Genomic DNA, 247,920 nt, shown 5'->3' with positions numbered 1-247,920 from the left:
AAAGCACGAAGAAAAAATCCTTTTTTATGATTTCACCAGTCTTTATCCATTCATCAATAAGTTCGGCAAATATCCTGTCAGCCATCCCAGAATTATCCATTCTAACTTTCCTTCACTGTCACAAATTTTTGGACTCGTCAAATGTAAAATATTACCTCTTAGACGTCTGTTCCACCTCTTGCTCCCCATCACTCAGGGGGTAAACTTACTTTCCCTCTAGATGCAAGACCTGTGCCGATACCTTGAATCAGGGGCCCTGCAAGCATGAAGATAAGGGGCACAAGTTCTTAAATCGATGAATCATAATGTTCATCAGTTGCTTTAACTTTTGCTTTTAATGTTAAACTTGTATAGGAATTATTGGTATTTCTCAGATGGCAAGACCCAGATGTTTCCAGATTGTAGAATGTCTTGAGGAGTGGACGAAGAGGGACAGAAGTTCCTTTTATCGTGGCAGTGTCATTGAGAATGAGGGGAAAGAAGTAATTGATATCTACTGTAAAGCGGAGCACCATTTATACTTGCGTGATGGCGCTAAAGGTGTTTAAAGTTGGAGACCAGTTTGCTTGTGGTCCATTGAGTGGTTCAAATGTACCAAATGCAATAAGGTCTTTGACACGGAGCTTGTTGATGTCAATTCGAAGAAACACAATTGCAATGAAACGAAATGTAATGTTTGTAAGCTTGTGGTCGACGGCAGGTACCATGATTGCTACATGACAAAAGAGAGTCCCTTCAGTCCCAAAAATGTCAAGAAAAGTGATTCAAGCGCTCCTCAACAAGATGAAAATTGTGAAAGCTCTGAAAGTAAGTCACAGTCCAAAGATAGAAAAGCTAAAAAAAATCCCCTACCAAATATATATTTAATTTCGAACGTACATCTGTACCCAAGAGACAGGCTTACACATTCCAAATTACATGCATGCAACATGGGAATGCACAGATTGCATGGATAGGGATATGTCGGCAGACACCAGCTGCAAGCGATGCAGTCCTCCCGAAGATCATGCCTTAACATTCCGGGAGTGAATACCCAAGATCTTTTCACAGACTGGCTGGTTTTTTTTCCTGGAAAACCATATTACTTGGTAGCAATCGCGCCTAACTCAAAGGCGTACGATTCGTATTTCCTACAAAACAAACTGATAGAGAAAGGGATCGAACCACACGTAGTGATGAGGGGCGGTCAGATCATAAGTCTCGAAATAAGGAAGCCAAAAATCAAAGTTAAAGACTCTTTGAATTTCTTTCAAATGCGGTTGGCAAAACTGCCCTAAACATTGGCTTATTTTCCCATTTTTCAGTACTCCCGATAATGCCACTCATGGACTATTGCCAGATAAATGCTTCTATGGCGTGGATTCCATGATGATAGCCCACCGAGGAAAGGTATGAGCTCCCGCTAGGCAATTATGCCTATAACTTTCAGGAGGAAATAAAAGCCTACTGCAAGACTGATGTCAATATTTTGCACCAAAGCTGTAAGATATTTAAAAAACACTTCAAAAGTGTAAGCGCTACAGAGGCTAATCCTGAAGGCACTGATCCATTCATGCGCTGTCTGACACTTCCCAGCATGTGCAATCTTTTGTTTAGAATGAACGACATAAAGTCGAAGACAATCGCGCTCATTCCCCAGGAAGGGTGTGGAAAGGGGGGAAAAACAGTCCTCCTTAGCTGGAGAGTGGCTTCATTTTGAAGCCCAGCTTTCGGGATTTGACGTTCGACATAGTTTTAACGGTGGAGAAAGGAATTGCACACGGTCGTTATGTATATAGCTAAGCAGAAAAAGATGTTAAAAAACATGTGTGGGAGTTTATTAATTTCCGCGTGACTCATTCTATGGCAGGAGAACCAGAGGGTGTTCACTATTCTACGAGGCAAAGCACGAAGGAAAACTCCTTTTTTATGATTTCACCAGTCTTTATCCATTCATCAATAAGTTCGGCATATATCCTGTCAGCCATCCCAGAATATTATCCATTCTAACTTCCCTTCACTGTCACAAATTTCTGGACTCGTCAAATGTAAAATACTACCTCTTAGACGTCTGTTCCACTTCTTGTTCCCCATCACTCTGGGGGTTAACTTACTTTCCCTCTATGCAAGACCTGAGCCGATACCTTGAATCAGGGGCCCTGCAAGCATGAAGATAGGGGGCACAAGTTTTTTTAATGGATGAATCATAATGTTCATCAGTTGCTTTAACTTTTGCTTTTAATATTAAACTTGTATAGGACTTATTTGTATTTCACAGATGGCAAGACCCAGATGTTTCCAGATTGTAGAATGTCTTGAGGAGCGGACGAAGAGGGATGGAAGTTCCTTTTATCGTGGCAGTGTCATTGAGAGCGAGGGGAAAGAAGTAATAGATATCTACGGTAAACTGGAGCACCATACTTGCGTGATGGCGCTAAAGGTGTTCAAAGCTGGAGACCAGTTTGCTTGTGGTCATTGAGTGGTTCAAGTACATCTAGTGCAGAATTTCAAATGTACCAAATGCAATAAGGTCTTTGACACAGATATTCTTGATGAAGATTCCAAGCAACACAATTGCAATGAAATGAACAGTAATGTTTGTAAGCTTGTGGTCGACACGAGGTATCATGATTGCTACATGATAAAAGAGAGTCACTTCCATCCCAAAAATGTCAAGAAAAGTGATTCAAGCGCTTCTCAACAAGATGAAAATTGTGAAAGCTCTGAAAGTGAGTCACAGTCCCGAGATAGAAAAGCTAAAAAAATCCCCTACCAAGTATATTCGATTTCGAACGTACATCTGTACCCAAGAGACAGGCTTACACATTCCAAATTACATGCATGCAACATGGGAATGCAGATTGCGTGGATAGGGATATGTCGGCAGACATCTGCTGCAAGCGATGCAGTCCTCCGGAAGATCATGCCTTAACATTCCAGGAGCGAATACCCAAGATCTTTTCACAGACTGGCTGGTTTTTTTTTTCTTCTGGAAAACCCTAACTCGGTAGCAATCGCGCCTAACTCAAAGGCGTACGATTTGTATTTCCTACAAAACAAACTGATAGAGAAAGGGATTGAACCACACGTAGTGATGAATGGTGCTCAGATCATAAGTCTAGAAACAAGGAAGCCAAAAATCTATTTAAAGACTCTTTGAATTTCTTTCAAATGCGGTTGGCAAAACTGCCCAAAACATTTGGCTTATTTTCCCATTTTTTCAATACTCCTGATAATGCCACTCATGGACTATTGCCAGATAAATGCTTCTATGGCGTGGATTCCATGATGAAAGCCAACCGAGGACAGTTAAATGCTTGGTACAATGAACTCGCGCAAGACAATTATGTCTTTAACTCTCAGTAGGAAATAAAAGCCTACTGCGAGAGTAACATCAATATCTTGCACCAAAGCTGCAAGATATTTATAAAACACTTCAAAAGTGTAAGCGCTACAGAGGCTAATCCCGAAGGCACTGATCCATTCATGTGCTGTCAGACACTTCCCAGCATGTGCAATCTTTTGTTCAGAATGAACGACATAAAGTCGAAGACAATCACGCTCATTCCCAAGGAAGGGCGTGGAAAGGGGGGAAAAACAGTCCTCCTTAGCTGGAGAGTGGCTTCATTTTGAAGCCCAGCTTTCCGGATTTGACGTTCGACATAGTTTTAACGGTGGAGAAAGGAATTGCACACAGTCGTTATGTAGATGGCTAAGCAGAAAAAGATGGTAAAAAACATGTGCGGGAGTTTATTAATTTCCACGTGACTCATTCTACGGCAGGAGAACCGAAGGGTGTTCGCTATTATACGAGGCAAAGCACGAAGCAAAAATCCTTTTTTATGATTTCACCAGTCTTTATCCATTCATCAATAAGTTCGGCAAATATCCTGTCAGCCACCCCAGAATTATCTATTCTAACTTTCCTTCACTGTCACAAATTTTTGGACTTGTCAAATGTAAAATATTACCTCTTAGACGTCTGTTCCACCTCTTGCTCCCCCATCACTCTGGGGGTTAACTTACTTTCCCTCTAGATGCAAGACCTGTGCCGATACCTTGAATCAGGGGCCCTGCAAGCATGAAGATAGGGGGCACAAGTTTTTTAATCGATGAATCATAATGTTCATCAGTTGCTCTAACTTTTGCTTTAAAACGTTAAACTTGTATAGGAATTATTGGTATTTCTCAGATGGCAAGACCCAGATGTTCCCAGATTGTAGAATGTCTTGAGGAGCGGACGAAGAGGGACGGAAGTTCCGTTTATCGTGGCAGTGTCATTGAGAGTGAGGGGAAAGAAGTAATTGATATCTACTGTAAACCGGAGCATCATACTTGCGTGATGGCGCTAAAGGTGTTCAAAGTTGGAGACCAGTTTGCTTGTGGTCCATTGAGTGGTTCAAGTACATCTAGTGCAGAATTTCAAATGTACCAAATGCAATAAGATCTTTGACACAGATCTTCTTGATGACGATTCCAAGCAACACAATTGCAATGAAATGAACTGTAATGTTTGTAAGCTTGTGGCCGACGGGAGCTATCATGATTGCTACATGACGAAAGAGAGTCCCTTCCATCCCAAAATGTCAAGAAAAGTGATTCAAACACTTCTCAACAAGATGAAAATTGTGAAAGCTCTGAAAGTGAGTCACAGTCCCAAGATAAAGCTAAAAAAATCCCATACCAAGTATATATTCAATTTCGAACGTACATCTGTACCCAAGAGACAGGCTCACAGGATTCTTGGTTCTAGAGATATTCGCAAAATTAAAATGCATGCCAACATTCTTGGTTTTGTACAGTGGCAAATTTTTTGCTGTCATTACCGTACACACCTGTAGAATGCTATAAGCTGACTCAGCAGTTGTTGAAGATATATGTATAGCATTTCAAATACTACCCCTATGCTGTTAACCAAAATAGAATCTTTATTTTATTTCCTTGTATACAAGGCTCTTGAAATATAAACATGCATACAGGTTTAGGTCAAATTAGTGAATACTATGGAAAGGCACCTGGCAAAGTTTACAGCAAAATTCTAATATCTCACAGTCCAGCTAAACCTCAAGACCCTCCTTGCTTATACTCTTTTCACTGCAGGTGATGCGAGGAATGACTCGCCAAGATTCAGTGCGCAGTATTGCACCTACACCACACTTGACCACACAACAAAAAACGTCCTCGATGTTCAATTTGTCGACAAACGAGAAACGGGGGATAAGTCCCCAAAAATGTAACAAAACAGATGAAGGTTGCGGAGAGGGCGGAGCTCAGGAAGAAGCAGGTGGGTGAACAGTTTTTGTCGGATGGCAGTGATCGGGAGAGGGTGCGATCAGGTGTTGGAGGTATACTGTGATGCCAAATATGAGAAGATTGTGGGCAAGATGATGCGCTTGATGGAGAGAACTCTGGTGACTGCATCCAACGTACAGGAGGTGGCTGGCTACTACAGGCTCAACGAGAAGACGAGTTTGGTGGGTCGCTCAGACTTAGTCTTAGTTTACATTCTCGTTAAGATTAAGTTTGCACATTTACATACCATAGTGGTGCTAATCACATGTGCCATAATTTCAAGCTAAATGCTCAAAGACAGAGGGAGTTAACTGAATCCACAATATTTTTGTATGCTGTATTATATGCTATATACCCCCTACACAGATGTATGTGTGGATGGAGTATTATTAGGTTGAGTTACAAATAATTGCACAGCTTGTTTTACTTCAAACAACTGACTAAGTTCAAAAAGAAGAAGGTGGAGGATTTCAATAGCTACACATCACACTACCAGCTGAGAGATGAATCAACAGCTCAGAGCCTGTTCAACCACCTTGGAGGGGCTGCGAAAGAAGAGAATTTGTGTAAAGGGGATGATGTCGAGAAGTGTTACAGCAAAATGTTAGACATTCTCCAGTCCCTCTTCGCACCTGTAGAACCACTTCCTACTCTGAGTCAAGCATTCCACAAGAGAAATCAACAAAAACACATTCAAAGTTTTTGATTTTAGCAGAGCTGCAATGAGGCTCTACAGTCAGATGGTCAAAGCTGCACCGGCCCTCCTCTGACGAAAAGTAAGCCTTTGAAAGGGTCCAGGATTCTGCCCTAAAGGAAAGATTTGTTTGGGGGCAAGGGAGAAGTGGATACAGCAAGAATGGAGGTGCATCAAGATGACATCAAAGAGCAAGTCACCTAACGCTATGAGGAAGAAGGCCCGAGAGTTCTTTAAGGACCATGAGACACATAGAAAAACACAAGCTCATTATTGAAAGTAGCAGTGGGGATGGATGGCAGTGTGCAAGACATTTGTTGTTGGGTGAAGATGCTGTAAAAAACCAATATATGATTTTACCCGCATTGCCGCAGCATTCAATACATAGCTGTAGCTAGACAAAAACTTTTATCTTGCATTTTAATTTCATGATTCTTGGCTCTAGAGATATTTGCAAAGTTCAAATGCATGCAGACATTGTTTGTTTTAACAGTAGTAAATTTTTTGTTGCAATTACCGTACACACTTGTACCTCAAGACCCTCCTTGCTTATACTCTTTTCACTGCAGGTGATGCGAGGAATGACTCGCCAGGATTCAGTGCGCAGTATTGCACCTACACCACACTTGACCACACAACAAAAAACATCCTCAATGTCCAATTTCTTGACAAGCGAGAAACAGGGGATAAGTCCCCGAACATGGAGACCTTGGCCCTTGTTCGGGCAATCCAGACGATATTAAGCAAGGATGTGAAGATCGCAGAAGTGATCACTGATGCCTATCCAGTGATCACAGCACTGCTTAGTAAGCATATATTCTGTTTAAAAATAAAATAAAAAGTGCATATTTGCATACAGTCAGCCCTGCCTAAGTTGACTGAACTGAAGAAATAGCTTCGACTTAGAGAAAACTAAATTTGTGCAGGGTTAAATTAATCAACAGAACATAAAGAGAAGGGGACTTGAAAGATGATGTGCATAGCCAAATATTTAACTTTTGTGTTTTTGATTATGAAAGTTTTTAACCTTAAAGAAGAAGGGGAAAAAGAAAAACATGGTAGATATGAAACCTTTGATAGCATTTTACAGTAAAAATCGATTTTGAAATAAAAACTATTGCTTTACATGTAATTAAAGGAAAAAAATTAATTTACAGGTTGACAAGTGGTTTTTCCCTGGATGTCAAGCATGGGTAAGTGAAATAGCATGCACCTGGCTTTGACTGATAAAGGTTGTCTTGTGTTTGTGTGTTTGCATTGTAATGTAATAATGTTCAGCACATTTGTGTCCATAGAAAAAGAGCACAGTTGACCAACAGGACAATACTATCACCACACTTCAAAGATCTTACTGGTTGTTTTGTTTCTTGACAGAGAGAGAGAATACCCAGAGATACTGTACAGCTGGGATATTTGGCATGGTGCCAAAAACATGGGGGAAAAAGTGGCCAAGGTATCTAATCAACATTTTTGTGGCAGTTTAGTATAATCGCTAGCACAGATTTTGGTATTGAAGTCTGTATAGTTTGGCCTCTATATCTGTATATTGCTGCATGAAAAGTCTGGAAAATGGAAAGAAGGAACACCCAGAGATACTGCACAGCTGGGATGTTTGGCATGGTGCCAAAAACATTGGGAAAAAAGTGGCCAAGGTATCTAATCAACATTTTTGTGGCAGTTTAGTATAATCGCTAGCACAGATTTTGGTATTGAAGTCCGCATAGCTGGACCTCTATATCTGTATATTGCTGCATGAAAAGTCTGGAAAATGGAAAGAAGGAACACCCAGAGATACTGCACAGCTGGGATGTTTGGCATGGTGCCAAAAACATGGGGGGAAAAGTGGCCAAGGTCATAGCTGGACCTCTATATCTGTATATTGCTGCATGAAAAGTCTGGAAAATGGAAAGAAGGAACACCCAGAGATACTGCACAGCTGGGATGTTTGGCATGGTGCCAAAAACATTGGGAAAAAGTGGCCAAGGTATCTAATCAACATTTTTGTGGCAGTTTAGTGTAATCGCTAGCACAGATTTTGGTATTGAAGTCCGCATAGTTTGGCCTCTATACCTGTATATTGCTGCATGAAAAGTCTGGAAAATGGAAAGAAGGAACACCCAGAGATACTGCACAGCTGGGATGTTTGGCATGGTGCCAAAAACATTGGGAAAAAAGTGGCCAAGGTATCTAATCAACATTTTTGTGGCAGTTTAGTATAATCGCTAGCACAGATTTTGGTATTGAAGTCCGCATAGTTGGGCCTCTTTATCTGTATACTGCTGCATGAAAAGATTGGAAAATGGAAAGAAGGAACACCCAGAGATACTGCACAGCTGGGATGTTTGGCATGGTGCCAAAAACATGGGGGAAAAAGTGGCCAAGGTATCTTATCAACATTTTTGTGGTAGTTTAGTATAATCGCTAGCACAGATTTTGGTATTGAAGTCCGCATAGTTGGGCCTCTATATCTGTATATTGCTGAATGAAAAGATTGGAAAATGGAAAGAAGGAACACCCAGAGATACTGCACAGCTGGGATGTTTGGCATGGTGCCAAAAACATGGGGGAAAAAGTGGCCAAGGTACATTTGTATCTTATCAACATTTTTGTGGCAGTTTAGTATAATCGCTAGCACAGATTTTGGTATTGAAGTCCGCATAGTTGGGCCTCTATATCTGTATATTGCTGCATGAAAAGATTGGAAAATGGAAAGAAGGAACACCCAGAGATACTGCACAGCTGGGATGTTTGGCATGGTGCCAAAAACATGGGGGAAAAAGTGGCCAAGGTATCTTAACATTTTTGTGGCAGTTTAGTATAATCGCTAGCACAGATTTGGTATTGAAGTCCGCATAGTTGGGCCTCTATATCTGTATATTGCTGAATGAAAAGATTGGAAAATGGAAAGAAGGAACACCCAGAGATACTGCACAGCTGGGATGTTTGGCATGGTGCCAAAAACATGGGGGAAAAAGTGGCCAAGGTATCTTATCAACATTTTTGTGGCAGTTTAGTATAATCTCTAGCACAGATTTTGGTATTGAAGTCCGCATAGTTGGGCCTCTATATCTGTATATTGCTGAATGAAAAGATTGGAAAATTGAAAGAAGGAAGATGAATAACATGGTTTGTGTTTCCAAATCTTTCTGCAGCAAACAGTCTTTTTCATTGTAGTCTTGATCCATCCAAATGTATGTCTTCTATAGTTATGTTCACAAATTTCTACCAGGGATGCTTATTACTCGTCAGTTTTGAAGTATAAATTCATGTTTCTACAGTGTAGTGGTAGATTTGTAAAATTTGTGATTTTGTTCCTCTTCTTCTTTTATTTTTCATCAGGCATCTAGCACTGCAAGAAACCAGCCATTGAAGTACTGGGTCAAGCATATCGTAAATCACTTCTGGTTCTGTGCAGAGACATGTGGCGGCGACATTGACCTACTTTTTTTTGTATGTATGGAATATTTATCTATCTATTAATTGATTATTTAATTAATTAATTTTATTTATTTATCTATTCATTTATTTATCCATTTATTTATATATCTATTTATCTATTCATTTATTCATGTCATTGACTTCAGATTATGTATTTACTGTACATTTTATAGAGGATATTCTGCAAAATTCAATGATACTTGCCTTTTGATTAATTTCATCTGTCACTAGACACCATTTTGCTCTTGAAAAATGTTTGATTCTTCTTAGAGGGAAAAAGTAAATTTACAACTTTTTTCTGTTTTGTTTTGTTTTCAATTGAAGACCTAATTTGGTCATTTAATATCTTAGAATTATAATGCATAAAATTTTATGTATAAATTTTTGTTTACTGCTAATATATTTGCTTGATTGTGAATCATGTCATCAATGTATGTGCAACCCCACATAATGATGTTCCAGTGGTACTTTTTGCAAAAATGCATATTTAGAAATTATTTGTAGCTGTGAAATTTCATTCCATGATGGAACTATTTTTTTTCCTCCCTGCATCAGCTCTATTAAATGAAATTTGAATGAAATCGCACGTGTTTTTACTTATCTACGGGTTCACAGTAATGTGAAGACACAGAATGTAGCTTTGGGCCATAAGACAGGTCCTTAGCAGTTTCTTGGTTACATTTTTTTTTTTTTTTTGCCTTATAATGAAATTTCCAGATGAACAAGTGGAGAGGGAATGTGCATTATGCGTGCATTACACATGAATGGCTGCTCACAGGCGGATATGGGGTCCAACCACATTGTGAACATGGGGATTTGCCAGAGAGGCAGGAATGGCTGTCACCTGGGATGTGGAAAAATGACTCAAAATCTGATTTTCTCAAGATTTAATAAAATAGGAAATGGGAAATAGGATATCGGTTCGATATTCGTTTTTCCATTTTTCATTTGCAACAAGCAACAGGATATTGAAGACCGCCCCAACGGCAGTCATGCAGTATGTGGCGCGCGCTTTTTGTAATCACACGGGACCCCCTCTCCTCCTCTCGCTCATAATGTACGTACGTACATGGCGCGCTGATGATTGACCTTCTTACCACCACCGCCGCCACATGCACTTTACCGTGTCTATTCTACTTGCTTGCACTTTCACAACTTTACGGCATCGTCTGGTCTATCATCGACATCGTTTTTTATCATTATAAATTAGAATGGCATTTGCAAGTTTCTTCTACACCTCGTCTGAACCTGCAAGGAGACTTTCTATCATGCAAGCGGACGCTAACTGTCGGAAATTGGGCCTAATATTGAAGGTATTGGTAATAAAATTACGTCCCCTTCCTAGAGCCTAGATCTCACTGTCATCCCTGATAATATTAAGATTATTTGATTTGTAGGAAATTTTTTTGTGAGTACATGGCTACACATGCATTCTTGACTGTGTTGTTGTTGCAGGGTGTCTGCATGTTTGTACATGGGTATTTGAGTGCATGACTGTATCTGGTCAAAGGCTTATACAGACAAACCCCACCTGTGACAGTCATTTATTCCAGCGGCAAGGGAGAAGTGGATACAACAAGAATTGAGGCGCATCAAGATGACATCAAAGAGCAAGTTATTTCAGGACAGGAGGAAGAGGACCCAAGAGTTCTTCGAAGACCACGAGACAAACAGGAAAACACAAGCTCATTTAGTAGCAGTGGGGATGAATGGCAGTGTGCAAGACATTCCGGTTTTAAAAGCAGGCTAGCAGGAAAGAAAACAGTCTACAAGATGAGTTGAATTCTCTAAAGAAGGGTTTGGCAGATCTCCAACAGAGTATGATGGTCCTTGGAACTAAGTGAATGCCTTGCAGGTCTTACAATGAGATGAGATGTTATAACTAGGGGAAGAAGGGGTATACAAAGCCTCAATGCACAGAGGAAGTGGTGTATTACAAGTGCAAGGGCTGGGGTCATTTCAGCAAAGATTTTCCACAGCGAGGGGTAACTGCCACACCTCCATCTACCCAGAGGGGAACAATTTCTACATCTTCATTCATTCCCTCTGCAGAAGCAGGGGTGAAGAGGAGCAAGGTCCTTGAAGATGTTAATTCAGGGAATCATGATGCTTTTCATGGCCTTGTTGGTGGCAGTCCGACAGGAATTATGAAGATTTGGGGGTTGGGAAGTGGGCTACCTCACGGACACTCGAGTGGAGATATTGATCATCCCATCCTCATCGCCAACTTTGTCGTAAAGTGATGTTTGGTCACCGTTGCGTGTGGATTGTGTATATAACAATCTTTGGGTTCGGACTAAAATGAATGAGCATCAGCACTCAGAATGTTGTTATTGCTAACTTTATTCTGAGATCACTGATGTCATACCCACACAACAACCCCCAGCTTGGAAGCCATAGAAATAGGTGATTTCATCTATCTGCAAGAAACTAGTTTCGGATAATTACTCCAATCTCTAATAGCCGACATATAAGTCTTTTTTAGAAGTTGTGTGATCATCTGCTGGTGTTTTGTCCATTTGTGCAAACACTCAAGATATTGTTAACCATTGTAAAATCCTTACTTTTGGTGCATGTCACTCAAGGCGTAAATGCACAAATCAATTGTAGGAAAAATTAAGAGTGGATAATAATCTGCAAGTGGCTGTTCAGCTTAGAAGCAAAGATGCAAGGTTGCTTATTCATCATAAACCAAGCCAATGTCTTCATAATACAGTTCAAATGTTACAAAGTGTCATGATCGACTGCTTAACGCATGCAGTATGTATCAAAGTGTCCTGTTTTTATAATAATTGGAGATTGCAGAATACTTACTTTACTAGGAATGGATGTTATTATGCAAATTGGTATATTTGTCTTTCACATCATTCTATTAGAGCACAAGCCCAAGCAGACTGCATTGGCATTATAGAAGATGATTGGGAAGAAGATGAGGGTGTAGCGGAAGAAGAGTCCTGAGGAAAAAGAAGAAGCAGAAGCAACAAGATCTCGCCTTCACAAAAAGACGGATTCCACTGAGGAAGCTCAGCGGTGTCAGCTTTATTTAGTGACTGACTCCATCATTAAGGAGCTGGCAGCTGCAGCAAGGCCAACATGCAAAGTCTATGGTGACAGAACAGACATCACAGTTCGTCCTGTCGGCACATCGGGTCATATCGAATGGGTGTATTGTGCAAAAGAAAAACTCATCCTTTTTGATACAAGTACTGTTATTCATTTAAAGTTCTACCTAACAGCACCTTCTCTCATACTGTGGATTAAATTAATGCAAATTGCAAAACAATAAAGAAAATGGGGGTAGTGACCTTTGTCACTTTCAGGATAAATTGTGCAGTTGTTTGCGTAATAAAATTGCAAATAGGTGATAATTATTCGTAAAAATTATAAGTATGTTCATGTATGTGATGTACAGACACAGACACAGACACAGACACACAAATAGATATTGGAGAACTATTCTAAAGCAGCAGACTGTCTTAAAACCACTTTGACTTCCTTGGGTGGCAATTGTACACAGATTTGACTGTTTGCATTACTAGTATTCGTAAACATATTTGATGTCTGTACATGAGAATAGCAAAAGAAAAAAATCATTAATTTTTTTTTAATACTTTGTGTGTAGATAATGTTTGGTCTTTACTTCTTTACTTAATTTTCGAAAGGTGAAATTCATGGCTGACATCCTGGGGTGGCACATCATTACCCCAAAACTGTTCTATGCCCTTCAACATCATTACATATGTCCAGAAGTCGAGGTCACTTTTGCAGGGATGTTGCAAAAGAATGTTCAGGATGTGGAAGGCATGCTTTGCTGTACATTCGAAACAATTTGTTATATGTTGGTCGATCTAAAGGAGGAGTCAAGTGACTGCTTAGTGTTAGTGGACCAGACATGCAGCTTTCAGAATTTGCAGCAAGAATGAAGTAATCTTCATTTGGACAAGGAACATATTCTAAAGAGAACTATTCTAAAGCAGCAGACTGTCTTAAAACCACTTGACGTCCTTGGGTGGCAATTGTAGACAGATTTGACTGTTTGCATTAATAGTATTCGTAAACACATTTGATGTCCGTACATGAGAATAGCAAAAGAAAAAAAAAATCATTAATTTTTGTTTAAAATACCTTGTGTGTAGATAATGTTTGGTCTTTAATTCTATTTGATGCATGCAGGCTTGTAGGCGTGGCCATGTTGACAAGTATTGTCTCAAAGAGACATTGAACAGAACCCATGTTGGGGGGTGCCATCTTGCTCTCAGGAAATAATTTCTGAAAGGTGAAATTCATGGCTGACATCCTGGGGATGCACATCATTACCCCAAAACTATTCTATGCCCTTCAACATCATTACATATGTCCAGAAGTCAAGGCCACTTTTGCAGGGATATTGCAAAAGAATGTTCAGGATGTGGAAGGCATGCTTTGCTGTACATTCCAAACAATTTGTTATATGTTGGTCGATCTAAGGAGTCAAGTGACTACTTAGTGTTAGTGGACCAAACATGCAGGTTTCAGAATTTGCAGCAAGCCTGAAGTAATCTCCATTTGGACAAGGAACCCCCCCCCCCTCCCCCCCCCCCTCCAAAAAAAAAAAAACAACAACTGTAAGTCAACTCAGTGCAGGGAAGTCTTCTGGTCATCGTTTGCAGACTGTCTTTGCTTAGTGAACCCAATGCTCTGAGATTTGCCATCAGTTAGCATGTTGTGAACTCATTTAACCACGAGGACTGTATCTGTGAGCACTTCGCGCGAATGTTGTATAGTATAGAGACCCAACCCTCTCTTACTGAATGTCAAAGTGGAATGTAAGTACATTCCTACCTCTGACTATCATTTGTATAATTACTCCTTTTATTTCTCATGGTACAAGGAGAGCAAGCTGGTCGCTCCAATGCTCAAATATAAATTAATCTCAACACCAAGAACGTGATCAATGTAATCCAATGTGTACCGCATTGTCTTTGCCACTGCTTTGACACTCACATATTTAGTTTGTTTAACGTTTGTGAGTTATATCCATTTGGATGTAATATGATTGTTAGTTTTCTGGATCCTGATCTCACTTTTGTATCTCCCTTTTTCATAAGCTCCCTATATTCATCCTTTAATAGTTACTTCTCAAGAGGGATGGATGCAGCTATGACCTTGGAAAGTCTAAGAGATAGTGATGTTGGACCACATAATATCAGTTTCAGGGGAAATGTAAGTACCATTTCAGGATGAGCTATCATTAGTACATAATTTTCACACGGTACAGTCGTAAAGGTGTATGCCATGCTGATCCTTGGCGCTGTTGAATGTCATCTCGCGATTCCTGCACTGCTGGGAATATTAACGCTGCTTGTAAGTGTATACATCTTATATTGAGCTCTATATTCCAAATTCTCAAAAGCCTGTCATATCATATAATTTGTCTGCGATGGAAGAGAGTAACAACATACACGAGAGCGTGGAGGAAACAAAATTTTTTGTTTCCATGTGGCGTAAAGATGAACTGCTGCAGCAATGTTCCAAACCAGGTACGAATCGTAAACGTGGGGATACGGTATGCAGAGAAATGAGTGCCAGCATGGCTGCTGCTGGCTTCAATCAGGGAGGTGGAAAGAGAAGGAGTGGAATCTCTCCACTGCCTTGCCTTTGCGACCCTCTTGGGATCTTGCACTCGATTACAATCTGTCTTCAAGTAGGTAAAAAAGTGGAAATAAACTCCACTTCAGAGAGTCACCGCGGCCGATAAGCGTGAAAGTTACGTAACACCTGCCAGATTGCTCCTGACCCTCGTAACTCAGATCGGCCGTCCACCCTTTGAAGTTCCATGCTCCCCACCGACATTTCACGAGGTCTCATGCAGGAGCCAGATTTTGCGGAGGGAGGAGGGAAAGCAACCAGATCATCCTATAGGTGCGCAGTTATACCCCCTGCACAGCAGACATGTTTGTTTTCACCGGGCTGCAATGATCAGATTGATGTTTAAACGGAAGAAATCGGCCCAGAAACAGCCTAGATACAAGGTAAAGAAGTATTTTCTTGCCATAAATGTTATGATTATGAAATAATTTGTACAAAAAATGAGCCGAAATGTGCTACCACTGACTTATATCATTCTCACCTTTCATTTGATACTAGTCCCATCTGCGTATTCATGCGTATTGTATACTATTTCATTCTCACAAGTTGTAGGAATTTTTGAAGGAGTGGGATCAGAGGTGGGTAGCACTGTGGCAGAACCAGGGAGGTGGGGAGAAGACTGCCTACAATCGACTATCAACATAAAATTATGGCATAAATTACTTGAAAATATTGTAGCAGTAAATTGGGTTCATCTTTTGGAAGTAGGGTTGAACACCCCTAGTTAGTAGAATGGGTTAATCGGGGAGGGCTTTATGCAAATTGGGGGGCTGCAGTCCTGTCTCCTGATTGGACGGCCAAGGCGCTGGTTGGAAGAATGATTACAAGTACGGACATGTATTCCTGAAACTCTACAAACATCGTCAGCCATCAGCCGTATAAGCGAAGCAAGATCCTCAAGGAACCGCAGGTGAGCCGAGCAGTAGTTGTAGCAGTAGCATAGTTAGTTTTGTTAGAGTAAGGTGTAGGTAAGATAACGTATTTAGGTAAGATTCTGAGTGGTAAAGGTTGCCTACCGCTCAGCCACAACACTAGCGTGATAACGCGAGTGCATATGTCTTAGCTAACCCGCACCTGGGGTAGGGTGGCGCAGTTAGTTATTACAAACTGGCGTAGTCGGCTATTGAGCCATATCGGGCGCTTCTAACTTGGGGTTTCCCCAACGCTCCGTATTATTCGTTTGCATCAAACGATTGTGTCAATATTTGTGTTACCGTGTGCAGTGACTTTCACTCCACGGATTTCGTGTTTTGCTTCATCGTTTCGTGATTTTCATAAAGCTGGGTAGCCCCACACAGTTTATTCGTAATTTTCAGGTTGTTCGTGTTAGCGGCAAGGGATTAGCGCGAGTGTTGGGCTTTCGGTTTTCGTATTTACTCTTTACTGTCTTTCTCATGTCCTGTTTTCTTTTCTCTTTCTTGCGAACTAGAGCCATCTCTCTTTCGGCGTTTTTTGTTTCGCATGAGTTGTGATTCCGTACTCACAAACTTTTTCAACGGGGGTCCAAGACCGTGATTGCAGCCTGTGTGCGTATTGTCACGGCGCAGTGTGCACTTCAGTGCGGAGCAGACTAGGTCTTCTTAAATTCAAGTTTCAGTACCAGATATTGTAGTGTGGGTTGCATTAACGTTGATCAGTTGTGCAACGGGAATAATTGATAGGGGAACGGAGTGAGATTAAGTGATAGGGCAAAATCAGTGTTGAGCGATTATTGTGTGAGTAGAGAGTGGGTGCTTGTGTCTAATGTGTGGATATTAAACTGGTGTGTTACAATCAAGTGTCTTGTGTTTTCTTTCTGCGAGTGAGTGTTACGGTCGATTGCGTGTGTGACTGGGTGTTTGATGGATAGTGATTCGGAAGCAGAGGAATTTCAGATAGAAATTGTGGGAAGGCTTAATTTCTTAATGTACGTGATCGAGATTCATAAGGCTGATTTAATTACAACTCAGCAGTTAATCAATATGTTACTGGATTTCTTATACCAGGACCAATAAGGGTCGGTATTGTTTGTGTATAATTGAAATTGAGTTTGTGTGTGTGAGTGATTGTGCTGATTGCTCCCGCTTGCACACAGCAAGGCAGTAGCAGTGCAGTGACGGCCAGTGATTGATCACATCAAGGTACGTGATTATTTTTTATTTTCGAGCGATTTATGTCGTGACCGATTATTACAAATCAGTAGCCACTGGCTGTGATTATTCAGCAGTATCACTACGTGTGTTATTCATTGCGGTATCTATATCGGTGGGTTTGCTGGTAAGTTAGCGTTGTTGCGCGCTGGTTTAGTGCCGGATCGCTACTACTAGTATTAGCCTGCGATTAGTGCTAGGACCCAGAGGGTAGGATTTGTGCACACGGTGCGCATTCTGTGTGTACGGTGTGTACGGTGTGTTGTATTAGGACCAGGTCCTATTGTTTTTAGTTTAGTGGATTAGTGTACCGTGAATTGAAGTCGCGTTTACACGGCGCCCGTTAATTAGGTGGGTGTATTGTTCGTTCCGAGTACCCCTCGGGTGGTGTGTTCGTTCCGCGATCGTTAGTTTTTTGCGTGGGAGGGGGATGAACTCTCCCCAGGGAAAATTAGAAAGGGGGATGTAATAAAGTGATGAGGTGATAATGAATCTTGTGTTTTGATCCCTCTGTTTCAGAATGGCTAGTGGATCAGGACGTTGGCCCAGTAGGGGTAGGGGGGAGGACGCTAGGGATATTGGTGAGCTGTCCTTACTAGAGTGCCTCTGGGTCCGGCATCACCGGGGGAGTTACTAGACCCGGTTTTGCTGGTGCAGGGACAAGGAGAGCCCAATTTCCATCGTCAGGTGAGAGTGGATACGCTCATCAGGGCCCAGTACCAGCTGGCAGCTGGTTGCGGCGAATGGTGGTGGGTGCGAGCGCTGCAGCTGGCATGTCGGCCAGTGCAGAGCTATGATTGGATCTTGGGGAATATTCCCCACCGGATCCCTTCATGTAACGTTGCTGGTGGGCGGGTGGCAGCAGAGGCTCCGGCTATGGCACCTTGAGAGGCCCAGGCAGCCCTCCGCCCTCGTTTTGCGACGCCCCCTGGGGCGGCCCCCGGACCTGAGAGGGCGGGGAATCGCCGCTCGCGGATGAAGGGTAGGGCACGCAAGAAGGGGCGCAAGGCAGGCTCAACCCCGAGAGGGCGACAGCCTCCTGCAGCCCCAGCCCCTGACCCTGTTCGTCCGAGGAGCACAGGGGGAAGATCCCATCCCCAGGCGGCCGAGCCATCTGTGCCACCGAGAGAGACTTTGCCAGGGCAGAAGGATCGGACACCATGTCCCATCCCAGGGTGTGGAAAAGAAGTCACGCAAAGGCGCAGGCATCTGCATAAACACCTTCCGGATTGTTTCCTCACCTCGGAATGTGCAAGTTGGAATGCCGATATTCTGCATCCGTTGTGGCTAAATGCCCTTCGGTACCTGGCGGGGTGTGTTGTCGGAAGCGGAGGCTTGGAGGCCCTCCTGGAGATGGTGGTGAGGGAGTGGGCAGGGCCCGCGGTGTTCGCCCCCGAGGGAGGGGCCGCCGAGATGAGGGAAACAGCCCGCCGCCATGGGTGGGAGGTTCCTGAGAGGTTTATGTTAAGACCTCCTAATTCTCGTGCGGCACTGATGCACTGGAAGGTGTTGTTGTTCCTGGCCACACGGGTAACCCCCCCCCCCCCCCCCCCTCAGTGGGGTGAGTTCCGTCGGCTAGGCCAACACCATGGGGAGCCACATGGCCCCGTGGACCCCATTCCAGCTGCGGGTCAGTTGGCCCAGCATAGCGCTGCGGCCACGGCCCTTGGGGAACCCACCATGGGCGACCCGGTGGCGGAGTATGAGGGGATGCCCCCATTGGTAGAGTTCAAGACGGAGGTGACCTCCCAAGGGAGTCAGGGGAAGCTCCTGTGGAGCCCACCCACCCCCCACGAGAGCCTGCCAGTGGAGAGGCTCTCCCATCTACTCCCAGCAAGCCAACAGTCCCTGGGGTGGAAGGAGGCCCAGGGGAGGAGAGCCCTCCTATTGTCCCCATGGAGTGTGGGAGCAGTGCAAGTGAGGGGGAGGAGCCTACGGTCAAGGAGGAGGTGTCTGAGGTGGCCGTTCGGCCGGTGGCAGCGGTAGCTAGTGCGCCAGCTGCAGGGACCCCTCGTGGTACCGTCCTGATCAAAGGCCAAAGGGGCCGTTTCCCCTCCCTGGATTTGAAAAGCTGTAGACCAAGTTATTTTTCCATTTGCAACTGTTGAACTTGCCATCAAAAATCTATTCCTTCATTCATTATTTTAATTGTGAATGACATCATTTACTCTATAAGTAATTACAAAGGTACTCAATCTAATAATAATAATATTACAGGGTAGGGACCTACTTATAATGCCCCAATTCCACATTTCAACATGCTCAAGTATATCTACATACATGTATCTTTATCTTCATAAAGTTGGATGATGTGTCAGGTATCAATTTTCTTGACTGTGCTACGTTGTTTAGTCTTCTCATAGTGTCAATTTTTCAAGTTTGTCTGATATTTGTTATTCATTTCATTTTTTAAAATCAATCAGATCAATACACAACATGGCAGCTTCAACCAGCATTGATGGGAAGCCAAGCATTTGTCGACTCTGTGAAGCGCTACTAACGCAGAAAGGGAAACCAAAGTCAAGGTGGTGCAACTTGCTAAAATCAGAAACAGGACTGGATTTAGACCAGGACACTGATAGCCAACCACAATATATTTGTGAACATTGTTACCAGAAGCTAGTCTGCTGGGAAAAGAAAAACAAGAAAATTCCACATGGGAGAATATCAAAACTTCAAATCTTCATAAAAGAATTCCAAGAACAAGATCCTTCCCTCCCCTCTTCCAAGATCCTTTCTGTTTTAAAGGAATTTGCAGCAGTTGCATGGACACCATTAAAAAAAAACAACAGAAGGAAAGGCAATATTAATTGTCACTGACAATGAAGGCAATTCAAGGTCATGCCTGCATGTGTTGACTTCAGGAGAATGGGAGATGTATGTGTATGGACGTCAAGTGCCACTCGAAAAAACTCACTTCTCTGATGTACCATGTGTTCTAAATGCTGACCTGATGCCCCAGTTTCTTTTTAACTTCACATCTTCCCACATCTGTCCTGGAAATCCAGAGTATATAGTGCAAGACCGTGTCCTCAACTGGAAGCCAGCCTACATCCACTATCCACTATCAGCCCAACTCCCGTACAGTGAGACACGAATCATGCCCCCTCCTCATCAGCACATCCGCCCGATGCAGCTCCTGCAAGATTTAGGCGTACTGCTCTGATCTGGCGTCAATACTGAAAAGAACCTCATCCAAGTCCTCCCCTGCACCCAAGACTAATTACAAACACATACGATCCGTTAACTTGCCAAGAGGCTCAGGGTAATTGAAAGTAAAAGGAAAAATCATGAAAAAAAAATACACCAGCTGGAGAAAAAAATCCAAAAGCACTTTGAAGATGAAGCTCTGAAGCTTGGAGAAATGAATAGTGATGCTCTGCGTGAAGTGTTTATGAAGGAGTCTGACTCTATCAGACAAGAGCTGCCGGAGAACTCGCCTCAAAAACTGCTGTGGGATGAGCAGCTGAAGTGCCTCAGCACGCATCCCAAAGGACGACGCTGGCACCCAGCCATAATCCGACTGTGCATCGCCCTTTGCCCTTCAATCGCTCACGAACTCAAATTAAAAAAAATGCGAGCAATGACAAGCGCCTATAACGAAGTTAACACAAGTAACAGCAGAAGCAGAAGGAATTGGGTGACCTGCCCGTTTTACGGTGAGCTTCACCAGCTTTTGGGAGACCTGCCTTAAATCCATCTCCAGGGCTTGGTCTGGAGTCATCTGCACGCTCGGCCTCATAAGGCTCAGGCTCAGGATTGTCATCACAGTCATCTACCCGTTCTACCATCGGGCCCACCACCAAGCCACAACCATCTCCTAGTAGTAGTGTAAGATGGAGAAATTGGGATTTCATACTTTAGTGAATCATTTATTTAATCATAAAACAGAACAAACCTTATGTAGAGATAAGTGTTTCTTGATTGACCGGGTTAAGAATTTATTCCCATTTCCTGCCCAATCATTCTGTCTAAATATAAGATCAGCTCAATCCAAAACCCTGTGTACAATTCCCAGTTTTATAGTCTCCTGTCCTTTTATTAACAAGACCATCAAACCTCCAATTAAACTTCCATTCGGAACCCAACCATCTCTGTTACTACTTTGGTTAATCTCTACTCAATAGTTAATCATTCTCTTTGTCCCCAATCAAGTTGAAGTATTAAAACTCAGACTGTGTTTACAATTCCCACAGCCAGTCCCTTACTCAGCACTGTTCAATGAAACTATAATCCCCACATCAGAGACACTCTCCTATCCATGCTCCTATATATCTTGTGCTCCTGGAGTTGAAGAGGCAACCTGACTCCGGCCCCGACTCTGTTCGGTCATGTGCCAAGAAGGAGTGAACAGCATTCTTTCTATTTAGTACTGACAATCTTCCCTCATCAATATTATTCATCATTCTTGAATTCTGGATCATTGTAATGTTCAGCTTATAATAACTGTTCCTGATCTTTATATTTAATAAACGATTATACATCTTGAACTACCATCTTGTCTTCTGACTGGATTAAAGGACAAGTTCACCTTCATAAACATAAGGATTGAGAAAATGCAACAATATTAGTAGAACACATCAGTGAAAGTTTGAGGAAAATTGGACGATCGATGCAAAAGTTATGAATTTTTTAAATTTTTGTGTTGGAACCGCTGGATGAGGAGACTACTACAGCTTGTGAGTCATATGCGTACAACAGTGTAAAGAAAATATAAAAGAAAATTCAACATATTTTCACTTTTTTCGCATAATAAAAGAGCAATTGACTTGCCTCTTTCTAAAGGCAGGGGGAATAATATTACCCATAACATTTATCGGTAACGAGTCAGGGGAATGTGTACTTTTTTCAAAAGATGGAATTTTGTGAAATTCTCTTTATATTTTCCTTATATTGTTGTACGCATGTGACATCTAAGTTATTCATACACTGCAGTAGTCTTCTCATCCAGCGGGTACTGCACAAAAACTTCAAAAATTCATAACTTTTGAACGGATTGTCTGATTTTCCTCAAACTTTCAATGATGTGTTCTACTAATATTGCTACATTCTCTCAATCCTTATGTTTATGAAGGTGAACTTGTCCTTTAATGTTTGACTGTGGCTTGGCATCGTACAGTTAAGAGTGCACACCACGCTACCGACACATAAAACTAGCACTCTTACAGTAGTAGTACCACGGCTATGCCTGCTAGCAGTGCTAAGTCGGCAGTTTCAGAGTCTGACAGCGAGAATGACCTCGATCTGAAGCAGATACCAGCTGCGGTGTTAGCCAGTACTGGAAGTAGTGCTAGTAGTAGTACTAGTAGGCCCCCAAGCAGAGCCTCGGGAAAGTACAATCTTGATTAGATTTCAAGCGCTGCTATCATACCATTCATGGACATAACATTCGTGGACATTCATGAACATGATAGAACTAGCAATGAAGCATGATCCATATTTAGGTAGTAAAATGAAAGATAAATCATTGATTAAATGTGGTATCATTGATTGAAACTGATATCTATTTCATTAAATTATGATTTTCCATGTTTGTCTGTCAAATCAAACTTTGAAAACAGTAAAGATATATAATTTCATACACATTTAAAAGTATGATGACACATGATGTTTACAAAATCCCAAGTTTCAAACGTTTGTATTTACAGTGTACAATTAACCTTGTCAAAAATAGTGTAACGATTTTACATGTTTGATAACTTGGCTCCTTTTAATCATGAATAATTCAGCATAGCATTCAGTGATCTATTGTGTAAGCTAGGTAAACTGCCAACCCGGCGTCTTCTTCCTCTCTTAGTCTTAATTAGCTTGTCTAGTGTCTCTTATGTTGTTCTCTGTTTCTCGTCTCGTCTCCCTCTCCCTCGTTTAAAATGTTGTTCTTTGTTTCCCGTCTGGCCTCTCTCTCCTCCTCTCCCCTGTTGTTCTTTGTTTCTTGTTTGCGCTGAGTCTGCTGCGTTTAATTTGACCGTCTACATTGGTAAGTGATAGACAGGTAGCTATACTGACAGTCATTGCCAACGTCCAGTATAAATAGAGCCAGGTTTCCCTTTGTTAGAGGAGACACAGATTGCAGTAAGATTGGAGATTAGTGTCAGTCTTCAGCAGTTCACAGGCCCAAGACTATAGAGTGCAGAGCGGATTAGGGCAGACTTTGTGAGATCTCCATGCACTGGGGAAAATGTATTCGCCTGAGAGAGTTACAATGTTATATCAAATGTCAATTGGAGCTGGCGCGTGTTCTGTCGCCGTAACAAAGCCTTTTGAACCATTGTGAACCGTAATTATTTGAGTCTTGGTGCAGTCTTTCATGTTTCCACATCCAACTACTAGTAACAGTCGGTGATGCCCGCTACCAACAATAACTATAACAGGAATCTAAAAGGAACATGTCTTCTCACACTTCTCTATCCCAATACAACATCACATTCACGATCTTCTAGCAAATTATACCACGACTACTATGTTCCGGGAAGAGATCCCGTGACAATAGTCTTTGTCACACACTCGGTTTCAACTTACTTTTTTGGTCTATATATCTATGTATACACAAATACGATGGGTTCTGAAATTGTAGCCAAATTTGGGATGTACCTGGCGGAGAAGTTAACTAAGCCTAGGAAACTTTTCACTTCGGCCGCATTCCTCAACTGCCTAGTAGCTTCCTTCATGCTTTTCACTCTCTATCGAGTAGGTTCTACACCTTTCTTTGACAGTACATGTCCCATGAAAGTGACTTTTGGCATCGCAAACTCACAAGTGGCAACGAGGATCATTTTGATTAGATTCTATGAGTCTATGGATCCATTTGATTGAATTCTGTGAACTCGGATCTACTTTGATTCAATTCGATGGACTCCAGATTGACTGTGATTGAATTTGGAAGCAAGTCACAATAACAGTATCAAAAGAGGTTGATATACAAGGTGTGGGATGCTGCAACCCACACGGTGATCCAGCCAAGGTCGCACAGTCGTGGGCAAGATGCCCAAGGTCGTCTGAATTGTATGCGGAAGGAAAGGGGGTGAAGAACCCCAACCAGAAGAGAGCACTGTTCTTACACTGCACCGGACAAGAAGTGCAGGATATTATTTTTCTTCGCAATTCTTGGAGATGAGACAGAGCAGGATACATATGAGACTGCCAAGAGAAAGTCTAAAACAGGTAAGCAGTGGTAGCAGCAGCCAAGAAGGAAAGACAAGACAAGGGGCTGGGCATGATTCTTGGCAAGAACAGTCAGCTGCTGAAGGACCTCAGCCAAGTATAGGGAGAGGAAGAGGTGCAGGTACAAGTAGAGGAAGGAGTATCCCCAGGTTGACAGGAAGAGTGCGACCACCAGCCGAGGACCAACAGGGGGGAGATCCAGGTCGTGGCGGAACAAGAGAGGAGAGGAAGAAAAGACAGGAGGGGGTAGGAAAAGAGGATGTGGATGTGGACGTGGGCATGGGTGTGGGCATGGGCGTGGGCATGGAAAATGTGAAAGACAGAGTACTGAATCCATGCAGAGAGGCAGCAAGTTCCCCCGACTTACAGCGAAGGGAAAGTCATGAAAGAGGGAAAAGAAGGTTGCTGTGGTAGAACAGATGAAAATGAATCTTAATGAATCAGTTCAAGTTGACACACCAGTATTCCTTACTTCCTTTTATGAGCAGTGGGACCAGCGGCCCGTGAGGAAAGAGAGAACATGGGGCTGGGCGTGGTTCTTGCCAAGAACGGTCAGCTGCTGAAGGACCTCAGAGCTGAGCTTAGGCAGAGGGAGAAGGAAAGATGCAGATAGAGGAGGAAGTATCCCAAGGGTGCCAGAGAGAGTGGCACTACCGGCTGATGATCAATACCGGGGAGATCCAGGACATGGCAGGACAGGAGAAGGACAGAAGAAAAGTTAGGAGATAGGAAAAAAAGGATGTGGACGTGGGCGTGGGCATGGGTGTGGGCGTGGGCATGGAAAATGTAAAAGACAGAGTACTGAATCAGTAACACGGAGAGGCAGAGAGTCAAACATTCCCTTCCAGCTGATCCTATCCCTACATTGTTACTTAAGTGCTATCATTCTTCTACTCTTCCAGCACTGACTGAAATTGGTAGCACATCTTTGACATTGGGTTTCTTTGCAACACTGTTTGGCACTGCCGTTATTTCCCCAGTGCTAAAGACACAATGTCAGGGATTGCCCAAAGTGTCAAAGATTTATGATCTGAAAAAAAAAACTCACTGGAACAGCCGTTTCAAAACAACCGACATCCTACATCAAGTCCAATGGATCCTCAGATCCAATGCAGTCGGCTTACGGGTCTTCATATGATATTAAAACTTTCTTCTTTATAGAATTCAGGACCTACACCTCTCAACCATCAAAGGCAGTATTCTGAAAAGTTTATACCCCCTGAATCCGGATCACTCACTTTACACTGCAGATTTTCACTCAGCTATTGTTTTACTGCTGGAAATCACTTGGCTGTTGCCCTATTGTCACTTTTCTATCCACCTAACAAAATACGAAAGCTACCATTCACATATGTGGCCAGGTTTATTATGTCAAGTAATGAGTGTGGAGTACTCGGCATGAGAGAAGTTGGTTGTATCATATGATATCTGTATAACAACACACTTCTTCAGCTACCAACACAGGGAGAGCATTTCAGTTACTGCATTGTATATGTCAGGAAACTTGGTATCAATGTTATACAACATTCTATTAATGATATTCAATAAACCATTATCATAATGTAGTATTCAACATACTGTATCGCAGCTGAAAATTTCATCAACTGTCATCATCAGTATATATATATATAGTACAACTGTATGCATGTATCACTTCTGCATGAAGACATGGACTTATGATACACATATATTTGCACACATATAATCCAATAACAGATATATTCTGATTTATGAAGTTCTTCCGTCGAGATGTTTTTCATTGCAACTGATTGACAAATTGCCCTACATCGACGTAAATTTACGTCGATGTAGGGCAATTTGTCAATCAGTTGCAAAGATATATTCTGTTCTTATACTGACAGCTCACTTCTCACTCTCAAAAATAACACATTAGTAGAAATGCTATCCAGAGGCACAGATATAGCTATAATACAAGCTAAAAGCCTGTACAAACGGGGCATGCATGTAACATCGGAACATGTATTGGTACTGCAAATTTTTTATAACTGCAAAAACATGCTTGAAGGAGACCTGTTGTATGTCAATTGAATTGACAGAAGAAAAAAAAAATATGTATAAAACTTTGGCATTTGATATATGTGTATACAGCAGGTGTACAAATGTGGGTATCATCATGAAGCACAATCTAGTTCAAGAAATTATGTGCGTAAAAATGCATTGTATATCCTGTACAGCTGATGTTATAGATAAAGCAGTCTACAGCAATAACATCTGAAGGGTTACTTCTTCATGTCATGTACCTGACTGTTGTGTTCCAATTGTTGGAATACCCCCTGTGTTGAGCATCATTATATTGCCACCAGTTCTCTGCTTAATGCTCCGTGTTATAGAACTCATGGCCAGAGGGCTTGGGGTCCTAAACTTACCACCTACCTGTTGCGATGCAGCAAGCCTTACACCCGACACACTATTCAATGGGCTGTTGAGCCCGCTTACTACACTGCTCTCCCAGCAGAAATAGCCACACCCCCATTTGACGTTAGTGGCATCGCCGAGGGCTGGACGGGAGTCCCTGCCTCTGCTTGGGCAGGAGTAGAACGGCCGTCCCTGATTGGGACCCGGTCTGGCAGCTACCCGCCTCTTGGTTCTGCGACCGCACTTGCACATCGGCGGGGTGATCTTGGCGCACGGTTTTGGCGTCGTCGCAGTATCAGGAGTGCGGAAGTTTTCGGAGCTCCCCTTCCTCAAGTGTGAGTTACTACCACAAGGTGTCTTGAACACTGGGATCTCATCAGTCTTCACGCCAAGTCGTCCATATTTGGTGATGGAATTCTGGTTGAAAAAAGGGATGCATTGCACAGGAGGTGTTTTCAACTTGCAGTTCTCGAAAATATTGCCACGCTCAGGTGTTCTTTTTTCAACACCACCAATATCTCCAATGCCCTCATGCGATACCTCTTCCCTTATCAAACTGCCCTGCTTGCAGGTAACCTTGGAAGTAACACTCGAGTTCACTCCGCCACAAGAGGACTCCCTTACAGACACGTCCGAGCTTGTCCTGGGAGGTTGGTGTAGCTGATGATCGGAGGAATCAGTGGCACTTAATGTTCCGGGGCAAGGATTTGGTGTAGTGTTTTCTTCCGAAGGCTTGTCTGGGCAAAGTCTTGAGGCTTTGGGAGATTTACACAAGACGGTTGTGTCAGACTTTGGCCTGACAGACGTTGAGTTGTGGGGCTGACCTGTGTGATGACCTGCTCCTCCTGATTGAATGAAAGGATTCACTGTTGTTGTTTTTCCCTTTAAGACAAAAAAAAAGAGAGATTACAAATGACATCACCAGTCTCTTATCTTTCTTTCTCTTCCAGATTTGAATAAGTATTTATTGCATAATCTTAAAACTATCATAGATATATGTAACACAACACAGTTCCACATATGCACATATTCACAAAATATGAAACAACCAAATCAAATCAAATAAATATCAGTTCCCTGTATCATTGAAGCAGATTCCTGAGTGACACTTAACTTAATAAGACTTTACAGAAATAACTTTGCAAACATCTTGTATTTCAGCAGGTACACAGGAGAAACAACCAATCATATATTCACAGTTCAAGGCAGAACTTCTCAATAATGGCCACTGGCCACTCCCAAAGGCAAAAATGTGACTTGTAGACATACAAAAACAGACAGGATATCAGAAACATTAAATAATGAACATAATACATTATCTGAATAGTAAAATCTACCATGGTTAGTTATAAAAGATGGCAACAAAAGCTAGGTTTGACGGCATAAAATAGAAAAGTATGAAATAGTGCCTATGACTAAGGTACATGAGAGATACACCATACAACGGTATAGACCGATTCAATTTCGATGACCTATTCACCTACCGCCGCTAGCGGCGCTATAACGGTCGCCATAACTGGGGGCCAACGGGGGCTTCCAGCGAGCTAGCTACCCAGCGAGTTGCACCTGCAGCTCAGCAGCCTAGCGTACCCATCGCGCATAGTTAGCCGGGCGCGGCCGCTGCGCCGCGGCCGGAGACCGCCGACGCCGCGCTAATATTGTGATTGTTTACTCACTGTGGAAAAGTCATTCAGTGGCTTTTAATGCCTTTCTTTTGTACAAATTGAGTGATTCAGACATATTGATCTACTTTGAAAGCTTCAAAGGAATGATCACGAAAACACATTGTTCAGTTGTTTGAGCATAAATAAAAGAAAAAAAATGGAAATGGAAGCTGCACGGCAGTGTGTGAAATTCAGACACCGCTGACGCATGATAAATTAAGGCAAAATTAAAGACAAGTGAAATACAACGGTATGAAAATGCACAGATTTCGAAACAAACTATGTCTACTAGATTCTCTATTTAAATTAGGTTATCACTGCATATTCGTAAAATATGTTGTTCATCTTAGAAGACAAGTTTAGATCAAAGAATTTGATAATTCACTTATTTTTTTTTTTATCCTTGGTGTCCTACTTGCCAAAGTTAGAATACACTTCCTGGCTAGACTTTATTATTATGACAAACATTTTACAGCCTACACTACAGCTAGATAAATGTTTCAAGATGCGTTAAATTCTTATATTGTTTTCACTCCTTCAATGTTCAGCACTGAATTGACCATAGGCCTATTCAATTTTGGCCTGGAACTCTGAATTTGACTTTTGATAAAGTGATACTTACAAATATTAAACCATTGATGGTGGCAAACATCCGTTTCATAATCATACTAAGAAAGTATGATTTAAAAATCACTTTTGTAGATTATAATATTAGGCGTTTGCTTGATGTTATGCAAGGTTACTTAGACCTAAAACAGTAGAAGTTTTGGTTGTAGACATCAGGCGACGTAGTCGTAACTAAAGTTAGGCATAGATATACGGCCTAAAAACGCCTAGATTTATATTCCGTTTGGTTTGCTTAGTTAGGCTTGCCTGAATTTATCGACAACCGAAAATTATATAGGATATAGGATTCTAGAAGTTAATAGGTCTAAATCTAGTCTGGACTCTTGCCTAGATTTCTAGACAAGATCTAACGTTAGACAGATTCTACCCTGCTGGCCCGACACTCCCGAGTAAAGGCAAAAGCCTGCCCTAAAAAGGTTAAGTTAACTGATAGCTTGCAATTTATTGCACCATATCTAGCTCAAGAATCTTATTCATTATTTGTATTTGATTACATCAGTTAACTTGTCAACAGCCTTGGCTTATTAGCAAGACGTCTGCCTGCGCCTAGCAATAATTCTCCCCAGCGGTTTTTATTCTCTTACACAAATGTGAATATACGGGGCTTACACGCGAGTACCCAAGTCATCGCCAAAGAAATAGAGTCTACAAACATTCACGGATCGTACCGATATTTACCTTGAAATTTAAGTTTTGGCTACAGCCGTATGTCATCTACCCATTCGCTCATAGTCGGTATAAGTTTTTAATTTCATTTATTTTTAATTAGCTAGCGAAAAAAAAAAAGTAGACTCTAGTTGTCACTAGCCAGATGCGTCGATCGCTGCTAGCGCGAGAGATAGCTAGCTGGCCTGGCCGGCTGGCGCCGGGTGGTAAAAGCACTGGCTGCCGCTGGCACCCTTGCCACGCACGCGCGCAGGGCGCTTGCTGACCCGGCCTGTTTGGCCCCCAGCTATGGCGTCGCCTTAAGAGGGCGCACTTCCATGAACAGTCGCTTGAATCGGTCTATATTATTTCAGATTCCTCCTTAAAGTGACCTAGCATTGTCATGATTCGGTATCCAATTCCCACATCCTGTCATTCTTCATTTGACACGATTGAGTGGATTTGAAAAGTAAAGTATTCATGGCACATACACAGAATAGTCTAAACTTGGATATCCCTGATCAGAAAGATATTGCACAACAATTTGATAGTGGATTATTGACTGCTTACTTATAACAGTTTTGCAATTGCTACTAAAATATCTATCAATGGTAAGTGTCCGTATTTCTGATTATTCGAAACATTTGAAATATAACGAAGCAATCTTTATCCAGTTAAAAAAAAAAAGTCAACTAATAACAGTGCAGCTTCACAACTCAAAGATAGTATTTGGCTCACAAATCTTACAAGATGTAGTAACTCAGATTGAAATTTCATACTTTCATTTTTTTTTTTTTCATTGTTGAGGTCATGAAAAAGATCAAGTTCTGAACAAATTGGATTAACCCATTCCCTATCACATTTTGTAATCCATGACTCTACACAAGATGTGCCCGGCTCTCATGGCAATAAGTTAGGTGAGCACAAACTTTTAAGCATAAAGATTGGGGTACTGAAGCAAAATAAAAATCTTGATAATCACTCTTTTCAGTTTTTTTTTTTTTTTAGGTCTTTTTTGGGGGTCCTTTTTTGGCAGGGGCAGAGGGGGTGCCTTTCACTGCAAGCCTTTTTGTCTACATGTCATTAACGTCATAAGCTATTCCTGAATATAATTTGATACCTTTCTGCACGTATTTTAAACAGATTTGTTTCCTTTTTTTCATTCAACAAGTGAAAATGCCTTCAATGAGAGATATTGAGGCTCTAAGAATATGACAAGAAATCCTGACCTCTTTTGGTAGTTGGCAATGTTTTCAATATCTAAGTTTTCTTTTTTTTTTCTTTTTTTTTTTTTGGGGGGGGGGGGGAGGGGGTACAAAAAACACCATAATACAAATATATTCAGTACTCACTACTTGCAGCTTCAGAAACATCACATCAAATTTCAGATTAACCCTATTTTAACTGGGGTGGGGGGCAAATTGACCCCCCCTCAACATTTCGATTCCGCAACGCGCAAAGATTTTGCCGCGTCGTTTCATGACTTTTTTCATTGAAGTCTCCCGCATATTTTGAGACCAAATTAGCGACGTCTGGGTACACCGTTCTGAAGTTACGCAATATTTTGCATATGCATGTCAACCCGAAAACAGCTCAAATTCATGATTTCGTGTGCAAATCCAATTGTGTTTTTTTGTTTAATTGATATAAATTAGATTATTTCACCTTTTAACCAATGAAATTAATAAATTCTAATGTAGATAAGCTTGAAAAAGTGCCTGCAACAAATTTTGGAAAAAAAAAGAATAGAAAACAAAAGATCGAAAAAACAATAAAATACATAAGAAATTAACAAAACATTAAAAAACAAAAGAAATTGATTTTAAATGCGCTATTTTTTACAAGAAAATTGTTTGATGTGTCTTGAACTCTGACACAAAAATTTAGCAATCCTTCCATCTTTTCGATGGAGTTATAGGTGAAAATATGATTTCACGCGTAAATTTGCATAATTAATTCATTAAAAAAATATAAAATCAACATTTTTCTATTGTATGACCATGTAATCTTGTAGTTGACATCTGGCTCCATGTTAAAGGGTGTGTACAGTTCTGGTCGAGGTGAAGATTTAGGTATTAACGTTTTGTGAGATATTCAGAAACCACTCCATGAGATGTCAAAGAGCATGCAGTTCTAAGGGGTATCAAAAGTTTATTCGAAGAAAATCGGTTTTGAAATGGCTGAGATATCCAAAAACAAGGTGAAACAAAGAGATACTAATAAAGGTGGGGCATGTCGTCTTTTATTATTAGCACTTTTGGGGGATATCTCAGCCATTTGAAAACCAATTTTCATCAAATAAAAGTTGAATCCTTCCTAAAATTACATGCTCTTTCATATTTCATAAGAGGCTTTTCATTATCTCACTTAGGAATGTTCAAAACATGAATCCCTACCTCAACCAGTACTGTACAGTCCCTTTAAGGCAAAATTTTGCGGCGATCGCGCAATCGGCGGCTGAGAGCTGAAGGGGGGGGGGGGGGGGGGGTCAAATTGACCCCCCCTCCCCCCAGTAAAAACTTGGTCTCAAATAGCCCAGCTAAAATAGGGTTAAAGTTTGCAAACTTGTGTTGTACATATCAGGCTTGATTCGCAAAGGCTGACTAAATCTAAACCCTGGACTTTTTCTTTTGTCCAAGGCATAAAATGGGGGATTTAAACCATGATGTAGATTTTAATAATCTCAGTAAATATGGGCTAATATTTAATTCCTCTTGATCTATAACACACACAAAAAAGTGATTGGGTATCACATGGAATTCATTCTGAAGTTATCTCCAGTAGACCCCCTGACCCACCGATCTGATAGTCTTCGTAATGCTGAGGAGGCATCCATCCTGAATCATTCGCCACACCAGTCGTGCTGTGTTCCTAGCATCATCCAGACCTGGTCCAAGACGAGAGAGAGAGGGAAGAGAAAGATGGCCACACCCATATGATACACAATAGATGCACATATTGCTACCTTGAGCTGGTAGCGAACGGACAAAATATTCAAGGAAGCACTCTGCACTTTATCAGGCAATGGATGGATATAACGGGAGTACATGAAAAGTCACTATGTCTTCCCTTTTTTATAGTTTGATACGTCAACAATCATTGCCCAACTCTGTTCTTCTTAGCCGGCTAGTCACATTTCTGAAGAAACTCTTCACAATGAAGGAAGCATCATCCCTTCCCCCAAAAAACAAAAATAAAACACAAATTTGATACACAAAAACAGGCATGTAACACGTACATGATCATAAAATTTCTTGCACTGCTGAATATGAAATTCGACACATCTAACTATAACATCTAAAATTAAATGTTGATATTACACAAAACTTGAACAAACATGGCTGCTACTGTATATGTGTATCCATCAGCATTCTCATCCATCTGAACAGGGCTTTCATAAAAGTTCAAGTGTTTGCATGAAGTCTTGTCAGCACATTGCTAGTACAATTATTACACACATATCAAGATCGAGCAATGTTATTCAACATTTGAAGAAAAGAATAATCTGAACTTAGCTAACAGCCATATTGTGCAGCAATAAAAAAAAAAAAGGCAAGAAGAAAAAGAAAAGATGCACACATACAAACACACACATAAACAACATAATCATCATTTCACACCAAGAGAATCTGTTCTCCTCAGCATCAAAAGTAGACTTACCAGAGTGTTGTCTGCCAGCAAACTGGATACCAAGCTCTTGTAGGGCACCATTCAGTCCCTGTGGTCTGCGCTTGTAGAAGCTCTGTGATACATGGGGGCAACGATGTAGAAATGGTATTTTTATCATTCATACATATATACACTTTAACATCTACACAATCACAGTAACTGCAAGCCTGTTCAGTAATTTTCAGATGGACCAAAAAAAGAAAACAGAACAAAGAAGAAAGAGGAAAAGAATAAAGCATTTTGTAAACTTGTACAGAAAATTTCTGTAATTCAATTCAACATCTGGACATTGTCTGAAAAATCAAACATAATCTGTATGAACCATGACAAAAATGCATGATTTCAATCAACTTATGTAATGTGTGATGTAAAATATACCACATCATTCTCCGGGGAAAAAACAAACAAGCAGTTACTGAGAAATTTTTGAAGTCATAAAGGGACCATCATATCCCATATCAAACATGACATCTCATTGCATAAATCAAAAACATCTTTCCACTTGTGTGCAGAATGCATAGTGGGCACTTTGAAGTGCACAAGTAACTTTATGAACTCCTCTTTTGAGTGGTATTGTTGCTTCACAGAGGCTTTATAGCAACAAATAATTCCAATGTCTTAAAAATACAAACGAACAAATTCAAGTATTCTATTTATAAGTGAAAAAATGATCAAAGAAAATGGGATTCTATCGGGATTGGAACCCGAGACCTCTGGATTGCTAGCCCAGTGCTCTACAGACTGAGCTATAGAATTGAAAGCCCTAGTTCAGTGTTCATCCCAGAAACCCTAAAATCATCATTGTTATAGATGTAACATATAAATTTCATATTTCCCTGCAATAGATAAAATTAAAACGCTTTTACAAGTACATAAAACCAGGCCAAGGGATACTGGTACAAATGACATTAACTTACCCTGTATACAGCACGAATGTCAATCCATTGGTTTAGGGTGCTGGGCTTGCAGAGTTGTTTCCGTTGACACTCATAGTGCAGACACACTCCAAGATCCCAGTCTGTGGAATTTCAGTGTTTTATAATATATTATTGTATATAACACAATGTCGCTCATCAAGGATATATCTGGTATAAAGTTTAGGCATGTTTTATTTTGCGTATGGATGTTTATCTAAATGGAGTCAAACAGGGCCTGAGCTTTCTATGCTAGCAGAATCTTCCTCAGAGGCAAAATGACAAACAGGCAGGTGAAGCAATCACATCATGGACTGCATACAACAAGCACAGTCAAGGGAGGGCTAGGGACACAGAATAAAGAAAGCAAATGGGGTGGGTTGGAATCCAAAGGCAGGGAGGCAAACAGGTATTAGGAGGGAGGGGGTAAAGCAAGGGGGTGAACAAACAAAAGGCAGTGGTGGGCCAGTGATGATCCCAGGGATTACGGGGGGGGGGGGGGGGGGGGGGGGGGGGGGGGCAACCTGTGAAGGATAAAGATGAATAGGGAGGCAACATCAGACAAGATAATTAAGGAACAATAGAACTTAGAGGGATAAAAGATAGGAAAAGGGAAGTACTGTAGCAACAACATGAGTGAAGGGGGGGGGGGGGAGAGGGCTGAACAAGCAGCAAGTCCTAACCTCTTGACTTTTTACTCCATTTTACTCTATTGGCTTGCCACTGATTGATAAGCAGTTCAGTTTCAGCAGGTTTTTTTTTTTTGCTTTATTGTTTATATTAAATCAGAAAAAGTTTTAGTTATATTTGAGAATGTAATGAATATCAATGATACTAGCAACTGCTTCACATGTGATGAAAAGGTAAGACAGAGTTAGTTAGGAGAAACCACACAAACAAAATGACTGGTTGTACTTGCACCGAATAAATAAGCAAAATTATCAATTGGTTGGATTAACTCAAACTGACAAGCAAATTTTGACAAATTAATACTGTATTTGAATCGAATATACCACACTTGTATCTTTTGTAGAGATGTTCCAAAACACATTCTTGCACATGTCAGTGAAAACATCAACACATACAAGTTGCCCGATATGCAATGATCATTTTACCTGACCAAGTGATGAAGGTACATAAATTTTTTGCATCATCCTTGGAAGAGTTGAAGACAACAGACTTATCCCTCTCAATCTTCTTCAGCCATGAGTTGAATTGGTTCAGGCAAACAAAGAGGGGCACACCATTATCAACTTGTTCCTGTTAAAAAAAAAAATACATGGAAAAATACATGCAAATCTCAATAGAATCCCATTTTCTTCGCTCAATTTTCCACTAATAAATAATATTCATTTCAGGTCAGTTTTTCTGTTTGCGTTTGTTACATACTCATAAAGCTGCATCACTTCGGTGATCCCTCGCATTTATCCCTAAGTTGAATTATCCCTCGGGTTTATGCCAGGTTCAAGTGTGTACGTGTAGTCACACACAAACGCACTGCTATAGCTTCTGACCATCCGAGCATTGAGAATTTAGGGCTTCAGGGACAAACACTAAACTAGGGCTTTCTATAGCTCAGTCGGTAGAGCACCGGGCTAGCATCCGGAGGTCTCGGGTTCGAATACTGATGGAATCCCATTTTCTTTGCTCAATTTTCCACAAATACAAAAAAAAATACATGTTCATGTATTAGAAATATATTCTTCACATTTGTAGAGTTGTCATACAATTGTACCAGTGATAAAATGATTCTTTAAAAAAAAATCAAACACATACTAATTGCAGATGACATAATGTAGAAAAACAAACAAACATAATTTATTACATGAAACAATGGAAAGTTACTGAAGTGGAGCCATTAGCACCTCATTTCATTTGCTACTTAGGAGCTTGCAGCCAACATTATTTTATGATAGAAGCAATATGCTTTCATATTTTTGATGCAAAACAAGCAAACAGGATATAGACAAACACGAATGGAAAGAAAAATCCTTGTAATTCTGAAACGAGAGATTTCTTAAGATTACCTGTGAAATGCCAGTAAACTCCTTGCAAAATTCACTCAACATTGGGTTCTCATCTGGCATCACATACTGATGGAATTCAAACTCTATCTGTCCTGTCTTGGTGTTCAGGAGAACTGCAGGGAATTCAACTGGAAAAACAAGCAAGATGGACTCAGGACATAACATTTTACCATTGGATTGATTTCAACTGACAACTTTGCATCCATACAGCTACTTTTATTGCCCAATGTCCCATGTCCAATTATGCATTTCATGCGTCTCAGTCTATCAGAATTAAACAGAATATTTTTCCTTACATGCTTACTACTTGTTTACTGGTAAAGTAAGGAACATGTACAAATCTCTGACAAATAGCATAGGGGCAATTCCGCGGTTAGTAACGTTACATTTAAACAAATTTAGATATTTATTTTTACTACTAAATCCCCATTTATTCATTTCAAGTCAAAATCATGTTAAAAACATGTTCATCCTTCCCATATTTATGATATATAAAAGAATGAATACAATCCAATAAATATTAGAATTCCTATGGCAACTAAAAGGGCAGGTTAGTAACGTTACGAAAAAAGGACATATGACAAAAAAATCAAAGTCTTGTAACAAAAAGTGTGCAAAAATTCAGGGTACTTCAAACAAAGTGTTGCATTAATTTCAATTATTGCATCATGACAAATGTTCACGCAAATATTTTTAGCAGTTCGACCGATAATTTATTAGCTAGACCCCCAAAAGCATGGTTAGTAACGTTACGGTTAGTAACGTTACATTTGTCCGAAGTAATTCTGCAGGTCATTTCACCCTTTTGTAATTGACGAAATGTCACATGACTTCTGGAGTATTTAAATGTATTTATCTTTTACCCTTTAGCAAAACTTTGAGGAAAAATTTTAAAAGGAACCCACTGTAATTTACATTTAAGTGAATTTCAGCATCCCCAGTCCCACATGTACATTTTAAATGATGGTTTCAGATCTCGCAAAACCAATAAATACGAAAAATAAAATCTACTGAATTTGAAAGCCCTTTATGATTGGTGAACATCCATTGCATTAGTTGTTACCTAAACTAAAGAGTAAGATAAAGAGGCACATTTCTTTTATCCATGTCATGTCCACCTAACTGCGGAATTGCCCATAGAAGCTTCTGCATAACCTTTTGAAAATAAAGTGAAGATTTATGACAATTTGAAATATTAGTCTTAGGGGCTCATTTGCCCACACGCATGAAATTACTGTGATGATTTGAGGAAGGACACCTACAGGGTTGTAGGTTTACAAGTATCACTTCTGGTCATGTATCACGTGTTTATTGCAGACGGCAGACACAGTCGTATCCTTTCTGCCAAATGTCGTGGTGAACATAATATGGACAATTTCAGGGCTTACATTAACAGCATACAATAGACATCTGCATGTCCATTCAAAGGTCCTTTAAATTGGAGTACAGATTGCACACTATTTTTCTACAGCAATTTGTCCAGTTCTTCTTTTAAAGTACAGTGTGAACAACCAACCTTCTGTGACAGAAATCAAGTTCCTTTTTCCAACTAATACCCCTTTCCCGCTGAAGAAAATCTTCCCCGGGGGCACCTGGGGGCACCCGGGGAACCCCGCAGTGTGAAAGGTCACTCGGTTGAAACCTAGGGGAAGCCTAGGTGAAACACCGATGAAATTTTGGGCAATTTTTACCCGAGAAGCGTCCTGGGTAAACTCCGATAGTTCAACAGGAAATCACCCGGTGGTTCACCGAGAGCGCCCAGCGTGAAAGGTTGTCTCGGTGAAACACTGGGGAAAATATGCAGATTATGTCAAAGGTCATATTTTGTTTCTGGTCATGCACACGTTTTCAGCTAGCTAGTGCGCACTCGACCTCCCAAATCCACACGTACAGGGTACTAGTAATTCGTGTTTGTAAACATACACTCGACACTACTATACTGTATGTCGTTTCGTGTGCAATATGGCGTTCACAGTGCGACAGCATTGTTTTGCATCGTGCTGTGCATTGTATTGTTTAATTAGCATGCCGTGTATACAAAGCTGATATGGGTTTACAGTGTACTTGATCGATTTGATGCGTCCTCCCTCTTCGTCTTCCTCTAGTGTCTAGCTCTTAACTCTTCCAGTAAAGTCTGATACAGTCCGCCTCTTGCTTGATTTTTTTTCGTATTTTGTGCTTTTCTCGTCAAGTGCTGGGTTTACAGCACTGTGCAGGAGAAATCCGTTGACGTTTTGTGCTGTTGAAATTTGAGGGAATTTTGCAAATGGCTGGAGTGTGGACCAAAGACGAAGAGAGACTGTTACTTCAATTACGTAGCGAGGCAGCAGTGAACCAAGAACTGAGCGGGACGTTGGCTGACGCTGCCGCGTACGAGTCCCTCCTCCGAAAACTTGCTGAACATGGGATCGAAAAACCAAATTGCAGATGCACAACAAACTCAAGTACATAAGATCACCCACGTTGCGAGCAGAAAACCCGTCTAGGGGAAAGTTTCACCGAGAGCAGTGTGAAACGACGACACTGGAACTTTCACCGAGAGGTTCCCCGGTGAATTCACCGGGGAACCTCTCGGTGGTTCACCGAGACGGGCAGCGGGAAAGGGGTATAAGAATCAAGTGGAGCAGCAGCAGGAACAAATTCCAGAATCTCTAAGCTTCCCTAAAAGCTGCTATCTTCTGCCACTCCCAAGAAGCTTCCAGAAGCAGACTTACTTCACATCAAAGCCAGATATCCCTACACTTCAACATACAAACTGTACTGTCGACACTGTGGTATCACAAATGTGCATATATGCATACAGCTACACGTATGCTAATGTATCCTTAGGCCGAGTTCACATACAAGTATACGGTATTCGCTATTCGCTATGCGCCATCAAGTCGACCCAGTACACCATCATCCGCACCATCAACTCCCTACTTCTTCCTCCTACACAATCATCCCAGCAATAACAATTTCTAAACTGCATCAGAATGTCAGTCTACATGCTTATTTTTGCTAAAGGGCAAATCCAGACCAAAATTTTCATCATTTCATAAACGAAAGATGGTATACGCTGCTCGAAAATCAAACAAGCGCGATTCCCACTATGCTATACTATTCTATGCCATTCGGCATTTTCGAATAGTGCCCTCCTATGTGAATCGGTGTTAGGGAAACCTATCGTTCGATTCAAGCTATTCGTGTGCCCTTGAAAACGCGCACCGAATACCCGAATAGTATACTTCTATGTGAATGCAGCCTAACATACAAATGTACACGCTTGCATGTTTCCACTTGGGAACTATATTTTCTTTCAGCTAATGTACATTTCAGTACACAGGCATGGCACCTGTGTACAGTGAATGTGTCAAATTCTTGTATTACACTAAGACATGGTTCAATTTGCATCCATACCAGTCAAGATGTAAACGCAGAAATGTACACAACCAAAGAGCCAACCCTGGACACATACCAGGAGTGCCAAACCTGTTACTACACACACACACAAATCACACAATTACATTACAACTGTCCTTGGCCGACATGAATCTTGATCTAAGATGCACTGTATAAGCCAGTTCGGAGTTAGTTCATGGGCACATTGGTATGAATGACCTTTCTTTTTTTCTCGAGTCGGTTAGGGCATGGACCTAATATAACATGGACTATTCATGGCAGTCTTTCTTTGATGAAATGATTGTCACCGTCACCTGATTATGTGCATCTTAATGAGTACATTCAGGTGTCTTGACAATAACGATTGTGTAATCATGTATCGTCACTAACAAAAGAATCGTTTCACTTATTTCAGTCTTGTTTCGCTGATGTGCCTTTTTTCAGACGGAAATGTCTTTGAATAACAGATGATGAGGAGCTGCAAACCTGAGATTATTACAAATTTTGTGTCAAAAGATGGGTAATTGCTGATTCGCACATTTTCGCACACGCATAAGACCTTGTCTAATGGCAAGATATATCTGTTCTCTACCATTACCGTCCCTTTTTGCTCTGGAATAAGCTGGAGAAAAGTGAAATATTGAGATCAAAAATGACAATCATTCTGCGAAAATGTTAGCTTTCTTTTAAAAACTTCCTGCTTCTCCCAAGCGAAATTGTTTGAGGTATGATTTCCTAACATACACCACAACTGCACATTCACTTTACTTGATTTTTGTGAGTTATTTTCTTCTGCACATATAGTTTTAGATTTCTCGAATCTCCGTCTTGTTCTTCTCCCGGCTTGCTGGCGGTGACGATCATGGGATCAAAGCAGTGAAGCATGCTAAAAATGTCTTTGTGGCGCTTTTGAGATGTACGGGTGCATGAATTAATTAACGATATGATGAATGTCCAAGGTCCATGGTTAGGGGCACTTCACTTGTTTTCAGCGCATAAGCTTTACCTAATAATTTATGGGATTCATCAATCCTGGTCAAACAAAGAATGAACTTGTATAGACCAGATGGCCAGAATGATCCATCAAATAACACTTGGAAAAGCAGCCATTTCATTGCTTTGCACTGCTATTGATATTATTGCCAAAAAATATACCAATTTTTTGTCAGGTGGATGTGCTGGCAAGCACCATTTACAAGGATTGCATGAATAATCATTTCATCACAAATGCTTATCTCAGTGAATTAAAAAACCAATGCCCCTATTGGTACGAATGACCTTGTTCTGCTCATGCACAAACTGGAACTGTGAACTGGCTTTATACATGGTATACTTCATATTTGTGACTTTTGCAAATTGAGGACTGCAACCTTAGACTACAGTTGTACATGCAACAAATTGTCATACTTACTTATTTCTTGATTGCTGTTTTTCTTATCTTTCCAGCACGTTGATTCAAAGTCTATGACCACAACATACGAGAAAGTCTGACCTGCAAAATAATAACATGAGGGAAACTAAAGTTTTGATTAGACTGACTTCATACTAACTGTTTTACAAATTGATCCTTATCCTGGCAGTGTTTTCTTTCCTTTGGACATGTGCAGGGAAAATCATATCTACAGCTGTACACGATCAAATATGGCCCAAAAGACCACACCTATTTTAAACAAATTATAAATGTGTTCTGTTGCCCTCTCTACTATATGTCCAGGGAATGTTCCACATTTGCTAAACATGCCCTGCAAAACAATGTACAGTTGAACCTCTCGTATCCGGACAAGTCGGGACCGGGGCTCATCCGGATAAGGGATTTGGCCGGATACGGGAGACTCAATGCTTTATACATGTATACATACACATGAACTGATGTAGCCCACTGTAGTACCACATGTAGTAATGTGTATACTGCAACCTTTTCATTGTTACACTCAGTAACAGACCCAAAAATAGAGGTTCGTGTTTGCAAGAATGAAATCATTCTTTTTTTTTAATTCTTGGGATGATTTACCTAAATAATTATTAAGAAATGTATCAAGTAGATCTTGAAAATAAACAGTACGAGTTGACGAAACTACGCTTCAAAATTTGATCATCACGGTTCGGCAAAGTCGACTGTAGGTCGCCATTGTTAGATGGTCTCCCTCTCTCTCTTTGTGTGTGTACTGTGCGTGAACAATTTTTGAGTGTTCAATATCACTCGTTGCTCAGCCAATGACTCGAAACAATGCATGTCTATCTAGTCATATCGAAGGCTGTGTATGGACCTATATGTGGCAATGCGATTTATATGAGAGGACTCAAGTGCATGATCTGTCCAGTTTCTTGCGATGATTTTGGGATGTTTGGGGATGTTAAAATGTCTGAAGGTACGCAATTTGGAAGGAAATTTGATGTAATGTATACCATGTTGGAAGTAATGTGTAATTCATGTGTGTTTGTGTAAGAGTTCTCAAGGAGTTGGGAATCCCCCTTTCCTCCCGTAATTATTTTAAAAAACATCACGGCGAGATTGCATCCGTATAATAGAGAGATCCGGATAAAGGGAGGCCGGATAAGAGAGGTTCAACTGTATATGGATGTACATGTACGCTGTATTTAGTGTATATTTGCAAAGAGAAGGCTTGAACTGGCCCTTCTTTGAGTAGTAACTGATCAGCAAATTTCTTGTGGTTCTTTCACCATAAAGAGATTTTAAACACATGTATACAAAATGCAGCCTGATAGACATAACAATGAATACACAAGCAAGCAAATAAAATAAAGTGGTTTCTGAATCCCTACGCCCAAAAGGGATGGTGGATGTGTACAATGTAGGTCTTTCTTCTACTGTGGAGTGTCATACTAATCATGTATGATCTGAACATGTAAAGTGTACAACAGATTTGTATGTTCTTTGTGAAACCACTTCCAGGTTTTAGCATGTATCATGAGATCCTGAGCAAATATACAACTCTGGAAAAGTGAAAACTTTATCACAACTTTTAATAAAAGACTACTGTAAAACATGATATATTCGCGGCATGAATTTTTCGCAGATTGGAGCCGACAGCCTTTTTCGTGGCATGAAATTTTCGCGAAGTGTTACTGGCGTTCAATGCATATACTGTAAACAAGGACTTTCGCGTGCATTTTAATTTCGCGAATCTTGGCGCTCGCGAAATTCGCGAAATGAAAGTGCACGCGAAAATTCCTCGTTTTACAGTATATGAGTATACAGTAAGTGAATTAATAGGGTCCCATTTTCATTTTCTGGAAAATCAAAACTTTTGTGCATAGATTTTAAATACAATGTATACAGGGAAATGTATAGAAATTACTGTATAGACAACGAGCCACATTTTCCCTCATTTAAGCAATTCAACAAGATGTAAACATATTGCAATTCTTTTGGATAGACAACTGATCGTATGCATATTTACATGTCACTGGTGAATTCTTGGGCAGTTTGCTCTTTCTCTTGTCCAATGTTGATGCAGTCCGCTTCCGAAGTAGCCCAAGTTCCCTGCATTGACATTGGTTTGGAGAGTACCGTATACAAATCATGGGAAATGAGGAGGGTAAATTTACAGTTAAACAATCTGAGGAAACCGGAGGAAAAAAGAATGAAGGAAATCCTCACTACAAACACTAGTTAGTAATACACATAATTATTATTAACACATCTTTGCCATTCACTACCCTCACTGGATCAGTCCGGGAAACCCGCTCATGAGGCCAGCCAGCTCCCCCGTACGAGCACTCCTCCGCCTCATGTGGCCTGTATAGAGCCTCATGACGCCCCCTGGGAGAGAGACTCATAAAGCTTCTGTTTACTTTTTATTCATCTCACATCTGACATATAAATCGTTGCAACTTTGCACAGTGATTTCTTGTTACACACACATGTCCACTATTCATGATGAAAAAAAAAATCATGTTTTTTTTTTTGCAACAATCGAGTTTTAATCAACTGATGCACAGCGACCCATCGAAACATGGGTGCCAGCGGGTTGGCTCAACGCAAGGCTGCCGCACCTAGCGGCCTGATCCGACTAAATATTTTCAGTTCTTTTTTTCTGAGGCTCTCTCCTTTCTGTGCACGAATCAGCCTTGTGAAGCTGAAGTCTGACATCTTTTTACAAAAATTCGTAACAGGAAAAACAAGGAAAAGTAGAAATTACGTGGTGCGTAATATATGTCCCCGCCGGAAGTACATGTAGCATTTAGTAGCAAAATGTACAATATAGGTAAAAAGATCAAGGTCAAAGGTCAAAAAAAGTCAAAGGTCAAAATTCTATGTAGAAGTTTTGAAGCCCTCACCTAGTGCCATCACATAAAGCAAACGGAATCGAAATCGGGTAAGAAATGGCGAAGGGTAGCATTTTGTAGCCAATGTACAATATAGGTAAAAAATCAAGGTCAAAGGTCAAAGAAGTCAAAGGTCAAAATTTTGTGTAGAAGTTTTGAAGCCCTCACCTAGTGCCATCGCATAAAGCAAACGGAATCGAAATCGGGTTAGAAATGGCGAAGGAGTAGCATTTGGTAGCAAAATGTACAATACAGGTCAAAAATCAAGGTCACAGGTCAAAGAAGTCAAAGGTCAAAATTCTGTGTAGAAGTTTTGAAGCCCTCACCTAGTGCCATCACTTAAAGCAAACAGAATTGAAATCGGGTTACAAATGGCGAAGGAGTAGCATTTTGTAGCAAAATGTACAATATAGGTCAAAAATCAAGGTCAAAGGTCAAAGAAGTCAAAGGTCAAAATTCTGTGTAGAAGTTTTGAAGCCCTCACCTAGTGCCATCATATTTAAAAGCAAACGGAATCAAAATGGGGTTAGAAATGGCGAAGGAGTAGCATTTTGAAGCAAAATGCACAACATAGGTTAAAGGTCACAACTGAAATTCTGTGTAGAAGTTTCAAAGCTCCCATGTAGTGCAATCATATAAAGCACACAGAATCAAAATCGGGTTAGAAATGGCGAAGGAGTAGCATTTTGAACATTTTGATCACACACGGACGCACAGACGGACGGACAGACGGACACACAGACACACACACACGTACGGAGCCTGTTTCATAGTCCCCTGCTCGAACTCGTTCGGTGGGGACAATAAAATCAGTACTAACCTGATCTTGTGCATATATTACAAATTACTTTTCCACACTGATAGAGTAGGTGGGTACTCCAGTTTGTGAGCAAACTAATCACTTTGTAGGTATGACGGGTTCATTTTCTTTGTCAATTCCGTGACGCGACATCACATCACATAATGCATCCAGCACATACAGACAGCGCGCAAGCTGTGAGATTTTCAGAGCGAGCCTGTGCACGCATCAGAGGATACTGACTGTATCCTCCGGTGCGTGCGCATGTTTTTGTAAAAAGATGTCAGACTTCACCTTCACGAGGCTGATTCGTGCACAGAGAGGTGAGAGCCACAGAAAAAAGCACCGAAAATATTTAGTCGGATCAGGCGCCCGTGTTTCGATGGGTTGCTGTGCATCGCTTGATTAAAACTCAATTGTTGTTATGCATAATAATAATAATTTTTTCTTCTTTTCATCATGGATAGTGGACATGCACATGAGTGTAACACAAACTCAAGGTGCAAAGATGCGACAATTTATATATATATGTCAGATTTGAGATGAATAAAGAGTAAACAAGGACTGAAGGAGCTTCATGAGTCTTTCTCCCAGGGGCATCATGAGGCTTTACGGAGACTTTCGTATCAGTCGCCACGTCTCGTACTCAAGCATTGCCTCGAGCCGGCCTGGCGACACTCGCGCCAGTACATCGCTCGCATTTACAGCATTCGCATGGGTCGTTTGACATCGCATTTAAGAGTCCATGATTCCAGATATGATGCCTCAAACCGATTTTGCTCAAAGTTTCGTGATACGACTTATGAAACTTGTGAAGCTTTATGGACATAATCAAGCGAATTGCCGCAGTCCTTTCATTTTCGCGTGCATTGCAAAAAAGCGTGGAGACTCCTTATAAGGGGTGCCCCGGGGGTACTTATAAAAAAACGGGGTTACTTATAAGGGGGACGTGGTTACTTATAAGGAGGGGCCAACCATAGACCAGGGTTCTATACATTACATCATTAGAATCTTTATAAGTGAAGTTTAGACCAGTGAGACGTCTAACCCGTTAGATTAGTTACTTTAATTTATATGTTAGAGATAGAGAGTCTACTTGTTGTAGATATTAAAGCTTTACCAAGTCTCACACATTGTGAGACTCAAGCAAATAGGGTTTGTCTCACAATCTCATGCATGACACCCATTTTTCTCACGCATCGGAAGCATAGCTTAAAGCATTAAAGTCTGAAAAGAGAGTTGTAATTGAAGGCATATTTCCCTTTTGTCTTTCAAAATACAGATAAGTAAAAAATAGTCACTCATGTATGCACCGGCTTGCACCATTAAAGGGATGGTACACTCCCGTACAGTATTGGTGGAGATGAGAATTGGGCTTTTAACTTTGGCCCTTTAACTTTTTGCGAGATTACGAAAAAACACTTATGATGATATAGTACAGAGCATACCATTTTAAGAGGAATTCAAAGTTTATTTGATGAAAATCGGGTTTGGAATAACTGAAACATCCAAAAACAAAGTAAAACAAAGCGATCGTAATAAAGTGTTGGTCCCACACTTTATTAGAATCGCTCTTTTTTGGATATCTCAGCCATTTCAAAACCAATTTTCATCAAATAAACATTGAATTCCTCTTAGAATTGTTTGCTCTTTCATATTTCATAAGAGGTTTCTCATTTATCTCACCAAAAGATGTTAGAAACCTGAAATTAGGTCTCAACCAAAACTATACGATCCCTTTAAGAGCTAAAAATTGAAAAAAATCCCTACCGTGGGAGGGTGGACACCCCCTGCCACACCCTCCCCTGGCCCCTCGCTCAGTCACTTCACTCTCTCGCTCCACATACAGTGTATGCGCGCGCGCAGAGATGCCGAGTCATGAAAATCTCACTCATCAACATTTTTTGAACTTGCCATCTAGACTTCTAATCAAGTTCTTATGTAAAATGTAGATACTACAGTTAGGCTAAGTACAAAAGGTAAATTAGTAGAAGATCTACAATCTGTAGAAACGGTGCAGTGTAGCCAGAGTGTAAGTCTATTTAAAATGGTTGTGCTTACCTTGCTAACTCTTTTGTGGACTTCATCTTTGACTTCAGATACGTAATACTGCCGGTTAATACTGCAGCATTGCCACTTGCATTTGCACACGCAAAAACAGTAAGTATGCACCACTGCACTGGACTGCTGGCTGGCAAAATACGCACTTCTCTAGTTCTAGCTTCTCTATATCTCTCTCCAGACTCTGTCTCTGATCGATGTGGCTGGCCTCCTGTCCAAATTAAGACCAGTACAAAAAACAAACGGCTCAGGCTAACACGGGCGTACAAGCAAATGTTAGGCCAGGCCAAAATCAGCCAGCCAGCCAGTGCAGTGCCAGGCGAGGCCGGTGTAGTAGGCGATTATGTCCCCCCCTGCTGGAGCACCGGCCCACGCCCAAGGCCTAGGAGAGAACCTGCCACTGCTCAAGTGCCGACGCCCCTGGCTGCGGGATGTTGTGGGCATGGATCAGTGGATGGTACGCGTGAGCGTGAGGAGGACAGCACTTGCGAAGATCGCAATCATCGAGATTCTCGAACGAGCGAGACGTCAGACCACCTAACGATAGTTCACACGTTTACCTACATACAGTCAACCATTATATTTACAGCTCCACAGAGTTTCAACTATTTCGGGTTTGGACATAAGGAGTGGACAACGTCCGTAGTCCTAGCATTAGTTCTTGTTTTTGAATGAACCGGTCCGTCCGTGTGTGTTGTTCATGTTGCTCTCTAGCTCTTTGCTGGTCACGTGACCACGTATCCAGCACTGATTACCAAAGAGGAAGCGCACGCAGAGGGTCTACTCCATAGAGAGGTATACATCTCTATGGTCTACTCCGAGAAAAATCTCTCTCGGTTTTATGTAATACGCTCATGGGCAGCTTCTTGCGCCATTTTAGGAAGCAAAGCAAGCGATAGCGGGGTATATTTACGTGACCCTAAATGCATGGAGAGGCATCTGCCTTCCTTTCATTTTCTCCCTTATAGGGAGGCATTCAGGGGAGAAGAAGTACTTCGGACTCATTACAACATTTAGAAGTATCATTTCCTCCTAAGAACGAAATATAAATACAGAAATTCAATTTATTATCAAATCTGCAGTCCTTCAAAATTCGAGCTAACTATCTTAACATGATGTGTTTGATATGCCCACAGCTTCAGACTCTTCAGAGCCCTCTCTCTCAACTCTTCTCCTGGTTAACAATGCAGGGGCGGATCCAGGAATTCTGTAAAGGGGGGGGGGGGGGCGTGAGTAATATTTCTGGTGCCACTTCCAGGTTTCATTTCATTGTTTTTCTTTTTATTTCTTTTGGTTTTTTTTTACGAAAAAATAAAAGGGGGCGTGCGCCGGTTGCGCCCCCCTCTGGATCCGCCACTGCAATGTAGGCTAATATACCATGGTTTCCCCAGGACAAATAATAGAAATTAATGTAGGAGGTCAATAAAATTATTCTTTCTAACAGTCTTTTACAGAAAAGCTGAACACTCATTTCTTCTTTTGGGGTTATCTTTATTTTTTTATTCAGGCCCCTATTTATTTTTTGGAGGGGGTATACCGTGGATGGGGTAATGTAGACCTCTTGATACGCGTGAAATTTTCACAGTGTGTTGGCATTTGTTGAATTTATGAATTGTATGTCTCTTTTTTGTGTGCTGAACATGTTGCCATCCTTGGGTCGCTGTGTATATTTTCAACAACACGCATGTCAAATTTCACATATTTTTTGACATTCTGTTGAAAAAAGTGAAAATGAAAATGGAATTTGAATTTGAATTAACATATAGGACCAAACGGACGAGTGGTATTACTTTTATTGTGTATGATATGCACGGATATGGGCAGAATATCCTTTCAGTTGCTGAATCATGAGCCTTCCTGAAGTTATCAGCATTCTTCTTCTCATAGTTTTATCATTATTTTCTTTTTATCATAATCGTGATCTTCGTCGCCGTCACCTTATATTTTCACATTACTGATCCCCGCCTATACAGACAACGTCTCTTGCATGACCGGCGGAGTGTTTTAAAAAGTGGAGGGGGGGGCACTTCCGGGTTTCACGAGCTAACAAGCAAAAATGAAAAAGGTCCTCAGCTCATATTTTCCCTACCTTGCACTTCCGGGTTTCTTCAGCTGACAAGCAAAAAAATAAATAAACCAAACCAAAACAAAAACAAAAACAAAACGAAAAAGGTCTTCAGAGGAAAAACATTACCTTACCGTGATCACACTTTAAGATCTCTATCTATTTCTATTTAGTGCCACCCCCCCCCCCCTCCGGCCCCCGGCCCCCGGCCCCCCTGTTCCGCCGGCCATACTTGTTAACGATAACACATGTTTAATATTCTTGTTCTAGAAAAATATTCCTGACTAAAGTGTGGCCATGTGTAGTGATTTGTGTTCAGGGGGAGGGGTTGAACGTACATTAATTGCCTTTCTTGACCGCAATACACATGCCAGATCGTCTCTTTTGGCCCCAAATTTTGATACCTCCAGGGGCCTGTCTTATAAAGACTTGTGATAGAAATCAATCACAAGTTTTGTGTGTGCTGCAATGCAAGTTGCGATTGATTTGGGGACTTGTGATCGATTTGAAGGCTTTATAAGACGGGGCCCAGGTCTGATTTGAGGACTTGTCTATGTACACCACTGCCCCCCTCCCCCGTCCCGTCGGAGCTTTTGGATTTTTCATGTAGAAATTCAACAATCTCAGCACCCACTTTGGTGGAATTTAGATGTTTATAATCGAAGAGAAAATATTCTGGGACGATGGGATTGGCTGAATCGTGGTATATCTGCAATCACCTCTATAGATCCAATCTGTATTTGAGGTCGCGAGTGGGGCCCGGGGGGTGGGGGGGGGGGGTGGTAGGATGTCTTCCTCCCATACGAGGGAGCTTTTATATTGTCAGAATTTATATTATACCAGGGAGGTGGAAGAGAGTCTTCCACCTCCCTGATTATACGAGTTGGTGCACTCTTTGGTGGAATATGTGCTATTTTTGATAACAAGAGGAATTATAGGGAAAATGTGAATGGCTAAATTCGTTATTGTTCGTGACCTATTCGCATTAAAACCAGGATCGGCACGATGCGCGTCTTCAATGTATATGAGAGGTGGATCGAAGGGGTCGGAGAGGTAGCCTATAATGCATTTTCAGAATTAAAATTCAATGATCATGACTTGTGATGCACGCTTTTGGTGGAATATTTGAGAATGTTCAATACATGTAAAAGATTTGAATTCTTTTGAACATGATAGCACTGCGGATACAAGCTCTATCAATAGTGCTACAAATAAGAAAAAATAAGAATAATAAGTTTGAAAATAAAGAGGAATGATCCCCGAAAAAAAAAATCAGGGGGACACGTTCCCCTCCCCCATTCCCAAAGGTGTGATATAAGGCCAGCTGAGCTGGACAAAAATAGAGAAAGAGATCAAGGAAGGGAGGGATGGAGAGATCGAGAAGGCCGCTTCAGTAGTGCCTATTATTATCTCGAACCTTCAGGGACTACAAATTCGAAAATAATGGACATTTCTTCACTTTTTTCTCATTTATAAGGCAACAATGATGCTGCTAAATGGAATTTTGAGGTCTTAAACAATGCTTTACCGCTGTTTGCCCTCTTAAAATGGAGAAAATTAAAAGGAGGTCACGTATATAGGCCTACTCCCAACACATTAACAATACTGTCAATAAAGCCAATAACGTGCTTGCATTTCTAAAACGCAATCTTCGCATAAAATCTGATGTTAAAGCCACAGCTTACAAAACGTTGGTTCGACCAATTGTTGAGTATGCTTCCACAGTTTGGGACCCATCTACCAAGAACCTAATCCACCAAGTGGAAATGGTCCAGAGAAGAGCTGCGCGATTCACTTTAAATCGCTACCATAACACCTCGAGTGTCACCAAAATGCTACAAGAACTTAATTGGACCACTCTGGAACAGCGCAGAGAAAATGACAGGCTAATTATGATGTATAAAATACACAATAATCTCACTCCTCTTTCAGCACAGGACTATATCATCAAACAGGCTACTCAGTTAACGAGAGCCTCGCAACCACACTCCTACCAGGTACCATATTCGAGAACTGAATCGCATCGCCATTCGTTCTTCCCAAGAACTGTAAGGAACTGGAATTCCCTGTCGTCAGAAATTATTTCAAGTATACGCTCGCGATAATCCAGCTTTTTGCTTTCTGAATGGCCGCTGTTGCACTCCATGGCGTACTCTCACCTCTTTGAGTATTTATCTGTAAAATCGCCTGAGTAGATCCGCTTGGCGCTTCTACGCCAGGACCTAGTATTCCCCCCTCCCCACCCCCGGGGGGTGGAAGGTTGAGGGGGTGGAGGTCTTTTATGAGACAGGCTACATGAGGTCTTTCGGTTGATCAGTTGTTGTTTATTCAGTCGTTTTCTTAGTAGTTGTTGTTTACGATTTCATAACAGAAACAAACTAATGTCGTACAGCTGATTTTACTAGAAGTATATCGGCAGACTATACTGGTGTAAAATATAAAGGTGGAACAGGGAGAAAAGAAAACTTTCTCTCATCGATCCTGCTTCATCTACAACGTTAGTACTGTCTTAGTCGCCCTTGAGTAGAGGTGACAGATCACGTGAGCAGTCCCTTTAAGACTGTAAAATCAAACAAATTAATGTCATGAGGAATAAACTGTAATACACAACCAAATTATCCAAAAAAAAATGCATGAAAACAATACGAGAAACTTCATGAAAATGCAAGCCTAAGCAAGAAAATTGAATTGAAAGAGAGAATATAAAAGAAAACTATAAAATTAGAGTCTCAACAGTCTCAACCTCCATATTATACACACATTAAAGAAAGTAATGATATCAAATGAAATCAAATGTTTTAACATGCAGCCTTTCTGTTAAGACTGCATGTAATACAAGCTTTGTCTTTTTAGTGGGTCCCTCCGGGGTTTTTTTTTTCACACATACAGTGCATATTGAAAACTATTTTATTTTCGTTATCTTAGCAATTATTGCAATGTATCGCTATACTGTTAGTTTTTTTTTCTTTTATAGTTGTCTTCTTTGTACAATTGTATGCATTGTTTCTGTCACTCAAGAAAGTGAGATTTATGTTTATGTTTGTATATTGTGGAAAAACGAATAGATAAATATGAAAAATATGAACTTGAAACTGTAGAAAAGATAAGGGCCAATTGGTCCCTATAAAACGATTTCTAATGGCTTTTTTTTTGGGATAATTACATCAGCCTACATTTTGAAAACAAGACAAAATAAACACAAAAGAAATGGCAACGGTTCGGACAACAAAACATTTTCAATGATTGGTCAAAAGTCTCTCCGCACGACCAAAAGAGGAAAGGAAGGAGGGAAAAAAAAGAACATGAATTTTGACATTTAAATTCTCTTCATGTGGCAAAAGTATTGAAGGAGGGAGAGGAAGTGAGAGATACGGAGAGAGAGAGGGGGAGATGGAGACCGGGAGGGGCTTCTCTGACCATGTAGCCCACACTCAATGCTCAAATACCACTTAGCTAGAACTTTGAGAGACTACAGATTGTAAGATATACTAGTAGATAAAGGACTTTTCTTTGTTTTATTTCATGCTTAGGCGTGAAGGATACATTGTACTTCTGTTCGGAAAAATAAGGTCTTGTATAAATGTCTGCTTATCTGTGACAGCTGTAAAAGAAAGAATAAAGGAAGGCAAAAATCACCCACATAAGGTCACGTAATACTAAGTACATTGTACGCGATAATCCAGCTGTTTGCTTCCTAAAATGGCGCCGACAGTTGTCCCGAGCGTACTTTGCAGCGAGTAAGCGTACGCTGCTGTGTTGTTTTTGTTGTTAGCTATTTTCTTTTGATCCATGACAAGGCAAATGTTTTATAGATTGCCTTTATCAGCTTTATGAAATGGCCAGCAATTTTACTTATAGAATTGTAGAATGCGATAGGATTAAAAATTTTGTGATGACTGCGTATCGAGTTAAATCTCATCGCGAGTCATAAGATACTACTTTTTTTTTCGTTGATTGCGCTTTGAAGTAAGACTATCAAATATACGTTACGCCAGCATAGCAACGCTACAACAATAATTGACTGCTGCGTGACAAAAGAGGGAAAAACGCGATAAATTTGTTTCCCTGAGCCAGTATATTTACATTCTACAATGACGGCTGGATTGTGTATTCATTGAAATATTACTTTACTCTAGTATTTCAGGTAAATAATTGTGAATTCTATCAAATGATTTGATGTAACGATGCTCGTGCGTGTTTTGCTGATTCGATAACTTGTTAGTGTGTAGTGGCGTCGTCTGAGTAGTCCCATCGCCTTCATATTATGTTGTGTACAGTCTCGCTCTCAGATCTTTGTGACCTAACTAGCCTACCCCTGTGGTTTACTACCTAGCGTTACCGTTATACCTATCCCTGCTGTAGAATTATGATCTAAATTACAGAGGAATACAGTGTCTAGTCGATTATCCTCCTTTATTCTTAGCAAAGACACGTTTGTCTACTAGTTTTCTAGAGTTTGTTGACTCTCCCTCTAGAGTTTGTTGACTACTTTTTTTTGTACCCATGGCATGGAATAAATTAGAAAATGATATAGTTAAGGTGTCATCGTCGGAGAGCTTCAAGGGGGCACTTACAGCATAACCACGCACGTGTATTCAACACCAAAGTCAGCGATATGCAGTGTGCTGCCCTGCTGGCTATAACTTTCAGAAGGTTCAGAAGGTTTAAAACTCTGTAGCGTTGGGACAGCACCATCATTAAATTCATTAAATTTCATAGTATAAACGTTAACGTTAGAAAGTCTGACTAAAAGTGCAATTTGCGGTGGGCCTACGCTCTCCAACCAAAGTCCAATATAACTGCTTGGAACAAAAGCATGCATGGGCTGTTAGTGTTGTATTTTGAAGCATTCAGTTGCGCCATAATTTTGTAACCGACACCCCTATCCTACTCCTAGCATCTGTCATTATCAATTGGCAATAGACACCTCTAACGTTACATGTGAAATGCATTCAATAATAATGCTTTTTCAATGTGCAGTTTATTTTATAATCTATGGTATCATTGTTTTGCTGTTGCTCTTTTCCTTTGGTATTTCAATATTATTTCGACATCATCAAATCCCCAATGAAGTATGTAAAACTACTGCACGCAGTCTCACACATGAAAGTTCGTTCTTTACGCGCAAAGCTATGCTGTAAAAGTGGATATTTTGGCGCGATGAATTTTTCACACTTTGCCGGGTTAGAAGCGTGTTCTTAATTCCGCGGAATCAAGACATCACGCACAGGAACATATGGCAAGCAAAATTATACGCATGCTTTTATTTTCACGCTAATTTCGGGTTGCGCAAAATGCGCGAAAATTTCAACACCGCGAAAATTTCCACCTTTACAGTAAATAGCGGGTGTCAGTTTCAATGTACAGTGTTGATGTGTTGGACACCTACTATACTCACAATAAATATATATATATATATATATATATATATATATATATATATATATATATATATATATAACCAGCTTTGAAATGCTGCAACATGCGCCAAAACTGTACATACATGTACGAGATGTAGGCCCATATCTACAGCTGTATATCCATCCAAATGCAATATAATATATTATATAGTATATAGTATTGGTACCATATTCTTGTAAAATTGTCATTTCTGCCAATATTCAATAAATAATTCAAAAGCAATGTGATACTGTATAGAATATCTAGACATCTATGCATTAAATGAAAAAAAAAATTGACAAAAGCCATCTTTTGCTTTCTTTGCATGGACTCTCCAGCATGAGTTCCAGGAATTCACTGAGAAGCCGAGATGGAGGTAGACCCTTCTCTGCCAACAGAACACAGCTCCCTCCCATTCAGAAGGACAACAAACCAAGGTACCCTGAAATAAAGCAGAGGGGATTCTACTCTGATGTCATCAGTGGAGATGGACCCAAAAAAGTCGGTGTAAGTCATGAGTATTTCACCTTCAAATCACAGGATAGGAGGTGTCAAGGTGCTCGTCAGATTTGCACAAAACATGAAGAAAAATCTCACACTGAGTAGATGTATAGATGCACTGATGTATGCTTAATGAAAATGGGCAGATGTCATTTTTATTTTTGTTTATCTACTTTTCTTGTTCCGGTAAGTTGTGCATAAAATGTGGTCAAGTTTAATTGTGCCATGGGTTTCATACTTGTGAAAAGACACTACCACATGGATCCATTGAAAGAGAGCTGTGTGGCTCATTCGCTTAGTGCGCTGCATGTTCATAATGAAAGAGTGTAACATAATCATGTGTTCCTTTGTTGCTGCATGATCAATGAAAGTGGACATGCTCTTAGAGGCTCAGAGTTTTTACAGTTATCATAAAGTAGCTTCCACTTGACCAACAACAGCATCAAAATATAAAGTACAATTTTTCACAGAATGGCATTTTACTTGTCTGTTTAATTGCGACAATCTTAGGAAACTACTTTTTCTCTTGTGTTTTCACTGTCTTGAGTGATTTTCTTGTTTTCTGTCGCTGTGATCGACTCAAAGCATACTGTACTACTGACTACCAGTGGGCAGATTTGAGCACTCTCTATCAAGCCACCATCTTTATTCTAGTAGACTAAACATGAATTGCTTCAAAGAATACTGCATTTGTTTCAAGCAATGCAAAATATCAGTAACCTATTAAATAAGACTTTCATGTCCATTGAAAAAACAGAAAAGGAAAGACTTCATAAACTCCAGAATGGATTAAGACCTTGTAATCTGTGAAGGTTGAGATCAGATGATGAAATGTGTATTGTATTTTTAAAGTTTCTTGGTTTCATTTCGACAGAATGTCCTGAGTGGGGCACCAGTGGAGCAGGATGTTCTGTGGAATGTTGCAAAAGACGAACACACACCAAAGACCACAACCTTCAAGGGACCAGAGGGTCCAGACGAACTCAAGAATGAGCTTGGAAAGCAGGTGTATGGACCAACCAGTGAGATCTTGGCCAAATCGGTAATTGCTTTTATGATTCATGTCCATTTTCATCTCATTTCCATAGAGTTGCATGTGAAGTTTTCATCTGCCAAACTTGCACAGTTTTTGAAATGTGCCCATTGCTTACATCTGAACTTTCACACTTTATTTTGTTTACAGTGTTTCTGGAGGATTTATCGTAGTCAAATTCTAATGAGGGAATGTTGCAAATGTTGTCTTTAGGAAATCTGTTCAGACACACACAAGCCATTTACATTTTATATGCTGAGTGGTAGACTGCATTTTTGCGAGCCTGGTAAAGCTTCCATTGTATTTTCTGAAAAATGAACTGATGATGCAAGCATAGGTCATTTTGACAGAGATAATCTGCAGTGAAAGTTTAACTTGCGTATCTCCTTATGCTTGGATGCCACAAACATACCTGTATTTGCAGTAGTCCTGTGTATCAAACTAGCTTAAATATGGTTTGTGAAGTTTTCTGCACTGCTAAACTCATTGTATCAGTGTGCATGTTCTCTCCCTCCTCCCTGTGTCTCTCTATCTTTGTCTAAACCATTCATTCCAATTCCTTTTATTTATTTATCTATTTTTTTTGCATCTTTGCCTTTCAGGACTTTCCAGAGAAGTCCTTCAAACCCAAAGTCCAGCTACCATACTTCGTACCCCCAGGCAGGTGCCCCCGCAAGATTGAGATCGAGAGGCGCAAGCGAGACTACCAGAGTCAGGACCTCGAGCAGCTTCTGGAGCAGGTTGGGGCGGAGACTACCAACCTCATGCCCAGGCAGATCCTGGGCAACCTGGCGGTCAGGTTGAACGGGGCGGGAGGCTCCGACCCCGCCCCCTTTCCCCCTTTCCTGCCCCTGGAGGTCTTCACGGACATGGAGTTTGACTGCCGCACCCCAGAGGAGTGGCTGCAGCTCGGGGTGGACAATGGCTGCAGAAACCCCATACCAGGCCGGGCCCTGCTGCCGGCATGGGACTCCCCCGAGGAATGTGAGTTTTAGGAACCCTTCATTGATCCTTATCACAGTGGACTGTTCGAATAATGAAGACAAACTGAAAACCTTGCATTGAGTGAATTCTTTGTACATGTTTTTGTTTTGTTTGTTTGCTTGCTTGTTTGTTTTTTCGCAAATCTTGCAATGAGTAATTTCTTTAAAACACACGCACAAAATAATCTTTTTGGCATATTAAAAAAGATCATCATTTCAAGACTGTTTTAAGAAGCAGAATAGAGTTTTCATCTGTGGAGAAAACATATCATTACCCGAGCACCTTACCTGATGTGAATAGTTCCTACACTGATGTTATTTCCTGATGTATGACTTTGTGCTACTATATCCATGTATGTAGATGTGATTCTACATGTATCTGAAGTTGGAGTATCATATCTGATCAATACTTATTACCTTTAGATGTAAATACGTGCCTAACAAAAAAGAAATAGATTACTGTTTATTATCAGCTGCTTCTTCAATTTTCGTCTTTTCAAATTTTGTATCTTTTTTTCATGTTGTTCATCCCATTTTTTGCAGTGGATCCCAAGGACCCAAGCGTAGAATACGAATGGTTTGATGTTGGTATGCTGGCCTATGACCCCAAAACCGAGCACTTTCTGGTACAGAAGACAGACCTCAATGGCAGGATTCTGGATGAGCAGGGAAATGTGGTCGTCAATGGCGGCAACAACGGTGAAGGTAGACTCCAATCATGTTATTTCATCCACTTTTTATAAGGAAATATACTGCAATTGAAATGCAGTGCTATAATCCTGTATCTGTCATTGTCATAATGAAGTGTACAGATTTGCAGGCATGGCACAGAAAGCAATGAGTGATTTAATATCATCTGTTCAGAGGACTTGTGGAATAAATTTAAGCAACAAGGCATACATTGAAAATTCTTTGCTCTTCACATTTGTCTGTGTGTCATCATCGGTGTTTCAATTTTCCCATTTGATAAAAGAAATCTCGTTGCACTTTTGAACAGTCACATATTGATTCTAATATACATCTGTCTTTGAAAGCTGCATAAAAAATAGGTGTATATTCGTATTCATGTAAGGTCATATGCACATAATATGGTACTTATGACAGTTGCTTTGGTTAGTCATTGGACAGTGTGAGAGGTCAGTTATCCTGACAACTTCTTGTGTCTTCACTTTCAGTTCTCCGTGCAGGCCAGTACTGGGTGCCCCGCATCAGGCTCATGTTTGCTGCTGAGGACCCCACAAACTTTGCCATGGCTGTGGGCAAGGCATTTCATCTTCGCCAACACACAGAAGCTCTTCTCAGGTACTTTTTGGTAGAAACTTGCCAACCCCTCAGCTCCTGACTATTTTTGCTCCTTGTCAATTTAAAGACAAAACTTGTGTAGTATTTATTTGCTCCTAGGTGAATATAGGAGGAGAAGGACTACCAAACTTTTAGATCTTGCTGCTCAAGAGACACCTGTACATCACAGACTGTTGTAACTGTAGTTGCATTTGTATTTGTGTTTAAATCATAATATGTTGACACCTTGTGTCATACAGAGGTAGCCAGGCAAACCTGACATTGAGTAAAATCTCCAAAGAATGTTATATTTGAAATGATAATGACATTAATTTTATGTGTGTGTGTGTGTGTGTGTGTATCTTTTTTTTTTTCGTACAGAAGTGGCATTTAGGGCAACTCATAGCCCAACATGACTTATGTGTGATTACTCTCCTTAATTTTTTGTTGTTGTTATCTTTCATTCAGGTACAATCTGTACATAGACTTTATGCCCATGGAGGGAGTCGGCGAACTTGACCCCGAGAGCCTGAAAAGGATGATAGAGTGGGCCAAGGGGGCACCCTCACTGGCTAAGGATAGAAAGTGAGTGTCTCATCACTATACAAGTGACGCACAGGTCTGAGTGCGTCAGACAGAATTATGTGCATAAGGTAACTATGGAATGCTTAACCCACGAGGCGAAGCCGAGTGGGTTTAGGCTAAATTCCATAGTTACCGCATGCATGCTATATTCCGACTGACACACGAAAAGACATGTGTGTCATCTGTTTTATAGAATGGGTAATTTTCTTGCCAAAAACCCATTTTCCTATCGTGTTACCCGATGACAAATTTACTGGATGCATTTCCTTTTGGCTTGCCTTGGACGAGAGCCCGAAAACCATGCATCAGTTTTTACTGGACGCATGGTTTGTCTTCAGAACCACGCACCCAGTAAAAACTGATGCATGATTGTTTTAGCTAAAAGGCATCTTGTACTGAGTGTGCGAACGCTTGCTCAGTGCGCGAACCATTGTTACAAGTGCATGTACTCTTGCTACAAGTGCGTGATAACATGTTTACCACTGTGACTCAGCGTGCGGCCAGTACAAAATTAACACATAGCTCTCGACCAATGAGATAGCAGGATTCTCGTTACCCAATGGCTGCTGAAGAGAAAGGGTACAATGGATAACATAGAAAACAGGACATATGCCCGGGCTTAGGCTGCATGTTTTACATTTCAGTGATCTGAGATGAATTTAGATGGAATACAATTGTTGACATCATTGAAAGGAAATTTGTGTGTATTTGTTTTTTCTCATTAGGATTCAGTACCTCAAAAAGCAATTCTGATAACTTTATTCTACATATTTTACTGGTGAGAAATCTGAATATAGCATAATAATTATTGACCGCTGGAAATATCTGATCATTTCCATTGCCACTGTTTCAAGGTAGAATCTCTGATACAGGAACAGATACTGCAGAAGTTGACTTATGTATTGGGCTCAGAGATTCTGTTCATATAACTGGCAAATATTACTGTCTAAACTCAAGCCTACTATGAAAGCAAAGTGCTGATGAATGATATTTCTTCAGTTTACACAGCCTTCTTTTTTGATAATTCAGTATCTATTGGTCGAAAATAAATAGCATTAAAAGGAAAGAGTAAAAATCAGGTGAATCACAGAAATATAAAATAAAGGGGAATCAATGCAGCATAACAAAATGAATACATAAAACATTACATATCAGATGTGATAAAAATACCCTGTAAGTTAATTATACAGATTCAATATAAATTTCAAACCTGTTTTTGAAAATGAGTGGCAAGTTTACCTTCTTTATGGAAATTCTATATTCTATTTCTTTATTATTATTATGATTTAAAAAAAAAAAAATCTTAACAGCCTTGATGACTACATACACACCCTGGAGAAGGAGATTAACATAGAGTTCTGCAGAACCATGAACCGCATAACCTTTGACCGGATTGTGTCCAACGACCCCGACACGTATGCTTTTGTCACCCTGCCAGAAATCAAGATGGAACGCGTACCCGACACAGGTAGGAATTATTCTGTTCCATTCATGGGCAAAAGCAGTACATCATGTGAGTTACAGACAGCAGTGATGGTGGGAAGGCTCAGTTAGTAGTATGTCTGCCTTGCAATCCAATGGCTTTGGTTTAAAGGTATTAGCCCACATTTGTAAACCTGCAGCAATTGGTCTCATAGTTAGCATGGAGCTTGGGTATGATTGCAGTAACACCAGTGCAAAATTTCGTTCCAATTAGTCCATTACTTTCATAAAAATAAATGAAAGTGCACCGTATGCATGTGTATAACGCTCGCTAGCTCCGGTCCACGTACGTACTACATGCATGCGATACATGTGTAAGTTACATGTACGTAGCTAGCCCGCGCTCGTAATTCGATATTGGGTCGGGTTGACCCGGTTTGAAAATTGATTTTAAAACGATGATTTTCTCTCTTTTATCGAATTGTATAGACAAAGAGCAACAGGTGAGGTATGTTACTGTTATAACTTGTACTTGAAGTCATATTGGACCTGTTTTATGCAGTTTTGATTTTTGTGGGTTTGCAAATGTGGGCTAATACCTTTAAGCTGTAGTGAGTTTTCTTGGGCAGTGTTGTGTGAATACATACTGTCCCCACAAGTGAGAGACTGAACACTCTGTCCCTCAGATGGGATATACACTAGAGGTCCTGTGTGTGAGATGTTTATAACTCAAACCTGCAAAAGATGTCACTTTACTCCCTCACAAAGAGCAGGGAGCAAACCCATTGGATTAGTTTGCCCCGTTCACACATCTACACAAGAAAATGGCCAAATGATGCTGATCCTGCTCCCGTGTTCTCCCCAGATGACTAGGAAATGTCAGCTTAAAGGTATAAATCTGTTACATCATTGTCCCGTGCGAGAGAAGAAGAAGAAAACACTAATTTGCATTCGCTACATGCACAGATATACCCTTAACTTTTTTTTTCCCTTTTAAGGTATGGTAAGCATGTAGTTTATAAGTACATCATTCAAGAATATTTTAACAATTATGTCTTCCAGGGATGTGCCCAGATGTCCCAGAATACCCGTTTGATGAGCAGTACGACAACTTTGCCTTCAACTCCCTGCTGACTCGCGAGGAGGCCATTTTTGCCATCAACAAAGTGAGAGCCGAGTGCAACAAGGTGTCGGCCATGTCCCTTTTCCACGTCCCGATGACCAAGTACATGAGGCTGGAGGAATTTGAACAGACCCAGAGTCAAGCGAGCTCCCAGGTCAGTTTGGTGACGTTGATTCGGTATTTGAATTTGTTCCTTTTATACTTTTTCTTATGATGTATATAATTTGGATATTGACATTTTCCCATTTTATGACTAATGTAACATGGATATCTTGGAAAGAGAAATGCCCTCCCCCTTTGCACTTCTAAAAGCAAGATTGATTTGAAGTTTTACATAGCCAGCATAAATTTGAGAGGCGAATCTGCTGAAGACTTTACAGAGAATACTTGGAGTGCTCCAGTAGAAGAGTTTCACTCTTCTGAGTGCCCTATGTGGGTCTATGCAGCATGCATTCTGAATCTAATGCAGAGGAATTATCCAACCCTATCCTTGTGGACTATTCAACGCCCTTTCCCTGTAGGTCCAGTTGTTCCTCAAGGACACCTGGATCACGACACTTCGTGCGGCCATCAGGACCAGTCTCCGTGACGTCGGCAAGGGCTGGTTCAATCTCCATGAGGCCAACTGGGAGGTTTACCAGAGATCCAAGCTCAAGAAGTTCATGGAGATGGTCAAGTTCTGTATGCAGGTGAGTGATCTTCCATGTCGTTTCATTCTAGATGTTTGTATCCCCCCTGCCATACACATGCAACAAAGGGTCCTTCCTTCTCTGTGCGAGAGAAGTTTCAGTACTTTGACGTAGAATTTGATAGGTAAAGTTCTAATATTAATAAACAAAAATCAATAGGTAATGTTGAAGGACTTCAGGAAATATTATTTCCTCACCATTCAAAGTTTTCACATTTTGACAATGCAGCTTCACAACGTCATGACATTGTAGCCTGTTCTTAATTTGTTTCGTAGTATCTGATCACTTTTTACTACATTTTTTCCCCAAAGTAATGATGTAAGGTTAGACTAAATTTTCGTCTCCTTTTCTCTCTTTCTGCGTCAGGACTCACTGCGGTATCTGGTCCAAGACTCGCTGGTCAACTTCACTCAGATGATCATTGATGCTTCATTCTCCGTCATGGAGCTGCCCGATGAGGAGATGACATGGGGCGAAGATCTCATCAACAGCAAGTTCAAGTGAGTGAATCTACTGTGTGAAATAAGATTGCATGAAAATGTTTTGCCTCATTTTTTACTTTGCCCATTTACAACAGCTCTTTATTAGAGCTGTCACTTTACCATGCTGATATAAACTCTTCTTAATGGTAAATGTCCTGCTTAGTGTTCTACTCCATTTCTTCATGCCCTGGTCATTCTCCTCCAACACAATTTCATCCAAAAGTGCTCATCACTTCATCATTTTAAAGTATTTGAGACTTTAAGCAGCGCATCTATGAGCACATATTTTGATTTTGTATATGAACCAACATGTAGTTCAATTTGTACATAGCATTTCTGCATGTTTCAATGTGTTTTAATTAAGTACAGATGTAGTTAAAAGTCTGTTGGCTGAAGAGGGAATGTGCTAAACTTATGAAAAGGAATTAGTTGTCAAAGCCAAATGTTAATGTCAGCAGTTGGGCAATCTTGTTTTCTGTTTCACCCAGGCCTGTATTTTCGATCAGTAGGTCTGCATGTCTTTCAGTCTGTCTGCTACATAACAAGTGTCCCTTTCATATATTCAGTCACATTAATCCATCCAGTCCCTGGGAGAAATTAGCAACAGAAATTGTCATCCTGTCATTGATTGGCACCTCTGAGTTTCACTGCATATTGAGTATTGGACAAAGATGAGATGAAGCGGGTGAAAAGCATAAAATCTGCACAAACTCAGAAGAAAAACAACAACAGATATTTTCTACTTTGAGCATGGAACATTAAACTGTATTTATCTTCTGTGGGTGTGTTTTCAAAATAAGAACGAGTTGTAACTGTAGATTGATAGGCTTCAAATGGTTTTCCAAGAATCAATAAGCAATTTTATATGATCAAAATAGTGTGTAAATGAACGAAAAACTGTTTTTCTTCCATTATGAAACATTACCAATGCATTATAATCAAAATCAGGGTCAAGATATACTGCACTGTGGGTCCTGGGACCTGGTGAATTAAATTGCAAAAATGCTGATGTTCACATGACATCGTTTCTTCGATTTAGACCTAAGAGGAACAGCCTCTTCCTGGTTGACCTGATTCTGGACAAAGAGGGCAGCCACTTCAGCACCAACCTGACCAACTTTGAGCCCGCACTCATTGGCCTCTTCGACAAGGGCATCAGCTCTACCCAGAACGTACCTCAGCTTGAGAAGGTATATGTTTTAAGATGTGCATGCCCCTTCCAAACAGAGCCATCATGAAGAAAACTCATAACACAGTCAGTTTGGCTAATGAAAAATAAGGCGACTCAAATGCATTGGGGCAGTCAACAATGATACATTGCATAGTTATAGTGCGTAATGGGATTTTAAGGTACGTATTTGTACAATGCACTTTTGAAAAGCTGAAAGACTTTGAAAATAGAATTAAATAAAAATATCAGGACTTTTGTTGTTGCTATGATTAAAATTTGCAAAGAGTTAAACTGTCAAACTATTCATTCTATCAAAAGAGTCACACAAAAACAATCCCAATGATGAGAAGTCGGCTTCTCTTGTGCCAGTTGGTGCACAGAGCAAGTACTATTTAACAAACAGAGCGCATAGAGTGTTTGACATGACCTCTGACCTATGACCCCTATGATATCATTTCATGCAGTACGTCCTTGAGGACATCTCCTGGGCTGACACGCCTCTGCTGGAGTCGGTCGGGGAACACGAGCCCCGTGTGGAAGAGCTGCGAGAAACCATCCAGACGGCCATCCGCAAGTCCCTCATCCCGCTGCGGGCCTATGCCAGGGCCTACGAACAGTTCCTGGAGGTCAACAACCTTGAACTCAATGACTACATGAAGTGAGTGATAGTTGTGTCATGACATTCCGTCATCATTCCTGACCTGTTGTTGTAAGCATGCTGGAGGAAAGGATACAAGTATGTATTTCAGTTTTGTCATTCTCACCAGGACAGCAGTATTTGGAATAACCCATGCAATGGCAGAATTCCATTGTTATGGAGAAAGAATGTTCATAACATATCCAGAGAAGTCATATGCACAATATTTGGTGTGAAAGCACCACCTTCTACTTATGTGTGATATTGTCGTTTAAAAAAAAAGAAGAAATGTTCACATGCCCCCTAGGTATCTGACTAGTAGAATCTTCTCCCTCCCTTCTGTCTGTCTTTCTTTCTGTGTGCAACATTTAAAAGACTTGTCACATAATATGGATTTTTAGATGTCCTCATTAATGCAACTGAAATGGTTTGCAGTTGAAGGCAAGTTCTGAATTGTTCCCAATGACCGCAAAATCTTTTGTGTGTGCAGAGCATTTCTCTCAATGTGAGAGGTTTTTGTGACAAAGTTGCTGTCAAATCACACCCCTCCCTCTCCCCCTCCCCATGTCTGACCGGCTCTCCCTCTTTCCCCCATACAGGGAGTACGATGCCACTGAGCACACGGCGGCAGAGGTCAAGAAGGAGATCGAGATGCACCTGCAGCGCAAGGAGTTCCTGGAGAACACCATCCCCTCCAACATCATGATCGGACCGTTCTTCATCAGCACGGAGAACGTGCGGCAGGGTCTGTCCAAGAAGCGCAAGGCCATGGCCAACGCCCTCTTGGAGCTGCTGGCCAAGAAACTTCGCAAGCAGGCCGAGGACGTGAGTTTCCAAGAGCCATGTACTTTAAATTGTTATCCACCTCTACTACCTGCTTCATGAAGTAGTAATTAAAGGATACTTCTTTTGGGTTCCAGGGAAATTACCCCAGACCCTTCCCCTGACCCTAACCCTAATCCTAATCCTAATCCTGAACCTAATGAAAGAATCCTTACCCAGACTCTCACCCTAAACCTAACCCTAACCCTAAACTTTACTCTAACCTTGTCACTAACCAGTATGTAGCCGGGGTAATTGTCCTTGGGGGGTAATTGCCCTGATATGCTTCCCTTGACCCTGGATATGTTCAGCCAAGTGAGCCATCAATGGCACTGAGTCTCACTCATGGTGTAGCAGGAGAAATATGGCTTCTTCATATTCCAACAACAGAGTGTCCAAAGATTTACCATCACAGATATGCATCGCACTTTGCAGACACATTGAGAAATGTAATACCGGGTATATATGATATTAGTTGTTCTGTCCAATTGTGTACACAGATGGAGATCTAGCCCATTTTTATCCAAGTGGATTTGTGCTCAAAGTTTGTCCCCCCAGTGCTGCTATCTATTACAAAAACTCAGTCCCATGCTCCAGGTTACATACTGTAGGTGTAAGTGGGTTTTCATGGTGAGAAAAAAAAATAATGCTCTGTAAGAATTAAAAAGCTGCCAATATGTTGCCCATAGAAGGCAGAAATTGCTTGCAAAATAACACACAAAAGTTACAGCAATACAGCAATTATTTGTGATGAAAATGCACTCATTGTACCGGAGTCTGACTTCAGCGGAGTTCTCATGTACTTTCCATCTCTGTTTAATGATAGGCATGCGAGGAGTTCAAGTACATCTCACGCAAGCTGTATGAGAAGCCAAACTGCATTGAGGACCTGTCCGAGCAGAAGGAATGGATGAAGTCCATCCCAGAGAAGCTCAAAGAGCACCAGGAGCTCATCGACAAGGCCATGACCGACTACGAGCTCATCGAAGAGTTCTACTACAGTCTGTCCACTGACGACTTCAACCTCAAGTAAGCAGACATCAGCAGTGCCCTCTTTGCCTACATCCTTTGACGTCTTTAATATATATGGAATTATATGTTGTGATTTGCATCAGACAATCATGAGCTATCTTTCAGTGTATCTATACTGGTCTCATCTGGGCCCTATTTCATAAAAGATGTTAGGAAAGCAACTCTTGCTGGCATGGCAACTTCCCATAGCAACAGCCAATCAGGAAGCTGGATTCTTGTCATTACCATGACAACTGCTGTTCCAGCAAGGGTTGCCATCATACCAACATTTTATGAAATGGGACCCTGCTCTTTCTCTTCTCTGCTAAGGACTTGAATCTAAGATTTACATAACTAGACAAAAAAAAAAAAAAAGGAGAAATGTGTCTCCTCAACATCTTCACTTAGCATCAATCTACATTGCATAGATCTTCAGTTTACTTGGTATGAATTCATATAAAAATGTTGAAAAAACAACAACAAATTTGCATTTAATTACATTCTCCTTTTCAATATCATCTATGTTGTTGTTTGGTTGTTGTTTTTTAGCTGCTGTGGTTGCATTACAATAACAATTCTAAATTGCTTTGATCAAAGTAAAGCACAGTGTTAGCATCTTCCCCTCACTTTGGGATTCATATTCAGGCTTGGTACTCATTAGTGAGAATTTCTGTTTTAGGATGAATTGGTGCTGTACCAGTGACTTCTGTGATTATTCTCTAAGAATTGATTCATCTGAAACTTTCACTCATATCTGTACCTGCCAGATGGAGCGCCATAGGCTGGCCCCACAAGATCGAGGCCCAGATGAATGCCACGTACGAACAGCTGGATGAGGACCAGGAACGGTTCCAGAAGATCCAGGTCGCAGACCAGAACTCCTTCCAGGACAGGCTGGATTCACTGCAGGTGAGATTTGATTTAAGTCTGTCAGGCTCTGTGTATGTGTCCCTGGATGTGAGAGGCTGTGCTGTTGCAAAAGTAATCAATGGAATAGACATGTGTGCTGTTGCTCCGGTTCTTGAAGCAATCTCAATAGACTACAAAGCCAATGTACACTTTTAATAAGGAAAATGTATATTCTTTCCTTTATTTTCTATGTGTTAAGTTAAGCAAATAGGGGTTTATTTATGAAATGTTCACATTTTGTATGAAAACTGCATATAGACATGGATTGATTACAAATTTGCTGTTGACTTGTATTTATCCTGGTACACAAGCATTTTCTTTTCCTTTTATGTGGTGAGATCGAGTTTTGTATAAATTATTGTCATGTAAGCATTTTAATCAATCTTGTCACATCATATTGTGATATTGTGTATTATAGTGTTCATATTTCATTCATGTTTGGGCAGAAATGTCTTTTTTTTTTGCACCATATCTTTACTCTAAGTAGATTTAGGCTACATATGGAGTTGCTCCACTTACAAAGTTGATTCCAAATGATATCCACTAAATCAAGAACTATGAGGAGTTACATCCCAGTATTGAATTCATCTCTTCTTCAGTGGTCAAGTCTAACTGTTTTTCCCCCTCCTGTTGAAATTAAAGATGGTGGTCGCTGGTTTCGCTGCCCACACCGACATCGGCAAGGCCCATGAGGTGGCCAATGAGGTGCGTCGTGTCAACAAGCAGCTGAAGGAATGCCAGCAACTGGCCGCCATGTACAACAACAGGGAGCGTCTGTTTGAGATGCAAGTCACCAACGTGAGTTTTCACAATACACATGATCTTGTGGCATCCTCTTCGTATCTATGAATGCCGGTGGTAGCCTATCTACATTTATGAACTGATATGAGTGACATATCTGACTGTAAGAGAATGGAAAATTATTGTTAAGAGTTAATAAAGCCTACGCATTATGTAAACTGGTTTCATTGTTACCAAGTACTAATAGTGATGTTGTTGTTTTTTTCAAGCATAGAAGGATTGAATGGATGTCAGTGTGCATTTTCAAGAAACTTCTTTCAGAAGGATTGTAAATTGCAACAATAGAATGTTTTCTTGTACATTTTTGTTTGCCTCTTTCTGTTTACACTACATGATTTTACCTTTTCTTTTCTCTGTCTGCACCTCCCAGTATGACAAGCTGAGCAAGCTGGTCCGTGACTTTGAGCCATTCAAGAACCTCTGGATAACATGCTCTGATTGGATAAAATGGCATGAGAGCTGGATGAACGACCCCCTCACTGCCATCGACTCGGAGCAGTGCGACAAGCAGGTCAACGACTCTTACAAGATCATTCACAAATGTGTCAAGACTTTCAAGGACATCCCAGGTAAAGGCTGCATACTTGAAAGATCAATAAGAAAGAAGGAAAGGAAGAACATGAACAGGTGCATGCAAAGAGCAGTTGAGACAGCTTTAGATTTACCTGACATTACCTGAGAGTCAAATGGGCAGTAGTGTGAGAAGAATGTGTAGTTATATTATAATTTCTCTGAAGAGCTTGTTCTTTTCAGTGTCTTTCAAATGCAAAATTCTCTTGATAGGAGAAGTGATAATGGAAAGAATGCACTCCATTATTAGAGCACATCTTTCACTTGAAGCAGAGAAAAATGTCAGTTTCAATAAATGAGTACCAAGAATCTTACTTCACAATTACAGCAAACATAAGCTCGCTAAGAATGACTCTTATCTAGCGAGGGCATTCATTTTAGAAAATATATTGTTTCAATACATTTGCTTTGCCTTTCTGTTTTAAGCTCGCCTTTTGTCTTGCTCTTTGTGTCTTATTAGTTTATTTCTTCATATCTGTCATGAGCTTCTATCATTTATTCTCCTTCATATCAATACTGTTCTTTCTCATTCAATTTCATGTCCATTTTGTTTCCAACTGTCTCTTCTAATGTTCTCATCTCTCTGTCACACACACACACACTCACACAACAGGTGTACAGCTGGTGGCCCAGAAGATCAAGGGCTGGGTGGAGGACTTCAAGCCATACATCCCCCTCATCCAGGGTCTGCGGAACCCCGGCATGCGCAGCCGCCACTGGGACATCCTGTCCAAAGAGCTGGGTTTCACCATCGTGCCCAAGGCCTCCCTCACCTTCAGCAAGTGTCTTGAGATGAACCTGCAGCAGCACATTGAGAAGATCGCCAAGGTGGCTGAGATTGCAGGCAAGGAGTACTCCATTGAACAGGTGAGAAGTCTACCCCCCCCCCCCCCCCATTTGAATTCTCTCTATTGCATATGAATGGAACCATTTCGTCGCTAGCAGTCGGGTGTGTAAGATGACTGTACGCTTCGTGCAAATAATGAGGTGATCTTACGCACACATGTGAAACATGTGAAGGTCAAGAGGGGTCACATTTAAGGTGTTTACTTGTCCACTTCTGGTAATGCACGGTGGGGCATGCACAGAGCATATATGTAGTACTCACATGAAATTTTATTTTTCTCAAATCTTTTTCGAGAGAAGTGATAAAACAAATGAGTAGTTTCCAATGAATCATATTTTAGAATGGCGTAGATGGATTGGTAGTCATCCTAGTCAAGAAAGGACACATCTGACGAACTTAGCACCAATGAATCAAGTAACAATCAGTCATTAATGTCTCGGGGACATTGAGCTGCTAAGACAGGAAACCTGTTTAAGGGTATGCAATCAGAATGTTATGCAAACATACTGGTAGGTTTTGCTGGAATGTCACTTGAATTTCCTCAAGTGAAACAGTGAACATAAAAAAAAATTCTTAAAGACAATTTCTTTCGATCATCCATGCATATGTGTGTTATCCGAACCAAGTTTTGATGAATGAATATTATTAATCATTGCTGTTATATGCCAGTAGGGTATTGAAATAAATGCAAACATCGATTTTAACACAAACTTGTTTCGCCACATCACCAATGACATTTCCTATAAACCCCACTACTGGCACGCCCCAGGCCCTGGATAAGATGGAGAGTGAATGGAAGCCGGTGGTCTTTGACATCATGCCTTACAAGGAGACGGGCACCTACATCATGAAGGGTTCCGACGAGTGCACCCAGCTCCTGGACGATCACATCGTCATGACCCAGAGCATGTCCTTCTCGCCGTTCAAGAAGCCCTTCGAGGAGCGCATCAGCACGTGGGAGGGCAAACTGCGCATGACCCAGGTGAGGTAGTCTTTGTCAACTCTTTTAACACATCTCCTTCAACAGAAATGAGATAAGCTCATCCTTGTTTACACACGATGCAGCATGAAGTAGGTTTATATGTTACTATTGTTGAAATGAAGTAGTGGTAGTAGTAGAAACTAGAAAAGCACTCTGAGAGCGCAGACCTCCGCCAAGCATGCAACCCATTTCCACTCGCACTGATCTTGTTTGAGATCAGTGATTGCCACCCATACGTACTGCATTGTGTGCTGAAAGCTGCCTGATTTCCCAATATAGAAGCCTTTGTTACATCATAAACCCTCAGCTGCACAGCGCGCCTCGCCCTGGCAGAAACTAGAGCACGCGCTTTAGTGTGCGCATGCAAACCTCAAATACGCGCAGCCTGAACTCCCTAGTTCATTGACCCTACCTGCCAAAATATCAAAAATCCTTCATAAATTCCCCAAAAATTCTCGGATCACTACCAAAAGTTAATCGTTTGTTACTTGTGTCATTCTCAACCTTTCCTGCAAGTTTCATCACAATCCGTTCACTACTTTTTGAGTTATTTTGCACACGGACAAATGAACGAACCAACTAACAAACAAACCAACGGTAACGAAAACATAACCTTCCCCTTGGCGGAGGTAATAACAGCAGCAGCAGCAGCAGCAGCAGGAGTTATAGTAGTTTTAATAGAAGTGTGTACTTGTAGCGATAGAAGTAGTAGTCTTAGTATCAATATTTGTAATTGAAATAGTAGCAAGTAGTAATATGTAGTAGTACAGTGGAAACTCGATATAACGAGATGGTCGGGACCGAGTCATTTTCCTCGTTATAGCCGATATCTCGTTATATCAGTAGGCATAAAAGAAGGCATAAAATAAAGACATTAATTTGCACATGTGGGACTACCCATCATATGTCAATCAATACTGATAACTTGATATTGTGTGCAAGGGAATTACTCACCTTTATGGGCAAGAAGATGTTTTTCGCCAAGGAAATCCAATATCAAGAATGTGTTTCTTATTAATTGTAGATGTTTGAATTTGTAAATTTGTATAGCTTGCGATTGTATCAAGATCGTCTGTGGATTGGTATGTGGTTATCGTATGGGTGTTTGTTGTGTGGAAAGCTTGAATATGGTCTGCACAATGCTGTGTGTGTATGTGACACATTCTGTATGTACATTATGACTGCGTGTGTGTGAAGACGGGGAATTCCCTAAGTAGAAGGCCAATCACAGCATCCGATTGCCTCACACCTGCTAAACGTCATGATGATGTCATGTACACATATGGCCGTCCCACCACATTTTCTGCATGTACCAGTGTGCGTGCACACATACACTTCACACGTACAACATGCAGTGCTAGCTGGAGTGCACTGAAGAAAATGATTATGTGTGTACAGTTTTTGGCGCATCAAGCTTTACAATCTCGGAAGATGATAGCTCTAGCACAGGCGAAGTAAAGCTTTACCGAAAGCATTTTGCTTAACCTCGCTATAGCAGGTTTGATTTACTATGTTTTTCTTTGTTTGGAAGTCACAAAATTTATCTCGTTATAGCAGTTATTTCGTTATAGCCGATCTCGCTATAAGAGTAGCATTTTACATAGACTTGTGTGGAAGGAAATTTGGGACCAAGAAAATTTCCTCGTTATAACCGATATCTCGTTATAGCAGTGTTCGTTATACCGAGTTTCCCCTGTAGTAGTAGTAGTAGTAGTAGTAGTAGTAGTAGTAGTAGCAGTAGCAGTAGTAGTAGTAGTAGTAGTGTAGTAGTAGTAGTGTAGTTGTAGTAGCAGTAGTAGTAGTGTAGTTGCAGTAGTACAAGGAGTAGAAGTAGTTCTAACAATCTGATTTCTTCTTATTATTTTCAGGATTACATTCTAAGTTTTATTATACATTTCTTATTTGTGATTATAGCTTCTTTTATTTTTTAAAGTGGTAGTTGTAATAGTACAGCTCAGCACACGCTCATGGAGTGTGCTTGTTCGAAACTGCCTCATATTGATAATGTACACGGTATGATTAATACAACTGTTGTGTCCCCCTGCAGGACGTGTTGGACGAGTGGTTGGTCTGCCAGAGGTCGTGGCTCTACCTCGAGCCCATCTTCAGCTCGGACGACATCAACCGGCAGCTCCCGGTGGAGGGCAAGCGCTACCAGACCATGGACCGGATGTGGCGCCGCATCATGAAGAATGCCAAGGACAACCCACAGGTGAGTCTTCTCCGAGTGCTTCCAGACTTGGTCTGGAAGGCATTTTTCTTCTATTCTATGAATACATAAAAGGACAGATCTACGATTGCAAAATTATACTGTATGTCTGTCTCTTTGGACTTTGCAGAAGTCAAGAAAAATAAAACGCTGAGAGTCAGACATCTTCACCCTGCTGCTGCTATAATTGGAGTATGATTTCTGAGATGCTTGTTGTGTAGTCCAGAGTCTTTAAGAGTATTCAAACAGACTTGATCTGAGGATAAAAAATTAAACGACATTTTGCTGTGCGATGTTCAGGAAAGTGGCTTTTTTCCAACATGATATACTTTAAGACCAGTGTTTAGATAAGAGTCTGAATGCCCTCATTACATTCCCATCTGTTTTTGTTTCTCTTTGTTAAGACTGAGTGTTGTTAGCACTCTAGAATGCTTTATGTGTGCAACTTGGTCATTGTATGGTTTCTTGTATACCTATCATTTTGACAATTCCATGGAATCAAGATCATTTAAAGGTGCATGGTCCCGGTGTTTTAGTCAAATGCGTACGCGGGCGCATGGCGCAAGTTTCCTATAGAGACCTATGCTATCGACTCCTCTTTGACGCTTACGCTGTGGCCCGCTTCCCCGAGTCCGAAGAAATCCGATCCACTGTAGTCAGTGGTCGGATCACAGTTCGGCTCATGATTCGGCTGAGGGGGATGACAGCTTTAGCAAACTTCTTTTGTGATGTCATAATAAGAAGCACATATGCACGCACCCTAGCATTACTACAGACTGCGTGATGCGCAGAGAAGACAACGAAGGCAATGTTACTTAGCAACATCTACGCGCTTTACTCTTGATGACAGCTCAACTTCGGCGATCTTCGTATCAATGCTAACGGTAATCGGCAGTATCATCAACAGCGCCCTCTACACTACTGGGACTATGCACCCTTAAATCTTTTAAATCTATGGGGTGATATACTGATTGAGCTGAATGTGATTTGTCTGAAATGCAACAGAGGCGCAAGTGAGAACCAGATAAATAAAGTATTTACTGGTACACTAGATGACTAGATATTAGTGAAAGATAACTAGTGCATGAATTGAATAAGGATTACTGATTAGCCATAGGTATGCACAGTGCACTGTAATATGTGTATAATGGATGAATGATTCTTAATTATACCAGGTGATCTCGCTGTGCCCTGACGCCCGACTCCTGGACAACCTCAAGGAGTGCAACAAGCTCTTGGACCAGGTCCAGAAGGGTCTCAGCGAGTACCTGGAGACCAAGCGGGCCTCCTTCCCGAGGTTCTACTTCCTGTCCGACGATGAGCTCCTCGAGATCCTGTCGCAGACCAAGGACCCGACGGCGGTGCAGCCGCATCTGAGGAAGTGTTTCGAGAACATTGCCAGGGTGAGTAGCTTCCCCCCTCTGGCTGTTGAACCCCTGTATGGCTCAGAACCAAATTCCATGAAGGAGTCAATAATCATATCAGGGCAATTACCCCCCGACGGCAGTTACCTCCTGGCTGAATACTGGTTGGTGATTTGGTTAGAGTAAAGATTAGGGTTAGGATTAGGTTTGTGGTTAGAGTTTTGGTTAGGGTTAGGCTAAGGTTCAGGTTCAGGATTGAGATTAGGTTTAGGGTCGAGGGAAGGGTCTGGGGTAATTGCCCCAGAACCATTCACTCAGTGCCTTTAATATGGCAGGAGCCATCTTTGTTCATGTGTTTTCAGAGTTAGCATGTTTGTATAGATATGTGGAAATGAACCGATAAGCAGTTTCACAGAAAACTTGTATCTGAGTGACAGATTACCCTTTTAGATCCCCTCTACCTCATTTCTTAGCAAGTTTTGAACAGGAATCTCATCTGTTTCTCTTACTCTTTCCTTGTCACTTTGCTTGATCGAAATTCTTATCGAAGGGAAGGTGCGTTCAAACATGAGTGTTTTCAGCAAATTTTAGCCGAAAGCAACATGTTCACATCTAAGGAAGACAACTAATACTATCAATGGTGACAACTTTACCAATGCCACAGGGAGAAGATGAAACAAAATAAATGAAGGCAACCTATGGCTTAAGACAGCTGTGCACTGCATTCTGCTGTAAGAGTTGTAGGAGAGATTTCACCTGTGTCTTGTGGCCATTCCTAAAGGCAGTAAGGACATTGAGTCTTAACTCAAGCTGTAGCCCTTCTTATAACCAACCTTTCACAATTTTGGTCAAGCTTTCATCCACTCCTCTGGACTTCTTCAAGCCAAGCCTTTTTTCACTTCTCACAAACTTCTTTTGACTGAGAACATTTTCTTTATTGTAGCTTGCAATTACTGTACTGTACATTACTGTGTAACCTCAGCTTTTCTCATATGATAATTGTACAAAAGAGAATTGTATTACCCACAATCACATGATTGTTTGTATTTTGATTCAAATTCATTTTGATAATGATTATACAGAAACCAAAAGATAAGAATCATGTCAAATCATCTCAATTTTTGCAGCTCAAATTCGAGGATGATCTAGAGATCACCCAGATGTTCTCCAGCGACGGTGAGATGGTGCCCTTCGCCCAGACCCTCTACCCCAAGGGTAACGTGGAGGACTGGCTCCTGGAGGTGGAGAGGGTGATGAGGGAAAGTCTTCGCAAGATCCTGGGTGACTCCCTGACTGATTACCCCAAGGTGAGGTTTTCTTCTTCTTCTTGTGTATGAGGCAGTGGCAGCTGAACAATGTCTCTCAGGTGTTCTAGCCAAGATAGAGTCTTAGGGGTAGGGTGTGTGAGATCCATTTTGTCAGGTGGTCGGAGATCAGGGCACCAAAGATCCTAGGATCTTTGAGGGCAATCACTCAAGATGAGTTGAGCAATCTGTTCTGGTGCACCACACTGGCAGGCTGCTGATAGGTGTAACCCCCACCAATGCATGTCTATGTTGAATTGACCGACTGTGAGGATTCGATTCAATGACTCACCTGCTCACCTTTATTCTTTAATAAAGCACTTAAAAACTTCTATATTTGGCACTTTATGAATGTAATTTATCATTGTCATTATTTGTTTTAAAAATAGATTCATTTGTGAGTCTTGTGTTAACCTTGAAACTGTTGTCACATGATCATTGGCAGACCAAGCGAACAGAGTGGGTGCTGAATTGGCCCGGTCAGGTGGTCATCGCAGGCTGCCAGACATTCTGGACGACCATGGTGGAGGAGGCCCTCGCCAACAAGTCCCTGCCAGATCTCTCAGAGACACTCAAGCAGCAGGTGAGCCACGAATGATGCTTTTCACTCGGGGGGGGGGGGGGGGGGGGGGGGGGGGGGGGGGTACGGGTACGGGTACACGGCAGTGATGTGGCTCTGCTCAGTCGGTAGCATGTCTGCCTTCTAATCTAATGGCCAGGGTTCAGGGTTCCAGAGTCCTATAGCTATGCAATGCTGTGTGAGAGGCCAAACACTCGGATAGGACAGTAAATGGAGATGTGTGTGAAGGAAATCATGACACATGGACTAAGAGATCCCACTTCATTCATTCATTCATCACAAAGAGCAGGATGCTTACCTGGTGAAGTAGTCCACCATTGTGCCATATACTTGAATGTATGACTGAATTCTGGAGTTAGGGTTATAAGGAGTGGGGGGTCAGCTTCTCACTGAATGGGGCTTGTGGCATATAAAGTCTGAAGGTGGCTTCTTGAATGGTGAACTATAGATTAAAATATTATGGTGTGGCTCACAGCCATTGAGAATATCAAATCAGGAACTTGCGTACATAAATGTTTACCAACTGCGATTTCAGTTGCATTGTTGTGTACACCAAAGCCTTAAAATAGTCTCTGTTCTTGCCTGTCTGTGTGTCTGTGTGTGTGTATGTTTGACTTTGATATCACTTATGGCCATGTTTTAGTTATTTCAGTCTTTGGCGTTGCTGTTGTTTCCTTAGACCTGTGTATCAATAACAACAACTAAGGAAATATACTTATTTCCATGTAGAATATCCCAACTGGTAGTATGTGTGAGGATCGATGAATCTGAGCATGACCGCAGCCATGTGACGTGACCTCATTGGTAATTGCCAGTCACCGTCTCTCTCTCTCTCTCTCTCTCTCTCTCACAGATCGCAGACTTGGTGGCGCTGGTCCGAGGTCGCCTCGCCAAGATCCAGCGGGCGGTTCTATCGGCCCTCATCGTCATCGAGGTCCACGCCAGGGACGTGGTCGCCAAGATGTGCGAGGAGAACGTGCAGAACAGCAACGACTTTGAGTGGATCAGCCAGCTCAGGTCAGTTAATGCTGATCAGACATATACCACTAACGTGCCCCATTGATTCAATTTGATTTGAATTGATTTGTTGTACAGTGTGTACATGGCCACCGCCAAAGGAATGATGAATGTTCATAAGCAAGCAAACCATGGGGCGGATTAGGCTATTAGGAAAAAGTGCCTTGCCTGGGTTCACAACTGCTGCAGCTAGGGGACTTGAACCAGAGACCTTGTGATTGATAGTGTGTGGTCTCATCCACTGTACCACAACAGCTCCTGTTTATAGTCTTATGTTGCCTATCTTTTTTTTTTCTATCAACTGTTATATGTTACTTTATTAAAGAGTAGATTGCTATATGGTAGATACCGAGAAGTTGTGACCCTGAGAACCTAGATTGGAACAGATTTAGAAATAAAACAACAAAACAGGAGTCATTATCACTATTTTCTTTGCAGGGTTCATATTAGGCAAATCAAAGTTAATAATCAAGTTTTAAAAACCTCTGACAAGGTCTCAATTGCTCTAAACACACTGAGGCAATTGAATTGTCTCCTAATCTGCTGTCATTCATCATCCTAATGATAGCTTCATCAAATTTTAAGTGATGGATGAGTTCAGGAGATGCTAAAGTTTTAGACCATGTAATTTAATCAACACCATCAGGTATTACTGGGTGGACAATGGCCTCTACGTGCGTGCAGTGAACGCAGAGTTCTCGTATGGCTACGAATACCTTGGTAACAGTGGGCGTCTGGTCATCACCCCACTCACTGACCGTTGCTACCTGACGCTTACTGGCGCCCTCCATCTGAAGTTTGGCGGTGCACCTGCTGGTCCCGCTGGTACCGGCAAGACAGAAACCACCAAGGTAAGAGATGGATACCCCTTAATGAGCTCTGAGGACTCGAGATTACGCACTTGATCCCACTTTTACCCTCCCTATCATTACAGTCCTCCTGTATTTCCTTCCTGAAAAGAAATCATAGTTAAAGCAATTGTATTGATGAAAGTGATGATGATGGTGATGAGGATATTGATGATGGGAATGATGATAGTGACTAGAGTGATCATTAGTTAACTCGGTAAAGACGAGTCCCGAGTGTACTGGGGCAGGTATCTGTGGGAAATGCATGTTGTAGTAAAATCAGCCCATCCTAAACAGGTTGATATGATGGTGATGATGTTGCCTGGTGCATAGATAAAAATGATGATGATCAGGATGATAGGTATTGTGATACAACTTGCAAGGATGATGATGATTATGGTGACGTTACTGGAGTTGTGGAATGGATTTCTCAGAGAAGCTAGTAGATGCATGTTTAAGATTTAGTGAATGAATGTGTATGTGTGTAAACAGAACTGTAAACCCATATCCCTCGTCCACTCTCCCCTCAACCTCTGACCCGTCCAGGATCTTGGCAAAGCACTGGCCATCCAGACAGTGGTCTTTAACTGCTCGGACCAGCTGGACTTCATGGCCATGGGCAAGTTCTTGAAAGGGCTGGCCAGCTCCGGGGCCTGGGCCTGTTTTGACGAGTTCAACCGCATTGACATCGAGGTGCTCTCCGTGGTCGCCCAGCAGATCACCACCATCCAGAAAGCTCAACAGCAGAGGGTGAGAATAAAGCCATTTCCTGCTTGTGATATCATACATGTATTGAGAACTGAAGACACATATATAATAAATGAATGAGTCTGTATGGGCAAATGCAATGATACTGATGTATATCTTCCCACCTTAATTTCAAGTGCATTGCCATATCCACTCTTTGTCCCAACCTCAGGTTGACCGTTTCATGTTTGAAGGGGTGGAGATAGCTCTCAAGGCAGCGTGTGCCGTGTTCATCACCATGAATCCTGGTTACGCTGGGAGAACAGAGCTGCCTGACAACCTCAAGGTATGTGTATTCTGATTTAAAATATGATGGTTCATGACATTCTGTGTTTTAGTACTGTTGTTTCCACAGTAAGCTGTGCAAATGCATAGAAACATTAATACTCTAGTATTAGTCTTAGTGTCATGTAGATTTGTTAGCTGACCCTCCAACATTTATGGCTTAAAGAAGACATCGGCAAAGTTTAAGGGTGTGTGACATAGTTAGAAAATAGAAACAGGCAAAGATTGGCTTTAGAAGACTGAACGCCAGACTCCCAAGTCACTTCTCTTATCAAGGCTTCACATGTAATTCTGCAAATATGATTAGACTCATAAGTGTTTTTCTTGCCTTGTTTATTAATTTTGATAACTTAACAAATGTTTTCAAAATGTTCTATTACTGCCAATCCTCTAAGAATTTGCTGAATGAATAATGCTGCATACACATAATGATTGCAGGCCTTGTTCCGCCCCGTTGCCATGATGGTTCCCGACTACGCCATGATCGCCGAGATTTCGCTCTACTCATTCGGCTTCAACGAGGCCAAAGTTCTCTCCAAGAAGATCACCAGTACCTTCAAGCTCTCCTCGGAACAGCTCAGCTCACAGGTACATAGGAAGTGTGATGAATGTTAGCCTTGCCTCGAGTTTCTTGTATCTTGCAGGAATGGGGGGAATCAATCATACACAGCTGTCCAAAGGGTGGCATTATGTGACAGGATTCACGCTCGAATGTTGCACATGTATTTTGCGTGAAGTTGAATCATTTTGGATCTCATCTACAAAATCATCATAGAAACTTGAATGAAGCTGCATCTGATAATGTTTTACCCCTACTCATACTCATTGATTTTCAGAGTCAAGAAGTCTCACATCGCTGTCAGCATGTGATTGTGGATCTGTACTTCTCTATTTTATACCTCCATTGCTCTTGCTTTACATCCTGATCCACATTTTTTCTGTTTCTTTTATCCTTGTGTCATGCAGAACATTTTATTCAATGAAGCAAAGTCGCTCATTGTTGCACTTAAAGTAATTTTCACATCTTCCTTTCTCCTCCATTCTTTAATAATTTTCTAAATTACTTGTGGTCTTGTGCACAATGTTTTGAATGACTGTTGACTTCTAGAGAATGGATACAAGAATTATGACAAAGTTTGTCAAGATTGCTTATAAGAATTCAAAGCTCCATCAGGAGCCAAAAAATTATGTTCATTAATTACTCACTTTGTACATGTGAAATTGGTGTTTACCTCCACAATTTTCAGCTGTCAGTGCTACAGCCTTCATCAGCGGAATGACCTGTCTTCGCCTTGCCAAATGAGCTTCTACTCTAATCACTTTGTACATGTCTATGTCTCTTATACAAGGACCACTACGACTTTGGAATGCGTGCTGTCAAGACTGTCATCTCGGCCGCAGGAAATTTGAAGAGGGAGCACCCAGAGATGAATGAGGTGGGCATTAAAACTTATGGAGCAATTTGCCAGTAGTGGTAGATTGTAGTGGTAGTGGTATTTGCCAGTAGTGGTAGTGGTATTTGCTCAATAATCAATAGAATCAACAATTTGCATGGTATGCTAATTTCAAATCATACATTTCTGAGGTAGGACAAATGAGGGAAATATGCTTCACATTGTTTTGTTTTTTTCCCACCTGTTTTGCCTCCGTTGTCAATGCTAAAGCACTAAGAGACGAGAAGGTAAGTTGTGCAATGACAGCCACTAATCTCTCCATCCTGTTTTGTTTCTATCCTGAAGCAAAGCTCTTTAACAGTATCAATTCATTGGACCTGATCATTTTGAGGCCATAGACGTTCAAAGTATGAGTGTCATTAAAATATGTGAACAGACAAAAGCCATGTGTGGACTGTATATCTCAAGAGGGGATTATTGACCAATCTTTCAGAAGAACACCACACGCAATGATTGGCAACTAAAAGGTTATGGACATGATGTGTATAGAATAAGCCTGCTCAGAATGCAATGTCAAACTTTAACTGTACTCACTATGAGAAAGAAGAAGTGAGAAAAGAAAAAGAAGGGAGGATTTAAACCTGGCTGGAACCCTCATGATCAGGGAGAAAAAAGCAAACAAACGGTTGTAATTGTAGTATACCAGGTTGCAATTAATACTTGTTGCCCTCTTTTCCCCTTACCTGTGCTCCATAGGATCTCATTGTGCTGCGAGCCATCCGTGACGTGAATGTCCCCAAGTTTCTGCAGGATGACCTCAAGCTCTTCAACGGAATCGTGTCTGATCTCTTCCCGAAAATCAAGTAAGTTGAGGAGCTAACAGTTTCACACTTCCATTTAGAGTTGTGCAAATATTTTTCTGCAGAAGAGTCTGGATTTTGCCTGGTGATTTTTGAGCGGCATATCATTTGATAAACAAGAAGCGACATTGAAGTCACACAGATGATATGCAATTAACAGTCAGTCTAAGGTTTTAAAAGAGAAGGTACCATTTCCAAAGTGTATATAATAGGAATTCAAAAAATAACCACATGTGACAGCCATGGGACAAAAAAGATTAATATGGTAATCTAAAATCTCTCAAAATCATGTTCAATAATCCAGAAATGTCTCAAAATGCCTTTGAGTTTTGTCAGCTGATCAAGAATAATTCTACTCCAAATAAACCTATTTTGATGTAAAATTTTTCTATGATTTTGTTTGCATATCTGTAAATTGTGCGAAATCACAAATGACTGTATGCAAAAAAAAAAAAGATAAAAAAAGCGTGTAACAGTGCAATATGTCTGAGAGATGTGTGAAGATGTACAAATTGCATTCCAGAGATGTACACATTGCATTCTATGTTTTGTACCAACTTCCAGAGAGGAACCAATTGACTATGGCGAGCTCGACGCCTCGATCCGCAAACACTGCGGCAAGCTTAGTCTTAAGGACGTCGACAGCTTCATCGGCAAGTGCATCCAGTTGTACGAGACCACGGTGGTGCGCCACGGTCTCATGTTAGTGGGGCCGGCCGGCTCCGGCAAAACAATGGTAGGTAGTGCTCTTTCATCAATGCCGTCCTCCTACACATGTAAATGTTCAAACTACCGTGTGATGGAAATCCCAAATAGAGACTGGGTATTTCGGCCCAAAGCAATTCTTGAGTCTAAGATGTGTGTATGTGAGACTGTGAAGTTTGCGTGGTAAAACAAAATTCTTAGTGTCAGCTCTCTTTCACTGCCTTGCATGATTGTGACAATCAAAATATGCAATTTTTATCAAGCCAAACATCTTTAAATTTTTTATGGAAAGAGAGTAATTGACATGTCTGTTTTACTGCACATTGTACATTTTATATGTTGATGTATTAATATGACTATGTAAATTAAAGATGTAGGGTGACTGATTATGCAATGTAGATATCATGCTTACTGCACCGTCTGAAAATGAGAAACATTTTCCGCAAGACACTCAGAAGAGATTATCATTTGTCCTTCGGAGTATTACTTGTAGTGATCAGTGACATCAGTGAAGGCATCACTAGCTACAAAGAGCAGATAAACTTCCTGTTATATTTAATAATGAGGATGCTTCATCTAATTCTTCTTACAGACTTATTTCTCTGTCATTGTAGAGTTACTTTTAGTCATCGGTAAGATAAGAATTGATAGATCAAAGTTAGATCAAAGCTTGCGTGACCAGTTGCATTCACCCACTCTCTATCTCTATCGCCAGTGCTACGAGGTACTAAAGCGTGCCCTGACAGCCCTACGTGGGAAGGATGCAGTGGGCGGAGGCACCTACGAGTCTGTGCACACCTACATCGTCAACCCCAAGTCTATCACCATGGGTCAGCTGTACGGAGAGTTTGATCTTCTCACCCATGAATGGTAAGAGAGAAAATACTTTGTGTGTCTCTCTTGGAGATGTCATTATGAATGATGCGCTCTGTCAAAGAGTGCATTGTATAGAGGAAAAGGTGAATCTCTCCATCATTAGTGGTGGCAGCTAACTTTGAGGCATTAGGGTAAGAGAACACAGCTTTAATCAGCTTGGTGTTCTTCGTTGTGCCAAAATACAAAGTAAATATTTTTCATATCGTGAAGAAATTTATGGTGCATAAAGATGAGATTGCTTATGTTAGGAGGAGAAAGCTTATGTTGGTTGATCAGCATGTGCGTGCCTGTAAAATGGCTGCGACCGGCTGGAATGCTCGCCAGGGAGTGGAGAGTGAGCATTGTCAGTGCTGGTTGGAAATTAATTATTGTATCCAGTGAACGGGGTAATAATAGTCTGTAAAGCGCACTGAGATACTTAACAAGTGTGAAATGCGCTATATAAAAACCAGCTGTTATTATTATGATGATGCGTGTTGTCCTTGCCTTCAATTGAGGAAAAAATATTAGTAGAGTTTTTCTAAGTTCTCTGTAACCACTGAAAAGTAAATTTCCAATCATGGACGATACCTGATACATGTTCAACTTAAATACAGTTCAAGTCAGATCATTTGAATTTAGTTCATTTCAGTTCATTTAATTTCTGTTCAGTACTCTTGTACCCTTTATCAATTCAGTTCAGTTTGCTTCAGTTCAGTTTGCTTCAGTTCAGTTCGTTTCAGCTCTGTCAGTTAGATTTAATTCTGTTCTGTTTCACCTGATAACGACCAAAATATCTTTTTGCCAATCAGGACTGATGGGATCCTGTCCTCCTTGATCCGTGTTGGATCATCGTCGCTGGACTCAGACGCCCGCTGGTACATCTTTGACGGCCCTGTGGATGCCGTTTGGATCGAGAACATGAATACAGTGCTGGATGACAACAAGAAGCTCTGTCTGAGTAGTGGTGAAATCATCAAACTCACAGAGGTAAGAAGTCTTTGCCCACCATCCATTTACCTCATCAAATACAGAGCCTGAGCTTTCTTGAGTTGGATCACGCAATAAAATTAATTACAAGGAAAAATCCAATCTCTCTGATAGCAGCATGCATTTAGCCCATTGAGGACGAGTCCCAAGTATGCTCGGGCAAGGATCAATGGGAAATGCATGTTGCAGCAAAATCATTCTGTCCTCAACGGGTTAATGCACATTGCAGCAGTGTTAATGTTTTCAAAACTTGACACCGCTTGGAGGCCCTTGTTTCATTTCATTGTTGTAGCCCCAAACACCTCACCTTTGTGACTACGAAAGAAAAAATTTGGGAAAGGTATAGTGGGGGTGTGCGTGCAAAGTATTGGGCTTCTAGTTGTAGGTTTATTCACAGTCTCACATCACATTCATAACAAAAATCAGGTGTATTCTTGGACTGCTGGGAAGCAAGAACAGAGAAAGCTTTACGGAATCCAACATTACCTACAAATAGAGAAAAGGAACATAAAAGGTTTCAAAGTGTAAATGCATGAAACTAACCTGCCTTCCATCTTTTACCTGTTGGTGTCCATAGTTCCAGCGGATGATATTTGAGGTGGCCGACCTGGCTGTGGCCTCGCCTGCCACCGTCAGCCGCTGCGGCATGGTGTACCTGGAGCCCAGTATCCTGGGTCTCACGCCCTTCGTGGAATGCTGGCTGAAGAAGCTACCGGATGCCATCTACCCCTACCGGGAGAAGCTACAGGGGCTCTTTGATGCTTTCCTGGAGGTGAGGTTGTCATAAAGATCCTCGGCTGCTGCATGTAAACTCTTTGTTTGGTAGTAGTTGTTGCTGTTAAAAGTTTGATTCTAAAGTACCGAAATGATGATGTAACAGTCTTTTGTTCTTGTTTGCATTGGAACCAAGTGGGCGCATAAACACTCGGCCAGGTGACTTTGTTTAGAACCAGTTTCCACGGCAATAAATGGCTGTGATGTCACACTTTAGTACTCTCTATGATGATTTCCACTATCATGGGTGTATGCCTATGTTTCACATCTGGCCTCATTTCATTCTTGATTTGATATCCATAAAAGGGTTTCATGTATTATGCATACTAGTATACAATTGTATGTTCATTGATTACATGCCTGCCAAAGTCATATAGAACTGGGCATATGCCCCAAGAAAACATGCAATGGGAATTCTGTACCATACCAATGATATCTGTGTTTCATCTGTTCCTCAGCATTTTCCCTCCCCCTTCCTGGTACTTTTCCTCTTTCTTTGTACGTGATATCTCATTTGATAACTCAGCAAGTTTCAGTGCATACGACAGTGACAATACCTAACAGTGACAAAGGGGAGATGCCAAATGTTATGCTTTTGTAGTAGTTTGGTACAGTTTGTTTGCCAGAAACACTGCAGGTTTCATGGAAAATACTGCTTTTCCCAAATTGTATCACTATGAATGTCTATTGCATGAAAAGTAGGAATACTGTTTTTTTTTCCACCAAAGTTATGTCTTTTTATTCCTCAGAATATGTCAATGCTGTTTAAAAGGTTGGCATTCCCTGACTAAAGAGTAGTTAGGAATCACTGCATGTATTGCCTTCATGTTGAAAGTATGTGGAGATGAAGAATTTACAGATATCGATATTTTCATAAGATTGTTGCACGCTTTTTGTTCACAGGAGTCGATCGAGTTTGTGCGGGAGAACTGCAAAGAGATTGTGGCCTCAATGGACAGCAACCTGACACTGAGCTTGCTCAGACTCCTAGACTGTTTCTTTACCCCTTTCATCCCCAGAGAGGTGAGTGAATGGTTCACGGAAGTTCTCCCCCCCCCCCCACCCCCTCCCCACCCCACCATCCGTGTGCAGCTGCTATGAAAAGTCAGCTTTTTCTCACATGCTTTTAAGGTTTCCATCAATCCCCCTGTGAATATCTTCCTTTGTTTTATTACCTCCATACCACAAAATACACAAATTCACTGTGAAACAAGAAATAGACATCTGACCAGCAAAGGCATGTTACAGTCTCACCATTTATGGACTACATTGTATATTGTTGCATGAGAGTATTTAATTGTTGTGATAAGACATTCTAGCAATTCATTCTGGTTCTAGGCACAAAACTTTTATATGACCAAAGTCTTAGACTGTCAGCTGTCTTAATCATACGCAGTATATACATTCAAGGAAAGGATTGGATTCTACTCTCGTATATATACAGCTTCAATAGCAAAGTACTCAGGTATTGTGAGTGTGAAACCATTCACTTTGGTAGGCTTCATATGCAGGGTAAAGTTTATTTTTAGGGTATTAAACACCAGTCTTGAGTTACAATTCTCATTACAATTATCACAAAACATCTTAAAGCAATCATGAATTATACATTGCTGCTGCATTTCACAAAAAAAGGAGTCTTTTGACACTACATGCAAATTTCTCTCTAAATGCGTGAAATGTGCAACTTACCCCCCCCCCCCTTCTCACCCCAATATGGTACGTCTTTCAGCTTGCATAAAGTCAGTTTCGTAAAACAAATCTTTGATTATTGCTTATAAACAGGCATGAAAAATTAAGTGTTGCTGCATGCATTTTTCTTGATAAGATTATGCATTGGTTTACAGAGATGTGAAATGTTACTGACAGGTTATGAAACAAACAAAAATGTATTCATGTAGTTCATGTTTACAAATATGATATGTGTGGTGTTTGAAAGCCTCCCATAATTGAACTAGATTTTTTTTTTTTCCAAGTATTTTCAAAGTCTAGGGTTGTATTTTTTTTCTTTGATTTGTATGAATGAAATTTATTGCTCTGCATGTATTTATGCGTGAAGCCCATTGTGGTTTTGTGAATACCTTACACAAATGTTTAGCATGGAAGCATGCTTTTGCTTTTGTTATTTTTGCCTCACTCTGATTTGATCATTGTCATTATATCAACCGTTATACAGGATGGCGATAGTGTAAGTCATAAAGCACATTGTGATTATGTATCGTTGTGTGGAAAACTGATATATTCTCAATAATACATTGTATAACAAAAAGTGCATGATGTATACAATATGTGTGTGAGTGAAATGTTAACTTTGACCCTTTATTTAACTCTGTGTTTAATAATGCAGCTTAGAATTTCGTTGAAATCAAAGTCAACCCCATTCAAATGTTCATTATGCTAATTTTACCTGTGAAGTGGGCCATTGACTCTACTCATTGAATATTCGGTGTTACCAGAAACTGCCTGTTTATACATTTCCAAATCTGTAGCAAATTATTCACCTATTGTGGGAATGGCTCTATTCTGTGGTAGGCTTCATGATCGAAACAAAAACATAACAAAATTAAACACTAACATTTCTTAGAACTATTGCTTCTTCCGGTTTCTATTTCAGAAAGATCTAAAACAATAATTCTATGCTATGTAATAATGTGCAAATGTTGTTGTAAAATAGCGTGTGTCAAATATCCACAATGCATTAATTCCTCACACAATGGTTGTAGTGCCCGCATGTTAACTCACTAATTAGATTTTGAATTTGCAAACTAACAGTAAATGTGAATCTATATTTTGTACTGCAAAGATTAAGGCTTCACATGTTTTCTGTTCCATTGCCACTTGCATTCCACAGCCACGAGTTTGTAATATACACTTTTCTTCAGAATAGTGATTTCCAGGATATCACCTCAATCACAGATATTACCGAATATTACAAATAAAGCACTGTGTACAGGATAGTCAACTGTAGTTAAAAACAGAAGAGGAAAAAGGTATGAATGTTGCACTGATAAGAGTCATGCAGCTTTTTGCTCAATGAATTCTCAAAGTTATGCATCACCGTTTTCTTATCTGTTTTAACAAAACCTTCTTTCTTTTTTTTGCCATTCAACCGTGAAATTATATAATGTATGGGTGTGTATGCACAACTTCACCATTGGACATTTATATGAGACAATTATCTGTTTTGACAAACACATGTCATACTTGTCAGTAGATTGGGTTGTTGCTTGACCAAAAGCTTTTAGCAAAGGCTCCCAGAATATATTTTCCTGATAGGAAGTTGTCTGTGTTATTGATGTTGTTCTCAATAAGCTCAAAGTTGTTGCACTCTCAAATTGAAGTAGTCTTAGATTCAGTCTCACGTGAAGTCATTTCCAGAAGGCAATAAAAGTGGCATCAGAATAGAAATCACCTTGCACATCACTCCTTCGACAAATTAAAGCTTGTAGAAATATCACATACTTTATGAGTCCACTCATGTTTTACAGGTTCTGGCGTTCCAAGAGTCCAAACGAAAATTCAACTGTTTAAGATGTAATAACTGATCTTTAAATCATTTTTGCAGACATTTAACTGCTGGTGTAGATAAATGACAGCTCAGCTGTATGTGTTAGACTTGGGGACGTATTGTTTATGTGCATAACTCTGCAAACCCTTGTGGTAGTCTGAAAGTCAGACTTTGCAGATGCTGAAAGAGCACTTGCCTGTTAATCGAACACTTGATAGCACTTTCCTTTCTTAATCTTGACACCAGATTTGCTCAGTACAGCCTCAGATGATAACTCGCCTGATGTTTAGAAATGAGTTATTCATTATTTTTTCTCTCTCCCTGTCTTAAAGGGACACAGTCCTCTCGAAATTTAAAAAAAATATGTTGTTGTTGGTACCTCCAATGAACTACTTTCATCAAAAACCAACTTTCAAATCACCAAATAAGCTCGTACATTTCGGTTAAAAAAGTGTGACTCTGCAAATGAGCAAGTCTTGGCGGAGAGTCATACGTCATCGATGCACAACTCTTTCCAGCGGTGTTCTGCTCGTCATCCCTAGTTATTTATAAATACATGTTTACTATTTATCTTTATATTAATTGTATATATAAAGGGGGTATCTCACTGAGCGGCGAACGTTTGCGAACGTAGCGAATTTGGGAATTCGCCAGGGTTCGTAAACGGTTGCAAAAGGTTCGTTAACATTCGCAAGAAAGTTCGCAAACGGTTTTTATTGTCGCAAACAGTTTTTCTTGTCGCAAAGAAATTTTGAACATGTTCAAAATTTCTTTGCGAACCTTTGCGAATTTGTATTTTCGCTAACAGTTGCAAACATTCGCAAACATTCGCAAAACATTCGTAAGAATTCGCAAACGGTCGTAATACGGTGTCGCTAACGTTTTTATAGGATTCGCCACTGCTAGCGAACAAGTAACCACATGGTTCCTATATAAAAGCTTCTGAAACAGACAAGGTTCCTCTCTAAGAAAGTTCTTGAAGCTCTTGACATCTCCATCATGATCGTAATTGCTTCAAAAGCTTTTCATACTGACTAAAGTCTGTCCTCTGCAACAAGCACTCTCTGACTCTCTTTCTTTTCTTCTTCCTTTCTTGTTTTTCTTTATTTTATTTCTCTTATGCTGCACAACTCTCTAAAAAAGAAAGAGTGAAAATGTTCACTTTTGAAGGAGTGAATTACAGAAAAGAGTGAGTTTTGAGTGAAATTGGAGTGAATTTTGAGTGAAAATATCTATTTTCACTCATTTTGGAGTGACCTCAGGGATCACTGGAAAATCTTGGAGTGATCCCTGAAGTCACTCCAAAATGAGTGAAAATGAACATTTTCAGTCCAAAATCACTCTAATTTCACTTGAAACTCACTCTTTTCTGTTATTCACTTCTTCAAGAGTGAACATTTTCACTCTTTCTTTTTTAGAGAGAATAGCTGTAGCAGCAGCCTGACAAAGCAGCTCTTCAAGGATAGCAACACCTTGAGCCTCTTCTTGGCAGAAATATATTTCCATATCCTGGAAATCCATCTTGAACGGTTGTCACAAGAGATCTGAATTCAGAGGAAGGTTTTATGTCGTTTTATGGGTCTTACTATACACAATCGCCTGGTTCTTTTCTAGGTCCAAGAACATTCGCAAAATTGTCGCAAAGGATTTGCAAACAGTTGCTAATATTTGCAAAACTGTCGCTAACATTTGCAAAATTGTCGCTAACGTTTGCAAAATTGTCGCTAACATTTGCTAACATTCGCTAATAGTCGCCACCTGTGTTCGCAAACACTTTCGCGAACATTCGCTAAAGGGTTGCTAATTGTCGCTAAACATCGCTAAAAGTCGCTAACTGTCGCTAATGGCAGAAGCGAACTTTGATTTTTCGCAAACATTCGTCAGAAAAGTTGGCGAATCTCAAATTCGCTACGTTCGCAAACGTTCGCCGCTCAGTGAGATACCAGCTTAAATAAGCTTGAAATATTTTGTTTGAAATAATAAAACCACATATTGTCACATTTTCTGAAAAAATCAGATATGATCATTTTGAACACTTAAATTGGTTTTCTGAGGCACGGCTGTCAACTTGAGAGTAGGGCATCAATGACGTTGCACCTTTTGGCAGGCTCTTACACGATCGCTTGCAGGAATTATTTTTTAAAAATCGCGTACGGAGACAATTTTTGATGTCCACGCGTATAAATTGGTGAAAGGTTATATTTTTTACTCTTCTTAATTATCAGTACAGTGAAAATCTCAGGACTGCTTCCCTTTAAATAAAGATGGCTAACTGTTGTGACCTCAGAATTAAAGTTAGATAAGAAAAAAATACTAGAGGGTTGTATGAATATATTTATAAGTTTTTATTCCTCGTTCAGGGAGTTCACCACATATTACATATAATGACTTCTACTATTATTTAAGTGACATTCTGTTGAATTTGGAGGATTTGCACAAAGGGAAGAGCTACCCACAATGCAGTTATCTCCATGGTAACTAACCCCGAGCATGACCTCCTGACCCCTCTCAGGGTGACAGCCCCATGCCGGAGGAGAAGCTGATGCGTATTGAAGAGCTCATCGAGCCCTGGTTCATCTTCTCCCTCGTCTGGACGGTGGGCGGCGGCATCGACATGGACGGGAGGCGGAAGTTCAGCGAGTTCTTGCGGGAGAAGATCAAGAAACAGGAGGTCAGTTTTCATGGAAACCTTCTATTTCAGAGCAGAGGTGTGAAATGATAAGCAGGTTTTATCATTTGTGAAGCTTGAAACCAAGCATGTGAAGCAATATGGTCATGTTATTTTGTCATTGTAGCCTTTTATTGTTTTGATAACAAATGAGACAAGATGTGGTATAGGTTTGCCACATATGAGAAGTAATGACAGTATGTATACATTGGTTGAATAATGTTGATAATGATATAGCAATTAAATAGTAATTAATATTCAAATTCATGAAATTCTTCCGTCAAATTTTTATTGCAACTGATTAACAGATTGCCCTACATTGACGTATATAGAAGCACTGAATTCATCTGTGTTTTTGTATGTATTTTGTATGCCCATGACTTCTTTTGTCATGGGTACTACTGAAAAACACTGTTCAATTCAATGCTTATTTACATTGATGTAGGGCAATTTGTTAATCAGTTGCAGTTATAGTAATAGTAATGATGATGGTGATGGTGATGGTGATGGTGATGATGATGATGGTGATGATCACATAGGTGATGACATCAGGTATCCATTCATACAATTTTGCCAACTTGGACATAGTGGATAAAACAAATCTGTTGACAATTGTGCAAGGGGGACTTAAAACCTGTGACCTCTGGACACAACCACTGTAACACAGTGCTCCCACAGTGCTCCTGCAGTGACTGGAGCCAATCATTGAAAGCCAATCCAGTCCAGTCCAGTCCAATCCAATCCAATCCAATCCAATCCCATCTAATCCAGTCCAATCCAATCCCAGTCCCAATCCAGTCCAATCCAATCCAGTCCAGTCCAGTCCAGTCCAATCCAAACCAATCCAATCCAATCCAGTCCAATCTAATCCAGTCCAATCCAGTCCAGTCCCAGTCCAATCCAATGTAATCCAATGCAATGCAATCCAATCCAATCTAGTCCAGTCCAGTCCAATCCAATCCAGTCCAATCCAGTCCAATCCAATCCAATCCCAATGCAATCCAATGCAATCCAATGCAATTCAATGCAATCAATTCCAAACTAAACCAATCCCATCCCATCCCATCCCATCCCGTTCATGCCATCTCAATCCCAATCCCGCCCCATCCCGACCCCAATTTCAATCCCATCCCCATCCCAATCCCAATTCAAATCCTAATTCAAATCCAATTCCTTCTCCCTTCCACCTCAGATCCAGCTTCCTATGCCGGACAGCGGTCTGGTTTATGACTACAAGCTGGATGATGGTGGCATCAGCAAGAGACCATCGCGAGATGACGATGAGGATGAGGAAGGTGGTAAGAAAGAGGTAAGTTCACACTCGGACAGGCAGCGCAAATTTGAGATTAGTTTGGAAAACAAGTAGAAACAGTCCCAGATTTGTTGGATTCCAAACATCATGTGTGCTAATGTCACTTACTAGTCATAGATTCAGTGTAAAACTATTCTCCTGACATATGTGTCTGTCAATTCTTAGAACTGCTAAGTAACACTTCAAGTCCTTTTTCCTTCATTAATACCATTAACATACCGTCATTCTCATTTCACATTTTGAATCGAAGTGAGGCATACACATGTATCTTGTGTTTTAAAACTCCTTGTCAATGTTTACAGTCCTGCCCGTCAAAGTATGCCATTATTTATTAGCAGTAAATTCATTACAAAGTTTGCAGTGTGGCTTATCATATCTGAATATAAAGCTCTCAATACCTAATAACTGACCTAATGTGATTGCTCATTGTCTGTTGTGCAGCTGCATCCGATATGCTGTGCACAAAACATTTCAATTCAAAAGATTTTACCCTACTTTGATACTTCCTGTAAGGGAAAACTTTCACCATAATCTCATGATGTTAAGGAGGTGCTATGACCCCTACAACCCTACGGCAGGACCCTGTTGGGTAGAAAAATGAAACAATCTTTAATTGGAGCATTTTTCATCAGATCCAAACTGCAGAGCCATGTTTTGTTTTGTTTTTTTTTGTGCTAGGACTTCAGTTGGACCGATTCTCCCCCCCCCCCCCAAAAAAAAAAAAAACCAAAACAAAAGCAAAACTAGTAACAGATTCTAAAGCAAAGAGGGAAAAATGATGTGTCAGTGTGTCACTATAGCTGTATGAATTTTTAAGATGTATTGAAAAGAGTATATTAGAAAACAGTTAATTCACTTGGTAGATACTTCGTGTAATTTGTGGACCTACATTTTATAACATGCGTCTCATTTGTGTGCAACCTTGAACAAACTTATAAATTCCTTTATGAATATGATAATCGGGGGGGGGGGGGGGCATTTCATGAAGCGTTTTGGTCAAATATTTTTCTGAAAAACTAACAAGCTACTGAAATCCTTGCATCTGATCGGTTGAGAGCAAATTTGTCCGACAACTTTGTCGGACAAAATGCTTCATGACATGAATTTCCCTCAATTAACCAATCTCTGTTCATTTCACCTGCCTACAATCTTTTGCCTCTCATTCATTGTAAAGGGTCTCTCATTCTATATGTTTGACGAGAGTGAGTCCACTACGGAGCCGGTAACTAACTCATCTTGCTTTCTCCTGCTATCACGTCTCATGCTCTCTACTTGTTTTTCTCCTTGTCATGGATTGCACATCTTTTTCTATCTGTTTCTCACTCACACACATCTCGCAGGCAGCACCCGCGGCATCAGAGCACTGTTTAGAATTTGGAGAGGTTTGTGGGCAAACGTTCAAAACTGGGCCAATTATTCACTTTTTTGGGGGGTATATTGTTTACCTATTTCAGTTTAATGATGTATTGTATTCTTTACCTGATCAAGTTCCAAAACCAAAGATGAAAATTAGCTTTGTTACATTACTTGGCATGCTGTAAGTTTATGATTCCCATTAATTGTGCGCTTTTTGTTAGATGTGTTGATCTCAATCAAGGTGTTACAGTTTGCACTGCATGATTTTAGACATGAATAAGTATCATTGACCAATAAATCAAAAGGATGTCCCAAGTCAAATTCTATCTAGGCAAGTCCCTGTGTACGATTTACCATCAAGTATCATTCATTTGCATGGTATTGAATGTTCAAATCACAGACTCATTTGCTGAACATTTCCTTAGCTTCCTCTTACTCTTTCACTGTCCTCTGCTGTAAATCAACTGAGTCCCTCCATGGAAATAAAATCTGTTAACTTTTGATGTTGTATTCCAGAGTGGTCTATTCAACATAGCATTTTTTTTAAGTTTGTCTTTAAATGATGATTTGCAATGCTCTTTCCCTTAAATTTCAATTGCATTTGACATATCCCTTATTGACACTTTTATGATTATTTTGCATGATGCCTTATCCCATATTATATTGATTTGTGTTTACTTTTGAGTTTGTTTATATTTTGACATCTGTACAAGTGTAAGCATTAGATGTGTTTCTTGTGCTCCTCTTGAAACGTATTGTTATAAGGATTGCAAATATGGCGTTGATGATTCCAGCTTTTCAATGTAAGCAAGGAGTTTGAAAACTTTATGCAATATTCTGACACTGGGTGCTGAAATAGTGACTGGAAATATTGCAGTTTAGAATGATTATATCTCTCCTCATGCAATGGTATCCCTGATTTTGACTGAAGTTTGTGGCATGGCCTACATACATTGCAGATGACTGAGGGACATTGACTCACATAAGCCTTTTCACAGTTGCATGTGATAGGTGAAGCAAATAATTGATTCTTTACTCATATAAACATGGCTCCTTGCCCTGCCACCCTGGCAATTCACAGATCTGTTGGAGAGGGTGGATGGAAGGCGTGGCTGACGTGGAGATCACACCCGAGATGCGCTACTCCGACATCATCGTCCCGACCAGTGACACCATCAGGGGGGCGTACCTCCTGCACATGTTGCTGACCAATAAAAAACAGGTATGGGTGGCTTGCTAAGGAAGCTTAAAAAAAAACTTGGAACATGAGGACTTTTTTTTTTTAATGTGAGAAGATTGTATCGTAGGGAATGGGCTTGTGTTATAGGCACATTTTGTCCAGTGTTCCATGAGTCTGTAGTATTAAAGATGTCACAAACTTGATCAGACAATAAGGCATTGGACTTCCTTGAGCAATCAAGGTAGTTATATCAAGATGGAATGCCTGACTCTCTTGAATATGTAAGCAGAAAGAGGTCAGTGCAATATCAAAGAAATGTCATTCAGTGATACATGTATACCCTTCTATCTGCCTCTGTATCTTATCTTTACACGTAAATCAGTTTAAGGCAAAACAATCCATGTCAAGCCATACATCAGTATGACTAGACAGCAAATTATGCTTAGGATAAAAGTCTTTTTCACATGACGTCACAATGAAATTCTTTTGTCATCACCATGTCCTTATTGTCCCCCAAAATGGATACTGCCTGCACTCCGTCCAGGTCCTTTGTGTTGGTGACACCGGCACAGGCAAGACGATGACCATCTCAGACAAGCTGCTGAAGTACATGCCGCCCAAGTACGTCAGCAACTTCATCAGCTTCTCGGCCCGCACCAGTGCCAACCAGACCCAGGACCTCATCGACAGCAAGCTGGACAAGAGGTGAGATGTGCAATGAACTTTACCAGAATCTAGCGGACAATGAGTGACCTTTGAATTCCTCTTAGAATTGTTTGCTCTGTCCTATTTCATAAGAGGTTTCTCATTTATCTCACAAAAAAGTTGGAAACCTGAAACCCCATCTCAACAAAAACTGTACTGTCCCTTAAACTGTAATCTTCTAGAATGTGTTAACAGTTCAAAAAATCAGTGAAGAAAGTGAGTGATTAAAGGCTTTTGATTAATCTGCGACTGCTTCAATAGTACATGACCAAAATAGAGCTAGATTTTATGTTAGCAGGTAAATGGAGAGTGACACTGCTGTCATACTTCGGAGACTGATGACATGGTGCTGTGTGACACAACTGTAAAGCAAGATATTTTTTCGGCATAAAATTTTCGTGAATTAAATGCTTAGCCTTTTTCATGGCATGAAATTTTTGCGAATTGCCTCTGTCATTCATTGCAAATAGTGCAGACAAGAACTTTGCGTGCATTTTAATTTTGGCGAATCTTGCCCCTCGCGAAATTCGTGACATTAAAATTCACGCAAACATTCCTTGTTTTACAGTACACTGTAACTGACTGATTCTCTCCTTGGTGTTTTGTGGGTGCATGATAGGCGGAAGGGAGTGTTTGGTCCCCCACTTGGCAAGCACTTTGTCCTCTTCATTGACGATCTCAACATGCCGGCACTGGAGGTGTATGGAGCCCAGCCCCCCATTGAGCTCATCCGACAGTGGATGGACCACAAGGGCTGGTACGATAGGAAACAGATCGGTAAGCACAACTTGTTAGTCGACTATTTGGTTGTGATCAGTGTAAACCTGACGCGATCAGAGCAGCTCTTGGAAGTTTTGATAAAGGAAGGATTTCACCCCAAGGATAGGATCTCAAAATGGTAACTAGTAGTGGTGGTTAATGTGGTTGTTATTCAATATTTCTGTAATTCCAAGCACCACTTAGTGCTACTTATACATTTCTTAGAAAACAATGAAGTGAAGACTTTTTATCTCTTTTTTTATCTCTAAACAAAAGGTTATCTCCAGTCGTAGTTACCACGGTGACCATCCTGTTTGTGTTATGATAAAAACAAGTGATAAAATGACAACAAAAGCGGGTAACAACAAATGGGTTTGGACTTTCCTGGTCACTGTCCAGTCATGTTTTAATCTGCATTTGATCCATACATTTTGATCTACACATTATCAGTATATTTTGATTTGCATATGATCGATATGATTTGATCTACACATAATCTACATATCGTCGCTGGGGCGACAAGACCTTGTATCTACAAAATGTCAAATGTTCAGGAGAGCCAAAAAAAAATGGCGGCCAAAGCACTGTGGCGAATGGGATAGCCTTTCCTTTGACATGCCGTGGTGGCTTCATTTTTGGAGTAAGACAGTTGGGATTTGGACAGGACATCACTGAGAATTCATTCCATGCTAAAGGCATTTCTGTCTGTTATAGGGAAAGGGAAAAAAACATACTGTCTCTTTGATATTGCACAATACCAATGTTTCCTCTGGACTCTCTCTGACCAATCTACTGCAGGTGCCTTCCGTGAGCTGGTAGACATTGGGTTCGTGTGCGCCATGGGCCCTCCCGGCGGTGGACGCAACCCCGTCACGGCCCGCCTCATGCGCCACTTTAACTACGTCTCCTTCTTGGAGATGCAGCGGAGGAGCAAGTTCCGCATCTTCTCCACCATCTTGGAGAGCTGGATGAGTATGTGTCACACAGACCTTGACTCACATTTACCCCAAACATAGGTGTTGCAATAGTGAATGCAGAAATATCAGTAGAAAGCACTTTGGTGAAGTTTAATGAAGATGAGACAAACCATTCAAAAGTGATGAATTTTTGTAGTGTAGGTTACCGGGTATATCTATGACCTTGTCATGGCTGGATAGGATGATGTCATCAATTCTTGATGTCACAGTACTGAGTAGGGCAACAATGTAAAGAGAATTCAAAATATTTTGATTTTATTTAGCATAATGAAAGAGCATTTAACTAACCTCTTTCAAATGGCAGTGGAAATAATCTAATCTTGTTTTAAATTGTATGTCAGTAACAAGTCATAGGAGTGTGCAATTTTCATTAAAAACGATTTGAATTCTGGGTACCTGGTATTGTTGTACATGATCTCCTTATACCTTTCAGTCATGTATGAGAACATACACAGACAGTATTAGATTTTGTGAGATAAGCCAATCTAAGTGCATTTAATGACACTTCCTATTCTTTGTCGTATATTCATCATATTGAGTTAAATTTCCTTGTGTCCTTGCCACATGAGTAATAGCTAGTGTTCTTTGGTGTATGTCTTTACCCAGCTAAAAATCCTTCCATCTCCGAACACTGCCCCAAGCTGGTGAATGCATCCATCGATGTCTACGAGAACATCATCACCCAGCTCCTCCCTACCCCAGCCAAGAGTCACTACACATTCAACCTTAGAGATCTCTCCAAGGTCTTCCAAGGTGAGCCCATCTTCCATCACCATAGCAACAAAATATTTCAAATCATAACATAAAGTTTATGTCAGAAGTCATTTAATCACTTTATATTGATGAATACTCCATACGTCTTTTATTGTTTGTGAGGAAATATTTGGTAATGGGCAGGTTCACCGGTGAGTCAGTAACTAAGAAATATTCTTTTTATACCGGCATATGTACAGCTAACTGGATTTCAGAATATTAATATTCTGTGGCATCTTTCATGCCATCTCACGTGTCTGATGGTAGTGCTAATTTGTTTGTCAGATCTTTCTCTGTGAGCAAATAGAGAAGTGTCACTGAACATATGATAAAAGACATGATTTTCTTGCGTTGATTCCTTTTAAGTATTTCACATGTTGAGAGAAGTGTACAGCTAACTGGATTTCAGAATACTAATATTCTGTGGCATCTTTCATGCCATCTCACATGTCTGATGGTAGTGCTAATTTGTTTGTCAGATCTTTCTCTGTGAGCAAATAGAGAAGTGTCACTGAACATATGATAAAAGACATGATTTTCTTGCGTTGATTCCTTTTAAGTATTTCACATGTTGAGAGAAGCGTGTTGCATATGCTAGACCAATTTAACACTTCCTGCTGTAAACTGAGCCCAGCTGGCATAATTGCACCAAATTGGCTCTTTGGGCTTGAAAAGCACCCAGCAGTTTGGGTCTAGAAAAAACAAAACCTGTAGTTTGTTTGGAGATGATGTACAACAAAGAACCCTCTCCACCCCCACCGCCTCCCCCCCCCCCCCCCAAAAAAAGTCATGTCTGCAATTTTTGGGGAGCATCCTTGATAAAAGATGATGCCCTCTCGTTACCATGGCAATCTTGCATCTTCTCCCCTCCCTGCCTTGCTATAGGCATCCTGATGGCAGACTGCTCCAAGGTGGAGGACCTCAATCAGCTGCTGAGGCTGTGGCACCACGAGAACTGCCGCGTCTTCCAGGACCGCCTGGTCAACGCCCAGGACCGGGACTGGTTCGACAGCTACCTGGCCGAGAAGGTGGTCAAGGACTTCAAGTGTCAGATGGAGGAGGTCAATCCCAGGTCGCCCATCCTCTACGGCGACTTCATGATCGCCAACGTGGACAACAAGGTGTACGCCGAGATCGTCAACCAGAGCAAGGTGGGGTTGTCTAATTCAGTTTCATTGCAAATGGGAACGTTAGTGTAACATCTTCTTCACAAACAGCAGACAATACCTAGTAAATGCAATTTTATACCACTGCATCAAGTGTGAATTTGGTACCCAGGGTACTTTTTGAGAGTATGTTTTCACAACATTAGAACTGATATCATAAAAGGAAACTATAATTGTTACATCTTCAGTAGTGCCTCATCTAATCATATCCTGATTAGTGTCTAATGACACACAGAGTAAGGTGTTCAGGCAAGATCGATGTAAAAGAGTTTCGATTTCTAGGCAAGCATTACCTCTGACTTGGAAAGGAAAAAAAATCAAATTAAAAAAAAAATAGTTGTATATGCTTCATTTTCATCGCAGAGGGTAATTTTATGTAACAATATGGACAGGTCGTTCTAATGCTAAACACTTTTCACAGGTGAACTTTTACATAAATACAGAGGTATATGGCAAAGGAGATTGACTATATGCATGCATCAAAGTGGAAATTTTTGCAGTGTGGAAATTTTGGGGCATTTTGTGCAACCAGAAACTAGTCTGAAACTAGTCTGAAAATAAAGCATGTGAATGTTTTGGCTTGCCATATGTTCCATTGATTAATGTCTTAATTCTGTAGAATTAAAAACACACAAAACTCTTCTTTCCTTGCTGAGCGCGAAAAATTACTCATGCGAAAATATCCTCTTTTACAGTATTTCATTCATAGCACAAATCCTTTTCAGTAACAGGTGTGTTGTAGTTATGGGTATATATGGGTGAATCTCCTCGTAGCTGGGGGGGGGGGGGAAGAAGGAGAGATAGCAAGAACGTGAGTCAGTGTTGACTGTGTAGTTATCTTGGTGATCTTGATGGAATGATTGACAGATGGTGGAAGTGATGGAGGAATACTTGGAGGACTACAACCAGGTCAACACAGCCAGGATGAAACTGGTTCTCTTTGAGGACGCCACTAAGCACGTCTGCCGCATCTCCCGCATCATCCGCCAGCCGCTGGGCAACGCCCTGCTCCTGGGGGTCGGGGGCAGCGGTCGGCAGAGTTTGACCAGGCTGGCTGCTCACATGTAAGTTGGAATGTCATTATTAACAAGTTTACTGATTTGCCTCTGACTTCCTTATACACAGGGATATGAGATTACAGAGTTTAAACTGATTTCAGACTTTTTTACTCTGATCAAAACCAACCCACTTTTCAGACTTTCTACAGCTCAAATCCATTGGAATGTTTACAGTTTAGCACTAATTCAGACATTTTTCTGCAAGTACTCTCACACACCTATACATTGTAGCAAAGATTATTCCATATGCTTTATGAGGAATCTAGTATGTCTACATTTTCACTGACACAATATGAATTACTCACACTCACATAGTTGAAAGCCTTTGTGTGTAATTCGTAATGCTAATATTTGCGGACCAGTTAAACCATCACAAACTGTAAGAAAAAGATTACGAACATGCTGCTTTCATACACTTTTACAAGATATCAAAATAAGATGCCATTTTGACTGTCACAAATTTTGTACACTTGAAATTGATCGATGATGGTATACGAAAACTAAACAGAGCTTGTGTGATATGTTGCTATGTTGATGTCTTGACTGTGTGTTGATATGTCGATATGTTGTGAAAATATAAATGTGAGACAAATTAATATCTCTTCACCTTTGACCTTGACTTCCAGGGCCGAGTATGACCTGTTCCAGATTGAGTTGTCCAAGAACTATGGAGTCAATGAGTGGAGGGAGGACCTGAAGACGATCCTCCTCAAGGCAGGCATGGAGAACAAGGCCATCGTCTTCCTCTTCAGTGACACACAGGTCAGTATGTCCACTAAGTCTCAATCGATCCCAACCCTGACAGTCCCATACACAGTACAGTGTATGTGTACATTTTTTATGGGATAACTTGTTTTCTTTTTATGTGTTTGTTTTTTGTTCGTTTGTATTCAACTTAGTCCTTAAGCAGTCCCATCTCTGACGGTCACATTTGTGTAGCACATTTTTGATGGAGTAACTTGTGTCTTTTTTTCCTTTTTTTTTTTTCGCTTGCATATGCATTGGAATATCTTTGTGTGTATCTACAGTGTATGTGTGTGTCTGTGTGTTAGTATACAAATGATTCACAGGACAGAGTGGATCGTTGAGAATTAATTTGATGGGCAAGTGAAACTTTGGAAATGATTAAACGTAGACTGTTCCAAAGTTAAACAAGAGCATCCAATTCTCATTGATCCAGAAAATAGGCCTGTGAATCATTTGTGTTATAAAATGGGCCCGTAAATTCATGAAATACAACCATTTTCCCCATCATGCGTCCGGCACACCTACAACACTGTACAAGACTTCATGAGCCATACGTTCGGATTTTACCGGATGCATGGCCATGCGTTCGGATTTTACCGGACGCATGGCTCAGTGTGGATCAGTAAAAATCAATGCATGAGAATTGACCAATCAGATTGCAGAGATTCTAAAGCCCATTTTGTAATATCCCTAGTTGTGACCCGGTTGCTTGTAAATGATATCGTGTACACTAGAACATTGCAGAATTTGCAATGAACTTCAGAATTTATGAACAGTTTCTGCATGTCCCAGCCCAGGATTGGTATCCTTTATGATTATAGCTAAGTCATCTAAAATTAGGTATGCATGTCCGTTTCATTGCTGACCCATCTCACCCCGGTGTGATCATCACATAAAAGAGATAAAGATAAAAGTGTCCTCCAGCTATTAACATGGACCAATAGCGACTCTCAGCTATTTTTTAGGATGCCTATGTGTTGTAGTTACTTCAGATCCTTCATGCATCAGGACCTGGATTTGATGGAAAACTTTACTATTTTGCCCTCCCCTTATCTGCAACAGATCAAGAGTGAATCCTTCCTGGAGGACATCAACAACATCCTCAACTCAGGCGACGTGCCCAACATCTACGCCTTTGATGAACTGGACTCCATCTATAACACCATGAAGCCCATCGTGCAGGACGCCGGGATGCAGCCGACTAAGGCCAACCTATTCTCTGCGTACACCAAGAGGGTCAAGTCCAACATCCACACTGTTCTCTGCATGAGGTTAGTTCTGCAAAAGTGGAAATATTTGCGGTGTGGCACTTTTCCTCGCATGTTGAATGACATGAAACTGTTGTCAGTGCAGTGGTGGCTTTTGTCCGCTCATGATACTGTCACCGGTAATGCAGCAGAGGCAAGAGTTGTGTGTTTAGTTTTGCATACTTGTACCACATGCCATCTGTGTGTGCTCCCATTGCTATATTACTATAAGCCCATGGCACTTTAGCTCCAATAATGTCTGCTGTCTTGGGTGGATGTTCCCAATTTCTTCTGTGCTCTTGCATACGTTGGTGCAGCTTTAACTTTCTTCCAGTCTCTACTCATTGATGAATTCCTTTCTGTTTTTCTTTTGCATATTTTGCTGTCTAAGAGCCAGAAAGAAATGGAGGCTGTCCAAAGTTTAAAGATTCAATGCCATTTATGATTCTCAAACTGATAGTAATATCTTTTCTGGAATATTTTCACTTATGTGAATCGCACATCACTTTTGAAGTGATATCTTTCAATAAACGAGTTGTTGAAGCCAAGAATTGCCATGTGAGATATTTTGCTTTTCCCCTCAGGGCCAGCTACATTTTCAACAAAAGGAAAGTAGAATTTGAGTCATAGTTCCACTCAAGTCAGAAGAAAGTCCTCTAAAAATCTAGAAACAGGCAGTGTATATACAAGCAGGTGCCTCAATACCACCTTACATATAGTATCGTATTTCCCTTATCCCCATGCCAGTCCCATTGGTGAGGTGTTCCGTGCCCGTCTGAGACAGTTCCCTTCCCTGGTCAACTGCTGCACCATCGACTGGTTCAGTGAGTGGCCCGATGAGGCCCTGCTCTCTGTAGCCAGAAACTTCCTCAACGACATCCCAGAGCTAGAGGAGGGACCTGAGGTGGTTGAAGGACTGGTGAGTGAAACTATAAACCTTTCCTCATCACATGACAGCAACCATTGTATCAAAGAGTAAATTAAAGGGATCGTACAGTTTTGGTTGAGACCTAATTTCAGGTTTCTAACATTTTTTGGTGAGATAATGAGGAACCTCTTATGAAATATGAAAGAGCATGTAATTCTATGAGGAATTCAACATTTATTTGATGAAAATTGGTTTTGAAATGGCTAAGATATTCAAAAAAGAGCGATTCTAATAAAGTGTCGTGGGACCCACACTTTATTGCGATCGCTTTGTTTTACTTTGTTTTTGGATGTTTCAGTCATTCCAAACCCAATTTTCATCAAATAAACTTTGAATTCCTCTTAAAATGGTATGCTCTGTACTATATCATAAGTGTTTTCTTGGTATCTCGCAAAAAGTGAAAAGCCCAATTCTCATCTCCACCAATACTGTACCATCCCTTTAAACATACTCCCCCCCCCCCTCCTGTATTGGCTCTTTCTCCTGTTTCTATCTCTAGAGGTGCCATATGCTATCAGAATGTGGGTGATACAGGTTTGATGAGCGTATTCCCTTTAGACGTGTGGCTTGTGGTTTGTCCTGCGCCACACTGTTTCAAATTTTCTGTTAACCCACTTTTTTGCAAACTTCATTGAAAAATATTGATTGTGTAAGCCGTCAGCCATGGATATAGAGCTTGCCAGGATTGTGTATGAATATCAAACCACACAGAAAATAAAAGTATGTTGCAAGAGTATAGTCGGTGAATGATTCAGCCATAGGTTCAGGCATACAATCAACCTTGTCATAATGTTAAAAAAAAAAATATTTAGACTAAAATAGTGTTGTTACCCTGGTACTTGTTTGATTGTGACATAACAAATAAGTGCAAGCGCTTTCATTTTCAAAGACACTTTATCTTTCAATTTAAAGCATTGTAGCCCAGTAAAATTGATTTTATGCTGGATAATGTACTATTTCTAGCCAGTAAATCAAGGAGATTCTCATTGCAGGAAGATTTTAACACACCTGCATTTGACAAGTTCAGTAACCTTTCTACCGATTATAATGGATAATATCAAGTTTGCAGTGTATGTAGACACAATGACTGAACAACACCATCTCTCCTGCCTGTCACAGGTCAGCATGTGTGTGGAAGTGCACCAGTCCGTGGCGAGGAAGTCCACGCTGTTCCTGGCCGAGCTCTCCCGACATAACTACGTGACTCCCACCAGCTATTTGGAGCTCCTCGGCATCTTCAGCAAACTCCTCGGGCTGAAGAAGAACGAGCTGAAGATGGCCAGGAACCGCACCAAGACCGGTCTCGACAAGGTGGGGCATCTCCAAAATGAGATTATCTCTACCCTTAAATGTGACATAGATGTCTTTCACTAATTGTGTCAGATGTCAGATTTGTATCATGATTTGTGTTTAACATGGCTGCTGTACTAAGGAAGCAGTGAAGGCTTGTATTCAAGCAAGCAACAGCTCTAAAGAATTGGGCAATTAGAATTGAAATGCCTTGTCCAAGGACTCAACCATCGCAGCTAGGAGACTCAAATCTCAGCAACAATGGCTCCTCATACTTATTATTACCACGTATTATGCTATGTTGTAATACTTCCTTTCTTGTTATGTGTGGTAATTATTTTGAGAAGGCAGTTTTTTTTTTTTTTTTTTGGGGGGGGGGGGTTTGTCATTGATGAAACAATATCAGGATTACTTCTTGCTTATAAAAGGAACACGCTTATTTTTCAGATAAATGAAAGCATCTAAGTTACTTTGAAGTTGAAATGACAAAACGAAACGTTATCCTGTGAATAAATTGTACATGTATACAATCATATATATCCAGATTAATATATGTGAATACACATGAATGTGTGTTTAGGGTTCTGTTAAATGTGTTAAGGTAGAGGTGTGGATGTGCATCTGATTGACTATCATTTTTTACATTCGTCTTTGAATTAAGATATTGTGTTCAGCAGCAATAGGGGTGCTTGGTAAGGTAAGGGACAGTTAAACTGGTAGAACTAGAAATCATTTTTCTGGTAGAGTGCATGTAAGGACAATGCCATATTGTGTGAAGACGTGCGTTATTTGAGAGACGCCCTCCTATAACCTCTGTTGTCCCTCGTTGCCATGACGCAGCTCCTGACGACAGCAGACGACGTGGCCAAGATGCAGGAGGAACTGGAGACGATGCAGCCGATGTTGGAGGAGGCGTCCAAGGAGACGGTCGTCACCATGGAGCAGATCAAAATTGACACGGTCAGTGCACAGTTAGCATTCTCACCCATGCCTGTCTCCTCTCTCTCTCTCATGGAAACCAGTCTTTACATCTGATCTGACAATACCTTCTTTCTCCTGATTCCCCTTTGCAGTAGTGGTCGTGCTCTCAAATCTTTTTCTCGGTTTCCACAAAATAATTTAGAATATTGGTGTGCACTGCTCATGCACCGACAAGATCAAAACATGGATGCAGTATATGGTTGTTTCCTTCAGTGCATATGCCATATGATCTTAGTGCCTATGTCGTTGCAAGATTGAAACAGGTGCTGCACATCGCACAGCATCCGAGAATTTCATTGTGATTGGCAATGCTGTGATGGTATTGATGGCTTAATTCAAATGATTAGTAAATCCACCATCATTCTGCCATTCATTGCTGTGAGACTATGGTGCTATTATTATCATTAGATGCAGTCGACTTAAAGAAAGTTATTTGACTGCCTGTCATATTTATGAGAGCCATTGTGGCATGAGTCTTCTGAAGGTGAAGATTTTACAACAGATTATAACAAGCTGTTTCTTCCATACAACCTTAATTCGTGCAGGCCAAAGCCAATGAGACCATGGAGGTTGTGCAGAAGGAAGAGCAGCAGGCCTTGGCCAAGGCTAAGGAGACCCAGGAGATAGCCAGCGATGCCCAGCGAGACCTAGACGAGGCCCTGCCTGCACTGGATGCTGCTCTGGCCTCCCTCAAATCACTCAACCGTAACGATGTTGTGGAGGTGGGCATTCTATGGATGAATGAGTGACATGAGATTTTTTTAATCTTTTTCAATGATATCCTGCTAGAAGAAGATTTGATGGATTGTGCTTAGTACTATGACACCTACAAAACTCAGAGTAAAATGCCATAGATGTTAACATGCCTTTCAAGAAGCATAACTCCACGTCTTACATTCTTTGGGGGGGTGTTTCATCAACTTAGTCAGCGCTGACAATTACCATAGTAACAGCCAGTGACCAGAGCATCTCAGCCAATCAAAACCAAGGATTTTTCTGAAATTGTCAGCACTGACAACTTGTCAGCGCTGACTAACTTGATGAAACACCCCCCTGGATAATACTTAGAATGGGTATATCTTGACATATTTCTCTTTTTCTGTGAAATAAAAAGTTTTTAAATTCATCATAAAAGTATTGTTTTAAGATATTTCTGCTTTGGTTTCATATAACATGTACATACTATTGTTCCCCACTTTGATTTGTTTGCTGAGTAGAAGAAGGAAGCATTCTCTGACTTTTAAAAGAGGAAGAACAGATTCTTGCTCAGTACAACAGTGGCTTTGACCCCTTCATTCAACCTGAGCTTCATTAATCACACATCTCACCTCCCCCTCTTTGCCTTATCTACCAGGTTCGTGCCCTCCAGCGACCCCCTGCCGGTGTGAGGATGGTGATTGATGCAGTCTGCATCATGAAGGGCATCAAGCCAAAGAAGGTGGCAGGGGAGAAGCCAGGCACCAAAGTGGACGACTACTGGGATGCCGGCAAGGGTCTCCTGCAGGACCCCGGCAAGTTCCTGGAAAGTCTCTTCCAGTATGACAAGGTGAGGAAGAATTGGCAAAACTCGCATTTCACCTCCCAACCTCCCCCCCCCCCCCCCCCCACACCTCCATCAGGAGCTCTTATTAGCTGAAGTCACACTACACGAAACTACTTATAGTTTGCTTCCCGATAACTGCCTGAAGTTTAGCATGTGGTTGCACTACCAACAAACTATATGCGTAGTTTCATTGATGCAAAATTACTTGTAGCCTCGGTCTTCAGGAAATGATGGAAATTCATGATATTCTCAACCTCTAATGTACCTTCATTTCATGCCAACAAAAAAGAAAATGATGCCAGTGCAAAGTCAAGGCAGCCATGGTAGAATGACCCCCAGCTAGAATTTAGCAAACATGATACTTGAGTGTATTTTGTTTAAATTTGTTTAGTTAGGTTTGATGCATCCATCTCTGAGTGCAATACAAGCCTTGCCGACTCTAGGTTTCTTGGACATGTATAGACATGAACCCCTTCTCATCTTCTCCTCCTGCTCATCTCCTCCTCCTCCTTCTCCTCTTCCTCTTCCTCTGTCATCAGGACAACATCCCCGATTCTGTCATCACCAAGATCCAGCCGTACATCGACAACGAGGAGTTCACCCCGGCCGCCATCGCCAGGGTCTCCAAGGCCTGTACTTCCATCTGCCAGTGGGCGCGGGCCATGCACAAGTACCACTTCGTGGCCAAGAACGTGGCACCAAAGAGGGTGGGCTCTCCCTTCTTTTGTTCTCTGATTGAGTTGTGATTGGTAGTGGTGGTGGTGTTATTATAGATGGGTGATTGATATTTCTGGTGTTCATATAGAAGATTGATTGGTATTAATGTAACCACAAAGAGTAATTTGTATTGCTGCTGTTGTCATAGAGGGATTTATTTTTTTCCAAATCTTCCCCCCAAAAAATAAAATGTGCTATTTTTTCATTGTGCAGTCAAAAAGCATGTTATTTAATATAGCTGAGCTTTTGCAAGGAAATGCAGTGAGCTGCACTATACAGGAAGCAACCACCCTTGATGATAGCATGCTTTTAGACCAATTTTGCTTTACAAACTTTTGTGCAAATGCGCGATATGGCAGATCAGCCATGTTTCAAATTTCCCAAGTGCAAATGTGTGTATGACATCGCATTCCTTCAGCTGCATTGGAGCTTCTAGTCAGACACCATTTTGACTGAGAACTGTTGTAGATTCGAGGGGATGCGCAGCCTGTCAAGCTCGTAACTATGCCGACTGCCAAAATTTGCACAAGACGCGCACAACTAATGTTCAGGTTGCCACTGCGCAAGCTCCCCATTGTGTCACAGAGAGTACACCTAGCACCAGAATTCTGTCTGCTCTCCCCATGTAGGAATCCCTGAGGATTGCCAGAGAAGACCTGGAAAAGACGCAGCGCATCCTTGATGCGGCCAAGGCCAACCTTCGGGAGGTGGAGGAAGGTATCGCCACCCTCAAGGCCAAGTACGAGGACTGCATCGCCAAGAAGGAGGAGCTGGAGAACAAGTGTGACCTCTGCAAGGCCCGCCTTGTTCGAGCAGACAAGGTAGGCTCTCCAAGGCCTTGACTCATTTCTTCCTTTCCTTATCATTCTTTCCTTATCATTCCCTTCATCTTCCTTGGAACTACTTCCATCCCATTTAAGCACTCCAAAGGGTAGTTCTGGATTCAGTAGCAGCAGTTTAGCAATGATATCGTTAATTTACTTGATAAAAGGAGGAGATGTATTTGGCTCCATAATGGTAGTTCCATTATAAGTAGTCAAAATATTGTTTTAAAATCTCAGAATTAACAGAGAACATACCATTTCCTGTAGTTTATGCTGTTCTTTTTTTTTTCTGATTCAGAGTTACTTTACATTTTTATGCCTCCGCCACGAAGTGGTGCCGGAGGCATTATGTTTTCGGGTTGTCCGTCCGTCCGTCCGTCCTTCCGTCCGTCCTTCCGTCCGTCCGTACTGAATTTTGTGGACAGGGTAACTATCAAAACCTTTTGAGGTATCCTAATGAAACTTGGCATGTGTGTGTATTAGGGGGTGAAGTTGTGCCTATCAACTTTTGGGTGCACATGCTCAAGGTCAAAGGTCAAAAGGTCAAGGTCAAATACATAAAATCTTACTATTTCCGCCATATCAACGCAATGCCTGAAGATATTTTCTTGAAACTTAGTGTATACATGTATTATCCAATTGAGATTCTCTGGTGAAAGTCTGGGTCATGAGGTCAAAGGTCAAAGGTCAAAAGGTCAAGTGAAAAATATTAAAACTTTACCTTTTTTCTCTGTACCTTGGAAATTGTTCAAGATATCTTCATGGAACATAGTATATATACATGTACTGACTGGCAGTGATTATCTAGAGAATTTAGGGTTCATGGGGTCAAAGGTCAGGGGTCAAAGGTCAATGGCAACACTTCAAAATTTTACTATTTCCCTCATGTTTATGCAATGCCAGCAGGATTATTTTTTTTTTACACTTGGTGTATGCATGTATAACCTAATAGAGATTCTCTAGAAAGTTTTTTTTTTCTTTTGTTTTTGCCTCAAAGGTCAAAAGGTCAAAGATCAAGTGAAAGTGCTGAACTAATTTTTTCCTCCATATCTCAGAAGTGGCTCAAGTTATTTTGAAACGTACTACATATTTATGCATGTTCTGCCTGACAGTGATTATCTTATGAATTTTAGGGTCAAAGGCCAGGTGAAAATGGTAACAATCTACTATTCAATACAGAAATTGCACTTTTTCTCCATACCTAGAAAATTGCTCAATGCATAAACATATGAATGGGTCAAAGTCAAGTTAAAGTCCTTAAATCCCAAATATTGTACATGCTCTCCTATTCATCCAATTAAACCTAGGTCAAGGAAGGTGAACATTCAACACATTTGTGACAAACTTGTCATATTAATATTTTGCCAATTTTGTGAAAATGTAATCACACATTGTCCACATGTACTATCTAGACCTATTAGGAGAATCATGCATTGTGGCGGAGGCATACCAGTCGCCATAGCGACATTTCTAGTTTATATGTTTCAACAGCAACAAGTCAGAACATCCATTTAGTTCCACTGCCTGTAAGTGAAAGAAATACGTTTGATTTGTTCCTTTGTCAGAACCATAATAAGTGTGATTTTATTTCTGATCCAGTGAAAAGCTGTCCTCTGAAAAACTAGGTGTAATTTGTTTCTATATGCTTTGAAAAGTATCCATGCAGAGATTTTCATACTCCCTACAGCTCTTGAATATTATGCTTATATCGTCTGCTTCCTATATGAACAAGTTATCAGGGGTGATTAATTTGGCTCGTTTGCGAGTAGACTCTCAGAATGGATTTCCAATGTTGAAATCCTACAAATAAGTCACAAATACAATTTGCTTCCCTCAATAAACTTTTTAAAGTATATCATGTATAAGGAATTGAGAATTTGTCACTGTACTGTTGTCTCTTATGAATGTCCTACATGAAGAGCTGTTTAAAAACAGTGTCTCATATTCTTTCACAGCTCATTGGTGGACTGGCCGATGAGAAGGGCAGATGGCAAGAGTCTGTGGACCTCCTGGAGAATGTGATCAACCAGATCACCGGAGACGTGCTGATATCAGCTGGCTACGTGGCCTACCTGGGACCATTCACAGTATGTTCCTAAGCCCGCATAAATCTCTGTTCCTGCTGGCAGCTTGTTTGTTTGTTTGTAGATTTCATGAATACCAGTGTAATGTCTGTCTGCCTATATACATGTATATCTGCTGTCATAGGCCCTATTTACTTCATTCCCATGCAGCAGATGCAACTGTAGTGAAGCAGAAGAACAACAAAATATTTCAGTTTGTATATATAGCATAAACATTGTACAAACTGCTATGTATATTTTTTACCTTCTCCAAGGAACTAGGTCATGTTTTCATAAGCATTTGTTTGTCTGTCTGTATGCAAAATAACTCAAAAGTTGTGGATGGATTTGAATGAAACTTGCAAGAAAAGTTTACATTAACAAAAGGAACAGATGATTAAATTTTGGTTGTGATCTGGGAATTTTTATGGATTTTTTGAAATTTCATTCATCTGCGCCATAGACTTCGCATGCATTAATTAGCAACAAGATAGTTTTGAAGTGAGGATGATAGCAAGGAGATGTTTTGCTTTCCCTTCCCTGTACTATTATATGCTGCAAGAAAAAAAACTGTTCCTAATTCTGGCCATGTTGCTTGCATCAGTCATTCATAAAATATTCACTGTTTTGCCTCTATCCCAGGGTGAGTACAGACTGTCTATGTCTGGGGACTGGCAGGCAAAGTGCAAGGATTACCACGTGCCATGCACCACGGAGCCAGGATTCATCCAGTCCTTCGGTGACCCCGTCAAGATCCGGGCATGGCAGATCGCCGGTCTCCCCCGCGATAACCTGTCCATCGAGAACGGCGTCATCATGCAGTTCTCTCGCCGCTGGCCGCTTTTCATCGACCCTCAGGGCCAGGCCAACAAATGGATCAAAGCACTGGTATGAAAGGAGATTACTGGGTGGTGTTATGTACTGTGGATCTCTTACTGTATAAGCTATTATTTTGGCGAATTTCGCGAATCACAGTTGGATCGCAAATTTAACAATGTACGAAAATGTCTCCATGTGCTTTCTTATCAGTGGATTAACGTAAACGTTGACATCGATTTGCGAAAACAACATCTCACGAAAATGTCTATTACCTCGTCATTTGTGAAAATATCTGTATGCAAAAATTACAGCATATAATGTATACAGTAATTGGTCATGCGTAAATGATATGTAAATTATTTCTAATTTTCATGTGCTCTTTTTCTAATTGGAGTGCAGTAACGAAGGCAAGTTTGGTGTGTTGTAAAATGTGCAGAAAGCCACGGAGCCTGCAGACAATATTGAAAGCTTGTTGTATTTTGTAAATGCGGGAATATTTGAGTATTAGAAGTCATATTGTTTGCGGACAAATTTCATAATAGTCTGCATTGCAGGTTGTTATACCAGTATCAGTATTACTATTCTTTGGATATTAGTGTTTTATGATGATGGGAATGATGCCTTCATCAGGATCGGTAACATATACTATTATTATTGTTCTTACCTTCCTCGTTGCTGACATTGTTATTATATCGTATACCACTTATCAAATCCCGACTACAGGAAAAGGATAATGGCATTGATGTGATCAAGCTGTCGGACCGTGACTTCCTGCGCAGCCTGGAGAATGCTGTCCGGTTCGGTAAACCCTGCCTCCTGGAGAATGTAGCTGAGGAGCTAGACCCAGCTCTGGAACCCATCCTCCAGAAGCAGGTACCTAGCTACCTCTACCACCCATACCTCCTCTTTGATAGAGGGATCTATTCAAACATTCTAATATACTATTTACACCATATTTTTTGCGAATTTAGATTTGTGAGACAATCTTGTGAGTCTTTGCATTCACGATCAAAAACTAGAGTGATATGAAATGAGAAATACATATTATTCCCTTATTAGGAGAACATTTTGTGATTTTCCCTCCATGGAGAAGATATACAGTGCATATGTGATATGGGAGGAAATATTTCCATGAATTGTTAATTTTGCGGATAGCAGTCAATTTGCAAAAGTATTGAAAACAAAATGTGAAATATATGACATATACTGTAGATTTATCAGTAGATAATAAACATAATATACACTTGTAGTTTATATTTTACATAAATGAATACAAATAAATAGACAGAAAGTTGAGCAGATAAAAACAAACACACGCTAGTAGACAGATAGGTAGATAGAAACTTACCGAAGTTTTGATTTCTGATGCTTTGAAGCTCTTATTTTGATGAGTGGTAGAAATCAAGGTTGCTTCTATTCATCTGATTGAAAGCTCTCTCCTGAAATGTGTGATGGATGTATGCTTGTTTATCCCAGCACACATCATATATCATTAACTTATATGCCATGGTACTTTCACAGTCTAAGACAGTCATTGCAATAATTCATGTCCTTCTTGCCTCCAAGGTGAATGCAATTCAGGTTTTATCAATTTTCCATCTAACTTGCCAGTGATTTCTATAGCAACCCGCAATAGGTAATGAGAGCAGCAATCCTAACCATTCACTAAACCCTTGCCGTATGTGCTATGTCTCTTTCGTGCCTCAGACTTTCAAGCAGCAAGGCAGTCTAGTGATCAAGCTCGGCGATGCGGTCATCCCGTACCACGAGGACTTCAAGTTCTACATCACCACCAAGCTGCCCAACCCCCACTACACCCCCGAGGTGTCCACTAAGGTCACCCTGGTCAACTTCACCCTCTCTCCAAGGTGATTGTCTCACATATTTATTCTCAACTTACGCAATGCTGGGCTGTGGGTTTTGTGAACCATCCTCTCATGATGCTCTCTATTTCCCTAGTTGTTTTGATGGAGTAAGTTTAGCATTTGCCACTAGTTTGCCTGTTTACCAGAAATTTTCCAAACAATGACCGTGTCAACAGTTTACATTTAAAAGATACTGTAAAAGTGGAAATTTTTGCACCTGTAAAATTTTTTTGTGCTTGGCCGCGTAAGGCGAATTTTGCATGCATTTATTCCACACAATGAACATATGAAATGGTATTACATATAACAAGCAAAATATTTGCATGCTTTAATTTTGTACTAGTTTCATGTTGCATGAAATATGCAAAAATGTCCACTTTTACAGTAGGCTGTTTGTTTTAAATCCTGTATGCACACCATTCCATGAACCCCAGCTCATGATGATCAGCAGACAAGGATGAGTAATTCTACACTGGTTTCCCTTACATGGATTTAAATGCCATCTAACCATACTACACCTTCCTTCTAAAGAATTTGATGAATCAGTACATCTGTATTTTAATTCGTTTTTTTTAGAGTGTGTATATGTCTCAGTTAATTGATATTCACCTAATGCCTCTTACAATATAAGCTGTATTTTTTGCATCCAGATATTTTGGGGAATGAGGGTTCACAGACATTTTTGTGAGATGTTGTTTTGACACCGAGGCTATCATAAGTGCACTATTACCCTGACATACACGTATGGTTATATTTTCACCTGTTGTTGAATTCGTGGCCCAATAGTGATTCACGAAATTCATGAATATTAAACCTTCACAAAAATAACAGCTCATGCAGTAGTTGTACAGTGGTAAAACCAAATTAACTTTTAAATTGTGAAACCACCACACCCCTTCCCCCCCCCCCCCCCCCCCCCCCCATCCATCCCACCCCCCAGTGGTCTAGAGGACCAGCTGCTCGCCCGCGTGGTGGCAGAGGAACGCCCAGACCTGGAGGAGGCTAAGAACCAGCTCATCGTCAGCAACGCCAAGATGAAGCAGGAGCTGAAGGAGATCGAGGACAAGATCCTGGAGCGGCTGAGCTCCTCCGAGGGCAACCCCGTGGACGATGTCGACCTCATCCAGGTGCTGGAGGCCTCCAAGGTCAAGGCGCAGGAGATCAAGGTCAGTGCTTCTCTCACATTTGCCCGTCTGTCTGTCTGTCGTATGTTCAAAGCATTGAACGTGCCTCTCATGGACATATCTCAAATGATGAAGACTTTTTTTTCGTTCATATTGCAGTTACTGTATGTTATAACTATTTGCCCAAATGTTCTATTGATGAGACTGTTGTTCTTTCAATTTACTTCATAGAATTGTATAATTTTCCATCGACACATCTCACATGGTGAAATTCTTTCTCTCATCTCATGACTTTAAGGTTACTCTCTGTTGTTATTTTGTCCAGATGTGTTGTGAGTAAGATTTTAATAGGGGAAAAGAAAGGAAAGAGAAAATCTGTCAGGTTTTACTTGTAGATTAGAGGTAACAAGTTTCATTATAAGGTGGGGTAAGTTTGAATACCAGACATTGTACCATTGGAGGCCATGAACACTTTCATTTCAAAGGATTGTCACTTGTACTCCACATAAGCATAGAAATCACAATGATTGCCTAAAAGATACTAGGATTTTCATCGCAGCACAATTTTCTTTAAAATTCGAGAAATTCAGTTTCATAATGTGGAAATGAGCTAGATTCCAGGACATAAATTTGTATGCCGTTGTCTTCTAACTCAATAACAACTTCAGATTGCTGTCATGCAAGCTGATATAGAAACAAACTTAACTCTCCTGCCATTGCACTTCCAAACCCTCAGGCTAAGGTGATCGTTGCTGAGCAGACGGAGCGAGAGATCGATGAGACCAGGTCCCAGTACATCCCGGTGGCAGTCCGCACCCAGCTCCTATTCTTCTGCACCACAGACCTGGCCATCGTTGACCCCATGTACCAGTATTCACTGGGATGGTTCATCAATATCTTCCTTTCTGGCATCGCCAACTCGGAGAGAGCAGGTAAAGATTTCACCTTAATTCTATTCTTGGAAAAATGAAGATGAAGATGAAGATGATTACATATTACATGAAGCCAACAGATAGTATCGCATTGCATTGGATGCATGTCATGGGAGAAAGAAGAGCAAATCAGAAACAGATAGAAAAGAGAAACATTGATATGATATGCTTATACCTGCAGTGGACAGATTCTGCCCGGATGCATATTATTGTATGTGCAATTCTGTTAACAGCATTCAGCAAGAAAAGATTAAAGAAATGTGCTCTTTACCCTAAAAGTTCCCCAATAAAGCCAGGAGCATTTACTTTACCAGCACTCCGCTAGTTCTGTGTGGATAGGCAAGTATCATATAGTTGAAGCTCATTCCAGTAATAAGTAGATTCTAAAAATGTTTAGAATCACAACCAGTTCTGGTCATTTTTTCAGAATGTTTGTGTCATATCTTATCTTAATCTAGCTTTGTTAAGAAAAGGATGCTGTTTATTTGCCTACAGTTGATTGTAGGTGTAGTGTTAATATCATAGAGTAAGTGAAGTTACCACTTACTGCATGATTTGCGATGCGTGCATCAATTTGACCACTTCTATATCTAAGAACCTCCCCCACTCCTGTGACTAACGGCTGCTGTCTATTAGCAGTTACACTGAGGCAAGGCACTGCCATTTCCCTGTAATGACAGCAGACGTCCTGTACAATATCAAATTGTTTTGATGTAAGATATCTTTGATATGATAATAGTGCATAGAATGTCATCCTTTAAGTCTTAACAAGACCATGCATGGAGCACTGGGTGTTGGAGCTCCTCTGAAAACTTGTATGTGGGCTTCCTTTCCACAGACAACCTGCCGCAGCGCATCATCAACATCAACGAGTACTTCACCTACAGCCTGTACTCCAACGTCTGCCGCAGTCTGTTTGAGAAGCACAAGCTCATGTTCGCCTTCCTGCTCTGCGTCCGCATTCTGCAGAACGACGGCAAGATCAACATGGTAAGAGATTCATCTTATCCCTTTCTGTACCAAGGCTCTGGACAGTGTGCACAATGCTATGGGGCTTTCTGTGCTAACAGACACTTGAAGCATTAAAAGGGTTATCCTTCGTATCCATCCTCTTCAAAAAAAAAAAAAAAAAAATACAAGTTGTGTCTCTTTTTATAAACATGTTTGTTTGTGTGTTTGTTGGGGTTTTTTTAATGAAAAAGACGATTGTATTTTAATAAAATGATAATTTCCATAGATTATTACTAGGTATACCCCTAGTTCTTAAAAAAAAATTCATGACCAAAACTACAAGAAAAAATGATACAAGCTTGATTTTCTTGTACAAGCTACTAAGAGTTTACATGTAGACCCTACATCTCACTAAAACACCTGTGAAGAGATTACTGTGTGTGAGAAGATATCCTTCTCAAGGTAGGGCCATTATTCTTTGAATTCCTTACCAATGTATTGGGAATGTGCATGAATATTGTTGTTGAAGCTAACAAGGCCATACCACTCACACACAGACATACAAATGTGTACATGTAAATTTTCCACTGTGAACTTTCCAGGTCAATGTGCATTGGGATGCACAATGCAGGCACTCGCGAGACTCCACCGATTATGACGATGATAATGATTCTAACAATGATGGATAACATTTATGTAACACCTAATACGGGCATTTCTAAGAGTATTGATGCAGAACTGACAAGTTGAATTAAGAAACAGACACACACACTTTCCTACATGAGTCATTCTGTGTTCTCTGGTCTCTCTGTAGGAGGAATGGAGGTTCCTATTGTCCGGTGGACCAATCAAAGAGGAGCTACCCAACCCATGTCCCAGCTGGCTCTCTCAGAGGGCCTGGATGGAGATCCTTTCTCTTGGTGCCCTGGTAAGATGAGCAATGTTTTACCTTTAAGCTCAATGCCATGTTGTAGATCTCTCGTTTGCCACATTATTTTAGACCATTAGACATGAGTGCCTTTAGAAAACACTCTTTTTGTCAAAAGTGTGTACTTTTTTTATATATAGAAGCTTTTTAGATACAAATGTGGGACAGCAAAGAACCTTATGTAAGCTTTCCTCTGACGCAAACTTTTTTGACAAAGATGAGTGACTCTTCTGCTTTCAGTGTACTGTGGCATTATGCAGTTTACCCATCACCAGTTTATGTGTGGTTGTGCGTTTGAGCCAAATATTCAAAGAAATTGCAAGCCGTCAACTCAGTCTGGCATGCAAACAGCAAGTAGGAGATGGCATAGATGCTGTTCTGACCATTAACCCTTGTCCTGTGATATACAAGTGAAGTAATATACTCCTGGTATTTATTATGATGTGCTTGCCACGTGATGAGGATGAGTGAGATGGAGATATGGTACACGTTGATAGCTACAATGCATTTATACTGTTTCCCCTGAAACATGTACCTAGTGGTTAATATCACCCCCTGAATCTTCCTTCTTAAACTGCAATGTACTAGTATTGTGTACAGTTTTGCCATGTGTGGAGAACTTACACGAATCTGTATATGTGGGACTGTCATAGAGATCGCCGCGAGCGGTGAAAAGATCGTACACGTGGGTCAATTTTCATCTATCTTATCTAAGTCAAAATAGTAAAACATGAAGTGAAAACATTGAGATTAGGGATTTCAACATCTCTGAATTCTGTGAAGGGGTATAGTTTCAGTAATATCGACCTCATAAATGATCTGAAGAATAGATGAACACTGCACATTCGGTGCAGCAGTTGCAACTGTTTACTCAGCACTAACAGCAGTGCAATGGGTCTCTAGTTAGCCGGGGCCAGCGGGGCAGGTGTAAGGAGCAATAGGGTTACAGTAGCTTCCTGCTGGCGGCCTGATGTTGGGGTATGTTTGACTGTTTATTATTATTACATGATGAAACCGTCACTATGCGAAACTTCAGTTCAATGCAGGTTTATCATAAAGAAAATGACTGCTGTGATAGTTAATTCTGTTTCAATAAGGAAAGTGCAGAAAGTCGTAGACTAGCATATGATGATCAACTGGAATGCATGGACACTCCAACGTCGATATTTTCAATAACATTTTTTATCCTTAGATTATATCTTATCATTATGGCATTATCATAGGACAAGATTAATATAAATTTGAAAAAAAAAAGCACAATTCAATTTATATTTTCAGCATGACAAGATACAAACACGCTTTCTATGGTTTGTCTACTTTCAGGCCAACATCACTCACAAAATCAGAAATTACACAAAATGTGTGAAATCTAGGTTGTAATTGCCACAGACTTTTGTTCATAAAATGAAAAGTACTGATGCTATTGATGAAAAAATCATACCATCTGAAAGCTGAATAAATTCTCTACAACATCTGTGAGACATTTTTGTGATGCAAGCTCATGTTGTGTGGAAAAATGAGGTGGTAACATGTAGAAATAAGTCTGCATTGATAATTATGTGACATAAGAGGGAGATAAGATGGACATCTTTGTTTGCTCAATTATGTTTGAATCTTAAGGATCAGGAAAAAGCAAAGGGTTGGGACACTTTTGATAACTGAATGAATTTGGAATAATGAAGGATGATTAATGTCATTGATATATGTCTCATCTGGAAATCGTATAATATGTTATTAGTACAATGTGAACACGTACACAGAGAGAAAGATATCAATAGCTTTGTCTCCGAGTGCCCAGCGATGCAAAGCTCAAACGTCCTTGCTCATAATATCACCATGTAGTAGTGTCATCATCATGTCTGGGAAAATTGGTTAATTCCAAACAAATCATAATCATTGTTTGCTCTACAATATTCATTTTCCAGCCCACTTTTGCCGCATTTCCCAAGGACTTTGGAAACCACTCTGATGCCTTCCAGCACATCTTTGATAGCATAGAGCCCCACAGGTAAGATCTTGGGAGTCCCATCAATCACAGCTTTTTGTTATGAACATGAGTTCGTAGAGGGCTGCCATATTTTTCTTTTATCTTTTTTCAATGAAAATATACTTTACTTGGTTCAGTCTATACTATAAAATCATCCACAACTTTGATTTCATGAACATGAGTTGGAACAGGCAGCCATATTTTTTTAATCTTCTCTCTATGAAAATATACCTCAGTTGGTCCAGTCTATACTTATAAAGAAACATCTCTCACTCTTCTCTCACCTCGTGAAGAGATATGTCTGAACTTTCAGTCTTGCAGCGTGATGTACTTTCTGTGCATCACTGTTTAAACTCTTAGTCAATATTCTGAGGCTTATCTTTATTTAAATCCTTAACTTGATAAAGAAATAGTTTTAGATCATTTTGTAAATGTGCACCGGGCAAAATAACTAAAATGAAATTTCCCAAAAATGTTAAATAGTTATTCACATTTTAATACACGTACATTCCTCATTTCAGAGGTCAATTTTACAATCATCTCTTATGTATGACTATAATTATTTGTGCGTGTGTGTTTGTAGTTTGCAGCTGTAAAGAAGTTCTAATCAATGCTAAATGTTTTGTCAAGTCACAGGCACCTTTTATGAAAGAGAAAGAAAAAAAAATGTCAGTAGTACACATTCCTACCATCAGGAGTTGAAATTCATGAGACCTCTTTTTCTCTCCGTCCTCCTTCTCACCCATCACCTTCTCCAGGGAGCCGCTTCCCGGTTCCTGGAACACCGACCTGGACGACTTCCAGAAGCTCCTGGTCCTGAAGTGCATCCGGGCGGACAAGGTGACCAACGCCATGCAGGACTACGTGGCCACCCACCTGGGCCAGCGTTTCATTGAGCCGCAGACGGCAGACCTTGCCATCGCCTACAAGGAGTCCTCGGCCACCATCCCCCTGGTCTTCGTCCTCTCCGTCGGTACCGACCCGGCCGCCGACCTCTACAAGTTCGCCGAGGAGATGCGCTTCTCCAAGAAGCTGACCTCCATCTCCCTGGGTCAGGGACAGGTCAGAGTTCAAACTTGATGTCATATATTCATCACTTAATCCCTCTGTGGCTTGTGGTCACATGATTGTAAAAAAAATTTGCAGAATATCTGAGGAGACAACATGTGTATCATAATGATGTATGGATGAAAGTAATCAGATGGAAAATGATAGACCTTTTTGCCAGCACCAAAACAAAGCCAAAAATTATCAAATTAGTTATTTCATTTTGTCATGCTGCTGTGATATCACTTTATAGATTTACCATTCATTGTTCTGCTGTGCAATCTGTCTTAGAATGATCTGTTAAGGTACCCAAACAAAGTCTTATAAGATCTCTTGTGACACATTTTGTCACAATATTCAGCAATTTGTATAAGAATGGAGACAGTGGTCTTCTAGTATTGATTTTTAAAATCAACTTTATGTGCTTGGTTTGTTTGTTTTTTTCTTTCAACCAGCTGCAAGCATTTTTGGTCAGTTTCCCTTTGTTTAATTGCATTTAGAGTAATGATAGGTTACATTGCTGTGTACAGTATGTCCCAAAAAATTACAATCAGATTTTCGCATTGATAACACCCAATATGATTAAACCGTCTAAATGCTACGTCAGGGTCTTAAAATATAACATCCTAGCCTTATTTTGCAGAAAACCCCATTCAATTTGGTTTAGTGGTCACAGAGAAATGTGGATTGTTGTAAAGCATGTCATGCATCTGATTCTTCCAAGTTTAGCACGTGGATGCTCTTGATAATGCATATTAATGTGTAAACACAATAGACAGAACTTGGAGTGAAGAGATTCCTGACATGCTCTACAAAATTCCTCATTTCTCTTTGACCACTGAAGCAAATCGAATGGGGTTTTCTGTAAGATGTGGGCAATGAGTTATAGTTTCATACCCTGAAATTGTATTTGTATTGATTCAATATTTTTAAAGTTATCGTTGCGGATGGTACTGTTATAATATTTTTTTTTTCAGACATACGATTTTTGACTGTGCTTCTTATCACAGGGTCCCAGAGCTGAGGCTCTCATGAGGAGTGCCATGGACCGGGGTAAGTGGGTCTTCTTCCAGAACTGCCATCTCTCCCCCAGCTGGATGCCCTCCTTGGAGAGACTCATTGAGAACATCGACCCGGACAAGGTGAGATGCCAAGTCAGCCAGCCACCATCTTGGATGCACCGACTACCTTACAAACATGCCATGAGCATCAGTAGTTGATGGACTTTGTACTTTATATGAAAGGGATATAATCATTGGTATTTATATAATAGGCCTGGTGCTGGTTTCATGTTCAATAACTTTGCATCGTTAATCTCTTCTTCTTATCTCCAGTTCTTACTTTTCACTCAAGAAGCCCATTGTCATACCAAAATAGATGATGCTTCCAAGTACATAATATAAAATTCAAACTCTTCCAGTTAAAAAATCAGAACCAAATGACCTTTGACTTTTATGTTTGTTTTAAATAAATAACAGTAAAATCCAGTGAAAACTGTCTTTGTCATAGAAGAGAGATCATCTGAAATATTATTGTTGCAGTCAAAGTCAGTTGGAATCTGTAGAGAGGATGATGACAGATAAATAAGACTGATATGACTACTAGGGTAGAGCTGAAGTTTTCCTTATTCAGCTATCACTATGAACTGGAATATTTTGTAATTTCTTTCTTTATTTTTAATTTGTTGGTGCGCTGACTCCATCTTGTTTTTTATGTCCATACTTTTATAGGTCCATCGTGACTTCCGGCTGTGGCTGACCAGTATGCCCAGTCCAAAGTTCCCAGTGGCCATCCTCCAGAACAGCTCCAAGATGACCATTGAGCCTCCTCGGGGCATCAAGGCAAACCTGCTTCAGAGCTACACCAGTCTCAACGACGACTTCCTCAACTCCTGCATTGGAAAGGTAAAAGCAGGTCAACCTGAGAAATAGTTAGAGTACTTTTTATTTAAAAAAAAGAAAGACATAAAGATGCATAATCTAACAAATCTTTTAGATATTCTCTTTTGCTTAAATATTGATTATTTGATCTGCTCACTATCTCCTCTAGAGAAGTGTGTTGTTTGAAAAGTGTTCTGACATTGGGTTGTGTTCTAACTTCTAGATTGCACCTGTTTTATGCTGGTGCCTAAGAGGACTTTTTTCCACAAGGCCTCTGAGCATGTTCTCATGTTCTCTGTTCATTTCACATTTTTATTTCAAACAAGTGATGAACTTCAGATTTTTTAAAAATGATGGTAGGATATTATGTATGCATTGTATTTCTCTATCATGAAATAGAGTGAATGAACAAATTAAAAATATCAAAATGAAGCAAAAAGGAGATGCAGTACTTGTTCTGTTCTAATTCTATGGAATTAAAGAAATATGGTGAGATGGAATGACTGAAAATGCATTGAGTGTTTAAACTAAGTGCAGGTTGTATCTTGTACACTGAACTGTGACAAAGAAGAGCTGAATAGTATGTGTACATTAAAAAAAAAATGAGAAATGCAATCTTGTTCAAGTACACTCTGACAGTGAGAGGAGGGATATTAGGAAAAAAAGTTACAGAAAAAACAATTTTAAGCATGTACAGAGACAAAGATATTAAAGGCAGAAGCAAACTTGTGGAAAACGATTAAATCATTGATTCAATCAATGGAATGTTTAAATAGACCAGGATGCACTGATATACATGATAACAAAAAGAAATAATGTACAGTAGTGATATCTTCTAGCATGACACTAATTATTTTAGTTATTTGAGTTTGTTTGAAGAATATGAGGTATTCATCAGTATCATAATAAAATGAGCTCCCTCATGGAGACGTAATGAGCTCCTTTATGAAGACAATATGAGCTCCCTCGTGGAGACTTTATGAGCTCCTTTGTGGAGACAGTTATGAGCTCCCTCGTGGAGACGGTATGAGCTCCCTCGTGGAGACTTGGTACATATTCTTGTTTATATCTCTCTAAGATTTATAATGTTTGTTGTATGTTAAGTGCTGTCTGGGGCAAATTGTTTGTATAGGGCCCCACTTTCTCTCTCTCTCTTCTTTCGTTCTTTAAAACGACAACAACAACTAATTATTTGATGTAATAATTGCTTTCTGTAGAGATTTTTGAATGATTGGCTTCATTTGACATGTTGCCCACTTCACTCTGTACACAACTGTTACTCAAATACAACATTCTGTGCGTGTTGTACCATCTCAATATGTAAAAGTCCTTGCGTACTGTTCTTTCTCCCGTTTTACACAGACGCATGAGTTCAAGAGCCTGCTGTTCTCACTCAGTCTCTTCCATGCAATCGCGCTGGAGAGACGCAAGTTCGGCGCCCTCGGTTTCAACATCCCGTATGAGTTCACCACCGGCGACTTGAGAATCTGCATCAGCCAGCTGAAGATGTTCCTTATGGAGTATGAGGACCATGTGCCTTTCAAGGTATATAAGAAGAGATGTCATGTAGTCCCACATGTAGACAGTGATGTATGTGTGTGCTGATCATATGCAGCATGTTGTCATAAGTGTTCTGTCTCAATGAAGAAATGAAATCAAAATAAGTTTGGGGATGATACCAAGACCGAACATAAACACCTCATGAGGAAGAATATACATTGATAATTGTGAGTATCTATTGATGTCATACTCAATAGAGCATAAATGATGTTACCATGATTTTTACTCATGCTGTAGATTTTTCAAATAATACGTGGTACTCAAAAGCAGCAATACTTAAACGGTGAATGTATGTACTGTCTAATTGCTATATGCATTATCATTATTATGCTGATTTGATTATATGATTTCCAGAAGTTGTAAGGTGGATGGGGAGAGACAGACATATCCTCTGAATGAATTACAGTTACCTATGTCACCAAGATGGTGTCATGACTGCCTTTATGCATCATTTCTATAGGTCCTGAAGTACACAGCTGGTCACATCAACTACGGTGGTCGTGTGACGGATGACAGGGACCGACGCTGCATCATGAACATCCTGGCCGACTTCTACTGCGGCGACGTTCTGGAAGAGGAACACCAGTTCTCCGAGTCGGGCATCTTCCACCAGATTCCTACCACCCATGATCACAATGTGAGTATATCCTGAAAATATAGCTAGTATATATATAGATAGATATATGGAAGGATAGATAGATAGATAGATAGATACATGTAGATAGGTAGATAGATAGATAGATAGATAGATAATATTTCACGAAGTTCTTATTTTCGCAAATTTCGATAGATAGATAGATAGATAGATAGATAGATAGATAGATAGATAGATAGATAGATAGATAGATAATATTTCGCGAGGTTCTTATTTTCGCAAATTTCACAAGTTGGGTGCTGTTGGCACATTTAAAAACATGCAGAATATCAACTCTGATCCCGGCATAAATGTGAGTGTGCACGTATCTGTCTAGTACTGTACTCCACAATCCCAAATTTAACCACTTGTGAAATTGCCGTGATGTCCCGGTTCGCAAAATATTAGACTCACTGAATATATTTATATATTCATATATTTATAAAATCTATATAATTCATCCAACTTTTGTTTTTCAATGTACTACCAGGGATACATGGCGTACGTGCGAAGCCTGCCAATCAACGACACCCCAGAGATCTTCTCTCTCCACGACAACGCCAACATCACCTTCGCCCAGAACGAGACCTTCACCACACTCAGCACCATCATGCTGCTCCAGCCCAAGACGGCTACCGGGGCTGGCAAGTCTCGAGAAGAGGTAGGCATGGACTACTGTTGGTATCAAGACATTTTGGTTTTGGGTTTTATTTTATTTTTGGGGGTGTATAGTTGAACATGTATTCTGTTCCTGTGTCATTTTGAGTGTGAAGGGGCCTGGTAGATATCATATTGATGGAACCCACATTATGGATTTGATTTAATCTTCTTTGTGCACTGTTATAGGTACTGTAAAGCATGATATTTTCGCAGCATGAAATTTCGCGAGTTGCCTCTAACATGCAATGCATAGAGTGTAGACAAGATTGATCGTTAGTGTGCATTTTAATTTTGCGAAACTTGGCTCTCGTGAAATTCACAAAAATAAAATGCAGGGTAACATTCCTCATTTTACAGTATTAAGTTTTCATGTGACATTCTTGGAAGGTTTCCAATGCAAGATGCATAATCTTAGTGAGTCCACCATGGACCATATTCTTTCTTGGAGTAGGAGGTTGCTCTGAAAATGACCACCCAGTCCTTTTCAAGGCTACCTTTCACTCCAATACGGTGCATGGTGGACCAGAAAATCACCAAGACTACATTTTCATATGTATTGTCAGTTTGCACTTTTTTAGCAATTCAAAGATGTATTATTTTATATTCCCTTTACATGAAAGTTTTATTCTTTAATGACAGGAAACCATTGTAAATGTTGACATATAAACTGGTGTACACTGCAAAGTTGTAATCATAAGCACCAAGAAAACCGTTATGTTACATGATGTTTATCCCTCAATCTCTTGTTGCTAGGTGATTGAGGAGTCTGCCAAGACAATTCTTGCCCGAGTTCCTCAACCCATCGACCACGTGATGGTTGCCAAGAAACACCCAGTACTCTATGAGGAGTCCATGAACACTGTACTCATTCAGGAAGTCATCAGGTAAAAAGAATACACCTCAGTTTAATTACTAGATCTGTCCACTTACAGATTTCATATTTTTGTTCTTTGATCCACCTTTTTCTTTGGTTGCTAATTCAGACTGAAGGAAACCATGCTATTTCCTCCATTTTATTTCACTGGTGCAAAAAATGTGTCATTTGAGTATAAACATGGAATATATCAAATTAATGTATATCAAATGTATCAAATCTTGTGCCATGTGTTATCCCATGCTGGATACACCTGAACGGTCCAGTAGATGAATGGAAAGATAGATAGCTATTTGTAGATTGATAGATGGTGGATGCATAGATGAAATGGATGGATTCATTCAATCATTCATTTATTTTCTTTTCCAGCTTAAACAGAAACATACAAATATGAAGTTTTACAGAAAGTAAGTACATCTATTAACATTATAAGGCACCATAAAGGAAATGTATAAGGATGCAATTTTTCATTGGATATAACAACATTTGGAAAGATGGATAGATGAATGGATGGATGAATTTATGAATGGATGAGTGTGTATATTGATGGATGGAGAGACAGAAAGAGAGACAGAGAGAAAAATGTAGACACATAGACAAAATAACATATTAAGAAAGACAAATGGACAGAAAAATATAGTAGTAGAAACATGGTTGGAAAAAGTTGGCACACAATTGGACAGAGGGAACAACTGAAGACTACCTCTGTTGTGTAAGAGTATAAGAACTATTATGTACCCCTGGGGACTCAAATTTTATCATATGGCTGTTTTCCCCTTTGCCCGTGACCACCTGTTTTTGCAACCCCCCCCCCCCCCCCCCTTCCAGGTACAACCGTCTGCTGACCGCCATCCACAGCACCCTCAAGGACCTCCTCAAGGCCCTCAAGGGATTGGTGGTCCTCTCCCTGGAGCTGGAGACCATGTCTAACAGTATCTACAACAACACTGTCCCAGACCTATGGGCAGGCAAGGTCAGTGAATGCCCCTTGCCTTTTACTTTCTTACATCTCATACCTAATATACACCCATGACAGTACCTCTGACAATAGCTTATAGCTGTTGGTATTTCTTCTTTTTTTTGTCATTAAATTCTATAAGCAATACCTGTGTGCTATGTTTTCTCTGGATTCATCATTTGGTATTATCAACAAATAGATAAAGAGTGCATGTTGATTTTACCAGCTTGTTCAGACTGTAGTATTTCCATTGGCAATTTTCCCATAGATAGACTTCATGCTCCAAACATGGACACTTTGCTCTTTGAAATATGAACAGCTGGCTCTGCAAGCGAATTTGGTTCAATCAGTGCACCGCATGAGACACTCGTTATCAGGACTTTTCACATGATTCCAGGACATTTGTAGTTTACGAGATATATTGTTGTCATATTTAATAGAACACAATTACATTGGGACAACCATAATCCTCAATTACTGTTCGTGTTTTGTCTCCATCAAATCTTTCTTTAAAAAACAAACGAACAAACTTGTTGATAATGTTGGTAAAGGCCTACAACTGCCATTAACAAAGTTTAACAGATCTCTTTTCTTATTGGAGAGTTCTCCGCCAGATTGTGTGCAATTAGGATTTAAAAGTGGAATTTCCCAAAGATAGCATTGTGTTGCTAAGCAACGAATTGTATCTGATCATCCTCCATTCAGTCATCCCACTCTCTCCCTCCTTTCCTGTCTCCAGGCGTACCCATCACTGAAGCCACTCTCTTCCTGGGTGACCGACCTGGTAGAGCGGATGAAATTCATCGATAACTGGATCCATCAGGGCATCCCCAGCGTCTTCTGGATTTCCGGATTCTTCTTCCCTCAGGCCTTCCTCACCGGAACGCTCCAGAACTATGCCCGTCGGGCCATCATCTCCATCGACATCATCGGCTTCGACTTCAAGGTGATGAACACTCTCCCATCCCTCCCCTCCCTGTTCAAAGTCATCAAAGATGAAACTTGCTGGACACACATTTCTCTCATCTCAGACTTCATTTTTGTCTCGCCCACCGGAGGTGAAGGCGAGACTAAGGGATCCAAATGGCGTCCGTCCGTCGTCCGTCGTCCGTCCGTCCGTCGTCCGTCACAAATGTTAAAGTTTACCTGCAAGACTCTCTTATGATGCATAACTTGGCAACTGTTACAGCAATGGCAGCCACACTAGGGTGATAGAAGCACTAGGGGTATCTTCATGTTATGGTGTTGTCGGAGGTCATGTGATGATGTCAAAGGTCATTTGAGGTCATATATTAAAGAGTATGTGCAAGACTCTCTTTTCTATGTTAAAGTTTACCTGCAAGACTCTCTTTTGACAAATAACTTCACTTAAGTTGCTTGGATTACAACCTAACTTGGGTCATAGATGCACTTGGGGTACCTTCATGTTATGGTGCCGTTGGAGGTCACAGGATAAGGTCAAAGGTCATTTGAGGTCATACGTTAAAGTTTACTTGCAAGACTCTTATCACACGTAACTCGACATATGTCGCTACAATGGCAATCAAACTTGGGTGATGGATGCACTGGGGGTACCTTCATGTTATGGTGCCGTAAGAGGTCACATGATAAGGTCAAAGGTCAGTTGAGGTCATACGTTAAAGTTTACTTGCAAGACTCTTATCACACGTAACTCAGCACATGTTGCTACAATGGCAATCAAACTTGGGTGATGGTAGATGTCTCTTGGGAAGTTGAAGGTAGCCACAAGGTCAAAGGTTACAGACAGGGGTCAATGAACTTTTAGGGCCCAATGGTAAGTTTTTAGGGCGCATTTCGTTTATGGCTCATAACTTTTGATCCCTATGTCCGTTTGTGACCAAACTTGGATGGAAGATGTCCCATGGGGAGGTGAAGGTCATCACAAGGTCAGAGGTCACAGACAGGGGTCAACAAACTTTAAGGGCCCAATGTTATGTTTTTAGGGCACGTTTTGATTGTGGCTCATAACTTTTGATCCCTATGTCCGTTTGTGACCAAACTTGGATGGTAGATGTCCCTTGGGGAGTTAAAGGTCATCACAAGGTCAAAGGTCACAGAAAGGGGTCAACAAATTTTTAGGGCCCAATGTTAAGTTTTTAATGGCGTGTTTCGATTATGGCTCATTACTTTTGATCCCTTTGTCCGTTTGTGACCAAACTTGGATGGTAAATGTCCCTTGCGGTGTTGAAGGTCACCACAAGGTCAAAGGTCATAAGCAGGTCAATTAACTTCTGGGAGTTATAAAAAATATTAATTCCTTGTACACGAATGGGCGAGACACAATTTGGCGATTGCCTTGTTCTTCTCAGATCTTCCTTTAAATTGTTAGCCCCTTTGCATTTGCAAAGAAGAGAATTACATGTATCTCGTAAAGATTACCGGGCCATCATGAGTTTTCAGGGTAAAATTAAGTGGGGGTCAAAAAGCCATATTTATGACAATGACTGTGATTGCATTTGACCTATTCACAATACTATCAAGATATTGCAGTGACTTCATGATTTTTTTGTGGGTCACCTGAAATATACTGCATTGCAACTTCTGGAGCAGACTTCAGTATGGTTCAATTAGTTTGTAAAATTGTGAGGGCTACACAGAGTAAGTCATATTTCCCTATTTTTTAAAAAATAATTCCTGTATGTGGTCTAATGGGAAAATAGCCATATCGATACAGATCATGTTGGATATGCTCTTAAATAGAACACAGACGTGCCAAGGAACATGCTTTGTATGGTATGGTTAAGATGTGTGATATAGATGTAACTTAAGAGGAGCAGTCCTAACAGAATTTATTGCGCCTTGCCCCCCCCCCCCCCCCCCCCCCCCAATCCATAGGTGATGAAGGAGCCAGCAGAGCAGCTGAAGGAGCGGCCAGAGAGTGGCTGCTACATCAGAGGCCTGTTCCTGGAGGGGGCACGGTGGAGCTATGAGCGGCACCAGCTGGCTGAGTCACGCCCCAAGGAGCTGTACACTGAGATGCCCTGCATGCAGCTCATCCCAGCAGCAAGTCGAAAGCAGCCAGAGACCGGCATCTACGTCTGCCCCATGTACAAGACTCTCACCAGAGCAGGTATGAATCACTCCCTAGTGTTGGCATTGAATAGATCACGGCCTTCATTATGTGCTCTGTTTTCAAGGGAAATGAAAACCTACATTTTTACAGTAGGTTGGGATCACTGATTTGTGAATTTGGTCAGGCCTCATTCAGAATGCCATCACCTCAGTTGGATGGTATCACTAAATACCAAAAGTAACACAAACTGACATGCTTGATAAGTGTGAATCATTGATCACTTTTCTTTCTTCTACCTTGGTCAAAAGCTTACAACAATTGCTATAGAAAGAGGTCCCTCACCCTAAGAAAGTTTTCCCAACCCCCGTCAGCTGTGGTCCTTTAGTTTGCCTTGAAAAAGCTACAAATTGTATTAAGGGAGCACTTAATTTTTTCCTGAAATGTTAAGCTGAGTATGACTAAATTTGAAGACCTGTCATAAAGTATTCAAACTGATGGTCAAATTGTCACACACAAAATGCAGTGGCAGATGTGCAGTTATCTTATGTGACCATTTTCTCTGAATTCTCACAGGTACCCTGTCCACCACCGGTCACTCGACAAACTACGTCATCGCCGTCGAGGTTCCGAGCGACAAGAAGCAGAGCCACTGGATCAAGCGGGGAGTGGCTGTGATTTGTGCTCTGGACTATTAAGGTGTCCCAGGCTGGAACCAAGGCTAACATACCACTCAGTATTATTGCCAGTACATCATTGGTTTGGAACCGAATCACAGTCATGCAGATCTGCTGTTCAGCTTCAAACTATAATTCATTCTTCCCAGCTGCTATAGCATAAGTTTGATAAGGCAGTCTATAACAGGCATTAAGTTTCAGAGACAGAAATCCTTTCAGGAGAAGTTGAGGTGCATATGAAATCAATGTGCATCAAGTCGTGAAATTTGTACATAATTTGTAAATGACATGTACAAATGTGGAGTCTATTATAAAGAGATGTTTTAGTGTCTTTCCAAAAGATATGCACTGGTGTGTTGGGAGCCGGAACAATCTGAGGAACGTTGTATTTGTGCTCAACCAATACAACAAATGAAATAAAAATAAGATAGAATGAAATTACAATTTTGTTTTGATTTACACATGGTAACCATGAGGTTCTTGTTTTGTATATTGTTTATCACTGTAAACTGTGTTGATGATAGAATTTCAGTCAAAGACCTTAGAATAGATATTAATGTCCTTTGATATGTTACACTGGCCATAAGACACTCCTGTATTCTCTAACTTCAAGTTAAAACACACAAATAAATACTACTATCACCTTGATGTAGTCATGTGTACTTATTCAATCTGGACCAAATGTAGGTTGGTTGGCAAATTGATTCCAACATTTAGAATTATTCACAGCTGAGACAAATATGTTCTCTCTGTTAAAGACAATTTTTTTTTTTTTTTGTGATTTAAAAGCATTGACTTGAGACCACACAATGGTACTGTATTGGTTGTTGTTTGAATTAAAGAATTACTTCAGTTTTTATTGCAGTGTCTGAGACACTATAATGTACAAAATGTTTACATAAGCACATGTGTTCTACTGAGCTGAAGTGGTTGCCTGTGCCGTGTGCCTATTTTATGTGATACAGATTGTATTACACTTCAAATGCACCAAACGAATGTGACCCAACTGGATCTTGAAAGTCATGCTTTTCTGTCAAACAATGGGTTGTTAAAGTTTATGAAATTTAGTCGCAATCATACTGGTTGTAGGTCTGTTGTATTCTATGTTTATACACAAGAAGTTGTTATAAGATATGTGCACATTAAAGCTTGGTTCAACTTTTTCACCTTGACATCTTGTGAGCTCACATTTCATAATTTTTAAAGAGAAAATAAGACATGAGTGGTAATATTGAAAGTTTATTCTTTTTAATGCATAAAATGCACAAAATTTGTATGAAATATTTAGACAACTAGAATGTCTTGTCTTTCCTGACAAAATTTGCCGTCCATAAATCGAGTAGTGTGCCTCATCTTACAAAATACATTGTACCAAGAATCTATCACTAGTATTGTATTTATTGTTGTGGGTGGTTGTTCGCCTGATGTCGAGATTTACTCTAAAGTAAAAGAATCTACCATTATTGTATTCATTGTTCTGAGTGATCTATTTACGTAGTTGTACCTGACATGTCAGGATTTGCTTGGAAATAAAAGAGTATATTTCTTGAGGCTATGTCAATGTGTTCGAATGGCATTATTTTCTTTCTCTTTCTGATCATTATTACCATAAGGCAGGGCTCACATTAGCGGTGGGCAGTGGCCTAAGGCCACTAGAGATTTATTTTGGGCGACCAAATTTCCTAAAAGGTTGTCTTTTGGTGGTCTGATAGGGAAACTGAGATTCAGAATGTATATTGATGTTTCCTTTTATATTGGGTCACTACTTTTTTATTTCTTTCAAGATTCAAAGATTATCATTGCAGGTAGCCCAATTAGGCCATCACAGAAAAAAGTTGGTGTTCAAGCCCAGCATACAGACAGTAACATAGAATGAACTGAAAGCCATGCTCTGAATGTGTGCTCTCCTTAAATGACACTTACACAGTTTCCAGAGGCTTACCCTCCAATGTACTTCCTACCAAAGTGTCTCTGATTGGCTAGTCTGCATATATGTCAAATATCTATGTTGAGTGCTAAAGGTACAGCAGTGTATATTGTATACTTGTAACTGAGGGGCATTCAGAAAAAAGAAGAAAAGATGATTTAATGGGTTATGCAATGAGTCGGGTGCATTGCTTCTCATGTATGTCGGAACATAAATCCACTATTGATACAGGGGAAGCGTCCCAAAATGTACTGGTGGATTGAGTGATTTCAGCAATATTTGTATTACTGGAAGGACATTAGTGAAGTCTGAGGAAAATCTGACAGTTCATTCAAGAGTGACAAATTTGTTAAATTTTGATGCCGCCATTGCTGGATAAGAAGACTACAACAGTTTGTGATTGTCACAGAAAATACACAGTGAAATCTGTTAATTTTCAATTTCCTAGCAAAATGAAAGAGCAATTGATTTAACTCTTCCAGAAAACATGCAGAATAATATTATCCTTAACATAGGTTAGTAACAAGTCAAAGGAATGGGTAGTTTTCACTGGAAATAAAATTTTGTGGAATTTCCTGTATATTTTCTGTATATAATTGTCTTGCTATGACGCCATGAATTGCTGTTGTCTTCTCATTTGTGGCACCAAAATTGTAAAAATTCACAACTTTTGAAAGGATTGTAAAATTTTCCTCAAACTTCACTGATTTGTTCCAGAAATATTGCAGCATTTACTCAATCCACATCCACAGCCCCCCTCCCCCATCATGGTTGAACTAGGACATAAACACACACAAAAACAAACAAACAAACAAACAAAACAGCACTTATACCAAACAAGTTTATATGCCTTCTACGAACAAATCAAAGCTAAACATTTAACTAAAGCCCTCACACACACAACCTCAATTGTCGCAATTGTGTCAGATGACTTTATTTGCAGCAAACACCAAACTTCTTGTAAGCCAGTCATTCTTCAACATTCTCATACTGGTGTCAACGACTACTGAAAGAATATTCCAAAAAGCAACTGCAAATTTGAATTTAGTGTGAACTTTCTTTCAATTTCAACATATGCACAAAGATTGGTGTATATTACAGTCTCAAAAACAGAGCTCAAATGAGGGTAAAAAAGAACAGCAAAATGGTGCTTTGCATCAGAACATGCGTAAAATGTCACTCCAGCAACTAGTTTAACAGATAATATATTGTATTCCTGATTACAAACTGTCATCATTCACACAGCAAACGTTTGAAAAAAAAAAAAAAACTCAAAGTACATTTTGTTTCTCACTTGCATTACACATGGATGTGCCTACTTATTTTTTTTCTTCATTTTTTTCACCCAACATACAAAACACGTATTCAAAATGTCCAATGGCTTTCAAGAAACAACATACAATTGACACATGAGAACAACGTTGTTACATTGGAGCAAGCCTACAGTTAGGGCAATGTCTGACATGTCTACACATGTGTTAATAGCAGAATTATGCACCTATCTGCTGCAGCTGGAATATCACTTTCATTCATCATACACACCACTCGGCAAGATTTAACACATGACTTTTGCAGTACAGATATACAGTACAAAAAAAATTCTTGTGTCAATACTTAAAGAGATATTTAGTTATCAAGGAGCACTACATGTATGTGAAAGCAGAGAGACTTGGAAACTCTGTAGTAACAGAACCATTAAGCATCACAAAACGGTGGATTCTTGTAACAATTTCATTGTGACCAGCTTGTTACACAAAAATTTCATTATGTCAGGGTTTAAAAAAACCCAAACACAGTAGCATACAAAGAAACATTGAACTTTGAAGCAAGAACAAGCATTTTGTTATAACGAGTTTGCCTTTTATCAGTGTTCTTTATAATGGCTGTCAACTGTGGTAGTTAAAGTAAGATTACTACTTCGCATTAGAGAGTATCAAGTATTTCAGTATGTCAGATAAATGAGACTGATATAACAATGGAGTGAACAGCCTGGTGTAAAAGACACAAGAAATTTGTACACAATGGGGACATCATAAATCATTTTTTTTAAATCCTTTTTGAATGTTCTGCAAAGAGCAAATGCTGGCATTACACAAACAAGTCCATGACTGAGCATGTGAATAGTTGTTTGGTGGCTTCTTCTTGTCGCTTTTTTTCCACTTTTGACTTATCATTAACCTGTTGAAGGCTCGTCCCGATTATACTCAGGCAGATATCTATGGGAATTGTGTGTCATAGCAAAATCAGCGTGTCCTCAATGGGTTAAATGTAGGATTAAACACCTACCCACTTGACTGTCAGCAAAGAGATTTTCCCCAGTGACTGCTAGAGTGCGGACTCTTCATACGCCCCGTACTATTGTTTTGTGAGCGCACGGGGAGCACTGGATGACCCCTCATGCTATCACGCTACCAAATGAGCAACCAAGGAGCACCCAAATCGAGAGAAGTGCGTACTCGACGTGTAAAAGTTCAAAAGTTCGCGTAATATGTGCTGTAAAAATGCTACTTTTATTTACACAAAATCTGCCATTACTAAGTGGGTCAATGGCAGCCCCCATGGAATCACTGACACCATTGTAGAGTCCACCCTCTAGTGGTGGGGAGAAAAAAAAACTCTTTGACTGTCAGAGAATGTTTGCTAGAAGTTTACACGCTTCCCTTGGCCCTACATGGTCTACACACAAAGTCTAAAAAGCCAACGAGTCAAAAAGCCTAAAAATAATACATGTATACAAAAGCTAGCTCTCAGTAAAACCTGCCATGGAGAACTGCTATTCTCATCTTCCGCATCAGCACATGCTGTACTTGTGACCTTCACGAGGTCAACTTTCATTCAATTCTATACAATGGCAGATTTTCAGTCAGTACACCTGATCTGCTGGAAAAAGAAAAATGTAGATCAACTTCACTGACAATTTAAAAATATAAAATGCATATCTTGCCCTCAATAGAACATGACTGCAGTGAATTTGGTATCACACTCATACAACCTTTTATATCTTTACACTTTTGCTGCTGAACAAGAAATCAATAATCATATGATGATTAATAAAGTCTCTAGATGTTTTGGTACAACGTATCACAAAAGTTGAACTTGGAGTATTGTATCAACGAAGATATTAAGGTCAAAAGTCTGACCCCAAGATATTACCATCAGGGCAAGGATAACTTTTTTTTTTTTTGCTTTAAAAACAATGAAATATCTATAGAATAGCTATAGCATACGATTGTAGCTACGGTTTCTTTGAAGAGAAAACCGGGAAATAACCAATTGCATTTAAAGCATGCAAGATTCAGACTTGTGTCTGTTTGTGGGTTTACGTGTAGTAATAGACATAGATTCCATGCTTCCCACTTCTAAATCATTGTGTCAACTCTATCAACAATGGTAAAGCATCACCCACATTCAAGCACACACAATAGGTATAGACTAGCTATATCATTACATAATATGCATGCATGGTGGTTGCAACTGGGTGTATCAGTATGCGAGGGCCAACTGTGGATGGCTTTATACACTGTATATGCTACATTGCATCCAGTAATGTATCGTTACACAGTATGAATCCGACAAAAGACTACACAAATGTTGTCCTTGTGTGGAGTTGACGGAAGTGTTTCAGACAAATAGAGTTGAGATACATGTTCATGAGTGGTGTTATCAGTCTTGTAGCAAAACAGATTCCTTTTCCCGGCAGTTCCCTTTAAAGGCTCATATACCTAGTGTGTTTGGATAATTATGATTATGATAACATCTACAATTTTTATAGTCCCATTTTCCATTCTGCTTTAAAACATGCTCAAGGCGCTTTACACCGAAGCAAAAAGACTGAAAATACCATAAAAAACAGAAGATAAAGAAATGAACGTCTGTCTACAAAATCATTGTTAAACAACCGTCAAGATGTATCCGCACTCCAATAATCTTGAACAGTTAATGCAGTACAAACCATAACTGCAGGATCTTTAAAATGCATAGAATGTGAGGTGTGGTGGTATCACAGACACACACAATCATCATTATAAGGAACTTGAAGACAGCATGTCTCTACACATCATCTTTCAATGCAATCAACGTACTCTTGTTCTGCCTCAGACCAGCTTGAACTTTCTGTACTCATTGGGCAAGAGGGCGATAATATTTCACATTTCAACGCGTAACTTCAAGAAGAGTGCACAACGCCCTATAGAAGCAGACATACCAGTACATTGTTAAGTTACTTCTCAACTCCATTTCCAGTGTCTTGAAGCAGGGAGGTGGAAAGAGAAGTTGGTACATAATGTCGAAATACAAAAAAACTAAAATATAGCTCATTACCACTTACTCCTCAATTTTTCTATCATGTTTTCAAGTTACACAACTGTAGGCTGAGCAATGTTGCTTTCAAACATTTGTTACTCTACAAACCTGCCCTAAAGTTCATGTCACATTAAAAAAAAAAAAAAAATTATTTGTGTATGGTATCTTTAAACAGTCAATAATTCATGAATGGATGCCCTCGCCATTCCATAAATTCAAGAATTTGTCGAAATACTTTTACTCTTTTTGTTGCTGTTTCTAATGAGAATGTATGGACAACATTCACTAGCTCTTGAGCTCCCTCCTTTTTCAAATTTCTACCCCCTTTCAATTGAATAGTCCACATGTTGGTATAAAAAAAAACACAAACTTCTTTATCTTACTATCCCTCGAAGCATAGCATGGTCAAGCATACATACAAACTGTAGTCCCTTGCCTATTGCTGCTTCCCTCAACTCCTGTCTCCATGAATTTAAAGTTTTTTCTTCTTTTGTGAAGTGATAAACCTTATTTGCACTTCATTTTATATTTGGTATCACACAACCCAAACAGGCAATATTGCCAATTGTAACTATTTATCCAAAGCTAACAATTCCCACTTTGGGTTCTGAATGGCTGGATCCGAACTACCACAGCGATACACTCATATCATTGTGTGCAGGTTGTAATAGCAAGCCATCTTCCTCCTGGGGCAGACCCAGCATACTTAACCCGTTGAGGACGGTTTGATTTTGCTACAACACACATTTCCCATAGACGTTTTCCCGAGTATACTCGGGACTCATCCTCAACGGGTTAACACTGACAGAATTTCTGCTTACACTACAAGAGTTTGGCTAGAAATTGACTGCAGCATGAAAAGACTTTCAAGCAGCCAAGATAGCAGGATCACAGCATGCTGATACTTCCACTCAAAGTGCCATTCAACAGTAAAACAGTACATTGAGTCCGGTCATCTTCGCATTGACTATGGTATTGCAAAAAGGCTTACAACACTGTAGGCCTTCATTCAACAAGAATCAACTTTTATTCATTCTTGGTGAATTTACAACTCTGATGCAGCATGATACATTTCACTACCCTTTTATTTTGCATTCAACAATAACTCTCCACGTAAACAAACAAACACACAAAAAAGATGGTACAGGGAAGTCAATGCTGCTACACGAAAAAGTATGCCACTCATACTTCAAGAATATAATTGACAGAATACAGAACAACAAGTCTTGCCAATTTGGTGTTGTGCAAAGTTACACACAAACAGCAAGCCATACACTTTCCTTTCTTTCTACACAAGCCATGTCTCGGGTTCCAGCCCTATCACAGAAATACATGTGCCACGGACTTTGACTGAATAAGACCCAAGGTTTATAGTCATCTCTCAGAACCTTCCTGTTTATACTTTTTAAAAAAAAAACACAGTAAAGATATAAATAGATCCCTTGAAATTAATACCAGTCTGCGTGATCTTCTGGTTCACCCTTTAGCACCTTGAATTTTCATTTTTGCAATGTCAACTTTTTCTAAAGTGAAGGAAGACATATCTACTGTACATTTCAGATCATTTTTACATGAAGGTTTACACAAATCAATTGTGTATCTGTGAGGATTGCCTACATCGGAGGGTGATACAGGGATAATGTAAACTTGGCTAAAAACACACACTACAGTACTCATCTTCACCTAGTCTCACTTCCCTTCAACACATGCGTGCACAGACATACACATTTACACAAACACAACACACACACACACGCACACACACACACACACACACACACACACACACACATGTACACACATACACATAAGGGTGGTCCTTGGCAGGTTATGTGCTGAAGGGTTCAGGCATTGTACAGAGGTACTGCTGTAACAAGACATATAAAAATCACTTGGTAGTAACTACGATTATTTTTTTTCAGACGATCAAGACCCAACCTGAGAATAATTATAGCACATCTAAACTAAGGTGGCAATAAGAATTTTAAAAAAAGTGTAAAGAGCAAAAACTACAAAATAGATGTCACTTTTAAAAATAAATAGAGGAAATCTTAACTTTTTTTATTAGATAGAATGGTACACTGTACTCAAAGCTGCTTGGATCTTATGCCTGTTTCCTACAACACTCACCAATCTCAGCAACACTCAATTAGTGATGTCACAATTGTGACAGCATAGCAGCAACCAATCAACTGTCAGTATTCCAGTTGTTGCTCTGGTGACTGCAGTGAGTGGTGTAAGGTTGCCATGGTTACACCATGCTTGATGAAACGGGCCTCCATGACTTTCACTCTACTTGACATTGTCAGTGATGAACTGGCATCCGAGGAAGGTGCACATTTCCTTCTCCGTCTTGCTGTTGACCGTCCAGGGTACAACCTTCACGCCTCTCGCCTCCCAGAACTGGACAACCTCCCTGTGTGTCGGTCAATCAAATGAAATCACGTACACAAAGGCTGAGTGAGGAGACTGGTACTGCCCATCAAACTGTGAGAGACAGAATGTGACCACTGAAAAGTCTGATCTGAGGGGCATTTCATGAAGCGTTTTGGTCGGATATTTTTCTGACAAGCTACTGAAATCCTTGCATCTGATTGGCTCAGAGCAAGTTTGTCCGACATCATGAAATGCCCCCTGAGCTTCTGACACTGGTGTGACTCCTTGCTTTTAAATCTCTGCCAAATTCAGACCTCATCAAGAATATTTCTGAACTGCCACGACCTGTGGAAGCAAGTTGTCTAAAAGTTACTTATCCAGAAATTTGAATATTTAAATGGAAATACAGTCTACCTTGCCCAAGTCAAATCTATTTGTCCTAAAGAAATAGGTTCAATTTAGAGAAAACTCGACTTAGAGAAAACTCGACTTATGATGTGGTTAAAATCAACAGAACTAAAAGAAAAGAGAATATAACAAAACCTTCAACTTAAGGTTGACTGTATAGTGCATGCAAATTTCTGGAAAAATATCAAAATTAGAAGACGTTTGCAGGACTGTCAACATTCACATATCAAAACCTGAGAAGTTCAAAATAACTTTCAGGAAGATAACTGTATGACACAAGCATCTTAATTGGCAATAATAAAGGGGAAGGTGTTTTTATGTTTTTGTAAAGAGGATAATAAAATACAGCAGTCTCTACATGATCAGGTACCACTTACTTGGGTACTACGCTTAATTGACATACAAAGTGAACAGTGGGGTTTCTGCAAAGATGAGCTGTGGCTGTAGTGACATAACATGCTGTATTGTGGTACAGATGGGTGCATAGCGTGTGACGACTGTGATATGAAAGAAACACGCTCTAGTGAAACTAGAAAGGCATCCATTAAGAGGGCACCCTCTACCTGGAGATGGTGTCCTTCTGGAGCAGCATGGCGGAGTTGCCGCACAGGAACCAGAGCCAGCTGTACATGCTCCACACAAGGAGACGGTCCAGCAGCGCAGAGGGGAGGAGCTTCCACCAGGAGGCGGCTTCGCCCAGCCACTTCTGGACCTTGTCAGTGATGAAGAAGGTCTCCGTCGTCAGGGCGGTCAGGATGGAGCTGTCCAGGTGTCGCACCTGAGAGGCGAGAAGAAGGAGAGTGTTTGTGACCGCTGAGTTGCCAGGCAGTGATGTAACTCACCTCATCCATCCTCTTTGGGCCGTGTGGCCCATAAGGCTGCAAGGTTCTCTCTCTGTCTTTGGCAATTGGTTTGGCTGCGCTCCATGATGTCAATCCCATTTCCAATCTCAATTGATCATCTCCATGTCGTCTCAGGGTGCCCTACTTTTCTTCTACCTTGACGGTTCCAAGACATGTGCTCCTGCGACAACTGCTCCCATGAAATGTCTGCACGCTATTAAAGCCAAACATACATTTTTACCCACAAACATAAACCTAGCCCTAATCCTAATCCTCATATTAAACTAAACATAAAACCCTATAACAACCCTAACCTTAACCCTAAGTCCTTGGACAAAATAAGACTGGATCAATTGTTGCAGGAGCAAATGTTGTGTCACCACCTTGACAGCCCTCACATGTTACCCATGTGAGAGCGGCCAAGCAGTGACTGTTGTCATCCATTCTCAGCATGGGCCAATCCATTTCCATATTGTGCCTTTGACTCATTAATCACTGTCAAGTAGTGATTTGAAGCCCCCAAACTTGATACTATTATGCAGCATATGCAAAGTATTGTATAAGCCACATACATATAGCAAGTCTAATCTTTCATGAATCAGGACTTCCCAACAATTTCGTGAGTGGTTAAATTTGTGATTGTGAAGTACAGTACTGAACAGAGAAATGTATGCGTGCACGTCAAATTCATGTTGGGATGAGAGTTAATATTTTCGTGTGCTTTTAAATTTGCAACTAGCACTTGACTCGCAAAATTCACGAAAATAAGAACCTCGCAAAATATTCAGCATGTACAATACAATACACGTACAATACAATACAAGACGGCATACTGATAAAATACTGAATGCTGCCAGGTACTGAAATGTTACACCAGTTTTAAAGTGTCAACTTGTGGGCTTCAAAATGCACATTTTAAACATGGAACAGTAGAAGGTATTCAGGTATTCCATGTAACAATACACAGCGACAAGTTTAAGCGATTTGTTGGTTTGGATACTGGATAAGACAGCATGACTGAAGGAAAGCAATAAAATGTTCATGGCATAAAAACTGAGCTAAACATTCACCACAGCACACAAGGAATTTGACTCAAGCTGCAGCTACAGATGCAGCCTTTGAGAACACTATGCAGTTTGCAGTTATGTGACACTGTATACATTTTATCAATATTTTTCTGTGGCATTATAAAACACTGTGAAATGAAAGGCTTGAAACGTTTCTTACTAGAGTGACACATGTCTTACATTTGTCCAGCATACATATTCAACATACTTTTTCTGAACATATGACACTCAATTTTAGAGATGGAATTGACCAAACCTTGAAGAGATTAGAAAAGAAGAAATAGAGGTTTCTTAAATTGTATTCAGTCCGGTTGCAACATAGATATTTAAAAAACTGTGTACAAATACAAAATTCAAGCTGTGTTTCATTGTCAAGACAAAGTATAAGTTTGTTAACATTACTCTAGTAAACTTTATAATCTCATAATCTTGTACTTTCTATGCAAGCAGGGTAGTGTAGTGTATGAATCCTATGTGTATTATGTGATTGTGAGAGAATCTGAGAAGATCCCTTACCATGTAGACTGTGGGTGGGAAGAAGGAGCACACCATGGCGTTGTCATAGAGATCAGGGTACTTTTTATACAGCCTCACCAGTTCATCGATCATCTGTAAAAAATGATTAGAAAGATGCTTGAGTAGTACACTATATCATTATACAAGAATACACAATACAGTCAAACCTGTCTATAGCGGCCACCCAAGGGAAACGAAAAAAGTGGCCGTTATAGACAGGTGGCCGCTATAGACAGGTTATCCAGCTATATGTGTGAATTGCCTATACATGTACATGTACATGTACATGTGTACATGTATCATCGTTGTATACATCTAGAAGTGCTACATGCGTACGTATGCACACGTGTGTTTCATGCATTGAACAATGCCCGTATTTATGAAATTGTTGTACAGTAGCATGTTGTACAGTCGTGAAGAAAACTTAACACTAGCGCATTATTATGACTGAATAAGTGATGAACGCAGCGGTGGCGATCACTTATCGTTGCCCATGAATGACTGGCACGGCCACAAATGAGAAAAACACGCTGACTTACCAGCTCTTTGGCCGCTATAGACAGGTTAAAATCTACCGCGGGAAACAAAATTTGTGGCCGCTGGCCGCGTTAGACAGGTGGCCGCTATACACAGGGTCTTTAACATGGCTTTTCTCTCGGGGGGATTTTTCAGTGGCCGCTATGGACAGGTGGCCGCTATAGACAGGTGACCGCTAAGGCAGGTTTGACTGTACATCAATACCTAATATGCTACATGACACAATATCCAGTTCTTTGATTTTTAGCTCACCTGAGCCAAAGGTTCAAGTGAGCTATTGCGATCGCCCTTCGTCCGGCGTCCGTCGTGCGTCGTGCGTCGTGCGTCGTGCGTCGTCCGTCGTCCGTCGTGCGTCGTGCGTAAACTTTTTACATTTTCATCTTCTTCTTAAAAACCCCATGACCGATTTTCATCAAACTTGGCAGGTAGCATCCCTAGGGGGTTAGGAACTCAATTTGTTAAAATGGGCACCATGCCCCACCCAGGGGGCCCCCAGGGGGGCCCAAACCCCCCAAAATTAAGGAATCTGTAAAAATCTTCTTCTCTAGAACCAGAAGTGATAGAGCTAAGTTAATACTATGAGTTAGTACATTGATGACTGTAGTTTCAAGTTTGTTCATGGCAGAATCAGGGGTGCCCCCCTTGGGACCCAGGGGAGGGGGGTGGGAAAGGGTTCTAATGGGGCCTAAATTGTACATTTTCATCTTCTTCTTGAGAACTCCATGACCCATTTTCACCAAACTTGGCAGGTAGCATCCCGAGGGAGTTAGGAACTCCATTTGTTAAAATGGGCACCATGACCCACCCAGGGGGCCCCCAGGGAGCCCAAACCCCCCAAAATTAAGGAATCCGCAAAAATCTTCTTCTCTAGAACCAGAAGTGATAGAGCTAGGTTAATACTATGAGTTAGCACATTGATGACTGTAGTTTCAAGTTTGTTCATGGCAGAATCAGGGGTGCCCCCCTTGGGACCCGGGGGGGGGGGGGGGGGGGGGTGAGGAGGGGTCCTAATGGGGCCTAAATTGTACATTTTTATCTTCTTCTTGAGAACCCCATGACCCATTTTCACCAAACTTGGCAGGTAGCATCCCTAGGGGGTTAGGATCTCAATTTGTTAAAATGGGCACCATGCCCCGCCCAGGGGGCCCCCAGGGGGCCCAAACCCCCCAAATGAAGGAATCTTTAAAAATCTTCTCTAGAATCAGAAGTTATAGAGCTGAGATAATACTATGAGTGAGTACATTAATGACTGTAGTTTCAAGTTTGTTCATAGGAGATCCAGGGGTGCCCCTCTTGGGGGTAGGGGGGGGGGGGTGGTTGGAAGGGTCCAAATAGGGGCCTGAATTGTACATTTTCATCTTCTTCCTGAAAACCTCATGATGGATTTTTGTCAAACTTGGCAGGTAGCATCCCTAGGTGGTCAGGATCTCAATTTATCAAACTGGGCACCATGCCCCACCCAGAGGGCCCCAGGGGGCCCCAATTCCCCCAAATTAAGGAATCTTGAAAAAATTGGGCCCTTATTGTACATTTTCATCTTCCACTTGAGAATGCCTCGTCAAATTTTGGTAGAGCTGTGAATAATTTAGATTAGTGACTGCGTGAAAGGTGAACTTGCGATACTCAGGTGAGCGCTAGACCCGCGGGTCTCTTGTATTTTCGTGAATTTCGCGAGTCAGCTGCTATTCGCGAAATTAAAAACACGCGAAAATATTGACTCTAATGCCGATATGAATGTGACATACACATATAAATTCTCCGTTCAGTACAGGACTCCACAATCGCGAAATTGTCATGAAGTCCCTATTCGCAAAAATTTAGACTCGCAAAATATATGACGTATACAGTACTTATAAAGGCGCATACAGTAGTCCCGGTAGTGTAGAAGGCGCTGTTGAATGATAGTGCCGATCACCGTTAACATTGATACGAAGATTGCCGAAGTTGAGCTGTCATCAAGAGTAAAACATGTAGGTGTTGCTAGGTAACATTGCCTTCATTGTCTTCTCTGCGCATCATGCAGTCTGTAGTAATGCCAGGGTGCGTGCATATCCGTGCTTCTTAGTATGACATCACAAAAGAAGTTTGCCAAAGCTGTCATCCCCCTCAGCCGAATCATGAGCCGAACTGTGATCGGACCACTGACTACAGTGGATCGGACTTCTTCGGACTCTGGGAAATGGGTCAAAGCGTAAGTGCTAAAGAGGAGTCGATAGCATAGGTCTCTATAGGAAACTTGCGCCGTGCGCCTGCGTACGCATTCGACTAAACCACTGGGACCATGTGCCTTTAAGCAGGGCTTGATATGAATGGTGGCCCAGGGCCACAAAAAAATTGATGGTGGCCCATTCGAGCACCTAAGATCCAAAATGGATTGTTATGTTTCCGTTTATTCTGGGCCACTACACTTCTTTTTAGGGCCACCAAGATTTCAGATTTAAAGATCTTAGTGGCCCAAACAGGTCACCAAAGAAACAGTTAAAGTGTCCAGCCCCGCTGTAGGTACACTTTTTTTTCTCTCTCGCTCTCTTTCTTGGCTTACCTGAAATTGTGCTATGCTCAAGGAAGCATTTTTTCCTTCTTTTTATTTTAAAGGTCCTCGTATGAAGATCTTTTTTTTTATCTGTGTGGATGTTGCCATTAAGTATGCAGTCATTTTATTCCCCTGTTGTTTATAATTTGCAGGTGTAAATCAGTAGAATGGATAAAGTAGCAGAAGAGACAGTATATGTTCTGACAGGTTTTTTTTTTTTTTAACATCTGATTGTACTGACATTAAAACACAACAAATTATACTTTCATATCATGGTAAATTCTAAACAAAACAGGGCAGTAATTGATGAATGACTTCAGTCTGTATTTATAGCAACATAGACTTACAGTATTTCTCAGGGGCAATGTATTAATCCGTATAAACTTTAGCATGTTATGTTTCGTGAGTGTGGTTATCAACAGATTCTTTTTTTCTTGTTTTGTCTTCCCCTCTGTCTTCCTCTTCTTCCTTCTCTCTCTCCCTCTTTCCAAATGTAATGCCATTGCAGAACGTAGCCATCCACAAGGAAAAAGTTGCCCGAAGGGAAATAGGCGTGTTAACCACCAACAAGAACTGTCCTCGCACACACAAGGTCATCACGCCAGCCAACCCAGAGAAGCAAATGAAGTACAAGTCCACCCCCATTGACTACAGTGTCCTGGATGACATTGGCCATGGTCTTAAACTCAGCTCTCCATCCACAGGTTCAGGTAGATCTCGCACTGACTCACAAGTGAGCACCTCCACATCTAACAGCGGTGGGGCATATGAGGCACTTCCGATTTACCAGCCGGGAACTGTGCCAGAATCACAGTACTCCAGCACACGGCGCAAGATTCCCAACCACCCACCAGTGGCACCCATGGTGCCTCCACAGTATATGTCCATTGGTAGAGTTGGTCCTCGTGACCCTGCCCAGGGAGCACCAACTAGGGACAGGCAGCCTCTTCCAGCCTACATGCAGGCAGCACCAGGGCCCGCGGCACCTCCGGCTCCTCCCGGACCAGGGATGCCTGGGGCACCACCGCCACCTCCAAACATGCCTATGGGCAACATGCCACCAGGCCACATGCCACCAGGCATGGCACCAGGAATGGCACCAGGCATGGACCTGGGCATGGCACCGGGCATGGCACCTGGTGCACCTCCACCACCACCCCCCGGCATGGAGCCGCAACCTCCACACATGGGCCCCCCTGCACCCCCAGCACCCCCCATGGGAAGTATGATCCCACCTGCACCTGCACCAGCACCTCCTCCTCCCCCCTCTCAGCCAGAGCAGCCTCAGCCACCAATGGACTTTGCTTCTCAGCTGAGCCAAGCTATTAGCCATGGCCCAGCAAGTGGCATGGACCAGCAGCGTAACTCAATTAACCCTTATGGTGAGATTGGCCTCCCCCCTCCACCTGCAGACATAGGAGGTATGTATCAGACTTCAATCTAACTCTGGCCATTATGATGTAGCTTTAATACAAAAAGACTTGAATATAAAGATCCGCAGTTTTCATTGTATGCAGTTGTATGCATCATAATGTATCCATAGGAAATTTATCATTATACCCCCGCCACATGTAGTGTGAAGGGGGTATATAGGAATCACCGTGATGTTGGTCGGGCGGGCGGTCGGGCGGTCGGTCTGTTGCAAAATCTTGCGTTGCGAACGCCTCCTACAGTCTTGAAGCAATTTAAATGAAACTTAGGGTAAATGATAATATTGAGGTATAGATGTGCAAGACGTGTTTTTTGTGTTTGTCGGACAATGCGTTGCCATGGTAACCATAATTTTACCAAAACCTTGTGGATTGAATAACTTCCATAGTATTTAAGCATTCAATTTCAAAATTGGTTTCTATGATGATCTATAGGTGTAGTTATGCAAGACACTCTTTGTGTTTGTACTTGACAAAGCGTTGCCATGGTAACCGCATGTTTTCTTCGAAATCTTGTGGAGTGAACAACTTCCACAGTTTTGAAGCAATTGAAATCAAATTTGGTAGGCATTATGGCCTTGAGGCATAGATGTGGAACACATAATTTTTGTATTTGTCGGACAAAAGCGATGCTATGGTAACCATAATTTTACCAAAACCTTGTGGATTGAATAACTTCCACATCATTCAAGCAATTAAGGTCAAATTTAGTATGTATGATGATCGGGAGGTGTAGTTATGCAAGACACCAATGTGTTCATATAAGAAAAATGTGTTGCCATGGTAACCACTCATTTTTGTATCAAATTGAACCATTTAATCTATGAAGGTGAAATTTGGTGTGTATGATGGTCTTTCAGTGTAGATATGCAAAATGTCCCTTGTGTTTGTATCAGACAATGCATTGCCATGGTAACCACACTTTTTACCCAAACCTTGTGGAACTCAGTGTCAGCTCTGTAATTGTACAGTAAACTGAAATTATTCTGTTTCCAATTCGACAAGTGCACAAACTTGGTATTAACGTCATTGCCCTCATGACATCACATACTATAAAGCGACACTAGGGGTGGGGGTATTAATCACCTTCAGTGATAATTCTAGTTTAATACAGTGAAAATGGAATGTGGTATTGTTTTGGTAATTAAATGTTACAAACGCAACTACAAAAGCACTCTTAGAGCACAGACCTCTGCCAAGCAACTACTGTAAAACGAGGAATTTTCGCGTGCACTTTAATTTCGCGAATTTCGCGAGGGCCAAGATTCACGAAATTAAAATGCACGCGAAAGTCCTTGTTTACACTATATGCATTGAACGCCAGTGGCACTTCACGAAAATTTCATGCCACGAAAAAGGCTGTCGGCTCCAATTCGCAAAAAATTCATGTCGCGAATATATCATGTTTTACACTACTTTCCACCGATGATCTTGCTCTTCCCAAAGAGATTTTCCTCCTCTCCACAAGTGGGGAAAAGCTCTTTGAGCTCTTCCATAGAGATCGATGATTTCCACACCCATAGGTGCATGTATACATGCTGAAAATCGCCCGATTTCCCAATATAGAAGCCTTTGTTACGTCATAAACCCTCAGCTGAGCGACGCACCTCGCCAAGCTGCAGAAACTGGAGCATGCACTTTAGTGCACATTTGAAAACCTCAAAAATATGCAGCTTGAACTCCAAAGTTCATTGACCCTACCTGTCAAGTATCAAAAATCCTTCGTAAATTTCCCCCAAATTCTCAGATCACTACCAAAATTTAATTGTTTATTACTTGTGTCATTCTCAATTTTTCCTGTAAGTTTCATTCAAATCCGTTTACTACTTTTTGAGTTATTTTGTACAAGGACAAATAAACTAACAAACAAACAAACAAACAAACCAACGGTAATGAAACCATAACCTCCTCCCTTGGGGGAGGTAAGGGGGGGGGGGGGGGGTAGGGGTGGAAACGAAGCACTTTTGTCATTTTAACATTTACAGTTGTATGTGCGGTAATGGTCTTTGTAATCAAGAGGGACCCCAACTTTCACATGAATAATCAAGCTCCTCCACCCTCAAAAGTTGTTAATTTGGGCTGTTATTTCAGTGCTTATTACCTCCTTGTTTGTTTAAATAGTTAGTTTGGTAAACTGGTTTCTCCATGAAGTGTTTTCTATGTATTGTACACAGTGTATCTCTTATTCGTGTATGTGTAGGATGCCCTCAAATTTGTTGTCATTGATTTTTTGTTAGTTTGTTGACTCATTCTTAATACAGTAAGTGTAACAAGGAGCACGGTTTTGCATGTGGAAGATAACCCCGTTAGCGTAGATATTTTATCTATGTAGAAATATTTACTCAGTACTACATTAATGTGGTGCCTGTGATATTGAACACTCTCAGTATGGATAAGATGCAGGATATTGCTTCTCTCATTTCTATGACAGGTTTTCATAACAATTTACAAATATCTGACAAGCTCACCTTCTTATCTATTTTCTACAGCTACAATAACTTTTACCAAATTATAACTTTTCATGGATCTGTTGCAAGAAAGAAAAGAAAACTGAAACCCAAACACCCAAAGTATTTGGTGCAGTCTTGGACAGGTCACAATTACAAATTAGGATGATCAAAGTGACTGTGGGTTAACAATTGCCTTCACCCAAATATTTTGCTTTAAGCTCATTTGTAATGAACCTTCAAAACTGCTAGTGCCTTCAATAATCTTGCTCAAATATGAAAACTTGCTAATTTGCCTCCTCCCCCCCCCCTCCACCCCAACGACAAAGAAGAAAATAATTTACTTGCACTCTGTTTCAGGGGCAGCAGGTATAAAGGTTTATTAGTGAGATATGAGATGCCTTTCATGATTTCAGTTGTCTGTGCAAGTTTTCCTCATCATTCATTCTCCTACCAGGTGATCTTCCTCCACCGCCGATGGATCAAAACCCGTATGTCCACGACAGCGCCGTCATGCCACCACCCCCAGTCTTTGAGGCAGCAGAGGATGACCAGTTTGTGCCCCAGTCGTATATCGAGAAAGGTGAGGGAAACTGACCACCTTCAGAATAAGATTACGCTAGGGTGGAAAGATTTAGTTGCTCTGAAGTATACGGCATTAATATGAATGAAAATATAAAGAGTTAATGCCCTTTTGGTTCCCAAATAAGGACACGATCTGAAAGGATTTTAGAGCATAATGTGTGCCTTGTAAACCACAGCGCCCAAGTCATGTGCAAAGATAATTGATGAAGGGAAAACAATGCTACCATTTGCAACAAAAAAGAAGGAAAAAAAGGGAAAAAATAATGATAGTGAAAATGACATATGAGAAGATAGATGGATGAATAGATTAAGTTTGAGACTGGAATTCAACCAAATAATGAAATCTGTAGCTTTCAAAGTGGTTAGGTTTAGCCAGATATATGCAGGTGATCCTTTTGTTTAGATTTTTCCTTTACTTGTACAGTGTAGCCTTTTTCTACATCATTATGAAAAAAGATCCATTTCTTGAAAGTTACACAACAAAGCTCAGATGAGATATATTGTGACAAGGTATTTTGTTGCAGATACTACATGTACAATGTGAAATCAGAGTGATTTTTAATCATACAGTGTGCAACAGAAGTTGCATTTGACTGGAAATAATAATTCAGCACAGCAAGTGTGAGATGCTAGTGCAATTTTAAAACACAGATATACAGCTGTACAAACCATGGAGGGTTTGAAACACCTTCTCATACAGTTTCAAGCCTTGTAACAATCTCATTATCTTTATTGGTTTGTAGATGTTACAGAACATTTCTGCTGACTATTGTTTTCTTTGGAGTTTAGAGAAAGAATATATTTGTGTGTGTGAAATTGATCTAAAAAACTCTCTTGTCTGGTTCTTGCAATTGGTGCTTTCATAGAAGAGAGCCAATTTGTTCCTGAAACATTTCTTGAGACAGGTATAGTAGCCCCCTTTTCTGTCACTGATTTTTCAAAATACATTTTCTTCCCGATCACCACAATTTCTGTCATACATCAAACCCTGTCATAAAGGGCGTCACTCTACAATCTCTACGCTTGACTCATTTTGTCACAATCTCGTGTTTGCCCTTTGGCACCATGACTATTTCCTCTTGTAATGAACTTTTCACTCCATATAATATCAATGTCATGAAACTGTCACAGACTGGGAAAAACCAACTGAACAGAGCAGACTTTTCAGCTGGTTTGGTGTGTTAAATCTAATGCACACCCCTGAATAAGTCCCCTGAAAACAAGTGAAAGATGATATTTAGATGGTGTAGCTTTTCAAACTGTCATTGTTCAAACAGATCAAAATCTGACAATACACTTTTTTTTAAAGATTGAATATATTCAAACACTTCTTAATCTAAACTAATTCATTATTATTTTGCTGTGAGTGAATTACTTACAAAGTTTTCATTGCCACAGAATGTGTGAAGATAGGTCTTTTGATACAGTTGCAGGAATTGCCCTTTAGCATAGTGGTTTATTTGTAAATTATCATGATATCTGCCAAATCTTGTCTGTCTGAAGTTGGCATCAAACACAATGGTATATTGAAAGCCTAAGCGTAAGTTTCACAAGCATTTTCAAAACAGGGATAGACCAGAATGCAATGTTTCACAAATTACCTAACACATTCTTCTGGATGAGTGCTGTTCTTTACACCTACTACTCTATCTCCTGTCCAGCTGTCAAAGTGTGTGAGTTACTTCATGTACCTGACAAATGATTCATATGTTCAAGATAAGCATATGGAGCATTTATAAATAGATGTTCAGAGTTGAAATTGTCCACATTTCGTCCTTCCAACCTCGGGAAGGACAAAACTGAGATGTTACTCTCGAATGTTACCCCACGTATTCCCGAGACGAATCTCTGATGAATTAAGACTTAAGAATCAATAGCTCTGGATAAAAATTGTATCTGCTCCATCAGGGGATTGCGACTTGGAGAATAATCAATGAGATATGTGTGAAGTCTAATACCTTAAACTTGCTAACCTTACATAATCTTCGTAAAAGGAGTTAGTACTATTAATTTTTATTTATTCATTTATTTTTATTTGTTATTAGCTCACCTGAGCCAAAGGCTCAAGTGAGCTATTGCGATCGCCCTTCGTCCGGCGTGCGTCGTGCGTCGTGCGTCGTCCGTCGTCCGTCGTGCGTAAACTTTTTACATTTTCATCTTCTTCTCAAAAACCCCATAACCGATTTTCACAAAACTTGGCAGGTAGCATCCCTATGGGGTTAGGAACTTAATTTGAAAAAATGGGCACCAAGCCCCACCCAGGGGGCCGCCAGGGGGGCCCAAACCCCCCAAAATGAAGGAATCTTTAAAAATCTTCTTCTCTAGAACCAGAAGTGATAGAGCTATAAAGTTAATACTATAAGCTAGTACATTGATGACTGTAGTTTCAAGTTTGTTCATGGCGAAATCAGGGGTGCCCCCCTTGGGACCCAGGGGAGGGGGAGGGGTCCTAATGAGGCCTAAATTGTACATTTTCATCTTTTTCTTGAGAACCTAAAGGCCGATTTTCACCAAACTTGGCAGGTAGCATCCCTATGGGGTTAGGAACTTAATTTGAAAGAAGAGACCCGCGGGTCTAGCGCTCACCTGAGTATCGCAAGTTCACCTTTCACGCAGTCACTAATCTAAATTATTCACAGCTCTACCAAAATTTGACCAGGCATTCTGAAGTAGAAGATGAAAATGTACAATAAGGGCCCAAATTTTTAAAGATTCCTTAATTTGGGGGATTGGGGGCCCCCTGGGGCCCTCTGGGTGGGGCATGGTGCCCATTTTGATAAATTGAGATCCTGACCCCCTAAGGATGCTACCTGCCAAGTTTGACGAAAATCTATCATGAGGTTTTCAGGAAGAAGATGACAATGTACGATTCAGGCCCCCATTTGGACCTTACTAACCAACCCCCCACCCCCACCCCCCCCCCCCCACCCCTGCCCCCAAGAGGGGCACCCCTGGATCTCCTATGAACAAACTCGAAACTACAGTCATTCATGTACTCACTCATAGCATTATCTTAGCTGTATAACTTCTGATTCTAGAGAAAATTTTTAACGATTCCTTCATTTGGGGGGTTTGGGCCCCCCTGGGGGCCCCCTGGGTGGGACATGGTGCCCATTTTAACAAATTGAGATCCTAACCCCTTAGGGATGCTACCTGCCAAGTTTGGTGAAAATGGGTCATGAGGTTCTAAAAAAGAAGATAAAAATGTACAATTTAGGCCCCATTAGGACCCCTCCTCACCTCCCTCCCCTGGGTCCCAAGGGGGGCACCCCTGATTCTGCCATGAACAAACTTGAAACTGCAGTCATCAATGTACTAACTCATAGTATTAACTTAGCTCCATCACTTCTGGTTCTAGAGAAGAAGATTTTTAAAGATTCCTTAATTTGGGGGGATTTGGGCCCCCTGGGGGTCCCCTGGGGGCCCCCTGGGTGGGGCATGGTGCCCATTTTAACAAATTGAGTTCCTAACCCCCTAGGGATGCTACCTGCCAAGTTTGGTGAAAATGGGTCATGGGGTTCTCAAGAAGAAGATGAAAATGTACAATTTAGGCCCCATTAGAACCCCTCCCCACCCCCCCTCCCCTGGGTCCCAAGGGGGGCATCCCTGATTCTGCCATGAACAAACTTGAAACTACAGTCATCAATGAACTAACTCATAGTATTAACTTAGCTCTATCACTTCTGGTTCTAGAGAAGAAGATTTTTAAAGATTCCTTCATTTGGGGGGTTTGGGCCCCCCTGGGGGCCCCCTGGGTGGGTCATGGTGCCCATTTTAACAAATTGAGTTCCTAACCCCCTAGGGATGCTACCTGCCAAGTTTGATGAAAATCGGTCTTGGGGTTTTCAAGAAGAAGATGAAAATGTAAAAAGTTTACGCACGACGCACGACGGACGACGGACGACGGACGACGGACGACGGACGACGGACGACGCACGACGCACGACGCACGACGGACGCCGGACGAAGGGCGATCGCAATAGCTCACTTGAGCCTTTGGCTCAGGTGAGCTAAAAATGGGCACCATGCCCAACCCAGGGGGCCCCGTGGGGGCCCAAACCCCCAAAATGAAGGAATCTTTAAAAATCTTCTTCTCCAGAACCAGAAGTGATAGAGCTAAGTTAATACTATGAGCTAGTACATTGATGACTGTGGTTTCAAGTTTGTTCATGGCAGAATCAGGGGTGCCCCCCTTGGGACCCAGGGGAGAGGGGTGGGGAGGGGTCCTAATGGTTCCTAAATTGTACATTTTCATCTTCTTCTTGAGAACCCTATGACCGATTTTCACCAAACTTGGCAGGTAGTATCCTTAAGGGCATAGGATATCAATCTGTTCAAATGGGCACCGTATCCCACCTGGAGGGCCCCAAGGGGCCCAAACCTCCCAAAATGAAGGAATCTTTAAAAATCTTCTTTAGAATCAGGAGTGATAGAGCTAGGTTAATGCTATTTATGACCGTAGTATCAAGTTTGTTCATACGTAGCAGATCCAGGGGTGCCCCTCTTGGTGGCAGGGGGAGTGATGGGGGGGGGGGGCAAATGGGGGCCTAAATTGTACATTTTCATCTTCTTCCTGAAAACCTCATGATGGATTTTTATCAAACTTGGCAGGTAGTATCCCTAGGGGGCTAGGATCTCAATTTATCAACATGGGCACCATGCCCCACCCAGAGGGCCCCAGGGGCCCCCCCAATCCCCTCAAAATTAAGGAATCTTTAAAAATTTGGGCCCTTATTGTACATTTTCATCTTCTATAAGAATGCCTGGTCAAATTTTGGTAGAGCTGTGAATAATTTAGATTTAGTGACTGCGTGAAAAGTGAACTTGCGATACTCAGGTGAGCGCTAGACCCGTGGGTCTCTTGTTACTGAAGAGATCTGTTTCCCTTTCAAGGGTAATGACATAATCAACTCAATTATCAAGGTATTCATGGGTAATTCCATGAAGTTGGGGCACAAAGTGTTGCATTTTAGCATAACTCAATACTAATTATGCTATACATATATTGTTTATAGGCTTTACATTTGTATTGAGACCATACGTTTTCCTAGAAATTTTGTGCCATTCAGACTAAATTTTGATGAAGTTATTTAAAAAAAAATGTAATGGTGTCCTGTAGCATCGTGACATGTCCATGTAGCATCGTGATAGTTAAAATCTGGTCCTAAAAGACAAATTAATGCAATTAGCTTCACCAAAATTTGATATAATATGCATTTAACACTCGATTAGTCAGATAGCTAAATATCTTTACTCTCCTTTCCACAGTCTTACTTTTACAAGAAAATTACAAAAAATGTCACTATGCTACGCGGTGTCCACCAAATGTAACAAAAAAGGACACCGCGTAGCATCATGATACATTTTGTAATTTTCTTTTAAAATTAAAACTGTGTACAGGAAATTTGAGATATTTAGCTATCTGACTAATCTAGTAAATATGCATATTGCATCAAATTTGGGTCAAGCTAATTGCCATAATTTGTCTCTTAAGACCAAATTTTAAAATATCACGATGCTACATGGACACGTCACGATGCTAAAAGACCCCGTTACATATTGTTTAATAGCTTCATCAAAATAGAGTCTGAATGGCACAAAGTTTCCAAGAAAATATGTGGCCTCAATGCAAAGGTAAAGCCTACAAACAATGTATAGCATAATTAATATTGAGTTATGCTGAAATGTATTTTTCAAATATCACGATGCTACATGGACACTTTCCCAACTTCATGGAATTACCCAGGGTGGTCCACGAGGGGTTTTAGCATGTCGCTGCAACATGCTAAAATTCTTGTGCAACATCCTACAAAGCCAGCAACATGCTATGCAACATCCTCAAGAATTTGCAACAAGCTCAAAGTAAAAGTATTCAAAAATGTGCAAAACATGTGCATATCATCAGAAACATCAAACTACCAGGTACTTTAGATATTTGTGTGCGAAACATGAGAGAGAACATTGAATGTAAGCAGCACAAAGAGAGATAAGCAGCAAAATATTGCATACTACGTACTCATCGTGTGCACTCCGCGCATATTCAATTTCTGCAATATTCTGAGATTCTGAGCTTGCAACATGCTAAAATTTCAAGTTGTGGACCACCCTGATTACCCATATATTCATAGTCACTGTTCAAGAAGTGCTATTTGAAATTAGAGAAACTTCACAATCTTAAATCTTCCTACACCTTTAACAAAAAAAAAAGAAGAATGTAAGTAGACAATAGATGCAATGATGATGATGATGATAATAATAATAATACTAATAATACTAATAATAATAACAATAATAATAATAATAATAATAATAATAATGATAATGATAATAATAAAAATAATGATAATGATAATAATAATAATAATAATAATAACTGGAGAAGCACTCTGAGAGCGCAGACCTCCGCCAAGAATGCAAATCATTTTCACCACTGATCTTGTTCTTCCGTAGAGATATCAGTGATTTCCACCCATACGTACTGCATTGTGTGCTGAAAGTTGCCAGATTTCCCAATATAGAAGCCTTTGTTACGTCATAAACCCTCAGCTGCACGGCGCGCCTCACCCCAGCAGAAACTAGAGCATGCACTTTAGTGCGCGCAGGCAAACCTCAAATACGCGCAGCCTGAACTCCCAAGTTCATTGACCCTACCTGCCAAAATGTCAAAAATCCTTCATAAATTCCCCAAAAATTCTCGGATCACTGCCAAAATTTAATCGTTTAGTACTTGTATTATTCTCAACCTTACCTGCAAGTTTCATCCCAATCCGTTCACTACTTTTTGAGTTATTTTGCACACAGACAAACTAACTAACTAACTAACTAACAAACCAACGGTAACGAAAACATAACCTCCTCCCTTGGCGAAGGTAATAATAATAATGATGATGATAATAATAATAATAATAATAATAATAATAATAATAATAATAATAATAATCACAATAACAATAACAATAATGATAATGTAATAATAATGACTAAAAAAGAAAATCCATCTCTACAACAATTCTAATGCTGGAGTGGTTGTGCAATAAATACACAGAGAAAAGAGAGAAGCAGTGACATTCTACACTCCTTTGCAATGCATACATGTATGCTTGTATTTCAGCTAAACCACACAGCACCACATCTATCATTCCCATATAGGGAAAAAACACACGTTTCGGTTTGCAACATGGTTGCACAGATGTACATGTAACTCAGCATTAACACAGCTTGTGCTGTACTCAAACTCTCAAGGATCACAGATATACTGGTATTTTTGTACTCTGCACTCTGCCTGTATCCTCACAGTACCTGCAATTTTCCCACATACTTGGCTGTTTCTGTAAATTTGGAGTTATGAAATGGGCTTTAGAATCCCTGTAATCTGACTGGTCAATCATCATGCATTGATTTTTCACTGATCCACACTGAGCCATGCATCTGGTAAAATCCAAACACATGGCTCAAACCTTGTACAGTGTTATAGGTGTACCGGACACATGATGGGGAAAAAAAGATGAATTTCATGAATTTACGGGCCAATTTTTAATTTTGGTACAAATTATGCACAGGCCTATTTCGTTGATTGGTGAAAACTGGATGCTCTCGTTTAATTTTGGAAACATTCTAGAACCCACTCACTTCTCTTGCTGGTTTCAACAGTTCCAAAGTTAAACTTGCGAATCCAATTTTACCTTGCATGCTTCCATGTTACTAATACTTGGATCCACTCTAGAAAAGAAAAAAAGCAAAAAAACAACCTTCCAAACCAAGATTCTACCTGTGACATCATCTGTCAATCATTGATTAGGTACAATACTCATATGATTAATAAAAGACAATGGAACGCACCTTTCCCAAAATTTTCCCTTGCATGTTTCCACGTTGATATGACTAACAAAAGATATTGTAAAGAAACATGCAAGTTACGCTCAGATTATGGAAAAATGTAGTCCAATGTCTTTTGTTCATAATATCAGTACTTCACCAGTGATTGACATAATGACATTGACAGACTCTTGGTTTGGGAATCGGGATTTGTTTTGTTTTGTTTTGGTTTGTTTTGGGTTTTTTGTTTTTTTTTTGGGGGGGGAGGTTGTGGGCATATCAAAGTAATCTGAATAAAAATTGTTTTTAAAAGAATCATAAAACATATAGCACATATCAAAAGTGTACATCAAGGTATCATGAATCAATACAAGTCAACATTATGCATAATTTGAATAGCACGGTCTCTTTCAATTCAATTCAGTTTCTCTTCTAATAAAGATACTGCAGAATGAGACAAACAACACACCAATCATTTCAAAAACATGAGCAGTCTACAGAGCTGTTGTGTCTGAGCGATCTAGACCACATGTGTAGATAAGACTGCAGGTTTCCATGTAAGGGATAAAGTTCGAGTCCCAGCCCAGTAGTACACTAGTACTTTTTGGCAAGACATTTAATCCTCATTGCCACATCTTTCAAAAGGAGACTAAAAGCAGTCGGGCCAGAGTGAAGGAGAGCTATTCCCTATTACAATTATTATTACATGTGAAAGAATCCACTCCATGCAGCACTTCTATTACATAGAGCATGGTAAAATCCTAGTGAAGCAGTCAAATGCTCACAAAAGCGGCTGATATCGGAAATAATCTTCAAAATTGAAAGAGACAGATTACCCTCAGAGGAGAAGATGAAGAAGCCAGTGTGGGTTGTTTGTACGTTTGTTTGTTTGTTTGTTTGTTTGTACGTTTGTTTGTTTGTTTGTTTGAGTGTCTGGGTCATTTGTTTCCTTTGATTGTACATCCAGTCACATACTTTTGCCCATTGACCAGCTCTCACACATCCTGCAATGATATGTGGATGAATGGAGATTATGCAATCCTTCCTTTAATCTTCCTCGGTCTTGGTGAGGGACGGCAACAGCGTTGCACTGAGACACGCTGTCTACAAACTTTACAGTGATGCCATAATTCGGGGAGAAAAGAACAGACATCACAAAATCTACATTATTCTGCTTGGCAAATTACCAGTAAAGTCCATTGAGGTGTGACAGCTAGGGACAACAAAATGTTCAGCAGAGCATGGTATTTAAAATGTATGTGATGATCATCTCAGGGGCTAGTCCACTGCCTGGACTGTTTTGTGTGATCATTTACCGCGCGCACACACCGCTACAGCACGCGTATGCCCCACCGTATGCTCGTGTATTAATTTGCCGCGCACGCACGCATCTCAACCTCCAAAACAGTCCAGTCTGGTTTGCCAAGTCTCCCCGAAATATTTCGGAAAAAATTGGCCCCACCCCCATTCCCTCACTCATTTCGAGCATCCTGATTGGTCGATGAGATCGCGTCCAGCAGGCAATTTGCGGGATCGAAAAAAGTCGATCGATCTCTAATCTTGTAGTCTTATTGCACAGAGGTATATTGCATTTAGCAATATAAGATACGTATTTTACGCCAATATTTGTATTAATCTCAACATATATTAACAGAATGTCAAAATTATCTTTCTTTTTATTAAAGATTGCTCAAACAATATATCTTAGAGATCATAAGAGGAGAATGAAATTAGAACGTACATAAACCGTGCGTAAGATTAAGACTAACTTCTACTCGTTTCCATAACTGTTATAAATTAAATTATAAATATCACAATTATCAACATTTTAAATCTATTTTTTCGATTTAAAAAATACTTGTTTAGATATAACAAATAAAAAATTGATAAATACGTATAAAAAAAGTATTCGCCTATTTAAAGCATCGTGACCTATCGTACATGTCAATTTCGAGGTGGCTTTTACTTCTCGATCGGGGATCCCCCAGAGCTTGTGCAATGTGCTTTTCGTATTGATTCCGAGTCTTGCGTTTTCCGACCAAAATCTGTGCAGCATTTCAAGTATTTCCTCCAAATCTTGTTTACATGATCAATGGATGTCAACATCAGCGTCTCCGCGTCGCTTTTCTGACAGTGATAATGAGAAGAGCATTTAATGCAATGTGCTACTGAGGAGCTTGGATTCGTCGACGGTTTCGGGGAGCAGCAGCAGAACCACAGTGTCAGAAGTCCCTACACGTACACGTACTCGTTTCTCCGTGCGTGGTCATGATTTGTTTATCTCCCTGCCGACTGGTTTCGGCAATAGTGTGGTGTTCCAACTTCCAAGCTGCACCGTTATGCGTTGATATTCTTCCCAAACTAGATCTACATGATGGACCAGACTCTACGAAAGCTGTGGCTCTTGTTGTCATGCCTTTGAAGTCTTTAATTTCGGACCAGATGAGCAGGGCTATGGTCGAGTATGGATCTTGCTTGGCCTGCGTGACAAAGTCAAAGACTCAAGCGGCCTACCTAGCGGTAAGCTAATCATTTAGATCTATCCAGTTTCTAAAAATAATTCGTCAAGGCAACTTTCATTACGTGTCTCTTGTCTTGAATTACAAACTGTAACTGTAGGCCCCTAGTTGAACAACAAAAAATGATTGTAAAACTAAATATAGTTATGTCTGGCCTCTGGGCCGGTTAGGGTAAACACATGTCAGGCTTCTACTACAGTACTACTACTACTCTTGTTAGTGTTCCTAATCCTAGGTGTACCGAGTTAAATCCTGTGTAATTGTGATAAATTGTTAACACCGTAATTGCACTGGTTTAATTGTTTTGTACAGTACAGTATAACTACTGTAACTTTCTCGCATACAAATGCAATTACACATATAGGCCTACTGTCTTTTCATGGCTTTAGTCTGTGAGCCACAGCCTGTGTCTCGTTGGCTTTGCTCCTTTACTCAGAGGAGCGATCGAGACACACGCTGTGGCCCTCAGACTAATTCTTCATGTGCATGTACATTGAGAAAAGACTCAAATAGGAACATGCTTCAGTATGCAAATGTACTCATACTTGTTCATCTATAGATTAGATTAATGCAGTCTTATGGCTATGCGATATGCATTGTAGAGACTGCAGGCATTATTAAAATCACTTATGTGCAATGTAGAAAATGGTTTGTTTTTTTTTTAATCTTACTGGGTTTTTTTTTTCTTATTTTTCAAATAGGGGGATCGCATCTGGAGACACCAAAGCATTTCGAGCAGCGTATGGAAAATTGGGTGAATTACGATCGAAACTCAAGTCGTCAGTCCCACTGTTGCCCTGACAGCCACTGCAACCAGAGATATGCGTAGCGGTATCATCAAAAACTTTGGTCTTTGCAATTATGTGTGGGTAAATCAGTTGCCGGACAAGCAAAATATAAAACATGTTGTCAAGTCTGCTGCAGGAGATCAAGATACAATGTTCAAGTGGCTGGCAGATGACTTGAAGACCCATGGTGCATGTTGTGAAAGGATGATAAGAAAAATGTGCAGTAATGTATACGCGACCTTTATGGCACTGCTTCCAGAAGGTTGCCACAGGTATGTTAATAAGTTTACATGTACCACCGGAACACAGAAACTGATATCCAAAAGGATATTGTTGACAGCATGTTGGCAACAGATGGTGAAATCAGAGTTCTGATAGCTACCATTGCGTCTGGCCTGGGTGTTGACGTAAGCAGCGTACACAGTACGGTTTTGTGTGGATGCCCAAGTGATCTAGACGATTATATCCACTTTTTAAAAGCACTCAATTTTCAGGCCTTGTCAGATATACTGGTAACATGAAGAATCATGTACAGCTGTGCAGCTGTACATCGTAGCTCAGATTTTTTTCTTTTTTTTTTTACTGAAAAATGTTACGTACACACGTGTACATGTAGCTTGTACCTTTGGGCTTTGAAAATTGTTTTTTAGAGAATTCATGTGATTGTTTTAAAACAAGAATCCACTGTGGGTGTTTTTCCTCCTTAAGGTTTGTAATGGTGAGTGGTTGGTACATTGGTTTCTGGTGTACCTAAATTTTTGCAGATCCATGCTACATGTACAATAATTTTCTTTTTATCACTGCAATTCCTGTACCTTGCTCTTATTCATAGAAGCAAATACAATGTACATTTGTACACACCTACTTTTCATACTGTACTTTGTTTATTAGGCGTGAATATTTTCAGTTCATTGGACATGTTGATGGTAACATATCGTAATTACAAGTGATAGAATTATGGAAAAGTTGAAATATTTTAATTCAAGGTTGTGTTTTTGTGATGTAGTGGATTACATGTACATGTACATACAGACCATGCCAAGTGGGAATGGGCTGTGTGTTTTGGGTGTTTGGGTGGGTGTTTGAAAATTGAACTGTAAATGCCATTTGTCTGCACATGTAATTGTACATCGCATGTTCATCTATGCATACATGTACATACAAGTGTACACATGTGTAGAGTATGTTTTTGAGTTGTACAACTGCCAAGAACTTGTTTACATATACTTTCTTTACATACAAAATCATTCATGAGAAGTACAGTATGTTCTTTGGCCCATTTTGCTAAAAATAAAACTAATTCTGTTAATGCACATGAACATTTGTACCTGTAGTGTGAACTGTGTAGCAATGAATTTATTTTCTTTTTTGAACTTCAAAGCAATTTTTTTTTTTTTTTACCACGAATTGTTGTAAAACACACCAAATGAAAAAAAATAATCTACAGTGGGACCAGGAAGATTTCTTTGTCATAACTTGTAACCAGTTCGTGTCAATCCTGTGTTTTTGATGTGTAATGAGAGTCTACTACCATCTACTACACATGGTAATCAGACTGATGTGACATAACAAATTATTTCTCTGACATCAAAATTCAGAGTCAAACAGTTTACAATGTATTTTGTTTGAAATAATGCACTGTTTTTGAACAGTGATCATGAACTATCATGAATATACAGTAAATGTATTGTATATTACAGTACTTGTACATGTACATGTACAAATGAAAGTGTATAATGAAGGAATTTCAAGAGCATGGAGAAACAACTGAAATATGCCTAATATTTTATCAACTATAGAACATTGAATTTTAGTTCCTTATGAGTACATGGTGGCACAGAATATCCAACTTATCCTGAGGAATTATTTTGAACGTCCTTCCCAGAGTGACAACTTTTTGAACTCATTATTGACAGTTGGGAGTGGGATGCTAGCTTTGAAACTTCCTTGGTAGTTGGTACAACATTAACAGTTTTACCATCATGGCCAAATTTTTATAATGAAGGCTGAAGAAGTAATGTAAGTAAAAATGTACAAATTATACATATGTTCAAATTACACTACTCGTAGTCCATTTGTTTTCACTTTGCTGTCTGCTGTTACTGTACATGAAATGATGAAGACTACACAGTAGTAGTATATATATGTTCCCCTCGGCACCACGGTGGAGCCGGTGGAGCCGGTGGAGCCGGTGGAGCCGGTGGAGCTCCACCTTGGCTCCACATGATAAATATGCATGAGATGATGACGTCATACGATAGATATGCATGAGATACAATCATACATGAATATGTATGATGTCATTATTTGCTGGTAGGATTAGATAGCGTTAATAAGGGGGAAATGAGCCCATCCTTTAGATAAGATTATGAAAGCTTGACGGTGTTGTGGAGCTGTCAGGACTGTGAATATGTACGAGGTTGCTGATGTCGCGACGATGAATTCTGGACGATGTAAATCAGCTTGCCACGAACGTAAATGTAAGCGTGGAGCCTTGCGTATGGCAAGCGATGTTTTGTTCGTTTGTTGTTTTTTTTTTTGAGGAAAGGCGAGCGTTGTGTGGAGCCTAAAGAATATGCTTGAGTCTCGATTTATTTGCGAATATGTAAATCAGCGTGAAGGTTGGTTGTGTGGAGCCTCGGCAAGCGATACAACCATGATATGTGGAGCGCTACCTTTGCTGTTATTATTGTTGTTGTTGACTTTTTAAAGGAAAGTGAGTGTGGAGCCTTCAGGGTTGTGACTATGACATGTGGAGCGTAACATCTATTTCGTTTCTTAGAGGGAGGGTGAGAGTTCTAGCTGTGGAGCCTGATGCATATGCATGAGGCCGTAATATCGCCGATGATTATCAGTGAATATGCAAATTAGCTTTCCATGAACGCAAATCTATCGTTCGTAGGGCCTTGACAAGCGCGGTGACGATGTGGAGCACTACACTTACTTTTTGTTTGTGTGTTTATTTATTTGCTTGTTTAGAAAGTTGGGCGTAGAGCCTTGAGTGTTGTGACTATGACATGTGGAGCGCTACATTTATTTTCGTTTCTTAGAGGAAAGGTGAGAGTTCTAGCCTTGGAGCCTGATGTGTATGCATTAGGTCGTAGTGATGATTTATCAGTGAATATGCAAATTAGCTTTCCATGAACATCAATCCTTGACAAGCGATGTGACTATCAGATGTGGACTCAGCGCTGCACTTACTTTTAGTTTGTTTGTTTCTTTGCTTGTTTTAGGAAGGTATGTGCGGAGCCTTTAGCGCTGTCACAATGCGCTGTGGAGCGTTACGATTATTTTGTTCTAAAAGGAAAGATGAGAGTTCTTAATAGCTGTGGAGCCTTACGAATATGCATGAAACCGTAGTATCGCCGATGCTGTATTCGTAAATAATATGCAAATTAGCGTATCACGAATCTGAATACTTGTGGCATGGAGCCTTGGCGAGCGATGCGACCATAAGATGTGGAGGGTTACATCTGTGGTTGTTGTTGTTGTTGTTGTTATCTTTCCTTTGATATTAGAAAGGTGAGCGTGGAGCCTTAACAAGCGCTGCGGCTATCACATGAGATGTGAGCACTATATTATCGTTATTAGTGTTGTCATTTTTTTTTTTATTTAGGAGGGTAAGTGTCTTTACAAGCTCTGATAAATGTGGAGCGCTATATTTGTTGTTATTGTCTTTTATTAGGAAGGTGAGGGTAGAGCCTTTACAAGCTATGGGAGATGTGGAGCGCCACGTTTGTTACTGTATTAAATGTAGAAAGGTGAGGGTGGATGGAGCCTCTACAATTAAGCTACCAGATATGTGGAGCAGTACATTTGCTGTTGTCTTTTTTTCTTTTCAGGAAGATGAGGGTGGGGCCTTTGCAAGCGCTTTGACTATGAGATGTGGAGCCTTACATTTTGTCGTTGTTGCTGCTGTTGTTTTTGAGAAAGGGTGGGCGTATGTGGAGCTGTATGCATGACTATACATGTATGTGCTGTAGTGACAATCTTTTTATTATTTTTTTTCTTTTTTTTTTCTTTTTTTTTTGTTTTTTTTTTGTTTTTTTTTTGTTTTTGTTTTTGTTTTTTGTTTTTTCGTGAAAGTACATGTAACCTGCAATCCATGAAGTTTTTGCCTGGAGCCTCGTATGAAGTATCATGAAGCAAAGTGATCTTTATTATCGATCGTTCATATGGCACAACGGATAGGATATACTACATACCTAACAACATTTTGAGGGCGTAACGGATCATGATGTATAACCTCAATGAATAGCAAAATACTAGGAAGTTTTAAATGACTCGAATCTATTGCGTTAGATTCGGCCTACATAATACACATGAAGAAAGAAAGAAAAAAAAAAGGAAGAAAGAAAAACAAAATTAACAGCATCAATTGATTTATTATGTATACGCAATATGTATAGCTATTCAACTTACAAATCAAGTATCTATACAAATGGACCCAGAGTTTCTTTCTTCTTCAAAATACGTCAATGCATCACTTGAATCGTACACTATTTCAACCATAGTTCGTATATAATATGCTGTTGAATATGAATCCATGCTTTATTGAGTATTTCACTCGATTATGCGTGACAATCACATATTAACTAAATTGAACGCGACCACCATACGTGAACTAGACTACCAGTATTTTTTGATAATGATGCGTGTTTTGATCAACCTTTGATCGTGCGAGCTTGTGCAACCATGGAGGCGAAGGTTTGAAAGTGCAGTGGTATCTTTTGTACAATGGCTTGAAAGGTCGATGGTATTATGTAACCCGCAGGGAATGACTGGTCTCTATGGAGTGGTGAGGGAAATTTATCCTTCCTTTACTCCAGTTCAGGTTTATTCGGCCTTTACATTGTTTTTGAGCATATCGCTTGCATTAGTATACCCATAGATATTTACAGCAAGCAAGCAAGCTGATGCCAGAAATCATCTCCATGAAGTGGGGCGGTGAATTTTAACTCCCCTTACTCGAGTTCGGCTTTTGGTGGCTGTGGAGCATATCGCTTGCAATATCGACAGATATTCAGAGCGAGCAATTTTTTACTGTAACGTTATAATTGAATTTTCTTCTGAACTTCAATACAGTGAAACAAAAACAAAAACAGAGCAAAACAAAACAAAATAAAATAGAGCTTGAGGGAATTCATCATTGTATCGTACCAACCTGAATAAGCAGTATACAGATAAAAGTCCATGGTCGTTATTTTCACTTTGGAGTAGATTAAAACATTATATAACATAATACTGGATTGGTCGCTCTCATAGTGTTTTCCGATAAAACACTGAATTGGCGCATTTTGAATTGTTGCGATAGTTGCGTAAGGATGATGTCGATGGATGTTTGCAGTTTTGTTGATGTGGTATGGTGCTTCTAAACAAAAGAAGTATAAATCGAACGACCGAACAAACAAAGAGCAAACAGATAAATAAACAACAACAACAATAACAACAACAACAACTACAGAGAATTAAGATATGATGGCCCGTTTTCTAAGTTTGATCTCATGGACGTTTTATACATCGAAACATCAGTGACCATCATGGTCTTGTAGCGAATCAGAGAGAATTAAATTTGTATTTCTTGCATTCGTTCATATTATTTAATGCGCTAAGCAATTTTAGTCACTACATGCGTGTGTTACGTTAAAAGGTCTCAGAGATTCTTTCTTCGCTATAAGTCAAACAAGTTTAAAGCTTGTTATCGTTTGTTTACGCATCAACATACCTGTCCTAACTCTGCGTGTAAAAATAGATGTCATGTGTTGCTATGTATATATACATGTATACATGTTTGGTTAAACTGTTTTCCCCATTTTGCTGTGTATATTTGATGAATAAAGATTTTCTTCGTATTTGCTGCATGCATTTTTTTGTTTTATTCCTACCAAGAATGCGTATAGATTATCATTTATCTATTTTTTTTTTTCCAAATGAGATTCCAGTAGGCCTACTCATGCCATTCAGCAACACTCACACATGCAGGATGCATCAAACAGATCGTCGGTTCCAGGAAGGACTGAGGGGAAAGACTGCAACATTTGGCATTTAGATACATACAATTCTTTTTTTTTTTTTCTTTTTAATTAGGTTACATCTCTTTGCAAAATACGTATGCTTCTTGTAATGTGGAAACATCGATTCAAATTTCATACACAGATTTTTTTTTTTTTTTTGTACAGATCACTTTTAACAAGTATATTGTTTTCAGACTTTATTGATTTAAAGACTATGCACGAACTTATGTTTATGTACAACTAATAAGAATAAGTTACTGTAAATCTGTATGAACAATCGATACAATAATACAATACCGATATATAATTACGCTTCTGTTACACTATTCCCTATATGGGATACTTTGCGGTTGTCTTTTGATCGATATTTTCATGCATATGTACACTAGGTGATTACGCGTTTTCAGGACATTCTGTATGACAACTGTAAAAATATTGAAAAAAAAAAACCAAACACGTTAACATTCCTTAGCATAGAAAAAAAAAGAATAAGCCCTGTGCGAAATAACAATGCAGTACATTATCACCAATGACAATTTGACAACTGAATTAAAACTCAACCGTCTTGAGAATGAATACAATAAAAAAAAAAAAAACACTTTTGCACGAAATACAAATAATCTGTTTCCTCGTGAAATATTGAATGTCTTTAATACTTCTACTCGTCTCATGAGGTACTTTGCCATTTTGCATTTTCAGTGCTTTGCCTGAAGGAACGCTGTCTCCATACATAGCTTGATGTATCTCACGTATAAGAATATAAACATTTTACAAATATATAGACATTATAGAACATTACTAAACCCTTCTCTGCTAATTCATAATAAGTAACTGTATTTACTAATTTAAATAAGTAACTGTAAATTCGTATCAGCAGTCGACGCAACCAAATACATACAGGACGAAACTTAGCCGTTGTTATACAAACATTACTTTAGTGTTTTAATCTACGATATTATGCATTATCGTCGATTATTGGCTTACGATTACAAAAGTTATGAAAATACAAGCACAACAATTATAGGTTTGTTTCTTACAAGAACAAAAATACAGTATATATTCCTGTAGATAACAATACAGTTCATAATATCAAAACAGCAATGACAAATTGGCAATTGTTAGACTAATACAGTTAACGCTCTTTTTTTTTTTTTCTTCTTCTTTTTTTTGAGAATAAAATATGAGCGCAAAACGTTGGCGTGCAATACGAGCGTAAATTATTGGGAAATCAATTACATTGTACAAGATGATGTGGTTGAAACATAGAAAAGACTGTGAACAATTTTTTTTTCTTCTTCTTGATGTGTTAGCTTGTATACTTGTATATTACGATGATTATACTAAAGAAAACATGCGTGTCCATTGACTCTTGGTGTACGAGTAACACATCTTTTCACAACACCTGTATTTACAACAATTCTGCCCCGTATCTTTATATGTACATGTTGTAACCTGCATTTCGAAGAAAAAACTAATACATGTAATACACTTCACTCTATCAGACACACAATTGATACCTATACAACAGTACATCAGTACCTGCATTAATAATCACGTGAATGAGTACAGAACATATCTTTACACTGCAGAATTCATAGACGGGCCATGCTTCAATCAGTTTTATGTCATGCACCGCTTGGGGAAGTCAGATTTGACAAAAGGTCTGGGTTGATTGACGGTATAACCATCGGTTTTAATGGTTTGCTATACTGCGTGTACGTGAGTAAAAAATAAGCAGTACATAACAAATACACTTGTGAAAAAATGAAACATACAATGTAATATCATCACTCAGAGAGAGAGAGAGAGAGAGAAAAAAAAGAATGTCAAAAGCATTTCACATAAGCGTAGGTTATCCACAACTAACCGATGACACTGAGATGTGACGTTACTGTATGATACAGTTCCTTTCATTTATAAGAGCGTGCAGTGACACTAGCCAATGTCAAAACAAGCAAAGATAACAAAATGTACATGTATAGAGAGAATGATCTAATGACAACAGCTTCTCTTTATCATTAAATGTCTAAATAGGTAGTTGAAACGTTGTCTTCCAATACCTTCCTCTTTGGATAGAAGTAGGTAAAGGCATTCTTAATTTGTGAATAAGTCGAAATTCCGTTTTGGACCACACGAAATCCCTTGTTGACGCCACTACCAGCAACCTTTGAACGGAGTACCTGCAGGTACATGTCTTTCGTAATGTCATTTTGCTTCTTGTTGACTCCTTTACAACTGAATTTGTCAGTAGCACCAAAACAGTAGTAAGTTTTACTGCAGAGCGCTATTATCCCATCCCCCTCCCACTCTACTTTGAATAACCCAGGTGTCCTCTTGTCATATCGAGCATTCTCGGGGGTATCGTTTCGAGGAAACCAGTGTGCCTTGTTGTTTTCATACTTCTGTCTCATATTGGGCTTGATTATGTTATCAAACGACTCAGACGAAATGGCGATATAAGCGGAGTCCGTATCCATTTCGCACATTTGAAAGTCTGACGGATCCACGTATTCCAAGAGAAAATCGTAATAAAACTGAAGCATACGTAGTTTTGCTAATTGGTAGACGGCATGACCGATCTGAACAGGAAGGTCCATGTTAATCTTTCTCTTCGCCATATCAACCTCGTAGCAATTGTCTGAGATGGGGTTCAAGTCCCGGAAAAATGTGTCATTGATGTGTTTCTCGGCTTTTTTCCCGTCGCAAACATTGACATTTCGATGTCTTTCCTTATTTGTAATAGTTTTACCATAGGACGAGTTGCCGATTAGTTTCATGGTGTCAGCTATTATACTCTTAGAGGGATCAATATCACCCCTACGTCGAGCATTTGACACGCTTTCGCCAAAGTGTTTGAAGCAGGCAACGGGCTTGTACTCCACAAATTGGTGTATCTTGGATACGACCAATCCATGGCGAAGATACCATTGGAGTAGAGGTGTGTACAGTAGAATGTTTTGACCAAACATACTCCCAATTAAGCTACGCCTAGGAGTGTTCATGATGTCATGTTCCTTGGCGTAGGATCCCATCACGTCCCCGATATCTTCTCTAGATATGTCTACATTCTTAAAAATTGGACACATTTCTGAAAAGTGTTCTTTGAGATGATCAGGCACATGGATATCACACTGAACGAACCCAAAGAGAGCACCATGTTGAATAGCAGAGAGAAGATTCTCTTGGGTTAACCCATGACGGTATTTAGGGGGAGGAAACCTTTCCGTGAGAAAAGCGCCTAGTTTTGGATCAGTTTTGCGCATTTCTTTATATTCACACTCCCAGATGGAAATGTATTCGTAACCCAGACTTTGTACGTATCGCCGTTTTTCCTCGGTTTTTTCCAACAGTTCCTCCATAGTTTTTCCCAGTTTAGTGTTCCTTGTACGACCTTTATTGAGATGACAAGAATGCCCATGGAAGTAGCATCCATGAAATTCAAATACTTGTTTGGTTTCGGCACAAAAGCCATCCACGGGAAGCTGGAGATGTCCGATTTTCTTTTCAGAATAATTACCGGCATGTCGAATGGGAATTTGTCGACAAAAACTTTCGTATTCTAACCACTCTTGGGAGATCGGATGCCTATTTTCTGGCTTAAAGTCATTCTCGATACGTCGTCTTACATAGTGGCCTGTTGGCATTCTTTGCATAATTGCGTGTAAATACAACGCATTTGCGTCAAAACCAACTATCTTTTTGCATGGCTTACCCCCACGAATTTTTGTTACGTTACGCTCATGATACCTATGAAAAATGATAGACGGACCTCCCACCAAATTATCACGAAATGTGTAATAGAGATCCTTGTCTTTCTCCGAGATCAAGCTAAAGTGTGCCTCTGGGCTACATTTTATCAGATACTTCATGGTAAGTCCAGGAACTGAAATACCGTCTTTGAACAGATCGATTTTGAGATTCATATAGAACTCACGCATCTTCTCCACAGCTTCAATGAAAGGTGTAACGTCGAGATTATTGTACCATATCAAATAATCTCTCAGGCAAGACATCTTATTTTCTTTCCAGATGCGCTGACAGTATTCATACTGCTCTCTTGAAAAGGAGGTATGCTTGAGATTATCCCTGAAAGCTTCAATAGGGGGAAGTTCAGATTCATTCAGTTTATCGAGGCAATCCACCCAGCCATGAGGAAAGTAACCTTTCCCCTGTTCGCAGTCATACGCCTTTAGAAATGCTGCGTACGAAAATCCAGGGGCAAGAAAATTTGAAATATCTAAGAACTGGAGATGTTGCGACTTCAGAGCCATGTGATTATGGTTTCGCTTTATGACAAAGTCGACCGAATCATACTTCAAAAGTGAAGGATAGAGAAATTGTTTAATGGCATTAATGTCATACCTCCCCGAATTAAACCCAACCACAGGCAGTTCTTCGATGTGATTGACAAATCGTTGCTTTAGTCTCATGAGATGGGTTGCTTTCTTAGGCTTTTCTTTGTTTTTCTTTTGCGAGGTTTCAAATTCTTGTATTTTCAGATCTAATTTTTCTGTGACGTCCTTGTAGAAAGATTGAAGCAACGAATAAGAACTCCGACTAATTTCTAACATATACATCACAGTGTCATCGATTAGTTTTTGTGAGTCTCCATCGGACACTTGACAAAATGGTTCTGTGTATCCGGGAACATTTGAGTTAACGCTTACACTCATCGGAATATGTCTAGAGCTATACTGTAATTTGTCAGTTGGTGTATCATTCAGGTTGTTGCTGTTTTCTATCTTTTCTAGGTAGGACTCCATGTCGAAGGTAGCAAAATAAGGAAAGTATCTGCGCTCTTCTTCAACCAGAATCCCTTCATCAGCCAACTCTTCCCATATTGTCAATGGATTGTGAAATGTAGCTCTTCCCTTAGGGAAAACATGCTTAGTGGCCGTAGAAGTACACATTTTTTCGTGTCGATGGAGTGTCTTTCGAGTTTTCCAAAATTTATTGCATGTACGACATTGATAGTTTTGGCAATAACGTTCAATATCGGAGATGTAGCTGAAATGATTTTCGTATAGATTTACATACATAGTATCTGGAAATTTGTCCAGTCCCCGTCGGACGAGTTTAGCGGCTACTGCTACATTATCATTGTCTGCCAGTTTCTTTTCACATTCTGTCACACCTTCATCATCACTACATTGTACTGGTTGTAACTCATACACCATAATATTGATCTTAAAGAACTCTTCCACTTTATTCAAATGACCGAGTCTAACGCCTGAAAACTCTGAGGTGGAAACATGAGGTAGGCCTGTGTACTGTTTCAGCAATTGTTTGGCCTTGGTTTCAAGACCTTCAGACTTTTCCCCCTGAAAGAGAGCTAGGCATCTAAAAAGACATAGGTTATCATTATACACCCGGCCATCCCTTCGGCTACTGACTAACGAAACAATGGCCTGGTTATTCTGTACATAAGCTGGGAGATCTATCCCTTGGCCAATGGGATGATCTGTGAGACAAAATACATAGAACGTCACATTTGTGATATGCTGAACCACCCATTTGGAATTTGGGCGAAGTGTTCGAGCATATTCCAGAACATCTTCTTTCAGAAATGTATCCAGAAACTCTTGAAATGACGATTTGTTAGTAACGAGGGCAGGCTCGTTGAGTACTTTAGTGTTTCTACTGGCATAGAAATACCGACACTCGTTAGTTTCATTGTTACAGAGTACGAAACCGTAAGACGCATTAATCTTGAAAACTGAAGACTGCTGTTCAAACACTTTTTGTGCCTTTTCTCGAAGACTTTCGTTGTTAAGGTTTGGAAGATGAAAGTTGTAAAAGCGATGAACTCTGCCAAACGACTGTCTGTCTTGAATGTCAAGCCAATGTTCCCTGTACACTTGGGCGGCGCAGCTTTCAGGGTCGATGTATGGAGGAATGTCGATAATCGGCATCAAGTCAGGCTGTACGCGACGTCCTGAAAATGGGGTGCATTGATTTATGCATAATAAATCATCATTTGTTGCACTAATATAATCAAAAGCCTATTTGCTCGGCTAACTAGAAAATGTATCGCAGTATTATTCTTGAAATCAACAACCAAATGATACAAATGAATTGTAGGTCGGTCTATATTTTGTTACATGACAATTGAGTTTTTTCTTTTCTTTTCTTTTCTTTTTTTTTTACAAACAAAGAAGCAAACAAATTTTGAGTTAATCTAGGCCTTCCACTGTATATATGACTATTTGACGTTTGTTGTATATTTGATTAAACTTGGATATATCCTCGCAAAAAAAAAAAATAAAATCGAGCAGTTGGAAACCATGTAAAGCAAATTCATTACATAAAGACAACAATGCAGAATGGTCACACGCTTATTTGCATAGTGCGATGTCTCGTACTGATCATTACGCTACTAAGAAGTTTGTGCTTCCTCTTGTTCTTCATTATAAATCAAGGGAGAACTGACAAGATTTTGTAAGAAACAACTAACTCATTATTTTTGCTGTGTACAAGTGTGTAGATATCGAGATAGATAATGTATCTATAATTTTCACCCATCTTTACAATGATATATGCAGTAGGGGCTGTTCTTGTTTAGTCTAGCATTTTCTTTTTTTTTATTATTCTTAAGTGCATACTACTGCCTAAAATATCTACACAAACTGATAACCATTTGATATTCAGTTCAAGCATTTTGATTATCCCACAAATTGGTAGCCATTATCTTCACAGTTGTAATCAATCACGACATATAAAATGTATTATACTAAATTATAAATTCTAATAAAGTTGTTGTTTATGTACTTACTCTTTGCTTGGTTTCCTTGTTGTTCAGGTGTTCGCTTTTTGGGTGCTTTTGGAAGAGTCCGGTGTTGATGGGAATCCAGATGTTTCATAAATTTCTCACGTTGGTAATATGTCCGTCCACATGTATGACACAAATAGCTATCTCTCTGGCGATGTGTTTTCACGTGTTCATCAAGATGCTTCTGTTCTATGAATTGTGCATCACACTGTGAGCAAGTTAGACGCCCGTCTTCACCATCCGTTTTCACGTTATTCGGATTTTGGTGGGTTTTCATGTGTCGTTTGAGACTATCGGGCCGACTGAAAGCTTTTCCACACAAATCACACACATGCAATACTCTCTGTTCTTGATGAAATACACGATGGTGGCGCAACAAATTCTTTTTCTCCGTGAAATTTGCGCTGCAAAACTCGCAGCTAAATTTCCGACAGACGTCTTCCATGGTGGCTTTAGTATTTTGTCTCTGTAAGAATACAGGCAAGTGTAATCAACAAAGATGGCACAAAATGGGTATATAAACACGTTTCTTTCTTGAACTCTTAGAGGTCCGTGCTCCACAAATGCCAAAGGCTGAATGAACCTGAACCCGAGTAAAGGAGGGTTATAACTCCCGCCCCATATCAGGCGAAGCGGTCATTTCCTACGGTTACGTAATAATATTATCACGCTCGAATGATTCCTGGCAACTGCACACAGATCTGCCATAGCACATAGCATATAGTTTAACATGCAATTCCAGACACTCACCTCCATTGTACTGCACAAGCTTGTACATGGCCAAACAAGATACGGTGTAGACAGTATAAAAAGTACTGGTAGTCTTGCTCACGTATGATATTCATGTCCACTTTACTTGATAGCATCATGCACACTCAAGTATACCGTAAGATGTGAATGCACTAAACTTTTCCACAACATACGAGCTTCAACAGTCCTGCGTTTTAAGACTATCAAATTAATGTAAAGCTTAATGTACAAAAATTATTAAAGTGAAGCACTAATAAATGCTAAATTAAAAGCAGGTTCGAAAAAAAAATGTTGGTCGGTCAACAAAGAAGCCTTTTCTAAATCGTTAAGGCCTTATTTCTTATGTATACATGTAACAGAAGTGTAGTTAAGGTGATTTCTTTTTGTTTATGTCATTGATCTGTAATTGTGTGAATCATGTTACTACAAATGCATTTGTTGTTTTATTTTGTGTATATACAGGGGCGCCATTGTAAAGCAGTTAGCAAACTGAATGTGTCTACCCTGTCTTATTCTTAAAAGAAAACATGAATAACAATAATAAAAAATGATAATAACAAGCTCAGACGTGTTGAGCAAAAAAACAAGTACAACGAAAAAAAAAAAAGTTTGCGAAATTCAAAAGAAAAAAAAAAAACAATTCAAGGATAAATGACCACAACACCACACATTTTATAACGATTTCAATAACTAAAAACAACAAAATACGAATGAATGCGAGAAATATAAATTAATTCTAATTCGACTCGTGAACAAGATTATACTCATCAATATTACGATGTCTATAGGATATCCGTTAGATCAAACTAAGAAAAAAAAAAACTATCGGATATCTTACTCTCTTTTTATTGTTGTTTGTTTATTGGTATTTATTTGTTCGTTACTTTAAATTGTCTCGAAACAGCATACTGCGCCAAAGATTCTACAAACATCGACCAACATCATCACTCAGCAACTATCGCAGCAACAAAAATGCGCCAATCCAATATGCTTTATAGGGAAACAGGATGAGACCGACCTATCCAGTGTCGTGATATATATTATTTAAACCTACTCCAAAGTAGAAAGTAGCGGTCATCTGTCATCTATTCACTACAAATTCAGCGTGCTACGATACAATGAACAATTTTTTCTTTAGCTGGGATTTCTTTCTTTTTGATATTCAAATTCATTGGAAAATTCAATTTCATCTTCGTGTTGAAATTGCTCACCTAGAATGTCTGAGGGTAATGCAGGCGATACGCTCCACAACCACCAAAGGCCGAACTCGAGTAAGGGGAGTTAAAATTCACCGCCCCACTTCAAGGAAAGCGGTCATTCTACGGTTACGTAATACCATAACGCGTAAATGATTTCTGGCCCCGGCTTCCTGTGAATATCTGCGGGTAATGCAAGCGATATGCTCAAAAACAATGTAAAGGCCGAATGAACCTGAACTGGAGGAAAGGAAGGATAAATTTCCCTCACCACTCCATAGAGACCTGTCATTCCCTACTGGTTACATAATACCATCGACTTTTCTGGCCACTGTACCAAAGATACACTGTACCACTGCGTTTATTATGCACAGGCACTTTCAAACCTTCGCCTCCATGGTTGCACAAGCTCGCACGATCAAAGGTTGATCAAAACACGCATCATTATCAAAAAATACTGGTAGTCTAGTTCACGTATGGTGGTCGCGTTCAATTTAGTTAATATGTGATTGTCACGCATAATCGAGTGAAATACTCAATAAAGCATGGATTCATATTCAACAGCATATTATATACGAACTATGGTTGAAATAGTGTACGATTCAAGTGATGCATTGACGTATTTTGAAGAAGAAAGAAACTCTGGGTCCATTTGTATAGATACTTGATTTGTAAGTTGAATAGCTATACATATTGCGTATACATAATAAATCAATTGATGCTGTTAATTTTGTTTTTCTTTCTTCCTTTTTTTTTCTTTCTTTCTTCATGTGTATTATGTAGGCCGAATCTAACGCAATAGATTCGAGTCATTTAAAACTTCCTAGTATTTTGCTATTCATTGAGGTTATACATCATGATCCGTTACGCCCTCAAAATGTTGTTAGGTATGCAGTATATCCTATCCGTTGTGCCATATGAACGATCGATAATAAAGATCACTTTGCTTCATGATACTTCATACGAGGCTCCAGGCAAAAACTTCATGGATTGCAGGTTACATGTACTTTCACGAAAAAACAAAAAACAAAAACAAAAACAAAAAACAAAAACAAAAAAAAAAACAAAACAAGAAAAAAAAAGAAAAAAAAATAATAAAAAGATTGTCACTACAGCACATACATGTATAGTCATGCATACAGCTCCACATACGCCCACCCTTTCTCAAAAACAACAGCAGCAACAACGACAAAATGTAAGGCTCCACATCTCATAGTCAAAGCGCTTGCAAAGGCCCCACCCTCATCTTCCTGAAAAGAAAAAAAGACAACAGCAAATGTACTGCTCCACATATCTGGTAGCTTAATTGTAGAGGCTCCATCCACCCTCACCTTTCTACATTTAATACAGTAACAAACGTGGCGCTCCACATCTCCCATAGCTTGTAAAGGCTCTACCCTCACCTTCCTAATAAAAGACAATAACAACAAATATAGCGCTCCACATTTATCAGAGCTTGTAAAGACACTTACCCTCCTAAATAAAAAAAAAAAAATGACAACACTAATAACGATAATATAGTGCTCACATCTCACGTGATAGCCGCAGCGCTTGTTAAGGCTCCACGCTCACCTTTCTAATATCAAAGGAAAGATAACAACAACAACAACAACCACAGATGTAACCCTCCACATCTTATGGTCGCATCGCTCGCCAAGGCTCCATGCCACAAGTATTCAGATTCGTGATACGCTAATTTGCATATTATTTACGAATACAGCATCGGCGATACTACGGTTTCATGCATATTCGTAAGGCTCCACAGCTATTAAGAACTCTCATCTTTCCTTTTAGAACAAAATAATCGTAACGCTCCACAGCGCATTGTGACAGCGCTAAAGGCTCCGCACATACCTTCCTAAAACAAGCAAAGAAACAAACAAACTAAAAGTAAGTGCAGCGCTGAGTCCACATCTGATAGTCACATCGCTTGTCAAGGATTGATGTTCATGGAAAGCTAATTTGCATATTCACTGATAAATCATCACTACGACCTAATGCATACACATCAGGCTCCAAGGCTAGAACTCTCACCTTTCCTCTAAGAAACGAAAATAAATGTAGCGCTCCACATGTCATAGTCACAACACTCAAGGCTCTACGCCCAACTTTCTAAACAAGCAAATAAATAAACACACAAACAAAAAGTAAGTGTAGTGCTCCACATCGTCACCGCGCTTGTCAAGGCCCTACGAACGATAGATTTGCGTTCATGGAAAGCTAATTTGCATATTCACTGATAATCATCGGCGATATTACGGCCTCATGCATATGCATCAGGCTCCACAGCTAGAACTCTCACCCTCCCTCTAAGAAACGAAATAGATGTTACGCTCCACATGTCATAGTCACAACCCTGAAGGCTCCACACTCACTTTCCTTTAAAAAGTCAACAACAACAATAATAACAGCAAAGGTAGCGCTCCACATATCATGGTTGTATCGCTTGCCGAGGCTCCACACAACCAACCTTCACGCTGATTTACATATTCGCAAATAAATCGAGACTCAAGCATATTCTTTAGGCTCCACACAACGCTCGCCTTTCCTCAAAAAAAAAAACAACAAACGAACAAAACATCGCTTGCCATACGCAAGGCTCCACGCTTACATTTACGTTCGTGGCAAGCTGATTTACATCGTCCAGAATTCATCGTCGCGACATCAGCAACCTCGTACATATTCACAGTCCTGACAGCTCCACAACACCGTCAAGCTTTCATAATCTTATCTAAAGGATGGGCTCATTTCCCCCTTATTAACGCTATCTAATCCTACCAGCAAATAATGACATCATACATATTCATGTATGATCTCATGCATATCTATCGTATGACGTCATCATCTCATGCATATTTATCATGTGGAGCCAAGGTGGAGCTCCACCGGCTCCACCGGCTCCACCGGCTCCACCGGCTCCACCGTGGTGCCGAGGGGAACATATATATACTACTCACAGTGTATTTAACAGTACATACTTATATTGCACATGTACAATGTACATGTACACTGTACATTGCACATTTCAAAGTACAATAGTGATAAATTGATGTATTTCCTGACCACACCTCAACAGTGAAAAAAAAAAATCTAAACTTATTTACCAATACTCAGCTGCCATAAACGTGGAAAAAAAAGTAAAGTCTACAACACTGTACAGCTGTATGTACAAAGTACACATAATTTTAATGTACATGTATGTTTTAATTTGGATGTGATTTGTAATAGGGGGTTTAATCAAATTGCTAACATGTGAGTGTGTGTGTGCATGTGTTTGTGTATGTTTGTGTGTGTGTGTGTGTGCACATTCGTGTATGCATTTGTGTGTGTTGTGTGCATGGCCCACACATTTCCCAAGCATAATTTCACGCTGATATCCCCCTTAAATGTTTGTGAATTAGAAACAAACAAGTTGCTCTGTCAGACTGTCTTTTGATATGAATAGGCCTATTATTTAATAATGGTTATACATGGAGCTACTTTTTTGAGCAAATACAGGTATGGTTAGCAAAAAAAAAGGAAGATATAATTGGATATTATATATATATATATATATATATATATATATATATATATATATGCATATGCAGAAGGGCAGTTCAACCAAAACTGTTCACTTCTGTAATGCCAGAGACAAATGGACCAATATCTCTGTAGCAAAAATTACCTTAAGCGTCTTCATCTTGGTTTACTAAATTTAGCTTTGTTATCATGAAGACTAACAAAGACTGAGTGACGGGGTATTCTTACAACAGGGATATTGGTCTGATTGTCTCTGTTATAGAAATTATCAAAGTGAATAGTTTCAGTCTAACTGCTCAGTAGGCCCTACATGAAGTGGTAATAAAATGATAAAAGTTTTACAAACTTAGCGCAATTCTTTAAATTTAGACTGCTCTCTACTAACATTTGGGGAAAAGAACAAACAAAAAAGGCACTTTCTGGTTCCTTGATACATATACTTACAAAACTTATGCTTGATACTAGTATCTTGTATACCATAGCTAAGTACCGGTTCATACAACCCACATCTCACAGCCCTGAGCTTACATTACAAAATTACATTGTTATTTAGTGGGCCAGATAATAATGAAAACAGGTGCATACAAGTGCCTTTGTCAATTTAAGAATTTCTTTAATTTCTGAATATTTCATCATACAATATTATTAATGAAGAATAATTGATGACAAAATTATTTCCGTTAATGAATATGATTGGCACAACCCCCCAAAAACAACAACAACAACAACAACAAAAACAAAACATACTGATCCCCTTTACCAACAATAACATCGCCAAACAAATCTTCCAACTTTTCTTGAGGTCCACATCTCACGACGTTCTTTGCAGTTTTATGTAGTGTTTGGACGTTAGAAGTGGCACATCACAAATGATACATCGGCGAGCTGGCGATTTGTAGCTCGTCATTTCGAATCTCAAGAATGATATTCAAGTCATCATCGAATCTGGGCACAACTCAGTCCAAAACACCACGTGAAAGTAGGTCCTAGATGACTGCAACCATAACTTTCAGCCAGTCAAAAACGTTGCACGAATCAGCTGTGCAACAATGCATGGCACGGATCACTGAAGTACTGAGTATCGCATTGCATTGTGATCAAGGAGTTGGCTCTTTGATTGTGATAATGTGTGATGTGCAAAAATGCAGGCATCTCTGGGCACATAATTAGTAATTGTTGCAGATCGCACTAGTATTCACGGTGCAATGCACACAGCTGGCTGCAGATCAATCGATCCCACAAAACTTTTCTGTGATCGATCCCTTAGTTTTCATGCATACGCAATGAGCTTGCGAGAGGTAGGGCATTACGTCAGCATACCTAATATGAACTTTTGACCCTACGCACTGTCAAACCATTCTGGACGTTTTTTTCGGACAGGTTTGCTGGCACCGAGCGGTTACAGGGGATAGCGCGATAAGCTGTGGAGCGGCGCGTGGATGCGTAATGATAGAAAACGTCCAGAATCTGGACTACTCAGGGGCTTGCTGCTTTGCCATTTATAGGGGATAACTATAAAAAAAACAAGAAAAAAACAAAACAAAACCAAAAAAGTAAATACAGGTGTGCTTGACAATACCTACTGTACAAATATAAACAGAAGGGAACTTGGAAGAAGAAATACTGCCTGTGTCTTACAGCATAATGGCCTTGACCCCTTGGCAACCTGCAATAGAAATATATCTATTTCTATCAGCCCACAAATATACCCCAGTATTGTTGGAAAACCAGACAGGTGTAGGAATTCGCAGGAGCAGAGTGACTTATCAGGGGAAGGCAGGGTTGACTCCTCCCAGTACAGGGTGCTGTATCATTTTTCAGCTTAAAATCATGTGTTCTCATGCTTAATTCAGTGACTAATTCAACTATCTAGCTTGGCAACAGTCATCCACATCATGGACTTGACATAAAGGTTATTCAATTTTTTTCTCCCCCAATCGAGACCTGAGATGAGAAAAAAATGGTTGCCAGACATGTGAGCATGAGAAAAGAGCGCTGAGGCAGCACTGTCACACCTGATGTGTGAGGCTTGGTACAATACAGGCCCCCACATCCACCGGTCACATGCATTGGGGGTATTTGAGGCAGCGAGCATTTCCTGATTTACAAAAGAGGAGTCCATAGGCAGAGCCTTTGCTCTAAGTTTATGGGATAACGCAAAAGCATCAGATTGGCCACAATCACCAGAAAACAGACTAGATGACTTCTTTTTTTTTTTTGGGCCATTTATCACCCCCATCACCCCAATACTTCACTCCCTTCATCCTCTACCCATTGTTTAAAGGATACAATTCAAAGTGAATACATCTCTGAATTATAAGTTCCCAAGAGTCCATCCCATGTCCTGTGATCCTCCTCCTCGATCCATCTACAATTTAGCCCTGGCCCTATACCATGTCCCCACAAGCGCTTTCACTACTCCTCAACTATGGAACAAGCTCCCCCTTCACATCAGATCTTGATCTTCATTAGATATGTTAAGACTCAGCTGAAGACATACTTAATGAGATCAATCTAAGTAAAAAATTAGCACAATTTCGTGTTGTTGTACTTGTCAATAACTTATCATTTTTGGGGGGCGGTGGCATATAAGCACGCTAATCTTAGTATGAATTTAATCATTAATGATATGTTTGTAATAGTTATTGAGACCAACTGTTTGGTATTTGATATTGTGAACTGTTTTTGGTTTAAGTATACAGTTTGATGTAATGTGGGAAAGAAATTATTGTAAAGTACTATGTTGAATAATGTAGGAAGACCAGTATCAGGTGCTTCTAAACTCTGTATTAAACATTGTAAAAATGTAAATTATTACCTCCGCCAAGGAAGGAGATTATGTCTTCATCAGTGATGGTTTGTCAGTTAGTTAGTTGTTTGTTTGTGTGCAAAATAACTAAAAAAGTTGCGAATGGATTTAGATGAAACTTGCAGGATAGGTTGAGAATGACACAAGGAACAGATGATTAAATTTCGGTAGTGATCTGCGAATGTTGGGCAGTAGAAAGCTAAATTTTAAGTGGGAGAAAATACATCTTCAGCAAGAGACACACTGCTGGAGCGGGAGAAATTCAACTCAAGCTGGAGAGCAGGGGATTTTTGGGAAAATGGTCACAAAGTAAGAGAGTTGGAGTCTCTGCAGCACACCTACCTGTCTGGAGTATGCCTTGACGTCCAAGAAGATTTTAAGTTTGAGGTTGAGACACTCCTGGATGGCTTCGTCAAGTGTTGGGATGGACTCGTAGGCAAACTGGGATTTCCTGCTGTAGGCAGAAAAGGTCATCACAGGTCATTTATATGATATTGAATGGCTATGAATGGGATACCAGGGAATATTGAGAGCGATATTCCTTGGCATTCAGGGGCTGGTATTTCATGAAATAAAGCCATCCAATATTATCATCATCATCTACATTTGTATTTAATCATTACGTAGAGAAGGCATAAACTGTAAAAAAGTAACATACTTCTACTTGTCTTCGAAGCTGACTCAGCACTGAAAAAGGAGTAGGACCTATGGTGCAACTGCGTATGTTCTAGCGAGATGTTTGCACGTTTGTGAATTGTAACAAGAGTTCGCGCACTAGTAGCAAGCCTTCGCGCTCTCAGCAAGCGCTCACATGACAGACGAGACAAAATACAGTGTATCACTGCACTGCCACTGACAACAGTAGCCTATGGGGAATTAATATGTTGGCCTACGTGTTTCGTTCAATACGCTCTCAAATTGCACAGTGAAAATCATACGGATGAGAATACGCGTTTTCAATATGCCGCTAAAATGTCCTACATGTAGGTAAAGATGATAATTGACCTTGCGGTTGAGTTTGGTCCACAAAGAGAGTAACTTTGCACGAGAGCAACCAGATCACAATTGACACCTGTTGGTTGTGTGTTTGGTTCTAAGACAATCAGTTCAGTCTGGTCAACTTGTACAGAGCGAAAGGGAGAGAACAATTTAAATAACTCATCCCAGCATCTTTAGTTTGGTTAGGTCCAGAATAAAATCTGGTATCTAATGATCGCTATTAATCACCAGGAATCGGAATGCACTCTCAAAATCATCACATGAGTATTAAAAGTCTTTTTTAGAGATAATAATCACTCCAGAAAGAATTGAGTTCATAGTAAACCACACATCAGTGGGTCCAGAACTTCTTATCATGCAAATTATCAGAGAACACCACAAGATAATGCTGAAAGTTTGTGTGATCAAATCCCACATAAACACTTTCACCTTTGAGTAAATATAAACACTGACTTGTAACAGGGAGGATCTCTTTCTACCACCCTGTTGATGTTTTTTTTTACAACTTTGAAAAGACAACATGGCATTTTGTACTGAATATGGCACACAATACCTATAAGACTTTTAACTTGCAAGAAGGTAACATCTAAACCTCCCTGCTTGTAACAGTCTTTAGGTATTGTGGGCCATATCAAGTACAAAATGCCACTGTCTTTTCAAAGTTTGTTTTGTTTTTTGTTTTCTTTTAAAGGCAGCACAACTTATTAATGTTTGACTCCAAAAACATACACCAAGACTGATCATTATTCTGTTGAGACATGAACATATAAAGTGAAAACACCATGAAACTGATTTTATATTTTCATGATAATCTGATACCACATGCAGGGGCGAATCAAGAAATTTCATAAAGAGGGGCGCCTTTACAAAATTAAAGGGGACACACACACCCCTCCCCCATTTTTTTCTTTTCATTTCTTTTGTTTTAACAGAAATGGGGCGAGCGCCTGGTGCACTTCCCCCTGGATCCGCCAAGTGTGCTGACATGCATGTGCAATGCTCTATTATCTGTGAAATAAAGGTCATGTAAATTCCTTTTTACACTTTTACCTCTATTTTTTATTTGTATTCAAAGTTGGTAATTACTAAGAAAAAGAAGTTAACATTTTGTTTGCAGTTGTTTGTTCAGTTTTTCACATAAAACAAGTGCTTTGCCATTTTCAGGAAAACAATAGCGGTTTATGGATGATAACAGAGTGGAGTTAGATTTACCACAGGCAGTTCATTTCTCATGCACTGACAAGGATATCAAACTCTATCCCAGTTTGGCAAGCAATCAAAAGGCAAAATATCATATTATCTGGATAAAAATGTACCAGTACAATTCTAGGCAAAGGCAGTCATGAAAGTAGATAGGAACTACCTACACATAAATGTAAGGCATACATGTGAGTACCAGTAATTCAGTCTGAATTCATTGTACAATGGACAGAAACTGAATGCAGCTCAACATTTTCAGCCGATGTACAGTATGTACCGATATTACACTCAGTGCAAGAAGATATTACATATTTCCCTGCATCAAGCATAATGACATCTGACTTGTAAACCTGTGCGGTATTTTAATGAAATCATCTTCCCTTGCTCCAAGCAGTTGCTTAAATGATAGTCTTGCCCTCTGCATCAATTAAGATTACATTGTATTCATATCAAATGCATAGATAGCCTATCAACGTACTACTACTACTAGTTTATTCGAGGGCATGTACTTGCTTCAGCCAATGCCAACTCTGGTTCCATAAACAAAGTTGCGCCTCCAAACCTCTCTATCTAACATGACTGTCCGTAGGTCATTAATGCTATCAAGGCCTGCATCCTTCTTCAGGACACTGATTAAAGTGGCCTTACGTCTTCCTCAGTTTGCAGTTCCCTGTTTAGGTTCCCAGAGTACGAGGGAATTCGCAGATAGCTCAGGGTGTCGCGCACAGTGCCCGCTAATCGCATCTCTTCTTCTCGACGTACACTGTATCATTTTTTTGTCACTTGATAATATTGTGATGTATCGGATTGTTTTGATAACATTTCTTTTGAAAGGCCAAGTAAAAAAAGATAGTAGTTTCTCGTCCGGGTTTTTTGAGCAAGGCGATGAGGGAGGTCCTTACTATTTGATATCTTACTATTTTTTCGAGGATTGCCAAAATGAAAGTAATATGTGTTTCTCGTCCGGTAATTCTGAGAAAGGTAACGAGAGAGGGCTTTACTATTTCTATATCCAATTTATGAAATGAAATACACGTATCACTCTGGTAGCTGTGTTATGAGAGACCCGGTCCCAAGTGTATGTCTTGCCTGCACTCTGTGCATTTTCAAACAAATAGATTATGTACCAAACTTGAAATGAAACTTCATGCATGCAGAAATACATTTGCTTTTTCTTTCCACTACAGAAGTCCCCCCTCCCGCGGTGTGGACTTTTTTTTTTTTTTTCAATATCAAAATATGAGATTTGGTGCATGCTTTTTAACCTTTTTAAAGGATTCTTGGTATTGATTTAAAAAAAACATGTAATCCATGTAAATCTATGAAAGATTTTGTAGACTATGCATATGAAAATAAAATCAGACATATTGGTAAATAATTTTTGTAGGCTAAGCATATATGAAGTAATCAAACATATTTACTTTTGTTATCAAAAGTTAGATATGAAAATACATGTACGTTTAATACAATCACGTACGTACATGGCCGGCTGGGATCATGCCACGCCGTATGCCGCATCGGCCGCACCACGCACACGTGAGCTACCAATATACAAATGATGCACAGGATAGAGTGCGTTAGTGTAGGCGTAGTGCACTTGAGGGTATTTACAATTGTGAAACATGCACGAGGCGAAGCCGAGTGCATGTTGCACTACATTGTAAATACCCGAGAGTGAGCTACGCCTACACTAACGCCACGAAATAATCCTGTGCATCATTTGTTTTATAAAATGGGTCGAAAATTCGAAAACTAACATCATTTTTCAGCGTTTTTCAGGTACCTTTGTGGGTCAAGACGTCCGAAGATGTTCGTCCCAAACTTTTACGCACGTCGCACTCGCGGAAGTCCCGCACATACAGTATAAGTATAATGGGGGGTTGGGTTTCCGGACACCCGCATGAAAACTTACTTATTTTACATAGAATATGCACCCTTTACCTTAAAGACTTGATATAGACTCCTCATATAGGCCTACTAGACAACATACTCTGAAAACGGCGTGAGAATTAACCTGCTAAATCGTTGGGTTTGCTCTTCAAAGTGACTCCATGTACGCGTCCGGTCCCATAACGCTTGGTCTACTGTACTGTACAAAGTGTACGTATACAAACGTTAGTACAGTATACGTACGTACGCCACATATGTTATGCACAAGGGAAGACAGGCCGGCCGCTCGGCCCGAACTAGAAGTTGTTTACAGGATTGACAGCGCGTACGCGTATGCATGCCATTCATCAAAGGAGCCGCCGCGCGCACAGACGATCGGCAATCTACCATAGGATTACAGGCAGTGCAGTTGTACTGAAGTAAAGGAAGGAGGTGTGTCTCATTTCAGCGCTTCCTATTGGCTACATTCTTGAACCCATTTTATAAAACATTACTATTATGCGTGGTTCTACAAATTTGTAGCTACACGTACACGTGTACAGTAAGTCTTGCACGCACGTATAGAGACTATGTAACTGGTAGTGCGCCACTGCAGTGTGCATACATGTGTGCATATCAGAAGGCTGAATACGGCGTTTTTGAGGAACGAGTTCCTTGAAATTATTAGTAGTATTCTAATTACTAGCTTATTTTAGGGAATCAACGCACAATGAAGGGAAAATATGACTTCTATTTCATTTTATGGTAGGTTTGCTACAAAATCGGTAGATCAGAAGAGAAAATCGGTAGCCGGTCAAAACCTCTAAAAAGCGGTAGTCTACCGCCCAAAGCGGTAGAGTTGGCAAGTATGACATGCACATAGTCACAATGACATGAAAATGTATACAAACTCGATACAATCCTCACAAGCATTTGTACAGTACAATTCATCCGCTTGAAATATGACAAACGGGGAAAAATACGACAAATGCGCGAAATATGCGTGGATCGAAGATCCACCATCATATCAGCGATTGCGTTCACGACGTACCGAGTGCGCTGTACATCATCGCAGCTAGCTCCAGGCCCGCCCGCGCCCATCCAACTACAGTTCGACTGCTTGAGCGTGGGTCATTCCTTCTTGCCGAGCTCGCAGTGTGAAATGCATGCGTTATACATGTACATACGCACTACAGAAGCTACACAGCTGTACTTCAGCGAAGTAGAGGACGCAAGGCGTAATTAGAAATACATTGTAACACATCATGATTGGTAGGTGAATTGTCGATTTTTTTTTTTTATCGGCGGCCGAAAAAATAGCAAATATCAAAAAAGTCGATGCGGCAACTGAAAATCGATGCGGGCGGGGAGCGGGCTGGGACGAGAATTATGAATTTCTTGGTATTTTCAGCGCCATTTTGAAAATAGTAAATAGTAAAAAAATTGATGCGGCGGCCAAAATCGATGCGCGCGAGGACGAGAAACTGGTTTCTTTTTTTACTTGGCCTAAACTCTTAGTAAGCCGACTACCCTACCAGCATAAGTTCTGTGGAATGATCAATGACTGCATCATGCCCGGAAAAAAAGAAAAAAAAAATCAATCAGAGCATGAAGCAGAAACCACTTTTCTTCTACCTCCCCCTTTAATCCTATCGACAGAGAGTGATCCTAATTCAGACCTTCTCATCCATGATCACAGCAAGTGCTGGGCTGGCCCTTTTAAGCCCTGGCATTGTAGTCTCGCTCAGTGCTCAATGCAAATTGGGGTTTCAGTTGATGTGTGTGCATGATACAGTTGTAGGTACCAGTAATGTAGGTCCCACCTGTGGTGCTGTTGAAATTCTTCTGTACTGTTTAGCACCATTGGTTCAATTAAAAATGACAGTGGTGACAGTGCTACTAGTAGTGGTACTCATAGCACTATTAAGCAGTAATAGTAGCAGTGATCAATGATGAAAGTGATAACAATAATCATCATTGTTATCAACTTCCTCAGCATAGCACAAAAAGTACAATTTAATGAAAATAAATTAGAAAGACGAAATTGCCACCAACAACTTATGATTCCAGCTAAGGAAATTTAACAACTGGTAGTCTAGAACAAGACCATGTATACAGCCAAGTCCTCTTGGATTTCTGTCCTCTAACATAAATAATGAGGCTTTACAGCTAGAGTAAAAGGCTCAAGATCTTGAAACATTCATGAATACACAAGTTGTAGAATTAATACAGGCTATGCACATGCATGGCGCCACTCATGCCCTCACCTCGACGAAAATTTTGCTGCTGCGTTCAGCTGTCGTACATCTTCCCACATCAGCTGACTGATGCGACCGCTGCCGTCCGTTGTGCGGTCAACTGTGATATCGTGCAGCAGGATAGCGATGCCGTCCTTGGTCATCTCAACGTCCACTTCCACGGCAACGGCGCCATTTTTCTTGGCCTGCAAAATGAAAGCAGGCTACCTGTCATCTTTGTACTGATTCTCGCTTGTAGTCCCACAAGGACAACTGAAACACTCTTTAACCCGTTGAGGACGAGTCCTGAATATACTTGGGCAAGTATCTATGGGAAATACGTGTTAGAGCAAAATCAGCCTGTCCTCAACGGGTTACGTGACGTACACTATGTAAATAGGCCATAATTCACAAAGGTATACATATCGCATTCGTAGACCCGTCAAATTCAGTCAATGGATTAAATCAAGCATGAAATACAGGCATCTATTCTATGCACGAGTGTGTGCCAGCATGCATTCATCACTGGATGGATGTTTGTTAGTGTAAGCAATGTGTTGCTTGTATTTCATGGGATCAATATTTGCCATGGACTACATTTAAATTCCAGCCAGAGATTACCGTTACTGACTTTAAATGACGAGCAAAAAGATGTAGGCCAACAGTAAATGATCACTAAGTATAAAAATAAAAGTTTGTTACTTCTAATAAACAAAAGGTAAACATCATCAGAGGAAACATTTTCAACCAAAGATGCGTACAATCTTCATTCCTGGAACACGAGTTCCTCTCGAAAAGCAGCTGACAAATACAGAAATGCGCTGTAAATCTATTTGGCAAAGGGGAGTTTTGTGGCAAGAGGCCATAAATAACATGTTCAAACAAAAATATCAAAATCTGCAGAGGAAACAGCTAAATAAATGCTTGCTAAATCTTATGACAGACAAGGAAATTCAGACTCCTAGATAACTTAAATCTAATTGTATTACTATTGAGAAACACAGGTCATGATTAAGACTCAAGAGATTGGCATCATCACCTCAACCCACCCACCCCACCCCCCCCCCCCCTTCTAGGAGTAGTTTACAAAGATTAGATACGATGGTGCTTGCGTTCATATGTTGTCTAAAATATAATCTCTTCACGATGTAAAAAGGTGTCATTAGAACTTCATATAATTTACCTCTTGGAGAGCTACCAGAGTGTTTTCTGGAGCTTCCGCCGCTCCACCGCGGTGTGCGATCACACTGCCATTCGCAACGCTGCTGCCGCCTGATCCAGAAGACTTCAAAAACCTTTCAATGCGAGATGACGGCAGTTTTTGTTTTCTGAAGTAGACTACACACGATAATCCAGTCAGGAGACACAACAATGTGAGGATAGCTATCACAGATGACGAAAAATACCATCCTAGAGACAAGTAGAAGCTGACGAAGAGAAAACCGGTGGCGCTCAAAAATTGTGACATCGCGTCCATCGCAACGTCAGCGGAAGAGAGGCCGAAACTTTCGGCGGACATGGTAGCAGTGTAGCTCTCGGTGGTGGGGGTTAAGAAGACAGTCCAGCGCAGACTAAAAGTTGAATTTACTGTGACCGTGACCGTCGGGTAACATTCAGATGAACAATCTGTTCAAAGGGACATTCAGCGGTGGTTCCAAGTTGCCGTTCCAAGAATCGTTATCACTAATAAAATATGAAACACGGCACACACGCAGGAGGAATCAAAGACGAATATGTCCGTGTTCTCTCGTCTGCAGTCACAGGCACAATGCGATCATGCGCAGCTAGCTAGCTAGCACAACACCGGCGCGGTTATCACACGGTGACGGTTGTTGCGGGATGCGTATCAAGATGCGCTCTCAAAATACACCGTATTCAGTCAATACAGAGAGCGCTCTCCAAAGTGATTCGCATTCAAAAATTTGGTATCAAGCGTAAGAGATGATGGTAAATAGTGTGGAGCAGCCAAGGAAAAAAAAAATGCAGGCGGCCTTATACAACAAGGCAAATAATGAGAAGATGAAAATGGAGAAACCCCCCCCCCCAAAAAAAAAAAGACAGAAAGGAAACAATTTTGATAGGTAGATATCAGAAAATTAAGGCAGCATTAAGGTGGGGAAAGAAGCTTTTGGCTGAACAGGTAGAGGAGATAATTCTAAAGGATCGAGATGGAATATCAGAAAAGCTAGGAGACAAACAGGAAATGAAAAAAAAAAAGGAGGTGAAAAAGAATAAGAACAAGACCAGAGGTTCAACAGATTAAAAAACAAAAAACAAAAAAAAAATGGAAGAGAAAAGAAAGTTTTATGATAAATGGGGACTGAAATATTTCCATTATTGCTCTCTCACAAACTTATACACACACACACTTTTGTTTTTGTCAATCTTTTATTTTTCTTTCTTTTTCATATAAACAACATACGCATTGATTCATGACATTGAAGATAACAAATTTAATTATGACAACATAAATTCCACATTGTCAATATTACCAGTACGAATGAAAAAGAAAGAATTTTGTAGGCTTGCATAAAACCTTTCTTCCTTCTCCCCTGTCTAAAACATTTTTTTTTCTGTTTTAGTCAATCTTTTATTTTTCTTTCTCTTTCATATAAACAATAATATACAAATTAGTTGATTGCAAAATAATACAAATTTCATTATGACAACAAAAATTCCACATTGTCAATATTACGAATGAAAAAGAAAGAATTTTGTGTATAAAAAAAGGGCTAAAGAAAAAAAAAAAACACACACACACACACCCATGTTTGCACATACCCTTGTTTGTTACCACATTTGGGATATGATGTGATTTTTTTTTTTTTTTTTTTTTTGTGCCAGAAATAGGGGAGGGGGGAGGTATAATCTATAGCTCCCAGCCTCCTCCTCAAATATCATTTGTCTGTTTTTCGAACTAACCACAAATTGCTATCATATTCCAAGACAATTTTTCTTCTTTTGTCTCCATTTCTCTCTCCCCTCTCTCCCTATCTCTCTCGATCTTCCCCCCTCCCTATCCCTCCTTCTAGGTTAATTATCTTCCTTCCAAGAGAGAGGACAACAAAGTTAGTTCAACCAAAGACTTATCATTCTGTGATAACCTCTTGAATTTACCTTGAATTTACCTTGAAGTGCCACACCTCCATCTTCACGTAGATAGATTGCAAGTGTGGCAGGGTTTAGGGAGCTTTTTAGCCCATTAATAACCCAATTTAGACAATTTCATTTTGAAGGTGAGGAGTGTCTGTGACTGGATGACATCTTCTGGGAGTTTATTCCAGCTGTCTACCACTCGTTGGCTGTAGAAGTGTTTTCTTACGTCCAGTCTAGGACGTGTCTTTGCAAGTTTCTGGGAATGTCCTCTGGTACCTTGATATATTGTTTTCTGGGAAGATGGAATTTGGGTCGATGTTGTCTAACTGATCCGACTCTTAAGCAAATAATTGAAAAAAGAGGGGTTTCCTTTGCTGAAGCAGAGCTTCCATTGTTGGATTCTCAATTGATTTGAAAAAAAAAAAAAAAAAAGGTCTTCAGCTCATCTTTCTCCTTCCACTTCCGGGTTTCTTCAGCTGACAAGCATAAAAAAAAAAGGTCTTCAGCACAATAAACAAAACCTTACCGCTCACACTTCAAAGTCTCTATCTATTTCTTTCTAGTGCCACTTACGCACTTAAAGCCCCCCCCCCCCCCCCGCCTCCCCCCCCCCCCCCCCCCCGGTTCCGCCGGCTTATCTAAAGGCAATGACAGAGATTATTGTACTGTGGTGAGTATATTTATATATATTTGTGGTGAGTAACATTGCGGCTCTAATTTTTAATTCGTTGTAACCGAAATTTCTTTATAACCACGTTCGTTATAACGGGAGTGCACTGTAATGTATAAGTAGATTATTCATTCAGGCCTATATTCACCTCATGTAAACACAGATTTAAGAAAAAAAAATTAACACAGTCTCAGGATTAGACTCAAAATCACTTTTCACAACATTGCTTTATTTTCTGCTTTGCACAAAGCGATCTTGGCAATCTAACCCACTTGAAACTTTGTACTTTGTTTCAAGTTCCATAAGTGAGTAGGCTCTCACAATAGGGAGTGTACAAATTCTTTGTTGCTAACACTTTACACACATCACAAAACTTCAGGGCACACTGGCTATGCACAATGTACAAAAGTGACAAAAGAGTATTTTGTTGAGAGTAAATGGCCTGTACATCACACACATAAAATTAGCAGTCTTTTCAACTTAATGTCACGGTACCTTACTTTAAAGTGAGAAACACAACAACACAATAACAAGATTACTTTTATCAAAACATGATAATGGAATGCGCCTTTACAGTAGTTACGTTCAGACGGCAGGCCCTAACCTCGAGGTTAGGAAACCTCGAGGTTTCGCTCTTGCCCCCTAACTACGACGTGTGTCCACACGACGAATCTTAACCTCGAGGTTACGAAACTTCGAGGTTAAGCTTCTGCCCCCCGTAACTAAGAGTGGGTCCCACTCGATGTTAAAAACACAAAACCGGAAGTTTCAGCCCACACTGTAACAAGGCGTCTATTTATTCTTTAGTCGAACCCTGTCGGACTCGCTTACGGGGACTCTTTTTCTCCGTCATGGTATGCAGAGATAGCACTGCACTGATGACTTTATGCCTTTATGAAGATATTCGTCGAAAACATTTTTTAGCGTCGGAGAAGAATATAGAATACAGTTTGATAGCGAGTTCGATGTGTTCAGTTTCAGAGATCAAGCACATGGGAAGAAAAGATGATGCTGTTGTGTCATGCGTCATAGGTTTTTCACGTGTGTTGTATTTGTGGTGTACGTTTGGGAGGTTGACCCGGAAGCAGAGGGAAATTGTGGGGGCCGGAGTTTACGGCGAGGTCACTCTTAACTTCGAGTTCGTTGTGTTTTGTGTCCACACGGTGCTTAACTACGAGTGGGGACCCCCCGCGGCTCGTGGTTAGAGCGCTAACCATAAGATTCTCGTGGCTCGAAACTTCGAGCAAACCTCGAGGTTTGCTAACTACGAGTGCGTCTTCACGGTCCCTAACTACAAGCTCTAACCTCGAAGTTTCCTAACTTCGAGGTTAAGGGCTCCCGTCTGAACGTAACTAGTGAGAGTGCAAATAGTGACTCTTTTTGCAGAAATATTCAGTGACAAGGACAGGGACCATGGGGGGGGGGGGTTGCAATCCCCACGTTTTTTGGATCTAAAAAAGAAGAACAAATGAGAGGGAAAAGGGAAAATATAAACGCAAGAAAACGAATGAAGTTCTCAGGTTTTGCCTCAAGATTATTCTCAACAAGTATCAATGAGCTTCTTCTATTCTATTTTTGTTCTTGTGCATAACCATGGTGTACACTGAATACAACAGTTGCTACTATGTCAGGCAAGCTTTATGCTAATTAATGCTAGAAAGAGATCTTGCAGGAGTAATGAAAGACAAACTCTTATCTTTAAAAAAAGTTGAACCACACATGGTTGTCGGAATAAACATGTACTTTGTCTTTAAACACTATGACACATTGGTTTACTATATACCAAATATAGCTGTTTTAATCATTAACTGTAAAAGTGGTTTCTTTCGCGTACAGATACTTTCGCGGTTTCCATCGGTGCCGATTTTTTCGTGTGTGTTTAAATTCGCGGTCGGCAAAATCTGTGAATTCAGAGTCGGCAAAAACTGTTTTATTTTGCACATGAAAACCCAAACTATAATCCAATTATTCTTTTATTTATTAGATAGAAACTAAGGCCAAATTAAATGCAGGCTTACCTGAAATCCCATCTCTCGAGTACTTTGTAACATGCTTGTACCTACATTGCGCAGTATCGCTGTGTGTGTGTGTTGACCATCAATACACTCAATGCGCGGAATCTTCGTGTGTGCACGTGCGCAATAGCGTTGTAATAAGCGGGGAGTTCAAAACATTTCCTTGCGTGGTTAATTTTGCGCGACTTTTCAAAACATTTTCGCGTGATGTTAAATTCGCGGTTCAACCTCAAAGCGCGAAAATAAAACCACCGCGAAAGAAACCACTTCTACAGTAAGTTATTGTTTGTGGCCACTAAAAGCATATGGCTCATTATGTACAAGATTCATGAATGTTAGCTACCTTGGTATAGCAATGGGAAATAGGTCTGCAGAAGAGCTCAAACAAATCAGCATCTTTCACTGGCTTTAACTCTTAATGACACATCATCAGAAGCTACCATTCTACAGCAACAGGATTCAAAACCACTGCAGACAAAAAACAAACAAACAAACAAAAAACACATACAAACTAGAAATGTCGCTATGGCGACTGGTATGCCACGGCCATAATGCATGGTTCTCCTAATAGGTCTAAAGTACAACGTCTTGACAATGTGTGATGACAGTTTCACATAATTAACAAAATACTAAAATGACAGATTTGTCACAAATGTGTCGCATGTTCACTTTCCTTGAACTAGGTTGAATTGGATGAATGGCTATATTGTCTACGAGTGCATGGTATTTGGGGATTTGAGGATTTTTACTTGATAAATTTTGACCCTTTTATAAGTTTAAGGAAGAAGTGAAATTTAGCACTTTCACTTGATCTTTTGACCTTTGACCTTTTGGCAAGAAACTTCCAAGAGAATCTCTATTGGGTAATACATGCATAACTAAGTTTCAAGAAAAATCCTGCAGGCATTGCATAGATAAGAGGGAAATAGTGAAATTTTGAGGAGTTGACCCTGACCTTTGACCTCCTGACCTTTGACCCATGCCTCCTAAATTCCCTAGATAATCACTGCCAGTCAGTAATGCATATGTATTAAGTTCCATGAAAATACCTTGAACCATTTGCGAGATATGGAGAACAAAGTGAAATTTTTATGTATTAACATTTTCACTTGACCTTTGACCTTTGACCTCATGACCCAAAACTCTCTCTGGAGAATCTTTATTTGGTAGTTCATCTATACACTAAGTTTCAAGAAAATACCTTCATGCATTGCATAGATATGGGGGAAATAGTGACATTTTGAGCATTTGACCTTGACCTTTTGACCTTTGACCTTGAGCATGTGTGCCCAAAAGTTGATAGGCACAACTTCGCCCACTCATACATATACATGCCAAGTTTTATTAATATACCTCTAACAGTTTTTTAGATACGCTGTCCACAAAATTGATTACGGACGGACGGACGGAAGGACGGACGGACGGACGGACAACCCGAAAAACATAATGCCTCCGGCGACACTTCGTTGCGGAGCAATAAAAACCCATAATGATGGAAACAAAAACACCCATATTCTGAAGGGTGAAAACACACACACACACACACACACACACATACACAAACATACATATATTTTGCTTAATTTGAGGGGTATGGCACAAATGAGTGCATAGACACCTACAAATGAACGGCAGAAAAAACATTTTTCTTTCTTGGACAAAAAAAGTATTGGGTACACTAGTTAGCTGCTCTGAAACTAAGTTTCCACCGAATATTCATATTTCGAAGCAACCATATGCCTGATCAGACAGTAGGGCCTATAAAATGCTTTGTCCAACTGCATGTACCTTTGGTACCTTAAATATTAATATAGTCATGTTTAGTCATGTGGAAAACACTTTGTAGCTCTTAGCACTTAGGTCTCTCTCTCTCTCCATAGGCTTCCCATTGTTAATCAGATCAAGTTGAAGATTCTGTTACTGGTGTTCAAAATCACACATGGTCTTGCCCCGACTTATCTTAGTGACAACCTCCAAATAATGATTCCATTATGTAGATTCAGGTCAAGTTAAGATGCTCAGGTCCCATATACTCCTATTCCCCACATCTACATTCGCTATGACGATCGTGCCTTCTCCCTCTATGCCCAAAAACTTTAGAACAGTTTACAAATCAGTATCTGTAAATCCACATCACTTGAATCTTTCAATACTGTTTGAAGCCATTGTTGATTTTTTTTTCTCAAAGTATTTGCAGTTAGCAACTCTAATTTTGTTATGTTTATTTATGTTGTTACAGCATTTGTATGACTACACTCTAATTCAAGGATCCCACAGATTTGTGAGAGAGTGAATTTCCTATATCTATTTCTAGGCACTGTCGCTTCTTGTCTACTGGCATGGCTGTACACTGGTGACCATGCACCACTAACAATGATTTGAACAAATGACAGAAGCTGAGCAACGATTTGACAGGAGAGGGCAAACCTTGGAGCACCTGCTCTTCAATGTTAATTTTCTCATCAGACATAATTATTAGTACACTTGAATTTAGAAAAAAGATATCAAAACCCTTGTCTTTTTGCTGTATAATTTACTGACACAGATTCTGCAAAGAGATCACAGTTTTATTTTCTTTAGAAAAACTGTAGCTCATATAATTAATCCAGGCAAAAACAATTTTACATAATCACTTCTTTTTCCATTTCATATCCACAAACAGTGACACCTCATTCTTCTCTTAAAATGTAAGAAACCACCATTAAGTACATGCCAACTTGTATCTTGGGTAGTGCATTGGTTGGTAACCAAATGTCTCATGCATCGTAAGTATTGACAGCAGAATGATTTTGATAATCCTTGCCAATTATTAAGCACACTATTAATCAGGTCTCTTCCGGCAGGTACTGTGAAATTACCCCAATTTCCAAGTCATCATTTGGTGACTCACGCCAAAATTTCTGTAAAGGAGCTGGCATGAAGACTCATCCACTAAACATTTACAATCTTTCATTCAGGGTCACAACAAAAGAATTTACATCATAGACAGTACTTTTCCTCTCTTGGCCCCAATTGTATGTGCCACATATGCATTCACATGAAATGCATAACACATTTTCATTAGTCTCTAGGCATGAGAGGTAATTTTTGAGATTACATGCATCTTCATGGATGCTATCTGGAAGCCAATTGTATGGATGAAGCCTTGAAAAGGTGCAAGTTTTGGGAGGGGAGGGAAAGGGGAGTTAAAGGGGCACAACAGTGAGTTCTGCAAAATCATCAATGCCAGAAGGCAAGAGATGAACATCCTCATAAACAGTCACTTCTTTAGCTAAGTAAATCTTAGAAATTCTACAAGATTGTCCTAATAAGCCAGTTCGTAATGAACTCATATACACATTGGTACAAATGACCTTTTCAAAGCGACATAATGCACAAGCTTGCCCGAGGTAACAATTTATGGAATTCATATTCAAACAAAGAATGAACTTGCGTTTAGACCACGTGACCAGAATGGTCAATAGACATTTCAGGATGCATCCATTTCATTGTTTTGCATTGAATGCATTAACAACATTTTCTTTAAATGATATTGCCAAATACCTGGCTTGCTGACAGGTGGATGTGCTGGTATCATTAGGATACATGAATAATCATCACATCACAGATGCTTATCTCAGTGAATTAACAAACCTGAATGTCTGTTGGTACAGATGATCTTTTTCTGCTCGTGCGCAAAGTGGAACTACGAACTGGTCTATAGCCTCATGCTAACTTTTAGTACCTTGTCTTTGAAAGAAGCCTTGTCCTTCCTTTTACTTTCATAGTCACAGCCAGAGATAATAGTGCAATTCTACCTCATCAAATTTTACTTTTTACTTTTACTTACTTCTACTGGTGCTGTTGCAAGTAAGTAAACAACAATGCAGCTTTAAAGGGTGTGTACAGTTCTGGTCGAGGTGAAGATTTAGCTTTTAACATTTTGCGAGATATTCAGAAACCACTCTATGAGATGTCAAAGAGCATGCAGTTCTACGGGGTATCAAAAGTTTATTCGATGAAAATCAGTTTTGAAATGGCTGAGATATCCAAAAACAAGGTGAAACAAAGAGATCCTAATAAAGTTGTGGCATGCCGTCTTTTATTATTAACACTTTTTGGGATATCTCAGCCATTTGAAAACCAATTTTCATCAAATAAACGTTAAATCCTTCTTAAAATTACATGCTCTTTCATATTTCATAAGAGGCTTTTCATTATCTCACTTAGGAATGTTCAAAACATGAATCCCTACCTCAACCAGTACTGTACAGTCCCTTTAAATATATAAAAAGGAGGGCATGTCATTTTAATGTAGGAGCCCATGTAGGAGCCCATGTATTGACAGTGAACTACAGAGAGCCTTGTTTTTTACTGGCATAGGCACCTCTTTGTCTCACACCATCAGATCTCTGGCTATTGCTGTGATCCTTGGGGGTGTGTCTTTCCGTCTAAAGGTGCTTAAATGCACAGAGCATAGGGCTTCCTCTCCACTACCACCCCCGTTTTGGAGAAAGCATAATCCAAGAAAGCCTGAGTCCATGGGCATCACCAGTTGTGTTGTAGCTGTCAAAAAAGGCCTAGTTGACTGTCATTACACGGGCCCTAAAACTGATATTTCGTGTAGGGCCCCTACACTAGACTGATAAACTCTCACTATACATATTCAATGGGCCACAGATATTGTAGTGTGAACCACATCCATCAAAAACTACAATGCTCAAGTTTTTCCTTTTTAGGAACATTTCTTTGCATGATAAATGCACTTCCTCTACCTCAATAACTTATTAAACACACATTTTAAAGAATAAAGACAGCAGTCACTCTATACAGTATTGTCATTGCCATGTCAAGTCCCATATCGACAAGGTGTGGAGAACCAGAAGGTCGTTATCGCCTGTATCAAGGCTCAGGAATTATCCCCCTTCTGCTGCCAAATTGATGGGAATGTGCATAACCATTCCAATCTGATTCGTGGAAAACAATTTACAGCCATTATCAATCATCGCCCTTGATAAATCCATTCATTCCATCATCCAAGCAAACGCAGTGATTCAATCACTTTAAGCTCATAACAATAGACACACAAACACACTCACACAAGTACAATCAGAGCAGTAATTTAAAATTTATATTATCCTTTGAATCATACAAATCTACACATCGATTGCCAAATACTGGTCATTGACATATGAATCATATCAAAGAATGACAGATTATATACACATCTATTCAAAATAATCATGAGCTCCAGCTCAAAAATTTGTGACGTCTGGTTTTAAAAGAGTTATATCCATATTATATCTCACAATGATTGCAATATGACGATTGCAAAAACACTTGATGATCATCAATTGTACAGCTTTACAGACAGTTAGAACTAATCTGATGTGCAACAAAGGGTCTTGAACAGATTTGAGTTTTTACAAGCTAGAAATGATGTCTCTTCTGAAAACAATATCAAAGCACTACGATATCTCATTAATGTGCATGAGAAATGGCTCACATATCTATCCCTGCTTGTGAAAGATATCTTGAAGATGAATATATGTCCATGCTCACAAATCATCACTGTAAGAGGTCTTAAATACACAATAGGTTCTTTGTGGCTTTAACCTGATAACATTTGTGAAGAATACCATGGTGCATAATTGAATGTCGGTGCGGTCTTCAATCAGTGATTCACACTTCTTTCATACCTGAAGGAAACAGGATGACGCTTCAGAAGACAAGAATCAATTAAATAAATCTGTGAGTATTATACCTGTTCAAAAATAAAAAAATAATACTATTTTCACTGATAAAGCACAAGATAATTCACAGTTCAAGTAAACTGTCAAATGTTACTCTGATCCTGAATGTAATATTTTGTTAGTATCCTTTTGAAATTTTGAAGGGATTGTGAAATAAGACAACCCTTTAAATGCCCTATCATAATTTGGGGATATGGAGTCTCTTCAAAAATACTGTCAAACATTTCCCTTACATTTAAATGCATGAATTCCACCGTGTATCATTGACTGTGAGCTTGAAGATCAAAGACAATAACAAACTTTCAAATTCCATTGTTGTCAGTCTTTAATATCAATATATTGTTAGGACCCTGCACTCTTAAATGCTTCGATGAAAAGCATCTCAGCTTGGGCTCGCCTTCATGTCCAATATTCCAGGCAGCTGCACGGTGCTTTGAAAAGACAGACAGCATCTGTCGGAGCTCAGTACCCAAGTCTTGACACCAGATCTAAAAAGGGAAATCAAAGTAGGATGATGATGAATCAATCCATTGCCAGTATTTCTACAGGCTGGCAACTTCAAATTCGACATCGAAGGTTTTAAAATTGATTTCATCATAGCACACAAATGAACGCTGTTGATCAATTCAAACTATATAGGAACTGAAAGTTTAGAGGCTAAACACGAAACTGTACTCTCAATGATTTTCACAAGTGAGTGCATATTTACTTATGATTTGTCATAATACTACCCGAATACATAAAAATCTACATCTATATATTAAGGCTTGAATAGGCTTTACGCTTAGCCTATGCATACTCCATACTTGCAAAATTAAAGAACATTATATTTGAAAAGCTCTTATTCAGCTTATTTGGTTCATATGAAATAACAGTAACATGATCTATTGATGAAGACTCTGTACTGGTAGAAATACTGGTAGAAATGAGTAGCACAATTCAGCAAATAAAGTGATTTTGTGTAAAACACTCTTTTAAGCTCATTCGAGTACAGAACTGACATCTATAGCTTCATGAAGTAGGCGAACAAAAACAGAATGCCTTTGAACAAATGCATTGTGTCATTCTCACACTGTATTCTTCACTTCTTATCACTCTTTCAAAAATAAAAAATAGAAAAATCAAACATTGCCTCAAATCATTAATGGATACATGGTGGGTTATGAATACATTGCTCTCTCGGCAAAAATTGAGGAATATTGACGGATTTCTAACCAAACTACTGTAGATAGTAAATCATGTGTTTTTATATCTAAGTTTTAATCTAAAGAGGAAGCACAGAGCAAGTCTTGTAAATTGCAAAACCGCACTATGCATTCAACCAAGAGTCTCAGTATTTTTGGCACCCCGTCTTCATTCCATGAATATCTGAGGAGTTGTTTGGATGAGTCTTTCAAACTTACCTTTGTAACTTTCCATCTGATCATCTGCCTCCGTCTTCTTCTTGTCATCACTCGGGTTCTAAACATGAACAGGAAAACATGGAAGTCCATTTTGGACATTGTAACATCAAATTACTTTATTCTCATTAACACATATAACTGTACAAACTCATAATGCAGCGGCGCTACTATCCATTTTTTGTAACAATGAGTCAACAACCCTGCATCGGTACAGCTAGAGCTCTATTTGATTGTACACGACAAACACAGAGCACTATCTCTATATCGAAACTACAATAGTTTTGTAGATTTTATTAGCAACTGTTACATGTTGTAAGCAACTGTAAGATCTGAAAATGCATTTTTATTGTGAAGAGACTATGTTTTCAGTGATTATAAAAAGGGGAAAATTAGATGTGATCACTGCATACACACCCTGCCCGTGCCTGCTGCACACTAACTCGGCATCACCTGAAGTGCACAATGAACCCCTAAAGTGACCCCACTTGACCTCCATGTGTTGCGCATGGGTATGTAAGATCACCTCATTCATTTGCACATAGCGTACAGCCAGCATACGGACCCGACCACCAGTTACTACATGTTCACATTTATATGCAATCGATCAAATTGGGTTAAATTCAAAGGGATAAAATCTTACATCCTTCACTTATCTATCAAAGCAAAAGACAGTTACAGAGGGATAAAGGTAATAATACCTGGGCTCTCTTGAAGCACAATCCTGAACAAAGAACAGGTGTTGTGGGTAAATCAAACTCTGCATCATTAAATAAAAGCATGGTATGGGAAACTCATAAGGTCTTCTACAACTACTACTGGACCTTTCGTGCAAGAGTCCAAGATACCAATGAAAGTGGAAGAGAGAGTCTAAACTACATTTACATGAGGCTACTTTATACATGATTTAAAGAACCTGAAATTGATACTACCAGGGTCTGACTTCAGGCTTTTGCCTGAAAACTGGTATCCCTGAAAAGTGTTGGCTAAAACCTTAACCCCTTTTTGGCTTATCATCTTGAGAAGCCATTGACATTCCATGTACAAATATCACCAATGGTATTGAAGGGGTTAATGAAATTGCTCACCTTGAGGACTGGTTTGGAGACCCCCAGGAGTTCACAGAGACGATTGCGGGGCGGCCTTGCTTTCGTCTGTGACTCTTGCCTGTGTTGAGTGACAGGGAAGATTAGGGATTAACTTCTGACATTAAACTCGACAAAACTAGCTTGGAGAAAAAACAGATTAAGGTTACATTTATTAAAAAAAGAAACAAATGGTGGCTAGATTAAGCAAGGCATTATGTCTATAGGCTTCTAATCATTGATGAGACCAGCTACAAGAGTACATACTTCTAACAACACTTCAATACCACTACCCTCCTTGTACATTATCAGAAGAAGACTCATCTATAAAACATACAAATTGGTATTTCCCCTTACAAGGAATGCAATCGTACACTTTGATAAATACCTTTATTACGGTAAGAGAGAAAATAGGGAGAAACATTGACAATTCCTTTGTTTTCATATTTCATCAATGAAAATGTTCTAAAACCGTAAAATTTGATTGTTGTAAGTTAGCAAGAAATTTAATAATTCCATTACTCTATGATGACTGACATAGGTGTGTCAATATCTTAAAATCACATTCAAACTGCAGCACTATACCCCAAAGGATGATGGAATAGATTTCTCACCAGTTGGTTTCACTGAGGATACTCAGCACTTCCTCCTGGTTCTCTTCCCCAACGATGTCCTCTTCTAACATGAGTGTCTCGTACAGCCGGTTGGCTGTTATCCCTCTTACCTGTGGTAACAAAGATAGGAAAGGAATTCAGGGGGATTTATAAGCTATTACATGAGTCTGAGTGTATTTTCTGTTGAAGTACAGCTACATGGCTTGCACAAGAGAATCCACAAATTTGGATGAGAAATATATGTGTATACCATTACTCTATCTGTTGCTGTTGCTATCTAACTCTACTTATCATACCATGACATCATATTTCTTATCACACTTGTGATTCTCACACCCATCTAGCAGGGAAATTCAGAAATGTTGTCTGTTTTTTGTTTTTTTTTAATACTTTTTTTTATGGTGTCATTAATGTAATATGAAATAAAAGAGCAGGTTCAGACTTTTGTTAAAGTTGTTTGAATTAATGCATACTGTATATACAAAACACTACGCTGTTCTTACTTCTATCCCATCCAAACTGACCCAGTAAAATGGTTGGGGTTGTGAAAATATTGGCAAAAATTCTATGCTTTACATTTCAGTTCTACAAAACACATATTGCTTCATTGTAACAATACCCCAAATCCATAGTAATTCTGTCCCCACTGATAAGTATTGCTGTATAAAAGTCAAGTAAATACATAGCAGATATTTTGCTCAACCCCTTAAATACAAAAGGAATCCGAAAATAGTGTCTATGGATTGAATTGTATGGTAAATGTCAAAAGCAGTTATCTTTCAGCAAATTTCAAGAGGTATTGTACTATCGATTTACTGATGTTTCAGTGACATTTCAGCAAGATTAATATTTGCCTGACAGTGTTTTCTGGTATGATGTAAAAGGTCATGCAGTGTGGATTAGGATGGGGTGTGGCCTGTGATACCTACCTTGGGGTATCTGTGACAGAGGAAGAGCATGAGCTGGAAGAGGGTCTTCTTCCTGGTATCACCTTCAAACTGAATCAGTCCACAGAATCTACAGGAATGATCATCAGGAGAAAGTGAGAAGGCAAGATACAGAACGCATTGTAAGAGTGTCAGACATTTTTTTTTTACAACATGTTCCCTAATTCAGAGTAAACATATTGTACTTTATGATAGAAGCAAGCTTTTCAAAAGTGGTGGAATTACAAGGCAGATTTTTAACATTAATGTGTATAAATGAATGCATTTGAATATAAGTTTTTTATAGAGATCATCACTGTAGCACCCCCGACACATGTGTAGTTCATCCCAGTATAGCTATTTGCAGATGCAAGAGGGATGATTTAAATTACAATATCAAGTATCAAGTTACTGTGTCTGTGTGAGTATATACAGTGCCTGTATATATTCACACATATACAGTGTGAGTATTTAACTGTGTCTGTGTGAGTATATACAGTCTTCTACTTACTTGTGTGCTTTTTGTGCTTTATCATTTTTTTCTTCTTCTTCTCCTTTGTCTTGTGGGAAGTATATGAACATAGTTTTTCAGGGAAGCTTTTAAAATTTCAGCATAGTACAACAAACTTTAACCATACTGATGGAATTGTGATATTCATGAATTTGGAACAATTTTAAAAATATTCTTTCCACTCACACATCAATGCTTGTCAGAAGTTTCTGGGCGTCTCCACTCTTGGCGACTTCTTTCTTCATGATCTGTAGCAGCTCCATAGGAAACGGATGGCTACATGTATTTGAAAAAAGGATCATGACAAAAAAAGTGATAATTTTTTTTTTCTTGTTAATTTCTTATATGTAAGAAGCTCCAAAGTTGATTTGTTGATTGGTTGTTCGAAGCAAGTAGACAACTTTACTATAACTTCATCCACTTTTGCATCACACATCATCTGGTGACCACCCCCAAGTTTTGTTTTTGTTTTACTCTCACTGTTTTTGTGGTTGTTGTTGTTCTGTAACAATCACTAATGAATGACTGTCCAGTTGCATGTTCTGGGCCAATATTATACAGAAAGTAAATAATATTTTGGTTTCTTGATGTAAAATGAACTGTATCATTATTGTCATACAAACATTACATTTCTGGGCAAATCATGACATCGCAAAAGAAATACGCATCTAGCATGCAAGCATGAGAAGTGTCGATAGACATTGTACAGAAACCATGTATCATGGCTTCAATGTCTCATCACTATCAAGTGTTAACCCATGAATATCACCCAAGATTTACCAAACTAGAAAAGTCATTCAAAATCTCAGAGGCATAAGGACTTCATACAAAATCTATGTAAATGAAACTATTCAAATCATTAATTCAAATTTAGATCTATAAGGATGCTAAAACAAGGGGTTCCCTAGTCTGGACATTTGATGGGTGCACTGAAGCCACTTCCTCCATCAGTTCCATGTAAAATGAAACACAGTGCACCATGGTCAGGCTAAAAGAAATCTTGGAATATGAGCAATCAAGAGATGACTTTGAGACAATAAAAGTTACTTGTAAAATGCTCAATCATGAGGTCTACCTACCTTGGTTCATCCACAAAGCTCTGAAAGCATCCACTGTTTAGCAGTAAGTTGATCATCTTCATCATTGGTATTGAAACTCTGCAGGGTTAGTACAGAACAGAGAGAATGACATAAAGGTGTACGGCTTTCTTTCAGCTTGCACCATATGTATCTTAAGAGTGGCAAAAAATAAATATGTGCATATTTTGCATGATACCTTTTAACTCTTTGCGTGCCATGTTTGCACATCCAACTCTGTCGATGGCTTGTCCGATTTTGTAAATTTTGCTCACAAAATAATAAAAAAAAAAATCGCAATTTGCACTGTACACATTCAAAGGGTTGTAGCCATAAATTTGCTGTCAAATTTACATCAAAGGGATTCTTGCAATTTTTCTATGTAATTATGCTGTATTTCATTTCAAGCACAAACAATATAAAAGCAACATGGCTTTAAAAAAGAGAGAACATTTGCCAGAAGCACTGAATGCATTGTGGTCTCAGAATAATGTGGCATATCAAAAGGGGGTTTACACTGTGGCACACGAAGTGAAAAAAAAATGAGGCTAATATGTAAAAAAGATATAATACCCCTGGACAGTCCTAAATGTGGGAAAATGCAACAGCTGAAAAACATGTATTTAGTCAAACTTCAGTGACCTCCCATCTTTGACCCTGAGGGATTTTGCCTAGTCTAATCAGCCCATCTATGCCTCATGTAGCATATACGGGCCCAGTACCACGAAAATCCATTTCATATTTTTCTTACATCACAATAACAAGATTTAGGGCAGACAGACAGACAGACAGACGCCCAGAAAACAATGCCTCTGGTGTCCTTCAGGGTGCAGGCATAAAAAGAAAAGAGAGAGAGTATTTGGTTTAGATTGATAGGAGTATCTCTCCTAACCTGTCCACTTTCTGATAGTCACTGAAGATTTTCAGGAGATTGCTGGTGAAGACGGTCAGGTCCTTGTAACTCTTGAGGAAGGACAGCAGCGAGATGGTGGAGTGCTTCACCTGACAGGTGGGAGGATGAAACATTCAGGCAATGTATTTACTTCATGCCATAGCAATAACATTTCATGTCATGCTAGTACAACAATGACATGCTACGAAACTGCATACTTGTATCAGATTGGGCATTTGTCGCTTGTTTTTGTCATTATCGGTTTGTTTAAAATGAGTTTAAATTGCATCACAAAGTTCTGAGGCATTGCAATGGGACATACGACTCTCTAAAACTAAAATCTGGAAGATGCATTATATTTCTGAAGAAACATGATGAGTCTCATCTTTTGATCTGATGCACTCTGAAATTCACTTCCATATCCAACGTGTTTGGGGTAAGTGAAAAGTGCAGGTATTGTCACAAAGAAAAGAAGTGTAAAGTATCAACAGATTTTAAAACAAAGTGTTTGTGTTTTCTTTAACTGATCACCTATACAATCCAATATGGGTGCACAATAATCTACAAGTTACTGGCATATACAACTCCCTCAAAGTTATACCAGTCCACTTAAAAACAAGCAGAAAGACATTACAGACGTCAGTTTATTTGTTTTTTATCAAGATGAACTCCCATGATGGACATAGACTAACCAGTGATTCTGTCAGGCCACCCACGCTGACCGTCAGTCCAAGCAGGACGTGGTACTGGTAGGTGGGTAGGCCAAGCAGCATGGTTATCTTCTTGAAGGTGTCTGATGGGGCAGCCCAGTTCAACTCTTCAATGTCCGACCTGCGGTGGGAAAAGAAATTACCTCTATGTACTGAACCACATCGACTAAAGAGGCTCATTATGCCCTGCAAATTTTTGCTCACCTTGCATGACATGATACAAGCACAACAATTAAAACTCACATTTTTTCTTTTGCTAATCATTTTGCTATTGTGTTATTTACATTTTCTTCATGTTCGCTACTCTGGAAGTGTGAGTGAATTGGCTGTCCTAATGGAGAACAGTTACCTTTTACAGTAAGTATGTGCTGCCAAAGCCCTTAAACCACCATGGAGACAGCTGTTTGAAGCATTTGCTCAATTGTCGTGACAGTCTGTAAACTAAAACCATGCAAAATTCACCTTACCAGGCTGAGCGAAAAACGAATCATTGATGCGAAAATGTTTACAGTCATACAGCATCTTCGATTAGGGTATGTCATGTAGTGCTTCAGGATGGCAGGAAAAAAAAAAGGAGTTAAAAAGACTGAAAATGGTGTTTGATGAAGGAGAGCACTGCCTCCCCTGTCCTGAGGTGAAGTAACTCACTGAGAAAAGACCTTGAGGAGTTCCTCCCTCTCTGGGATGTGAGGTATGGGTGGGTCGGAGTGGTGGAGGAGTCGCAGGAAGGCATCACCGGCGCATACTCTCGTTCTGTCGATCTTTTCAGCGGCTTGCTGGGCGAGACAAGGCATCACACTGGAGACTCTGGAATCATCAACAAAGATGTCATTATAAAAATCCAATAAAGTTCTCTCTTGGAAATACTGCCTGCCCAACGAAGTTATTATGACACTCTTTCTCTTGTGGCTGGTGAGACCGTACAGGCCACCAAGATACTGTAACACCACAGTTTTCATGCGCACTTTAATTTCGCGAAGTTTGCAAGAGCAAAGATTAGCGAGATTAAAACGCATGCAAAAGTTCTTGTCTACACTACAATTGTATAATGTATTGGATGCCAGAGGCAATTTTCCAAAAATGTCATGCCAAGAATATTTAGTGCTCACATTATTTGAATGTGAAACTTTGGTGACCCAAAAAGGAAATTGAGTGGCCTGAAATTAAAGGAAATATGAAATTTCATTTTGAATATTAGATGCAATTATATCATTTGCAATAGATTTGGTTTGATACTGTTTCACTAGAGGTAGCTATAAAAAAAAAATTAAATATCATTGACTCCATTTGATCTGATTACATCTAATGAAAGAGGACCACATACTTACATGTCAGGGGTGAGGAGGGTCGGGTTGCTTTTAGCTACGAGACTTGTGACTTCATACAAGCTCTTCATACCACCTTCACGTACCCTGTAAAATGCATGAAAACAAAAAAATACTTACATACAAATCACAGGAAGTGTTAACAACTCCAATGTTTCCTGTGGTATGCTCATGAAGCCATGATGAAATTACCTGTAGGTTTTACATGTTTCTTTTTTCCCCACGACTATAATCTACTGTCTTTGTTTAGGATTGAAAACAAAAAAATACAACCACTATCAACATTGCTATTAGAAAGATTTCAAATTATTCCCTCACTCACTTTGCATTCCCTTGATCAGCAGCAATTTGTTTCACACTAACGTCACATCAAGAGTACAATACTGGCAGCTGATTGGTTAGAATAGGTCATGTGCATTTAAACATTGTTTGCTGAGAGAATATTCATTTCAACAAAAGAAAAAATGGGTGCATTCAGTTTGAATGTTATTTACTTTTTCATCAATTATTGATAAGCACAAAACAAAACTGTTGAGGCTACAACTTCCTGTTGACCTGTGGTGATTTGCACAAGTGTGTCATGACCTTTGGTTTAACCTCAGGTAATGGCCTGCTGGTAAAGATCACCTTTGCTAAATGAAATGCATTCAGTGCAGGTCGATATTTGCGTACTATGTCTTCTAATTGAAACAATCTTGTGTCTCAATAAAAATCTACCCATACTCAAAGAAAAATCAATAAAAAAACACTTCATGCTGTGCATATTTCATCTCCTTGAGGTCACTAATATTTGATAGTGTGAATGCATATGACAAAACAAATAATTTGAAATAATGAACATCACTATTTGCTGTAAACAGACGATAAATAAAAGTACACTCTTGTATTGCAAACTTTGAGGAATCGGACTACCCAGTGTAATATTCTAAATTATTATATTTCTTTCCATCTATCTATCCACTGCTGTTTGGGCCAGTTAAAAGAAAAAGAAAAGAAGAGACAGTAATAGAATGGCATTTCAAAAGAAGTAGTTTTCTATAGGTTTAAAACCAGCTGTTATCCTACATCAACTTACCATGCGCCCACATCACCCCTACTGTCAGTGGTATAGTCCTTCAATGACTGCAACATACAGTTGTAGATGGAGGGAAGATTGGACTCACACACTACACTCTTTGGGTTCCAGCTGCATCAACACCAACCTCTGTACATAATCTGTTCAGGAGGAGACGAATGGTCATGTACGTTAGTCTTTAAGTGTAAACATAAATGTATATATTTACCTCGTGGACGCAGAATTTTTCACACTCATATACTGACTGAATGAGCAACATGCACAAATATTCAACCAAGTCAAAGTGAGGAACAGCCTCATTATAACATATGAATTGGGGGAACATATTATGTGGGAGAGACTCTCTGCAATTAAAGGAGCAATTAAATCTAGTAGGTCTTTACAAGCTAAAGAACCCGATCATATTCATCTCACTTGAGGATGACTGCCCCGAGTACTGAATCTAACTGTATCTCAGGAATAAAAGATTGTGCCTCGCCCTAACTTAGCTGTAGATCTGACTATAGCTCTGTACAGGAAGATTGTATGTTGCCCTCAGTCAAAGATGGATCTGACTACATCTTAATAAACAAAGCTTATATATTGCCCTTACTCATTCATGGACCCAACAGCATGTGTCACAATGCATACAAAGATAGCATGCTGGCCTCACTTTGTGATGGATTAGATGGTATTTTTGCACGTATGGGTAATACGTTGCCCTTCCTTGGCAATGGACCAGACTGCATATGGGTAGATAAAGATTGTTTGTTGCCCTCACTTGGAAATGGACATGGTCAATAAAGATTGTATGTTGCCCTCATTTGGCAATGGACCTGACTGAATCTAGGTCAATACAGACAGTATGTTGCCCTGATTTGGAAATGGACCTGACTGTACCTAGGTCAGTAAAGATTGCATGCTGCCCTTACTTGGAAATGGAAAGACTGCATATAGGTAGATAAAGATTGTATATTGGCCTTATTTGGAAATGGATATGTCTGCACATAGATCAATAAAGATTGTATGTTGACCTTACTTGGCAATGGACCGCACTGCATCTCTCCGTGATTCTGCATGAATGGCGTCCTGCTCCTTGGTAGCACTGATAGCCTTTATCAAACTCTCCAGAATCTTGATATAGGACAATGTTAAAAGCGAATAAAGTTGAAGTTTACAAATCAATACAGATTTATGAAACATTGCATGAGGGTGCTTTTTAGAGACTATTAGCAAAGAAGAGGAGATAATGAGAGCGAAAGAAAGAGTGAGTCAAAAATAGGAACATTAAAGATGGTAACTAATTTCATCAGTCATGCAGGTATCAATATTGATATAGTCTGGACCTGAGCATGAAAGTGTGTTGCCATCAAATTCCTTTTCTGACCTCAGGTTCCACCAAATGGATACCTCAATCACTGAGATTACAAGCACAGAGACATTGGGGTAAATCTGCATCTTCTGAGTAGGCTGTTTTTGAGAGACACCCTGATGAGTGGTCTTATATAGCCCGTTTCCACTAAGCAAAATGGGGTTTCTGAATCCTCCTATAGCAGCCTCGAGCAGCCTTTCAGCTCAGTATAAACAGACAAAAGGAAATCCGATCAGATCAGATCAGGTCAGGTTCTGAAACCACCTACAGGGGGTGGTGTTTCAGAGCCTGTTACAGCAGCCTCTGCTGCAGCATAAACGCTAGGGGGTTCAAGAAGCCGCTTTTTAGCCAATCGAATTTATTGCTGAAGGTCATCGCCAGCTAACAGAAACAACCCAGCCATCGCCCGCTAAGGGAAATAACCCAGCAGTCCCGACCAATCCCCGCTGAATAAAGCAGCACAACTTGAACACTTTCGCACAAAAGTTCGTGCCATGTATCAGAGGGGAGAAGCCAGTTGGGCCTGCTAGGGTCTGCTTTTGGCGAGCAGTGTGAACTGACAAGAGGCCACTTTTTCAGAGCGAGCTTTTGAACCTCCTGAAGGAGGCTCTGAAATCCCCACGCAGAGGAGTATAAATGGGGTATAAGTGTCTTTACCTGATCAAATTTGCCAGCTACCATGAACTTGGGAAGCTCTCCCAAGGCGAGGGCCGCCCCCATGCGACCCATCTCGTTGGGGTCCTCCAGTCCTTTCATGTAGAGATCTACCACCTTGTCTGGAGGAAGCAAAGGTCATAGGGAATTCATACGCATTATTAACCTTTTCTGTGTCAGGGACTTTGTATGGTGTCTACAACATTCTGCGGTTCTCTGTGCCAATCGATACTCAAAGCACACAAAGCATTAGCTGCATTTATTCGTAGGAGCTACACAAAAATACCTTCATTACTATTAAATTTACCACTCTATGATTTCTATTTTCACACTTATAAGTAAATAGTTTGTTTAATAATTAATAAAAACACATGAAAACAATGAAAATGTAGAAAACAAACAATTATGGTGAAATCTCTGTGATGCATTTCTCATACACTGAGGTAATTTTTTGCTTTTCATATATATATAGAGTGTCAACACTGCACGACTGAACAACAGTTTGACCTTTTAACACAAGTACACAAAGCAAGTATACATGTAAGAGAATAAAAAACAAAACTAATAGATAATAAATAAAACAACTAATAGAGACAGGAGCATGTGTGATGAAATGACAGTCGAATACAAGATGAGATGCAAATGAGCTGCTGTTACCTTGGATACCAGGGAGGGCGACGCCCCTGTCATCATGGTAGTACTCCTCACATAGCATCCTCATGGCTGCCACAGACTTACTGTGGATGTCCCTCTCCGTTCTCTGCAGTCTCACGATGTTGTCTTCAATCAGTGTCTCCCATTGCTCTGTTCATCAGAACAACAATAGCATTCAGAATACATCCTCTTCGACTATCAGTCATGAATTACTGTAAAACTGGAGATTTTCGTGCCCACAAAACAGTTGCTAATTTGAGGAGCAAAGATATATAAGAGTAAAATTCATGCAAAAGTTCTTGTTCACACAATGCACTAAATGCCAGTAACAATTCACGAAAGTTTTGTTCCGTGAAAAAGGCCATCGGCTCCAATAGAGTGTCATGCCACAGATGTTTCTAGTTTTACAGTATTATTTCTGATTGACTCACAGCTTCCCTACTCTTGAATAGGCAAACAAAATTGGATAACACTTTGTAATAAAAAATGTATGTTACTCAGCTGCATTTTGACCACAGGTTTGAACCCATGCCCCTTCATTCTAGGGCAGACTCACTTCCAAACGAGCCCATCTGTTACCCTTAAATCCCCGTAAAACAGCCGGGTGTGACTCACGTAAACACAGAACATGCATTCTCTGCCTGATCCAAGATTGCTCCTATCTCTCAACAGACAAGATGGCATGATAGCAAATGTTACTCTCCTACATTTGACTGGAGGCTTGAATCTGTGTCCCTTCACACTGAGGCAGACTAACTACCACATGAGCCCATTTTGCTGTCCTTGCATCCCATAGAAACCAGCCCAGGCAGGCGAGATGGGGTGACTTCACTGTGTGGCAGTGGATACTCACCAATGATGGGATCCCCATGGAAGGGTAGCTTTGAGAGGGACAGCTTCCCGATCAGGGTGCAGACGGCTGGACGGAGAATCTCACCAGACATCCCACGGAACATCTTCCCCTCCTCCATCTAGAGAAATAAAAATGTTGAAGAACTTGCTAAACTGATTCGCATGAAAACAAATATTAGATTCCTTTTACACCACAGAACTCAAAATATGGCCATACAACTGAATGGCCATGAAATTATTAAATGCAATGGCAGATCAGGTACAAATCCAACGCCAGATTTTACCTGGTAAAAGGAAGTTCTATGTTCGTGGCAAATACTGTTTTGTGTACTGTAAAACATGAAATATTCGCGAATTGGAGCTGACAGCCTTTTTCGCGGCATGAAATTTTCGCGAATTGCCACTGGCGTTCAATGCATGTAGTGTAGACAAAAACTTTCGCGTGCATTTTAATTTCGCGAATTTTGGCGCTCCCGAAATTCGCGAAATTAAAATGCACGCGAAAATTTCTCGTTTTACAGTATGTACAGGTGTTTATGACCTTGGTGTTTTTGACACACCCAGCAGAGACTAAATAAATTCAAAGAAAGAATAAGGTTTCCAAGTAACTGACATGATTCCAGTCTAAATACGAGAGGAATTACATTTCACACAAACAAAGTAGAAAACCCTCATCAACTGTGAGAGGAAAAGTAGTGAACATCATTAAACAATTGAATACAGTTGAACCTCTCTTATCTGGCCTCCCTTTATCCGGATCTCTCTATTATACGGACGCAATCTCGCCGTGATTTTTTTTTTTATTTTTTAATAATTATGGAAGGAAAGGGGGATTCCCAACTCAATCTAACAATGGCGACCTACAGTCGACTTTGCCGAGCCGTGATGATCAAATTTTGAAGCGTCGTTTCGTCGACTCGTACTGTTTATTTTCAAGATCTACTTGATACATTTTTTAATAATTATTTAGGTAAATCATCCCAAGAATTTATAAAAGAAAATGATTTCATTCTTGCAAACACGAACCTCTATTTTGGGGTCTGTTACTGAGTGTAACAATGAAAAGGTTGCAGTATACACATTACTACATGTGGTACTACCATGGGCTACATCAGTACATGTGTATGTATATGTACATGTATAAAGCATTGAGTCTCCCGTATCCGGCCAAATCCCTTATCCGGATGAGCCGCGGTCCCGACTTGTCCGGATACGAGAGGTTCAACTGTACATGAAGGTGACCAATCCACAGTGTTTGGCAATGACAATGCTTGAGGAAATCAAAAATTTGCCACCACTAATGATGAGAAACTTCAACATGACATGAGAAAAGAATTGTAAGATTTACCTTCAAGGTGATGGCCTTCAAACCTTCCAAGCACTCATTTCCTATGACATCAACAACAGATCTGAAAAAACAACAACAGAACTTTCAATTTTTGAAATGGAAGTGGAAGAGCAAATTACTCAGGAACACAAAGTAAAGAGTGAAGAGATAATTCAAATCTTTAAAACAGTGCATAGCAAGATGCTACAGCACTATTCTGTAATCTACACAGTAAGCATTCCACACATTGGACAAAATATTCATTGCATTGGTCACATATGCTTTGCTACACACATGTCCTATGGTATGGTTTTGTGTCACTACCATGCATTTGTGGCCTGATAGCCTACTTGGTAAACTCTATGCCTGCTTACCATGATTTGTACCATTGCTTATTTTTTTTTTTTCCAGACTGTTCTACCTAATAACACAGAACCCTTCCTGCACAGGATATGTTATAATCACATACATCAATGTCACACTCACCCCCCAGTAAGCTATATCATTGCATCTCAGTACTGAAATTAGCACATCCATCTAGAAACTGTAGATTCATTTCACTTGTGCTCAAGTCTTTGCAAAGCTGCCAAAGATGATGAACACAAAGATTATATTAAGAGTCTTTAACGTGAAGGCAAAAATGCGTCGCATGCCATGCTCACTTTGACTGCGTCTGGGCGTATTTGAAGAGGGCGTGGGTCACCTCCGCAACAGCCAGGAGACAGCCATGCCGAGTGTTTAGATCAATGCCCGTTGCCCTGGGGATGATGTTTGGTAGCACTGGAAAACACAAAGTCATGACGGAACATTGGTTATGGTGGAAACACTGTTTCCCCTTAAACTTTATCCTTCAATCCCATGAAAAACAGCATTTGTCAGATGCATTTTTGCAACAGTAATCACAAATTCTATCAGAACCACCAAACAATTCTCCACAGGGTTGTTGGTTGTATATTAGTAGTACCAGAAACTCTAATTTCTTCATATAATGTGCATGCCACACTAATGATCTGAATTGCATTGAGCCACTTGTGCACACTCAATAGGAGATTATCTTATATTTGAGTAATGATATTTTGAGACAAGCATGGACGTATCTCCTTTGTATTTCACTCATTTAAATCATTTTAAAACATAATGTATAGGCTGCATGTTTCAGAGTTTTTATTTGTGTGAATTTTGCGAGTAAAACAATATCCACAAAATCAAAAACTTGCCAAGTGTTGCCTCCTGTAACACAAGGTGTTAGAGATCATTTTAACCCGTTGAGGATGAGTCTCGAGTGTACTCGGGCAAGTGTCTACAGGAAATGCGTGTTGCAGCAAATCAGCCCGTCCTCAATGGGTTAAGAGTGGTAGATTGCTAATCTTTCCCTTGAAGAGGGACATCCTTTCCCTATCCCATTAATGTGGTTCTTGATCACGAATTCATCCAGTCGTAAAATGGTCTTGCAAGTCCCAATTTGTGAAAGATTATTCTTGCGAAATGTATGACATATACAGTAGTTTTGTTCGGACATTCCTCACCTGTTTTGGCCATGTACTCTGGAGCTTTGTCTGTAAGTTTATGAAGAGCCTGCGACGTGAGCTCTCTTATGGCACTACACAGGGAAATAAAATGGTACAAACTCATTTCAGTACTTACGTAGAACAAAAAGCAGGGATTAAGCACACAGTGTGCAGGAAAGTGACCAATGAATTTAGAAACAAATAAGTTAAGTCTGGATAGTACATGAGGGTACTTGTTAGTATTCAGTGACATCCAAGGCACTGTATAAACTGATATTTTCACGAGGGTTCAATTTTCACGAATTTCTGGAATCACTGTTGGACTGAGAATTTAACAACATGCAAAAATGTCATCATGCGCTAGGGGAATAGTACACTCAAAATAGCCTCGGTTTCAAATCGGGAAAACAACATCTTGCGAAAATGTCTGAGACCTCCTCATTCGCAAAAATATCTGTACTCGAAAATAACAGCTTATACAGTACTGGCATTGTTTCAACCATGCATGCTTAACCTACCACAACAACCATCTCTCCAAGAAAGACGTGCCCATGAACAAGGTGGTGACAGAGTACAGATGTTTTAACAAACTAGCAGACTGCCCTTAAACAATCACCAAGCTGCCTAAGATGCATGGCATAAGAAGACACAATAAAGAATCTTTTGATTCCTCGTGCACAAACCTTCCAACTTGCCTTCCAGAATCTCACATTCCTAGATTCCATGGGCCTCTGCAACTCATTGCCCCAGGGAGGTAGGAGCCACATGACTCACAGTTAATTTCAAGAAGGTGTGTAGCAAGTACAACTTTGCCACAATTGTGAGGAGCTGTTTTTACTCTCACCAGCAATGCACTTTGACTTAGTTACTCATTATTTCTTTTTTCTTCCAGGCACCATAGGCATTATATTGACCAGACAAACAGTATATCATACATCTCATGACAGACTGTACTGTACTTTAAACAACATGATGAAGATTTGTCTACATATGTTTGTTTAATGAAGTGAAAAAGAAAACTCCAAACTAACAAGCCGTTTGCATCATAGGCAACAAGTCCATTGCAAGTGGAAACCCAACTCACCAATGCACAACATGCAAAACATTCATACAAAGCCCTATTTCTAGAGATTCAATACCGCAATGAGAAAAGAAAAGTGGTGAAAACTTACTCATCCCAGTGGCCGACTTTGACTTGGTAGAGGTGGTCAATGAGTGGGAGGGTGTACTCATCAAAACCAGCAATATAATAGCTGTTTGACACCACACGACAAGAAAGAGAAAGAAAAGAGGAAGAGACTTTAATACGATAAAATCCTTTCCGATGTTGGATACAGCACAAGGAGACAGAAGTTTTAAGGGGCAGCATAGTATACATTGTATATGTCAATATTAAGGACACATCTATCGTAGCCATTATCTATCGTCATTCAAATTGTTAATTTGGCTGGAATGTGCACACACACAGGTAACAATAATCTTCCCTCTCAAACTGATGATTTCTAGATTTTGATTCAAGTGAAACATTCAAAAGCCTCTAAAATGCATCTTTATCTCACTATGTGGCAAATATCAGAATGATAATTGTATTGGAAAAAGAAAACTTTAAATCCCGATTCAGTGACTGTTGGTACCAAATGAAAAAAAAAAGTATCATTTCTCTCGAGGGCATCTCTTCGCTCAAGTAGGAAACTTCACGTACCTGATGTTGAGGTAAGTGTTGATGCGGTTGCCAACGGCAAAGTAGTCTGCAGTGGTGACGATATCAATGCCATGTGGGAAGGTTCCCTGTCGGCCGACATTCTCCTGGAAGGCAGCCTACAAGGGAGCCACATTTAAGAGAAAAAACACGTTCATGATGAAATATGACATGCTAGTGATAGTATACTGTAAAACGAGGAATATTCGCGTGCATTTTAATTTCGCAAATCTCGCGAGCGCAAAGATTCGCGAAATTAAAATGCACGCGAAAGTTCTTTTGTACACTATATGCATTGAATGCCAGAGGCAGTCCGCAAAAATTTCATGCCGCAAAAAAGGCCATCGGCTCCAATTCGCGAAAAATTCATGCCGCGAATATATCATGTTTTACAGTAGTCATATACACCCCTGGTAGATTCTTCACTATAAACTTTATTCCACCAGAGGGCTGTGCTATTCATATTATCCCGGCATTGCCACATATTCATTCATATAACACCTACGTTAAATGTGGGGAAAAGAACTTATTCAAGGATGAATTCAACATGGAAGATCTGAACTCAAGATTTCCTGTTTAAGACTCCAGAGCCCCATCCTCTATATCCCATATACCCTGTGTTCCAACAAGCACTAAGCACTAAACTCTTCGTCTTCTAATTATTTTCCTTGTACTGGTGTACCAAAGCAATGTCATCATCAATGATTGTTATCATAATTGCTGGTTCTAAACATGCAGACCACTACATACGTAAGTCAAGATTATCACTGGAGTCATAGAATACACTGGCTGGATTTCATATAGACACTGTACTTGACAGCAATCCACTCATACCACAAATGTTCAAAGGGAATAAAATACTGTGAAACAAGTATTTGAAATGACAACCATATTTTTTAGCTTTCCATATCATATTTCCTACATCAGTATGTGGAGAAAGGGCAAGAATAGCGAGAATTGTTTCGTGCTCATACTGTCCTCACATTGTTGGTTCTATTTTTCAATACTACATATCACTTCGCTATCAGTGGCGGATCCAGAGGGGGGCGCAACCGGCGCACGCCCCCCCTTTATTTCTCGTCAAAAACAAAAGAAATAAAAAGAAAAAAATGAAATGAAATCCGGAAGTGCCACCAGAAATATTAGTCACCCCCCCCCCCCCCTTTACAGAATTCCTGGATCCGCCCCTGACTATTCACATGATAGTGTCATGGCAAATGAAATGAGAATAAAGCCAAGAGGAAAATTTCATCTACAATTTAATTCTGAGAGAGTAACAGTCAGAGTTCACAGGCCTGGATTACTGTAAGAGTGGATATTTTCGCGCAACTAATTTTTTTGTGCTCGGAGGGGAAAGGAGAGTTCTGCATGTTTTCAATTCCACGGAATCAAGACACAACTAGTGGAAAACACAGGCACGCAAAAAAATTCATGTGCTTTTACTTTCACGCTAGTTGCTAGTTACGCAAAATGTGAGAAAATTTCAACACATCGAAAATTTCAACTTTTACAGTACTACTATGTGATTGAGAAGACCTAGTGAACAACTCACAGAGGCCGCTCTCCGACAATTGACTTCCCTGTCAAAAACAGCCGCTATGAGGAGTGACCCTGCGATGTCGTTGACGTGGGGTTGAATGACCTCGGGGTCGTATGCCCGAGCAAAGGACCAGCAAACATAGCAGGCAGCATCCCGGACATGAGCACCTGGACAAGCACAGAAAGAACATCACATCTGCTGAGAGGATTGATAGAGTTGCAAAGGGTGCATGGCACCAACATACACCCTCTTCTTTTACACTGAAAGTTAGTATATTCATATAGTCAAATGTTTGCAAACATTTTGCTTTTCAGTTTACAATCAAGGCTAATAAAGGAAACAGTAAAAAACATTGTCTAGACTCATTTTTCTTCGCTGGCAACTAGTAATCCTGGCCAAACAACATTCAGATTTTAAAAATAATACACTCTGAAGAGAAAAGGAAGTGCATAACCATTTAAAAGAAGACTATAAACAACAAACATTTACAAATACAACCAAGTACTGGGTAGTAGACCAATTATGTAAAAGACTGCGACGAGGAAGCATAAATTTAATAATTCTGGTGGCAATATCCATGAAATATTTTGAAATAAAAGACTTGACACACTGTAAAAATGCCACATCTACATCATTGTGCAAACAAAACCTATATACGCTGAAATGGGGCTCACAAGGGATATGCGTTAGAAACCACGAGAGATGGAAATAATTCCATCACGCTAAGAGTGGTATTTCACAAGATAATCAGTTCATTCATGACACCAGTGTGACTTTGCAGGAGATGGTGGAACTTGTGTCAACCTACCCACACTGTGGGATCCCCTCTTGACGTCATAGGCTAGGGCTTTCCTCACAACAGGAACGACTAGGGGAAATGAAAACACATGAAGCACCACAGATGTCAATGGCTACAAAACAGAGCTTGAGAAACAAGTGGCTTGAAAATCACGTGACAAAGATATACAGTAGCACTAAATTGCAGATTATAAGTATGATCTGTGTGAAATGTCATGAAGTAGAAGCACATTTTGACAGTTTCTAATCATCCATCACTACACCGTCATAATGCCTCACACTGTGGCTCAGCGTAGAAAATGAAGTAAAAACCTTCCAAGGAATGTTCTCCGAGGCTTGGAGTGTGTGTACTGTCAGTATACACATCAAACGGGGGTAATGACATGCTGGAAGAATTTTATAGAGTGTGAAGCATACAAAACAGAAGTTATTATCACACATCTATCAATAATTTCCATTTTTCTGAATGAAGTAAGAACAGCTTTTCATGGTTCAAGTCACAGAGGATCACCACAAGTGATAGAATTTGTCACCTTGTCCTCTAAAGTTTGATCAAAATAACAAAAAATCATTGAACTGAAGCAAAATGCTGTGATGCGATTATATTCTCCAAAGTATGCAAGACAGCTTGTGCAATGACGCATTGTTAAGTAATCATGTAATCAGTACCAAAAGGGCCATAGAATGCAATGGTAAGAATAATTGATATACTGTAAAACACAAAATTTTCGCAGCATGAAATTTTTGCAAATTGGAGCTGACGGCCTTTTTCGTTGCCTCTAACATTCAATGCATATAGTGTAAACAAGAACTTTCACGTGCATTTTAATTTCGCGAATCTTGGCTCTCGCAAAATTTGTGAAATTAAAAAGTATGTGAACATTTCTTGTTTTACAGTAATAAACAGAGGCTGACATTGTCTCTCACCTTCTGGAAGTCTCTCGGGTAGAAGGAGGCCTCTCCTACCAAGTTCTGCGAGGGCGAGGCAACCACCATGCCACGCTCCATCCGTCTCCCTCATACTGTCATGTAAAAGGTTAAAAATTTTGAACTTCTTCTACCAACTGTGCTTATGCTGTCTGTGTAAACTCTGGTACAGGCAAAATGTTTCTAGTACATGTATACTGTGACTTTGACAATTGAAATGTTGTTATTGCAGTAGTTACTGTCTGAAAGAGTTACATGTCTGTAACAATGCTACACACTTGTTACAAGGGGATTTCTCATAAAAAGCATACACGATTTGTCTACATGTTCACACTTCTCATAGCTGACCAATGTGATGACTCAGAAAATTGCTCTCAAATGCACCTAGAACATGACCAAAGAAAAGAAGAGACATTTTTGGTCCAGAATTTTAATCAGGGACAGCATCTCAGTGGGAACTTAAATGCCTCAATATACACCTCATTTCCAGAGGCTCTGGAAAATGACACACAATGACTCGCCTGAGTGCTTCTTACCTGAATAACTCTAGAACCGATCCAACAACTTGGTCCGCTAGCTCAAGGGGTAACCTGCCTGTCAGACGACCAATCCTGAGGAGCACAAGTTACAGGACACAATAATGATCAGAACGAAATGATGGAACACTCAAGCATTCAAGTAATCAGATGCAACATGATAACATTACTATTACAATATATTATAATAATATCATTTATTCATAGAAAATATCTTTCATGAAAACGCACACATTTACTTTCTAAGCAGTAGCAACTGCTCTTGTGATGTGGATAAATGTTTCCTTAAACAATGAAATGAAGGGGAGGAGTCTTGACAACACTGAGGAATGGTGATGATGATGAAACAAGAGACCATCAAGATGAATATTTACCCCTTGGCTGCCGACCACCTGACCACTGTGTCCTTGTCTTTCAGCCCGATGAGAAGTTGTTCTAGGATTGAAAGAAAATTGTGAACATCAGCCATTGGGATATATTCACTAATTTCTCACGCAGTATTAAGCCCATTATAACTTCAGAAATGGCCTATGCTGACCAGTCATTCTAAGTCAGTGAAATTTGGGGGGATTCCAAAGTTATATGCCTTTAAATTAGAGTGATGAGGGACTTGTTCTCTTCTCTGCCATCTATAGAACATATTATGTGACCCACTGCAACAAAAGGATCCAAAAGTTGGGTGAGGACAATTTTCTGAAAATGACATGACATTACTCCCTTACTCTTCCACTTTAATGTCATTATAACATGACTCATAAAAGTACTTGGTTGTGGAGATATCGATGATTTTATCAGCGCATGTCGAGTGGTGTTAGAAATCAGCGTTTTGAGAAAACCGCCATCAAAGTTTTCCTTCCGACATATCATGATCGAGGGGGAGCAAGACAGTTTTCACAGTTTGACAATAGAAGGTACGCTCCTAGCAACCTCCACAATATTCATTCAAGCTTAGTGCCAGCGGTCTAAGCACGACCAATCAGTAACCAGGATGCCATGCACTGACCAATGAGATCACTTCCTCGTTGCTAGGGGTGGAGTCTAGCTGCGGCGCTAAAACCAAATCTTGGCACACGTTTCTGTTCTGTTGAAAGTCGGAAAATCATGGCCCGGAAAAATGCTATTTTCTTGCCTTTCCTTTGATCATTTAGATTCGAAATTTCGGCAGATGATAGAAGATACATTAGACTACAAAATTATGTCAAAAACAGAAATCCGTACGTTTTGACAGATTTTGATGATCTGACTTCAAACTCGATTTATCAGCTCACCCATAAGCGACTGTAGGATCCTTTGTTGTAGCTGATCACATATTTGATTACCATCCTCCTCTCATGGCTATGCCATTCCTGCACTTAAAACTTTCCTTCAAACTTTCTAATCTTTGGGTTAATTTGAGATGAACTGCTCTATAAAAGACTTCTCAAAATTTTGACAATACCACTGAAAGAACAGTAAACATCAACATGATCTCAAATTCAATTGGCTGTTCATCATGAATTAACATTCTGCAGTTCCCATAGCTCTATATGCAGTATGATACTTGCAAGAGACAAAAAGACACATATATAATGTTTTCATCACTAAACATACACAAATACAGTACTTTACATTCATTATTTCCCAATTTCTTTTCTCCAGATTTCTTTAGGAACAAACAAGAAGAATTGTATGAACATAAAAGTTGGTAAAAATTACTACTAATTTACAATCAAATGCCATGACAAAAAATTGACACAGATGATGGAGTTATACTGACCTATCACTTCCTCTATCTCTTCTGGAATGTCATAGTTTTCATCGTAATCATCCTCATTATCAAGCTTCTGTGAGCCAGACACAATGCCTGGACCAGTCTCTGGCTGGAGGTTTGCAGCGAGTGATCGACTTCCCCTCTGGTATCTAAAAAAAAAAAGTAAAGAAGGTGTTGCAAGAAACGATAATGACAACAACATTGACCATGACAACAACATTGACCCATACAGTAAAGAATAACTCATGTATCTATCATGAGAAACCACATGGACTGCCTTACATGACAAGCATACATCAGGTATCACAAAAAGCAATAAATGATAACTTGAACATTTTTTGAATGATTAAACTTTGACAGCAGTAATGAGGAAAAAACAACAACAACGCTGAAGTCCCTTTCCAGCTGATGATTGATTTTACCTAGATAAAAATTTTGCATCCCCCTCCCCCTGTTCACACATAAGTACTAAGTCTGAAATGTTTTGTCCTTAGAGTTTTCCAGCACTGCTACATGAAGGGAAGAATGTTTCCAGATCCATTTTATCTCAAGCAGCGGCATCAGGCGTGTGTGTCCGTGTGTATGTATGTGTGGTTGGGTGTGTGGATGAGCGGACGGTGGAACAAGGATGGCTGTCAAATGTAGAGAACGACCTCTATATTCTGCCTTCAAACTAATTCATCATCTGTCACATCATTCACACCAATCAAAAAGTAATCTTGATTCCCTATAATTTTTGTTTTTACAACTCTGCAAAAGTAGTACACCTCCTTCTTCTTTTTTCTCGCTCTCTCTCTTCTCCCCTTTTCTGTCTTTTCTTCAATCTATAACTACCCATCTCCCCCTCCCCCTCCCCCACCCCCACCCCCAACTCCTTGCACACACACCCAGACATGCACACCCAGTCCTACCTCCACTTCATCTGTCTGGCTGGGAGCCATGTAAGGCCTAGTCTCTGCACCAGCTTGATGGACAGTTTTCTAAGCTGCGTGTTCACATGACTGCACAGCTGACACTGTGTCAATACTTGCAAAACCACTGGGGCTGGAAACAAGAAGGAAGAGAAAATGGTTTTAAAAGTAAAAAATGTATCTTCCACAAATCATGAATCATATCTATGATGGAGTACAGTAAACACTGGAATGCTTATATAATTTAATTCCACTACATCCTTACTACCAAGTAACGAATGCCAAAATTTGTCTGTCATTTGTAATCATCAATTGAAATCAATTCAAGTGAAGAAGTCTCTAATACACATCCTTGCAAAGCAAATTAACATCTGCTGTAAATTTAATCTAACAGATATGAAAAAGTAATTGACAGTGTTAGAAACCAACCAACATTAAAAAATTGCATCAATGACTTTCAAATACAAAGCCATATACATCATGAGGGGTTTAGCAGAGACAATGAGCATACTCGTAAACACAACAGCAACAATAACAATAACAATTATTGTAATAACGTTCATAATAGAAATAGTAATATCACAAAGTTATATCATTGTCATTATGATAATTATCATCATTATCATTATTACCATCATCATCAGTAAGAAGAAGAAGGGAAAGACTTTTTTTAGGCATTGCACTTTACACTTGAAATTCCACCTACCATATGAAAGAAGGTCACTTCTTTTGCCAAGTTTGAATAATTGTGCCTGTAGAAAGAGAAGGATATGACAATAATATACACCAGAAATTACATGGTAATGCTTGACTGTGAGTAGACATTCCTTATCATACAATGCAAAACATAATTATGCTGCAACAGTTCCTGACAATATATTGACAGTTATAAAATATGATTATGTGTTTCGTTACCCCCATTCTCAGCTAAATCACTCAAAATATTACAGCAGAGGAGACAAAATGATTCCAAGATATAGGAAGATGAAATTAAACATGCCATGAATGTTGAAATTGACATACATACACACACACACACACACATACACACACATACACACAGACACACAAAAATCCATTGCTGTGAAGTTGCAAAATCCTCACCAATGTTGAAAGAACTCCACAGATTTTGAGAATGGATGGGATGCTTTCCACTGAAAATAAAAAGAATGTAGACAAAATATTGCATTAGCTGTGACTGCAATCCGATGATTAAAGGTAACATACTGATTGATCAAAACATAGGCTAGATACTTCCAAGCTGACTCTTCTAATGCAAACACTTAATTACAGTAAAAAAAAAAAATACTTACTTGCTTTCTAGAACTTTGGTTCACAAATGCAAAATTATTTCCTGATCTTATAAAAACTAAAAGGGAACAAGATTTGAAGCCACTTTTAATAATCCTATGACTAAATTTGCACAGTTGGCAAACAAGAAAGGCCAGAAACATGATGCCTTGCACAAGAAGAATTCTGATCTCTACCTTCATGATACATCAGGAAGAAAGTGATTTACCTTTGACTTGCTCTGATATGACACGTAGACACCAGTCCAGGAACTCTGGGAGCCGTTGCTGCTTGACATCATGCCGTGTCAGAAATCTACCCCGGAGATAAGTAAATGTTAATGATTGTCATCAACACTCGATATAAAGCTAGAGTCCAGAATTGTTGATGGGCTATTCAAAAGCATTTGCCTATTTGCAAGTTTTAAGCCAGAAAGTCAGTACTTGCAGACTAATATGTGGATCCGCATCATAATGCATAGTCTGCCTATCTAAAATCATCTGTATAACTTCAAACAGTGAATTCACTCCCCAAGCTAGTTCAATAATAAAAACACATTGCAAAACATCACATGCAAACTACATTTTATCTCTCTCATATGACATACTTACAACTAATATAACTATATTACCATGTGACTATGAACATAGTATGTTTGTGATGATCATTGCAAATAAAAAGCATCAGGCTTTATGTAGCATCCTTTTTTTTTTTCACTGAACAGAAACAGAGAAATACTACAAAATGTGCAAGTGTTGTCATGAAGCAACAGAAATATTTATGACTAATATGACACTAAAATTTATTATCAATTGCACTATCAATTGCATATGTGGAATGACAAAACTAAATCTACATCTTACCTAGACACCATGAAGGCTGATGCATCTCGACACTTGTCACTCACTCCAAGGTAGGTCTGTTGAATTAGCGTGGAAAGAAGACAGATTTTTCAAATATTGCCATAGAATTTGCTGCCATGTCAAGTATCCATTGAGCTTTATACACAGGACACATTTTGATAAATATGGAACTAAGCACAGGTTGATGTGGCATAATGGAGACCTGTCCTATCATATTTATTTCTGATGCTATATCTTAGATTTTTTCTTTTTTTCTGAGAGACAATTACAAATTTACCTGCAACAACACAAACAGAGCACTACCGCCTGGAAAATGGTACTCTCAAGAAGAAACTGAAATCTTAATATAGCAGAAAAACTTGCTTAGCTACTTGTACTTCTGTGTGACAACCTTTCTTATAACTCCACTGATAGTCTTAGCCTTTTACATTTGGAGAAGTATGTGCTTTCATTCCTCTCCACATCTGTGAAATTTTTCACAAGCTGTGAAATTTTTCACAAGCTGTGAAATTTTTCACAAGCTGCCTTTTCAAGAAGTATTGAAAGGTATGCAAGTTTCAGTTACACAAATCAACAATAAACTACCACTGTATCATAACTTTGATTTACTGTCACACCAATATTGAAATGCATCAAGCAAGACACAAATATGTTTTGTAAAAATGAAGGCATCTTGATATCAACCTTCATGCAATAAGTCCATACTTCCAATAACAAAGTTATCTAACACAACTTTACACAAGCCTCACAAACTGTCTGTTTTAGGATTTTACTATACATCTCATCTTACAGAAAGATTAGATGGATCAGATTAAATTAATAAATCTGCACAAAATCTGAAAAAAAAAAAACATACACAAAATTTTGTCAACATATGAGAGCAACAGGACTTTAGTGTGTCAAGATTCAGTCATAAATCAGTACATTGCAATTGACAGTCTATTGACTATTCTGCACAGGAAAAAAAAGTTTTATGAACAAAGGACTCATATAAAAAACAAAAATAGATTATATTACCTTTCGAAACACCGAAAATGAATCATCTAATGAGTCATAATAAAGAGCTACAGAACAAAGTGACAAAAATGCAGCTTCTAGGCTTTGATGGGGATATTAAACAGTGGTCTACTGTCAAACACATGAAAACAAAAAGATCTGTAAGATTTTACCTTGGCTACATTCAGGATTCTGTCCATGGTGGGGAGACTGGCCGAGTGGTCACCTGATCCAGCTCCAGTACTGTCCAGTCTGGACATGTCAAAGGGAATCATGCAGATCATGGACATCCATAGAAGCAGCATGTAGCGAGACTCCCAGGTCTGTGGTAAAGCACCATGCAGAAAGCAAAGGTATTGTCACTGACAGTTATTAGCTTGCCACATTGATGGTGGTAAATGACAAAAAAATGGACTCCATGTGCTAGACTCTACTACGAGGTGGACACACAGTCAGCCTTTCAATCTGCTCGTTCACTAGTTATAAAAAAAAATGCAATATTTACCTAATATAGTAGACAATGGTAACTTTCAGGCATTAAAAGATACATGTGGTATTCACAGATAAAAACAGGAAATTCTGAGAAACTCTTGATCCTTGCTGCTAGTTGCAAATACACTTTGAACTAAGACTATTATGATATCTCATGCAAACTTTGTGCAAGTTGACAGCTTGTAACAGATGTATGTTAAAATCATAGTCATACTCTGTCAAAAAATAAGTTAACTGTGCAGAATCTGTACATATTACCAATCATTTCTGATTGAATAAGCACTCTCTACAACATTACAAAATTCATATGAAGCGTTTGCAACACATACATCATAGTCCGACGGATTCTGAGCGTAGAGTTGAGCCAGCGTTGGTTCCAGGTCAACAACCTCATGAGGCAATAGACGCACAATGACTTTTGGACCTCTAGCCTGGTTCACAAGAGGAAATATCCAATAATCAAAATGTGATGAGAAAAATGATGAGAAAATTGTTCCAATATTGTATTGACAAACAAGAATAATCTATTCAAATTCAAGAAATTCTTCCATAGAGATGTTTTCATTGCAACTGACTGACAAATTGCCCTCCATAGACTGTCAATCAGTTGCAAAGAATAATCTACATTTTTATCTGATTAACAATCACATGGCGGCATTGCAGTAATGTGTCAGAAAATGAATATTGGTTGATGCTATACCAAAACTCCACTTCACATCGGCACTAACAGAAGTGAATAATACCATGGTAATTCACTTCATTTGCGCAGTTGTATGAATCACTTTACAGCATTATACAAAATAATAATAATAATATAATAATAGTGAGACTCTTGTAGAGCGCACATTTCTACCTAAAAAAGATACTCAAGGCGCTATAGAACAGAGTACATATTGTGTCACGTTACAACAGTATCACAGAAAATAATAAGACAATAAACCAACAAACAATATATACGTACACATACATTACATACAGGCATACAATATTGTCAATTCAAATTAAAAATATACGTCTTGAGATTCTTTTTGAAACTATCAATGGAAGATGCTTCTCTAAGAGATTTTGGTAGGCCATTCCATAGTTTTGGGCCCATATATGAAAAAGCCCGATCCCCCCAATTATGCTTGATTCGAGGTACCTGTAATTTTAGCGAGTTTGATGAACGTAGATTACCAGGGGCGTCACCAGCTTTTTGTCAAGGGGGGTGCGTTTTGCCCCTGATGTAACGAGATTTTTTTTTTTTTTTGACAGACATTTGGAATATAGGAAGCTCTCAATCCCTAGACTTTTACTGTTGTTGAGGGAAACCAAGCGGGGAAAGGGCACTGGCGTAGCTAGGATTTCATCTTTTACAGTCAAAAAACTACCATTTGGAGCAATATTTTGTTCGCTTTGGAAATAAAGTGGGGAGGGCGCACCAGGCGCAACTGCCGGCAATTACTGGCAGCGACATCAGGAGAAAGGCATAACAATTAAATGCGAGCGAGCGGAGCGAGCGAGCTTGAATATTTTGACATTTTACAATAAAAAAAAACACCTGCCGTTTGTTGCTATATTTTTTCGCTTTGAAATTTAAGGGGGGGGCGCATCTCCTAGCAATTACTGGCAGCAATATCAGGAGAGCATAACGATTACATGGGAGCGAGCGGAGCGAGCGAGCATGAAAATTTACAGTCAAGCTGCCGTTCTTAGCCATATTTTTTCGCTTTGGAAATCAAGGGAGGGGGGCGCACCGGGCGGAACTGCTGGCAATTACTGGCAGCAACATCAGGTGAATTGCATAACGATTAAATGCGAGCGAGCGAAGAGAGCGAGCTTGAAATTTTTGCAATTTACAGTCCAAAAACTGCCGTTCTTAGCCATATTTTTTCGCTTTGGAAATTGAAGGGAGGGGGGTGCACCGGGCGGAACTGCTGGCAATTACTGGCAGCAACATCAGGTGAATTGCATAACGATTAAATGCGAGCAAGCTTGAAAATTTTACATTTTACAGTCCCAAAACTGCCGTTCTTAGCCATATTTTTTCGCTTTGGAAATCAAGGGAGGGAGGCGCACCGTGCGGAACTGCTGGCAATTACTGGCAGCAACATCAGGTGAATTGCATAACGATTAAATGCGAGCGAGCGAAGATAGCGAGCTTGAAAATTTTACATTTTACAGTCCCAAAACTGCCGTTCTTAGCTATATTATTTTTTCGCTTTGGAAATTAAGGGAGGGGTGGGGGTGCACCGAGCGGTACTGCTGGCAATTACTGGCAGCAACATCAGGTGAATTGCATGACGATTCAATGCGAGCGATCGAAGATAGCGAGCCTGAAAATTTTGACATTTTATTCAGTAGAAAAACTGCCGTTTGTAGCTATATTTTTCGCTCTGGAAATTAAGGTGGGGGCGCGCCGGGCGCAACTGCAGACAATTGCTGGCAGTAACATCAGGGAAATTGCATAAAGAATAAATGCGAGCGAGCGAAGAGAGCGAGCTTGAAAATTTTACATTTTACAGTCCCAAAACTGCCGTTCTTAGCCATTTTTTTCGCTTTGGAAATTATGGGGGGGGGGGGGGGGGGTGAAGCGCATGCCACCGGGCGCAACTGCTGGCAATTTGTGACAGCATCATCAGGTGAATTGCATGACGATTCACTGCGAGCGAGCGAAGAGAGCGAGCTTGAAAATTTTGACATTTTGCAGTAGAAAAACTGCCGTTTGTAGCTATATTTTTTCGCTTTTGAATTAAGGGGTGAGCGAGCTTGAAATTTTGACATTTTACAGTCCAAAAAACTGCCGTTTGAAACTATATCTTTTTTGCTTTCGAAATTAAGGGGGCGCACCGGGCGCAACTGCTGGCAATTACTGGCAGCAATATCAGGAGAATTTAAATGCGAGCGAGGGAGCGAGCGAGCTTGAAAATTGTGACATCTTACAGTCCCAAAACTGCCGTTTGTAGCTATATTTTTTGCCGTAAGGGGGGGGGGGGCGCACCGGGTGGAACTGCCGGCAATTACTGGCAGCAACTTCAGGAGAATGGCATTACGACTAAATGCCAGCGAGCGAGCTTGAAAATTTTGACATTTTACAGTCCAAAAACTGCCGTTTGTAGCTATACTTTTCGCTTTGGAAATTAAGAGGGGGCGGGGGGGGGGGGGGGGGGGCACCCGGTGCGCCCCTCCCCTGGATCCGCCACTGGTATTCAAGGGTGTCGGTTTATGTTCATGACTGGGAGAGGTATAATGACTAGCGAGGTGGCGTCGAAGTGACCAAGCATGGGAAGGATGTCCAAAATCTATCTATATAGTCAACACTGTATAGAATACACTTGTACTAGTAGATATGTATAAAATCAGTGCTGCCAGAACCAGGGGTGCGAATTGCTTTTTGCCCACGATTTGTTCTTCTTTTTTTTGTCCCCGATGCAAAATTTCGAAAAATAAATGAATAGATAGAAAAAAAAAATAATCATCATTTAGGGTCCGGTGTTGAGGTTGCTCGCAGACTGATTTTTTTTTTTTTTTTTTTTTTTTTTTTTTTTTAACGGTCTGAAGGGGGGTGCGTTCGCACCCAACGCACCCCCCCCCCCCCCCCCCCCCCCCCCCCCCCCCCCCCCCCCCCGGTGACGCCCATGATTACGTGGTGGTTGGTGAAGATGAAGAGTATTTTGAAGGTAGACAGGGGAAAATTTGCGCAATGTACGGTAAACAAGAAGAAGAATCTTGAAGTTAATACGTTTTTCAACAGGAAGCCAGTGTAGGGACCGAAGTATTGGGGTAGTATGCACAGTTTTCTTCTTGAAAGTAAGTAATCTAGCGGCACAATTCTGAAGACGTTGCAGTTTACTGAGTTCTTTTTGTGGAAGACTGCAAAACAGAGAATTGCAGAAATCTAGACGAGACGAAATAAGAGCATGCATCAGTTTTTCTGCTGCTGATCTAGTTAAATATCTCCGAATTGAGCCCAGGTTACGCAAATGAAATCTTACAGATTGGGATACATATGAAATGTGGTCTTTGAATGTCAGATTTGCATCATAAACAACACCAAGATTACGAACTTTGTTCGAAGGCTTGATATTACTATTGCCGATTCTAACAAAAACATGTATCAGAATTCACCTTAGACAACATCTGTTTGGATCCTATCACAATAAATTCTGACTTACTGTCATTAAATTTGAGACTATTTCTTTCCATCCATGCCTTAACATCATCAATACATAATTCCAATCGTTTTACAGCTTCAGTGAAAATACTCATCTCATGGCAGAATAAGTATTGATACTGGCATGATGTATTACTGAAAGAACATCTGTACAATATGTGATCAGGTTAAAGCTAATAATGCAGCTTATCTTGACTTTTCCATCAGATTTATCTTTGTTTTGTATGATGTTGAATTTATGACTTGTAAATGGGCCACAAATGAGATGTATTTGACATGAAAATTTTATGAAAAAAAAAAACAAACACACAAACACATATACAAATTTATGACAATGATGACCATTTGAAGGTCATTCAGGAATTTGTTAGAGTCCCTCCTCCTATTACTTCATTTAAAAATGGTGTATCTGCATCATGTACATTTGGCATTCCTCTAAGTCTTTGACTTGGTAGGGCCTGATGTACAGTAGGATTTCTCCATCATGAAGGATGGGGGTTTAATCAGTACCTGGCAATCACCCCCTTATTCTCCAATCCTTGCAGTTTCATCACTTGCTACCAAAATAGAAACAATTAGTGAATCATAATTGTAAGACCAACAAAAAATCTGTGATGGCACATACATTGCTACGAACTGTTAAACTACCTTTGCCAGCAAGTAAAGGAACTTGAAAGCTAGATGAGAGAGCCTGGGGTCAAGGGTCACATCCCTGGCAATTGAGAGAAAGTTGAGGAGCATCTCTTCAAGATGGGGATCCATGAGATGCGGCTGTTCCTGGTAGTCATCCACAATGACTGCAAAGACATTCAGAAAGGAGGCAATATCATTACTGTGCCATTAATGTCAACACCTTCCTTTACAAGATTCTTAAATCCCAACACACTTTGCACAGTATCTGTAAGGTTCCAGTAGTGCTAGGTTACACTTTGCACAGTATGTATATATCAGGTTCCTGTAGTGCTACAATACTGTAGGTTTACATTTGTCTAGGGCAGCCACCAATTGGTGCAGTGATATCACAGGGATGGGATATGTGACATTTCTCACTTGTGACCTTTTTCATGAATAAGCCAGGATTTTATAGAGTTTATTTTCTTTCCCCCTACAACAATTTTGTTTCAACACAGCATGGATTGAAAGAAAACCAGAAGTGAAACAGACCTTTATTGCGACATCACTACACAAGTCAGTGAAAGATATGTTCAACAAAGTCTGACTTAATTGGGCTCTGATTGTTCATTTGCCTGGGGTAGGTTTCATGAAGTCATCACATTACAGTCTTTACATAAATCTCAGAATGGCCAAAGTCACTCATGTGTAGCTGTGTGAAACTTTCAAAGAGAAGTAGAATCCATTCATGAAGTCTCTCATAAGTGTGTCTTATGAGCAAAAAAAAATATATATATATCTTCTAAGACTTTCATGAAATGACGCTTGGTCATCAGGTAGAAGGAAAAACAGGGAAAACAGCCTTTGCAATGTTAGGGTTAGCATCTTTGCATCTTTGCAATGTGAACAGCAAAGACATATAAAATGTTGAATATAAAGCTGTTGATCAAACAAAAGAAAAAAAAACTTAATTAGACACTCAAAGCATGTTCTCAGCTTCAGCTGCCTTCTATTCCACCAATCATCTTCACTCTCATTATCATCATTCTTGTCAAAGCAGCACCATCAAACTTCAAAACACATGTGCAATTTACTGAATCAGTATTATTACTTGCTACACATTGTGTAGCTTTACTTTCTTCATAATCATATTCATTGAAATAAACAATCACAGAAACAAAAATATACCTAACACTAACAGTAACAGTGAATAAGAATAACACCCTTATCTATTGTCTATAAATTTCTATTGTGTAAATTTAGATCTATAAAGTTATTAAAGTATTAAGACAAGGCATAACCCCAAAGGGCAATTCCGCAGTTAGGTGGACATGACATGGATAAAAGAAATGTGCCCCTTTATCTTACTCTTTAATTTAGGTATCAACTAATGCCATGGATGTTCACCAATCACTAAGGTCTTTCAAATTCAGTAGATTTTATTTTTTGTATTTATTGATTTTGCGAGATCTAAAACCATCATTTAAAATGTACATGTGGGACTGGGGATGCTGAAATTCACTTAAATGCCAATTACAGTGGGTTGCTTTAAAATTTTTTCCTCAAATTTTTGCTATAAGGTAAAAGATGAATACATTTAAATACTCCAGAAGTCATGTGACATTTTGTCAATTACAAAAGGGTGAAATGACCTGTGGAATTACTCCGGACAAATGTAACGTTACTAACCGTAACGTTACTAACCATGCATTTGAGGGTCTAGCTAATAAATTATCGGTCGAACTGCTAAAAATATTTGCATGAACATTTGCCATGATGCAATAATTGAAATTAATGCAACACTTTGTTTGAAGTAACTTGAAATTTTGCACACTTTTTGTTACAAGACATTGATATTTTTGTCATGTCCTTTTTTCGTAACGTTACTAACCAGCCCTTTTAGTTGCCATAGCAATTCTGATATTTATTGGATTGTTCTCATTCTTTTCTATATCATAGACCTGGGAAGGATGAACATGTTTTAACATGATTTTGACTTGAAATGAATAAATGGTGATTTAGTAATAAAGATAAATATCTAAATTTCTTTAAATGTAACGTTACTAGGGTCTAACCACGGAATTGCCCCAAACGCTCCTTGTAAATTTACAGGCTGTGTTTCGCAGTTAGACAAGGCATAAAGTTCTATGAGTGTGAACTGGGCAAGGTGATGTCAAGTGAACTGTATTTCCTTGAGACGTGGGAAAATGTATCATATCTTTCTACAGTATGTCAACAACAATGGTAAATTTGGGGCCGGGTTGAGGCAATGTCCCACATACTATAATTGGTGTTAGCTATTAAAACAAGGTGTAACTTTTGTGTGTGCCACGGCACGGCACGGCAAAGAGGCAATGCAATGCGATTACCGTTCTTACCTGTAAATTGTTCTAAAGCTATCTCAACGCTGATCTGATCGCCATTTTGAATCTGTAAGCCAATCACATGCGAGGTACGTGTTTTAGTAAAATAAACGCGTAGAAACTACCTCACATATGATTGGCTAATAGATTCACAGTGTATGTTTCTGCAGTTTGAACGTGACGACGCGATGGGCTGGTTGATGTGTGTTTTGGATTGAAAATTCTGCCAAAATATTGGATTATTCATTAATCTGGTGAGTGTAGTCTATTCTTGAATAGTTGATTTAACTATTCAAGCTTAAATTTGCCGACCTAGGGCCGTGAATTAGACGCAATCGAGAAGGGTGAGGTACCTCACCCAATTTTCCATAGAGACAGTGGTTAAGAACATCCACACAGCAATGGGTACTACAACCTTCCGTCTGTCTACGGAGGACAGCAAAATATAAAAAGAGTCCTCCGGACAGACGGATCTTTCTGTCTAGGCAAAGAGGCAATGCAATGCGATTACCGTTCTTAAAATTGTTCTTATCTCAACGCTGATCTGATCGGCGTAAATTTGGGGTAAACTCCTGAAGAGCTCTTTCACTCTTGAAGCTTCAGTGAATTCTTCCCGAATATGACCCTGACGGGCCATATCCTTCCCTGCTCCTTCGTCTTCAGTCATGTTACTTGTCATGTTGGATGCCGCCATCTTCAAGAATGTTCCCTCGCTCGCCATCGCAGCACTAACATGTTACACCCAAATTACACTTACAGACTGCACACAGAGCAACGGCACGCACTGGTTGTCCAGGGGCGCGGCGCCAGCGGGTACGTGTGCCACCGCACCGCCGTACCGTCCGCCGGCCGGCGGCTCAAGCCGAGGGCACGTGAAATGTTAAAAAAACAGCCGGAACAGAGTGACTGTTACCACGGAGACCTACACAGGCTACAGATACTGACATTAATACGCTTGTGAGACTGCGATGCTCGATGGTAAGCACATTTTCGGCATATGACGTGATTCATTTGATTCCATTTCTATAACAAAATGCCAATTATTACAATACACTGACACTCACTGACGACTGAATGAAGCTAACTGTTAATGATAATCAATGGCAAGGCCAAGGGCTTATCATCAGTCCCTCATATTGAACACTGTGTATGCTCAGTACCGGTACCGTGAATAGAGTGGTTATTACTCATACTAGATTAGATACTAGTATTCATTTCATCATAGCATAGTAATTCTGTTGAAGTATTTAAGCATAATCTCAAAAAGTATAATCTTTTTGATTTTGCTGACAGTAATTGATTATTATTATTAATTTCATGTATGATTTATGTCCTGTACTGTTTCACTTTTTCAATTTTTCTTTACGTATCTGCGTGGATAACGTTAGATTATTTAACTGGTATTTTGCACATGGTTGCTCCGAGAGGCTAGAGCATTTAATCATTAGATCAGTGGATTTGGTGCCTTCCCATTATTTGTAGTAGTAGTAGTAGTAGTCATAGTTCCATGGCACCACTGCACAGAATCATTATCCTTTAGAGTGTCAGTTACCATCCAACAATTATTTTAGAAGGCACTGAAATGCATACAATCCATAACTGTATTTAGAGAGCTACTGCTTGCTCATCAAACCAGTTTAACAGTTAGTTACTCTTTGTGTGTGTGTGTTGTTTTCTCAGAAAGTCCACTAGCCATATTTTTGTTTTTGTGTGTGACAGATTATGCCATGTGAGCTGACTGAAGTGTAGAGATGGCCACTCAAAGGTTACAAGTGTTTTCACTCTACCGGAAGCTGCTGAGAGCAGCACAGACATGGGAAGCCAGCACTGGAAAGAGAGCAGACACCAAAGAGGAAAGGGAATACATCGAGAAAGAAACCAAGAATCTATTCAAGAAAAACCAGCAAGTAAGGACACTAAACTGGGAAATCATGAAAGAGTTTTGATGATCATTGTGACTAGTCTTTTTCCAGCCACATTTACAATTCCACAATTGAATTTAATTTCACATGTAGCATGCATTAACACAGTGCGGTTAAATTTTGTTACAAACTGAACAATGTAATATATACTACTAGATATAAATTCTTTGAGTTACTAGCAAATATGTGCACTAGTAAAGTCAGTGTGGCCAATGCCGATATGCATGTAATGTGATGCATTTTTGTAGTATGAGTTTGTAAGATTCCATAAAATCACAGAATTGTAAATGTGGCAAGCTCTGAATTCTTGCACCGGATTTGTCCGCACTATCATCCCAGTCATTACAGGATTAGTTTATCTTTCTTAAGCAGTACTATTCAAGAATTGTATCTGGGTTCGAACTAATCCAAAACATTCGCGATATATGTTTTATTCATTACAACACTTGATGCAAAATCCATACATTGTGTAAAATACAAATCATATCAGTTATCTAAGTGGTTTGTTTTGGTTTGACAACTTTATCATTCCAGCTCACTGATCCTGAAGAAATAAGGCTTTGCCTCAAGGAGGGTGAAACAAGGTTAGAAATCGGTGAGTGTTAGCGATATAAAAAAAAAAGAAAACAGTATTATTGCAAAATTAGGGCAATGCATTCATTTATTTGAAGGACAGTCATGACAATCTAATTGTACACTGTACTTCATTTTGTGTGAAACTGTAGACTGGTGGCGAATTCTTACCACGTATACATGTATACTTGTTTTTCCCATCTACATTGTAAGTTTATAGCGTCCATGCATTATTGAAGTAGTCACAGGGTCTATATTTGTTAAGATTTACACTGAGAAAATAATTATTCTGAATACAGTGTATTCAGTAAATGTATAAATACATATACATAAAGTACAGTAAATAGTGGCATCAATTTAAAGGACAAGTTCACCTTCATAAACATAAGGATTGAGAAAATGTAGCAATATTTTAGAACACATCATTGAAAGTTTGAGGAAAATCGGACAATCCGTTCAAAAGTTATGAATTTTTGAAGTTTTTGTGCAGTAGCCGCTGGATGAGAAGACTACTGCAGTGTACGATGTCACATGCGTACAACAGTATAAGAAAAATATAAAGAGAATTTCACAGGATTTCATCTTTTGAAAAAAGTACACATTCCCTTGACTCGTTACCGACATATGTCATGGGTAATATTATTCCCCCTACCTTTAGAAAGAGGCAAGTCAAATGCTCTTTTATTATGCGAAAAAAATGAAAATATGTTGAATTTTCTTTACATTTTCTTTATACTGTTGTACTCATATGACATCACAAGCTGTAGTAGTCTCCTTGTCCAGCAGTTCCAACACAAAAATTTTAAAAATTCATAACTTTTGTATCGATTGTCCAATTTTCCTCAAACTTTCACTGATGTGTTCTACTAATAATGCTGCATTTTCTCAATCCTTATGTTTATGAAGGTGAACTTGTCCTTTAACATTGGATTTTATTAGGTCTAGGAAAATGTATACAAGACTACATGACTGATAAAATGTCAGCTTTTGTTTCATAATGCTTTATCCTATATTATTCCCCCACATTGTACATTGTATATGCAACAAAAGCATCATGTCGTGCTCTTGTTCTTGTTACACAAAATGTGAGACAGTATAGTTTATACAATTTCTCATGAAGTAATTGACATCTTCTTTAAAATTTGTTGTTGGCATATTTTAATATCTTTAGCAAAATCATTGTGAAAGTCTTCTGTTTTGGAGATTAGAAATACATGATAATTTGTAGACTAAACAATTTATTTAACTTTGAGACATATCTTTTACATACACATAAACCAAGCCATGTATTTTGGGACACTATGTTGGTGACCTTACAAATGACAATCATACAATAATATATTTTGTTTTGTTTTGTACCCAATACCTGAAATTATATGTGATCTGTTGAATTTGCATTACAGTGACATAAAGGGTCACTGAGATTAATGATGCATGCCTATAAATTAGAACAAAGAATTCAAACAAACACAAACACACATACACATGTACACATACACATACACACAACTGAATGCAATGTGAATGGCAAATTATTTTAGCCACCTCAAAGATGTTTCTCCATTCATACATGTCTTCTCCTTGTTTGTTTGTTTGTTTGTTTTGCTCGTTTGTTTTTAAAATACATAATGTACAGCTGTATTATATACTTTCTTATATGCCTCAGCTTATCACTACAAGACGCCATACCCCAGACCTGTGAATATTCCGTATGGTGGACTTCCGCCCTCTATGGGTAAAGGCAAGAAAGCCCAAGACAGACTGAGGAGACAGGCGAAGCCAGTGTACATCAAGTCTTATGACGAATACTGAGCACCCCAATTATCTACTGACGATTGAATCAGTTGAGAATGTACCGAAGAGAACAGGGACTCATCTTTATTGTCGGAGGACTGGCATCATCTTCTGTGCGTCGTGGTGGTGATGATGCAACAGAGATGCCTATGAGTCTGCCAAACTGTGGAGATGTTCAGTGGAGTATGGAGGAAAGTGGATGTACTGTACTTGTAACAGGATGACATCATGACATCTACAATCTTGATTTCATTGTGGTTTCTCGTAACTTTGAAATCTTCCATGATTATTGATGTGGAGAGACTGATACCACATGGAAAGGATGAGCCAAAATCTACAAAAGCCTGGGGTAAGCCTGGGACAAGAAACTGTCTTTGATTTACATTGAATAATGTTACTGACCAGTGCATTGTCATACATGTCATAGTGTTTGTATTCTGCCCACTTATTTTGTTTAAGCAAAGGAATAAATTGTAACTTGAATTGTTCTTGGTACAATGTAGTTGATTATTTGTCTAAAACAGCCAAGACAAAGTGTGCCTTTGATTTTTTTAATGTGGACACCCAACTGTTATATTTGTGAATGTTTTGTGCAATAGAGTTGCTATGTAGTATGAAAGGTATGTGTCCAGCAAGGGAGGAATGTGAAGATTTTTTTTTTTCTTAAGCAATGGAGAAATCCAAGATAAAGGCATTAATGGCCGATGTATTTGTGTTTCCTGAAAAGACATCCAAATGAACCTATTCATAATTTTATACAGTGGAAACTCGATATAACGAGATGGTCGGGACCGAGTCATTTTCATTATAGCCGATATCTCGTTATATCAGTAGGCATAAAAAAAAGCATAACATAAAGACATTAATTTGCACATGTGGGACTACCCATCATCTTTCAATCAATACTGATAACTTGATAATGGGTGTGAGGGAATTACTCACCTTTATGGGTAAGAAGATGTTTTTCGCCAATGAAATCCAATATCAAGAATGTGTTTCTTATTAATTGTAGATGTTTGAATCTGTAAATTATATAGCTTGTGATTGTGTCACGATCGTCTGTGGATTAGTATGTGGTTATGGTATGGATGTGTGGAATATATATGGTCTGCACAGTGCTGTGTGTGTATGTGACACATTCTGTTTGTACATTATGACTGCGTGTGTGTGAAGATGGGGAATTCCCTACGTAGAAAGCCAATCACAGCATCAGATTGCCTCACACCTGCTAAACGTCATGATGATGTCATGTATACATATGGCCGTCCCACCACATTTTCTGCATGTATCAGTGTGTGCGCACACACACACATACACGTACAACATGCGGTGCTAGCTGGAGTGCACTGAAGAAAATATGTGTGTACAAGACAGTTTTTGGCGCATCGAGCTTTACAATCTCGGAAGGTGATAGCACAGGCGAAGTAAAGCTTTACCCGAGGAAATTTTGCTTTACCTCGCTATAACAGGTTTGATTGGCTATGTTTTTCTTTGTTTGGAAGTCACAAAATTTATCTCGTTATAGCAGTTATTTCGTTATAGCCGATCTCGCTATAAGAGTAGCATTTTACATAGACTTGTGTGGAAGGAAATTTGGGACCGGGAAAATTTCCTCGTAATAACCGATATCTCGTTATAGCAGTGTTCGTTATACCGAGTTTCCCCTGTACATGTATTGTCAATCTGTTGCAATTTACATGAGCGATGAATTTGTGCGTGCAGTATGCCATATACAGCTGTATAACTGTTCATGCTTATACTGTATTATGAAGACAAACCTTGTTATATTGGCAGAGCTACAAGGCCCTATATGAAATCAATACAATATATGTATCGGTATGTGTTTGGCTATTGGGTATAATACATCTACGCTGTATTTGTATGAAAGATAAAATCAGGAGTCAAATACTGACATCCTGGTATAGAAGAGCCTTGTTATAACAGGCTGCCTGGGACCACTGAATTTCCTGGTTACTGGTGTATTAGTATTAGGAATCTCGCTGTATCTGATTTCCTTATTATGAGGTCCCACTGTAGTTCAATACAGTCAACCTTGCTGAAGTCAACCTCGCATAATTCGAACAATTGCCCAAGTTGAAGGTCCTTTCAAATCCTCTTTCTATTCTATTGAGTTTAATCCATCAGGAGTCAAATTTTCTCCAAGTCAAAGCTGTTTCTTCAGTCCAAATAGATTCAACTTAGGCAAGGTTGACTGTATGATATGTGTGCACATCATAACCCATTCCTACAAACTCTCGTTCACGTTTATGTTGTTGTTTGTATTTGTACCAGGCGACTGAATTGAAACAGACACTTCATTAATGGAAACAAGGCATGTATCTCTTTTTCTACATGATCATAAAGTCATGTGTTCTTGAAGTGCAATGGTTGTTGGCACTCATTAAAAGCATCATGTGAAAATATTAATTGTCATCAAGGTGTATTAATTACATGTATGTTGCATCATTTCTTGTGTTTTATTTCTCTCTTGTTTTCATTTATGGTATGGTAGTTGACCAATTCTTTCACCTTTAATGACTTCATCATCAACACCTCAACCACATTGTGTACACATATCACGGAAAGTCCTGAAAACACATCAGAATTTTACATTTCAAAGAAAAAGCTGTAACATCAGCACACACCTTATTCATCCTCATGATGGATCAAATAGGAACCTAATCACACGGCCACCAATGCAAAAATGGGAACCTACATGTAATTACACTGCCATGAGTATGAATGTTGCTAATTTTCCTTGTACAGTGGACTCCCGTTATAATGAAATCCTCAGGACCGGCAATTTTCTTTCGTTATATCGAAATTTCGTTATAACCGAATGAATAAACAAAAATACACAGAGTTAATAATGTTGCAGCCCTAAATTTTACTTCGTTGTATCCAAAATTTTGTCATAACCGTGTTCATTATAACGGGAGTGGACTGTACATGTACAATGTCTTAGTACATGTAGTTAAAGTGTCATTTTTTTTTTATTAAGTTAAACCATTCTGAGCCGTAAAATGTGACCTTTTATAATATGCACATTCACAAGTGCGTGTACAGACACCAGTCACCTCAAACATACTGCGGCAATGTCTGTGTCTTGACTAACAATGGCAGGAATGATTATTTGAATAACTGTGAATCGGATTTGATGTTTACGTTTTCTGGATATCTATATTATACGAGTGATCAATTCTTATCATGGCAGAAAAGTGCTACAACTACTAACCAGCTGTCATTCATAATGCATGTACATTCTACCCATTTGCACTTATTGGACACAGGAAAAAAAAAAGAGTATTGCCACCGAAAGATATGAAAATATATTACTTTATTTACATATGTACAAGTATTCAATAGAATACAATCATCAATGTTACACATTGTATAACATTTTCATATAAAGATTAAAAGATATCAATATTCAATACATTCATAATAAGTTTCATCGTTCTTTTTGTTCTCTTTGCTTTTTTGTAATTTTTCTTCTTTTCATTTCTTCTTAGTAAATCATTATTTCAAGCCTGATCAGCATCTAAAACATTTTCTTTCACTCAGTGCTAAATTTATGCATATTTGATTTACATTAATAATAAGTTTCATCATTATCTTTGTTCCCTTTGCTTTTTTTTGTTAGTTTTTCTTCTTTTCATTACTTCTCAGTAGATCATTATTTGAAGCCTGATCAGCATCTAAAACATTTTCTTTCACTCAGTGCTCAATCTATGCATATTTGATTTACATTAATAATAAGTTTCATCAGTCTTTTTGTTCCCTTTGCTTTTTTTTTTTTTTTGGTAGTTTTTCTTCTTTTCATTACTTCTTAAAAGATCATCATTTCAAGCCTGATCAGCATCTAAACATCTTCTTTTACTCAGTGCTAATTTTATGCATGTTTGATTTGACCAGAGTTTTCTTCTTTCTTTTTTTTTTGGTATGGAATACCTTTAGAATATTTACGTCATATATGCCATTTTTATTTTCCGATAGATAGGGCACCAAGACAACAGATACTATTCCGTTTCGTTACTCCCATTTTGACAACTTGAGATATTCATGTGGCTGTCATACTTTATGCAAATGGTGTTAACAATGCCATCCCATTTTCGTACTTCCCTTGGCTTTCCCTTCACGCACTTGCCAGTGATTTTCAGCCTTTTCTGGCTTACAACCTATATCAAACGCTTGTGTTTTCCTTTTAAGACAACAAAGATCTACTGCACATTAGATTCCTAATCTATTCATCAAATGTCCTTGTGATCCAAGTCGTTTTTCTTCTTACACTGTTTATATTCTCTTCCAGTGCTCGCATTCCTCTTCGTTTAGCTCTTGAGTCACCATCTGACGCCAGTTCAGGCAAGCCTTTGCGATGAAAGGGTCAAACCCGGCGAAATATGTATCCTTCTCTTCGTTCTTTCGTGCAGTTCATTTCGTCATTATGCTCTTTTGATATCATCATAAGCTGATAAAGCCTCAGTTATGTATATCTTCAACATGGCTCTGTGCTCTGAAAGCTGTACCCCTCGATACTAATCCTGTGTGTGCCGCAAGCCTCGCACTCATGAGTCAAATCACTTCATAGTTTTCTTCACGTGATCCACAAAGTCCTATTAGGTTTAATATACCAATCAACTTGTCCTATGTTCATTGTCTATGCTCTTGTTTGCTTTCATTAATTCTCCTCCAGATTTTCATGATCACTGGCATCTTGTCTGTGTTTATTGTCTACACGATGTTTTGCCGCCTCTCTTTCTAATGCCGTTCTCTCTCCAAATTGACGTCCAAGTGCATATGTCTTGCACGGTGTCATCCCCTGTCTCCATGGTTATCCCACAGTAGATGTGCAGCCTCCTCGTTTGAATCACGCTCCCCATCTCAGTAAAGAGCTTCGAAACCCTCACTCTCTCCTGCTTATAGAGTCCTCATTCCTATCCTCTCTCTCTTCCAGCTTGTCCTCCAAATCTTTCCTCTTTGCTGTTATCGGAGTCATCTTATCCAGCATTAAACTGCCCAAAACACAATCTGAATATTCATTCTGAATGTATCATTTTTGCTCCTGCCGTCTATTGTCATTTTCGTGTTAGTCTTCACCAAATCAGGTTTCATCGTAGCCGTTCTCTCTTTCAGTGTTATAAGCTGCACCATCTCCTTCTCCCTCGTCCTCGTCTTCCAACTACCAGTGGTGATCGTCAATACCCTCGTTCAAGCATTCCTCCTCATCATCATTCTGTCATCCAGTGCTTTTGCGTACTATACTAGTACCTTAAAGTCTTTAATGAATTTCCCTTTCGTCTGCACCAGAAAAGAGGTCGCTGTGCAAATCGGAACCATCCTGGTCCCATTCAGCAGACGGTTCACTGTAAAATATCTCTTCGTCATCGTTGTCTTCAGCATCTTCGAGTTCGACGTTGTCCGGGAATGCTGCTTCATTTTCGACGACCTCTGGCTCTTCCCTCGCCTGCTCCATGTCATCCGGTATTCCTCTGTTCCTGTCATCTTCTTCCTCTTCATCATTGCCCAGACTTTCTCCCTCCTCGCTTTCCTCCAGCTCCCAATCGCTTACCCCTTGTGCCGGGTCACTCTCCTCGCTCTCTTCCTCCCCTTCGTCATATTCGGGAGTGCACCCTCTGTATTCCGTTACCGCCTGTTCGGCAATCTCATTCCAATCAACATCCTCGGGTGACCAAATCTCTTCTTCATCATCCGGCTCCTCTTCAAGAACTTCCCCATGATGCTGCCGGGATTCGCCAACTGCTCCGTAAACGTCGTCCTCAGAATCAGCCGCGGCCATGCAGATTTGCCCATCCCCGTGATATATTTTTGCGATTTCTTGCAATCGATGATCGTGCGTCTCGGTGTTATCCATAAGGTTCACGCCTCCGCTCTCCAAGTTCAGATTAGTGAGACCATCAGCCATCCCCTCTGGCACACTGCCAACCCCTGCGTCAGGTACACAGTGGTGCGTCTCCTCCCTACGTTCATCCAGGTGTTCCTCTTTCTCTGTCTTTGCTCTCCTCCGCTCGAGCACTTGTCTCCTCCTTTCGGCCATTGCCTCAGCCTTCTTTTTCATGGTAGCGTCGAGTTCCTCCTTGAAATCGCGAGCGGCTCCCTGCTTGTAGTAGATATTGAGGTTCATCTGAAACTGTCTGTCGCAGATAATGCTCTGTTTTCTTTCCCGGACAGCAACTCTATGGGCCTTCACTGCCTTGAGCTTTGCGTTGCGGGCGGATGCTTGCATCTATTGTGATATGAAACACATATTGATTACGGTAATAAACGATGAAGTTACGTAAAAATACAATACATGTAGTTCACATCAGATCGAAACGCGAATTATTTTCTGGAAATAATCACAATCCTATTCTCGAGGAAATCTTACCTACTGATGTTTTTTTTTTTTGGATAGATTTGACTTTCAGACGAACTTTTACTGTTTTTAAATGACGATAAGCGAAGACGAATACGGGAAATGCTTTTGATATATTGTACTAATAAAATTATGGGATATTTTCGTCTTCATAATGTTGGGAAATCTTAGAAGTGAGTTTATGATCATTTTTTATTATGTTACTCGACTCGTGTACCTTGATCTTGCTGGCAGCCCTGCTGTGGCGCGTTATCATCTTAATCTTCAGCTGATGTAGCTCCCTGCGAGATCTTTCCAATAAGGCCTTGACTCTCTGTGGAACTCTGCTAGCCAGGCATCGTGTTCCCCTAGGCATCACCAAGGTGTAGCTGGTCCAGCCCGGGGCAGCCTTCATCAGAATCATCTTTGTTGTCGGATCCAGAGAGGAGCCGTCAGCCCCATCTGATGTTGGTGGGGAGAGATGGATGCTGGAGATCATCTGCGCTGTGGATGAATGGGAGGAAATCTCCTCTGGTGGCGACGCACTGCGCGGTGATGGTAGAAGCAGAACACTCTGCTCCTCCTTTGTTTGTGTTTCCACTGAAATTTCGCTCGACGGGGACACCTGTCCGTGTTGGCGCTGCTCATGATCACCCTGTGTGGACCTTAAAGATGTCTCGACAATGTCCGGTTTTGCATCTACTGGTGACGTCAGCTTGGGATCAGAGATTTGCGGAGAGGGACATTCTCCGATTTTAGGCAGCGGACGCAGTGGCTTGTTCCAGATATTGTTCTGCACGGCATAAAACAAAGAAATACCGGTGTAAAAATGATACGCTCTTTGATAATTTGACAGAATGGAAAAGTTGCAAAATTTGACATAAACACTTCAAATCACTATTTATGTGCATGAATATGTAATTGTTTCCCGGCGTCTCCTTTAACTTCATGTTTCATCCGACGCCTTACACCTTTTATTCTCCCTCTCTCGATCTCCTCTTGCCACCTTTGCATGATGCAAACCTAACTTTGCTCAAATTTAGCGAATAAATGCAGAATTATGGCATACATATCAAACATTCCACTAGCATATTGAAGTAATTTTAGTCAGCTAACTTCTGTCTACACAAATTGTTGAAGCAGCCTAATCTTTCAGAATGAATGAAGGTAAAATAATAGAATTAATTATTGCTAATTACAATATGCGTGTCCATTCAATACGTACGTTAAGCCATTGTTCTTCTCCAGGAAGCCTCAAACCCGTATGGTATAAAGTAGAATTCTGTCGCAGGTGGAAAGTGACTCCTCCACCTCCACACTTTCTTTCCAATAACTCATCGAGACTGGAAGCTGCGATGTCGTCCGAGAAGTCTACCTTCTGCGGCTGGCTGTTGTATGGTTCCTTGCCTTCTGCGGAACTCTCTGGTATCTGGACATTGGAATAACATTATAGCAGCATTTAACATAAAATTTACCAATGGCCTGGCATATTTGCTTGCTTTAGTAACTAGAGGTATAGAGGAGAGTGACCCCTTGGAGTATAAGGGATTTCCTTATGTCCACATTCGTTTATCTAAAGATATCGCACAATGATCAAATCGCTACTGTCGAAGAGCCGACATTGTGGCAACGGTATGGAACACTGGAAATGGTTTAAATGCATGTTTCCTTCTGTTTTCATTCAAATTCAAGGCTTTGAAAAGCGAAAGGTAGCTAATTCAAACCTTTCCTGAGAATAATAAAACGAGAAAATTCTCTTTGATGGGGGGAGGGACAATGATTCATTGGGTTAATATTTCATTTCTTTTTTCTTTAACTTGAGGTGAGTCGAATTCCCGTAAGATTTCATACACGATGTTGGGAGACATCATTCTACAGACTCTGCAAAATTTCGTGACGTTTGCGAAAGGGATATACGACCTTAAAGGATGGAAAAGACAGAGAGGGATGATGCTTATACCAGGTCCGTCCGGAGCTGGAAGCGAGTCAGGTGGTTGTTGGTTTGTACCGACTGGTCCCGACAGACAGCTGACTTGGGAACTCGACTTTTAGAATGGGGCTCTGTTGGTCCACCCGTAACTTTAGCTGAGAGTGCGGGGAGCGAGGCTTGCCTCACCCGGTGTTGATGGGCCGAAGGCGATGGCAGGATAACCGATGTGAAGGCATCGGCGAAGAACTTGTGCTATAAAGTGAGATTAGGAGCGGCAATATATGATTATTTATGACTCTGAACAAGATGAATCGAGGAAGTTTCTCTATCCATGTGTGTGTAACAATCAGGTTTTTGTGACAGTGTTCATGTATTTCTGGTCCTCTCTCGATCTCTTTCTTTCTTTCTTTCTTTCTTTCTTTCTGTCTTTCTTTCTTTCTTTCTTTCTATCCCGTCCCTATGTATTACTTTCTATCTCTTGCAGCAAATCTCGTTTCGATTCCTGCTTCATACATGGCATGATAATATTGTCAGAAACCATTATTTTCGTATTCAAAATAACCTTATCACACACACAACGTGACTTGCTATTATGTAATAATAACTTCGTCATGAGAAAGTATTAGTACCCTATGTAGCGACATGTGTGACACGTCACTCCACACTGTACGAATGATAATTTTTACAACTACAATAACAAACCCCAAAACATAGGCCTACTGGTGCACTATATGTAAGAAAGGTGTAACTGCATGAGCATGACATTTTAACGAATCAAATCAATTCATACAAATCTGAAAGTAGCAAAATAAGTTGATATCATTACTTGACTATCAGAATAAAAAAGGCCTAATACAAACTTCAAAGGACCCATTTACCTCTGCAATGATTTTCTGTCTCTTCGTCTCAAGTTCTCTATCACGATGGCAACGCTCCAGACTCTCAACTCTGTAGAACTCGTCGGGTAACAGGCTGAGGGAAATCTTATGATTTCTGGCGCAGATCTTTTGACCAGGCTCGAAGAGATCGTAGGAGAGACCTCCGACATTCGTCTTGATGGCCGACATGCTCCTGCTTCGTCCTCCCAGCTCCACCACCATCCTCTCCATGTCCCCTCGAGATGTCATATGGGTAACCATGGCAACAGTCGAACTGGAAGTTGGACCTTCAGTTGACGTAGACTTAATGCCCTTGGAAGACTCTCCTACAGCGCTTTGGCTCTTGCTGTCTGGTGGTGACGATAAGACGTGATCGGTAGGGCGTGTCTCTTCGAGATGTGGAAGTGGTCTACTTGCCTCCGTTGGTCCCTCCCTGGGTCCGAGGCTTGGTCCTACGGAGATGTTTGTCTGAAGTGTGAGCTGAGAGACCTGTCCTGCTGGGTAGATGGTGGTGGTAGTGGGAGGAGCACACATGGCTGAAGCAGACAGGGCTGTTGGTAGCTGCAGCGTGAGAGAGTAGGGGTACAGGGGAAAAAAGAGGATTACAGAAAGGAGAGGAGGACGGAAACAAACTCAGACAAACAGACAGGGCGAAGGGATATACACAGTCAGAGGATCGAGCTTATATTGCTCGAGCGTCTTTACTAGGTTACAGTAGCACACCTTTTGCCAGTCCTCAACATTCTACCAACTTTCATCCAAAGTAAGCATTAACGCATTCAAATGCTTCTTGTCAAACTTAAATCAGATTGACTGCACTGTTCAACACCAAAAATGACCATATCCCTTTACTTCATAGATTTTCTTTCATTTTCTTGATTTCTG

The 247,920-nt window shown here is 39.9% G+C and overlaps 8 protein-coding genes across 8 annotated transcripts; 3 read left to right on the top strand and 5 right to left on the bottom strand.

Annotated features, from left to right (window-relative positions):
- Positions 1 to 24,799: 24,799 nt before the first annotated feature.
- Positions 24,800 to 46,849, bottom strand: LOC139743233 (ERI1 exoribonuclease 2-like). Its single transcript, XM_071653726.1, has 10 exons — positions 46,775 to 46,849; positions 43,047 to 43,129; positions 41,036 to 41,116; positions 36,244 to 36,371; positions 35,332 to 35,476; positions 34,220 to 34,320; positions 33,294 to 33,375; positions 32,420 to 32,520; positions 26,583 to 27,579; positions 24,800 to 24,978 (listed from the first exon to the last, which is right to left on the bottom strand). Exons 1-10 carry the CDS (start codon positions 46,798 to 46,800, stop codon positions 24,800 to 24,802), a joined length of 1,923 nt encoding a protein of 640 aa, XP_071509827.1. The 5' UTR covers positions 46,801 to 46,849.
- A 6,041-nt stretch (positions 46,850 to 52,890) lies between these two features.
- LOC139743244 (dynein axonemal heavy chain 1-like) lies at positions 52,891 to 129,792 on the top strand. Its single transcript, XM_071653740.1, has 74 exons — positions 52,891 to 52,983; positions 54,578 to 54,746; positions 55,615 to 55,782; positions 56,376 to 56,757; positions 57,300 to 57,461; positions 57,932 to 58,058; positions 58,506 to 58,622; positions 59,933 to 60,090; positions 61,107 to 61,321; positions 61,689 to 61,856; positions 62,223 to 62,356; positions 63,378 to 63,528; positions 63,974 to 64,167; positions 64,746 to 64,971; positions 65,795 to 65,997; positions 66,747 to 66,888; positions 67,531 to 67,686; positions 68,060 to 68,258; positions 68,873 to 69,126; positions 69,876 to 70,088; positions 72,136 to 72,300; positions 73,473 to 73,700; positions 74,789 to 74,968; positions 75,411 to 75,548; positions 76,399 to 76,562; positions 77,209 to 77,413; positions 77,957 to 78,160; positions 78,330 to 78,443; positions 78,881 to 79,030; positions 79,792 to 79,878; positions 80,593 to 80,699; positions 81,261 to 81,432; positions 82,117 to 82,271; positions 83,069 to 83,246; positions 83,824 to 84,018; positions 84,924 to 85,043; positions 90,038 to 90,196; positions 91,386 to 91,502; positions 93,943 to 94,083; positions 94,586 to 94,746; positions 95,366 to 95,523; positions 96,304 to 96,477; positions 97,089 to 97,235; positions 98,121 to 98,386; positions 99,269 to 99,465; positions 100,086 to 100,221; positions 101,269 to 101,477; positions 102,201 to 102,372; positions 103,501 to 103,692; positions 104,512 to 104,631; positions 105,198 to 105,374; positions 106,007 to 106,198; positions 106,735 to 106,902; positions 107,542 to 107,733; positions 109,692 to 109,823; positions 110,442 to 110,687; positions 111,342 to 111,491; positions 112,326 to 112,486; positions 113,424 to 113,649; positions 114,344 to 114,539; positions 115,378 to 115,529; positions 116,305 to 116,418; positions 118,344 to 118,426; positions 119,164 to 119,467; positions 120,463 to 120,594; positions 121,183 to 121,356; positions 122,695 to 122,877; positions 123,353 to 123,529; positions 124,017 to 124,187; positions 124,940 to 125,070; positions 125,889 to 126,033; positions 126,758 to 126,964; positions 128,875 to 129,109; positions 129,626 to 129,792. The coding sequence occupies exons 2-74, from the start codon at positions 54,579 to 54,581 to the stop codon at positions 129,745 to 129,747; spliced, it is 12,618 nt and encodes a 4,205-aa protein (XP_071509841.1). The 5' UTR covers positions 52,891 to 52,983; position 54,578; the 3' UTR covers positions 129,748 to 129,792.
- A 7,969-nt stretch (positions 129,793 to 137,761) lies between these two features.
- LOC139743249 (glycerophosphodiester phosphodiesterase 1-like) lies at positions 137,762 to 188,866 on the bottom strand. Its single transcript, XM_071653746.1, has 6 exons — positions 188,367 to 188,866; positions 187,214 to 187,389; positions 181,221 to 181,332; positions 141,165 to 141,257; positions 139,303 to 139,517; positions 137,762 to 138,371 (listed from the first exon to the last, which is right to left on the bottom strand). Exons 1-6 carry the CDS (start codon positions 188,700 to 188,702, stop codon positions 138,248 to 138,250), a joined length of 1,056 nt encoding a protein of 351 aa, XP_071509847.1. The 5' UTR covers positions 188,703 to 188,866; the 3' UTR covers positions 137,762 to 138,247.
- On the top strand, positions 144,726 to 148,708 carry LOC139743222 (uncharacterized). The gene is made up of 2 exons (XM_071653717.1): positions 144,726 to 145,655; positions 148,569 to 148,708. Exons 1-2 carry the CDS (start codon positions 144,731 to 144,733, stop codon positions 148,706 to 148,708), a joined length of 1,065 nt encoding a protein of 354 aa, XP_071509818.1. The 5' UTR covers positions 144,726 to 144,730.
- LOC139743250 (uncharacterized) lies at positions 167,851 to 168,772 on the bottom strand. The gene has a single exon (XM_071653747.1). It carries the CDS (start codon positions 168,607 to 168,609, stop codon positions 167,851 to 167,853), a length of 759 nt encoding a protein of 252 aa, XP_071509848.1. The 5' UTR covers positions 168,610 to 168,772.
- Positions 169,205 to 173,279, bottom strand: LOC139743245 (uncharacterized). The gene is made up of 3 exons (XM_071653742.1): positions 172,605 to 173,279; positions 170,870 to 171,767; positions 169,205 to 169,223 (listed from the first exon to the last, which is right to left on the bottom strand). The coding sequence occupies exons 1-3, from the start codon at positions 173,044 to 173,046 to the stop codon at positions 169,205 to 169,207; spliced, it is 1,359 nt and encodes a 452-aa protein (XP_071509843.1). The 5' UTR covers positions 173,047 to 173,279.
- A 9,936-nt stretch (positions 188,867 to 198,802) lies between the features above and the next one.
- LOC139743231 (tubulin-specific chaperone D-like) lies at positions 198,803 to 234,307 on the bottom strand. The gene is given in 38 exon segments (XM_071653725.1): positions 198,803 to 199,184; positions 200,100 to 200,157; positions 201,185 to 201,263; positions 201,796 to 201,905; positions 202,725 to 202,812; positions 203,419 to 203,508; positions 204,312 to 204,389; positions 205,201 to 205,310; positions 205,893 to 206,031; positions 206,559 to 206,717; positions 207,239 to 207,322; positions 208,311 to 208,416; positions 208,419 to 208,450; positions 209,329 to 209,423; positions 210,319 to 210,437; positions 210,973 to 211,119; positions 211,823 to 211,940; positions 213,170 to 213,230; positions 213,811 to 213,928; positions 214,675 to 214,748; positions 215,829 to 215,909; positions 216,359 to 216,474; positions 217,908 to 218,062; positions 218,704 to 218,763; positions 219,621 to 219,715; positions 220,157 to 220,231; positions 220,531 to 220,591; positions 221,913 to 222,055; positions 222,818 to 222,950; positions 223,524 to 223,569; positions 223,922 to 223,971; positions 224,337 to 224,422; positions 224,971 to 225,026; positions 226,140 to 226,289; positions 226,788 to 226,889; positions 231,260 to 231,408; positions 233,602 to 233,653; positions 234,098 to 234,307. Coding segments are annotated over 38 exon segments (3,711 nt in total). The 3' UTR covers positions 198,803 to 199,158.
- Positions 234,308 to 235,322: 1,015 nt separating this feature from the next.
- Positions 235,323 to 238,545, top strand: LOC139743243 (LYR motif containing protein 1-like). The gene is made up of 3 exons (XM_071653739.1): positions 235,323 to 235,493; positions 236,043 to 236,103; positions 237,748 to 238,545. Exons 1-3 carry the CDS (start codon positions 235,338 to 235,340, stop codon positions 237,891 to 237,893), a joined length of 363 nt encoding a protein of 120 aa, XP_071509840.1. The 5' UTR covers positions 235,323 to 235,337; the 3' UTR covers positions 237,894 to 238,545.
- The last annotated feature ends 9,375 nt before the right edge of the window (positions 238,546 to 247,920 follow it).

The sequence above is a fragment of the Diadema antillarum genome, unplaced genomic scaffold (assembly GCF_040938485.1).
Source record: "Diadema antillarum isolate AM-2024a unplaced genomic scaffold, OU_Dant_1.0 seq00001060_RagTag, whole genome shotgun sequence".
In the NCBI taxonomy this organism is placed as follows: domain Eukaryota; kingdom Metazoa; phylum Echinodermata; class Echinoidea; order Diadematoida; family Diadematidae; genus Diadema; species Diadema antillarum.
This window is presented reverse-complemented; position numbering and strand designations above follow the sequence as displayed.

Excerpts from the sequence above, each read along its gene's own strand:
- LOC139743233 (XM_071653726.1), bottom strand. The coding sequence starts at position 46,800 with ATGAAGTCCACAAAAGAGTTAGCAAG. Across the intron at positions 34,321-35,331 it reads TACCTTCATCACTTGGTCAG|ACTGGGATCTTGGAGTGTGT; the intron begins GTAAAATGATCA and ends GAAATTCCACAG. Across the intron at positions 32,521-33,293 it reads TGCTGGCAGACAACACTCTG|GTCTGGATGATGCTAGGAAC; the intron begins GTAAGTCTACTT and ends GTCTTGGACCAG.
- LOC139743244 (XM_071653740.1), top strand. The coding sequence starts at position 54,579 with ATGAGTTCCAGGAATTCACTGAGAAGCCGAGATGGAGGTAGACCCTTC. Across the intron at positions 75,549-76,398 it reads CAGAGACACTCAAGCAGCAG|ATCGCAGACTTGGTGGCGCT; the intron begins GTGAGCCACGAA and ends TCTCTCTCACAG. Across the intron at positions 82,272-83,068 it reads GATCTTCTCACCCATGAATG|GACTGATGGGATCCTGTCCT; the intron begins GTAAGAGAGAAA and ends TTTGCCAATCAG.
- LOC139743222 (XM_071653717.1), top strand. The coding sequence starts at position 144,731 with ATGCCATTGCAGAACGTAGCCATCCACAAGGAAAAAGTTGCCCGAAGG. Across the intron at positions 145,656-148,568 it reads TCCACCTGCAGACATAGGAG|GTGATCTTCCTCCACCGCCG; the intron begins GTATGTATCAGA and ends TTCTCCTACCAG.
- LOC139743250 (XM_071653747.1), bottom strand. The coding sequence starts at position 168,609 with ATGAAACTAATCGGCAACTCGTCCTATGGTAAAACTATTACAAATAAG.
- LOC139743245 (XM_071653742.1), bottom strand. The coding sequence starts at position 173,046 with ATGGAAGACGTCTGTCGGAAATTTAGCTGCGAGTTTTGCAGCGCAAAT. Across the intron at positions 171,768-172,604 it reads ACAAGGAAACCAAGCAAAGA|GACGTCGCGTACAGCCTGAC; the intron begins GTAAGTACATAA and ends CCCCATTTTCAG.
- LOC139743249 (XM_071653746.1), bottom strand. The coding sequence starts at position 188,702 with ATGTCCGCCGAAAGTTTCGGCCTCTCTTCCGCTGACGTTGCGATGGAC. Across the intron at positions 187,390-188,366 it reads CTCTGGTAGCTCTCCAAGAG|GCCAAGAAAAATGGCGCCGT; the intron begins GTAAATTATATG and ends TTCATTTTGCAG. Across the intron at positions 181,333-187,213 it reads GCAGCAAAATTTTCGTCGAG|CAGGAAATCCCAGTTTGCCT; the intron begins GTGAGGGCATGA and ends TTCTGCCTACAG.
- LOC139743243 (XM_071653739.1), top strand. The coding sequence starts at position 235,338 with ATGGCCACTCAAAGGTTACAAGTGTTTTCACTCTACCGGAAGCTGCTG. Across the intron at positions 235,494-236,042 it reads TATTCAAGAAAAACCAGCAA|CTCACTGATCCTGAAGAAAT; the intron begins GTAAGGACACTA and ends TTATCATTCCAG. Across the intron at positions 236,104-237,747 it reads TGAAACAAGGTTAGAAATCG|CTTATCACTACAAGACGCCA; the intron begins GTGAGTGTTAGC and ends TATATGCCTCAG.